General features: G+C 41.3%; 2 protein-coding genes and 2 pseudogenes across 7 annotated transcripts; 1 reads left to right on the top strand and 3 right to left on the bottom strand.

The window, feature by feature from the left end:
• Positions 1 to 2,436: 2,436 nt before the first annotated feature.
• Positions 2,437 to 13,141, bottom strand: LOC131411405 (toll-like receptor 2). 4 transcript variants are annotated; one of them, XM_058550233.1, is made up of 3 exons: positions 13,008 to 13,141; positions 6,021 to 6,112; positions 2,437 to 5,215 (listed from the first exon to the last, which is right to left on the bottom strand). In XM_058550233.1, exon 3 carries the CDS (start codon positions 5,197 to 5,199, stop codon positions 2,845 to 2,847), a length of 2,355 nt encoding a protein of 784 aa, XP_058406216.1. In that variant the 5' UTR covers positions 5,200 to 5,215; positions 6,021 to 6,112; positions 13,008 to 13,141; the 3' UTR covers positions 2,437 to 2,844. The 4 variants fall into 4 exon arrangements, with proteins under 4 accessions (XP_058406216.1, XP_058406218.1, XP_058406217.1 ...); XM_058550235.1 differs by lacking the exon at positions 13,008 to 13,141 and adding an exon at positions 9,000 to 9,262; XM_058550234.1 differs by lacking the exon at positions 13,008 to 13,141 and adding an exon at positions 6,208 to 6,449.
• A 1,989-nt stretch (positions 13,142 to 15,130) lies between these two features.
• Positions 15,131 to 21,593, bottom strand: LOC131411186 (toll-like receptor 2; annotated as a pseudogene).
• Positions 21,594 to 43,663: 22,070 nt separating this feature from the next.
• Positions 43,664 to 202,362, bottom strand: TMEM131L (transmembrane 131 like). Of its 3 annotated transcripts, none has more exons than XM_058550231.1 (35): positions 202,215 to 202,362; positions 201,448 to 201,518; positions 193,752 to 193,795; positions 129,390 to 129,458; positions 125,023 to 125,146; positions 123,871 to 123,987; positions 122,641 to 122,751; positions 100,355 to 100,432; positions 100,001 to 100,154; positions 98,636 to 98,694; positions 98,204 to 98,312; positions 95,126 to 95,219; positions 94,468 to 94,621; positions 93,737 to 93,907; positions 92,331 to 92,400; positions 91,131 to 91,248; positions 89,609 to 89,750; positions 87,947 to 88,056; positions 86,825 to 86,897; positions 83,965 to 84,092; positions 81,924 to 82,066; positions 80,184 to 80,370; positions 79,790 to 79,975; positions 78,709 to 78,858; positions 77,744 to 78,369; positions 71,404 to 71,552; positions 62,367 to 62,491; positions 59,243 to 59,409; positions 57,947 to 58,129; positions 54,677 to 54,755; positions 53,674 to 53,753; positions 48,014 to 48,134; positions 46,917 to 47,005; positions 45,571 to 45,710; positions 43,664 to 44,786 (listed from the first exon to the last, which is right to left on the bottom strand). In XM_058550231.1, the coding sequence occupies exons 1-35, from the start codon at positions 202,336 to 202,338 to the stop codon at positions 44,511 to 44,513; spliced, it is 4,821 nt and encodes a 1,606-aa protein (XP_058406214.1). In that variant the 5' UTR covers positions 202,339 to 202,362; the 3' UTR covers positions 43,664 to 44,510. The 3 variants fall into 3 exon arrangements, with proteins under 3 accessions (XP_058406214.1, XP_058406213.1, XP_058406215.1); XM_058550230.1 differs by having other exon boundaries at positions 43,665 to 44,786; positions 46,917 to 47,008; XM_058550232.1 differs by having other exon boundaries at positions 43,665 to 44,786; positions 45,571 to 45,671; positions 46,917 to 47,008.
• A 28,466-nt stretch (positions 202,363 to 230,828) lies between these two features.
• On the top strand, positions 230,829 to 231,330 carry LOC131411185 (large ribosomal subunit protein eL21-like; annotated as a pseudogene).
• The last annotated feature ends 8,553 nt before the right edge of the window (positions 231,331 to 239,883 follow it).

Here is a 239,883-nt window from a genome sequence, read left to right as displayed (position 1 = left end):
CTTGAAACTGCCCAATGCTTCCGTATTACAATTGGTTCACCATTCAGATTATTAGAAGATTTGACTCTGGTTTACTTCTCTACTCGGCAAACATTTCAAGAGTTCAATTCTTATTACATTACCAGGCAGGTGCGAGGTTTAAGGAGATAAAACAAGACTCGACTTTATAGTCTACTGACAAATAAAAGACCTCACAGTTGGACAGAGTGCTAACTAAAAAGTTAGAGTTTATCTTCTGTAAAAGAAGGAGTCCTTAAATTGACCTCTGATGTATTTGCCACTTACCTTTTATGAACAGCTGCATGAGGGTGGCTTTTAGAATGCTTTAGAACTCTGGGCAAGTAAACCAGTATGTATCTGCATGGAATTCTGAATGACCCTCAGAGTTCAGAAACGTTAGATAATAATAATCAAACAATCTAAGAAAAAAATAAAGATGCTATTTTCTTTATACAGTTTAAGTATTTAAAATCTAACCCCAATTTTGTGAAGAGAGATATATATATATATGTATGTATTGGAGAGCTATATACTACATAGTTACCAGTGGTTATCCCAAGGTGAAGGGTTAAGAGCTGATTCCTATTTTCCTTTATATGTTTTCATCTGTTTTCCAAAATTTCTACAGTGAACATGTTTAACATTTGCAATGAGAAAAATAAAGTCTATTTTTAAAATATTACTTTAAATCTATCAATTAACTATGAAGTTCTTTCTATTGCTGTCTAAATTTTTTAATTTGGAAGTTTTGGTTTTTTTTATTATCGTCCCATTGGTTTATGACATTATATAAATTTCAGGTGTACATCATGATATTTCAACTTCTGTATAGACCACATCGTGTTCACCACCAGAAGTCTAGTCGCCATCCATCGCTGTACACATGTGCCCCTTTCCTCCTTTCCCCCCGCTCTGCTCCCTTCCCCTCTAGCTGTTTAAATTATCGAAATTAAATCTACAGATCAAGTCCATATTAAATTTATCTGGTTCTCATGATAATTAACATTGTGCTTAATGTAGGAAATAGAGAAGTAAAGCAAAAAAGTCCATTATCGTGTTTGGTTTCTGTGGCATCTCCTCAAGTTTCCTTCTCCTGAACTTGCCCGTTTTTTTCTTAGGCTAGCTACTGTTTCCTCCATAACACTCTCCCAGGAGTTTGTATGAGAGAGAAGAAACACTATGTGAGTTTCCCAAGGACTAAAGCCTGTGATGCACTTAATGAACTTACTGCTTTGGGATATTTTTCTGCAAACAACAGGGTCCCTTATATCCTTGCTAGTACCCATAATAGAAAAATACCCATCTACAAGCCATAATATATATGAGACACATCACTTCTTGGAAAATAATAATAGCAGCTAACAACTACTACAGGCATCTCTGTCACCCCGTGCAAGCGCCCCACAGTCTCCATTCTCATAGGCGTGCGCCTCTTGCCCTCCTCACCCCTCCAGGGGGAATGGTAACCAAGGGGCGTGCACTCAGTGGTTTACTTACATTACTGTACATAATATCTACATCATAGGGTATGATGTAGATATTATTATACCTATCTTAAGGACAGGAAAATAGCTGGGATCAGGTTAAGTGACTTGCCCAAAGATACACATCTACTAACCCAGGTCTTTCTGACTCCAGAGCCCAATTAACCAACAAACGCAGTTCTGGCTGAGAATTGACCAGGGTCAGAGGAGGTTCATTTCCTTTCACTTGTGGTTCTCGGTTTAAGAAGAAAGTTGCACCAATCAGTAAATGGCTCTTAGCTTTTAAATGTAATGCATTCATTGCATTAAATTTAATGTATTATTAAATCTAGATTATAAAAGTTAACATATGGAAGTAGTAGCTATCTTTTGAATTATTGTGTATCAAATATTTTTTGAGTCATTATGAGGAACCCGTAGGTATATACTTGTTTAAAAATCTGTTTAGCTCACATGTATTTTTATAAATTTTCAGAAGAAAAAGAAAAGGAAGACTTTTTTAGAATCAGAAAAAAGACTTTTCAAAGAAGAAAAAAGCAACATGATGCAAGGGTAACAGACAGGAAGACAGGAACCAAGAGCCAAAATAACCAGATGCTAATTAGAACTTTCCATGTAGTTAAAGGATGAAGGAGGCTCAGACTCAGGGATATGGGACGCTTCTTTCAATTTCTTCTAAATTGAGTATTTTATTAACATCCCTGGTTTCATTTTCATGGATAGATATAATTAACTGTATCTTGTGTTATGTACCCTCTCTCAAGTAACTATGGCTAGAGAAACCTATCAAGTACTCAGAAAGACCCAGTCCACCCTCTAGGTCTTCTGTATCTTGTAAAGTTTAATGGGGACACACAACACTTTTTTCTAGGAATAACAACAAGTTTGGCTGAGTGACCCAAACATTTTGCCTTGCTGCTCTTGAGAGCAGTCATACAGAGAGGAGACAGCTAGGTGGGATGGAGAATGCCATCTATAGACACGGATGCATCTCCTTGCAGAAAGCTGACAGACACATTCATCTGAAATCTTCTGATCATTTGTGCTATTTCCTAATGAACTAAGGCAATTGCTACAGATAACTAAGATATCAATCATGGACTTAGATCTTGATTATCTCATAGGATAAAGAAAAATCAAAAACCATTTTTTTTCCAATCTGGTAGCAGTTTTTATAAAACAGCACTCTAGATCAAATTTGAACAGTTTCAGTAGTTTTAGTAAGCAAAGCCTCAAATGGCAGTACATTCATGTGGTTTACATATAATTGTGTCAGAATGGGCTTAGTTACAACTAGTGATATGAAGACCACCACCAGACCAAGACTGGCCTTTACAAGACCGGCCTTTACTGAAGGAACCTAGGACTTGATGGCAGCTCTCAAATTTAACCAAAACCCTTCCTGCTGAGCTTCATCAGTGGGCCACTCCAGGTAGGTCTTGGTGTTCATTATCTTCCGCAGCTTACAGAAACGCTGGGGAATGGCCTTTCTCTCAATGGGCTCCAGAAGAACGAGAATGGCAGCATCATTGTTCTCATCAAAGAGACGAAAATGGGAGAAGTCCAGTTCGTACTTACACCACTCACTCTTCACAAAGTTTTCAGAAAGCACAAAGATCGTTTTGTGGCTCTTTTCGATGGAGTCAATGATATTGTCAATAATCCATTTGCCAGGAATAAAGTCCCGCTTGTGAAGACACAACTTAAAGGGAGGGTTGAAGTGCTCCAGCTCCTGGACCAGGAGGTTCTCCACCCAGTAGGAATCCCGTTCACTATAAGACACAAAAGCGTCATAACAGATGTCCCTCTGGGGAGCTTTCTTGGGCTTCCTCTTGGCCTGGAGCCAGGCCCACATCATTTTCATGTACCACAGGCCATGGAAATGGTGGCACAGAACCCCAGTGAGCAGGATCAACAGGAAAAGGGCACAGCACACGGCAGACACCAGAGCTGTCCTGTGGCATTCAGAGACCGAGAGACGAGTGTCCCGAACCCACTGGCCCCGCACATGGGATGGAGAGTCACACAGGTAGTTTTCTGGCCAGTCGATCAGGATCTGGTCCAGTGCTTGCTCCTTCTGAGTGAAAGACAGGAATTCACAGGAGCAAATGAAATTGTTGCCGCCAGCTTCCAAAGTCTTCAGTTTCTGAAAAGAATCAAGTTGCTCCTTAGAGAAAGTATTTATTGTATTTCTGCTGATTCTCATGACTAGTAACACGGGTAAGGAGGAGGCATCTGGTAGAGTCTTCAGCTTATTTCTGGAAATATAAAGTTCTTTGAGTTGTGGCAAAAACAAAGAAAATGAATTGAGATTGTTATTGCTAATATCTAAAACTTCCAGTGTCTGGGGAACGCATTGGGTTAAACGATTTAGTCTTGTGCTGGATAAGTTCAAATATTTCATCTTTTCCGGCCACTGACAAGTTTCAGGCATAGGATGAAAACTATTCTTGCTGATGTCAAGCTTAGTCAGGTTTTTCAGAGTAAGCAAAGTTTCTCCAGTTTTTCCTAACGATGTCAAATGATTTTGCCTTAAAATTAAGGTTTGTAGGGAGGGCCAAGCATGCTCACAGGCTGAGTTTTTCAAGTATTCCTCAACCATTAAATTGTCACTGAGATCCAAATATTCTAATGATTTTAAATGTTGTGAAAGTGAACAAGGAACCAGGAAAACCTTACTGTTTTCTATTATGATTCTTTTAACTCTTCCTGTAAGTGAATAAATAGTACTCAGATCATAAAATAAGTAAAACTTTGGAATACGCAATTTCCGTATTGTTAGTGTCTCTAACCTACCTAGATTTTTAATTTTGTCCCTATCGGGTATCCTAAAATTACCAAGTCCGTTAAGGGTACAGTCATCAAACTCTAATTCGAACTCTCCAGAAACGTAATTCAACAGTTTCACAACTTCAATAAAACTTTCATCAGTGATTTCCACATTTCTAAATGTGAACTTTTTAATCAATGTATTGGTTTCATCATTAGGTACTTCTGCAAAACGGAAAGTGTTTAAATGAGTATCTCTCAGTTCCAAATATTCCGAGGAACTTAAAAGATCTAGAAAAATCTCCGGTAGTAAAACAGGCTGCTTCATACGAAGGATCAGATGACTGATGTTCTGAATTGTCTTCAAACTCTTGGGCTCATACCGCTGGAGATTTGAAGCATCAATTTCAAGTTCCTCAAGAAAAGTTAGCCCAGCAAAATCCTTTTCCTGAATCTCAGTGAAGTCAGGATGTCCTACTTTCAGGATTCGCAAATTCGTGAGGTGAGAAAAAAGAGATGTTTCCCCAAGTATTCTGTAGGCATTTCCCAGTAAGTTTAAGAATTTCAAAGAAGAAAGGGACCTGAACCAGGAGGAGGATAAATTAGATAAGCGATTATAGGATAAGTCCAAATGTTCGAGACTCCCCAGGGAGAAAAAAGAGTCATCCTCTATTGTGTTAATTTCATTGGCCCCCAGCCTCAGGGCCTTGAGGTTCACACACCTCCGCAGGTCACTGTTCCCGACATGGGCGATCCTGTTGTTGGACAGGTCAAGACTTTTCACAGCTGCCGTGAGCCCTGAGGGGATGGAGTTTAAAGATCTGGAGCGGCCATCGCAGATACCAGTGGGGTCACAAGACAGAGAATGAGGCTGATCAGCGGCCCCTTCCTTGAAGAAGCTGATTACGGCCCCCAAGATCCACACTGTCCACAAAGCATGCAGCATTGTCCAGTGATTCAACCTACAAATAAAAGAGGGTCAAATGAGTGATTGTGTTTGACAACATATCGTAATTCCAGTTCTTGAGAAATGTGTTGTAAGGCGTAACACAAACACACACACACACACACACACACACACACACACACACACAGAGCTACCAGGAAATAACAGAGAGGCACATGAAATGTATGAATGGGGATAAAAAATGAATTCCCTGACGCATCCAACAACACTAACACAGATAGACTGTACTGTACAATGACTTAAAAGCACAATACCATCTGAGAGTACAGAGTGGGACTCAATAAACATGGGTTGAAAGAATGAGTGAATGAATGAATGGAGGAATGAACAAGCAAGCATTTTAAGAAATGGGCTAGGCTTAACCATACGGATTTACAATCACCTATATCTGCACTTCACACCGTTTTCTATTTAAGCATGCCTCTTCCCTGCCTCAGTGCCTCCCAGGAGTAGGAGATCTCACAAAGCCAAACCACAGCTCTCATTGGATAACTATTCACTGAATGCAGCTCCAGGAGTAGCATACTTTTTGACCAAAAGAAAAAGGTCCCATTTTCCTCAACCCTCTCTGGCACCTACTACTAGCAGGCAGGCCCAGGCAGAGCAAGGTGGTTTGCTGGGCTGAGGAACAATCAGGCCATCAGAACCTTCTCTTCTTGCAGAGGTGTGCATGCAAAAAGCAGTGCTTTAGTCTGGATGGGGCTGTTCCGATACACGTGGGGGAAATAAAGCTGTCTGCACACTCTCCACAACTGCCAGTTTCCTTTCAGCCATGAATCCAACACTTGCTCTCTGCCCACCTTCTGGGCCCTTTATCCTTCTTTGGCTCTATTCAGCGCTCTCGCTCTTTGCATCTGTCCTCCTTTGTCTGTATTTGTTCACTGCATTAACTCTACAAAAAAAAAAAAAAATTGTATTAATTTAATCCAAGAATGCCACTGCTTTGCATCCCCTCCTGTCGAATTTTTTAGATAAATGTGGTCATACCATGCATATTTCTTCTGGATTTTCATTTCTCATCTAAAACTATAGCCTGACATCTTTCTTATGTCAAGTATATAGAGACATTTCTGGTTTTTTCTCCAACAGATCACAGCGTTTCACAGTAGGGATACAGCATAATTTGCGTTCCCATCAGCACTGCAGGAGAGTTCCAGTTCCTCTACAACTTGCCATCATTTTGCGCTGCCAGTCTTTTTAATTTCAGCTGTTCTGGTAGGTAGGTCCTGGTATCTCACTAGACTGATGATGGGTCTGAACACCTCTTCATATGATCCTTTGGAAATCCTCATTTATAAGGTGCCTGTTTCAGCCTCTGGCCCATTGTTTTCTATTGGGTTGTCCTTATTATAATTATTAAATTATAGGGGCTCTTTATATACTCTGTAAATGGAAGATATATGTGTTACAAATATCTTCTTCCACTCTGTGGTTTGCCTTTTCACTTTCTTAGTGGAATCTTTTTTTTTTTTTTTTTTGTGAGGAGATCAGCCCTGAGCTAACATCCGCCAATCCTCCTCTTTTTTTGCTGAGGAAGACGGCCCTGGGCTAACATCGGTGACTATCTTCCTCCACTTTATATGGGACGCCGCCACAGCATGGCTTACCAAGCAGTGCGTCGGTGCGCGCCCGCGATCTGAACCAGCGAACCCCGGGCCACCGCAGCGGAGCGCGCGCACTTAACCGCTTGCGCCACCGGGCCGGCCCCTCTTAGTGGAATCTTTTGATGAACAGATGTCATTAAATTTTCTATTTTGTTTTGTCATAGTGATTTTTGTGGCCTGTTTAAAAAATCTTTCCTACATTATCATGAAGATATTCTCTTTATTATTTTCCAAAATCTTTATTGCTTTGCCTTTCACTTTTAGGCATATAATCTGCCTGGGATTAATATTTGAGGTAGCACACAGGATTCATTTTTTTTTCAATATGGATATTCAATTGACTCAGCACCATTTTTAAAAAGATCATTTCAAGGAAACAATCCACAATATTACCTTTGCCAACAGTCACATGTCCTCATAGGGGTGGGTCTGTTTAAGTGCTCTCTATTCTGATCCAATGTCTATTTCTCTATCCTTGTATTGGTAGTATGCTATATTAAATATACAACATATCTTAATATCCAGGAGAGCAAGTCCTTCCTTCTTGTTTTTCTTCTTCAAGTGAGTCTTGGTTAATCTTGGCCCTTTGCGTATTCTTATAAACTGCAGAACCAATTTATCAGTTTCAAAAACAAAACCTGTTTATTTTAATTGGCAATGTCATGAATCTGTAGATCAATTTGGGAATTACTGACATCATTACAATGTTGAATCTTCCAATCCATGAGCATGCTCTATCTTTCCACTTATTTAGGTCTTCTTTAATTTATCACAATAATATCCATGGTTTTCTGCATAGAAGTCTTGAGCATACTTTGTGTGATTTATTCCTAGGCATCTGATACTTGTGAAGCTTTGAAAATAGTATTACCTACTTATATGTGGCATATACATATATATGTAGAAATTCAATTAAATTTTATATATTTACCATGCACTGAGCAACCCTGCGAATTTAGTAATTCCACAGTTTGTAGATTCTTTTTTATTTTCTATGTAGACGGTCAGATCACCCAGATATAATAATGGTTTTATTTCTTTTTTCCAATCCTTATACCTTTATTTCATTTTCTTGATTACTGAATGTGAACTTCATCAAATTCTTTTTTTCTTCCTATATCTACTGAGATAATAAATGAATTTCCTCCTTTTCTTTTTTAATAAATACTGGTGATTACATTAATCAATTTTAGTGTTAAGACAATCTTGCCTTGTTAGAATAAACTCAAGTTAGTCTGGAAGTATTATCCTTTTCATATATTGCTGGATTTTATTTACTAATATTTTGTTTAGAATTTTTGCATCTATATTCAGAAGTAAAATTGCCCTATAAATTTCCTTTCCTTTCCTTTGGTACAGAATTCACCAATGCTGTCTTCTGAGCCTGCCATTTTTGTTGTTGTTATTTGTTCGTTTATTTTGTTTTTGTCAAATACATTAAATTTATTTAACAGCTATGGAACTATTCAGATTTTCTTCTTCTTCTTCTTTTGGTAAGTTGTGTTTTTCAAGAAATTTATCATTTACTTTTAAATTTTCAAATTTTTTGACACACTTATAATATCCTCTTATTATGTTAATGTCTGCAGGATCTATAGTGAGGTCCCCTATTTTATTCCTTAGATGAGTTGTTCGTGCCCGCTTTTTTTCTTGATTTTCTTGCCAAAGGTTTATCATTTTTATTAGCGTTTTCAAAAACTCTTCTCACTTTATAGAATTTTTTATTTCATTAATTTCTATTCTTATATTACTATTTCCTTCCTTTTGCTTTCTCTAGATTTATTTTACTGTTCTTATTCTAATTTCTTGAGGTAGATGTTTGCTCATTAATTTTCTGCCATTCGTCATTTCTAATATATCCATTTAAGGTCATAAATTTTCATCTAAGCATTAGTTTTGCTATATCTTCCATGTCTCTTTCTCTTCTGTTCTTTTCATACTTTTTTCTCTTCACATTTCAGTCTAGATATTTTCTTCTGATCTATTTTCCAGTTATTATTCTTTCTTCAGCTGTGTTTAGTCTAGCTGTGTTAAATCCATCCACTGCTTTTACATTTTTTTGGTTATTGTCACTTTCATCTGTATAATTTATAGTTGGTTCTTTTTCACAACTGCTCTGTCATTTTTTATAGCTTCCAATTCTCTGCCAAAATTTTCCATCTTGTCTTTTCTCACCTTGAACACAGTAAGCATGTTCTGATAGGCTGCACAGCACTTTTGACACCCTTGAAGGACAGGGAGGTAAAAGTTAAGGTCTGGGGCAGTGATGGATGGGACAGGTAAGGCTGAACTAGAAGAAAACAAGTCTTCACACAGCTTCGATTTATCTGGATGGCTCAGACAGTCCCAGTCTCTGAAAATGGATTAAGATGATTTCTGGAATGCTGGTACTCATGGGTACCTGCAGAAGGAAAGGAAAATTTTCTCTAGAAGAAGATAGCATAATCCTAGGCCTCAAATTTCCTTCTACAAACAGTTTTTCAAATACAATGTCCAGTACAAAATAAAAAAACAATCAGGTACTAAACGAAGCAAGATAATAAGTATGAGGAGCAGAAACAGCTGACACTAGAAACTAACCCATAGAGGCTAGAGCTCTAATATTGTACCTACCTCTAAAATCGACAGGGTTAAGACGAGATGCTTATTACTATCCAGTACTATAGCTATCCCATTGTCTTTCTGCTTAATCAGTTATTGAAAAAAAACCCTCTTAGTATAATTGCACTGGGCAAACAAAATTCATTTGATTTTTTCCATTCTGTAATAAATAGCACAAATCTTAAGAAATCTGTATCAGTTTGTAGCTAAGCTTTAGGTTAAATACCTTTTTTTCTAATTTGTCCTAGTCTTTTCTCTTTAAAACGTAAAATTTATGAGAGCAGAGATCTTGAGCTATTTCATACAAATATTATATGGTACCTATTGCAATCTGGGTTTTCAACAAATAATAATTACTGATGATGCTAAAACTATGGTTAACAACTTGACACTTAAGATCAGAATTACTTCTTTCTCCACTCATTTCCCCACCACATTGCAGCACAGGGCCAAGAACCTCTCATTGTAAGACACTGAGAAATGGAAGGGCAATGGCTAAAGTTAGACTGAATAGAGTCAAATCTAATGAGGGTTGTGGGGTGGGACAAAGTATAAAAATCGTCTACTTAAAGAATTCAGAAAGTTGACAGAGTGGTAAGGAATTATTGGTCCAAGACCCCAGAAAGGATGGAAGTCTGAGAAATAAGCCTGGTATTAGAGGCGACTTATGCTGTGGACATCTGCTGATCCAAGATACACAGGAAGTTGAAGCTACAGTGAAACCATGACCAGATACCCACTTTAGGGCTAGGGCTGTAATGCCTGGGTGAAGCATGAAAGGAGAAGGGACTCATGGCCCAGTGCATGGCAGAGAACTGCAAGTGGACTCTCCATAAAGCCATCTGCAGGGAAAAGGTTACACCTTATGTGAATAGGAACCTAAAAAATCTCTGCCCTCTGGCCCAGGGTCTCAACCTGCCTGGAAGGAAGCCTATGAGAAATCTCCTATAAGAAATCAGAACCCCAGGCCTGCCACATACGCTGGTGTGGATCCAAATATTAAAAGGTATAATAAACTAAGATTTTTTCAGAATTGAAGAAAAACATAAGTCCCCAAATTATAAATGCACATTGAATCCCAAACAAAAAAAGATTAAAAATTCCTCACCCAGCCAAAAAACAATGAAATAATATCCTCAAAGGGCTGAGAAAACATATCTGTCAATCTAAATATCTATACCCATTTAAATTATCATTCAGGAGTAAAGGTGAGATAGACATTTGCAGACATTCAAAAACTAAAAAGAATTTTTATCCATAGACTCTCATTGAAAGAAGTACCCAAAAACATATGTTCTTTGGCAATCTGGAAAATGAACCTGGTAAGAGGAGGCAGCAAGCAGCAACAATTGAATTGTTTAAATGTAATAACAGATAAGAAAGAAGACAGCACTCAAAAACTCAGACGTGGCTTTTCAATATGAGGGAATAGTACTGTAAACTCTAAATGATATCGTGGGGAAAAAAACCATAATTTTGACAAGCAAGCCTACTATTTGGAAGGAGTAAATACAACTTATATTTATTAAAAGATATGAGGAGGTCACATCCAGGATGTCATACACAATAAATCATGTCCAATCACTAAAATCAAAACAAGATATTTAACCAACAAAGCCAAATTCTTTTTTTTTTTTTTTTGCCTTGGGCAGATCACTTCTCATCTCTGAATCTGACTTCCCTCAGTTGCAACATGATTTCTTCATTTCTGAGGCCCTTCCTCATTTAAGGAGTTTATATCTAAAGGGTCTAACTTTGTAGATAGTTCTAGCCGCTGACCCATAATTCTGACCCATTATTACTCTTTGTGTTGCTTTTAACTTTCATCCTTCCCAAAAACAAATTAAATTACCTGCTTCGGCGTATTAAAAGCACTCAGCTATTGGATGGCTACCCCAGAAAAAAATCTTCTCTGCCTCACTCTGCAGAAAGTACAGATAGTGGATTCTTGTATATGCCTTTCCAGAGGGGTATGTTTCCTGGGTGTTCACTGCTGAAGGGATATTTCTATGGAGGACCATATAGGGTTGCAAAAGAAAGATAGGTGGCAGAGGGAAGCTGGTGGGAGAAATCAGTATTCCCTTAAATGAAGAGCTCTTGCTGTCTCTAGGACCACTACCGGTTCATGTGCAATTCTGAGCTATCTTATTTTATTTTTTAATTTTTATTAAATTTAAACTAAAAAAAAAAAAAAAGAGTTCACCCATTTCTCCCACCCTTTAGCCACCGCCTCTTGCAACCTCTTGCAAGATATTTAACCAACCAAGCCAAATTCTTAAATAAAATAACGCAAAAAATTAACTGATAGCTTAGAAACTTCCAAAACATGCTGTCAACTTCTGGCAATTTTGATAAAATGGGTACATTATAAAAAGTTGAAAGATGCAAATGTCCTCTGCTTACAACAGGAAGAAACAAAATACTGGTGAATAAGTCACTTTCAAAAAGGGTGTTTGCCATTTCCTTTTTCTGATCTCTACTTTCAAATCAGGCCGCCCTATCGACCAGTTGCTTTTCGATTAAGATCTGAGTTAGTAACAGTGAAGACAAGACCTTCTGTAAAGTTAAAATCATCTCAGTTTACAATCGGAACAATGCACCCCCACCCCCCGCCTTTTTCAAACAGAAAAACGCTATCTTGGCTTGTATTTAAGTTCTAAACACAAGTTCTCATTTATAGAAGTTGAAGCTGTAAGGTGAACTTGAGAGCATTCTTATTTAAAGAACTCGTCTCTGCTTAAATGCTTGAAGTTATTTTCCAACCAGAGACATAACTCAGAGATATTCTAAGGATGAAGGAACGTGGAGCGCGCCCCGGTGCAGAGGCCAGCGCCGGGTGAGGGAGCTCGAGTCCTGGGCAGCTCCCGAGTCCTGAACCTTTCCCACTTCTGAGCCAGGGTGACCGAAACCCCACCTTTCGAAGCTGGGTCCTAGCGGTAACCGGCAAGCGCAGACGCACCCCCAGCAGGACGCACGTGTTCAACCTTGAACACCTTTACCTGATCCCTGTCACCTGCGCTCGGAGTGAAGGGGGCCCAGGCGGCGGGGAGGACGCTCAGAGCCGCCGGCGGGAGGGTGGCCCTTCGGAGAACCCTGGTGGCCCGAGGACAGGGCCGGGGTCACCACCCACCTCGGTCTCCCCGGGGACATGGCCGGCTGCAGCGTGGAGCCCAGCGGAAACTCCACGCAGCGACCCCCAGGGCCCTCCGAGGCTGGAAGGGCGCTCGGCCCCGCCGCGGACCATGGGCACCGGGACGCTCAGGGGCTGGGCGTCTCTCTGCCGTGCCCGGGTCCCTTTCCGGGTGGCCCCCGCTCCTCCCGTGGGCTGACCTCAGCGCGGCCTCCGCGTGTCCACATTCCCGCGCAGGGCGGCGCAGACCGGGCGGCAGGAGCGTGGACGTCCCCGAGGGCCGGGTGCTCTCCCCGCCCGCGCCCGCGCCCGCGCCGCCTCCGCCGGGACCCGAGCCGCACCGCAGCGGGATCCCCGGCGCGCCTGCTGGCCCCCGCCGGGGAAGGGCTGGGTGCGAGGACCCCCGCGGAGCGCGCTCTCGGGTCCGGCGCCGGCGGGAAAGGCCGACGTACCTGGGAGCCGGCGGAGCCGCCGCCAGACCCTCTTGCCGCCTCCAGACTGGACGCGCCCGGCCGAGGGAGAGTCACGGGGAGAGCGCGCGCGCCGGGGCGCCCCGGGCTCCCGGGCTACGGGGCCCGCCCATCGCGCAGCGCAGGCGATGCCCGAGCGCGGTCTCCACGCCCGGCGGCTGTGGCCCGGGGCCGCCAAGGCCGCCCTTCCCCGCAGGCTCCGTCAGGTGACTGTGACTGAGGTCGCAGCTGGTGGGAGGTGGGCCCGCGTCAGCGCTCGTGGGTCCTGGCCCGACCGCCGCCTCGTGCCGGCCCGGGTGGGAGGAGGGCGCTGGGGGCTGGGTAGGAGTCGCAGGAAAAGAGAAGGAGAACCGAGATGCTAGTGGCCTCCGCTTGGGATTCCCCGAAGCACAGAGGAAGATTTCGCAACCAAAGAGAAGGCTAATTACCCAACCAGTATTTTCTTGAAGCTTCGGTCTTGCGAAGCCTCACGTTACCGCGAAACATACTGTCTTTAAACGCTACTTCTTCTCCAGTCTTTTCCATCCTTGGGAGCCCGAATTCAGGCTCGTGACCCATGCTTCTCATCTTTCCCTCCTTTTCAACACATTCACCGGTCAGTGTTCTCCAGGGTCCACTTCCACCCTCAAGTCTATGCTCTCCTGCATTAAAATGGCTCACCAGTCACTATCCAGACCAACACACCAAGATTTTGCTTGAGGAGCAGCTAAGGAAGCCTCAGATTGTTTTTCCCCCCAATTCTGGGGCAGTCCGTGGTGGTGCTCTGACTGTGTCTAGCAGCTGCATACATCCATTCCTGCTCTTACCATGAAAAGATGTGGGGCCTGCACTTAGATTGTGAACCTAAGTCCTTCCCTTGTTCCATTCTATCCCTGCTTCTCAAAGCAAGTAATTCTAAAAACAGTCTTAGATTGGCTTTCTGCATTGCCACAGAAACTACTGAGGAATGTTTATAAGGGAAACAGGCTCCCTTTTAAAAATTAAACTGCCTTAATATTCATAAACTACATTTATGTTTATAATCACATTGATCTTCACAAATCGAGGTCAGAGGCTGAGGAAGCATTCTTGCTCCTCTTTTACAGAGGAAGAAATGTTACAAATTATGGCAGAACTGTGATTTGAAAGCAGAATTTTACCCCAAATCCAGAGTTCGTTTTCTTACCCTATTCCAAATCCCTAATCTTCATTAAAGGTTGGAACATCAGGCCAACTTAATCAATATGCATGAATGTGAGCTGAGGGTGCAGTCTGATTTTCCATAGGGTTAACCATGTGATATTTCTCTCTATCCCTGACAAGCCAGCTGCCTGAAGACTGTCTCCTTAGTACTTCAGATCTCCACCTCTCTTCCTCGTGATTTCTCAAGTGTGTACCTGAGAAAACTTCTGTCCAATTTCTTTTCCCTAAAACTAAAAACCTCTGTTTCTCTATATGTCTTCTCTAGTTGAACTGCCTAGATTGACTGCTGTTATTGCTTTGTAATCTTACAGCCAATTAGAATATTCTGGCAAAGTCAGGTAGAAATCATGTATTTACCCATAAGTCATTATCAGTGTCATCTATATAAATGAAGATTATTTTACACTCTCAGCAAATCTACTAGCACATTCTACTCAGGCACGGTCCTTCTATTTGTTCAGTTCTTAATGTTTTCAAAGGACTTTCACATATATGTTTTCATCTGACTCTCACAATGACACATGAAATAAATAGCTCTGATATTATTATAGTTCAAGTCTTTGAATCACGTGGTTCACAGCTAAGTGGCTAACCCCATGTTAGACTCCAAGCCTCCTTAGTCCATCTTCTTTTCAATTTGATATAAGACCTCCTACAACTCCCTACAAAACTTATCTTTTTTAAAAAGAAAAAAGGAGGTTAGAAAATGAATACAGAATATGAAAAGGTGTTTGGAAAAGGGTAACTGTCATGGTATATATTTATATTTTTGAGCATCTAACTGTAATTCTAAAATGAAGTTATCAAAAAACACAGTCTGTGTCTTTTTCACATGAAGTAGTTTGTAATAGTTAAAGAAAATAATAAGAAATACATCTATCAAAAATCAGTTAATGAAAATCTGCTATAATTCTTGCACTGTTTTACAGATCTTTGTACACGAACACCCATACTTCAAAATATTTCTGCTCTGAACAGATTTCAATAACATCTATAATTTTTGAAGAACAGTACTTAATACTGCCCATGAAAAATAACAATAGTAAAATTCTAATTAACATAGGACTGTTTTGAAAACTGTGAGAATATTTTATTTTATAGATATTTTCCTTTTTAAAACTAGAATTATTCTTCAACTCAAACCCTTCCTGCTGGAGAATGGCCTTTGTCTCAGTGGGCTCCAGTGGAATGAGAAGGGCAGCATCATTGTCCTCATCAAAGAGACAAAAATGGGAGAAGTCTAGTTCATACTTACACCACTCACTCGTCACAAAGTTTTCAGAAAGCACAAAGATCATTTCTCGGCTCTTTTCAATGAAGTCAATGATATTGTCAATAATCCGTTTGCGAGGAATAAAGTCCCGCTTGTGAAGACACAACTTAAAGGGAGGGTTGAAGTGCTCCAGCTCCTGGACCAGGAGGTTCTCCACCCAGTAGGAATCCCGTTCACTGTAAGACACAAAGGCACCATAACAGATGTCCCTCTGGGGGAGCTTTCTTGGGCTTCCTCTTGGCCTGGAGCCAGGCCCACATCATTTTCATGTACCACAGGCCATGGAAATGGTGGCACAGAACCCCAGTGAGCAGGATCAACAGGAAAAGGGCACAGCACACGGCAGACACCAGAGCTGTCCTGTGGCATTCAGAGACCAAGAGACGAGTATCCTGAACCCACTGGCCCCCGCACGTGGGATGGAGAGTCACACAGGTAGTTTTCTGGCCAGTCGATCAGGATCTGGTCCAGTGCTTGCTGCTCCTGAGTGAAAGACGAGAATTCACAGGAGCAAATGAAATTGTTGCCACCAGCTTCCAAAGTCTTCGGTTTTTGAAAAGGATCAAGTTGCTCCTTAGAGAAAGTTTTATTTTCTTGCTTACTCTCAAAGAAGATGGAGGCATCTGCTAGGATCTCCAACACTACCTGAAAATGCAAAATAAAAGATTAAATTGCTAATATCTAATATGCCTAGTGTCTGGGAAACACTGCGGGTTAAATTGTGTATTTTTATGTTGGATAAATTCAAGCATGCTACATTTCCTGGCCACTGATAAGTGTTAGGGAAAGAACCAAGTGTATACTGACCAAGATTAAGGTTAGTCAGGGTTTTCTAGAGTACGTAACATTTTCCAGAGTCTATAGATCATTTTGTCTTAAATTCAAGGTATGTAAGGAGCACCAGGCATCCTTATGAACTGAATGTTTCAATTCTTCTTCAACCATCAAATTTTCACTGAGATCTGTGTATCCTGGGGATTTTAAATATTGTAACAGAAGATATGGTATTAAGCAGACTTTGGCACTTACAACTGTGAATATCTTTGGTTAATATAAAAGCACATCTTTAAAGTTCTGTCATTGTGGAAAATTCTCATAGCGAAGCTCTGTTGTTATTGTAGTTTCTATTGGGCCTGGTCTGATAATAGAATCTCAGCCATCCCAGTTTCCATTTTCCTGAAGTACAGTTTTCCAGTTCTCTCCAATAACTGAAATTCAAATCTTATCATTTTATTACTTCAACTAGTTTTAATATTAGCTTTTTTTGCTATGGCCCTGACTGTAAGTTTCTCTTCTGTTACCTCCGTCATCTCATGTGAAGAGCAGTATTTCTCACTTCTAAATATTTTGGAAACTTGAAAGATCAACCAAAACCTCTCAGAGTAAAATGACTGTTTCATATGTGGTCAAAAGGTACAAACTTCCAGTTATAAGATAAATATGTTTTGGGGATATAATGTAGAGCATGGTGACTGTAATTAACAACAGTGTATTGTACATTTGAAAGTTGCTAAGAGAGAGGATCTTAAAAGTTCTCATCACAAGGAAAAAATGTGTAACTATGTGAGGTGATGGATGTTAACTTATTGTGGTAATCATGTTGCAATATATAAGTATATCAAATCATTATCTTGTACACCTTAAACTAATACAATGTTATATGTCAATTATATCTTAATAAAACTGGGGGGACCACATTGAGATACCCCAACATGCTCACTAGAATGGCTAAAATTAAAGATTGGCAATACCAATTAACAAGACAAAAAGTAGTGAATGTTGGAGAGGATGTGGAGAAAATGGAACTCTGATACACTGCTGGTGGGAATGCAAACTGGTGCAGCCACTATGGAAAACAGTGTGGAGATTTCACCCCAAATTAAAAATAGATATATCATATGATCCAGCTATCTCACTACTGGGTTTTTATCCATAGAACATGAACTCAACAATTCGAAGAGATGCATCCCTATGTTCATCACAGCATTATTCACAATAGGCAGGATGTAGAAGTAACCCAAGGGCTCCCTCAACGGATGAATGGATAAAGAAGATGTGGTATGTATGTATATATATATATATATATATATTCCAGACACGCACAATGGAATACTACTCAGCCATAAAAAAGACAAAATAGTGCCATTTGCGACAACACTGATGGACTTTGAGGGTATTATACTAAGCAAAATAAGCCAGGCAGAGAAAGACAAAAACCATATGATTTCACTCATATGTGGAAGATAAACTAACACATGGATGAGGAGAACAGATCAGTGGTTACCAGAGGGGAAGGGGGTGGGGGGAGGGCAAACGGAGTAAAGGGGCACATGTGTATGGTGATGGGTAAAAATTAGACTATTGGTGGTGAACAGGATGCAGTCTATACATAAACTGAGATATAATAATGTACACCTGAAATTACACAATGTTATATGCCAATATGACCTCAATAAAATAATTAAATTAAAAAAAGACAATACTAAGTGATAGTAAAGATATAGAAAAACTTAAACTCACATACATTGCTGGTGAGAATGAAAATGATACACCCACTTTGGGAAAGTTTCTTATAAAATTAAACATGTGCATTTACTCTATGCCCCAGCAATCCTACTCTTAGGTATTTGCCCACGAGATATGAAAACATAAGTCCACACAGAGGGATGTACTTTATTTAGAGCTAGAAACAACCCAAATATCTATCAACTGGTGAATAGATGAACAAATTGTTGTATATTTACACAATAGAATACTACTCAGCAATAAAAAGGAAGAACTACTGGTATATGCAAGAACATGGATGGACCTCAACATCCTCAACATCAGTTAGCATTATGCTAACTGAAAGAAGTCAACAAAAACAAATATGTGCTATAGAATCCATTCATATGAAATTCTAAAGCAAAACTATAACAGAAAACAGAGATACCAGGGAGGCGGATGAGGGGAGGAGACTGACTGCAAAGGGGCATACGGGGACTTTGGGGGGTGATGGAAATGTTCTGTATCATGATTGTGACAGTGGTTACATGACTGTATGTCCTTGTCAAAGCCCATCGAATTGTACTTTTTAGATTGATGAATTTTATTGTATGTAAATTATCTCAATAAAACTGACTTTTAAAAATCTTCTTCCAAGGGACGGATATATGAGGCCTCCAAAATAGAGGAGCTAGCCTTTTGCTGTCCCTTTGAGGGAAGGAAGGAGAAAATGCCTCATTTCTCTAGCAGTCCTCCTACTTCACTTATAAAACATCCCCCTTTACCTTAATCAGTTTACATTGATTTCTCACTTGCAACCAAAAAAGCTCTGACTGGCTATTTCTTGATGGAAAGAAAATCAAGTTTCTTAAGTAACTCAGGAAGTTCAGACCACCTAGAAACGTAATATCATAAAATAGTCTAATATTGTATTCAGAAGGCTTTATCCCTTCTGGAATGCTCATTTTCAGCTTGCCATCTTCCTAATATCACCCCACACATATTCAGAGCAATTCACCACCCAACTTCCACAGGGTCTATTTGAGGGCTAAACTCATCATACTATAATGATTCTGAAAATTAAGATGTTCCTGGCAGAATGCTCTCAATGTTCATTCTAAAAAAAAAAAGAAAAGAAAGAAAGATAGATAGATGGACCAAAATCTCTCAGCGTAAAATTGACTGCTTCATATGTCGGCCCAAGTGACTGATCTTCTACATTGATTTCAGGCTTCTTGGTACATATTCTGGGGATTAGAAGCATCAATCTTTAGTTAATTCAGAACAGAAAGTCCATAAAAGTCCTATTTTTTTTTAATTTAGAGAATTTATAAATGTTTCAGGAATCTAAAATTTGGGAAAATTAAAAAAGAAAGAAAGAGACTTTTCTTCAAGTTCTTTGATGGACTATCCCAGAAGCCAAGGGCCGAGTAGTGAGGATGATATATGAGGTAAGTTGTTACAGGATAGGTCCAAATACACACAACTCTCAAGGACACGGCAAATAATTTTCACCTGTTGCAAGATTCAACTAGAACAACTGAAAAGGAGCTTCCAAATTAACACACATCTGCTGAATGTGGCTGGATGTAAATTTCATGAGGGCAAGGACTTCGTTCTCCTTTTTGCAGTGACGTATCCCCAGCACCTAGAACATGGTGGGCACTAATCAACTAATACTTGTTAGGTTAGGCCTGGAGGAGTGGTGTACAGTTGTCCCCCCATCCATACATTCCAAGACCCCCAGTGGGTGCCTGAAACCGTGGATAATACCAAACCCTAGATATACTATGTTTTTTCCTATGTATACATACTTATGATAAAGCTTAAATTTATAAATTAGGCACATTTAAGAGAGCTTAAAGTTCACCACATTTATAAGTGTATTGGTTACATAAGAGTTACTTAAGAACTCAGGAAAGTGTTATTAAGTCAAACAACTAAGACACTTAAAGAGGATATCAAATATATTACATTTATAAATGCAGCTTAAACTGTTTTAAAGTTGAATTAGCTAAGTTTGCAAATAGGACAAACATAAGCCAAAGTCCCTTTTAAAGTCATGTTTAAATTTTGATAGATTTATAAAAAGCTAGTCGAACTTAAAATCTTAAGGAAGGACAAAGTTTTAACTTTGTAAATTTAGTAATTTAGATATTAAACCCTAGAGCCAAAGCAAACTTTTGATTTAGCTCTTCTGCAGACAAAAATTTTCGAAGACATTAAAAAAAAACCAACGTCCTTCCTTCCTCCCCCTGTTAACTGCTGCTGTTCCTCTTCTGATGCCTGTCTTGTCATCACTGCTTCCTCTAGCCTGAGTCAGTCATGACCAAGTCTTCCAGTCTGCTTCTGTGAGTCCTGCCGGTGTCCCTCCGCCCTTTCTTCAGCTGTGGCTTCTTTGAGCTTTCAATCACTGATACAGATCCAACTGTGTATACATTATTTACCATGTAACAGTTCCAGCCCACTTAGAATACTAACAGATGATTTGTGCTAAATCTCAGTTTATATGATGGGATTAAATCTATTGTTCCATGGTGTTTCATGGAAGGACATCATCAGATCCAGGAACCCCAATCCGTGATCAAGTGTTGGAATCACTGACGGTTACTTCCCCAATCTTTTGTAAGAAAACCAGTTCCTCAGAGGCTCTGGGCTCACGTCACACCATTTGACCTCTGCCCTCCTATGTATCACCCTGGCTTCTCGATTCCTTTACCTCCTCCTCACTGGAGATCATCTCAGCACTACCTCACTCACTCCCTGCGCTGGGTCGTTACCTACAGTTGTCCAACCTCAAAATGACTAACTCAAACCTCCTGCATCTTGCTCAGAGCCCACTGATCTCTCTTCTTTCCCCAATCCATTTGTCATCTCCTTCCATTTCTTCCTTCTTTAGTGTCGATTGAAGCAAACATTTGGCGCAAGCTGGAGCTCATAGGTGGGAGGGTCAGCAAACCCTGGGTCACCCATTCTCTCAGCATTGTTTGGAGAATCATGCTTGGCCCAAAAATATCTGGGTCACCAGAAGAGAAATCCTTCCTCCTTTTTTATAGGTAAAAAAACCAGTCTGGGTGTGGCCACCAGATAGTCTGAACATGCATGCCAGCTGCTCCGGGGGGGCTGGGGGCTCCAGCAAGAGGCATCGGAAAGTTCGGATAGTACACAGTCCTTCTTGCTTCAGAATCTTCATAACACCCTTGCCAACACCACCGACTCTCTTGCCAGTGGTGTGCCAAACACAGGGTTGAATGAGAGGGCTTTACCTCCTCCCCGATATCTGTAAGTCTTCCCTGTTCTTCAATATGAATGACTGGTGTTTTCTCACTGTAATATAATGTAAAATATTATCCAAAAAACTTCAAGCTTTCCTGCCCCTGAATCAGATCGCCACTTCTAAAGCTCTACCAAAGAGAAATTCTAGGGCCACCACTGTCTCTTTTCCTTATGTTTATGTTTATCCTATGTGACAGAAGCCCAAGCCTAAAAGCACCCTACCGCCTGCTTCCTTAGAGGAGACCAGGTGTGTTTATTCCATGTCTCTAGCCAACTCACCTGCACTCTCCACAATAATATTTGAAGCTTTTTCCACGCTCCTCCAGCCACTGGCAGTCTCTGCCCCCTGACATCCTCTCGGGGATGACTTTACCTCTTACTTCACAGAGAAAATTAAAGCCATCCAAAGAAATCCCCTCAACTTCCCACTTCCGAACTTCCATCCACACCCATATTTTCTACCACTCTGTCTCAACCAGATCATTCCTACCAATATTTACACAAGCTCAAGTCTCTTCCATGTTTATTTAAAACCACCACCACCACAACAACAACAAAACTTCTCATCTCTCTCAAGCTTCTCTCCTCCTCTCTCTCTCTTTCCCGTCGTAGTCCAACTTCTAAAAAGAGCTCTTTGTATTTACTCTCTATTTCCTCACCTCTTGCCCAGTCTTCGTTCTACTCCAATCTGGCTTCCATCCTTATCACTCCAAACAGCATTTGCAAAGATCATCAATGGCCACTGTGTTGCTAACTCTCAGATATGTTTTATTCTTCATGTTGCCTAGCCTGTCTGAGCAGATACCATTGCTGACCATTCCTTCCTTCTTAAAACATGCTCTCCCTTTGCTTCCATGACCCCACATACTTTTAGTTTTCCTTTTCAAACTTATCCTTCCCAACCCTGTTTCCCAAGTCTACGTCCTAGGCAACCTCTCACTGGCTACTTTCTTCTTAAGGAATCTCATTTATGCCCATCTATATGCCAACACCTTTCAAATTTAAGTCTCCTGCCCAGAAATCTCATCCACGCTCCAGACCTAAATAGGCAACTGCCTACCTGAGACACTTGTCCAGTTGGGTGTCTCAGAGCATGTCCACTCAGCATGTCCAAATCTGACCTCATGATATTTCTTGCCAAGGCTGGTTCCCTTCTAGTTCTTTATTTCAACCTGAGGCAGCACCATCCATCCACATGCGTCTGCTTTGTACCTCAAATCCATCCAACTCTTTTTATTCCCACTACCATGGAACTAGGAAGTTCAAGCTGCTTCACCTCTTGCCTGGACCACAAAAACAACCTCCTAATTGGTCTCATCTGCTTCTTCTCTATAGCCCCTTCTTCACACTGCATCTAGAGCAGCCCCATCTAATGAAAATATAGTGAGAGCCACAAATGCAAGCTACTAATGTAATTTTAAATTTCCTAGTAGCTACGTTTAAAAAGGTTAGCAAGAAACAGGTGAAATTGATTTTAATTACATTTTATTTAACCCAAAATATTATCAACTCAATACGTAATCAATATTTAAAAATTAATGAGATATTTTACATTGTTTTTTTCATACTAAGCCTTTGAAATCCAGTGTGTATTTTACATTTATAGCACATCCCAACTAAGACCAGCAACATTTCAAGTGTTCAATAGCCACGTGTAGCTAATAGCTACCATTATTGGACAGTAGAGATCTAGAATGATCTTTTCACAATGCAAATCTGATCATTTCAACCCAACCCAAGTTTAAAATTCTTCTGTGACTTCCAAATTGTTCTTAGGATTAGGATCCAAACACTTAACATAGCCTACAAGGCCCTCTAGGGTCTATGGTGTGGCTTCTGGTCTCTACCCCTTCTCCTCTTCACCATCTGTGTACCAGCCACATTAGTCTTTCAGATTTTCAGACACACAGAGTTTCCACCCATCACAGATCCTCTGCATATGCTGTTATCTTTGTTGTGAATGCCATCTTCTACCACCATCTCCTCCACCATCACCAGAACCTTTACCACCATCATCTACCATCATCACCACCACTCCCTTCCCCCATCACCATCAACTCTACCATCACCACCACCTCCATCATTACTCTGTCGCCACAACCATTACCATCATCTCCATCAACACCATCACCTCCTGCCATAGACACTCTTACTTCTCCTTCAAGTCTCTACTCACCTTCACTTCCCTTACTCTTTAGCCTAAGTATGTATTCCTTTCCTTCATAGCATTTAGCTCAGTCTGTAACTATCCTCCCACTTGTGTGATTAATGCCTGTCTCTCTCACTAAGCCATAAACAGGAATTCTGTTCGGTTTAGCTCACCACTGCATCCTCAATACTTACCAGGTAGCTTGTACATAGTATGTGTTCAATAAAAACTTTTGAATAAATAAATAAATAAAGATAATCAGGAAATAAAGAACTATAAAATGGGGCACAGAATAGAGCTTGAAGAAAGGAGGAGAAATCAATGAACACTGTAAAGTTTGGCGGGTAGAATCCAAATTAGGGGTGGAGGAGTGAGAGGTAATTACTTCTGTTGAGACCCTATTTTGTGCTAAAATCTCTGCTCGTTATTTCATGTGTATTTATTTAATCCTATAACAAGTCTATGAGGCAAGTATTTTTTGCATTTTAAATTCAAGGAGTCTCAGAAGCATTCAGGAACTTGGCAAGTAACATAGTAGGGATTGGAACCTCAATTTGTCTGATTTCAAAGCCCATGTGCCGTGCATTTCACTAGATTTCCACAGACAACTTCCAATGCTTCATAATCTTGCGAGACTTGTTATTCAGTGGGAACATGACCAAACACTGGAATTATAGAAAAGCTGAATTTTTTATATTACACGTATATTGTACGTATGTATGTGTACCCATTTTGTTGCGAGCTTTCTTTATACAAACGTTTCCCAAACGCATTGCACAATTCAAGTATGATTGCCTCATATGAGGATCTTAAACAAAAACAAACTTGCCTGAAATAATGTCATTTGCTGTTTTAAGTCCAAGAAGGAAGCTAAATGATGATTGAATATTGATTCGAGTATGGGACACTCTCAAATACTAGTTGATTTTCCTTCTTGGTTAAGTGAGGTTATGGTTATAATGTGCCTAACAGAATGCCTGGCATTTAGAAAGAGCTCAATAATATTATTATTATTATCATTATTATCTTTATCATTCCTGACTCATTGCAGCTTTTCACTTATTTCTTGCATACATGCTAAAATATAGGTTCTTAAAAATATGCTTTGCTGGCTCTAAAGGACTCACTATGAATCACTGTCATAAATCAGCTTCTGGATTGACCCAGGGCCAGCCATCAACTGAGGCCCATGTACCACAAATCCAAAGCTGAGCCAGTTGATTTCCAGGGCTCAGCACAATCCTCCAAGCATTATGGGAGCAGTGGAGTACGGCTCTGAAGGGCAAGTGCTTTGCAGTCAGACAGACTTGGGTTCAAATCTTGCCTCTTCCACACACTAGCTTTACGTGTGAGCAGATCACAAGACTCAGTTTTCACATCTGTTAAGTGGGGATGATCATTCTTATCCAGAGTGCAACGCCCAGAACCCGGTAAATACTCAGTGTTAGCTATTATTTTCAGGAAGGGCCCTGGGATTGAAACTATGGGAACTTAGTTCCTTCTTTAGTTTGCTGTAGGATCAGACAGTCTAATCAAACTGTTGATGGATCAGGATGAAAATAATGAAAGCATTTGTCCTGGGGTAAAGAAATGTCACACAGTCACTTGCTCTGCTCACAGTCACCCTTATATTTCCTGATTCAAGTGGTCACTACTCCCAAACCCCCAGAATCTTTTAAAATTAGTCATGGCATCGCCAGGTAACTAGGGAACAGCAGAAATATTACCTCGCCAACTGTGAGCATTCTGTGGGTACAACGGGGTCTAGTCCTACCTTAATTGTTCATTTGTCAAACGGTCCGGCTTGCTTTTAGAAAGCTAGGATGCTATAACTCTTTGTTATGAGAAATAATATTTCAAAGTGATTTAAAAACATTTCTGACAACATGAAGCTCAAATAGGGAGGCAGTGTAGAGCAGTGGTTATGAATGGAGACTCTCAGCCCTCTTGCTAACTGTATGATCATGACCAAGTCACCATCTCTGTGAAATGAACTTAATAGGGTTGTTGTGAAAATCAGGCAAGGTTCCACGTGCAAAGGACAAACATTTGTACATGACATCTTTAAGTGTTAGATATGAGTTGGCTTATAAGTAGATACAAATGAATAAATGTATTTATTTTATGGAAAATCAACTGGAGAAACAAAGCTGCCTGTCTGTATATGTGCAAAAACATTAGGCATGTAAATAATAATCATAGGTCGACAAAAGTACATAATGATGGGGCGAATGAGAAGAGAAAGGGGAATTGTAGGTCATTTGACAGAGAAACTTTTAGGCACATGAAATTGCGGTTTCAAAGCTATATTGGCAAAGAATAAACACTCAGGGAGAAAATTGAACAATGTCAATGGGTGTGGACATCTGGGTAGATTTTTCCCCCACTTTTTCCTAAAAAGCGTTTGTTTCTAATCTTAAGCCAATTGACAGGAAAACTGCCAGATAATGATTGCAGCTCAAATAATCAGATCCCAAGCTTGTCTAGTCTCTGGTCCACTGAGGGCATAATACCCAGTGGGTAAGGAGAGGCCTTACCCAATGTAGAACAAATATAAAATCTCTGACCCTCGCCATCGTTTTACTCTCAGAGAGACAGACATTAGCAAGAAAGAATTATTCCTTGAGGGACCTGGAAAGGACTAACTGGCCAAAAATTCTCTGTGGAAATTGTGCCACAGAAAGTGTTCACCTGGATTAACAAGCCCCTTTGATAAAAGGCAAGTATGCTAAGGAATGTAAATATTATTGGGCTTTTGACTTTAATATGAATATTATTTCCTTCTTACCAACTAGATGAGCTCAGTTTCTCTCAGAAAATCAGAGTATTGATGGCAGAGGTAGAGGTGCAATTTTGGAGGTTCTGTTGGGTCGTGAAGGAAAATATTTGGGAAGAAGGGGAATCCCCTCAGAAGTAGAGAAGAGACTCCAGCAAAGAGGGGGGCACAGAGGAAGGAAGTGGGAGGAACCCACTTAATGAAAACTTCGCCTGTGGAAATGTTTTGCCTCTTTGTCAAGGTAGGTCTCCAGGCCTTGTCTGCAGGCCCCACAATGACTTATCATTACCCTCTTGGAGGAGACATGGAACTTGGCTTTGGGAAGGAAAGGGATATTAATCTATTTTCCAAGAATGAGGGATACTCTGCTGAGAAAGTTTTTCCTGGCACTCACAGAAACACAGCAAGCATTGTTCTGCTTGAAACCGCGGAATCTTGCGCAAGTGGGCCAACACCAGCTCTGGCAGGAACTGGACAGGGACAACTCTGTCCTGCCCCAGGCTGTCCAAGGAGTGACTACATTAAAATTCTCCTCTTGCATAATACGTTTCACAGAAATTTCAATTCTAGGAAACGAAAGTGAATGCTGTGGAGGACCTGAGCTTCCTATAGTGTTGAAACTGCCCCACGCCTGGCACACAGCTATCTGTCCAGGAAGTCAATTCAGAAAGGTAGGGGTTGCAAAGACAGGATGGGAAGAGAGCATTAACTCTCAAGCACGTACTAGGTGCCAGACGTATGTTTTCAGTCAACACATGTTTACTCAGCATGTGCTTTTGACAGGCGTAGTGTTAGTTGCTTGGGTGAATGGCACAAAAGTCATGGTCCCTGTCCTCCCCATGGCCCCTGGGTAAGAGATATATTGAGCAAGGAATCCCAAGAGGGACAACATGAACAACATTGCACATGAGGCAGAAGTCTCTTAACATCTCCATGAGAGAATTATGAACCCCATTTTGCAGATGGGCAACCTGAGGCTCAGAGAGATTAGAGAAGCTAATGAGAAGCATCGTCGGGATTTGAACTCCAGATCTAATTCCATAGCATGGTCTTTCTGTCTACTGAATTTCGTATCTACCATTTGCATGTCACCAAGGTGAGAGCTTGAACAATAATTTACTCTTTTCAAAGAGTTCCATATCTTCAAAGAGTGAAGAGCTGCACAAATAGATATGTTTACCAAGAATAGTAGCATGGGAAGCCTCAGGAAATTGTGGTCCCACCCTTACTGAGTGAGCAGTCTTCAGTGTGTCTTTCAGTCTTTTTGGGCCTCAGTTTCTCAGGAATGTTATCTTTTAAGAGATTGTTTAGCTCTGTTTTCTTTGTTTTGTGTGTGTGTGTGTGTGTGTGTGAGAGGAGGACTAGCCCTGAGCTAACATCCGATGCCAATCCTCCCCTTTTTTCTTGAGGAAGAGCGGCCCTGAGCTAACATCCGTGCCCATCTTCCTCTACTTTATATGGGACGCCGCCACAGCATGGCTTACCAAGCGGTGCGTCGGTGCGCGCCCGGGATCTGAACCTGCGAACCCTGGGCTGCCCAAGCGGAGCGCGCACTTAAGCACTTGCACCACCGGACCAGCCCCAAGAGATTGTTTAAAGATTAAATTGGATGGTAGAGGTGAAAAGTAGTCTGTAACCTAAAACCATGATTCTGGGGCCGGGCCCTTGGCTTAGCGGTTAAGTGCGCGAGCTCCACTACTGGCTGCCCGGGTTTGGATCCCGGCGCGCACCAACACACTGCTTGTCTGGCCATGCTGAGGCGGCGTCCCACATACAGCAACTAGAGGGATGTGCAACTATGACATACAACTATCTACTGGGGCTTTGGGGAGAAAAAGGGGAAAAAAGAAACGGAGGAGGATTGGCAATAGGTATTAGCTCAGGGCTGGTCTTCCTCACAAAAAAATAAAAAATAAAAAAAATAAAACCATGATTCTCATGCTTATTATTATTATTACTTTTCAGCTTTGGAAGATATAGTATCTCCCTTGGCAGCAAAGTGCTTACTGCCCAATTTGAAAGATTTGAGTTCCTCAAGCTCAAGGTTCCCCTCCTGTCACACAACCCACTGTGTGTGCAGGTGTCACCTGGCCCTCTTCACATTGCCTGTGGGAATCTAGGATCAGTGAACCATGCAAAATGTTGATACTCTGGCTGCTGCCCTTGCTGTAAGAAATTGTCATTTGTCTCTGACCCAGTCAGCTCATGTGTTCTGCCAGCATCCCTGGAATTGTGACAGGCCAACTGATTAGCTTGCAATTAGGGTAAAATCTCAGATACTTCACTGTTGTTGACAGTGCTGTATTAGTTTCCTATTGCTGCTTTAACAAATTACCACAAACTTAGTGGCTTAAAACAACACGTATTTTTTTATCTTATAGTTCTGGAGATCAGACACCCAAAATGGCTCTCACTGGGCTAAAATCAAGGTGTCGGCAGGGTTGCAATTCTCTCTGGAGGCTCTAGGGAAAACTCCGTTTCCTTCTCCTTCCCACCTTCTAGACTCCACCTGTACTCCTTAGCTTGTACCTCCTCCCTCCATCTTCAAAGCCAGCAGCATAACACCTTCAACTCTCTCTCTCTGACTCTGAGTCTCTGGCTTCCTTCTTTCACTTATAGGGACACTTATGATTATATTGGGCCTACCCAGATAATCCAGAATAATCTCCCCATCTCAAAACCAGCTGACTAACATCCTTAATTCCACCTGCACCCTTAATTCCTCCTTGCCATGTAATATAACATAGTCATAGGTTCCAGAGATTAAGGTGTGGACGTCTTTGGGAGAAAATTATTCTGCCTACCACAAGTGGTGTGAAAGGAGTCCAGAAGTAGGATAGTTGACAGAGGAAAGCCAATTTACAATATAACATTTGCCACAAAACATCCACATATTTGAACCTGGCTGCCTCTTAATCTCTTGCATTGTTCAGGAAAATCATAACCATCATTAAAAAATAAATCCTTATAGCATGTTTATGAAATTGCCCATGTAAGAAATGGCTCTGCAAATTGAGGCCTGTCCTCGTGACTTTCATTTTGAGGCTCATATTTGAAACCACCAGATTCTACTAAGTGACTTCATGTACATGTACAAGCCTATATTGTAAGCCAGACTATTCCAGACATACTCTCCAAGTTTGGTGAAAATACTAATAGCCAGTTTCTCATGACACAGTTAAGACCAATGGAAATTTTATTTTATTTATATGGATTAAGAAACACTCATTTTGTATTACCCTATTTTTTGCCTTAGCATAAATTAATTCTACCGTGTGTCAAATCACATCATCTTTGTGCATGAGACTTGGAACTCAATACTAATGTCATGGCAGAGTTTTAATTGCCATAGACTTTTCAATACATATTATATCTAGACATATTACATTTAATGTGTGTACATGTTATATTTAATGAATTTATTATGGGAAATTCTCTCTCAAGTTAAGCAAAACAAAGTTCTTTCCCATTTATTCATTCATCCAATAAATATGTATTGAGCGCCCACTCCGTACCAAGCAACGCTGGGGAAATAAAGTGAGCAACACAAACTCTCTGCCCTCAGGGAGCTTAATTCTTGTCAGGGAGGTGAGGAGACCAACATGGCAGACATGGCTTCACTGGGTCCTCTGCTCAGGGTCTCATCAGAATGAAATCCAGGTATTGACTGGGCCTCTCACCACAGGCTAAACTGAGACAAGATTCACTTCCTTAATCCCTCAGGTTTTTGGCCAAATTCATTTCCTGAAGCTGTAGGTTGAGGGTTTCAGTTTCTTGCTTGAGGTCCCTGTTGGCCTCTAGAGGCCACTGCAGTTTCTTGCCGCTTGGGCTTCTCCAACATGAGTGCTTACTTTCTGACAGCTTGCTTCTTCAAAGCCAGCAACAGAAGGAGAGAGAGTTTGCTGGCAGGATGGGGTCTTATACCATGTAACATAATTACGGAAGTGACATCGCATCACTTTCACCATATTCTATTGGTCCCACCCACACTCAACAGGAGAATATTATACAGGAGCATAAACACCAGGATTTAGGGATCATGAGGGCCACCCTAGGGTCTGTTTGTCACCTTCTGGGACCCAGGATGTGTCCAAAGGGGCCAGATGTTGTGCACAAGGAAACTCTAGAACATGGACCCATCTAACCACAATTCTACAACATGTCCAGAAGGCAGAGAGATGGAAATATTTGGTGAGCAGCATTAATGACCTCCACAAACAAACAAATATACAATATGTCAAGTGGTAATAAACGCTATGGAGAAAATAGTGTAGGGGGAAAAAGGTTAATAGCATGTGGGAATGTGTGTCACTCAGGAGAACTTAGGTTATGCTGCTGTAACAAACATACGGAAGTCCACTGCGGGTTCAGGCAAGTCTCCAGGGAAACTTTGCTCTAGGTAGTGACTCAAGAATTCAGGCTAATGTAGGCTGCACCAACCTGCGATCAAACCATCTGGAACGTGTGGTCTGCTCTCTTGATGCAGTAGAGGGCAAATGTCAGGATTATTCATTGACTTTTAAATGCTTCAACCCAGGATTGACACATGATTTTTGCTTAAATTCATTGTCCAAAGCAACAATGGGTAAGGAAATACAATCTCCGTGTGGGCATGGTCAGGAAAGACCTCTCTGATAAGGTGATATTTGGAGAGAAACCTAAAGGGAGTGAAGGAGTGTCACGTGGTTATCCAGGGAGTACGTGTGTCAGGTGGAGGGAACAGCAAGTGCAAAAGCTCGGAGGAGGCACATTCTGGGTGTATTTGAAAGAGAGCAAGGAGGCCAGTGTGGCTGGAGTAAAGTGAAAGAGAAGGACAGGAGATGGGGTGGTGGGGAGTCAGATCATGTAGGGTCTTGGGTGCTATGGCATCAAGTGTCATGGAAAACCACGAGTGGGTATTGAGTGAAAGCGTGACATGATCTGACATATTGAAATGACCATTTGTTATTCTGTTAAGAATAGACTATCTCGATAGTTGTCTTTTAAACTAAAAGCCCCCATACTCTGTAATCCAACCTTGGCTAGGTGGGGCAGGCAGAGCTCTCTCGAAGCTTGGCTCTCTCAGAGGTAACATTTAATTGGTCTCTAAGTGTTGGATCTTTGCATTATTTTATTTATTCTTTCAGAATGTATCAATTCTACATTTCACTTTTAGTAATTATTGGGCAGAAGCTGCCTTGACAGTCCTTCTTAGAGATCTGATTCCATTTGCAAATAGATACCTCTCAGTGCTATGCTTTTTATGATACCATCAACTTTGGATGTTCTGTAGAAAACAGAGAGCCAGGTATTTGACCATCTCCTTCTGAATCCCAGGCTGAAGGAGAGCATGCCATTCTGTGGCAGAAGGAAAGAATAAAAGATAAAGGACCATGCAGGGCCTATTAAAGCTTCTCTCAGAAATTGGCGCATTGTCACTTATACCCACGTTCCATGGCCAAAGCAAGACATCAGGCCAAGCCTGAAAATGGAACATGGAAATCTATTCCACCCACAGAGAGGCACTTTTCATCATGCGGGAGATATGATTCTATCACAGGTGGATATGATCTACCGTGGTCTCTGAATTAAGTCCACCTGCTCTGAGATCTCTCAGGAGTGCATCAGCATAGAGCTGAAGCTTACAGCTGAGCGTGGAGTTCCCTAGGGAGGGAGAGAAGAGGGCCTGGAGCCCAGTCATGGCGTCATTCACTCTCAGTGGAATAGGAAGGCCAGGAAAAGTGTTAGAAGAGGAGGGGTTACGAGGAGCAGAGGAGACCCTCGGGGTCACAGAATTTATAGTAGAAGTTCAAAAAGGAGGGCTGGTCTGCAGGATCAGATCTCATGGTGGAGTGAAGGATCAGTCACCTTGGGGAGAGATACCACATCCCACTGGGGGTATCTTAGAGTCACTGCCTTCCTATCTCTAGTCACTGGGGTGTGGTAAAGTGAACCAAGCAAAGAAATATCTACAGCTCGGCTTCCATCTTTTACTGGTGTAGCCTTTTTCAGTCACATCACACTTTGCTGCTCATAGGTCTTTGTTCTAGTCATTCATTCATTGAACTTTTATGAAGTACCTTCCATGGGTCAGGCATTGCACTAAGCGTTGTGGTGTGGGGGAGGGAGGTATAATTCAGGAAGGGACATGAGGTACCTGTATCAATAACTATGCCAAAAGCAGAATGCCCAATGGCAATGATGTCTCAGGGATCCAGGAGCCCTGCCCTGTGCCCAGGTCCTACTCAGTGGCTGCGGACTGGCAGGGCCCAGCCTGGGGCTCTCCCAGCCCTAAGATTCCACAGCTGCACCTATGTGTTAGGCCAGGTTTTCCTGAGGAAATTACCAGAGAAAAACAAAAGGAATCAAACAGAAGTATTTAAACATCTTGTTTTAGCAACAAGGTAGGGTTATGCCACAGTTGATTCTTCTGGCAACAAAAGACACAGCTGAATCTTCGCCTGGCTGACTCATGGCTGCTGGCTCAGCCTGGGTTTAATATCACCTCGAAGAGCCCGGTGGTCATGCTTTCACTTTAGAGTAACGAGCTATCCCGGTTTTAGCCCTGCAAGTCTCACGTCCCAGGCAGCTCCTCAGTCCTGGGCCACTGGGATGGCTGATCACCCAATATCACCCCCTTCTAGTGGCTTCTGCGATGAACTACAAAGTACTGCTGTGGCAAAAACGTGACCTTTAGCTTCAGATAGACCCAGGTTCAAATATTTGTATGTGCTATGTCACTTCTAAGCTGTGTGATCTTAAAGAAGTTACTCATTATTGCAAAACATAGACAATATTTACCTTGTATGATTTGTTATAAGGTTTGTTACAAATTTCTCACCTCACCAGGCACCCGCTTCCCTCTTGCTCACTTTGCTCCACGTCGCTGGCCCCGTTCTCTTCCTCTAACATGCAAAGCTCACTCTCCCTCTTCGCCCTTCCTGTTCCCTCTGTCTGGGAGCCCTGGATCTTCCCAGGCGGGCTCTTTCTTGTCTTTTGAGTCTGCTTACCTGTTACCTGAGGGCTTCCCTGAGCACTCACTCAGGAGTATCTCCCCCAGCCCTCCAAGGCGCTCTGTCTTATCCCCAGTTGATTTCCTTCCTAGCGCTGAACATGATCTGGAATTGTCTTGTTCATTTATGACTGGGGCAGGCAGCCTTCTAAAATGGCTCCCAAAGATCCCCACTTCCTGATATTCACGTCCTTGTGTAACCCCCTCCCCTTGAGTGTGGGCAAGACCTAGGGACTCGCTTATAATAAATAGAATATGACAAAGTGATGGGACGTCCCTTCTGAGATTATGTCCTAAAAGACTGTGACTTCTGTCTTGTGCTCTCTCTCTCTGGGTCTTCTCACTTGTTTGCTCTGATGAAGCAAGCCGCCATACTGTGAGCTGCCCTAGTGGAGAGGTGCATGTGGCCAGGAACTGAGGGCAGCCTGAAGCCAACAACCAGCAAGAAGCTGAATCCCGCCAACAACCACATGAATGAGCTTGGAAGAAAATTCTCCCCAAGTGGAGCCTTGAGATAACCGCAGCCCCAGCAACACCTCGACTACAGTCGTGTCAGAAACCCTGAGGCAGAAGACCCAAGCTAAGCCGTGCCCTGATTCCTGACCCACAGAAAATGTGAGGTAATAAATGTTGCCATTTTAAGTCACTAAGGTCCGGGCGTAATTTTTTATGCAGCAGTCGAGAACTAACACACTGATGTATTATCTTTTTCCTCCTCTATAATATTAGCACCGTGGCAGAAGGGACCACGCCTGTCTTGTTCACTTTGGTATGCCCAGAGGAAAAACAAAGACTGGCACATAAGAGATGCTCAATTTTACTGAATGAGCAAATCACAACGGCACAGGCTACCTACAGGGAATGTAAGGACAGAGGAAATAAGTATTGTTGAATGAATGAGTGATTTAGAGACCAATTAAATGTGAGGAGGGTTAGGAGAAGAGAGGGTGCCTGGGCTGACTTATCTTTAACTGACAAATGCCTACGCCCCTACTGTGGGCTCCAAAGATGTTGAATGAATAAGTTAGTAAAGGAACATACTCAGGCATAGGTTTGGCTTAGGGCTAGATTAGAAGTGATAAGCCTGGTGTTGACACATTGAGTGTGAATGCCAGTAAAATGTCTAATAGGCATTCAGAAATAAGTCTAGCTATTCACGGAATATTAAGTGAGAAGAGCAATTCACAGAATAGTGTGTATATCCCATTTTTGTAAAAACGCGCACAATACACAAGTCTAGAAGGAAACATACCAAAATGTTAAGTGCTTCTTGATAGGTGATAGGATTACAATGATTTTTATTTTTTTTCCTTTTGGTTATTCATATTTTTTTTAACAGACAGAACAATAAAGGCATTTCCACTTATTCTTAAAAAGCAGAGAAAGAGACCACAGTGGATTTAAAAGTCGGTATCATATAAGAGGTCATTCATTATGGGGGAGGAGGAGAGAGAGAAGAAGGAGGACAATGGTTCCTGTGGGGAAAACCCCAGTGTCATTTCTTTTTTTTTTTCATAATTTTATTTATTTATTTTTGCCCCCAAAGCCCCAGTAGATAGTTGTATGTTATAGCTGCACATCTTTCTAGTTGCTGTACGTGGGACCCGGCTTCAGCATGGCCAGAGAAGCAGTGCGTCAGTGCGCGCCCGGGATCCGAACCCCGGGCCGCCAGTAGCGGAGCGCGCGCACTTAACCGCTAAGCCATGGGCCGGCCCCCAGTGTCATTTCTAAAGCACAATTTCTGGTTGGATTGGAGAAAAAGCATTTGGAGTTGACCTTCATGGCATGGCCACCTCCCACACTGCCAAGCTCACTCTGCCTCACCCTGACAACCCCCTATCTCTGAGACATTTCTCAAGTGTGCCTTTCAAATCCATTTCCTGCCACCGTGCTGGCCCAGCGTTTATTTTTCTCACATTTGCATATCTACTGCCTCCTGCTAGTATCCAGCTTTCCCAGCCCCTGGAGGCTGTCTCACACTCAAGAGCTAGAATAATAGCCCACAGCTGTTTTGAACATCCTTCTTATCTTAGCCAGTGCATGACATCATGGGCTTCAAGATGCTTCGGCCTTTATCTCATCGCCCAACAGAACTTGATAAGACTTTCACTTCCCATTAGAAAGCCAACATTTTATCTCTAGTATAACCACTACTTTTTTTTTAAAGTTCTGCTTCAGAATTAATCCAGCTATGACCCCTTTCGTGGCTACCTAGGTTTCAGTCGTGCTAACACCGAGCAAGGGCTTGATCCACTCGCCACAAGATCAAAGGCAAAGCAGGTGGTTGTAGAGAAAGAATTTTAATAAACAATAAGCTAGCAAATCGGAGCTGGTGGACTATCATTCTAAAAAGACCCATCTAAAGGGAACTGATTTGGAAATGACTTATATAAGGCAAATGAGTTTGGGGAGGGGGCTCAGAAATGTCAGGTGATGGATGACTACAGAACGTTGGGTGCCTCTCCATAGCAGATCTGCTGAATGTAACATTCCTGAGGAATCTAAGAAAACCTCAGTTCCTTCCTTATCTGGGACAGAAGGAATGGTTTGGGCAGAGGACATATATTTTCTGCTAACAAGTTATTCTTTCTACCGGTTACAGATTAGCTTACCTACGTGCAGTTGTAAACGTTTTTCCAAAGCACATTGTGAGAATAAAACAGGGATGGGAGCATGTGGCCTTGGGGGCTGACGTTCTAAGAGTCCTCTGTGCAGGGGCGACTTTCATATTTCTTCAGGAGTCACATGTGCAAATTCAGGGGGGTTCTATATGTTGCATGCGGTGAATCTTTAGTCTGTGATGTGTGAAGCTTACAATTGGTCATGTTAGCTTCTCAGTGCTCCTGCATGATGCTTAGGCAGAGGGCTGTCAGAAAGCTACTCTCTTACCAGCGGTCCTCCTGTTGTGCTGCAACCCAAGCTCAGAAACTTTTGTTACTTGGTTTCTCATGTTAACCTTGTGGGTCCAGGCATAGTTTCGTCCCCATTCAGGGAAAGTTTAACTCCTTCCCCCTTGGTTTCAATACCAGTTACTCTGGCAAACTGTTTTTGCATAGCTGTTCAGTAGTTGACATGTATTTGTGTCTATGATAATAAATTTTATTTTTCTGAAAATAAAGGCAACGGAGGGAGCACACACTGTGTTTGCAGAGCCAGGTTAGGCTCCTGGTGGGGACATAAACCAGTAGCTGTGGTGCGCATCTCGTTCCCCTAGTATGTGAAAGCCTGGAGGCACAGGAGCTGGGAGTCAGCACTCATTGTGAGGAACTCCCGAGGCACATCCAAAACAGCAGGGCTTCAAGTCAGACTTGTGCTGGCACTCTAGGGCTTTTTCCCCAGGAGGCTCAGGCCCTGTTGACTGCCCTGGGGTTTAGACGCCATAAATCTCTCCCACTAGAGAAAAAATAAAGGAACCTCCTCCAAGACGGTGTAAGTGTGGTCAAACATTAGTAGTGCTCAGCAATACCTGGCTGTCCTCTTTTTTTGACATGTGGAAGCCTCTATTTCCCCTTGAGTGGGACCACATGACTAGTTCCCACTGGCGGGCTATGAGTACAAGTGATGTACTGTACGTCACCGCTGGGGTGAAGCGCAGGAGAGCAGGCTGAGTCCTCCAAGCACCTGCTTCTGTAGTGGAAGACAGAGAGACCCCGTGTGCAGATGGCAAAGTCACGAGAGCAAAGTGGATTGCTGAGGCACACTAGAGGACCGTCGCCCTGGAGTGTCATCTGGGCCTGTTTGGGGATCAATTTGTTACTGCAGCATAACCTAGCCTATCCCAACTAACACAAAATTGATTCTGGATTTTGACACATTATTTTGATTTAATGATTTTTTTTAAATTAAAGAAGGAAGGCAAACAAGTGGTTGATTTCTCCTCGTAGCACTGCGGATCAAGAATACATGATGGGGGCTGGCCCCGTGGCTTAGCGGTTAAGTGCACGCGCTCCACTGCTGGCGGCCTGGGTTCGGATTCCGGGCACGCACCGACGCACCGCTTCTCTGGCCAGGCTGAGGCCGCGTCCCACATACAGCAACTAGAAGGATGTGCAACTATGACATACAACTATCTACTGGGGCTTTGGGGAAAAATAAATAAATAAAATTAAAAAAAAAAAAAAGAATACATGATGGATCTGGGAACCTGGCCTAACCAGTACTGCATGCTCAGTTTGTCACAGGAAGTGTTTTTAATATTGAATTATAGACTGAGAGGTCATTTTTCACTCCAGTGTTGTAGCCTATGCAATCCTGAGGTCACAGCGCTTGGTCTGTTCCTTCCTTTTTTTTTTTTTTTGGTGAGGAAGATTGGCCCTGAGCTAACATCTGTTGCCAATCTTCCTCTTTTTGCTTGAGGAAGATTGGCCCTGAGCTAACATCTGTTGCCAATCTTCCTCTTTTTGCTTGAGGAAGATTGGCCCTGAGCTAACATCTGTGTCAGTCTTCCTCTACTTTGTGTATGGGCCACGGCCACAGCATACCTTGATGAGTGGTGTGAAGGTCCACTCCCAGGATCTGAACCCGCAAACCCTGGGCCACCAAAGTGGAACACGCGAACTTAACCACTACACCACCAGGCCAGCCCCTGTTGCTTCCATTTTTTAAAGATTTTAAAGAAGTTCTACATCTACAGTGAATGAATAAACATCCCGTTGGCCAGAGGAAATGACACTGGGTGAAGTTTTTGTTTGTTTTTAGTTTCAAAAGTAAGAGTTTTTCTCTATTAATACTACATACATTCTACATACATAAATAATAAATACATCCTATTTTACTGACATCTTCTCTGTATTCCAGCAGGAGTATTAAATTGTTCAAATGTCTGGGTCACACAGAAGTAACTATTTTGAAATGTTAATTTGAGTTTGCATAAATATTATGGTATATGTATTTTAACAGAGTTGTATTTTACAGGTGAATTTTATAATACTTGTCCAGTATTTTGAGTAATTGTAATTAGACTGCCTTGCATTTTGTATGTTGGCTGTACGAGTATTTAAAGACATTCTTATGTGTGTTTAATCCAGTCCCAAGTAATTACTACATACCTCATTTTATAGGATTTTTATGAGGGAATGCTTAGTGAAAGTTTCACTTTGCCTTTGCCTTTAAATTATGTCCTTCTATAGCACAATGTAAATTTTATTAGGATTTTAGCATTTGTTTTTAACATACTTACTTTTCCCCATTCTTAAATAAAATTTACTTTCCCTTAAGATTTAATTAAAAGTTTTGGGAGGAGGTGGGGTGATAGTAATACATGCTTATAATAGACAATATTAAAAAAAACGATACAGAAAAGAAAATGAAAACCACTCACAATCCCACCCACCAGATGGCGCACCATTCCCCTTCCATATTCATATGGGATCATACTGTATATAAACTTTGTATCTATTTTTTTCATTGCCTATGTCATTCTCTGACAATGATTTTTTGAGGCTTCCTAGTATTTCAACATCTGTATGTACTGTAATTTAAACATATTCCTATCGTAAAACATTTATTTCCAACTCTTCACTGTTCTAAACGTTGTAATGAATATGTTCGGACATCACTTGTGGTAAGCAGAATAAAGATCCTGCCCCAAAGATGCCCACATCCTAAACCCTGGAACCTGTGAATATGGGAGTGCATAGCAAAAAGGACTTTGAAGATGTGATTAAGTTAAGAACCTTGAGATGGGGAGATTATCTGTGTGGACCCAATGTAATCACATGGATTCTTAAAATAGGAGAACCTTTCCCTGCTGTGGTCAGAGAGAAAGATGTGACAATGGAATCAGGGTCAGAGATATGTCACATTGCTGGCTTTGAAGATGGAGGAACAGGGCCATGAGCCAAGGAATGTGGGAGGCTTCTAGAAGCTGGAGAAGTCAAGGACAGAAACAGATTCACCCCTAGAGCCTCCACAAAGGAATACAGCCTTGCCGACACCTTGATTCTAGCCCAATGAGGCTTGTGTTGGATCTCCAACCTACAAAACTGTAAGATAATAGATATGTGTTGTTTTAAGCCACTAAGTTTGTGGGAATGTTTTATGGCAGCAATAGAAAACTAATACCTGATTTTTGTGCACATCTTTTACTGTTTTCTTTAGGAGTCAATTCCTAGAAGAGTTTTCAAGGAACCTAATATATATTACCAACCAATTTACAATCTCATCAGCAATGTACGAAAGTGCCTGCCTCACTTGCCCCCACCAACCCTGAGACTTAGTTTCATATGTATTCTGTTGTTTCATGTTCTTTCATTTAAACTGACGATAAGTTATACTGAATACTATTACTATTTAAACACTCACTTAATCCTCACAACAACTCTATGAGGTATGTTGCCATTATTATCCCCATTTTACAGAAGAGGCAACTGACGCATGGAGCAGTTAAGAATGTGGTGACGCTGGAGTTAGACCCCAGGAAGTCTGGCCCCAAAGAATATGCTCTCTAATGAGTCTTCCATTAAAATCAAAGCTCCTGGAAGGCAGGGAGGGGGTTTTCTCCTCTACCTCCTTGATGACTCAAGTAATTCCCAAGTTCGCCCAGTGTTAGCATAATCCAGTGTAATAATAGTCGTCGTGAACAGCTCTCTGTGTGGGGAATGGCGTGCAAAAAGTTCACTCAGTGTGTAAAGAATTGTGGCAATGTTTTCTCCTGCCTTCACTGTGGTACTTTGCTTGTCTCTCAACCACAGAATAATTGAAGTATTCTCTAATAATCACAACTCACTTCTTTAACCGCCAGGTAACTGTACACCCTTCCATTAGGGGCACAACCCAGAGTTGACATCTCACGTCTGCTCACATGCAATGCAGTCACACCAGGTGCAGAGGAGGTGGAAAAATGTAATCCAGCTGTGCAGCGTGTACCCAACTAAAACTGGGAGTTCTGTTACTTCTGTCATAAATATACCTACTTGCACTTCTGCTCAAGTCTCTGCCATCCCTCCCAGGATGGAGGATGAAGTGTTCCTGCCCCATCCAGGCTCTGGCCTCGGCTCCCTGCTGGCGGAAAGAGTGTCCTCAGGTACTTGGCATGGCAGGTAATGTCTCTCCCACCCACTGCCTTCTCCCTCTCTGCTCTCTCCCTCCCCTCAGCACACAAGCAGGCCTGGCAACCTCCCACCCTTAGCTCCACATCCCCCTCCAGCTCTGCTCCCCTGCACGCTGACCTCCTCCACTGCCACCTGATCTCCTAGCCTGTCCGCTCACTCCAGCTGGAACGGCTCCAGGACACCAGTGACGGTCCTTCACCAAACCCAGCGTTCACACCTTCCTTGTCTGACCTGGTCCCACAGCATTTGACACGATCATGACCACTCCCTCCCCTTTGTGGCTTCCTCTGGCCTCATTCTTTCTCTGTCTACTCTGCCGCTGCCTCCTCTTCTGCTCCTTCTCAACTTCCGCTTCTAAACACGGGGGCCCTGGGCTCAGTCCTCAAGATTCTTCTCCTCCCCAAGATGCTTCCCTCACTCCCATTGATTGAAATACCGTCAATAGGCTGAAGATCTCCAACTGATGTCTCCAGCCCTCGACTTGACTGAGCTTCAGATTTGTAGGTGCAACTGCCTAGGGGATGTTTCCACCTGGATCTAAGAGGTTTCTCACACTGAAGGTGTCAACAGAGAACTCTGGACCCCTGCCTCCAACCAGACTCTCCCCAATGCCCCTCCCCTCAGTCAATGGCACCACCACAACCCAGCTCGCAAAGCCCGATCAGTGGTGTTCGCCTCCCTACGCCCCCCACCATCCAGCAGGTTTCGCATATAACAAACCCATCCTGTCATCTCCACTGTTGGAATGGACTTCCAAAGGGCGTTACTGTTACTCCTGCACAACCAGTGCACTCAGCTGTCAGTGATTTCTTTGAAACTTAGATAATGTTCCTTCTCTCTTAAAATGCTCCGATGGCTTCCCACTGCACTTCAAGTAAAACCCGTCCTCTTTTCGGTGGCCTCCAAGGCCTTATGGAGGTGGCCTCTGCCTACTTCTCTGGGCTCACCTCTTTCCGCTGTGGCCCTTGCTCTCGGGGCCCCAGCCACCCTGGCCTCCTGCCTGAGAGCCTTTGCTTTTTCCTCTGCTGGAAAGCTTTGCCTGCTGATCTTGGCACAGCTGACTCTTCCTTGTCATTCAAGTTTCACCTCAGATATACCTCCTCAGAGATTTTCCCTGACCACCGCGATGTACCTGTTGCCACCTCCCCGAAGTTTATCACATCACCACTTAATTGTCTTCACAGTACACATCAGCATCCGAAATACTCTTTCAATCTTTTGCTTGTTTCTTCCCTGTCCCTTCTTCTGGAATGTGCCAGGGCAGCAGGACCTTGTCTGTCCTGTTCTCTGCTGTTCCCACAGCCCCGGGGACAGGTCCTAGCTTCTGGGAGGCAGTCAGTAAACTTATTTATTTTTTTTGGTGAGGAAGATTGGCCTTGAGCTAACATCTATTGCCAATCTTCCTCTTTTTGCTGAGGAAGATTGGCTCTGAGCTAATATCTGTGTCCATCTTCCTCTATTTTGTATATGGGACGCCACCACAGGATGGCTGGATGAACGGGGTGTCAGTCTGCATCTGGGATTAGAACCCGAGAACCCTGGGCTGCCAAAGTGGAGCATGCAAACTTAACCGCTATGCCACCAGGCCAGCCCCCTCAGTAAATGTTTTGAAATAAATAAAAACTTCCAGTTTCCCTACCACTGATTTTACTCCTAGGGCTAAAGATAATATTCCAAAAAAAATTTTTTTTAAAGAAAGATAATATTCTGAAAGTGAAGATTTTTACTTTCTTTTGTATAAAGTGGAAAACTTCTTTTGGTTTCTCATGTTTTCCTGATGGGAATTGAGGGATCAATGAAAGTAGAAAAATAAATGAGATCAATAATAGTACTGAGCCGAATATACATCTAATGTCTCATACTTTGTCTAGTGGGAAAGTTTTGAATTTGAGGCTTTTTTCATCCACTTATGTTTTTATTGGAGTAAAATATACATAACACAAAATTTGCCATTTTAACCGTTTTTAAGTGCACAGTTCAGTAGCATACCGTATATTCACGTTGTTGTGCAACCATCACCACTATCTGTCTCTAGAACGTTTTCATCTTCTCAAACTGAAACTCAGTACACATAAAACAATTCCACATTGCCCCTCCCCTCAGCCCCTGGTAACCACCCTTCTACGTTCTGTCTCTATGAATTTGACTACTGTAGGGACCTCACGTCAAAGGTTCTGGGAAAAAAAAACAGAAGTAAAACCAACAAACCACTGAAGCATTAATTAGTAAAAGTTTATTGTGCACACACCAAAAAGACAGTTTGCAAACCAGGAGCACTCAAACCAAACCATGGAATAAGGCTCAGAGGTATATTGTTATAAAGCAGCTTACATAGTGTGGAGTCAGTGGTTGTTTATTCTTCACAGTAATTGGTTACAATAGCAGAATTTTCTCAAATAAAAGAGAATTGGTTAATGGTTACCTTGTATCAATTTTGGGGAACAATTTAAGTTTCGTTTATGATTTTCAGATGCATAAGCAAGAAGTGACCCAGGTCAAGGTAGCCTCACTCATCTTGCAAAACAAGCTAAATTAAGCTTTGCTTCTATGACTAAATTAGTTTCATCTGCTCAGTGAATTTTCAAGTCTGGTTGTTTGATTTTAACACTCATGTAAGTGAAATCATACAGTATTTATCCTTTTGTGACTGATTGGCCTATTTCACTTAGCATCGTATTTTCATGGTATGTCCATGTTGTGGCATGTACCAGAATTTCCTTTTTGAGGCTGAATAATATCTCATTGGATATATATACCACATTTTGTTGATCCATTCATCCATCAGTGGACATTTATGTTGTTTCCACCTTTTGGCTATTGTGAATAGTGCTGCTATAAACATGAGTGTGCAAATATTTGAGTCTCTGCTTTCAATTCTTTCGGGTATATACCTAGAACCTAAGTTATTATTATTTTGTGTGTGTGTGAGATAGATTAGCCCTGAGCTAACATCCATTGCCAATCCTCCTCTTTTTGCTGAGGAAGATTGGCCCTGAGCTAACAATCGTGCCCATCCTCCTCCACTTTATATGGGATGCCACCACAGCATGGCTTGACAAGCGGTGTGTCTGTGCGCGCCAAGTTCCGAACCCACGAACCCCGGGCTGCTGAAGTGGAGCGTGTGAACTTAACCACTACACCACTGGGCCAGCCCCTAGAACCTAAGTTATTTTTTCACCTTATTCAATACTGGGAGATGGGGGTCTGCTTCAGCCAAATCAAGGTTCTACCTTGGCCAGCCTGAGGAGTTTCCAGTAGCCATGCCTACTTGGAGCAGCTCCTTGCAGAAGGGCAGTCTTGGATTTACAGTACACTTGCCTCCGTGTCCCAGGCCCCCGCACAACCATGGTAGAGAGAAATAAACTCAAAGCAAGCAAACCCAGCATTCCACTCAAAAATCTCTCCTACTGAATTTCCAATAAACACAAAACAAAATGTAAAAATAAGACATCTTTATTAAAAGTTAAAAATGTTCTCAAAGTTTACACATGCAAATAGATAATTCCACCATCATATGGATTTCTAAAATCACTGACAAGCAGATGCAAACCGGTCTGGCAAACATGCAGCAGCTGCCTCGCCCCCTGAGTACCTGTATGTGGAGTAAGCCTGCTCACTCAGAGGGAAACTCACCAGAAGGTCGCTGCTGTCGTTGCCCCCAGTGACTGGCCTGATGGAGGGGAGGGAACATCATTGCCGTACTGAACAAGCAGAGCAGTGCTAGGCTCTCTGCTTCATCCCAGCAGCCGCGACCACCAGGAGCTGCCCTCCACCCTGTGCAGGGTTGTCCAAGCAAGTGGCCAGTGGCTCAGCTGGGCTTTCCCAGACAGCAGTTCTCAACACTGGCTGCACAACACAACCGACAGAGAACTTGAAATAAAACCCTGATTGCCTGAGCCCAGGGTTAATTAAATCACAATCTCTGACCACATCACCTGATCAACTTCATTATTTGCAAGTCCCTTGGGGGTATTCTGATGCCCAAGGAGGGGAGAACCACAGCAGCTATTCCTTTCTCAACTCTTACCTTCCTAGAAGTCTCCCTTGATCTGATTTAAAACATTTGGCAGGTCTCACACACTTCTTGAATTACGAAGTTAGGACACATGGATGCTTAGTTTCTATCACTGACTTGCGATGGGTTAAAAAAAATAGAGCACCCAGATTTCATTAAAAAAAATTTATTTTCATATAAAAGTGCCAAAATATCCACCAATGTCGTCATCTATCTCAACAACCAGTTTACGCTAGTAATCGAAACACAAGCCTCTTTATTCACATTGTTTAAAAATCAAATTCTTTTCACACGTTCCCACAGTAACTCGAGTCTCTAGACAGCTGGAAATTGGCACTCCTGTTTGCTGTGTTAGTCCATATGTCCAGGTCCATATAGGCACGAAATGGGTTAAACCCTGGGTAGTATTCCTTGCACATGACCGCCTGGTTCTCGATGTGTGTCGAATGTTCCGTGGTGGGGTTGATGGGGCAGCAATTTTCATACACGTCACTTTGTGGTGCCCAGATGGAACCAAAAAGTCCAGACATCGGAGACAAGCTTCGAGTGCTTGTGAGGTAGGGCTGAAATGCAAATGAGGAGAAAACAAAAAAAAAGTGTTTAAAAAAATAAAGACGCCTTAGAAAGGGAACGTTAAGGTTGAATATATACCAGTGGATACCACAACAGGATGAATCCAAGTTGGAAATTACTAAACTATTCTCAACCATCTGGGCTGCTTTAACTCCATTTTCATCAAACAAAGGTTGTGAAATTCACATCAAATTAGATAAACTTATTTCAACCCAAGGAAAGACCCATAGGTCAAATGCTCGCTATCTGTAAAAAAAAAAAAAAAAAAAAAAAAAGTGTGGAGTGGATGTGAAAGGGGGGAGGCGTCCGGCTTTTAAGCACGAAGTGTGTTCACAGGCAGGAAGCTCTCAGGTCCCAGTCCCCGACCACTGACTGACGTTCCTGGGACTTTCATTTCAGCTCTTCTCACAGATGAGAAGGTCAGCAGGGCCACGTAAACACAGCTGTGTCACAGAGGGCTTCCTGGCCCCAATTCAATTTCATCCACAAACCGTCACTCCTGGGTGTAGTTTGGGGTGACTTTTTCATTCAGGGTGGCTAGACTGTCCAAGTCTGCAAGCCCCCACCCATCTGAGCACGTGCTAGGTTCTTTCAGAGGGTGACCAGCTTTGGTGACCAGGATCACCAGGCTTCGGGCCTCGGCGATCTAAAGGAAACGAGCCAGGCTTTGACTGATTTGAACCCAACTCTAACACTAAAGTGAGACCACAAAAGAAGGACCAGAAAGAACTGAGAGCTGCCCCGAGGCCACAGCACAAGATGGGCAGCACTGACCGGAGAGCTGATGAGACCGGCATGTCCCCAGGCAGTTGGCATGTTGGGTGGGGTGTTCCAGGTAGACTGAGGGTTGTGATCAATGAAGTCTGTCGGTACCTCTGCAGGACAGGGGAAGCCATTGTGGTAATTCATGTTTTCTACAAAGAATGGGAGACGTCAACACAGGTAAACGCTTTTCTGAAGAGAACGGAATTCTCACTCTCAGGCAAAAAAGCTTTCAAGGCCTTACTATATTGACAAGGTAAAGACAGACATAAAATAATTACTCTGATGGACCAGGTGGGCCATTTCACTGTCATTCTCAAGGTTACAACTATTTATCAGACACATCACCTAGAAGCCCTCAGTGAGGAAGGTATTCCTCTGGGCTTGATTTTCTGTATTTGATAATCTGATGGGCATCTTTCTAGCGCACAGCATATACTAAAATATTACTATACTACTATAGTAGTAAATACTACCATAGATTTGAACAGTGTCAAGATTCTTACCAGTATTTAAAATTTTCTTTTATTATCTGTCAAGCCAACGTGAGCCATTTGCACATATACTATATGGATTGATAAAAACAGTATGAAACCAGGCACTTAAGATACCAGTAAGATGAACACAAGCCTCACAAGCACAGGAAGAAAGTTACCACAGCACCCCCTTGTGGTTAGCATAGAGTAACGCATACAGCAAAACCCAGATAAGTACACAATACCCAATATACTGCTTATCCCTTCCCTAAAACGGTAGCTCTAGTATGAGAAATCATGATCAGACTGTAATGTATACTAAGAACACTTTCCAGCTTATCAGGGAACTCTCTTATCGTTTATCATTACAGATGCTTCAACCCAAGCATCTAGAATTTTCCAGTTTCCCCTCCAAGTTCCTTTCCTTCCTTCTGCAGCACCACTCAGGAGCAGAAGAGTCAGGACGTGCTGAGGAACAAGCAGGTAAATGTCTCTATTTTCCATGGGATTTGCCTGCCTAAAAAGGATAACTGACAACTAAAGCCCCAGCCTCCCAAAGGATAATCCATAATGTTAGGTCCACATAAATCCAAATGACCCAGTTCTACCTAATTTGAAGGACTAAATAGATTAGGGTTGTTTGTAGAAGCCCCCAGACACCCAGGTTAGAGGGCTTTTTGAGGTCATCTAAAATTGCATATGGCAGGCATGCACACCTGGACCCACATGGAGGACTCAGCAGGCTCCCATAAGATCATCCTCCAAGGTGCTCACTGTTAAAAGGCGTTTTCTTCTGCAGTTAGGGCCTGCCGTCCACACACTTCCTGCTGTGACTTCCTGAGAATAAAAGAATGGCATTGGGACTGATCAAACAGCTTTTACCTTCCGGAAAGGCACTGTAATCGTTCAACTCCAATGGACAGTACACACTGGGAAACCGGCCTTCGCAAGCTGCACTCCAATCAATGAAACTGCTACAAAAAACAAGAGGTCTAGTTTCAGAAACAGGATGTCAACAGATCAAGTCAAGAAAGAGGAAAACAATTTTACTGCCCAGCATCCTTATCACTGCTAATTCCTCGATTTTGGAAAATAAAAGATGTGCTCACTCAAGTCACAGAATCACAGACTTACAAACTAAATGCTCACCACCAATGACACCCCATTGCAGGACAGACGGCTCACACTAGGAGCATGCTTCCTCTATAACCAGGTTTGTTAGGTCTAACCAGGGGCAGAATCCAAGACCGTGGCTTTATTAGCGCTGTGGAAGAACAACCAGACACCTGAAGTGTCTCAGCACACACCTGAGGGGCTTAAACATGTTCTGCTATTAAAATGTCCACCTTTCACTCAGAGCAAGACCAGCCTTCATCTCAGTAAATCACAACTATAACGACTATGATTCAGGATAGACACTTTGATCACTAGTAAATACTGCTGTAATGAGCCGAGACAAAAACTTCAAGTGGATTTTGTCATTAAACACAGACGTTAATATTTTCTCACTTTTGTAATTGAATGACATAGTAATATCCAATAGCAAATATAAGAAACTGTCATTGCGTAACTATTTTTCAATACTCAAATTATTTGGTCTTTTAAAATTTTAAATGTGTTCAAGATTAATACCATGGAAAATAGAAATCTTTGCTCTATTAGAGGGTAGGAATTATGAGTGATTTTTTTTCAAATTTGCCTCTATTAATAGATCATCTTTTCAACTTATAAAAAGAAAGTAATGACCTGGTTACCAACTATATTACTTTTATTTCCTTTCACATCTCTCAGTGCCTGGTTTGTTATGTTCTACGGCATCACAACGCAACTCCAAAAGGCAGATGGAAACACCCAGCTAAGGTACGCTGCAGAAGGAAGCCTGGCCCTGGTCTTTGGACGGACTACCTAACAGACTGAACTCAAATCCCCACTGCAAGCCCTCAGGCTAAGCGAGGCAGCATTCAGAGAAGAGACCTTACCTGTTATGAACCGGGGCTGGCCCCTGCATAACGCCAGGCACGCTGTTCTCCAGGGCGCAGTTGAAGCTGCTTGTCACACACACCGGCTGGGTGGGCCACAGGTCTCCAGATGGGTAAAGACCTAAGAAAGAGAACAAGGCCTCTGAGTCCACCTTCTTCCCCACTCAGCCCTCACTCACCCTTCCTGCAGGACCCAGGACTCAACTTCTCTTCCCTCCAGAAAACACTCCCCCATGTCACCCACACATGCTGACTGACCACTTCTGCCTTCCCTGACCCCTTTTGGGATATTCTTTCAGGATATAAAGCAGAAATATAGCATATTGCTTTGACCTGTACTTCAGATGGTGTACAACCATCTCCTGACCTGGATTATAAGATAATTGTAATGACTCAACAAGCGTTTGAGGGCCTGCTTGCCGCAAAGCCCCGTTATAGACACCAATGACACAGCAGTGAACAAGTTTACATTCAAGTGAGAGAGACAAACAACAAACAAAAGAAGTAAGAAGCTGGAAAAACGGTGACATTACAGCCCCTGGGATAAGACAGAAGGATTCTGCGGCAGTGGAGGACAACAACCTCAGTACCTGGGAAGGCAACACTATAGACCCCAGGAGGCATGGGGCTCAGAGGGACATCAACAATCCTGGTTTTTCAGAACTGTCCTGGAGCCTTCCTCAGGAGGGAAAATGTCCTGGTAAGGCTCTCCCAAACCGTGTAAGTGCCTTAAATCTGACTGACTGCTGGGTCTGCCAATACCTGCCATATAGTTCTGAACTCAATTTGATCACTCCCCGCTTAACCTTTCCAGGGGATGGCCTGGCTCCCGCACTTCCCATGCAAACCACCTGTCAGCACCTCTGGTTGTCCCCTACCTTCACAGCCATAGCTATCGCTCAGTCATTTGTGGGAGGGAGGGATGGATGCCACTGGCTGGTCCCGTCAGGGACAGGCTGGGCCATCTGCATGCAGCAAGTATCTCCCCACACAGAAAGACTAGACTCAACTATTTGAATTGAATTGGGAACTCAAAGGTTTACCAGCCAGCCAAGCCACACTGGCGACATTAAGCAAACTTGGCAGACATTGGCAATGTCTCCAATGCCAACCTGCACCCCCCGACTGATGCAGGTCCCACTTGGGGGGAGCTCAACAAGTGTCAACAACACTTGCTGTCCACGGCAGCAGGTGCGCCCCCAGGACTGCACTTTTTGTGTGGCAGCGCTGCAGTAACTTGCTCCCTCCCGTGAACCTGGAGACTTGCACCTCAGGGGTGGTCAGAAGAGATCTTCAAGTCTTTAAAGAAACACTACCAAGAGATCACGTAGCTTTCATATGCCTATGGAGATGTCTCAAAGATGAGGCTACCCTTGGTTATACAGGCGAGCTTCCTAGAAAGAAAACTTGTTGTTCATGCACGTCCTATGGGCAGTAATCACTATGAGGAAACCATCCAATTAGAAAAGCTGGTATGAAATTTGTCTGCTGAAATTAGCTGAAGTGATCCAAGACACCACCTTGGCCCTGGAAGGCATTCAGGTCAGCCTCAACTCACTGGCCAGGGTTGTGGTGGATGACAGAACTGCCCTAGACTTTCTCCTGCGGGCCAAAGTGTAGTCTACGCCATTACTAACACACCCTGCTGGAGCTGGAGTAACGCTTCTGGCCAAGTGGAGAGGTCAACACCGAAATGTGAGGAGAAAGCCACCCGGCCATCTAAGGTAGACTTGGTGGTTTATGGGACTTGTTCAGCTGGTTAGTTCTGGAACTCTGTGGGGCATGGTTGAGGTCAATACTGCATAGTGGCTCCATCCTGCCACTTGGAATTCTGTTGAGAGTAGCCATAATTAAATGCTGTATGAGCCAGATTAATGGATGTGGTCCCCCCTTCTATCAGTCAGATTAATCAAGAACCACTTATGGAGTGATGTTCTCATGAGAAAATCAACCAGGAGCCAACATTATATAGAAATGAGGGGTGTGTATATTGTCGTGAGACAATTTTTCTATGGGCCTCTCACGTTTCTGCACTTCTTGTGAGCAGAAGCATTGGCTTCCTATGTTCTGACTTATCTTTCCAAAAATGTTTGCTAAGCAAAGCTTCAGAAGATAGAGATAGGCTATCCCTATGAAGCAAAGGGCAAGTTTGTTTAATGTCCAACATAATAAAGATAATGTCTCCTGCCTATTATAAAAGACTTGGGTTCCCTAAGCTCAGGGTTCCTTTCCCATATTGCAACCACTGCAGGTGCAGGTGGACATCTGCATCGCCCCCATGGGACTGGGGGCAAGGGGACCTGATGTAAATATGCCAATGCTGATGCCACTTGCTGTGCTAAACGTCCTCTGTCCTTGACCCAGGAGTGTCTTGTCTTCTGCCAGCATCTACAAAATGGTGGCAGGCTAACGTTGTAGCTTATAAGTAGGGTAAACCTCTCAGACCCTTCCCTGTTCTTGACAATGATGTGATCTGACTTATGTTTAACACCATCACTCTGGCTGTGTTAAAAACAGACGGTAAGGTGGTGACAAATGTTAACTAAACGTGGTGATCATTTCACAATATATACATATATTGAATCATTATGTGGTACACCTGAAACTAATATAATGTTATATGTCAATTATATCTCAATTAAAAAAAAGAAAATTAAGAAAAACAGGCAGTAAGGTGAGGTGAGAGCAGAAGCAAGGAAACCTGTTAGGAAGTTATTGTGATAACCCAAGGGAGAAGCAATGATGGCCTGGACCAGGGTAATTATGGTGGAGGTGGGGAGAAGTTATCAGATTCTGGATATATTTGGAAGGTATAAAGAAGGCTAATAAAGTAAGACAACAGATCACATGTGGGAGACAAGAAAAAAAAAAGTCAAGGATGACACCTAGATTTTTGGCCTGAGCAGCAACAAAGACTAGATGGGAAGACGGCACGAGGAGCAGGTCTGAAGGAGAAGACTGAGCACACAGTTTGGGACACCTCTTGCATCCCCAAGTAAAAAGATATCAAATGGCAGTTGGCTATAAGATACTGGAGTTCAGGAGAGAGGCCCAGGCTGAAGATACAAATGTGGGAGTGTCAGGGTACGGGTGAGACTTAAGCTTCACAAGTGGGGACGACTACTAAGGGGGTGTGCAGAGACAAGCACAAGGCCTGGCTTCACCAGGACAGTGCTCCTGCAGCTTGAAAGGAGAGGGAGAGGAGGAGGAACTGAACTGGGAGCCCTAAGGTTTACCAGCCAGAACTGAACGCCTCGGGTCTGAAATAGGTCAACATGGAGACCAAAGACAGAACTGAGCATGGGACGACATGAAGTGGAAGTCACCGGTGCCCCTGCAGACACTGTTTCAGGAGAGTGGTGAGGCACAGCCAGATTACAGCTGTTTCAAGGGAGAACAGGAGGAAAGGAATTTCCATCAGCAAGCACCAACAACTCTTCTAAGGAGTTACCCCAAAGAGAGAAGCAGAGCAGTAGCTAGACACGTGGGTCAAGCGAGAGGGTTTGGCTGTTGTTGGTTTTTTTGTTTTTTTTTTTTGCTGAGGAAGATTTACCCTGAGCTAACATCTATGCCAATCTTCCTCTATTTTGTATGTGGGATGCTGCCACAGCATGGCCACTGATAGACAAGTGGTGTAGGTCCGTGCCCGGGAACCGAACGTGGGCCGCTGAAGGAGAGCATGCTGCTTAACCACTAGGCCACTGTGGCTGGCCCTATTGTTGTTTTTTTAAAGATGGGAAGTATTACAGTATATTTGTATGCTGATGGGAATGACCCATTAGAGAAAAATTGATGATGGAAGTGTGCTGAAACAATGTCCTTGGAGAGGACAGTTGCACTGACAATGCAACAGGTTGCAACAGGAGGGGAGCAGAGACAGTGGTAGCAGGTAGATGGGGCAGTGGGAGCTTTTTGAAGGTCTTGAAATGCTTCTCTCTTTCCCAGTAAAACAGGAAGCAAGATCAACTAAGAGAATGAGGCAGAAGGCACTGGAAGTGTGGGCACAGAGGAGGAGCGTGGGAGGATGAAGGGAGCAGAGAAATGCAGCAGTTGGGCCCACGTGAAGCTAGTGGTCGTGAATTCACAGAGCGGCCCGGCAGCGTGTGTGTGTGTGTCACACGTTCTCCAGCCTCACTCATCTGCACAGGAACAGGCAGAGAAGCTGAAGAACCGGGCCAAACCATGACTGTGGTTTTTAGAGGTGAATACAGTGAAGGGAGAAAGGAAATGAGGGTACCAAGGGATCGGGGAACTGCAGCTGGGCAAGACAGACAGCATGCATGCAAGGGAGGGGAGGGACAGCCCAAAGGGGACGGGACCAGTGCTCTGTAGACAGTCACTGTGAACAAGATCTGTTTCTCTAGTGACTTAAGACCTAACCGAGGATTGTAACAGGTGATCAAAAAGAACCTGCAGATTATTGACACAGACAAGGTAAAAGGCTCTTGAGACACATGCACGAAACATGCATCAAGACAGCAGATGACATATAATTCTCCAATTGACAAAAACAAAGACAGAAGAACATGTTAAGGTGTATCTGTTTTGACACAGTTTCAATTTTTCCCCACCACTAACTAAATCCTCTCTCTCCTCTATTACCTCAAAGAAAAAACATAGTACCATCTAAACCTCCCCCAAATCTGGTCTCAGCAAATTACTGAATACAAGATTTTTTCATTGAAAACACTTATTTTAATGGACTAGTAATTGGATCCAATTCAAGAATAATTTATTTCCATTGATAATTTGACAGCAAATCCAAAATGTAACCAAAGAACAGCACAGAAACCTTATGCTTTTGAAGTAAAACTGCTCCAACATGTAGAGTAGCCTTTAAATCCAGCATAATCTATATAAGCAAAAGCAAGGATGCGTATTAGAGCTGGTGGACAGTGAAATCAGGCTTATCTTGCTGCAAGTCCTGACCCTAATTAGGTAGGAAGGAGGCACTAGAAGAAAACAGGAGACACAAGACAAGGGAAAGAAAGGTACAGAGGAGAAATGGAGAGGAAAAATGCGGGAGGACTGGAGTCAACCTCTCACAGAGAGACCCCAGGCGGGAGTGGGTTTCCTTCGGACCCACACCCATTTCCGCACTCCTGGGCCGCTGTCCTCCCCCGCCTGGTAGGAGCTCAGCTCTGGTCTCAGGCCTGGTGCAGGAGGGAGGCTGACACCAGGCTGCTGAGGGTGGGCCAATGGGCTTCTAGGACAAGGGGAGATGGGGGAGGAAGGGGAGAGGGGAGGGAAAGAGGAAGTTGGCTAAGGTGCCAGACCCTCACCTCTGGCACACTCTCCAACCAGGCCTCACCACTGCCTTCTCTATCGTCCTGTCATCTCAGCCCAGGTGAACTGAACCCAGTGGTAGCCGCTGTAAAGGGGCCCTACACTGTACTGGGGCCAAGGGCACCTGTGCCTTGGCTACAAGGAGGGAGCTCAGCGTCAGAAGAGGGGGCAGCCGAAGTCAAGAGGCTCCCAGGGATGCCCGTCCAGAGGGCAGGTGGCTTCCTAATGCACGAAAGCCCAATGACACGCTTGGAAAAGAGGGCACCGGGGAAAGGGCCCAGTGCCACCCAACCTGCTTGTCTTCTCGAGCTCCCCGGCCAGCAATGCAGCATGGTACATCTGGCTGGTATCTAGAACAAGAGTAATGCCCTCACCTTTATCTTCTTCCACAGCAGGCCCGGCAGGAAGGCTGGGACAGGGAGGTTCTGCATATTGTGGGAGGTTATTCACGACTCTGTGGGGAAATCAAGAAAAAGAGCATCTATTGATTTTTTTCTATACAAGGAAATACTGAATTTGTTAACCAAGTCTGATTGACTTTTTACATGAATTCCTCCGCCAAGAAACATATAGATACTAGAGACATACAGGTACACAGCCAGAAAAGGGTTGAGGAATATTAAATTCCCAAGATCCCGCAAAGTCTTCCTTTAACAAACAACAAAACTTTTAACTAAGGCAACTAAGGTCATCTGTGGTTTCAAATCTGCCTACCACCAGCTGGCAGTCATTCTTAATCTCTAGGTTACTTTCTACCCCTAACAAAAACAGTTCAGATAGAGCTTTCCTTGTCCCACAGCTGAGTTTCCTTCTTCATAAATTCACCAATTTAAGTTTAATTTCTTCCTGTTGTCCTCTCACAAAGCAGCTGGTGCCTAAGAAACCTAATTCATTTCTCTCCCTGAAACCCTCTCCTTCTTGCTCCTCCTCCTCCTCTCTCACTCAATAAAAGATAACTCGTTTATTTCGTCTGATCATCACACAGCCGAATTGTAATCGTGCGCGTATCTACTAGGTTCCTGCAAAACTTTCTAAATCATCAGTGCTCAGTTTTATTTCAAGACCTAGCAAAGCGTAGATGAGTCCCATCTTTATAACAATTCCTGTTCCTTCTTTCTAATTTCAGGAACGAGGTATTTTCTAACGTGGCTGGATCACTGAGAGAACCAGCAATACCAGACACACTCCCACATGAACCAGGTTTACTTGGAAGGATCCTGCTTTCTGAATTATTAGTAAAACCAGATTTTACTTTCTCGCATCCTTAAAAAATTTTCATATTTTAACCTGCAGAACCAAGTACAAAGAAGAAACACTGAAAAAAAAAAAAAGCAGCACATAGAACATATTGTAAAAACTGGAAAACTAAAAACTTACGTGGGATTGCAGATGTTATGCGAAAGGTTCAAAGAGATGGGAGTTTCTGAAGGAAAGGCATTTTGCGAAACATTGTCTCCTGCACAAAAACAAAAAAATTATCGTAAGGTTTTATAAGCACAATTCAACTGTATACATTCTGTATTAAAATACAGATTGTTAATATCATTAATCCCTAACGAGTAATATACTTTTCACTTTAAACTAATATTCATGCATTTAGTAATTTAACTCTTAAAAAGCCTTTTATAATTTATCTTCTCATTGAAAACTTAATAAAACATCATTTAAATTTATGAATTTTGGATTAATGTTTTAATGATGGAGAAAAGGGTTAAACCATTAATATTATGTAACTTCAAGAGGGATTTTTCTGATAAAAGAAATTTAACTATATAAATGGACTAGTTTTTATTAAAAGTAACATATGTTCATGGTAGGAAATCTATAAAAATAAGCAGAAGTTTAAAGAAGAAAAATATGTCGCCTGCAATCATACTACCATTATCAACATTTAGGTATATCTCCTTACAATATCTCTTTAGGTACATATATATGTATATGTACAAAATTGGGATCAACTTTCATATACTTTGTCCTTTTTGTCTTTATACCATTATTTATTTTGGGGACATTTTCCTGATATTATGTAACTTTCAAATACAACTTAAAGGCTGCACACTCTGCCGCTGTACAGCAAGGCCATCAATAGTTTTTATCATTCTTCTACTGTTGGCCTTCCCCCTCAAGCCAAAGCTGCATTTCTGTTTTTTGTTAATGTTAAGTGCCCATTTTAAAAAATCTCGTGTTAGCATCATCAGGCAAACTTTGCCTTCAGTGGTGGATGGGGCTGTGCTGGGTATACACTGTGAAAACCAAGCTTCCTCTGGGCAAGAAAACCATTCCTGTTATCAAACAAAATGCCACACGCCTGCTTTCATCTAAGTCCATTCTCAACACTGGCAATACTGTCCCCAAGAGGAGGTAGGTCTGTTGCTTTGGAATTGAAAATATCTTATCAGGTCTGTTGCTTGGGAATTGAAAATATCTTATCATTTATGTACAGGCAGGTGGCACATAACGACATTTCAGTCAACGATGGACCGCATATATGACAGTGGTCCCATAAGATTAGTACCATATAACCTGGGTGTGTAGGAGGCTGTACCATCTAAGTGTGTGTAAATATACTCTACAATGTTTGCACAGTGGACAAAATCACCTAACGACGCATTTCTCAGAACGTTTCCCTGTGGTTAAGCGATGCATGACTGTATAAGTCACAGTCCACAGTAATAAACAGATCCTCAGTGTGCAGCAGCGATATTGAAATTTTATGGGGGTCATTAGGCAAACAATGTCTAAAAGGTGCCCAAGGGAGGGGCCGATAATGAAAAAAAGGCTGAGAAACACGAACTCAAGTCACATGTGGGTGCTCTGTCTAGGTTTTTATGGTTATTAGTGCCCTTGTCTCTCAGACAAGACCTTTTTTTATAGGTATCATTGTCGGTAGAAGAGAGAAAAGAGGACAACTGAGAGGCTGCTGACAGGAATTCTCTCTGCTCACGAACATCACAGAGTGGCCCGTAAGGAGGCGGGAGATGCACAGGGAAGAGCGCTGGGCTCTGGGGAAGGAGACATGGGCTCAGGTCTGAGCTATCCTGAGCAAACTGGTGGAACAAGCCACAAACCTCTCTGAGCCCAGGTCCTCACACCTCCGAGGGGCACAGGGACACCTGCCCTCTCACGGCCGTGGGGGCAGAGAGTGGGCCTGCCTGAGGAGCACACAGCGTCACAAAGGTGAACTTCCCATCTCACTGCCTTGTCCTTATACGAAGGTGAAGTCTTTACCGTGTTAAATTTAACAGTGAAAAGCAATGAATTACCTCTTTATGTAAACACGGAGCTATAAAAAACAATGCTGAGTGGAAAAAGCAAGACACGGAATGCTACACTGAAGTATGATTTCCTTTATGTAAGTTAAAAACAATTCTATATTTTGTTGATGAATATGTGAATGTAAAACACAATATGGACTAAAATAAAACACGCCAAGTTCATGTCAGTGGACAGTGATTCTCTCGAGGAGAGGGAAGTGGAACAGACTATAAAGTATTATTTCTTAAAAAAAAAAACCTGAAGGCAAATATGACAAAATTAAGAGTTGTTAATTCCAGGTGATAGAAATAGAAATGCTTCTTTGATCTTTCTTGTATCTTTAAATTTCTCAAAAGTAAGAGAGGACCAATGTTCGTTAGCAGCATATTTACAACAGCCAAAAGGTGGAAACAATCCGAGTGTCTATCAACAGATGAGTGGATGAGCAAAATGCGGCATATACTTATAATGGATTATTACTCAGCCTTAAAAAGGAAGGAAATCCTGACATGTTACAACATGGATGAACCCTGAAAACACTATACTAAGCGAAATAAGCCAGTCACAAGAGGACAAATATTGTATGATTCCACTTATCTCAGACACTAGAGCAGTTAAATTCATAGAGACAGACAGTAGAACAGAGGGGCTGTTCCCGGGGCTGCAGGAAGGGGAAATGGAGAGCTATTGTTTAATACATAGAGTTTCTGTTTGGGATGATGAAAAAGTCCTGGAAACGGATGGCAGTACTGTTTGCACAACAACACAAATGTATTCAATGTCACTGAACCATACACTTAAAAACGGTTAAGAGGCACCAGCCCGGTGGTGTAGCTGTTAAGCTCACATGCTCTGCTTCGGCGGCCCGGGGTTCGCCGGTTCGGATCCTGGGCGCAGACCTACTCACCACTCATCAAGCCATGCTGAGGCGGCGTCCCACATAGAAGAACTAAAAGGACCTACAACTAGGATATATAATTATGTGGTGGGGCTTGGGGAGGGGAAAAAAAAAAGAAAAAGAGGCAGACTGGCAACAGATGTTAGCGTAGGGCCAAACTTCCTCAAAAAAAAAAAAATGGTTAAAACAGTAAATTTTGTGTTATGTATATTCTACTGCAATGAGAAAATGTACAAGCGAAAAAATAAATGTGGAAGCTCTGAACTGTTTCAAAGATAGACACTAAAACAAAAATAATATGATGATGATGATGATGATGAAGAGAAAGGAGGAGGAAAGAAAAAGGAAATAAATGAAATCCAAATCAAAGTCAGTACTCAAATCCGCAGCCCTCTCTGTGCTCCGGGCTCTGGGAGGCAGATCTAGATCTAGGTCTTGTACTGGGTACGCGGGGAGGGCAGAAAGGAGGGCCACGGTGTATTCTCAGGACTCACCGGCTGGCAGGAAGTGCGGAGCGCCCGCCACAGGCTTCTTGTCCCCGTCGGAGCTGGTGCTGCTCCAGCTGCCCCAGCTGCCCCGGCTGGCCCGCACGCTGCCCGAGGAGCTGCCACAGTCCGAGCTGGAGTCTGAGCATGACTTCTCCACACACTTCTTCCCCGACTTCTGGTAGTAACCCTCTGCAGGAAGGAAGAGAGAAGAGTTGACCCCTCGCAGAGAAGTCAGGTTTCACCATTTTCAACTTGATGTCGTTACTAATAAAAGGAGAGAGGCGAAATATGAAGAGGGCGAGGTTCAACTTCAGGGTCCGCTACCTCCGCTCATCTCGAGAGAAGCAGCTAACTGAAACTAACAATGGGACCTTAAGAAACAGTTGGGGGTGAGCTCTGTCGTCCTATACTACTCTGCCTATGGGATGGGCAAGTAAACTTGTTTGGGGCTAGACAATACCAATGATAACCTGGATCTAGAAATGGTTTTGAAAACACCAAATATTTCTCAAGAAAATCGAGGCTACTCTACCGGACTGGAGATTTGTAGGTCATTTCTCCCCCTCTTTTATTAAGATATCCACTAAGAGCGTCAAAGTATTATTTATGTGTAGGTAGGAAGAACCTCCAATAAGACCAAGAAGCAACACACATGTGTCAAGGGAATGGACGAGTGGACGGAGATAGAAATCTGTTAACTCTGCCCGCCTGTGTGTGCTGACGTGGGCACATGTGTAGGAATGTGGGTGTCGGCTGGAAGGATTACAACTACACCCACTCAGTAGCTACATGTACAGACAACTTCAGAGGCCCTTTACCCTCCTGCTGTTTTCCGCCCTAGCCTGGACCTAGCATTGGGTGCCTCTACCTCTCACTCCCTGGGACACCGCCCAGCAGTCCTTGGGTGGGACAACCGCCTCCAGCTGGAACTACCTGGCTCAGGTGTGTGGGAACAGCCGCTGTTCTCCCCTGGCTCTTCCCTACCCCCTCTTTCACCAAGGGAGTCCTACCTAGAGCAAGCACCCACTGTTCCTTCAGCAATCTGCATGAGGATAGTTGAGAACAGCCAGATTTTGGGGGAGGTGGGAGATAGGAGGGGGCAACACCAGAGGCCTGCCTAGGCTCAGAAGAATCTTAGCTTTCTGGTCTCATCCTGACAGCTTTCTGTTCGGGCTTGAGTAAGCTAAGTTGTCTGTACAGTGATACTCTCATCAAGATGCCATCTCTCTCACACTGGATACTTCCTGGAGGAAACAAAAATTCCAGCAGAAGCACCACTCATAGCTCGCTGTGGTTACGTACCTGCCTCTCCCTGTGCAGCAGGTAAGCTGCTTCCAATGCCAGCGTCTGTTTTACACATTTCCCCAGGGTTTTCCTGTATACACCAGTTTCTAACATCCATGTCACTGCTCAGCTCAGACCTTTCAAATTCACTGCACACAAGCTTTAATTCACTCTGTTCAGAAGGCCTGGAAGAGCCACAAAAAAATCACATTCACATTTTATCGTGCATACATACATACGTGCTTTCCAGGAGACTTATTAGAGGTGAAAATATGAATCTGGGATAACTTGAGATCTCTTCTCTTTGGGTCTGGTGGGAGAAGATGAAGAGTGAGGGAGAGATGTCAAAAAGAAAAAGATTTTGCCATTTTAGAACCATAATTAAGTTGGAGCTCATTTAATCTCTTTTCATATTTTACATTGAGAGGAATAAAACTCCACAAGGTTAAAGGAGTTACTCAAGGTTAGTTGTAAGGGGCAAGTCCAGGATGAGAACCCACGACTCTTGGCTTGTCTTCCTCGGTTTTAGTGTCAAATATGATTCTCAATAGCTGAATTGGCTCCTTGGTGTCTGGGGGAAGGTACTGACTGTTAATTAAAATCTTTCTCATTCATTCATTTAGCAAACACTTGTTGAGCGACTACCATGTGCCACATATTGTTAGGAAAGGTGCGGCATCTACAAAGAAGAATCAAGTTCTTCCCCTAAAGACATCACAGCCCAATAATAACATCTGTCTAACTAGTCCATGAACTCCTTGAGGGAAGGACCGTAATACGATTTTGTAAATGGAGATATAGAAATGCGTAGAGAATGCGATGGGAATACCTAGATGATTATTTCACACAGCCCAATTTCAGTACCTCTGTTAAGTTTGTAGGATGGCAGGTAAGATGACTGCTCAAGGTGAAGAATATACAGACAGAAGCGAGAGCCAAGGCAACAGACAATCCTACACCACCACCTACTTAAGCATCATGTTCCCAAAACATTCTGATTAGCTACAAGCTACTTGAAAGTTGTTTTTTAACAATTTAAATTTGTTTCTTTAGCAATGTCAGAAAAAAATGTCTTTTAAAAATACATTAAAACATTTAATTGGCAAAATTCCACTCTACTTTTATATCTTTCTGTATGTTCATATCAGGAAAATATAATACTTTAAAGTGACCACATAAATCAATCAAATTTTTATGAAAATACATATAAAAGATACATATAAAAGAATACATAAAAAATACATATAAAAGAAAATGCATATAAAAGAATACAAGGTGTGACTTGCCTTTCTACAGGATACCGCATCGCAGCTTTCAAATAATTTACCCTAAACCAATCAATAATTACTATGTAGTATTAACAATAATCTAATCATGGGTATATTTCTTTTTTCATATTTGCATTTTGCTGAGTGCAGGGGACAGAACTACAGCTCGGAGACACCCTGGAGTGGCCTGACTGGTCTGCAGCAGAGTGCACAGCAGAACTGCTGGGAGTGTGGTATAGCGCTGAATCACAGGGTCCAGCTCCCGCTGCAGCCTCAGGGACCCGGAACAGACAGTGAGAGCAGCGCCAGGCTGCCTCCCATCCAGCCATCCTTGCCACAATGCAGGCTCTTCTGCCAGGGTTGCCTCCCAACAACAAGCAGAACTGCAGCAAGGTGGAACCCTTTCCCCATGCAGATTTGAAGCTGCTACAGAACAACGGGACAGAAACACATTTAAATACCCAGCTGAGCTCACAAGACAGAGAAATCCCCAGATGCCAGAACTCAAAAGAAGAAAAAGCCAGAGTGGTGAGGGCGGAGGGGTTACTCAGAAGGACACAGGCTTTAAAGCCGACTCAAGGACAGGAATCAAGGAGCTGAGACCGAGTCTCCTAAATAAAACTGCAGCCCTGGAAGGAGGGCGTCATCAGTGCAAGGGACACCGGAAAAGCTCCGCCCACAGACGCAGTGAGGAAAAGGCAGGGGAGAGCGTCTCTGCTGGAGGCCCTCGGCACCTTGTGGGGGGAGGGGGTGCTGAAAATCTAACCTAAGAAATCAAAACTCAGAGACTGTACCACAGGGTAGATTTGGAGTCAGAAGGTACACACTACTGACCTGGTAGGAAAAAACTCAGGCTGAGGAATTTACACAAAATTAGATATAGAGAGATATCTCTGGAAACCCAAAAATATGAGATTTCCACATAAACCCTGTCCAGCTCCTAAACCCTGTCCAGCTCCTTCATTTTACAGATAAGAAAATGAAAGCGCGGGGAGATTAAGGTCTCACGGAAGCAAGGTTTCCAAAGGAAAGTGCCAAACTGCCAGGCTTCCAATCTGGCTCTGCCCCTCACCAACTCTGGGGTTTGAAGCGAACCGTGATCCCTGGGCACCTCACTTCCCGCAGCTCTAAGAATCTACCTTCTGCAGGACTGAACCAAGGGCTCTATGTGTGGTGACTATGCTCTTTCGCTATTAGGACCCCGGATAGCCCAGATGGGTCAGGGTCAAGCTGGGAACAGGATGCCTGCCTATGCCCTGTGGGGTTTTCTGGATTGCTCTGCAATGCTCTTGCATTTCACAGCCAGAATGAAGGTCTTGGCATGGAGGGATGTCTTAACGCTTTTCCTTGAAACCTCCCATCGCTTTTAGCATTTTATAAAGTAAAATTTTGAAAATGTGTTCACTTTAGGCATTTTTTTGTTTGTGCGTGAGGAAGGTTAGCCCTGAGCTAACATCCGTTGCCAATCCTCCTCTTTTTGCTGAGGAAGACTGGCCCTGCACTAACATCCACGCCCATCTTCCTCTATTTTATATGTGGGATGCCGCCTCAGCATGGCTTGATAAGTGGTGCGCAGGTCCACACCCGGGATCTGAACCTGGGAACCCCGGGCCACCAAAGCAGAGTGTGCAAACTTAACCACTACACCACCGGGCCGGCCCCTCACTTTAGGTATTTTTAACAAAATAAATAAAAACATAACCAAAAAATATGTTAATTTTAGAAACATACTTTTATCTCAAAATATAAACATCTACACTATCTTATTATCTATATCCAACATAACACAAATAAGATTAAAGGATAATAGCTAAATGTAAAATTATAGAGTAAAAAACAGATCAAAATTTTAAAAGGTTTGTAAAAATACACACCTTAAGACCTGAGCAACACCCCTTTTCTTGTTTTTTCTACATGTTCGATTTTTATTCCAATTTAAATTTTGTAAATTTCCTTCTTTTTTCTCCTGAAGCTTCTTCTTTCTATAAGCATCTTCTTGCTACAGGAAAAAAAGATAACTTTTAGTAAAGGTTTAAACTGACTAAATATGGATAAAAAAGCCTCTCTGATTTTTTTTTTTTAACTTTTGAAGACCAACTCCATCTGAATTCAGAACGTTCCAGCACTGGTGAAAACTGAGACATGCATTTCTCAATCTCTCGTTTGTTTTCGTTTCCCTTCCTTCTCTACCTCCCTCAATCTCTCTGCAAAAAGAGAAAAAAAATTGTGGCCTATAAATTCCTAAGAGGCTAAAAGGAAAAACATCTGTTAGCAATTTTTGGTCTGCTTGCTGTTCACTTCAGCAGCAATAAATCCTCCAGCCTTCACCTGCTAATTTGGTATGCGCAATTCACATGAATTACTACTGAAGAACAGTCAGGCAGAAACTCAACTTAGGACTAATTCATGTATTTATGTTCTTATTTGTTTACAGAGGAACTTTAGGAGAATAGTCAAGTCTTCACAGAATGCTCCAAACTAGTTTAAGCTTTTTGAGTAAATAAGGCAAGTATATGCTTGATATTTTTCAAATGTGGCTCTGAAAAACTTAATTTAGCATGAGATACATATGTATTATATCTATAAATTACATATATTTTTTATATATATATATATACACACACACATAAAGTTTTCTTAACCGGGCTTTTTCCTCTTTTAAATGTTAGGCATAGCCTAGTAACAGGTCCAAGGGGAGGTGTATTCCTCTGCCTTTGAAAATTTTCAAGTAGCTCATGTCTTTAAAGTCTCCTAATACTTACTCTTTCTCCTCCTTCCACCACGCAGCCCCCAGAAAGCAGAGGCACCGTGGGAGGTGGTGTGAGCTCACACACTGAGACCCCAGGGCTTGAAAAACACCTCTCTTAAGGGTGTTGGTTCCTTTCAGGAGGAAAATGCCTCTCCAGGGACCTCAGAGAGACAAATCTCCCAGTTCAGAGAGTCCCCTTCTGGATTCACATTTCACAAAGAGCAAAGATCGGCTCATTATACCTTCCTTTTTCAGAAGGTTGGTCCAAAAATCAGAGTAGGAATCCATGAGATTATAACATACACTTGACTAACACCCACATGACTTGGAAGAAGAAACATAAAAGGTTTAGGAGCCTGCACATTTCATGTCTAGGGTATTGAAAGCCTCTCGTACTGATTAAAGCAATATGCTTACTACAACAAACACACACTAGAAATAAAATGAAATTCTAACTGTAAATGTGGTGGGATTATGGGATTTTTGCTTTCTTCTTTATACTCCTTTATTTTTTCCCCTAATAAGTATGTATTAACTTTTTTCTGATTCTGAAGGTATTTTAAAAATATGACAAGTTAAACACACAAAGCCCTAACCTTAACAGGACCTTAATGCTAATTGCTTATGTTTGACGCTAAACAAACACATTGAAGACATATGATCAGACATATGATCCCATGTTAATATCTTTTTTTGTGTGTGTGTGAGGAAGATCAGCCCTGAGCTAACATCCATGCTAATCCTCCTCTTTTTTGGGGAGGAAGACCGGCTCTGAGCTAACATTTATTGCCAATCCTCCTCCTTTTTTTTTTTTCCCCAAAGCCCCAGTAGATAGTTGTATGTCACAGTTGCACATCCTTCTAGTTGCTGCATGTGGGATGAGACCTCAGCATGGCCGGAGAAGCGGTGCGTCGGTGCGCGCCCAGGATCCGAACCTGGGCCGCCAGCAGCAGAGCGTGCACACCCAACCGCCAAGCCACGGGGCCGGCCCAGATCCCATGTTAAATATTAGATATATACCATATTTATTCATGTATTGTTCCCGGTGTATTTCCAACTTTTGGCGGGGAAAGTTCTCCTCTCCTCTGTCCCACCCTGTCGACTCAAAAGCCAACGAAGGCTTTTCAACGCAGCAAGTGCTTGGGCCTTTCTCTCCCTCCAGAACAAATAAAGGATCCATCTCTAAGTGGAGTGAGAGAAAGAGGGGCTGGTGAGTAGTCACTCGGACACTCGGCTATCTTTCTCAAATCAGTCTGGTCAGAACTGCCACTATGTGCAAACAAGTGGGGACATATTTTAGGACTACAGAGAGGTGGGACTTGGTGGTCAGAAGCATCGCCTTCTCTGAACAACAGGAAGAAAAGGAGAGTGCTGGCCATGCTGGACTCAGGGGTGTGAGTGGAATGACTGACAAGCAGTGTCCATGAGCAAACAGAGCAAGGTATGGACAAGAAGAGGGTATGGACAAGAGAGTGAAAAGATAGAAGACATATTGTGGGGAAAAAAATTAATGAATGGCCTTTTTCTTTGGCAGGGTGTGTGTGAGGGCGTGTGAGTATGTGTGTGTGCACCATGAAGCAATGGGCAGGGAGAGGAATTTGGCCGGAGTCGGGCTGAGGCAGAACAGGCCTGCAGTGGAGACAGCAGATGGAACAGAGAGGAGAAATCAAACCAGAGAACCAGGAAGAAAGCAAAGAAGAGAAATCACAGATTGACTGCACAAAGGCAGTCCTAAAGCCACTGTATATAAGTAAAAGCAAATATAAATAAGCGGGAATGGGCAAACTAAGAAAAAAAAAGCTGATACACTACTTGATAGACAAAGAGTTAATACTTTTACATATGTTCTTTAGCAAATAAGAAGAAACACTAACATTCAATAGAAAAGTGGGCAAAGGACATGAAATGCAAATTCACAACAGATACATAAAAGGCCAAAAAACATGAAGAGTTCATCTGAAATATTTAATAACAAAGTATGTTTTTAGGAAAGGCAAATTACAGACCAAATTGTATCTCATCTTTCCACTTTGGTTTCAAAAAACACAAGTGTGTTTACACTGTATGTACTGTGTATAGTGTCTGCCTCTGAGCAGTAGAAGTGAAACTGGGTTAGACATTTACTTCTTAATTTATTAAAAAAATGTATTAAAAAAATGTCAGTGGTAGGATTTTGGATGGATGATTTTTCACTTGTGTTTTTCAGAATTTTACAAAAAATGAAATGAAGGAAAATGCTCACCTTTCTCTAGTAAGAGACGCAAATTGAAATGAAAAACAAAACACAGTCTTTCGCCTATCACACTAAGATTTTGTTAAAAAAAAAAAAAAAAAAATGGTGCCGCTGAGACCAGAGGAAAACCAGTGTTCTCACACACCGTGTATGTGAATGTAAATTGGTACCACCTTTCTGGAAAGCCACCTGGCAGCACACATAAGGAGCCTTAGACAGTTGATACTCTTTCATTCTATTTCTAGAAATCTATGATAAGGATATATCAGGTATACAGGCAAGACTTAAGAACAAAATAGTTCATCATAGTATTATTTATGAAAATAAAAAGTTGCAAACAACTTTAATGTCCAACTGCAGAGGAATGGTTTAGATTATGACAGTTAAATGATGGAATGTTATGTAACCAACTGAAAACAAAGTTCCCCATTAATTTCTAACATGAGAAAATTTAGAATTATAACATTATAACAAAGCTACAAATACACAATGATAATAATCCTTAGTTTTTAAAAACTTTGCATAGCAAAGAAACAGAATACAGAAAAACATGAAAAGTGGTTCACTTTGGATAGATCTTTTCCCCTCTTCTTTATGCTTCTAGAATAATCATGAATTCCTTTTCTAAGGGAAAAAAAATCGGCTTGAAAGAAAATAAACAGCCAGGGCTAGGGTTAAAATTTAGTCTGTGGCTTCCAAATCTGGGCTTCAACCTTCTTTGCCAATAAATCTAGAGGAATGTTCCCCATGTACTATAGACAGATTTATACAATTTTCTAAGCTGCAAAGTTAGGCCTTAAGAATGTACAAGAAAAACAAACATTTAGTACTGCACTTGGGAATGTGTTTATTGAGAATGATTTTCTCCAAATGAACAATGAAATGGAAAGTGCACTCATGGGCTTTTAAAGAAGAGTTCTACAAAACTGGGAGTGAGTCACAGAGACAGCAAAGAAATGACAGACTACACCCCCTCAGTCTGCACCAGAAAATCCACCTTGACTACGAGGACAACCTTGGACCACAAAGCACAGACTGAGTCCCCCAAATCCTCGGACTCGCATCCTTGCTGTCGAGCTGGCTGCCACCATCACGTGGAGATGTCTGTCCTACACAGGCTCCCAGACCAGAAAAGGAAGAAGGAACTTACACAACCACTGGGACCAAGTACAAGACATGTCTGAGCTCCAAGGATAGAGATAAAAGACAAGGCCTGCGCCTTCAAAAATCGAACGGTGAACACACACAGAAAAGAACATAATTTGAATAAATTAAGAAAACTGCCATAACCAAGGTCACAAGTATAGAGGGCTAAGTCTGGCATGGGAGCCAAGGAAGACCTCGGGGCTGGGGGAAGAGTCTGAGATGGGGGAAGGGCCCTCACACACCATGTGGCAGATGGGTGTCAGCAGTAGCATCCATGTGGCACTGCTCCTCGGGGCCACCTCCTCATGACCCTTAGACTGAGGGGCTTGGAGTGATTAGTTCCAATTGCTCCTCCCAGCACACGAGGTTGTGGGGCTGTCAAGTCAGCACATCTCAGGGTCTGTTTCTAATTACAGTACAGGGCACACGGCAGTCTCCAAAGCCCATATCAGAAGGCTGTTAAGGTTCAACCCTTAACCTCATCCATTCCCTCCTATCTCAAGTTCAATGACTTTATGTCTGCTCCTGAAGGAATGCCCTGTCTTCATCTTTTGGCTTAGCTTCCTGTAGATCTGCCATACCTGCATCCTCAAGCCATCCACAACTTCAACACTGCGCAAGGTTCAGACTCAGGTCCCTGGTCTTCTCGCTGTACACACCTCAGAGAACTCAGTATCACCCTTCAATTCTAACCTCCACAGAGACAACTTCAAATCTGAAGCTCCAGGCCTGGTTGCCGTAGAAGCTCTGGTTCCATTATCTCTCACTGTCTACTACACTCTCTCACGTCAGCGTCCAGCCACCCCTCTCTATTGGTAATGATTATGGTCATACTGTCATTTCCTCGGTACTGACTACTTGTCAGTACTTCCTAAGGGCTGCTATTCTAAGCACTTGTCACAATTAACTCATCTAATCCTCACAATCCTAACAGGTAGGTATACTATTATTATCCTCATTTTCAGATGAGGAAACTGTGATGTTAAGTAGCTTGCCCAATGTTATGGAGCGATTAAGTGACGAGCTGGATTCAAACTCAGGAATTCTAGCTGCAAAGTCTGTGCTCTTAACCACTATGCAACATTGCTCTGACAGAAACGAACTCATCACATCTATCAGAATTTCCCGTCTTCTAGTTACCCAGACTTAAAACTTTGGAGTTATTTTTGCAAATGGCTATGTTAAGAAAAGATAGCTCCTCTCCTTTATGCAATTAGTGCATTGGTTTTTCTTCTAAACTCTCTCTTATCTACTCTCCCTATCCTTTACCTCTGTTCCTGCCCAAACACAGTCTTGATTACATCACACCTCCTAGCAGAGTAACAGCCTCCTTGTTAGAAGAGAGCTGGTATCCCTTTCTGCCCTCTCCAATACCCAGGCTCCAAAACATTCAGACTAATCCTCCAAAAATGCATTATTCACATATTCATTCAATCATTTGCTAAAAAACTATACTAGTTCTTTATAATAGACATTCTGCCCGTCTTTATGAAACTGAATTGAAAAATATCCAATTATTACCTTCAAGAAGATCACAGCCTAAGGTTGTTTTCAATTTGCTATTTACCCTCCATCCAGCCCCTAGTTCAGAAATGAGAAAATTAATAAAGGGAAACCTTATTTAAAATGGACTCAGGAGGCCAGAAGGGGGAGCTCCCAGCAGTACCACTTGAGGTCAACTACAGAAAAGATAGTCAATTAGAGACCCCAACAGGAAAAAGTGCCCAAAAGGAAAGAATCAATAATCAAGGAAGAAATATACATTGCATCCCAAACAGATATTGACTACCCCAGCAACTCAGCCAATGAGGACCCATCACCACCCCGAACTCCTGCTTTTCTCCAATAGACTTTCATTCAAAACAGCCCCTCCCAGTGTCCTCCTTTTTCTTTATAAAATAACATTCCTCTCGCTTGTTTGTTGGATTTGCCTATGATCCACCATAGCATGCACAACCTGAACTGCAATTCTTTGGCTATTCTCGAATAAACTCGTTTTGCTGGTAAAATAATTAGCAGCATTTTAAGGTCGACAGAAACTTTCAACAGCTCTCCACGATTTGCAGCAGAGTCCCCCAAACTGGCCACCCTCAGGCGAAGTCCTCCAAAAAGACTTTTTGTTTGGACAAATGCGCTTTTAAAAATTTGATTCTGAAATCCCGTAGCTGGTAACCATTCTCCAGTTCTCTACAGGCGTCATCACTTCCCACTGCTTATGCTCACCTTCTTCATTTGTGTTTCCAATTGAGACCTGGGGGATACAGTCTAAACTCTCAATTGGCATGCCAGGGCCTCCACAACCTGGTGGGACTCTTGATTCTTCCCCCCTATTTCTGACTGAGCCTCTTCTCAGTCAGATGATTCCTTTACTGCTCCCAATTATGCCATGAGGCTCAGTGTGGCCACTGCCCACTTGCCCACCTCTGTCCACACTCCACCTGCACAAGCTTCTGTCTCCTCTAAGAGCTTTCCTTGGCCACTGCAGGCCAAACTGACTTCTCAATCTCTGAAATCTCCTCTACTGTGTATTGATTTTTGGCACTTGTCTATAAATACCTTGTCTTTCCCAATAGACTGCAAATTCCTAGTTTAGCATGTCTATGATATACTTATTTTGTATCACTTTCATTTTATTTTAATGAAAAATTCATGTTTGTTATAAAGTTTAAGCAAAAATAGAAGAGTATAAAAGAAGGAAAAAAGAAATCATCCAAAATCCCACCACTCCAAAATAACCAGGGTCTCCTCCCACTGATTATTTGGCAAACCTTATTCTTCACTCTCTGTGAGCCTACACACACGTAAGGAGGGCAGGACAGATGATGGGAAAAATTTATAACACCGTAACCATGTATTATTTCTAAACAAAAATTTAAGGCTCAATTTTATTTGAACTTAATAGAAGAAGAAACTGAAGTAAAACCAAAGGTACTGCCTACTTTCAAATAACTCTTTCTTCTCCACGGGATATATTAATTCCTTAAGGATCTCTCTAAGGTTAAGAAAAAAATGGTGAAGGATGTTTTTGTAAGTTTTCTCCCTTTTAAACTACATGTTTCAGTTTTATACAGTATTGACTCTTTACCAAGAAAGATCAAACTTATTTTCACCTACCTTTCAATCATACCACCTCCCATTTTGTCAATTACTATTTTCGCTTTGTTAAAGTTTTAATATTCGCAATCTGTTCTGCAATTGTAATTGCCAACTGTTTAGTCTCAGATCTGGATATAAAATGGATAGAAATCTCAACAACAGACCTTTAATGTGGCTTCTTCAACCCTTGGTCTTTATTTTCACTTCTATCTTGGCTGGCTCAATTTCATTAACTTCCTTTTTCAAGAAAGGCTCCTGAATTCATTTGTGTTTAAGGATGCCTGCCTGTCGCCTTTGTACTTGAGGGTCAACTTGACTAAACATGATATTCTTGTTCCCATTTTCATTCTCTCAATGATACTGCTCCACTGTTTTCTTGCATTAGATGCTGCTATGAAGTCTGAGGCAAGCCTAAATTTGTGTCTCTTTATTTTCCTACCTTTGTCTGCACAATTCTTTATGCTTTAAGTTCAATAATATAACCAGGATGTGCCTACGTCCATCATCATGTATCAGTTTTTCCTGGTGTACACAGTGTACCCTTCTGATCTATAAATTCAGTTCTTCCCTCATATCAGGAAAATTTTCTTCTATAACATCTCTGAATACTTTTCTGATCCATTTGTTGGTCCATTTACTTAGACAATCAGTATTCTTATGTTGAACGGTTTTTGTCTTTCTTTGTCCCTGTCTCTATCATCATCATTTTCCTAAATGCTTTAATCTCTACAATTTTTTACTTCACATTCATTCTGATTATCTCAAAGCCTTTCCTTTACGTCAATACTTCAATTTTCAGCCACTGTATATGTAATGTGTTCATTTATTTACTTAGCTTTATAATACCTCTTTTAATTTTATGCCAGTGTATTAATTTGCCTTTAAAAGCTCTTCTTTTATGGAATTCATAGTCTACAGTGTGAACAAGGCTCTGGATATGTTTTCTTCTAGACAGGGATCTTTATCTGTCTTCTGTATGTTCCACTCCTTTTATTCAGTTTCACTAGAGTATATCTGCATAGTTGGAATGCTATTTTTTTTACTGTGCTTGTGCTAATACACAGATAGCTCTGCTCTGATGTAAAGTAGGTAAATTCTCCTAAATACCTCTCCCACCTTTATCTGAGATCTGTTTGTTTTCCCCTATGAGATACAGGGCTGGGTTCTGCTTTCTAGACACTTTTCAGTAGCCTGCACCGGTGGAAAGAGCAAGAGCTAGCTGGGACAGTATGCAAGCTTTGCTCTCTCTTCTGGGATTCCATTGTACTAGGGCCCACGCACCTGGGCTAGAAAGGCATCCTTCTCCTCCTGTGGATTTTGGCTTATGTTTCTAACGCAGCAAGATTACGCCCTAAAAATGGATGTTGGGTGACAACTGGAGAGAAAGTATACGGGATCTGGTTCGACTCTACATCTACCCAGGAGTTAACCCATTTGCTCAAGAACAAAAGTAAAAGCTAGGTGATATCACTAAAAATTATTTTGTTATATAATTAGTATAATTAGAAGGTAAATAAAACTTCTGAACACATCAAACCAATTATCAATGTGGATTCAAATGCATGATAACTATCCCCTTTGAAAACTATGAAATATACATGTACAGTTATTACACAGATATCTGCACTCTAAGCCCTAAATATGGGTTTTGTTCTTTCTAATAGGCAAGAAAAAACGGAATACAGACCTCGACTGATGGTATGTCCTGGTTCTCAGGACATATGTCTTCTTTAGATGCTTTGTGAATCTTCTTTTCTGAAGAACACTTTGTATCAACCTTTTTCAAAGTTTCACAATTGTGTACTTCATTCTTCACAGGCACTTGCTGGTTATTCCCTTGAACAAATAAAAATGATTCAATTTCTAGCTAATTATGTCCATTCATGTTCCCCACAGTTAAATCTCTTTCCTACACCAATCAATCACATTTGATTTAATGAGATTTAGATTTAGGATTGTTTTGGACATCCACGATGCTCTAGAAATTTATTTCATTTACAGGTGAAAATGCACTTATATTACGAGTTCTACAAACAGTCTTTAAAAAATGTCAAGGAAAAGAAGGGGGGGCACACCATTATTCATAACAGCATTATTAATAAAAGCCAAAAGGCAGAAACAACCCAAATGTCCACGGACGGATGACTGGATAAACAAAATGTGGTATATACAGCAGAATACCATTCAGCCTTGAAAAGGAATAATTTGTTGCACAACGATGTGAACATACTTTACTGAAATGTACACTCAAAAATGGTTAAGATGGAGAAAAAAGGAATGAAATTCTCATACATGCCACAACATGGATGAACCTTGAAGACATTATGCTAAGTGAAATAAGCCAGTCACAAAAAGACGAATATTGTATGATTCTACTTGTTTGAGGAAACTAGAGTTGTCAAATTCATAGAGATAAAAAGTAGAATGGTAGTTACCAGGGGCTAGGGGGAGAGAGTATGGGTAATCACTGTTTAATGGGTACAGATGTCTGTTTGGGATGATGAGAAAGTTTGGAAATGGATGACGGTGATGGTTGTACGACAATGTGAATGTACTTAACGCCACTGAGCTTTATAATTTAAAATCATAACTTTTACATTATGTATATTTTACTACAATTTTTAAAAAGTTAAGGGAGGGAGAGAGAGGGGTAAGGACTTGAGTTCTGGCCGTGACTCAGCCACTAGTTTTATGTTCAAAGTTAAGTCTCTTAAGCTACCTGAGCTTCAGTTTCCTTATTTATAAAACGAAAATACCACCTTCTACCCTGCTTGACTGTTATAAAGATAAAACCAGAACAGATGTAAATATAAAGGGTCACCCCTAAAACACACAGGGCAGGTCCTTCTCCTACAGTAAATGCCCACCTGCCCCCAGCGAACGGTGCCTGCAGCTGAAGAACGAACAGTGGATGAATCATATTGCAAAGGTTGGTGCTGGTAGGAACCTCATCTGAAAACATGATTTTTCCATTTTTCTTTCAAATGATTTCATTCATAAGTGTATTTCTTCTTCTACCCTTTTCTTCAAAATAAAGTCAAATCAACTTCAACCCAATAACTGGCCGCATGTTCTAATATGAAACAAAGTATTTCAATACCACCTCCTTTTCTCTTTAACTGAGAATCCCTTACAATACCTTTGCAATCTGAGAAAGTTTAGATGACTACCATCCAAGATTTCATAGCAAAGCAGGCTGCAGGCTCTGGTGAGATGAATGTCTAACCAGATACCAGCAGAGGCCCCAATCTGGCCCTGCTGTGAGACCTGGGGCAGGGCAAGTCTCTCACCCCAAAATGAAAAGAGCAGTCAATTGATTCTGATTCTGAAATCTGAAGCTACAAATTAAACTCACTCAAAGCAAGATGCATACGTGTTAAAAATAGTACTTTTAAGGTAAGCATACTTTTGTTAACAGAAAATATATATAAATATTATATGTATTTTAAATATATATTATAATATATATAATTATAATATTATATATAATATTAAATAAATATATAATATATATATTTAAATATAATATATATATTTAAAATATTATATAAATATTACATAACTGTAAAAATGCTGGGGAAGCATTAATTCCTCTACAACACAAATTGGGTGTTAGATATCCACAGAGGAAAATATCTAAGGAAATCTGCAACTATGAAGGAATAAAGGAAATAGCCAAGAGCAAGGAAGCCAGGATCCAAACAGAAAACGAAATCATAAATAAAGACATCACTTTGGATTCTGGAAGCCAAAAGTATGAAACAGAATACAGATACTCTACTCAAAAAATGTGCCATTATTTTCCTAGAGTCTTAATTCATGAAAAAGTAGATTTCCTTAAGTTTTCTTCAGGCCAAGAACAGCACTGAAAGTATTAGTCATCAGAGTTTCTTAGGAAGGATCCAAATTTAATATCCAACACTAAACCACCCCAAAAAAAGTGGTAAAGCACAGTTTCCTAGAAAATTAGCAATGACTTCCGTGGGGCCAAGAATCAGGACAAACAATAAAATGAATTCTAATCACAAGCTGTTCATGAAGTCTTTGAGAAATTCTAACATGAAATATTCAAGAATTTAGAGATACCGTGAGTATATACTTCATTTAAAAAATGGAGCCAAGAGCCAGCCCTGATGGCCGAGTAGTTAAAGCTCGATGTGCTCCACTTTGGTGGCCCAGTTTGGTTCCTGGGCGTGGAACCACACCACTCATCTGTCAGTAGCCATGCTCTGGCAGCGGCTCACATAGAAGAAACAGAAGAACTTACAACTATACACGACTATGTACTGGGGCTTGCGGGGGAAGGGGGAGCGTAAAAAAAAAAAAAAAAAAGAGGAAGATTGGCAACATATGTTAGCTTAGGGCCAATCTCCCCCTGCAAAACAAACAAACAAAAACACCCACCACTTTAGGGAAAAAAAAATGGAGCCAATCCATGTTATTCTATTAAGCATGCCTACTTAACAGTATTATGCAACTTTCTTATATTTATCTCACAGAGTAAGAGTGTTTGAGCCACAAAGATAAAAAACAAACAGAAGAACAAGGAACAAATGAACTCGCCAGAATCCTGCTTCAAGTTTTACTGTATCAAATCTAATCATATGGCATATTTTGAGTAAACCACTAGATCTTCATTTCAAGTTATTAGTATCTGTAAGTAAACGAGACTATTTTTTTAATTTCTGCAAATGTCGGTATTTCAGAAATTTTGGAGGTATTTATCAAATTCAGTGAAAACTTTCATGAACTGTTAATTTCAAGGCTTAGGGTATTATTAAATTTAAAAGTTATTATCCTTTACATTAATATAAGCAGAAACCAATAAAATAATTTGCTAACTATTCCTCTTTCACAGCGCTGGGGCCAGCACCAGTTTATCTTTAGCCTTAATTCCAAATCTATATTATTTTGATCATACAATTAAAAAATAATAAAGATTTGAAAAGAGCCACATTTCAAAAGAACATTTATATTACACATAAAGCCCTACTCTTGTCAGATGATCAAGAGACTATGGAACAGTAACAAATGTTTGAAAAATGTAGCCATTTCACAGTTGTTTGACCGGTTAATGCCAAAAAACAAGTGTGTGAAAACAGAGCCCGAAGAATCTGTCAACAGACTCCATTTCTATTGGGAATTTTGATGTATGATACTACAGGCCTCTCAGAAGGAACACGAGAAAAGGAGCCAGAAAGGGAGAACATACATTTTCTGGCATTCAGAAAATAGTCTGTTTTTCAACAATAACGATGACATGTAGTCAGTGCCTTTAACACACACCTTGAAACGTTTTTTTCTCACACAATAAGTTACACTCAGAAAATAAAATGCCTCAGAATAGGAGAAGGCACAATTCTTCAGGTGCCCCAAGGAGTTCTGATAGCTTAAGAAAATCACTTTGGGCACTCAAGCAACAGACCACCTCCCCCGTCCCTCTTTCCCAAAGGCAATCTTATCACTAGATTTGTTTCTAAGAACATTTGTGCACTTTGGGAGAAATGGCAAATGTGGCAAACACACTAACTGGTTCAACTGAATGAATGGAAGTTCCCAATAGGATCACAACCATCAGGTGGGCTAAGTTCTGCTCACCAGACTGAAGCTGTTTTCCTCAGATTCTAGAAAGGACCTTCAGATGGAAACAATATGCTTTTCACAAAGTAAATACTTTTCAAAATAAAAAAAGAACTAATGCTCAAAGTTGGAAGTGAAAGCTTGGAAGGTTCTTATATATACGTTTTTCTCATTCTTGAGTACTCTTTACACATTACGGATTCCCTGCCGATTATATGCCTGTTCACCATCTGCCAGTTTATTACAATGTTTTCCTGTGAAATTTGACAAAAGAACCCCAAACCCTTAATATTACTAAAAACCTCCAAATCCTTCCTTCAAACCACAATTTTCTTCCCTTACATTTCTCAGTCCTTTCTTATTTTTTTAAATTTTCAATTCTTTGAAATGTTTAAAAAACTGTAAATTGATGGCAGCTAATTTGTTTACTTTTTAATCTCTTTGATATTCTCCTAGAATAGTGATGGGAACAGAAAGTCAGAACAAAATACATGTCAATGAGTGGATTTCCCTGTGAGGAATCTCTTGCTGACATATTAATTCTGGAGAGAAATATAGGACTGTGAATTAGCACCTTTGAATTTGCTGGTATGAACATGGTGGAAAGCCAACATTCTTTCATCAGCTCTTACTTGATCTGATCAACAATCACCCCGATACCACATAACACGCTGCTGATCCAGCCAAACAGCAGTTTAAAAAATCTTCTTGTTGGGAAAGATTTATTTCCATTTAAAACATTCATTATAAACATACCAGTAATCTGCACAGGAAGGAAAGTTTCTGGGCAGTTTGTCATCTACAACGATATAAGCAAACCCTATGTTTATGGACTCCCATATTAAATTTACTCACACTTGCTGAAGTGTTATTACATGGTCTTCTAGGCTCAGCTATAGGCATCTAGGCTCAAATATAGGCATTAAACAGCAAGTATTGGACAGGAGGATCTTGAAGCATGAATTCAATCCTCTGAACCACTTGGGCACTACATATTGCTGGTCCACACCTCTACATTTCAACCCCTTCCAATTACTATGATGCAGCCAAAGCTCTCTCCCATCTATCCATCCACAATACCTCAGCCATTGCATATTTCAGGCACATTTACCCAGATATCTGATGGATGTAACGGACCACAGAAGCAGCACTTCTGGAGGGACAATGCCCTCGAACAACTATGACTTTAAGTTTGTGTAAAGTCAGCCTAGTCAAATACTGTGCTCAGGCCGAAAGGACACACAAAACAAGAGGAAAGCCCAGCCGGACTCATCCCATAATTTCACCCTTTCACTAGAGTTTTGGAGTCTGGGCCCAAGAGAATGTCTGAGACAGAAATGGAGCAACAGGCACCCCACCCAACAAGGTATGCTATGACTCCGCAGATCTGGGTGAGTGCATTGTCCAGAGGGCGTACTCACACGCCAGATGGAGAGGACACAGGGGACAGTGTTGACCCTGCAAACAGGAGTCCACTTCAAGCATGTGCCCTGCTGCCAGGGAAACGGTACAAACAGGTACGAACAAGGTGCGTGAGGAAGGCACGTGCAGCCGCCCACACCATGTTCCACTCAGAGGACTCCAGCTTTCCTTGAATGAGAAACGTCCTTTTATGAAACACTTAATTCAGTTGGGGTTTTTGACTAAATGCAGAAAGCTCCTTAGAATCAGCCAATCCATAACATGTCTGTAACCTCCTCTACAATAGCAAGGAGTGAAAAATAGGAAGTTATTTATATTTAGATGTTTCAAATAAGATCAAAGGTAACTGATTTTTCCAGAATAAAAAGTGTCAAAAATTTGACTTTTAAAAGCAACAGAAATGTGCTTATTAAAATGGTCAGGATGGACAAACATAATAAGCATGGGCTCTTATGCCAGAGGCCACAGGGATTAGTTAAAGATTAATGACAATTTTATAGGTAGGTAATCTTTCTAGTCTAGTGTTTGCTCACATTCTCGTTAACTGTATTTGCTACAAGAGAACATCAGCCTTCCTTTAAACGAGGGACAGAATTAGTGAAGAACCAGGGCCGAGGAGCATGAGATGGCGGCACTTGTTAAATATAGCAAGTTGGTAAGTTTTGTTTAGTCAGAAACATTTCATGGGCTGATTAATTTTTGCAAATAGTCTGAAAAGCCAAAATAAAAAATAATTAGGAAACGATGTCCTCCCAGCAATAAAATATGATTTCACATCCCTCTAAACGTACGGGCTAAAATGTAAACTTCTTAGCCACGACATTCTAAAAACTTGGTGCCTCGTCCTAAACTTTTCATCTGACAAACCTTATTTCAACATTTACCCCTTTACTAAAACTTTGTGCATGAACTAAAAACTCAGCATTTACAATTAAAACTAAGATCACAGGTGAGAACAAATTCCATGAGAAACAGACTGGAGACAGACAGGAGAGAAGAATCATCAAGGAGAATAAAAAGATTACCATTATTTTTCCTGGAAATTTCTGGCAAGTCTGGCTGGAAATGAGGTGAATTTTTTGGCAAATTATTTTCAGGTAGCTTCTTAGGGGTTTTCAGAGGACAGAGCTCCTGTTCCTTGAGCTCAGCTATGTTTTCTGAAAGTTTAATGTCCGTTTCCTTAGGAAACATACATGTCTGTAGTCCCTCCTTCATGTGACATTCTGAAGAAGTATTATTGACAACAACTGTGTTTTTCAGTGTGTTTGCTTCTTTATTCAATAAGTTTTTGGGAAGGGTTAAATTCTTCTGCAGGTTGACATTTATGCCACTTGCATATTTGAGGTTTATCAAGTTCTCCCCCATAACATCAGTGCACATGTCCTCTTTAGGGGCAGACAGGGAGCTGCCCAGGATCGAAGTCTGTTTTTCCTCAGTAGTAGTGTTGGCACTGCTGGCGACAGACGTGCTGGCTTTCTGTTTATTGTAATAGAGTGAGCACTTGTGCTTCTTCTGAGAATGACCGTAGGTAGCTGGGCTCCTCTTGGCAGCATTCTGGATCCTGCTCTGTGGAGTGTTTACCGGAATGCAGCTTTTCCCTCTGCCTTTGTCAGAGGGGCCATAGGTATCGAGAAAGTTCTTGCAATTGCTTCTGAATTTAAGAAGAAAAATATTTAACATAAAGGCAAACCGAATAAAACTCTACCTGTCTGTTTCTAAATCCATGTGAAAGAGGCAGTAATTGGTATTGTGTGTATTAAGGAGTTCCACCTTTCCTTCTTCTAAAGCTCCATGAGTTTCATACACTCAGTCCTTACGTGAAGTCTATCTTTTATTTAATAAAAGAAACGTTACAGCTGTCACACAATGACTTGAAAATTTTACGAAAACAAATTTGGAATCAAAATTTATATTATCTTCAAATAAAATCAGAAATGAGTAATATCAAAGGTGAGAACCCGCCCCCCCAACACACTACGAGAATTCTTACTTGTGAGAATGGGCGCTGATTACATCCATCGGACTGCTGTTTTGCTGGGAAGAGGAGCTAGCGTTTTGCCTCTGTCTTGTTTTCACGAACTCCATAAGAATGTACTGTGCTTGTTGGAAGGCTATTAAAATCACACCCAGCAGGGACAAACTGAGGAAGAAAGCAATGAGGTTCTTTATTGTGTGGTTCTGACTGGGATTAAAAAGACTAGCTTTATTATAGAAGAGTGATGAACAGTTGATGGAAAACATCTAAAGACACGGTATTAAAATTCCATAAGATGTATGACATCATAATTTCTGACATTTCTTAAAGATTAAAAAAAAAAAAAAACAAACCAAGTTTCTAAAACTGTGCATATTTGTAAGTCTGACATTCCAATTCAATTTTTAAAGACACTTTCAGGATAAAATCACTCTAAAAGGGTCATTCTAGTCTTCTAATCTCAAAATGCTATTGCACTGAGCTAATAAGAATAACATTTATATCTTCGGGGCCGGCCCCATGGCTAAGCAGTTAACTGCACGTGCTCCGCTACTGGTGTCCCGGGTTCCGATGCCGGGCGCACACTGACGCACCACTTGTCTGGTCATGCTGAGGCGGCGTCCCACATACAGCCATTAGAAGGATGTGCAACTATGACATACAACTATCTACTGGGGCCTTGGGGAGAAAAAGAGAAAAAAAAAAAAGGAGGGGGATTGGCAATAGATGTTAGCTCAGGGCCAGTTTGCCTCAGCAAAAAGAGGAGGATTGGCATGGATGTTAGCTCAGGGCTGATCTTCCTCACCAAAAAAAAAAAGAATAACATTTATATCTTCTACTGTGCCAATGAGCATATATGGAGCACAACTGTCTATTATACTTCTAGGTCCTATGAACCTCTTACTACTATCTTAATTAGTTTACTACTATCTTAAAGCTTACCAGTTACTACTTTGTCTATTTCATGTACATCAGGGTTCTCAAAGCAATACAAATTCCACTCAGTTCATATGCTTTGATTATATCCGGGCAATACACATTTTCATGCAACTCCTTTGGGTGGCTTCTCTACTCAGTGGAGAAGGTGGTGGTTTACCTGACAAACAAGACCGTAAGCCTCCAAAATGACTCCTCCCAGCTGGGTCCTGGGACCACGTCCGCACACAAAGGCAAGAGGTGATGCGGGAGCGTCACATTGAGAGTGAAGCGAAACTCGAGGTCTGCTGCAGTTATAAGAGTCAGCTCTCGAATCACCCAGGAGGAGGTAAAGTCTGGAGTAAACCTGGTTACAAAAGACTCATCTCTAAGAACATTAATTGTTTTAATTTTAGGCACAAAAAAAATAATCATAATGGCAGCAAAACATCTTACTTCTATAAGATAAATACTTATATAAAAACAAGGTTTCTTACCAATGAAAAAAATGTCCCCCTCCCCCGCTACATTAAATGCATCATAAAACTTAAACGAGATGAAAGTTCAATGCTTACACAATGCTGATATCCCGGGCTGTGTTTGGGTCCAGGGAAAACTGATGACAATCTAGCACTTCAAATCCATAACCTTGGCAATTATACCCATTAATTTTCAGAGATGTCACAGTTATAGGAAGTGGTCCGATATTCTCAACTTTAAAGCTCTTTGTAATAGATAAAATTTGCTTACTGTCTTTCAGTTCTAGTAAGAATGAAAAGTGATATTTGGTAAATACGAACTGCAAAATGTATTTAAAATAATTTATTGAATCAACAAACCATGATTATTAAAATGTAAAAAATACTTAACTAGTCAAGATTTTCCCTAAGTTAAATGATCTGCATAAGTATCAAAAGTAATCAAAATCTCTTCTTTGCTTTTTTACTTATTACAGGTTAAGGTTAAACGTTTATTCTTTTCAGAAGCCAAATAGTCTGGATTTCCCACTAACCACCATGCACCCTTTGCCCCTGGGATCCTCACTCACACTGAACAGGGGTCAGCTAAGAGAGGGTGTGTGTGCTTCTGTGTAAATCCATCACAGCTACTGGAAACACAGTTCAAACTCCCACCACATTAAGATGAAGTAAGTAGTTAAATCCTCACAAATTAGTGAGAGCACATTTTATAATGAGAGTTTAAAAAAGGAAGAGTTACCATAATTTTAAAATATTCCTATAAATTTATAGCTCACAACATCCCATAGAAAAACTAATTTTTATCTGGTTCTACAGTTTTTATATTACTCCTTAATTCTATCTTTCACAGTCAACTCTAAATTATTGGATAAATGAATGAATGGAAAAATGAATACTCTGATGGAAGTATTTTGAATGCAAAAAGGCTAACAAATCTTTACAAACTCAGTCCTCATTTAGCATAGTTTTCTAAAAAAGAAAAATTCCACTCAGGCATTAAAATAGCACCACAAATTATCCAATAGTTTCACCAACCAGTTTTCTCCATAGGAAACATATTGTTATGCTAAAATACTTTCAGTGTGTTCCTGAAATTAAAAATAATAACAGGAAAACAAAACAGAATTTACCAAAACCCATTTTACATCCATTGTTTGATATTTGTTTTAGTTCCTGAAGAAGTTCTTGAAACCAATATAAGTAGTTTAAAAGCATTTAATTTAAATGCATGCATAATTTAGAAATTTCTAATGGAACATTTAAATAAATTTCTCAATTTGCATTGTCTGATACAGTAGCCACTAGACATATATAGTTACTTAAATTTAAATTAAAATTAAATAAATTTAAAAATTGATTTTCTCAGTCACACTAGCAATATTTTAAGTGCTCATTAGCCGCATGTGGCAAGTGGCTACTGTATTGGATGACATAGATATAGAACATTTCCTTTATTGCATAAAGCTCTACTAGTTAGCAGACCTTTAGTTTTTTCTCTCCATTCATCATTTTGGTATGATGTTCTATGATTAGGTAACTGATAACCAAATTAGAAGTTTCATACTATTTACCTTAAATATTTGACACTCTACTGATAATTTAGCAATTACACTTTTTTCTTTATATTTATTATTCAAGTTGGGTTAAATATCTAAGGCTATTGTTCTAAGCACTACCAACCAGCCTATATATGCTCAAATGTTTGCCTGACTTAATTATTTGCATCAACACAACGAATTTACTGTCAATTTGTAAAAGAATCTTCTCATAGCATCCTTTTGCTCTTGGCTCTAGCACCAAGCCTTCCTTGTCGGAGCGCCACGAGTATGTACTCACGTCGACGGCAGTCCATCAACGTGGACTCGGGCACCTTGAATCGGAGTGAACCGCCCGCGCCAGGAAGTCTTCCACCCACTCTCAGTAACTCTCTGGCTCCAAATCCTTCCACGCCAATCATGTCGATAACAGTCAAGTTATTCCTGCAGTGAAAGGAGACGCAAAGAAAAAGGCATTACAATAGAGTCATGAGATACAATGTACTTAAATTTAAATATTCCTAGATAGCAAAAACGTTTTTAAAGTTTTGAAAAAGAAAATCAATTTAAATAGTGTGGCATCTCCTGCCATCTCATGGAATGAAGGGGCGTGGGTGGGCGATGGAAGCTGCCAAGCCCGGAAGAGTCAAAGCGAGCTGACTACAGGATGAAGGAGTGAATGATCCTCATCACTCTCCAATCTCGGCCCAGCACGTAAACCCATGTTTTTCTAATAACCAGCCACCAGGGTGGTGATCAGACCTCCAAGAGAAAAAAACTACAGAAATAAATCGGGGGCCACAAAGAAACACCTACAAATTTAGACAAATTGATAAAAATTGTTTACAGGGTAAATTAAGGAGTTTTCATAGTAATTGTGACCATAAGAAATTCTGCCTTAGGGATAATTCTAGAATAAAATCCTACTTTTTTTCTCAATCAAAGATTTAAAATGTCATCCCACAAAGAACATATATCTACTCGAGTTTTTATTAATCAAACAGAAATTCAGACTAGCTTTTGTCTTTTCATTAAGTGAAATCATGATCCCTAGGACAAAAAAGATAAGTGAAAATAATGTTTAAATGATGCAGACTGGACTGAAAGCCAGTCATCAGTAACGTAAATACTATAGAAGTAGAGAGAGAATTCATTTCTAATTATGCAAAATATACAGATATCTTTATACCTTTATCTAAAGGATTAAAAACCTTTTATTTAACCATTTAAAAGCTTTTAAGTGATGTTAGATGATTGATATTGTTTACAGAAAAATATTGTCTATCAATATAGAAACCACCAAGAATAACTACTTTAAAAATTGAGGCTTTTTTTCCGAGTCTAGGATAGAACCTTAGATGAGGTGAAGTTTGTCTCTGCACTTCCTACAACCTTCGTTCTTCAGTGGAGAATGGGTTTAAAATAAAACACACTGTCAACAGGGCATTAGGAGTCTTAGTTAAAATGCTTAATAGAACAAATTCTTTTAAGAACTTCATTTTAGTACATTTTCTTTTTCAGTAGCATTCACTTGCAGAAGAACAAACACATATCATATATTTAAAAAAGTCCAGAATAAGGAACTCTTTGCCAGCTGATCTGATACTAGAAAAGCTTAAAAAAAAATAACTAAAATGTCATTTATTAAAAATTAAATTTGTGTTAGGCTTCTCACCAATGCAGAGAGCTTCAACATAGATCTGTATTTACATTTCTAAAAGAAGACTCTCAATAAAGACTACCTAAAGATGAAAAAAATTTAACAATGAAAAACATTTAGCTGCTTAAATCCTCTCATTTAAGAGGAAGGAAAAGAAGTAAAAAGAGCCAATGGGCTCAACAAAGCACTTTTTCCATCGTCCTTTGGGGCTACAGAGAACTCCAGACGCAAGAGTGACATATGTGCGAGTGGTGTAAATCCAGACATTGCAGAATAAAAATGTACACAGCAGTGTTTCTAAGCTAAGGACAGAGAAGTAAATGTGCGTGTGCGCGCGCGTGTGTGTACTTGTGTGTGCGCATTCGTGTGTGCGTTCTGCCCTCTGTGAGAGCAGCGGATGAGATGCTGAGTGAAATGTACTGCTGCTCTTGAAGAGACAGGCACACACTCCCTACCGTACAAGGGATGAAACGGAGGCACAGGGGGATTAAGCGTGGAGCCTCAGATAGCTTCCCTTCTCAGCCACCGCCTCTTCCTAACAAGCAACACAGCCTCATCCCTGAAGGCCCGACTGAGACGTACATGTCAACTCTTAGCTAAAAAGAGATTAGGTATCCTTGAGAGAAAGAGATTTAGAGAGTCAGCAAGAAAGAAACAGACTCCGTGACAGGGACACACCTACCGGATTAGTATGAGTGAGGTAACTTTTCCATAGTCAGCTGGTGTGAAAACCACACCGATCCTTTTCATTTCCAAAGGCTGCAAATGTAAGTGGAGGATGCCAAACCTGGATTCCTCAGAATGCATACTCTGCAAATTTAATACATGCAATTAAACAACTCCTGTAAAGTGAGCTTCCATCTCCATTACGTGCATTTTAAAGTAAAACATGACTGCCTTTCTTCTAATGTCCGGATCTGACCACTCTCAGCAACCTGTTGAACTTGTTTATTCTGCGAGTTCGCACCAACACAGTTCCCAAGCTACGGCTGAGAAGGACAGGCAGAGGCTGCCGACATGGATGCTGGAAAGGGGATTTGCTTCCCAGCTTGGATGGGAGTTGGGGCTAGAAGCCGTCTATGCAAAGATGCTTTGAATAAAAACGTCACTTAGAAAACAGACCAAAGAGCCCCTGCTTGAACGCCCCAGGGATCTGACCAAACCACCCATCCACCGCGAGACAGCCCCAAACTCCCTTCAATATTGAATTTAAGTTGATATACACATCATCTTTATTACATTCAGTCTCTCCATTCAGGAGAAAGATCTTTATTCACATCCTCCTTCATTCTCGCCAAGATTTCTAACTTTCTCTGAATAAATCTTGTGTTCGAAATTTAATATTCAAGATTTAGTTATCATTTGCCCTCTTTTCACCACTTTTTCTAGCTCCTTCTCACTAAAAACAACTTATTAATTTCTTAGAGCTAGAATCACATAATTTTCCTAGTAATATTTGGCTAGTCTATGTTTTTTAAAAATGCGTTTTATCCTTCAATTATTGCTAGCATTTCCCATGTTATCTGAAAGAAGAAATAGTGATGTTTTTTGATTCATTTTCAGTAGAATTATAAACTCCATGAAGGGAGAAACTTTGCTTTATACTATGAATATTGAATGAAAAGCTGATTTTTAGTATTAAAACTATAATAACAACAGCACCATTTATTAAATGGTTCTTATACGCCAGACACTGGAATATAATTAGGTATATAGAATGCTGAGCAGTCTATAAACCTTATTGAACCTTCAAACATTACTATGAGTGAGAAAGACGAAGCCTGGAGAGGCTAAATAATTTGCCCAGGGTCATATAGCTAGAACATGGAACAGCCTGGATTTGGAAACTTGCACGTCCAATTCCACACGCTCTGAACCAAAGGAACTACATTTCTAAAAGCAAACCCACAAAATAAAAATGTAGGCCTTTCTTTACATGATAAGGAGTTCTAATATCAAGTTAAATTTTTAAGCGTCTCAGACATTGATACTGACTATTCTTTCCGTCAATGTAATAAATTCACAAAGGTAATAATTTCCTTTATCACAAAAGGTATAATATTCTTGGCGAAAATCTTCAATCATACATTAAAAACTTTTTCCAAATGAGTTGCACCATTTGTTCAAATCTGAATAGGATATTTATATGCAAAAGGAATTGGCATTATTTTTGGAATTTCAAATCATATATGATTCAATACTAGCGAGGCAAAATCTCTCTTAGTATTTTGGACCAATTTACCCCCAGCAGCCCTGGGAGACTGCTTGGTGGAGAGGAGAACGAGAAGGACAGAGCAGGACAGGCTGCTAACAAGAACAAGACCATGCTGTCCAGACCACTTACACGGACAGAGGAACACGCTTGCTATTAATGTGTTTCCTACTGTAAATAAGTCTCAGTTAAAAATCCACTTAAGGGGCCAGCCCAGTGGCCTATTGGTTAAGTTCATGCACTCCACATTGGTGGCCCAGTGTTTGCGCATTCAGATCCCGGACTCGGACCTATGCACCGCTCATGAAGCCATGCTGTGATGGTGTCCCACATACAAAATAGAAGACGGGCACGGATGTTAGCTCAGGGCTAATCTTCTTCAGCAAAAAAAAAGAGGAAGACTGGCAACGGATGTTAGCTCAGGGCCAATCTTCCTCACCAAAAAAAAAAAAATCCACCTAAAAACTTGCTTTGATTAGTTTTAATTCTTAGTTGGAGATTATCTGTGGTCTCCCTCTTTCTGTTATTCAAGTTAATCTAGAGCCAACAGTGTATCTTTGGAGGGATAAGTGTGGAGAAAGAAAAAAACCAAGGCATTTAAATATGTGTGAGTATTAGAAATATAATTATAAGCATATGTGTGTTTATGTGTAGGTGTGTATTTTTTTAACAGATGCTCCACTTCTGAATTGATCTCACACATAGAATACTGGTAAGGAAAACACCCAGTTACACACAATGAGTGAAAACTCAGACACAAGTCTGCCAAGTCCCCAGTCAAACAACATCCTCGCCACATGACATGTTTACTCCTACTCCAAAGTATTCATGCAAGACCTCGTGAGTGCCCAGAGGCTTAAGAACTTCAGAGAAATCTTTTTTTATAGATGAGGTGAATACCACAGAAAGGGGGTAACTTGCTAAAAACACGAAGCCAGTTTAGTAAGAAAAGATATTTTTTTAAATGTATTTGCTTTTACCTTATCTTGCCCAAAAAAGAATTTGATGGGGCCAAGGAATCTTAAAAGAATTATAAATATGGGGTCTCGGGTTTTATGGTTTTCTACATAGCTCTGAGTCAATTGTTATTTCTTCACTCACATGAATCTAAACCATCAAATTAAAATGCTTTACAGGCTAACAGGAACCATGGACTCCTGCTGCATTAGTTAATTGGAAAAACCTGCTATGTATATTTAATGCCTAGAATATAAAAATAAGAGAGCCACATGTATTACGTCAAGACATTTGAAACATAAATCAGTGAGGCCCATATACTATGAGTCTAGTTTGTCCGCATTCTTTTTTCTGTTTAGAGATGACATCCTACCCGGTAAGGACAAGCTTTGGTGAGCTGGAATTCACCCGTTGTGAAATTAATCATCTGCATGTCAGTGCCAAACCTATAAAGAAAGAAAATGTTTAAAATAGCATTCAGATTGCCAATAAAGAAAGAATAATATATATGTGTATAGATAATAATGCATGTGTACACATATACTTATTTATATATATGTGAGCACACGTATTTGCACACGCACACAATTCATCCTGCCCTGTCACTACTGTGTCCCAGCCCCCCTTGCACTGTACCTGACATATTGTAAGTGCTCAGTAAATATTGTGAATGAATGGCTTTGGCAGCACATAATGTAAAGCAGCATATGGCGACAAAAGCTCTAAATATGAAGTAGTTTTTCTCCTCCAAATGGTTCATAGCTATGGAACCTGACAGGAAGTGAGTCTCAACCGAGGGCAATCTTATCTCCCAGTGGACATTTGGCAGTGTCTGGAGACATCTGTGGTTGCCACAGCCGGGGAGGTCCTACTGGCGTCTGTTGGGTAGCAGCCACGGATGCTGCTCAACATCCTTCAAAGCACAGAACAGTCCCTCCTCGCCCAAAGAATTATCTGATCCAAAATGTCAATAGTGCTGAAGTTGAGAAACCCGAGGATAAGGGCAGATCCTACTAAGCCAAAAGGAGGAAACATTCTAAGCAAAACTGTGATTGTTGCATGGAAATAAGATATAACAGACATGAATTTACAGTATTATCACCTTCCCTTGTTTAACAATACTAGATTAAAATATACTAAAACACTAAACTCATTTCTTGTGTCGTCCAGAGATCATCATGTTTTGCATTCTAAATTTTAGGAGCATATGTGAAAAATCATGATTGTAAAGGCGCCCTGACCAAAGAAAAGAATATTCTGCTGGGAACTGGACTTGACATAGTAACATCAAAGATGCCACATAACAAACAGAACTGGAAATTTCCATCAAGTTACATGCACTAAGGGGCTGGGTGCCCAAGTTACATGGGTCAATACTGTGCACATCCACACATAGGTTCCGGGTGAAAAATGCACAGGACTTTAAATGATTTCGAGTCTTAACAGGATTTGCCAAACCCCCCATCAGCAAGTCTTCCCTGCCCGGGCGCTTTACCATTTGTGGAGCAGGTGCACTGCAGCTTCAGGTTTAGGATACAAGGCGATAGGCAGGAGCTGCAAGGAGACTGGCAGAGAGGAAGGGTTCTTCACCACAAAGTACTTCACCTAGATACAGGTAAAGGAAAATCAAAACCCTGAGAAGGACACAGGATCACCCTGAGATCTGCCTGCAAAGCACGCACCACCTGCATCTAATCATGGGGAACCATCACACAAATTAAATCGAGGGACGTTCTCGAAAATAAATGGCCTGCATGCTTCGAAAATGTCTACACCATGAAAGGCAAAGAAAGTCTGAGGAAGATTAAAGGAGATGAAAAAGATGTGACTGTGACAAAGCGAGATCCTAAATTGGATCCTGAACCAGGGGGAAAAAAATTGCCATAAAGTATGTTAGTGGGATAACTGGAAAAATTTGATTATAGATTGTAGATTGGATAATATTATTCTGATTAATGTTACATTTTCTGATTTTGGTAATTATACTCTGGGTCATAAGAACTTGTTCTTAGGAAATGTACACTGAAGTAGTTAGAGGTAAGTGGGTATAATATCTGACATTCTCAAATGGCTCATAAAAATGTGTGTGGGGTGGGGGCCGGCCTAGTGGTGTAGCAGTTAAGTTTGCGCACTCTGCTTCAGTGGCCCAGGATTTGCAGGTTTGGATCCTGGGTGTGGACCTACACACGGCTTATCAACCCATGCGGTGGCAGTGTCCCATATAAAGTAGAGGAATAGGGGCACAGACGTTAGCCCAGGGCACAGACGTTAGCCCAGGGCCAGTCTTCCTCAGGGAAAAAAAAGAGGGGGGACTTGCAACAGATGTTAGCTCAGCTAATCTTCCTCAAAAAAAAAAAAAAAGTGTGCGTGTGGAAAGAGAGAGAGAAAGAATGATAAAGCAAGTGTGGCAAATGTTAAAAATTGATGAATCTTTGTGAACAGCAGTTGGGAGTTCTTGGTACTATCCTTGAAACTTTTCTCTAAGTTGAAATCATTTCAAAATAAAAGTTTTTTAAAAACAGTTTGGGGATATCATCCCTAAGAAACCCAATGAGTGCCTGATGGAGTATAAATTATGACTCAGATCATATGGAACATAGCTCTTTGGCAATGAGACTTATGAGACGTAATGGAAGTCTGCTGGTGTCACCTCCTTCCCTTCGCCCTTCCTCCTACCACCCAAGCTCAACGAGAGGAGCACACACAAGGAAGGAGTCAGCACACTGAGGAGGGAGAGACACACACAGAGAGCCTGGTTCCCGATGGCATCACAGAGCCACCTCACCAGCTCGAGACTTCTCCCCTTTGAGCTGCTCGTTATGAAACAAACTAACTCCTATTTAAGCCTCTGTCAGTCAAGATGTTCTCAGTTGTTTGCAATGAATACTTTCTTAGCTGATAGAGTTTGAACTTAATACAAACTTCATAAAATGTATTTGTTTTATGTACTTTCCACCTGTTTAGAGTTTTATCCCTTATTATGTTCTTTTGACACCTCCCTACTAAAAGCACTGAATGGTATATGTGTGTCACTTAAAGTGAATTTAAATTCACTTTGGTTCTAAAACAATATTCTCAAGGTGGAAAGACTCTGGTACCGTAAAAACCCAAGAGCTGGGGTGTCACTGAGAAAGAGGTTAGGGCACACGATCCTCACCACGCTGTTCCTCAGGGCAGTTGCGCTGAAGTTTAACACGAGGCCAGGCTCTGCGATTAAACGAGGCAGAAAGACAACAAAGGATTCTGACTCCTTGGATTTCTTCAAGTGGGCAAACCGAGTCATTCCTAAAACATTCTTCCTGTGTAATTCATAAAGAAAGAAATCATTATGAAAAATAATTTTGACATAAAAAAAGGCAATACTAAATATGACCCCTACTAAAAGGAACAAGGGCTCATGGAAAAAAATGGCTTGTTCTGGGTCTGGGGAAGAGGAAGTAAAGATGATCCTGGAACATCCTGTTTTACTAGAAAGAAAGGAAGGGGTCCAAGAATGATGGGAACATGTTAAAGAGACCCACAAGCTAGCCTGAAGGGGCTCTCATCATCCAAATCTGGATGAGTATCAAAAATAAAATGATAGTAACTGTGGTAATGACAAAAGAATCCACAGTGATCCTCAAAAAGAATGTAGAATGAACAAAACAATTAGAAACATCACCATTTTGCAGCCATCAATCTAACAACTGATCCAGGCAAGGATTATCAATGAATGCCAAAATCACAGGGTGAAATATTCTTAAAGAACAGGAAATTCATAGGATCTCAAATTATCATAGCACGTATTACTTATTAATTGCAAAAGGAAAAATGTATCTACAATGGAGAGAGATCCATCACACATACAAGGGAGGGAGTCAGATGATTCAACTTAGCAATGCCAATAATGGGACAAATTGGCATTTATGTCCCTCCTGAGATGACACAATGACAAGGACACGTGACCAACCAAGTAATTAGTACTCTTCCCAAAAATGTTTAACAGGAATGTAAACGTAAGAAAGCAACCAAAATAATCCAGAGTGTTGAATGTTCTACAAGACAAATGGCTAGGACTCTAAAATGTCAACATTATGAAAGTTGAAGAAAGGTGGGGAGACCAGTCTAAAGAAAATGAAGGAAACATGACAACCAAATGCAATGCATGATCCTTGAATGGATCCTGGATTTAAAAATAAGAAAAAGAAAAAGACAGCTATAATGGATATTTTGGGGCCAACTAGGGAAATTTGAATACAGATTGAATATTAGATAATATAACTGTATCAATGTTAAATTTGTTGGGTCTGTAATGATAGTGTACTTATATGTAGGAGAATATTCTCCTTAGGAAATGAAGTATTTCCTAATGAAGTGTTGAGGGTTGAAGTAGCATGATATCTGCAACTGACTTTCAAACGACTCAGCAAAAAGAAAACGTGTGAGTGCATGCACACAGATATAGACGTAGATAGAAATACAGCAAAAGTGGTAAAACGTGAACAACTGGTGAATCCAGATGAAAAATATATGAGTATTCATTGCACTGTACTTTCAACTTTTCTGAGGCTTGAAATGTTAAATAAAGGCTGGAGAGAAATATCAATTATTAAAAATTCAGTACTGCAATTTCAATCAAGTACTATGTAATTATGTGTCCCCAATGCTCAATAAAAGAAACAAAGAAAGGGAAGACATACTTGCAGACGTCACCATTTTTAAATTTCTTCCATCTTTCATACAAGTTATTTGCAAGTTCGGAATCCACATCCCAGGTAGACCGATCCAGAGAAAGGCTCCCTTCCCAATTAGGATTTTCTAAAAGTTAGATCAGATTTAATATTTATAATTACACAAAACGCAATTCAATTAGTAAATAAAGCCAACGGCTGACATTTGAACTTCTCAAACTGACAGGCTGGAGAGTCAATCAACGCCCCTATTCCTCTGACTGCTTTACTAAAAGTCCCTCTAACTCAATGGCAAATGATAGATCAAATCAAATAAACATGTATAAAACAAAACTAAATCGAATTATGTAAAGGGAATAACATAAAAGACACATGGCTCATGAATACAGCCTGAAAAAAGTTAAAATTATGTTTGGACTATTTCTTAACAGCTTTAAATCTAAAAGGCCAGACTGCTTCCATGTAAATGTGCTTCATCATCCACGTCTCTGGGGTACTGTGCAGAATGCTGATGAACCAACAGCAGTTCTCAGAGCGCACAGACTGGGGACTCAGCCTAGAGAAGGTGCATGTCTATAAACTGGTCTCTTGTTCACCTCACCCTCTCTGTTCCATGTGTTCTGTCTTGTCTGTGCTAAAGAGCATATCAGGATAAAAAAGTGAGAATTTCCCAAAAGAAATCTCTGTACTATAATATTCTCCTTAGATTAAATATTTTAATAAATTGAAAGGCAGGAAAAAAAAAACTAGAAATAGCTTCTATATCCACACTCTATGTCCTTTGGTCTCACACAACCACTAGCACCCTCGCCATGAGATCTTTATGTTCCCGTAACTGAAGTCTTCAAACACAATTCCAAATTATTTTTACTAACTTCTATTCAGCCTTTCTATAAAAGAACCAGAATCTTCCCATTTTTCCTGGAGACACAGTTGCTAGGATGATCAAATAATGTGTTTGAAAAACTCTGTTACAAAAATACAAGCTACTTAAGGGGTGCATTATTTACACATGTATTGTGGATGTTTCTGGAGGATTCTTAACAATTTCAAGTCATTCTGTTAATGATCATGCTCTTTAAGAACAGAATATGATGCAATTACATTCACAGGACTAATTATTCCATCTACAAATGCTAACTTTCCTCACTACTTCCCACCCCACCCCAAACTGGAGTTCCACAGAAAGCCTAACGGCAAAATACTTACCTGCTTTTGATTTTCCCATGAAATAATGCATGCCACAATGTGCTATCACTTCAAAACCCAGACTCCCTTCCTAGATTGAAAAGTAATATATGAATAACTTAAAACACAACACTAAACATAAAAATCCTAACCCACTCAAATGCAAAGCAGACATTGGCTTCCACCTCAGTGAACTTCCCTTTAACCAGAAGCCAAACAACTAGAAAGTGATTTCTTAGCTTTCTGTATCCTTGAATGAGAGCTCTGAATTGTCTCTCACAGGAAGGATCACAACAGTGGATTCTGTATCATAATCAATGCCCATAGTGATAACCCTTGGGACCAAAAAACACCAAGCTGCCTTCTGAATTAAAGATTAAATTAGTCTCAGGACACTCTTAGTAGGTTTTTAAAACAACTGTATGCTAATCCACTGAGAAGCAGTATGCCAATCTATAGTAACTCCTAAATTGCTCAGGAAACTTAAATTAATGTTCCATTTCCTACAGGTTGGGAAAGCACAGACTTGCTACTTCCATACATCCCTGAAACCCGCCTGTTCCCTCCCACACTCCCTCTTCTTATACGCATCTCTTGATGGGAAAAAGGAAATTTCTAAGAAATCTCCCCTGCTCAAAATATAGATGAATGGAATTAACCTTACAGTTTGTTTAGTTTAATTTTAGAAGTCCTATCTTTAAGCTTACAGCTAAACATGAGGCATTTCTATCTATGAAACACCAACGCTAATAAGTGAGAAAAATCATAAAGATGGTTGTATGAATGTCTCATAGTGAAAAATTAGAACCTGGCGTTATACAGGATAGCTTGGATCAAAAAGAAGCAATAACAGTAACTAAATGAAAAAAATAAACATTAAGAAAAAATGAGACATGTTTAAGATAAGATCTAAATTAAATACAATTTACCCAGATTTTAGAAAGCAGTGTCTTAACTGTGAACCCTTTCAGGCTTTAGATTTGGCCCACTAAAGAAATTCAAGGATTACGAACAAGTGAGAGTCACTTACCGGAGGTCTAAATAAAGCATTTAACCATCTAATTTATTTGAAATCATTGCAAGTATGTAGTAAAAGCTCAACTGTGTTTTCTACAGCAAGCACATATTCCTTGCTCTACAAATTTTGGAAATAAATGAAAATGAGATTGATCTACTTGTAATGCCTTAAACTTAGTTCATTCAAGGACCTCAAATTACCTTACGAAAAATAGAAACTCTTCTCAAAGAAAGATTTCCATATCTAAACAATTTACCGTCTAAGACCGGCCTGGTAATATCCTTCAATTTCTTAGCCTTAAAGAACATGAGCTTAACTCAGCCAATAAAACCCAAGCACCATAAGATAATAGAAAGAAACAGTAATTTTTACAAAAATTTTCACACATATATAGAGTGGTAATCAATACCTTGGTCGGTGCCGAGTAAATCTGCAGAGGTATTGCAAAAATAGCACCTATGTTTGTAGTCAAAAATACATGGGTGAATAGATTTATGGCAACGTTTTTAACAGCAAGTTTCAAAGAAAATATATTCCAACAGCCTGGAGGTAGAAATAAAGGGCCAGTGAAATTCAGAATCTAAAAAGAAAAGAAGCAAGAGAAATTACTTTTCCTAACACTAATTATGATTAAAATCATTATAAAGTATGATACTAAAGTTCTTCTATACTTCCGAAAAATATAATTTTACTCAATTATTTCCAGGTCAAAGACTGAAAGATTTTTATAGGAATGATAGGTTTTAAATAATGTTTAATATATTATTTTTAAATTTCACAAAAGTAATTTTGAAATTTTCATAGGTGGTATTTTGTAAAAACCTATTTTATCATGAACCAGGCTTATTTTTACTAACTATAATCTTTTTAGTATCAACTATACATTATGATATTTTTGAATAACGGTACAAGCAAATATCCTTAAAGGATATATCCTGGTTCCTTTAAGCTCCTTAAGCAATAGTTTACAAAAATAAAAAAAGAAAGAGATCCTAAAAGTAATTTTGAAAACATTAAAAAGAAAAATACTTGCTTTAAAAATAATTAAGTAAAAATTAAATTTTATAAATATTAACTTCATAGCCTCTGACCTTAAACAAAGCTTATGATAAGCTAAAACTTGGATAAACATATATGTACCTTCAAAATGTGCTTGGTCTCCTTGGAAACAAACACATCATTTAACACAACACCACGATCAAAATGGTTGAGGTACCACATCGACCAAACTCCTGATGTGTTTTTGCGAGTCTCTATGTGAAACTGGGTTGCAGAGGAGTCCATTCTAAAATACCTGTGAACACAGGACAGGCAAGCTATCAGCCCCGAGTGTGAGATAACTGTTAGCACTCGAATGAGACTCTGACTGCGAAAAGAGGAGCGGCACCCAACAGCAGAGAACGAAAGCCAGCGCCGGAAACGAGCTTAGATGTCCCCTTCTTCAGCCCTCTTCCTCACAAGCGGAGCATCTGAAGGCCAGAGGGGAAGTGACCAGGTCAGGACCAGGACAGCTCACAGAGGCCGCCATCGAAAAACCAGGACCCGACTGCACCTCAGAAAAACAGCACGAGTATTTCTCCTCCCACATTTGGCCGGGAACTTATTTCATGAACTGAATCATTCAGCTTCCTCTTTCCCATTCTGCAAAGAGCCCTTTTACAGCCTGTTAGCAGCATTAATGCATGGAAGGCAAGTCCAGAGAGAAAGAATCATACAAGTCTTATCAGTTATATTTTAAAATCATTTCCAGACAAAAAAAAAGTAACATATGATTTCAGGGAAAGTGAACTTCACCTACCCTTGAACCACGGGAGAGGAGAGGCATGCTCTTAGTGTTGGAGTGTATTTTGTTTTCTTCGTGTCTTCTTTCATGCCACTGTCACATGGTGTAGCTGTAATGATGTATAAAGAAATAAACATGAAGACTAAGTATCTATTCTTTCATTACACCTGAACAAAAACAAGATATACGTCGTATTTATAACTTTTTTTTTTTTTTTTATGATGAGGAAGGTTAGCCCTGAGCTAACATCTGTTGCCAATCCTCCTCTTTTTTGCTGAGGAAGACTGGGCCTGAGCTAACATTTGTGCCCATCTTCCTCTACTTTATACGGGACGCCTGCCACAGCATGGCTTGATAAGCGGTGCATAGATCCGTGCCCGGGATCTGAACCTGCGAACCCCAGGCCGCTGAAGCAGAGCACGCGAACTTAACCACTACATCACCGGGCCAGCCTCTATAACTTTTTAATTACTTCACTTTTCTGTCTCCATTAAAATCGTGCATCAGATATATATGATAAAATCCTTTCTCAAACACTCCTCTCTTTCATCTTGACCAGTTTGTTGCCAACTATCTAGCACATGGTATCTACTACAACTATCTAGCACATGGTGTCTACTATCACCACCTTTTTTTTTTTTTTGCTGAAGAAGACTGGCCCTGAGCTAACATCTATGCCGTTCTTCCTCCATTTTATGTGGGACGCTACCACAGCATGGCCTGACAAGCGGTGTGTCGGTGCACGCCCGAGATCCGAACCCATGCCATGCCACCAGCATCGCAACGCATGCACTTAACCGCTAGGCCACAGGGCCAGCTCCCTACCACCTCCTTTTTTAAACCAATCTCCCATTTCTTCTTTTGGGGGAAAAAAATAGAGTCAGCACTTTGTGGCTTTCCCTTCACAAAGATCTGTGTTCACCATAAATAAGAGCAAAGTCCTTAGGTCTGCTAGAGATGACAAAGATGAAACGTGAAGCTCAGCTGGGTGGGGCGGAGAGGAGCATGTGGAGGCATGAGCAAGAAAGAAAGACACCCAAATAGCAAGAAGAAGCCTCACAGCAAGAGTGGGAATGCATTTCAAAACACTGCTGATTCATCAAAACAACATTAAGCTTTCCTTGAGCTAGGTCATCATATTAAATCACTGGTATTGAATTCTTAACTCTGATACTAATACTCAACTCTTTTTTTTTTTTTTTTTTTTTTGTGAGGAGATCAGCCTTGTGCTAACATCCGCCAATCCTCCTCTTTTTTTTTGCTGAGGAAGACGGCCCTGGGCTAACATCTGTGCCCATCTTCCTCCACTTTATATAGGACGCCGCCACAGCATGGCTTGCCAAGCAGTGCGTCGGTGCGTGCCCGGGATCCGAACCAGTGAACCCCGGGCCGCCGCAGTGGAGCGCGCGCACTTAACCACTTGCGCCACCGGGCCGGCCCCTCAACTCTTTTTTTTTTAAGCTATATATATGGTTACAAAAAAAATTCAAACACTACCAAAAAATGGGAAAATAAAGTCTACCTTTCACCCCCGATTCCCAATTATCTTAGAGGAAACAACTGCTAGCAGTTTCTTGAGCATCTTTCCAGGTGTTCTATGCATACAGAAGTACACAGATAACCTTTAAAAAAAACAACAAATGTGGGGCCAGCCTGGTGGCATAGCGGTTAAGTTCCCGCACTCTGCTTCAGCAGCCCGGGGTTTGCAGGTTCGGATCCCGGGTAAGGACTGATGCACTGCTTATCAAGCCGTGCTGTGGTGGCGGCCCATACAAAGTAGAGGAAGATGGTCACAGATGTTAGCCCAGGGCCCATCTTTCTCAGCAAAAAGAGGAGGATTGGCAACAGATGCTGGCTCAGGGCTAATCTTCCTCACCAAAAAAAAAAAAAAAAAAAGAAAAAGAAACAAATATACACACTGCTTGCATCACATGTCCAAATACATTTTGTTTTTTTTTTTAAGTTAGTGTTCTTTTCTTTTTTTGCTGGGAAAGATTCACCCTGAGCTACCATGTGTTGCCAATCTTCCTCTCTTTTTTATTCTTTCTCCCCAAAGCCCCAGGACATAGTTGTATATTCTAGTTTTAAGTCTTTCTAGTTCTGTGTGAGCTGCCGCCACAGCATGGCTACTGACAGATGAGTGGTGTGGTTCCCTGCCCGGGAACCGAACCTGGGCTGCCGAAGAAGAGCATGCTGAACTTGAACCACTAGGCCATCAGGGCTAGCTCCATGTCCGCTTTTAATAGCTACAGAGTATACTCCCCTGGAGATGAACCACAATTTAACCAGTCTCCTACCAACGGATGTTTACGTTGTTCTGTTGTCACAAACAACACACATTTCTGTAGGTTTGAATACATTTATGAGTATATCTGTAGATAAATTCCTAGAATTAGAATTAAGGATTGAAGAGCATAGGTATGCATCTTAAATTTTCATAAAGACTGTCCATTTTCCCTCCCAAAAAGCCTATATCAATTTACACTCTTGTCAAAAATACAGGTGTCTTTTATACTCATTACCAACACAAAATATTAACAATCTTTTTGATCTTTATCGATTTAAGTAATAAATTATATCTCATTTGTTGCTTTAACATTTCTTTCAGTCTAAGTAATTTGAAATGAAAACATGAGGCAGGGCATGTTTTCATATGTTTAAAATCCGTTTGCATTTCTTTACAGAATTCTTTTTAACTGTAAGAACCTAAAGCTAGGATCGGGTTTACACTCACTAGACATTCTGCATCGCATTCTACACAAAGGAACAAAACCGGGCCAGCACAACCTCTCTATCTGTGAAAGCAGCACCTCCACCAAACACATTTACAGCCTAGTCTTTCAATTCACCCATTGAGTTAAGCTTTAAATTCAAAATCCTACATATGTGGCAGAATAAAAGTGGCATCAACAATAGTTTTTTCCATCACGCCACGTCTTAGGACTATTAAGGCTATGGTATTGAAACCAAACCCATTCACTTTCTTAAAACCACGCCTCATCTGTAGCTGTGAGTCACTTCACAGAAAGAACTGCCATAACAACTAGGTAACAAAAATAAAAAGACAATCTCCAATATTTTTAAAATCTGTACCTTTGCAAGTAAAAGAGGCAATTTTCGTAAAGTTTGTGGTAGAAGTAGGTAGGAGCACTGGCTCAAACTGCAGAGACAGAGCATCTCTCTGGGAGAAATGATGTACATCCTATAACAAAAAAAAAAATCCACATTACTACTCTCAGCTGGGAGAACACTTATCCCGTTTGAATCAACTCTGTTAAAATATGACTAAGTAGTTCAGACTGGCATACAGAGCAACTGCTCAGCAGATGTGTCTCTAACAGTATGAAGGGGGTGCTGACAACCTTCATCAAATATGGGCTCAAGCAAGGGAAAATGGGTTTAAATTTCAGCAAACGAGAATAGAGACAAGCGTTTTTGTATCTGTTCCTGAAAAATGCTCATGTTCTGCAATTAAATATACACTTGCAAGTTTAACACTTACTTTATGTAAGCATTTACAATTACCTGTATCCATATCAGGCTGTCTCCTGAATGTAATATATACATATTTACTGCTGAATCATCTGTCCAAAAGAATTAGAGCAATGAGATTAAAACAAAGAGCCATCTCATTCTCATGCCTTCATATAGTAGTTTAAATATCACATTACACATTTTTATAAGAAATGTAACTCGTTTTTCAACACTGAAATTGAAACTAGGGGCTATTTTCTGTTGCATATTCTTTTAAGTCACAAGAAGAAGGACCCTTACAAAAAGATTGACTACCAACACAGGCTCTCTAAATGAGGAAGAACTACCAGTTTAAGGTCATACTACTATTCCTCTGGATGAAACTAACCAACTGGACAGCTTTAAATAAAGATACGTTCTCCTCTTGATTAGAGACCCCCTCATCTCTTTATTTAGATGACCATACGTGGGAAAAATAAAACCCTGGGATCTCAAAACGTAGCCTTCCTTTTAACCCTCCCCATGGGAGAGGGGTCTTCTCTACATTGATGTCCAACTGGCCATTCTGAGAATTACCAAAAACTATGAATCCAAGGACAGAAAAACTCTCCTGCTGAAGCATCAGACTGTAACTAATTCCAAGGACTGGAAAGTAAAGGATGCTTGACCAACAACTCAGACTACCAATATAAAACTATATTTTGGTACCATTTCTTTCTCTAAATATATGTGTGTGTGTGTGTGTGTGTGTGTGTGTGTGTGTGTGTGTGTGTGTATATACATAAACACCCACCAGAATAGTCTTGATAACTAATGGATAACAGCAAACCCTTCATTATAAATGTCATGGATCATGTGGCTCCTATAAAAGTTCTTAGAAACTCAAAGTGATGAACTAGGCTATTTCTGGTAAGTAGGACACATATTTTCAAAGATAGAATTCATAGAAATGAACACTAAAATTCACACTACTCTAACTTGTCAGGCATCCAGGAACAACCAGCATCCAATCAACTATTAAAAGAATAAAACAGCAAACAGCACGATTTGGTCAACAGAGCTTCTGCAAATCAGCAAAACTGGAACAAGAGACACAAGACTTCAAATACCTTGTGAATATTTACACTAGATTGTCATGCCCATTCAATTTGTTTACTATCTCCAGAATGCCAAGAAAAATTATTCCCAAAGAAACTCAGAATGGTTTGCAGTTGCCACTTAACTTATTCCAAAATAATACAGCCTTGCTAGCAGCTGCAGATTGAGAACCAGTTACTATTACGATCTCTTAATAATGAAAGCAAAGCCTCTTTGTCTTGGACTGTCATGATATAATCTACAAGAAAATGCTACAGAATGATGATGCAGGATGATCAAAATATACGATAATGAAAATTTTGAAAGATTCCACCTTACCTGAGGTCTCAGATTTATCTGTAGCTACATAAATAATAGAGAGATGATCTAACAAATCTTGTGTGTTTTCTTCAAATTCTTTTGAGGAGTTCTCCATTGTTACAATTATGCTCATTTGTAGCCGTAAAACATCATCAGATTCCAGATAACAACTCTGATATTGGAGGGATGGAAAAAAAGAAAAAACTCAAAAAATCATCCAAACTTTGTGATTTCAAATTATAGAAAAAGAAAAGCATTTAAGGTAAGCACATGTATATTTTTCTGAGAATAGAATGTGCTATTTTATCTTTTATTTCTAAGCAAAGAGGCAGGAAGGAAGGCAGGGAGAAAACACTAAATTTTTTATTTTACCTTTAATTGCTGACACACTTTATTATGTAAACCGCATTCCAGTTGCACCTGCAAGAGGCTAGTATTAGTGGTTTCTGCCTAAAAGAAGAAAAAAGGGGGGAAAATACTTAAAAGAAGCAGGTTCAATCTAGTATTAATATTAAACAATATATCATTTATTCAGTAACTATATTCACTCATTCATTTATTCATTCAACATATATTGGAATATCTGCTAGATGCTGGGTATTACTCTATTTACTGGAAATACAACAGTGAATAAAACAGAAAAATCTGTTCTGCAGACTGAGCTTACATTCTAATGGAAATCATAAGCTCTCCCTTGGGCAACATGAAAATTCCTATTATGGCAATAACCAGACAAATATGTTCTAAATATACACAGGAACACTCTAGTTTGGCATTTCTTATGCTTTTCGAACATTTTGTTTCAACATAGGAGTCTACTTTTATTTTAAAGTAGGTTCACCCAGTAATAGACAATAATTAACTGTTCTTATGCCTGCCTTCCATCTGTAGAATGACCTTAGAAGCTATGACAAAACTATAAGCGATGTCCAAAATTCACCTGGCTATCATTTTCATATGTAGAAGCGCTATGGATGGAAGAGACAAAAGCATATGAAAAGAGTGCAAAATTTCATCAAATTCAAAGATCTCAACAGCCACATGCAATGATATCGACATCTTGAAGACAAGGAAATGCCAACTCCAATCCAGGGATACAGCCATTTGGGTGGGAGGGTGGGGGCTGCAGATGGTGAATACACAGAAAATTCAGGGACTGGCCCCATGGCCTAGTGGTTAGGCTTGGTGTGTTCCACTTCCACAGCCTGGGTTTGGTTCCCAGGTGCTGACCTATACCACTCATTGGCAGCCATGCTGTGGCAGTGACTCCCATACAAAATAGAGGAAGACTGGTGCAGATGTTAGCACAGGGCGAATCTTCCTCAAGCAAAAAGAGGAAGATTGGGCCGGCCCGGTGGCTTAGCGGTTAAGTGCACGTGCTCCGCTACTGGTGGCCCGGGTTCGGATCCCGGGCGTGCGCCGACGCACCGCTTCTCTGGCCATGCTGAGGCCACATCCCACATGCAGCCACTGGAAGGATGTGCAACTATGACATACAGCTATCTACTGGGGCTTTGGGGAGAAAAAAAAAAAAGGAGGAGGATTGGCAGTGGATGTTAGCTTAGAGCCGGTCTTCCTCAGCAAAAAGAGGATTGGCACGGATGTTGGCTCGGGGCTGATCTTCCTCACAAAAAAAAAAAAAAAAGAGGAAGACTGGCAACAGATGATAGCTCAGGGCAAATCTTCCTCAGAAAAAATAAATTCAGGCAGTGCAGCATGTGAATCTAAAGGACCTTGGCTGTGAAAATTCCTCTTTAGTTCAGTTTGATGCATCTGGCATATAATAATAAAAGGCACTTGGCTTGGCAGTCACAGTCAGAACACCAGGAAATCTCAGTGAGGTAAAAAGCCATTCCCCAAATCCTTGGCTGACTCAATTGTGGGTAAGTGTCTATTCACTCTAGGAAGATTTAGTATTAAGTAGAATCACCACAATTATGTTTAATTTGTTAGATTTATAAGAATTACCTAAGTACATTATATAAAAAGACATCTTTAACTACTTCAATTGTCATTCAGCAATTAAAGCACAAAAAATAGAATACAACATATTACATTTTAAGATGTTGTAAAAAAAAAAAAAAAAAAAAAGGAGTTTAACCAAGCTTGTAAATGGAATCAAACATTAATCAAAAGTAAAAGTAATTGAAAAAGTAAGTGCTAGTATCTGCTAGACTTAAACAGAATAATACCACTTGTGAACCGAACCTAAAATCTTAAGGAAGAACTAGACGTTTTAATTTGTCTTTTTTTGAACAAGTCCCACCATCAAAGATATAAAGAAAAAAAAACCCAATACTCTCTGAAATGGTTTTAACCAAAGCTATAAATAACCTCCTCATATCCGAATCCAATAGAAATTTCTTATTTTGTCCAATCCTTCTGCCCCATTTAACACCATTAACCACTTGTCCTTCTCTTGGTTGTCTCTTTGGCTCCTTCTTTGCTGGCTCTTCCTGCTCAACCCACCAGATGTTAGAGTTATTCAGGATTCTGTCTTTTGCCCTCTTCGCTCCCTCCTTAGGGGAGGCTCTTTGACTTGCTGAAGCCACCCATATTTATCTCTCCAGCTCAGACCTCTCTGCACACCCATGTGTCCAACCAACAAGCGGGCATCGCCTGACTCCTCACACATGCCAAGGCAGGTACCTTTGCTGTGTACTTTGTCTTAGCACCATTATTCATTGACAGCACTGTTATTCACACAATCGTTTAGGCCAGAAACCTAAAAACCAATTTCACTTCACCTTCTCACTTACCCTCTTCAAACAAATCCATAACCAAGTTAGATTGATTGTACCTCCTCAGTAGTCCTTGAATCCATTCACTTCTTTTCATCCCTAATACTCCAGAGATCGGGCGTCAGAAACTATGCCCATGAGCCAAATATGCCCCTCTGCCTGTGTTTGTAAATGAAGTTTTATTGGAACACAGCCATTCTCATTCCTTCATGTATTGTCTACGGCTGCTTTCATGCTACAACAGCAGCGTTGAGTCCTTGTAACAGAGGTCATATGGTCTGCAAAGGCAAAAATAAATACTCTCCAGGCCTTTACAGAAAAGTTTATGGATCCTTGCCCTAGAGGGAGGTGGGGAGGGAGCGAAGTAGGTAGGCTGGTGCAGTAACTTCTTCCTAGTCTCCCTGCGTCCACCTCTGCCCTCTCCACTCCACTCTCCACACTGAATCAAGAGTGAGTTTACAAATATGTGAATCAGGTCATGCCACTAGCTCCTTAAAACTCTTCAAAGACTTCCTGCTTGGCCAAAGTCCCAAATTCTTTACTGTAGCTACAAAACTCAAGCACCTGCCTCGTCTCCACCTCTTTGTTTATGCTCCAGCCTCACTGGTCTACTTTCTGCTGTATTGCCTTACAACTTCTGAATTTGCTGTTCCTTTGCCTTGAATCTGCATCCCCAACCCACCCTCCTTTCCACCTAGCTAAACCCACTCATCCTTCATGTCCCAGCTTACATATCACTCTCATGGAGGTCTTCCCTGACACAGACAGGGTAAATGCTGTTACTCCCACCCATGGCACCTTTTACCTGACCTTCCCTAACATTCCTCATTATAATGTGATAACTTGTTCAAGGTCTGTCTTCCTCAGCAGATTGCAAGCACCTTGTTTGATGCTTTTACCACAATGCCTACCACTTAATCGACACTCAGTATACAGTTGGCAAATGAAGAGAAGTGGGCACAGAGCCACAGACACTTGCTTGAAAAGGACAAGAAACTAAAAATAATAAACAATGGCTACTAAATAAAAGAATATATAAAAACCTGATATTTAGCATGTGCTTCTGATCTGAAACTTTCAAAAAAAAATTTTAAAGAAAACCCCACATCAATACACTTTCAACATATACATTTATAATTAAGTTGGTTTTTTTTAAACCTACAGCAATTTAGATTCTACAGGTCTTAACCCGACAAGGCAATTCTCTTCCTTAAAGTATTTTTTCAAATGTGAAGATGTTAAAAGTTCAAAATTATAATTGTGAACACAATTAAAAATTCTACTTTCACAGTGATCTGATGTGATTTAAAGCCTAATATTTTGTCATTTTTCATAAGTTTCTGGATGGATGAATTTATACTTCACCATTTTAAGTAAGATTCTTCTATAAGCTGGAAGCATAACAAAAATAAACTACTATGTTGTTTCATTTGTTATGGAAAATATTTCACAATCCCACAAGGGGGAGTTCCAGCACCTCCAAACTGCCCTTGAAGTGCACTAATTTTTCTCAAAGAGAAATTTAAACATTCGTGTCTTTCTCAAAAGAATAAAACTATTAGAATCTTGACTTAAAAAAGGAAACCATAACCAAAACATGAGCCACGTGGGGCAACCATACACACACCAGGATTACAAAATCTCCCTGCCAGGACCCCAACTGAGCACGTTTGTTATGACAGTGGGACAGCTTCTTATCCAGGAGTGTGCCTGTGCCTGGGCAGGTTATAAAAGGAAAACAAACAAAAACCTACTTCTCTACTTTTGAAACCTCCTATGCTACTTTAACAAATTTGTTCATAAATCATATAGCTAAAATAAAAAATAATTCCTTAGTAGTTTTCACATAAAGTATATGGCATTATTCCCTTTTAGAAGATGGGAAAAAATATGGTTTGGCGGGGTTAAATGACTTATCAAGGTCCTAAGGTTAGCTAGCGGAAAACCAGAAAAAACAAAAAAAAGCAGGTTTTTTTTGACACAAGTCAGTACTTTTTCTAAGTAAATCAGAATAGATCAAGTCTATTCCTCCTAGGTTTAAAATCCTAAAAATTCTTCAACGTGCAAACATGTATTAGAAAAACCATATCAAGAGATAATGCAACAGTCAAGAAAACAGCAGTGGTAAAACCCCTTTTGTAATGGCTTGTATTCCCATGGTTTTGTGGTGAAGGGGTATGAATGAGTCTAGGTAATTGGATCCAAGAGAGAAAAAAATCACCTTCCTCTACTTGCTAAAAAACCAATCTTTGTGTACTGGGCCAGGAGCAGAATGCGATTTTGGGGTATTGTGTGCAATTAAACAGGAAAGAAAACGATAGGCTTAAAGTCCTAAGTCATTTTAGATGACTTTTATTAACCACAGTAAGCCATATCCTAACAAAAATACATGAGAATCTATAATATAGTAATTAATCCAGACAGAATGAACAAAAGACTTGAAATTATGACAGTCCCAGAAATGACCACACGTGAAAACCTTTAAGTAAGACAACTTTTGAAATATAAAAGAATTACTTGGATAAATCCCAATCTTAGATTCTATTTTTCTCAGACATTTTTCTGCCCTTTCACAATTTTGAATGCTACCTTTTAGAGGTCCTTATAAAGGCGAATCTCTTACGCCAACGTGTGTATCAAGAGGAACACAGATTTCATATAAGCCATGTGACCTTTCCAGCCAGTGGCCCACACATACAGTGCTAAGTACAATACATTCTATACAGCAAATGATTTTGTATAAAATGGGCACTTTCCTGGGTTCCTTCCATACAACACTCATGCTCTATACCCAAACTCCTAAATTTAGTGTTTCCTGCATAACAGACAGGCTCAGCTGAGTTATTAGTAAGCACTGTACAGCTGCTTTACCCTTAAACAGCAACTGTGTTTCAACCCTCACCACTACCACTGCCCTTCTATTCCTCAGATACTTAACCACTGAAACAAAATTTACCTACCTTGCCAGACCTGCTCACTAAAATATTTGTAAAAACCTAGGAACTGGCTGATGTGAGTTTTTTTCTTTTAAGGGAAAAGGGGTTAAAGTATAGCATTTTTCCTTATCTACATCTTTTTAGAAAAGGTAGTGTGGCCAAGCGGCTTTGCAGTCAACACAGATTCAAGATGGAACCCCAGCCATTAAACCCTGGAGACATTCCCTACCCTTCCCAAGACTCAGGTTCCGTTTCTATAAAACAGAGTTAATGAACTCACAGCCGTGCTATGAGCATTAAATGAGATACATACACCAATCACAGGGCACTGGGTAGGCCTTCAAAAGGGAGCATTATTATGTTTACTTGTTCATTCGCAATTAATGCATTAAATTAGTAAAATTCCACAACAAATAATTTAAATGCTTTTGAGAAGCATTTTTCCCACATCAAAGCTGTCAAAGAGGAAACTCCCCTTCCCCGCTCCTTTGGTTTCTAAGTGAAGAGATTTCTTTTTCTTAAACACTTCAAATTCTTTCTGTCTTATTTCACAACTGGTTCAGAACCCAAGAAAAAAGTGTCATTTATTGCATACTACCTCCCACCCCCTTGAAATTTGCCAGAAACCCTGAAAGACACACAAAAAGCAATTTGGAGAACAAGTTAACACATAGGTATTGAGACTTTTAAGTTGGACCAAGTGGCAGTGGCCTGTGCTGTACAATGCCCTGGCTTTTACATGTGGGAAGCTGGCTTTTAACTATTACAACCAGGGCTGGCAGCTTCAGGTTAGCCATGTGGGATTTTCACCTTGGTAGGTCATGCGGGGTGTGGTGGCTCTGTCCAAAGGCAAGCAGCTATTTTTGTACAGTTGGATGCTGCTGGGCCTTAGGCAAATGGCAAGCAGGTCCCGAAGGCCTGGCTCAGCCCTTGAACCTAGGCCCAGGCTTGGCAAAAGTTCAAGCTTTATGATGCAGGCTGCAGTAGCTCGACCTTGAGCAACGTGGGCACAGCTTTTACCTAAGTAGGCATGGCCATGGAAGGGATTAGGCTATAAAAGAAAGGGTGTTGCAACAGAAAATAGCATGGTGGTTCCTCAAAAAATTAAACATAGAATTACCATATGATCCACAAATTCCACTTCTAGGTATATACACTGACATGACAGGAGGGGCTCAAACAGATCTTATACACCCATATTCCTAACAGCATCATACACAATAGTCAAAAGATGGAAACAACCCAAAATCCATCGATGGATGAATGAATAAACAAAACATGGTATATACAATACAATGGACTATTATTCAGTCTTAAAAGGAAAGGAAATTCTATCACATGCTACAACATGGATGAACCTTGAAGACACTACGCTAACTGAAATAAGTCACACACAAAAGGACAAATATTGTGTGATTCTACTTATATGAGGGGACCTAGAATAGTCAAATTCATAGAGATGGAAAGGAGAATAATGGTTACCAGGGGCTGAGAGGAGGAAGCCATGGAGAGTTAGTGCTTAATGGGTACACAGTTTCAGTTTGGGATGACGAAAAAGTTCTGGAGATGGATGGTGTTGATGGTTGCACAACAACGTGAATGTACTTAATGCCACTGAACTGTACACTTAATAATGGTTAAAATGGTAAATTTTGTGTTATGTATATTTTACCACAAGAAAAGAAAAGGGAGAAGGAAAAAGAAAAAACAAAGAAAAAGATGTCCAGTCAGGGCTCTCCTCAAAACAGAGAGAGCTTCCAGAATACTATCAGCTGCTTTTATAGCCATGTCCTGAAGAAACTGTTGGGTCCAACTCCAGGCAGGCAGTATAGACAGGCTTCTCTGAATTCTGTTCCTTTTTCACGTATTATCTTCATGGCTAAGAGTCAGAACTGCGAAAGGGTTTAGCTTACATTCACGTGGTTGGCCCACAGACTCAAAAGTTCTTCCCCAACTCTCTGGCTCTAGATTTATTATTCATCTAAACGCTAACCACTGCTTTAGATTTTCCTGATCCAAAGTGACAGATATGTAGACGGGTGGCAGATTTTATAAATGAAGAAGCAATAAGGGTATTCTTATTAAGGAGTTATGCTCTTATCCTGGGTTGAATCAGAGGAGCAACCCGACAAAATTATTACATGCACAAAGCAGGCAACCACTAAGGCCTATCCTTGGAACAATCAGGTTCACTCCGGAAATCAAAGAGGTGCTAAAAGGTTAGAGAAACACACTTTAATCTTCCTATCACAGCAAGAGGAACAAAAACAACAACAACAAAAGGAAGGCTGACTGGTGAAGCAGGAGGAAGAGAGGGCTCCCCTTAGGAGAAAGCTGATATCTTAGGGACCAACTAGACAGAGATAAAATAGAAAAGGAGACCTTGAAGACCCAGTTCAATAGACATAAAAGCAAGAGAGATAGCCTGGGCTCTAACTGAAATGAGAGATACATCTTTGTGCTTGTCGGAGCTTAAAAAAATCAAAATCAAATAAAGGAAGACAAGCAAGATCTCAACAGACTGGAATTTCTCTCCCAAAAGGAATGAGAATTCAGTTCTAGGAACTATGGAGAAACACACTTCTACATAGTAAGAACCCATAGTAAGAGCAATTGAGGGCCTGCACCTTCAAAGATAGAGACAGTTACACCAAGGGTTACATAAACTCTGGTCAGGCTTGTGATGGGGAGACCAGGGAGACCAGAGCAGAACACTCGGAGCATACGTTTGAGGGAGTATGTTTGAGAAGTTGACGGAATTAGGACTCAGCCTAAGAGAAAGCACAGCAAAGAGGAAACCCATGAAAGGGGAAGCAAGCAGGACCAGACTGACCCCAGGCTGACTTAGATGCTGATCTGATCGCAGGGTGTGTAAGATGATCCAATGCAGGGAAGCGAAGAAGATTCAGCAGACCTGAACTTATGGATTTTCTCTCTCTTGCTTTGGGAGAACTCACAAGAAAACATCTAGAGGAAAAGAAATGTATCTAGACCAAAAAGTAAAGGAAAAAGTAAAACAAGGAACGCACCAATTCCAGCAAACAGTAGTAGCTTACAAGTGTTAGAGAAAGAAAGAGATCAACAAAAGAAGCTGGTTAAACCCAGCTAGAAATTCAAGGAAGCCTTCCTGAAAGGAAGAGGAGAGAGAAGACAAGCACATCCTGGAGGCACAGCCCGCGCCTGCAGAGAAAGAATGGGCCCACTCACTACCTGGAGGAGACGGTGAGTGGCTCCCAGCCCTGGTGCTAGCCCCACTGGGCCCTAAGCTTCCAGAGTGTCAACAGCAGCTCCCCTCCAGGCATCTGCTGAGAACAATGCTCCTCTTGAAATAAGTGGGATGAAAAGGGAAAAGCTTTCCCTAAGAAGTAGGTTCCAGAAGCCTCAGCGAGTCCACAGTAAGAGGCAGTAGAAACCACAGCGCGCACAGGTCTCAATGTTTCTGCCCACAGAGACGGCAGAAGCTGCATCCTCAAACAGAGCTCAGACACCAGGCAGTGTTGAGAGTGCCAGAAACAAGGGCTCCAGTACGGAAAGGAGAAGAAACACACATCTAGTGACTGAGCTGTCACCACCGCAAATTTCTGAACTCTGAGGGCAGACCAGAGTGTCTTAGGTGCCACTTCCTGAGAGAAGAGGTGGTATGCACAGGGGGCTCCTCCCCAACCCCCAAAGGTCCAAGTTTAAGTGCAAAGGTCTTGGACTCTGAACAACTGGCACGAATGGAAGCTGAAACCATGGCGATGCTCTCCCTCCAGGCTCCTTCCTTCCTTTTGGCAAACAGGAAGTACTGGGAACAATTTTGCTTCGAGAGGGCTTGGATGGGGGCATGTTTTCCAAATTTGGTGGATGTAAGGTTGATAATCATATTCTTGTATGTCTTATTAAGATTCTAGACTCCAGGGAGGCTCAAGAGAAGTAATGAACCACTAGAACTTCTGAAACCCCGGGGAAGCTGCACACATTCTAGCGAGAGCGAGCCCCGGCTATAGCTGCTGAAGGCTCCCCAGCTGCACACAGGCATGGAGAACCGCTCTGGCTAAGAGAAAAAAAGTAAGGAATTGGGGAAGGCTTCAAATTCTTTGAATGTTAACTCACAGGCGAACATAATTTGATATGGGACTAGAGTCTTGAACTTTCATGTCTTGCCAGAGACTGAATCTCTGAATTTTACGTTTCTCCCTGAGAGTTTCATAATAGGAGAGGGTTTATATACAGAAACTTTTTTTTAATTTAAGCGATGAATGCATTTTAGCTATGTATCAAGTACTAAGCTTTTTACATGTATTAATTTATTCAATATCTACAGCCCTCCTATGAGGTAGTGCTATTATTATCTATTTTATAAATAAACTGATACACTGAGGGGTTAGGTAACTTGGCCAAGGTCATTCAGAAGCAAGATTTTTACCTAGGTGGTCTGATTTTAGAATTCCTCTTCCTATTCACTACATGATATATCTCTATGATGGGGCATCTTCATATAGCTAGTGTGTTTTCTTTATTCTTTCCTTTTTTTTTTTTATGCTATGGAAGATTCGCTCTGAGCTAATATCTGCTGCCAATCTTCCTCTTTTTGTATGTGAGCCGCTGCCACAGCATGGCCACTGACAGGCGAGTCATGTAGGTCCAAGCCCGGGAACCAAACCTGGGCTGCTGAAGTGGAGTGTGCCGAACTTAACCACTAGGCCACCGGGGCTGTTTTTTTATTGGAGTATCTTAACTCTGTTATTTGATCCCATTGCAAAAGCTCTGATAAGCTGTAATGGATATTAGACTCGAAAAGAATTTGGGACGGGAAACAGATGAAGACATGAACCTTCAACCCTGGGCACAGTGTAGCTTTGCAGCAGATTATTAATGAATTACTATATTCCATCTCAGAGCTTTCCAGGGGCAAACTCAACAGTGTACCCCAGCAGTCCAAGGGGGATCAACAAAGAAATAGGGGGTTTGTACCGGTGGGAGGAGGAACAGGCTCAGGAAGGTGGGAGCCAGCCGCTACAAGTCTGCTGATCTCCTTGTCAGAAAGAGAGGGCCATAGGCTTAATGACAGATGAGCCCAATGGGTCAAGAGTACAAAACTGAGGGATGTCATAAGGAAAGGATTCTCTTTCCCTAAATACTCCTGTCCTCTTGCCCCAAGCCCTCCTCTCCCCTCAAGGTAGAGGGAGTTGCCTGTTAGTGGGCAACAGACCATGACCCTGTGTGGTAGCCAGGGGTGACAAGGTGGGGGCTCTCCGAGGAATTGGTTTCTTTTCTCTTTGTCTCTACACCCTGGGTTAGGGTGTCTGCCCTTGATTCAAACTTCCCTTCCAGTGGGCCACCCCACGGTCTGCCCTAGGGGATAGGGAGTTAGCGACTCTGGCTCTCTGATCTCAGCTGACACACGGGAATGTGGCTTATCAGTAATAAAAAGGTGGCATTTTAGTTCTCTAACTCCTGATTCTTACATATTCACTAGTTCAGAACTTGGCCAGGAAGAGAGGTGCTATTTATTGGGCATCTTCAAGTCTTCTAACAAGAGTTCCTAGAATATCCTAATATAATACATGTTTGAAAGACTCCAAAAAAGATTCATGTCTCGTAACTTCGTAAACAGCTGAGATTATAATTTTTCCTTTTTAAGATCCTTTATTCAATTATCAAGCATTTATTTACCTCACGTTATATGGCCATGCTCTGTGCTAGGTGATCAGAAAAGAAATATTGATTAGGACATGACTCCTGCTCTTAAGGAGCTTATCATCTTAGCAAACGAAAACACGTACATAAAAACAAAAGCTTTTGAGTATTATACTTGCTACGACAGGGATCTCTCAGGGTTTTCAGTATGGAGCTGGCCAATCCTCCTGGGAGACAAAGCCAACACTGAGTTAAAAGAGGGACCAGGAAACTATGCTCTCTTAGTAGCCAAGAGAGCAGAGATGTGAGAGAAGCACACAGTGGGAAGAGGGAGGCGAGGAGGCTCTGCTGGCTCTGTAAGATAAAGAGGAGGGGTGAGGGAAGAGGAACACCTACACCCACGCATCTTGGTATTTCCTTCTTTCTAGTCTTTACCACGCTTCTTCCCTTTCTCCCACTCACCAACCAGCTTTCTCTCCTCTTCCCAAGCCCCTTTCCACTGACTCATTCTCATCTGTGGCTCCAAGGAAAATAAGAAAATTTTTAAAATGTAAGCAATTTCCTTGCTTTTAAAAGCTATATTCCAAGGTACGTAGGTAGGGGAAATTAAGTAATGGCATCTATTTACCCAACATATAATAATAACTTTCCAGAGTCTGACAGCCTCATATTTTTATATAAAAAAGATCAAACGACTTTCATCATGTAAAGAAATGCTATTAAATACATTATGATTACGCACGGATTTGAAGGAATTCTCAGCTGTCATACTCAGTAAATCTGTTTATTTCATTTAACTAATTATGTAAGACGATCAGGAAACCAGGACAGCCACAGTGGCCTTTAATCTTTCCCTGTTCTCTATTTTCCATCTCCAAAGCCTAGATCAGACTTCTGAAACTTACTTGTTAGTGAGAGACGTGCCTCTTTCCAGTTCTCCTCTGTCAAACTATGACTGAAAAACACTTTCCTTGTTCCCCTCCCCATACTGATTTTACAGACTCCCTTCCAGATTGCCACATTTAATTGACAGGGATCAGCAGCTCAGGAGAAAAGTAGCAGGAAAGCAACTTGGGGCACCCTCCCCCAACCTGGCAGGCACTGGGCTCCATACAGCCCGGGACCGTAGCCCTTGCCCAACACCTGTCTCCGGCAGGCAGGCGCAGGGCCTGACATCACCACTCCAAAAGCAAAGGCTGGGCCAATCTTAAAAGGTTAGGAACTCCTGGTCTGAAATGTATTAGCTATCACACAGAATACCCAGAAATAATCTTTCCTTTACACAGTCCAGTAACACGATACTGCAGTGGGGGAGGGAAATCCTCATCATACACACACACTCGGAAAAAACTCTCAAAAGAGATGACAAAATATTCATCCTCTTACGTTTGCTGTGTGTGACTGCGGTCTTGGTGCTTATTTCTAATTTTCACTTCTCTGGTTTCCCATGTTTTCTCATAATTACATTATAATTTCTTGTAAGGACACTCTCTTTTAGACAATTCAATAATATGATACCAAGTTGGGACACACACACAAAACCACCTTTACTTGGAGGGGCTATGTGTCATCGGTTTCCTTCTAACTTTAAAACTTCTCTGGGTTTCCCATAGTGCCTTATAATTCCATTTTTAACAATAAATATTATTTTACAATAATTCCAATAACAATTTAAGTTCTTTTAAATCTCTGAGACAAGCTTATTGCTATAGTGACCCTATAAGCCAGATTCTGAGACAATGTCAATTTCAAATATTCTGATTTTCCCAAATAAATCACTGAAACACTCCTCAAATCTCAATGGTTTGGATCCAAAACAACACTGAGAAAAATATTAAAAAATAATCTTGATTTTTCATGAGCCTAACACAACTATATTTACGTATTACATCCCACCATATATTTCCCAGTTACAATCAGAGAGTAGGGTCTAGCTTACATTCTGCTATTCACTTGTCAGACATTTCTACATAACCATCATAATTATAACTCGAAAGAACTACTTAATAGTCTACCATGTTGACATGGTGAAATTTATCAACTCTTTCTTCTACTGTTGAGTCTTTACGCTGTTTCTATTGTCTTTGCCATTATAACAATGCTGCAAAAAATATTTTATTTGCATTTATCTTTCCTGGATGATGGATTACTAATTCAACAAACATGACAATCGTCAGCACATTTACTATACATTGGGAAAATTTAAAGCATACTGAGTTGGCACTGCCAATCCTGGCTCTGCTCTCAATCTCCACTAAGTAACTTAAACTCTAAGTCCATTCTACAATTTCTGAAATAAGAATAATACCACCTGCCCTGGTAGTAAATCTATTGAAGGTCAAACTGGTTGATGTGGTGAAAAGGTGAACTTATACAAATCTTAGATGTTATAACTGGCAGATATGCTATTTGGGGATCTCAACTCAGATGCCCACTGATTCATCTATCTATTAAAAACTCTGGGGGCTGGCCTGCACTAAGTTGATGTTGAGATTATAAAAATGAAAAAGCAACAGGCCCTGACCCAGAGAGGCTCATGGAAGAGTAGGGGAGGGAGATAACACAGGACACTAACTGTTAAAGTAGGAGACCAGAGCACAGACTTGCCTGGAACTTGGAGAGGTTCCAGAGGAGGTGATATCTGAACTGGGTCTCAAAGGTTGGAATTGGAAGGATAATTAGAGTTAGAATGGGGTAAAAGCTTATAGAGGTGAGAGTTCGTCAAAAAAGCGATGGAATGTTCTGGCAAAGAGGAGAGGTTTGAAGGCCACAGTTGAGAAGAGAGGGGTAGGACCTCTAGGGCTGGAGAAGCCGGACCCAGATGGCAAAGGACCTTGTATGCCAAGCTAAGGCACTTGGACTTTATCCTGTCAACAACACGGGACCCAGCTAGTACAATGACCAGGGAAATAATGAACGGTTTTGTTGAAGAAGACATCGTCAGGAGTACTGTGACAGGTGGACTGGAGCAGAGACAGACTAACTGGGAGAATAACCCAGGTGCCAAATGATGATAAGATGGCAACAACAGCAGGGGGACCTCAGATGCTCACTTAGGCCCACTGAGATGTCTCACCTGCTAGGAATTCTCACTCCAAAACGGCCAAAACAAATGAAAAAGAAGGACCAAATGAAAAGGTTTAAAAAGAAAAAAAGCAATCTCAATTCCTCATGTTTCCCTACTTTCTTCCTAAGAGCAGACACATATGTGCTGCAGAGATGGAAATGTACACCCTCCTTGCCACTGAACTCAGCGATTGCTATAAAACGCCAGCTAGAATTTAGATAGAAGACAAATCACACAAACCCTCTTGTTTTCAGCAGAAGAGTGTAAGCTCTTTAATCCAATTCAATTGAGCAGGAAAAATGCACAAGTCAGACATGAATGGCAACAGACGCAAAAAGGACAAAAATGAAGCCATACTACCAAAAAATGAGATAACTTAACAATTATTTGCTGGCACCCTAGTTTATTTCATAAGATGGATAAATTTTTTTGTTATCCCAAAAAACAAACTGGGATCTTAAACAGGATTCATATTAACAGAGCAGAACCAATCACAATCCATATGACACTATGAACATTAACACTGTTTTTCCCCTACTCACAGAAATCAGATCAAATAAAATGGACTTATTTTGCTTCACCTTTTTTTCCTAAATACATGCTCTTTTAGAAAAGGAGGAAAAATGCCCTTTTCGCAGTTCTGTCATGCAGTTATACTTCATGATCGGGGTTAGGTCTATACTGGGCGCCTTACACATGCTCACTTAATGCTTCCAAGAGGTAGTGCTGCTCAGTGGGAAAATCACAGACTTGGAAACAGACAGACCTAGGTATAAAAGCAGCTTTTTTTTTTTTTTTTTTTGTGAGGAGATCAGCCCTGAGCTAACATCCGCCAATCCTCCTCCTTTTTTTTTGCTGAGGAAGATGGCCCTAGGCTAACATCGGTGCCTATCTTTCTCCACTTTATACGGGACGCCGCCACAGCATGGCTTACCAAGCAGTGCGTCGGTGCGCGCCCGGGATCGACCCCGGGCCGCCGCAGCGGAGCGCGCGCACTTAACCGCTTGCGCCACCGGGCCGGCCCCTAAAAGCAGCTTTTTGACATCATGCAAGTAACTGATTTTTCCTCCTGTCCATATCCCTAAAATAAATCCAACATTTTTTGAGTATTATTTAAACTTGATTTTTGTCACAGCTATCTAATCTTTTAATAGCTTAGGAAAGAATAAGACCAACTGTTCCTCCAGTATATCCACGTGAGGTCATTTGTAGTAAGTTGCAAAGATAAGTGAGCCAAGGTGTTCTGATTGCATAAACTTTCTAGTTGCTACCTTAGGAAGCAACTTTAAGACAGCGTGAGGAGAGGCCAGTGACAATCCCTAGATCTGAAAAACTCAACACGGCTAGTTAATTCTCAGTGAAAGAGCTCCTCTATCCTCCATCAAGATTCACTTCATATGGATATAAAGTTTGTAAGGATGTGGAGAAAAGGGAACTCTTGTGCACTGCTGGTAGGACTATAAACTGGTGCAGCCCCTATGGAAAACAGTATGGAGATTCTTCAAAAAATTAAAAATAGAACCATCATATGATCCAACAATTCCACTTAAGGGTATTTATCTGAAGAAAACAAAAATACTAACTAGGGGCCGGCCCCGTGGCTTAGCGGTTAAGTGCACGCGCTCCGCTACTGGTGGCCTGGGTTCAGATCCCGGGCGCACACCGACGCACCGCTTTTCCAGCCATGCTGAGGCCGCGTCCCACATACAGCAACTAGAAGGATGTGCAACTATGACATACAACTATCTACTGGGGCTTTGGGCGGTGGGGGAAGGAGGAGGATTGGCAATAGATGTTAGCTCAGAGCCGGTCTTCCTCAGCAAAAACAGGAGGATTAGCATGGATGTTAGCTCAGGGCTGATATTCCTCACCAAAAAAAAAAAAAACTAACTTGAAAAGATATCTGCACCCCCACATTCACTGCAGCATTGTTTACAATAGCCAAGGTAAGGAAACAACCTAAGTGTCTATCGACAGATGAATGGATAAAGAAAAGGTGATACATATATATATATACACACACACACACACATCTACATACATACACATACATACATACATACAGTGGAATATTATTCAGCCATCAAAAGGATGAAATTCTGCCATTTGTGACAATATGGATGGACCTTGAGGGCATTATGCTAAGTGAAATAAGTCAGACAGAGAAAGATAAATGCTGTATGATGTCACTTATGTATGGAATCTAAAAAAAAACAAACTCATAAAGAGAACAGATTGGTGGTTGCCAGAGGCAGGGATGAGCAAAATGGGTGAAGTGGGTCAAAAGGCATAAACTTCCAATTATAAAATAAATAAGTCCTGGGATGTAATGTACAGCATGGGGGAAAATAGTTCAAACTCGTGCAACTGAAGCTGAAGGTCTGAGAACATCTCCTGTGTAGCCCTAGCTCCCCCTTAATGACCCATTTACACACCTTTCTCTAGCAATCTCTGTAAAGCCTCCATGAAACTATGTATATTTTTGTGCTTTATAAGCTTATTTGATAAGAATTGTCCTGTCTATCCCCGAATGTATAAGAGTAATAACTTTCATTCATTCGTGCCAACACATATTAACTGAGCACCTACAAAGCATCAGTCAGCGAACAAAACAAAGATCCCTGCCCTGCGGGGCTGATGTTCTAGTGGGGGACTAGCACAGATGGCTCTCATTCTGAGCACTGGGGTTCCTGTCCTAGAGCACCAGCTTCTAATTATCCCAGTACACGACCAGAACCTAGTTCAGCTTTTCTACACCTGATTTATGGTAGAGGGAGCCACATCGAGTGTTTCAGGTCATATACATCACACCCTGCACAAAGGTGCACACCTGGGTCTGACTGTTTCTGATTTAATTTCTCAGGATGGAATTTTGTTGGGTGTGCAGCAGCAAAATATCTGATGTCTTCTGTGATCACTCGGACAACTCAAATTTCTTTCAAGTTTTGAATCAGATAGCTTACAGCCCTCTTAAAAATGTGATTTGAATTATGCGTCCTTAATGCAGCACCTCAAATACATCTGCCATTGTCTGATCCACGCTCATAATTTTACAAGATCTTCCTGCTGTTTTTCCTTCTCTGATCAGCATTTCACAGCTTGGACAAGTCGAGCAGCATCTGCACATTTTGGAGCCTTCACCCTCCAGACTACTGATATTCAGGGATCCTTGGGTGCCTGTCTTTTCATCCTTTTGCCTATGTTTAAGGCAGATAATTTTTTAAATAATGAATTCTACTAAAATCCAACTCTATTTAGACCCATATGTAAGGCAGACCCAGACACATAAGCAGCCTGTACTTTTCACCCACTCCCACAAAAAAATCCAAAAATTATGTGGACCCATCATTTGAGTGAAAATACTTTTAAATTGCTACCACCACCTTAGTCTGTCTTCTTATAATGATCCAGTGGACTCACATACAGTGGACTGTATTTCGTCTTTCAACTTCAAACTTTATTCATAAGCAAAATAAAGTTAATTCTCTTCATGCGGAACTAAGGAGACAGTCAAAGCAAAGTTGATATTAATTTCCGCCTAAACTTTCTCACTCTTTAGCTTCCTACCAGATATACTTGCCAGCTCTGTACTGGAGAAGTCGATTATGAGTAACTTCCACACCTTGCGTCCCCCTTTAGAGAGAAGCTGACCTCCTGAACTCACCACCCACCCCAGAAACCAGACGGGTTCCTCACCACAGGCAGAGGGTAGAAAACTCGAGACAGACAGAATATCAAAATAAAGACATTTCTTCCTGAGAAAGGACAGCTGGCAACCTTACAGCCACTTAAAATACAACACAGAACACATATAAGTACACAGTTTAAATGTGGAAGTATTACAGTTAGAATTTTTTCTGAGGAATACCATAATTATTTCTTAAGTCTAAATTTTGTAGGTTTCTGTTTTTAGGTATAGTAAGCCTTGAAAAATACTTTAAAATTTCTTTCTCTGAATCACCGTAGAAATGAAATAAATTAAAATAATTGGCTTTTAAGAGATATTTTTTGATATTCAGATCTTTAAAGAATGGTTTCTAATAAAAGTTCAGCCAAAAAATTTGAGTTTTATCTATAAACTCTGAGATGTATTGTATATTATCCCATCACAAGAGTATGGACATTGTGTTGTTTTCACTGCCCTACGATTTATGGGAACATTCAAGAAATGATGCTCAATAACTATTTATTAACTGACTGATGGGCAAGAGCTATGTCCAACCGGGGTAGCCTTAGAGCGTGACTTAACTAAACCCATAGATCCTGGTATAAGTGAAAAGTGAAGGAGAGAATCTACAGTTGGGAATGGAGCTGAAGCTTAGAGAGTCCACAAGGAGGCCAAAACAATTCAATGGGGAAAGAGTTATCTTTTTAACAAATGGTACTTTATCTATTGGATATCCATATGCAAAAGAATGAATTTGGATCCCCAAGCTCACACTATACACTAAAATGAAGTCAAAATGCATCACAGAACTAAATGTAAGAGATAAACCATAAAACTTTTAGAAGAAAACATAGGTGTAAATCTTAGTAATCTTGGGTCTTTTTAGATATGACATTAAAAGCATAAGTGACAAGGGAAAATATAGGTAAACTGGACTTCATCAAAACCAAAAACTTGTGCCTCAAAGGACATCATCAAGAAAATGAAAAGACAACCAACAGAATGGGAGAAAATATTTGCAAATCATGTACCTGATAAAGGTCTAGTATCTATAAAATATAAAGAACTCTTACATCTCAACAATAAAAAGACAAACAAATAACCCAATTTAAAAACAGGCAAAGGATGTGAATAGACACTTCTCCAAAGTAGATACACAAACGACCAATAAGCACATGAAAAGATGCTCAACAGGATTAGTCATGAGGGAGATGCAAATCAAAACCACAGAAGATATCACTTCACATCCCCTAGGATGATTATAAAAAAACAAAACAAAAAACATAAAATAACAAGTGTTGGCGAAGTTGTAGAGAAACTAGAATCCTCGTGTATTGCTGATGAAATTGTAAAATAATGCAACCACTTTAGAAAATAGTTTGACAGTTCCTCAACATGTTAAAAATGTAACTACCATATGACCCAGCAAAATTCCACTCCTATATATACACCCAAGAGAACAGAAAACGTGTCCACACAAACTTGTATGTGAGTTTTCATAGTGACATTACTGATAATAGACAAAAAGTGGAAACAACTTAAATGTCCACCAATTAATAAATGGTTAAACAAAATGTGGTATGTCCATACAATGGTATATTATTTGGCAATAAAAAGGAAGGAAAGACTGATATATGCTATGACATGGATGAAACTTGAAAACAGTATGCTAAGTGAAAGAAGCCAACCACAAAAGACCACACATTTCATTTATATGAAATGTTCAAAGTAGACAAATCTATAGAGACATTACTCTGCAGAGTAATGGTTGCCAGGGACTGAAGCAATGAAAATGTTCTAAAATTAGACTGTGGTGATTGTTGCACAACTCTGTGACTATACTAAAAACCACTGAATTGGTTTAAATGGGTGAATTTTGTGGTATGTGAATTATATCTCAATAAAGTTGTTAAAAAATAAACTAAAATGCAAAAAAGGAAAAAGAAACCAAACAGAGAGAGTTTGGTATCAGCTAAGGCAGAAACAAAGACCAAGAGAAGCCAAGTCACCACCACGGTGGGCCACAGGGCAGGGAGCAACAGAAACCACTCCCCAGCTCAGCCAAAACTTCACTCAACCAACGTTTCTGGGCACCTCCAACTGCAGGACCTGAGCTGGCACAGGGAATACCAAGGAGAGCCAAATCAGATAGTCTTCCCCTTCCCCGGGCTTAAATTCCATGGAGTAAAGGAAAGAGTAGCGAAGTAACCACATTATGGGGTCTGTGATCATTTAACGGGGACACATGTGCATAGGGGGAAGGAACACACTTCTACCACAATCCAACAAAGGTCCTGAACTAGAATAGGGAGGAACAACGAGATTCCCTGAAGAACTCAAGCTTAAGTTGAAAAAGGAAGGATGAAATGAAGGTTAATTTGGAGAAAAACTGGAGGAGGGGGAGTTTGAGGAAACTGCAGACACAAAGAATCTGTGGCAGGAGTGAAAACGGCACGTGTAAGCAAGCAGAGGAAGGCTAGTGTGACTGTAACTCAGAGAACAAGCGAGTGGTTGTAATGAGACAGAAGAGAAACAGCAGCAAGACCATGCAAGGCCTTATAGCCACACAGAGGATTTGGTTTAAATGCTAAGACCCACGGGAACGCACTGAAATGTGTTAAGCAGGTGACTAAGGTGGTCCAACTTGCATTTTTGGGAAAGGGACTAGAAAGGGCCAAAGTAGATGCTAGCAGACCAGTTAGAGGGCTACTACAGTGGCCTAGGAGAGAGATGATGATGGCCTGGATGCAGGAAAGGGCAGTGGGCGCCACAGCCAGTAGACAGGATCTGCCAGGTAGAGCAGATAACACACAAGCTCTCTTCATATCAAGAAAATGAGAGTTCTCGTCATGGCAAGATCCCATGCAGGCCTCTGCAAGGTCAGTTTCCTCTCCCCCTTAATTCTACATATCTTTAAATTAACCCCTGTTAACTAAAGGAATCTGAACACCTGTCTCTGTTTCAAAACTTATATCACCACTAACGTGGCATCTGGCACTCAAAGCTCCCAATCTCAGTCACCAGAGAAACCTGGCCATTCTCAGCTGCTCCCCTTTGCTGAAGGACAGCCTTGAGATAAGGCTAAAAATGTTCATAGGAAAAAACCCATGCTGTCAGCATATGCAAATTAAACTTACTCTAGCCCTTTCGAGCACTTACAAAAATGCAGGTCAGATAGATCAGTCTCCTGCTTAAAACCTTTCAATACATTCCCACTGGTCTTAGGACTTAAACCAAATCCAAATTTGCAAATTAAAAGAAATCTTCCTTAAAATCCTGAGAGGAAGGGCTATTCAATTTTACAAAAACGAGAACAGTATTAAAAATCCCTAAGAATTATCTATTTGGTGGCAAAGCTCCCAGACATTACATTACAGGTAAATTAATTTTGTTTGTCTCCCAAACTGGAATGAAAGCTCCATGAAGACAGAAATGCTAGACTAATGTCTGGCCCATAGCAAAGCTCAATCAGACTTCAGAATGAAGGAAAACCCCAGGTATTATGACGAAAATCTAAGCAATGGTCTTTACTTACTAATTAGAAAGAAAGGGTAGGTAAGGTGGTAATGTTCATAATATATTGGTTCCAGAGTTTTTTCAATTTCAAAAGTTATCCATAGTTATAAGGAACTATGGATAATCAAAGGGAAAAAATAGTCAACTCTATAAGCTATTAATGAAATATGTATTAAAAGATTTTTAAGGTACCATTATATACCCACTAAAACATCAAAAACATTTCTTTCCACTAAGCCACACCCAGGCAGGGCTGGACGTAGGGAGTGGGGAAGATAGTAAGACATGCCTGGAGGAATCTCATTACTGGTTACCACGGAGGTTCTGTCTTCCTGAAAAGCAACCTGGCAAGATTTAACAAGCTCTATAAAACAGTTCCTAGTCTTTAACTATAGAATCTCCCTTTATGAAATATACCCCAGGGAAACAGGTAATCCAAAAGGGAAACAAAGAAACTTAACAAAATAAGTACATGGCCTAATGGTAATAATAATGAAAAATTGGAAACATTTCCAGTGACCAACAATAGGATTAAGCAAATTATGAAATACCAACACCACGCACTATACAACCGTTAGAAAACAAGTGTGTGTAGGGCCGGCCCCGTGGCTTAGCGGTTAAGTGCGCGCGCTCCGCTACTGGCGGCCCGGGTTCGGATCCGGGCACACACCGACGCACCGCTTCTCCAGCCATGCTGAGGCCGCGTCTCACATACAGCAACTAGAAGGATGTGCAGCTATGACATACAACTATCTACTGGGGCTTTGCGGGGGGGAGCGGGGAAGGAGGAGGATTGGCGATAGATATTAGCTCAGAGCCAGTCTTCCTCAGCAAAAAGAGGAGGATTAGCATGGATGTTAGCTCAGGGCTGATCTTCCTCACAAAAAAAAAAAGAAAGAAAGAAAACAAGTGTGTGGATTCCACTGACACTTTACATACACATATTATCTCTATATATATCAGGATTTTTTCAAAAAGCAGGAAAGAGTAAACTCCTAATTCTGACTACGTAAAAAGGTCTGTATGTACTCTGCAAAACATAAGGGTTTTAGAGAGCTACACAGTTTGGTGTTTACTAGCATTCAAAATAAATCTACTATTAAAATTACCTGTGTCTGTGAAAGCTGAATGCTCTGGACCTGTGGAAGCAGAAAATAAGCATTTGGTAGCCGCTTTGCAGACCCTTCTGCAGAGATTCTGCGAGTGCCAATTCCAGATACCTGCAGGAAAAAGAGAGAATTACTCCTCTGTTAGTTTTGAAACACATTTGCCATACTGCTAAAATACCTTTCCAAAGGAAATCGATATTCATCACCTTGGCCTTCAAGACTTTATCACAATCCAACTATTACATTTATCTTCGTCTACAAAAAAATGCAACAAAAGTTGCTGTAGTTAAGCTGAATGTTCTTCATTGTAGCAAATTTTTTCACAAATAAACAACCTTTCTGATATGGGGTCATGTATTTAATGGAACCCAGTAAGAATTAACCTCAAAATTGATAGATCTTGGCACTTAAATTACTTGATGCCATGTCCTATTAAAGATGTCACAGATACCACTTAAGATAAAGATTTCTAACTATTTTTGTGAACAACAAAAAGATTGTTCACACTCCCTCCCTAGTGCCTTGATATGAACAGTGAGCTTTCTGAGAACTGGCACCCAACCACGCAATTTGTGTCCCCCAATCATAAATATACCTGAGCCCAGGAGGAGAGGAGGCAAAATCACTAGAGGTAGCCCTTACAGCTCCCTCCCTCTGGATTGTGAGATGAGGGTCGTGAGTTTTAAATGCCTGCTATATTTTATACTAGAAAACTGTATATGGTAGATTCCCTTGTTTTGTTCCAACACCCTTCAAAGACCCATAGTGAGAGTTATAGGTCTGTACTCTGTACTGAAGACGGCCAACTGTGTGTGGCACATGAGGCCGAAGAAGGGGGAAAGCTGGTGACTAACAATTTCATATTTTAACAACATAAACCAGGTGGTAACATTTCCCAAAGTCTTTTTTTGTGTGTGTGTGTGAGGAAGATTAGCCCTGAGCTAACATCTGTGGCCTACCCTCCTCTTTTTGCTGAGGAAGACTGGCCCTGGGCCAACATCTGTGCCCATCTTCCTCTACTTTATATGGGATGCTGCCACAGCATGGCTTGACAAGCAGTGTGTTGGTCCACGCCCGGGATTCGAACCTGCGAATCCCAGGCCACCGAAACAGAGCGCATAAGCTTAACTGCTACGCCACCAGGCTAGCCCTCCCAAAATCTTTTTTAAACCATCCAAACCCCTTTAAGTCAACAACCAACTTATGTGACAAAAGGAAAAAGTTACTCACATGATAGGAAAGGACTCCATATGAGGAGGTATTAATAAATAAAGAACTTTCAATGCTTCCTTCTTCAGTAGGTAAGAAAATAATTCTGAAGGAAGTTTTCCCCATTGCTGGAATTACCTGAAAGAAAGGTACCTAATTAGCCATCTGGAATGGCTCCTCTCTGATAAGTTCTCTTTCACAGATTTTCTTGTTGACAATTTCTGTTAACAGATGTTTACATATTCTGTACCTTTGATTTGTAAATATCATGAATCTCTGAGAATCCTCAAGTGGAACAACATCCAACCATCTAAGAGAATCTATCCAAGAACATACCACAGACTTATGGCAAGATAGTTGCCAAGTCCTTTCACTTCGGATTGGGGTCACCCGTCTCACATCTTTCCTTTTCCCTCCTCCTCCACACTATGTCTTCAATGGCCTTTAACACAGTTCTAGTCCACTTAAATAAAGAGAACCACCACTGTACAAACATGTTGATACATACTTAATAAAAGTCAGGGACAGCATTTACCTGGACAGACGGTCATAAACAAAATACTGGGCTCTCCCTTACATCATTTCCTTAGTTCTAGCATTTATTTCAAAATATATATATATATCAGGTAGACATAGCAAAATAAATAAATAAACCTTACTAGTAAATAGGATCTTCATTAAAAGTTAACCACCACTGAAATTAAAACTATTAGAAGACCAGGGTTTTGAGCTCTGTGTTATGATACAATTAGCTTTATAAGAAGCCTTTTGCTACCTCTTAGACTTAGAAAGGAGTCCGAACTATCTTAGTATGTTTGCCAAGTGAACAGATCACGACTATAAACCTGTACTAGTTACTAAATGCTTCAGCATTTGTATTCATTTCAAGACTAATAATATTAAGTTTCATTAACCATGAAAAAGTCATATTAAATATACATATATTACAACCTCACTTAGACTCTATAACTTTTTTTTTCCATGTAGATATCAAGAGCCACCAAAATTATGAATACGAACAACTGAAAAAATAAATGCTAAAGCAGAAGGAAAGAGTCTGGGTAGCAGAAAAAGGGGAGACAGGGAGCAGAAAGTAAAAGTTTCAGGCCAAAGAAAGCAAGAAAACCTGGCAGCCTGCCACAGCATAGTTTCCAAGAGTACATCAACACTTACCCTGCAATGAACAGGAGGCACATGAAAATGTCTAGCAGCTGTAAACACTGAATTCACCACGACCTCGCTATCCCTACTAGGGTTATAAGCATAGAGAATCTTTGCTGCAGGGTGTCCCAGGAACCTAGGAGCAGAACAAGGAGAAAAAGCAATGTAAGGTGTGGTTATAATGTAACTATCCATCCATCCATACATACATACACACATATATACAGTTTAAACCATATATATACTTTAAATGTAATATATACACTATAAAGTTAAAAGCAACAATTATCAAATCCTGTTATTAATAAAATATTTAATCCACAACAGTCAAAAATTGGAAAAAAATATCCTTTATTTTAAAAAATTTATACCAACCCACAGCAGCACCCCACTGGTTTCTGTGCTAGAAGAATTCAACGCATCTAGGCCACTACACGTTTGCAAAAAACAGTGGGAACGAGGCACTTGTGTGACTTGGGTCTCTAATTCAAAGGAAAATATGTTTGGATAAGAAACTGTACTCATAGAACAACTCAATTTTCTTAGGGTTTGTTTTCTGAGTAATAAACTTAAAAGAGGCTTTTGGTGGGGAAGAGATTTCAGTTCACAAAGACACTTTATTAAGTCTTACACAGGAAAACTTAATTGTTGCTCAAGACCCTACTCCCAAGAAAAGGGTCTGCAGCACTTTCTAGCAGTGGTTCTCTCATCCAACCAAGTCACGAGTCTTGTAGAAAACTCTGCTGAGAGCTCTGGCTCCTCCCTCCACAAACATCCACACACAGAGAAAGTTTTATACATAATTTCAAAACTTTCCATGAACCTCAGAGTAAAAATCTCTGCTCTACAGCAAACAGCCTAACCGATGACGACCTTAATGCTGATTCTTTGTGGCAGCGTTCTCCATCTACAAGGGTTGCCTCTGACAAAGGATTTGCAAGAGGAAGGGAGCTGGTCTCTGGCCCACCTACCCGGAAATACCTGCAATATCCCCTCTAATCGTTTAACTCTGATTCCCACTGCCAACCGCAAATCCACTCTAGTTAAATTATGTTGTAATAAATAGAGGGCCAGCAGAAATTTCACTGAAGTCATTTCTCCAGTTTTAATACCCTCAGCGGCAGAGACCCAAATATACAATTCTCATTAGTATGGCCCAGAAATAAAACTATATTCTAAATCCAGCAAAAAAACTCCTCCACATTATGCTTGTATTTCTGTGATTTTATTCTAGTTTCTCTGAATTAGAATTTTGGAAAAATGAAATGTAAGTTGTTCTCTTATACACAATGGGATTTCCAAAATACTGTATTATCACCATCAAATCCTTGGAATTCTTCTGCCAACTTTTCCTCCTACTTTTAATCGCAGGTCTTAATTGAAGGTTTAATATGTCCAATGTGTATTTTAAAAAATAAGTCCTTTACAGCCAGTTACAAATAAAATGCATATTGGTGTAATTAAAATCTTGATTTTTTAGAGTATTCTTAAATAACACAACCGAGGGCCGGCCCCGTGGCTTAGTGGTTAAGTGCGCGCCCTCCGCTGCTGGCGGCCCGGGGTTCAGATCCCGGGTGTGCACTGACGCACCACTTCTCCGGCCATGGTGAGGCCGCATCCCACATACAGCAACCAGAAGGATGTGCAGCTATGACATACAACTATCTGTTGGGGCTTTGGGGGGAAAATACATAAATAAAATAAAATCTTAAAAAAAAAAAAAATAACACAACCGAAATTTTTTTATACTACCATAAGTATAAAAGGTCACCTCAGAAAGCCCTACCTCAAGAGTACCAGTTTCACATTTGATTTTTCTCTCAATTAAATAAATAAGGGCTTCTGTAGTTTTAGGTAAACAATATGAATCAATCAGCAAAGTTATAAATACTTATCCTCAAAGCTTTATATCCCATTCACACAATTAGAATACAAGATTTTTGGTTTCAAAGGATACAAATGTCTCCCAGAGAAACACATTAGAAAATAAGATTGCAAAACAGCAATGCTACCAAGCCCAGCAACTGCATCCTCACCAGACCCAACAGAGAACGCTGGCTGAAACCTAGTGACCCCTGTCTATTTTTATTCTATTTTTTTAATTCTATTTTTAAAAGTGTTATGAGGATAAGAATTTCCTTCACCAGTGACAACTGGAAGATACTCTATTAATTTAATACTACAAAAGAATGATTAGAATCTCTTATGAATGATTAGCACTTTTAATCTCCCAACCAGCAGAACATTAACCCTTAAAATAAACCCTAAGAAGTAGGCAGAGAGCAACTGAACAGCATGACCCTGATTCTGCATTCTAGACGGAAATCAAAGCTATGAAAAGGGATGGGGTTTGCCCAAGGTGGATGTCAAAATAAACAATAGCAAAAGCTGAACTAGGGCAATGACAAAATCGAGAACTCTCTGGCTCAAGCTTTAATCTAATGCCTATAAAGTATAACATTTGTCAGAAGTCAGGTAAAACTTGACTAATTTTAAAAGTGTTCTCATTTAAACTATAGTTTGTTCTTATTGAGATTTGTAAAACTTCAGCAAAAACAATTTATTCCCATAATCAGATCCTGGATTTCACTTATAAGAAAAACAGCCTTGTGTATGCTGGCTTAGAAATCAGAAGATTTATTCTGTCACTTCTAGTGAAACGACCTTGGGCAAACTGCATTACTCCTCAGCAAAAAATGTATGAACACATTTTAGCACATGCTCAAATACAGAGATATTGGAAAATGATACACACACACTCAGATAATACCTATCCTTCCCTGATTGATTGAAGACTCCAATGACAAGAGACATGACCGTACTTTGAAAACTAAAAAAATACTACATAAATGTAACTGAATCATCCAAAAGTGTTTCAAGTCTAAAAATTAGTAACCTTTTCAAATCAAAGACATTACTCATTTTTTTTCAACATATTTTCAGCTATCAGGACCAGCAATGGATGTATATAGGTAATTAACATATGTAGCTAATATATACATACATCCATGGGCATTGATTATAGATTACAGGACTTTTATGTTACTGAAGACTAAATATATCATAGACAGCCAGTGTCCTATGAATTGGAATTGTTATGCTAGTCTAACTGTACTACTATCCACCTTATTATATCTACCAATCTGTACTATACATTCTTTAAAGTAGGTTGTGCATTAAAATTTTTTACTAGAAAGACTTTTCACAAACGCAGTGCTCTCTCAGAATTTGAAATCAGTGATGTTTTATTATAAATTGAGCTTCTAATAAAGTTTCTTTACCTAAGAGTAAAAATATAGAAATTCAGAAACAAAAAAGCCGACACCTAGAATCTTGTCAAGTCAGCAATCTCCCTTCCCACTTTTATCTCTTCTTCCTTTTACAGAATCTCCTTAAAAAGCTCAACAGGTACTTTCGAATTTAAAATTCATTCTCCTTCACTGCAGCTCCAATCTTTTGATGATCAGAAAGAAATGGAAAGAAGGAAATCCAGATGAACAAAGGAGGGCACCCCAGGAGACCACCACTAACTCACCCCAGATGCTCTCCTATCACCATGGTTATTTCATTCACATAACTTTTCTTGTAACTCAAGAAAGCTCTTCGTAAAGCTGAAGTGATGTTCCGGGCTGCTGATACAAGCAGAGCTTGTACACCTGGAACACTCCTCTACTTTCACCCTCGAAACTCTACTCATTTGAAATTATATCTATTCAGTGCTGCAACATCCTGCATCTAGGGAATTTAACACTTCCAGTTTCAAACTTGATCACAGCCAACAAGAGTCCTTAAATTCTCTCCTCTGCACAGCTTCACCCTTCTCTTCCTTAATTTCTCTGAGTTCCCAGATTAGTCCCTCTACCTACACTCAGATCACATTTCCTTCATCTCAGGTTCTTAACACGATGTACTGTAAGTAATTACAGCTTATACACTGTCTTATCCACTTAACGTGTTTCTAAAGTCTTAATCATAATAACTAATGTTTGTGCAGTGCAATTTTGAACCTTGAAGCCTAACGACCAGTAAAAATGAGTGAGTAAATGAATGTAATTAAAAGAATTCAGAAACTATCAATATTAGAGTTTTTTAATTATAAAATAATTTGTTTCAGAAAAACAAGGACTTAATATTGACTTATTAAATTCCAATCACTATAAAGTATTATAAGGTATATTTATTAAAAACTAAAGAAAGGGCTGAAACAATTCTTACGCTCTCCTTTTCACAAAAATATTCCTTTTAACAAGCCACATGATCAATATCCCTTGATATTATTAATCTGTTTAAAATGTATTTAACATCATACATATATATCTTAAAAGCAAAATAATGCAAATAAAATAAGTTATTAAAAATTATAAAGAAAAGATACTTACTGAATTCCAAAATCTAGAACTGATGGCTGAAAACGTAAGCCCTTTCCACTGAATAGTTTGTCTGAGAAGCTAAAAAAGAAAAGAAAAGAGAGATTAGTTTTTGTTGCAGTTTTAAAATTGGAATGCTGACTTAAGAGGACATACTTAGGCCAATGGCTCTCATGAGATATAATTTTATTCCCTTATAGATAAGTCTGAACCAGATTTTAAATGTTAAAATCAAATTATTAGAAGTCTAATATAATTCTACAGCTGCAAAAAATTTAAGATACTCAGATTATGGTTAGTATAACTTCATATCAAGTGTATAGATTCCATAAGCATTCAGACAAAAATGGAGATGGATTTAATTTTTAATAGGGTTCATTTCTGGATGAATTCAGATAACATGACTATTTTCATAAATCTCAAACAAGAAAAGACATACAAGGTGGGTGGGCGTGGGGGGCTGGAGAAGGAGGGAGCTTTGGCCTCCAAATTTGTTAGACTACTTATAACAGGGAAAGGACGGGGAGCAAAGCCAGGGCTGCTCCTGATGGCTGAAAAAATTACCGGCTCTGTATTTTTAGGAATAACAATCACATAAAATCTCACATGGCTGGTCACATTTTTAGCAGTTGTTAATCATTATTATGATTTCATTTTCCCTCAGCATCAAATGTCACAAATTAACATACCAAAAATCATATAAAGAAAACACACAAGAGAAAAAACATATGCTATAACAATATATAAGCATACTTAAAGACATAAAATACAAAATAAATATATAAAAATATAATATATATAAAATACAAAATATATATGTATGTGTGTGTATATATATATATCAAGAAACTATCAACTGTCATACAACATTTTAAAAGCCACGTAATCCAAAAATATTTAACTAGAGCTTCTGATTGTAACATGTATAACTGTTTTCAAAGACTCAAGCAAGCTTTCCAAAATACAATCTTTCCATTTTCTCCTCCCACCAAGTAGCCCTCCACCAAGCATGACTCAGAGGCTGGTCCAGGAGCGGACATTTGAGTTTCAAACCTGCTAGCCAATAGAAGCTTTGTGACCTTCAGCAAGTCCCTCTCCCATTTTTCTTGAAGGTACAAACAATACAGAGACCAGAGAACCCCTTTCAAAATCCTCATCTCGTAGGAAGAATCCTGGCTACCATTTTTTTTGCCTCCCTCCACTTTACTGCCTTTACCTAAGCTTTCCTTCCTCCATCCTCTCTCATAAGAATCCTTTCTCCATTATCTTCTATGTGTATCTCCTTTCCTCTATCGCCAACATCAGCTGTATTAATAATAAAAGTAACAACTCAAGTCTCCATCTGCCTAACTCCTGCCAACCTCTCCACTTGCGTTGAGCTTGGGCAGAGAAGAGGTGTGCTATTCACTGGCCCCTTCAAACCCCAAAAGGCCAGAACTAACTCCATGACTTGCTTACAAAGAAGGCCACTAACACACTCAGTTGCCTCCAGAAATATTTTGAAGAGACACAGGAGGCAACAGGTGTAAAGAGACGCCAACATCAGATGCACCACACCGCCCCACTCCAGACCAAGCTGGCCAGGGCTCAGCACTCCCCAAGAAAAAGAAAACAGGCAACTTCACATGCCAATTATCTTTGAAAAGGCAGGCTACAGTGTAAGTAGTAAGTAAAATAATAAATGACACTCTTCTTCCTGTCTTGTGTACCGAAAGTAGATTTATCATCAGATTTCACGAACAACTTCTGAATGAAGAGGAGGGTTGGAGGATCTGATTAATTCACCCAAGATCACATAGCTACTAAGAGGCAGAGCCAAAATTCCAGTGCAGATCTGGATTCTGGTCAGAAACATGAAGCCAGTATGGAGTTCAGGCCTATCCAAGTCCTCATGACCTACCTAAGGAACCAAGGCAGTGTAGCCTACTGCGTGAGGGCTTGGGCTTCAGAGTCCAGACAGACTTGGAGGCCAGGCCCAAGGCCCCCACTTTCTAGTCCTAAGTGGGTCAGTCACTTAACTTCTCAAAAGTCCTAGCCTTATTATCTGTAAAATGAAGGTGACAACAGTATCTATCTTAGAGTTATCGTGAGGTTAAAATGAGATGATAAAGCCTTTGTTTCATGCCTGGGACATAGTTAAGTGCAATAAATATTAGATCGTGTTACTAAGAGGATGACTCTCATCTAACAAGAAAAGAAATGAGAACAAATGGAGAAGCCAATTGAGCTTAGAGTCAGAGTTGACCCCTGGATTTAAAAGTCCCAAATTGGGTAGCTGTAATTACCTCTGAATAGAACAAATGAAATATAAACCTGGGCCGTCTCATATCACAGCAGAGATTTTGAAATCATCCAATCAGGAAGTTTTACATACCCAATGAAAATCAGACATTTAAGGTCCAACCTAAAGCAATAAGGTAGAAATAGCCAGAATTTCTCCAACTTCAAAGAAAACTCTTATTTTGACCTCATAATGGAGAAATAAAACTATGTCAGTATTTTTTCCTAAAAGTTATAGAACAGATTCATCTTTCTCATTGCTCAATTTCAGCTCACTTGACTTTACAATTTGGAAACCAGATCAAATTACAAGGAGGTTTAACATCATTATATAAATTTACAAGTTAGTTCTCATAGATAAAATCATTTTAGACATAGGTATTGACCTAGCACACACATGCACACGTGCACACCCGTCCTCAAGGATTTGTTAAAGACTTGGGTGGGGGAGCAAACCACCAAAATTTAGTCAACTGCAGACATCAATAATTATCCTCAAATATCAGTGCTAGCTAAGAAATTATACGGTTTGAAGATGCCAAAGTTGTCATTTCTAAATCGACAACTTCAAAGAAATAACTTAAGCCTTAAGATTCCAGCAATAAAAGAAATTTTCCTCCCTTTTCCCCTTTCTCTCAAAAGTCAGCATGAATCTTTTCACATTTGTATCCATAATAATAAAGATGATTCTTTTATGTCCAAGTCCTCCTGGCCTCTTTCACTCTTAAGAGTCCCCACATCTCGCATAGGATAAACACAAGCATCTTGTAAAAATAAATTATAAATTTATGCCACATATTTCTAATGTTCACCCTTTCCCCATCTGCAAGATAATTATAAGGAAAAGTCCTTTACTAAAAGAGAAAAATAAAAGAGGGGCCATTTTGCTTCTATATCAGGAGCTGGCATAAAGATAAGAAAAGCGATAGTCATCGGAGGTGAGTGGGCTCTTGTCTATAAGGACTCTGTCCCACACACTCTCTCAGCCTTATTCTAAAGACACCCACCTTGTGCAAAGACCTGAACCTTCCCTCAGCAGCAGGACACGTGAACAAGGAATTCCACGTGTGTTACGTACTCTGAAAGAATACCTTTGCCTAAGATTACCTGACTTTTTTTCTTTTATCTTCTTCTCTTTTTTTTGTTTAAGCTTTGGCCATCTTTTTTTCTCTATATATAAAACAAAGAAACACAGTTCGAAAAAGTGGCTAATACAAGAAAAAAGAAATTTCACTGGAAATGAGAAGACCTTGGTTCAGGTCCCAGCTATGATATGAGCTCCCATGTAACCCAAGGCTTCAGTTTCCTCTTCAGCAAATGGAGATGACGCTGAGATCCTTAGAAAAGCATTCGAATGCCCAGGCTCCTTATTCCTAGGAAAATTAAATCATTCTGCTGATATCAGACACACCCTTGTAGAAAATTCAGTCCGTAACTTAGATCTGAAAACGAATTAACTATAACCAACTGTTCTGGCCATTCACAAATGTCATGTGACCAAAACACCTCATTTCAAATGCAGCACTCCACCTCTCTGGAATGAGCAACAGGGCCCAACAACTCCGGACCCAGCCTTACAGCTCTCGGCCATTTAGTAAGCCCTGGCTGCACTGGGGCAGGTGGCCAGCTCCAGGAAGATTCTCCTCTCAAGGTTATAATCCAGGAAGCTGGATAAGGCTCATATGACAACAAGCAAAACTCAAAGATCAAGAGAGTTCAGAGAGAAGAGGAGAAACCTACCCAAAAAAGTCAGGAAAGGCTGCAAAGGGTGGGTGGGAGGGATGGACCTCAACAAACAGCTACCACAAACAGAATCTACCAATGGAGGCCACCTTCAGCAATGCTAACAGCATGAGGAAAGATGCAAAGGCTTAAGAAAGCACAGGCCACACCTGGAGAACACTTTCTGAGCAAGGAAAGCATACTAGAAAGTAGCCTGCTGGCTCTGAGTGGTAGAGTGCAGAGCATAAAGCAAGGGAAGTGCGTGTGAGCAGCGAGGAAAGGAGAGAGCTGGTGAGAGGTAAGAAAGATGACATGAGTGGAGCCACACTAAAATAGAGCTGAAGCAGCCATTTCAGAAGAATTGCCTTGCACGTCTTGTTTTCTTCATCTTTCAAACTAGAGCAAACCACCAGCACTCCAAGGAGTTAGTAAGGACAAGGATATCCTGTTTGTAAGGACTGAAGAAACTGGACTTGCCTGACGACCGAATCGCTAACCAATGAAGTTCAAGTCTAGCCTTTGCCTGATGACCGAAGCTCAAGCCAAACTAGGAAGTACAAACCTGGCCTTACCTCATCTAGCACCAAGGAACTCTTCCTTAATACAACTTACCTCATCTTCCTCCCTTTTTCCCATGAAAACCGTGAGCCCCTCTCCTGTAATCGGAGCACATTTGAGTTTCTACTTGAATCTGTTCTCCTGAATTGCAATTCTCGAGACCCCCCAAATAAACTTTTTGCTTCTCTTGCAGTTTATGCCTCTTATTTGTTGACAGAGGGCAGCCCTGAGATGGCACTGCAAGCTTACAAAGATGGCTTTATGAACTACGGGAACAGTGGCATGGCGGAACAGTCAGCAGACACTCACCATAACACTCCATGAAACAAGCCTTATGCACCACGAGTCTGTGCTGGATCTTACTCCTAAAGGTCTAACTGCTTTCTGGAGCACATTGCAGTGTTTCAGAAGAGGACCTGCAGAGGCCGTGGTCCCTTACGAACCTGTGAAAAATAACTTCACCTTCTGACAGGGATTTGAGAAATAGCAGTGACCTCCGACAGGGAGAGTGAACTATCTGGTTTTCCATATTCCTAAATGGACTAGTTTTCATCTGTCTCTCAAAGCTTCAACATCTACCACTAGCTGCCTTTTATATGCAAACTCTTTCAAATACCTGGAAAGAACAGCATGTGTTTAAAAAAAAAAAATTCTTTAAGGCTACGACAACAGCTTTACCACCAGATGAAGTAAAAACGTTGCATGGACAAGAGGAAAAGTTTCCCATTTATTTCACAAACTCTCCGCCTCAGAAAGGTAACAAAGTAGACAACACCAAAATAATGCTATTGTCTAGACTCTGAAGTATTCAAGGAAGGACACGTTCAACTAATGAGCTACTCCGGGCTGTTCTGTCAGAGTCACAAGAATGTGCCCATTCAATCCCAGTGCTGGGAGCACTATTAAAGACCTATAGACTCCACAAAGGGAGGGATTCATGCATGGTTAATCCCCTTGGGCCCTGAGCAAGAAACAGGTATTTCCAGGACTCAGCTGCTATTCCCAGGGACCTTGGAGGAACTTAGTACTTTTCCATTGGCAATGGAACTGGAGTTGATCCCTGCAGAGATATGAGAAGCCCCAGCCTGGGGCAGCCCTTACGGAAGCTTGCCCACACCAGGGCAAGGCCTCCACAGGCTCCCACCAGCAGTTCAGCACAGAAGCTGCCCTAGGCACTCCTGTGATCTGAGGACACAGAGCTTTAGGGCCTCAGGGAAAAACAAATGGCCCGAACAGCCTGGTTTATGACATGAGTTCGGTAACTACATGAGTTAAAAATTCTCATAATCCTATACTACAACTTGTTTTCTGCTTTTACTTTTAATTAAAAAAATACTTCTCCCCAAAAGTTTATTGATAGGAAAAAATATGAAATAGACATGTCTACTTAAGTTAGAACTGCCATTCTTCCTGGCAGATTAATTACCTGCAAAGAACCACTTAACAAGGGAGTCAGAAACCAGTATTTTTCCCCATTAAATTCCCAAAGAGGAGGGAAAAGGTCATCTGGTAGGACATGATTTTCCTAGTTTCTTCTACTATAAAAAGCTTCAGGCTTCAAAGTCAAAGCAAAGAGGAACATCCTTGGACAATACCAACAGTGGTCTGTCAGAGGCGCTCTCACTGGCAACAGGGTATCTTGGGTTTTAATCCAGCCTGGTGTGTTGACAGCCAAGCCTTCCCAGGGCCAGGACAAAGTCCTCCACACCAGTCTGTCCCTCCAGTTGACGCTCTCCTCCTCTTTCATACCACCCATGGATGAGGTGTTCCTTCTCTCAAAGACCAACCCCTACCATCCTCTTCGGGATGGATCCTGGGCTAATTCCAGGGACTTACCCATCCTGCCCTCACCAGGACTCTCACCGTCGCCCTCCCTGCTCTGTTCTTCTCTTCCACTTGTACACATGAGAGATTAATGCCCCTCTCACTTGAGAAGACCCCCTGACATTCCTTCCCCGTTTCAAGCCCTCTTCTTCCCTTTGGAGCCAAACTGCTGGTGAAAGTAACAATGGCAGCAAGCACACTTATTGAGTACTTACAGTGTACAAGATGCTGTGCCAAGCACTTTACTATCCCATGTAATCCTAAGAACCCTGTGTGTATACTGTTATCATCCCATTTCCACACACAAGGAAACAGACACTTTGAGGCTTTAAACAACTTGCCAAGCCCACTCAACTGTCAGGTGGTTGAATGGAAAACTGGACGCACATTCAGAGACCCTACACCATGCTGCCTCCCACCCCATTTCTCTCTGGCATCCGGCCTCCTCACTCCACCAAAAGTGCTCCTGCTGAGGGCATCAATGATTACAAGCTGTGAAATCAAGTACTGAGCTGACTTAATCTCTCCCCTGGCTACTCTCTCTTGCAGTGCCATCCCTTGGTTTCTAGGAAATCTCGCCCCATCTTCCTCCAGCCTCTATGGCTGTTCCTTCTCCTCTCCTTGTCAAGCTCCTCTCTCTCTGCTCATCTCTCCCATGTTATGGTTTCCTCAGCTCTTCCTCAAGTCTCACTCTTTCTGGCCAATCACACTCACTTCTCACCAATAGGGGGATGTTTCTAATACAGACACCTGTCATTTCCTTGGCTGTCCAGCATCTAAGCGTCCTTATGGCAGTCAGAGATTTCCCACTGCCACCCCTTCTCGATTCTCAAATGGCCAGTTACTAGTTTTACTAGCCCTGCTTGCAGCTAGGGTGCCAGCAGATGACCTAGACTTGGCCAGATTCCCCCACCCAAGGCAGAGCATCAGGAGCTAATGCCACAAGAAAGGAAGGAGGGAAGGTGGAGAATTGTTCTGGGGCCATGCTGTCAGTCAGTGAGCAGCAGGGGGAGGAGTATCCTCAGCAGTCTACTTCTATGACACATTTTGGCTGTGGTTCCAGCTGCTAAGTCTTCTTTTTGCTTGTTTGTTTTTTGAGCCTGGTTCTTAAGTCTTCCTAGAGATTCTGTAAGCTGCCCAACATCTTTTCAATAAATTCCTTTTCTGTTTAAATCAGCTAGCGTTGGTTTCTATGGTTTGACTGATTCATTTCCCAAGCCTGTGTATCTGTGGCCTGGGCTCCTCTGCTGAGCTCCTGATTCGGGATTCCATCGGGACCAGACACCAGCCCACGAGATGCCCACAGGCACCTCCAAATGGAATCCAAGATGGAGTTCAACATCTGGCTTAGTCTCCCCATGGGTTCAGAGCACTGGATTCCGACCTTGGTGAAGGACGGCCCACCTAACCAGCTGGGAGCCTTTTTGAGACTTTGACCCCAGTGCTTTTCTTAACTCCACATGCAACAGATGCTGAGGGCTCTCCTGGGACATGACGCATTCACACCACTAAATCTGAACCCTCCTGCTAGAGGCACTATGAAGACCTTATAGTCAAAAGGCCAAAAGGCATTACATTTGCATTTCAAAGAATTTTAAAATATATTATTACATTTACACATTTAATCATACCACAGTCCACATACTATAGAGTACCATTAGGTAAGTGGTTAAATAACTACAAAAACCTATAAAAGAAAAAGCCAATAATTAAGCTCATATTTCCTAACTCCTGTTCCAACTTTCTCCTTACTGCAAAGTATGGCTTCTTATCTATGACTTAAAGATTTAACATCTTTTCCTAGACTCTACTTTATGTTGATTAAATATGATTTTTAAATACGCAAAACACAAAATACATTTTGCACTACCTTTCAGCTCTAGGACAAGTTAGCATGAAAAAGTAATTCAGTATTAGATGTTTCCAGCAGTAACAGAGCTGGCCAGATGCTACACACCAGGAAGAGGAGGCCAAGGCAGAAATTCACACGATAAAGGACTCAGGAGCCCAGGGAGGAAGGACTTTTCCTCTTCATCACAGGTAGACCATGGAAGTTTGTGCAACACTGTAGCTATTTTGACAAAACCAACTTTGAGTTGTTCAAGTGCCCACATAAATTTAGATATAGTTCTCTGAACATGAGCCAGCTATTTTTAAAAGTTCACCTATACTCCTTTAAGCAACTCGGTAGCTAAACTTATTCCTATTGTAAAAGCAGCAATGCCAAACCCCACCGACGTAATGTCTTCACTCTACCGGAATTAAGATATTATCACAGCCAAGGCAATTTGACCCAAGAATCCAAAGATGAAGAAGAGGTTGCCTAACTTCCATGGGCCTACAGTCTCACATATGATACAAGGTGGAGCACAGTCCATGTGAGGAAAAGATGGTATAGGGCAGGTGAGGAAAAGTGTCCTGGAAAAGGTGGATCTGAGTAGGGCCTAGACGGCTGGATATGCCATCTTCAGGTGGAAATGGAGGAAGCAGTTCCAGACAAGAGGAAAAACACAAATGAAGGCATACTGACTGCAGAAAGGTTGGTAAGATAAAAACTGAAGTACATAAGGTAATTTCTTAGAGTTTCTTGTTGAGATGAAAGGATAATCCTATATAACTTCACATCCCAGAATAATATTTTAATTCAAACACAATGAACTGACTGATTTTTTTTAATCCGTTTTTTGTGTGGGTGTGAGATCAGCCCTGTGCTAACATCTGCCAATCCTCCTCTTTTTTTGCTGAGGAAGACTGGCCCTGGGCTAACATCCGTGCCCATCTTCCTCTACTTTACATGGGACGCCGCCACAGCATGGCCTGACAAGTGGTGCATCTGTGCCCACGCGGGATCCGAACTGGGGAACCCCGGGCCACCGCAGTGGAGCGCGCGCACTTAACCACTTGCGCCACCGGGCCGGCCCCGATTTTTTTTAGGCCTGATATGAGCAAATATATCAAAACAATCTTCAGGCAATTACACAGAATATCAGCAACACTGCTGGAAAGCCTAGTGAAAATTTTCTAGGCTTTCTAACTGTTCCTTGAAGCGCGAACCTCATGGCCTTCTTGGCTGCAGGGAGTGAAGAAGCCTGCAGCTTCAGCTTACTGGGAAGAACACAGCAATTGTCAGCCTTGCACAACACTATGTACCAGGGGGTTCCTGTTTCTCAGAACACCTGGGCAACCTGTCACTATTCAACAAGCTCAAGTCTTCTCCCTTTAAAAGAAGGAAAAAAAAAAATCTACCCTCTGAATGTGATTTTTTTTTAAAAAGGAATGTAGCAGAAGCTCTGCAAGCTGTCGACTCAACACAAAGGCGTACACCACCCACTTGCCCACAGCACATAACTTACTATTGCCAAACTCACTTCTTAAATGATATAATCCCACTGTCAGAATGCCTTAAAAGCTGATTTTTCTCATGTGAAACCCAAAGAATACTGACACTGGAGAAACCAGTCTAGAGTGTGCCCAGAAAAACAAGCACTCCTTAACACAAGTCAGAGGGCTGGGGTTTTTTTTCCTAGGGATGGCGGGGGTGGGAGGCAACTTAAAAATGTGTTATGTCCAAAGCAATTTTCCCTTGAGAAATAGTGGTAGAGGTTTCACAGTTTCTTTACCAGGGTTCTGTGACAGACATGGTTCTTCGGCCCCTAATATCCCTTCTCTCCCTCTTCCATATAATTTTTAGCTGGGCACATTTCCCAGGCTCCCTTGCAGCTGGGTATGGTCACAGGACCAAGTTCCAGTGAAGAAGATGTAAGCAGAAGTATCGTGTGGCAGCTTCCAGGAACCCTCTGGCCCTCTCCTCCAACCTTTCCTCCCATCTGCTGCCATGAACACAAATGTCTCCATCTTGCACCCTGAGTACCAAGCCTGGTATCCTGGGGAAGGCAATGCGGTGATCTGGAGGTAGCAGGGTCCCTGAAGACTTCCGGGAGTCAGAGGCTGCGTATCTCTAGACTCCCACAGGAGAGAGAAAACTTGATCTTGTTTTAAACCACTGGTATTTTGTAACTCTGTTACCTCAAAACTTCATTCTAATTGAAAGAGCTTCTTACCTTTTTCTAACACCAGAAACTGCCAGTGGTCACTGCTCAACAGAACTGACACTATGCAACTGCCCCATCATTCCAGCCTCCGGTGGCCCGGCGGGAGGCGGGTACCAGCAGTGCCAGCCTTTCATGTGGTCCAGAACCAGAGCTTCCCAATAAAGCAGAAAGCTAAATGGCTAAATCAATCAAAGTAACCCAAACCCAACGACAAAACAACAACAAAAAATTCTAAGTCAAGGATAGCTCCTACTGTCTTTCACTGGGAAAAGCCGTTCACAGTAGTGGTGGCCTGTGGTGGCTTTGGTCACATGCTGGTGTAAAATGAGAAATGCCTGTATATGAAATGCCTTTATGACTGGACACACAGAATCCATCTTGTAGTTTAGAACCTATCACTCTGTCTCATAACCACACATGCAGAGACCTGCAAGGACGTCTGTGAGACACTTCAGGGAACCCAGGGTGGGAGGGTATTCCAGACTGATGTGACTACATTGGAAATAGAAGAGGTGCTAGAAGGAACACACAAGTGCTGTCCCAACCCGGTCTTCTAGGAATAAAGTCCTGGAAGGGGCCTTGCCAAGAAGAGCCCAACATCATTTACACTGCAGTGAAGGCAAGGAGTAAAAATTACTCCACTTTTCAAAGACTGCTTGAGATGTACAGAGTTATTGATATACGTTACCTCCTTCCCTTGGGGTGGCTGGCAGGAACCCTACAATGGGAAAAGCTACCTTCTTGCTCTCCTCAAAGTCCTTGTGACAAACTGCAGAGTTCTTGCAAAACCAGAAGAGGGAAAATGGGGGAAGACAGTGTCCTGTTTCCTATCCAGTCTTGGGAGAAAGGAGTCCAAAGGATAAGAATGTTATAGCAGTGAAAGAAAGAAGTTTGCTAAATTCCCAGGGCCTGCAGGCTCACTGGGTCCCAATCAGAGACCAACACACAAGGGCAGAATTAACTGGAAAGACAGGTACAAGAGATCACCTAATCTTCTAGTGATCAGAATGTCAGTTTCCACTACTATAAAATTAAGTTAACACCCTAGGTCCACTGAGAGGATTAAATTAAATTTGTATGTAAAGAGCTTTGCAAAGTGCTCGGTGAAGTGTTTGCCCAGGGAGGGGAAGAGAGGTATAAGTTCTAAGGTCAGCAGAAAAGCAAAACAGTCAAGATTCATATTCTGCTTTCCATGGACTCCACAGAAGCAAACCAGGACAAGGCTAAAAGGTGTCTGTTTCAGAATTTAATTTATTTGAGGGAGGGTGGGTTGGGGAGAGGTAGGCAGAATGCCTCCAACTTAACTCAAGAGAGCTGACAGCTCCAGGCTGCACTCCATTGGAACAGCAGTGAAAGTTGCTGAAGCCTCCCTTTCTATTCAGCCCAGCGAATTTAACTGTTCTTAATTATACAGACGCCACTCATATGCAAATAGTGCATGAAGGGTTTTCCTTTTATTGTAATTTTTCTTTCAAACCCTTGAGGCACTGAAGTGTTATTGCTGAAGATGTCACTGAAGAAAGAAAGGCCCCACGGTCACTCAGGCCCAAGAGAGAGGCCCCTCTTCACTGGCCCGCCCTCCCTTTGTCCAGCCCTGCAGGCTTGGTACCCTCCCACTGGCCAGGCCTGCCCCTGTCTTGTTCCTGGGTCTTGTTTTCAGCCCAGCTCTTCTCCAGCATCTTCCCCTCTCCTTCCAGCATTCTCCCTCCTCAGACAAAGCACCGTATGAATCTGGCACAGACTCCAGGGCCCAGCAGAGGAGGGAAGGGAAAGCAAAGATCGGCTGGTCACAATCTTGTTTATCCTTACATCAACGAACACCAATTCCAAAAGCAGTAGAGCTCTCCAATAAAAACTGTTTTGAAGATAATAATAGCAACATGAAAAACTGTTGCTAACAAGTAAATAAAAGGAAACAAAGCTGTCATGTGCAACATGATTACAACTAAAAAAATACACAGAGGAAAATGAGAAGGCAATTACCAAAATATGAACAAGCAACATGAGGATGGTGGAATATCGGTAACATTTCCCTTTCCCCTGATTTTCCAGAAGTGTTAAGTGGCTCAATGTCTTTGAGAATATTAAAAATTTTCAGGGTGATGTGCTCTTTTAGAAAAATCAAAAGCAATAAGAAGGTACATTCTTCTTAAATACTTGTAATTATTTCTTTTTAATCAATTCAAATAACACATTTTCACATTTTTAAGTTATTTAAAAGCTAATAAAGTTTCAATTCCAAAACACTGTCTTGTTACTTTGCTCCACTTCCCTAACTCACGGGTGACTTTTCAGTCACTGTGGGCTCCCCATTCCATCTCTTCAACACAGAGCTGCCCCAGGCTGCCTTCTCCTTCCACAATCACTCTCATTAATCTGATCCAATCTGAAGACTCTAAACATCACCTGAAATTTACATCTCCAGCCCAGCCCTCTCTCCAATCCCAGCACACCGGCTGTCCACCCACAGGTCTCCACTGGGATGTCTAAACTTTAAAAAAAAAAAAAAAAGTCTAAAACAAAACTCTTGACCTTGCCCCAACGCAGTTCACGAATAGTCATCTTGACTCAGTTGTTCAAGCCAATAATCTTGGAATCATCCTTGACTGTTTCACACCTCACACCCCATATCCATCATTGGAAATCTTATGACTTCTACTTTCAATATCCAGAACCTCACCACCTTCACAGCCTCCACCCTGGTCCAGCACCATCATCTCTCTTGATCTCTTGATCACAGACTGCAACGGCCTCAATGGGTCTCCCTGCAGTCTAGGCTCAACACCAGCCAGCATGGCCTTTTATTTTATTTTATTTTATTTTGTGAGAAAGATCTGCCCTGAGCTAACATCCATGCCAATCCTCCTCTTTTTGCTGAGGAAGACTGGCTCTGAGCTAACATCTATTGCCAATCCTCCTTTTTTTTTTTTCCTTTTTCTCCCCAAAGCCCCAGTAGATAGTTGTATGTCATAGGTGCACATCCTTCTAGTTGCTATATGTGGGACGCGGCCTCAGCATGGCCAGAGAAGCGGTGCGTCGGTGTGCGCCTGGGATCCAAACCCAGGCCACCAGTAGTGGAGCGTGCGCACTTAACCGCTAAGCCATGGGGCCGAGGACGGCCTTTTTAAACCTGATTCAGATCATGTCACTGCTCATGTCAAGACTCCACAATGACTCTCCAGTTCAAAGGTCTCACATGAACACGCTCTGCTCCAGCCACAAGGTCTCTGGCTGCTCTGCGAACACTCCAGGCATAAGTTCCCATCTTAAAGGTTTTTGCACTGGCCTTTCTGTCTGGAACATTCTTCTCCCAGATAGCCTCATGGTTAACTCCCTCATCTCCTGCAAATCTTTGTAAAATCTCACCCTTTTAATAAGCCTCAACACCCTGTTTATAACGACAGCCCCCACCCCACACCTCATCTTCTTTTTCCTTGCCCTATTTTTTTAAATTTCTCCAACCACATATCGTCTTCAAATATCCATAACATTTAGTTGTTTGTTATATTTGCATTTGCTGCCTCTTTCCCATACCCTAACAGATTGCAAGTTCCACTAGGACAGGGATTTGGGTCTGCTTTGTGTACCAATGTGTCCCAAGTATTTACAGAACAGTCACTCAATAAGATTTGTTAAGTAAAAGAAAAACTTTTCAACTGGTCATATATTTATAAAACCACAATTCAGGCCTCAGAATATCTTAATTATCCAGTATAAAGTCAGCCTCACCATAACATGTCAGAACCACAGGATCACGAAAAAAATGTTTCCCAAATTTCAATTTAAACCTTTACCAAATCTAATTTAAAAAAGAAAGAAAGAAACTACGTATAGAATAGTTTTAAATACCAGTGTCAGATAAATTACCGTTTTTATCCATTTTAAAAGAAAGTCAGGTCTAGTCATGTCAAGGGTATACAAATTAGAGTGACTTACTAAATTATAAATGTTATAATTGTTAAAAAATTCTGAGACAACTAAGAAATTAAGAAACAGAGAGGATACTGAACCTCTTGAGAAAAATAAGGCATTGAATCAGGCACTGAATCGTCATGGGAGAGATTAAGCTAGGACCGTCCGAGACCCAGTTCGTGAACCCTTGGCTGGGGAGAATCTTTCAGAAGGCAGCATCCAGGGCCTGGACCTGGTTCAGATCCCTTGAGTAATCATCTGAATCAGCAACACTGGTTACAGCAACATGCCTGAGATGGCTGTTTTGGTCCCATGGCTTGAATAAGAGGATTTATAATCCCAGAATGAAGAAATAAATCAAAACCTATAGTATTTATAAACACCAGTTACACAAAAATAGAGGCAAGCTGAGGTGAGGCCCGGCACCTGACCCTCAGCCTCACTTCTGCTACTTCAGTTGCAACCCTAGTTCAAGCACCAGGGGGGAGCAGATGTGTGCCCACCCCCACGCCTATCCCTCCAGCTGTAATGGGGGCACATGTTGACTCTACTCTGTGACTCCACTCATTCCTGAAGCCAACACCTCTCCTCCTTCCAGGTTACGAGAGCTAATAAATTCCTTTTAATTGGAATCTGTCACTTGAAACTGAAAAGGTCCCAACTAGTAGTTAGATGAACCAAGTAATTAAAACTAATTCATGAGGTTGAGTCCAAAAGTCAGGAAAGCAGGTAATCTTTGGAACAATAAAATACATTTTATGACTACTTATGAAAACAAATGCTTTCTGAGAAACAGGATGATTTTGCAAAAGGCCTAAGATAATCTGCATTCCTGTCAAAAAAAGGGGGAAAAAAGTATCTTTTAAAAAGTACAAACTACATTTTCTTTATAAAAGAACCAACAGCTTCTTTTAAGGGGGACAGAAAAGTTCTAAAATTAGATTGTGGTGATGGTTGCACAACCCTGTAGATCTACTGAAAAACACTGAATTGCACACTTTAAATGGGTGAATTGTATGGTATGTGAATTATATCTCAACAAAGCTGTCTTTTAAAAAAAAAGAACCAACAGCAAGTATACATGCTGGCCTCCTAATTCAATTATTGTGCCAGGATTCAATGTAGGAAAGGAAAGAGGAGGCCATTTCTGCAGATGCATCTTCTCAGACATGTACTCATACGAGCCCTACAGGCTCATTTCCTTTCTGTGCACACAGACGCCTCTCATACATAATGAAAATGCCATATGCAGATGCATTTGATTAGCGCCGGCCACATTTCCCATCATTATGCAGCACTCTGTAAGCTGCAGTTAATTCCTGCCTATTATCCAAGTGCAAAATCATTCTGCCTAATTTCAAGCAGCCTGGCAGCTGCAGAGGAAGAACAGCCTTGCCCTTCAGTGGAGGCCCATCTGACATATAACTCCTGCTGCTACAAGGACTCCAATCATCTAGGGCTAATCAATTTCAATCAAGTAGACACTATTAGACCAGAAAACAATGGTGACTTCCTTCTTCATGTGTTAGCATGTACCTTCAAAAAGCCAGCATAAGAAGATGAGGAGAAGGGCATAAATCAGCATTGGTGTTTTGGGATTTTTTGTCGGGGGGGGGCAGGGGGGACAGTGAAGAAATCAAATAGCAGAACAAGTGCTTACACCAAGACATGCTCTCTCCCCCGTTATCTCCATCCCCATATTAATCTTCATGGACATGTGAGCCCTGATCCTTAAACCACCTGGCCTCCAGAGCTCAACAAACTCCAACACTACTAAATTATTCGGAATTCACCAGTTCTCCAAATAATCCCTTGACCTCTCTTCTGAGGAGGCATTTCTGTATTTTAAACAGCTTCCATTGTGGCTTTTCCTTTAACTGTAAACAGAGATAAGAAAATACACTAACGGTACTTTATACAATGAAATAGGGTATAATACTGTGAAATGCCATATTTAGACAATAAATACTGTATATGAAGTATTCAGTTAAAATTTTAACTCTCATTACAAACCACTCAATTTTTATTCTGCATTCAGTAACACTTTCAAAATATATTTCTTTCCTCTAGTAATAACAAAAGAGGGAAATCCTGTACACTCCACACTAGAAATACTGCCACATTCTGGCAGTCGTTACAGAATTAATCCCTTTAAATCCACGAAAAGGTAAGTCCCATGCAGTGGAATCTTTAAAAATGTGTAGCTCCTAAACAGTTCCTCCCTTTTAAAAAGGATCATTATGAGCAGCAGCTCATAGAGTCAAGAAATTATTTAGTCCACTGGTATCCAATTTGGCCATCTCTCAGAGATAACCACGGGCAGCTTTTAAAAAATATGGATTCCAGGGGCCAGCCCCATAGCCTACTGGTTGAGTTCGATGTGCTCCGCTTCAGTGGCCTGGGTTCATGGGTTCTGAGCCTTGGCACAGACCTACACCACTCATCAAGCCATGCTGTGGCGGCGACCCACACACAAAATAGAGGGAGATTGGCACAGATGTTAGCCCAGGGCTAATCTTCCTCAAGCAAAAAAAAAAGAGGAAGATTGGCAATGGATGTTTGCTTAGAGCGAGTCTTCCTCAGCAAAAAAAAAAAAAATATATATATATATATATACACACACACACACACACACACGTATATATATATACGGATTCCAGGATTCCACCAGTTCCTCCTGAATCAGAACCTCTGGGGACAGAGCCTGGAAATCTGCATTTCGGGGAATAGCTCCCTCAAGCAATTCCACTGTCCTTGAACCCATTAGGAAAGCAGAAGGAGTATGTGCAGATCCATTTATTCATGTATCCTCTGCTCATTCCAGGATCCTTCCAGCAATACTTCTGTTTACAATGCAGCTCATTCCCATTATAAAATTCTTCGGTCTCAGCAAGAGTCAGGTTGCAGGAAACGAGCCAGCTATTTTAAGCAGAAAAGGATTTTAATATCGCGAATTAGGTGCTTATGAGATGGTTGAAAGGTTCAAGGGAGCAGCCTCTATGCTGGGCCTCCAGGAAGGACTCTCAGAACAATAGGGAACCGGCCACCAAGGGCACAGGTGCCTCTGTCACCTCAGGAAGATGGGGCACCTCAGGAAGCTTCCCTGGAACTACTGAGTCAGGAACATCCTGTCAGCTGTGATCCCAGGACCTGTGAGCTGCCTCTGCCACCAACATCGGTCCTCCGCCAGACATCCACTAAGTCAAAACCTGGGAAGAATCATTCACTTTTTGCTATGCTGCGGAGGCTGAACTTCTGTGAGTTAAATGTGTTTCTGATGCTACTGCACTGAATAGTGGTCACCAGAACTGAGTCCAGCATGCCAGCCTAACCGGAACAGAGGACCTCAACTCTGACACAGACTGATACAGCATCAGCTTTTCAAGCAAGTTTAACACCCTCGTCTCCCTCACCTACGTTACTTCCTCTAGCCTTTCTTCTGTCCATTTCCCCTTCCTGTGGGCACAACTGCTAATTCAGATCCTAGTACTGTAAATCAAGATATTTTTTGAATTTCTTGTTCTTTGATTCAGCTCATAATGCAGCCTGTCTAGATCTTTAAGGGTCCTGATTTTTATCATCCAAATAAACTGGCTCTTTGCCCACAAATCCTGTCATTCACCATATTAATGACATTCGAACTAAACAGGATTAAGAAAAAATATACTAACACCATCTTCACTGGAAAATTCTAATAATCACATTATCAAGATCTGCCCAAATTCAAGCAGCATTTTTTACACGGTATTTTCTGGACAGTACGTCCAACACAGCATGAGGTGCTATGAATGGATAAAAGTCCCTGACTGCAAGGAGTTGGTATTCTCAGAGGAGCAGCAGAGACCTAAGAAAAAAGAACAGTAGAGACAGCAAGAATTTTAGATGCGGCAAATAGAATATTTGACGCCAATATGAACTATAAACTATTCAGATTTGAAATAATGATAGCTGTTCTTTTTTTAAAGCATGACTGAGGTCTCATGAAATGAACATATGGTAACATCTTGTGTAACACCCACAGAGTCCTTTTTTGCAATCAGATCTTACTTACCACAATACACTTTGGGACTTCAAAATATGGGCATGTGTCAAATACGGAAATTCTCCCACAGTTACCTGGACAAGGTAGGGAGTGAAGGGAGGTCTTCAAAGCAAATGAAATCGATCCTAACACAGGGAGTCAGGCCAGAGAACACACCACAGTGTGACATAAGATGTACTTCTATTCTTGATTTATTAATATATTTTCTCCTGTGAGTAAACTACTTTAACTCCTAGATTTAATTCGGTATCATATTTGTGCTTGTGTTAAGATTTTTTCCCCCTGAGGATTCAGTTTTCTCTTCTCATTGGTTTTTCACCTCTTTCAACCCACTCGCTTCCAAAGGAGCGGCATCTGTTTCTAAATAAGGAGTACACATAGGTTCCTACTTTACGTATTCACTTTCGGTAAGTGGAAACACACATTGAGTACGTTTCTCTTCAAGTTATGATGAAGGTGGAAGAGGTACACCCACAAAACCCTGCTGCTTTGTTTTAAGTGGAAATTTTACTTTCATTTCTTCTGTAAAAGGATTCCATCCCACCTACCACATTTTAAAAGCACGCTGTATGCAATTTCCTTAAATAGAAAACTCAGAGTAATCAATCATTTCTTTTTTTACTACAGCAAGTACAACCAACTCTATATGGAACAGAACATTTCCATCTTCTATAGATGAAAGTCAAAGTTCACAGACACTAGATTAAGTGTCATTTCTCATAAGCACCAAGACAAAATTAATCAGAAAATATCCTGGAAATCACCAGTGATCATGGAACAGACTACTGATGAGCAGTCTCTGGAGCCCTCTCGACAGTGGGCGTAAAAGGTTCTTCCTCTCCTCACAAGACCCTAACTCCTTAATCCAGAGGATCCCATCCTCCCAGACCAGACTAAATGCACCGCCGCCTTACAGAAAGGGAGCAGAAATTCAAAGCCTGGTGTGACCTCCAACAGACGTGGTCAGATAAGAAACCGCCACTGATGTTTCTCTTGAGTTTCAGTCTCCCCTATCTCTAGTCCACACTCTCCGTTCGGGGAGAGGAGGTTGCTCCCCCAACCCCAAGTAAATCCCTTTCTCCCCTAAGCTCTTTCTATGAGTCTTGGAAATTCTAAAACTGAGGCATACATGGCATCTGCTTCCCTTGTTAAAAAGCAACTTTGATACAAATGTGAGACAGGACGGGAACCTACAAGAGCCAAGACTAGTACATTAAAGAGAGTAAGAGGAAGATAAGAGAAAATGGAAGTGAGAAAGTTAGATCCTCTTAAGTTTTAAAGTAAGTCCTTTCCTCTTCTACCTGTTTTTAAACTGACACTTGTTCTCACCTTGTTTTTAAGTGTTTTGTTGTTTTTAAACCTAGAAGTTTCCCCCTAAATTTCCACAGGTGAATGGTCTGTCTGCATTACTGCAACCACACTGTACAGTGTATTTCAAAACCAGTCTACTTTTTTCAGTATTTTAAAACATGCCACATAGTTTTCTCCAGTCACTGGAAAAGGATACACTAAATATAAAACTTATGTTTTTCAACCCACATAAATCTACCCATGCCAACAGCTAGAAGCTCAAATACAGCCTTACTCTCTGCTGTTTTCATATAGTAAGCCCTCCCAATCAATAAATTTCCATTTTTACAACTAAATAACCCTCTCTTTGAAGAGGCGAGTTGTAACCTGTTTTATATGATCTAATGCCAAAATCTGAAAGTAAGCTGAGGCTGCGATATTTCATCCCCAGTCCTAAAAATCCATACATATCCATACTGCTCTCCGTTTAACACTGAGGAAACGCGTGTCAAGCGCATGGCAGGCGACGTCTTTCAGTGTGTGCAGGAAATTCAGAACAGACCCGGGAGAGAGCAGCTGCTCACACTAATGGTACGGCTAAGACTCTAAAACACACAGGCCCAAAAATCAAAGAAGCTTCTCCGGTTATAAAAATACGGCACCAAAGGGCCGGCCCCGTGGCGCAAGCGGTTAAGTGCGCGCGCTCTGCCGCAGTGGCCTGGGGTTCGCCAGTTCAGATCCCGAGCACTCACCGACGCACCGCTTGTCAAGCCATGCTGTGGAGGCGTCCCATATAAAGTGGAGGAAGATGGGCATGGATGTTCGCCCAGGGCCAGTCTTCCTCAGCAAAAAAAGAGGAGGATTGGCAGATGTTAGCACAGAGCTGATCTCCTCCCCCCCAAAAAAAAAAAATACGGTACCAAAAAGATGAAACTAAAGAGAAACAAATGCAAGGCTGTCCACAAGGTCAGGGAACACTAACGCGTGAGCAGTAAAAGGACGCCTGTCATACTCAGACACTGTGCCGCTTAGCACACAGCATCATTAAGTATGTGTCACTATCCAAATAGTGTGGGTTGGAAAAAAAAACCGTCCAACGAAGTTTCTTACACAGAGACAGTCCCCACTTTACCCCCACAGCACATTCCTAGAAACCATAACACAAGGCCAATCATATCTTCCCATGGCAACTACATGAAAATTGAAGGGTTACACTCCGGCCAAAGGCACCAAATAAATCACAGCAACGACAATGTTGCAAAACATCTATGACACAGCTACAAACCCTTGAAATCACATAAAGTGATAAAATCAAACCATAACATTGGAATTTTACATTAGAAGTGATCTTATAGACCACAGGGTCTAAATCTCTCCTTCTTCAGGCCAGGAAATGGAAACGCAGAGGACTACGTGCCCCAGGTATGGGATCTAGTTAGAAGCCAAATGAGAGACAAACCCACTCCGCACACTACTAGACAAACATACCTTCTTTCAAAAGTCACCAAAAGCATACACCGTCATTACATAAGCTGGCTCCAAAATAAGACATACATAAAGCAAATAAAAATATAACTCCCATATAACACATTTTACCTGCAAACAACGTGAGCACTAAAATTTACTTATCTGTGTGCTTATTATTAGCAACCATTTTCCTTTTGGGCCTTTTCAAAATTTACAAAGTATTGGGGCCGGCCTGGTGGCGCAGCAGTGAAGTGCGCACGCTCCGCTTCAGCAGCCTGGGTTTGCGGGTTCACAGGTTCAGATCCCAGGCGCGCACCAACGCACTGCTTGTCAAGCCGTGCTGTGGCAGCGCCCCATATAAAATAGGGGAAGATGGGCACGGATGTTAGCCCAGGGTCAATCTTCCTCAGCAAAAAAGAGGAGGATTGGCATCGGATGTTAGCTCAGGGCTGATCTTCCTCACGAAAAAAAAAAAATTTACAAAGTATTGTGGGACAAGCTTGGACTGCCAACCTGGAGTAGCCACGACTTCTGGCTGTATCTCCTTCCAGCTAGAGACTCGGCCTCCCTGGCCACCAGAACCTGCTTGTGACCCCAGGCAGGTCCATGCGAGCCCTTCCCCGGACCATGTGCCCTGGAAGGGAATTCTTGGGGTGTGAAGCTTTGAGAAGGGCAATCTAGCCCAGCCCGTGGCCAAATTCCCCACTGCAGTTTCTGCAGGAGAGACCGAAAAAGTCAAACAGAAGTGAAACATGGCCAAGATAGACAGCCCAGCACATCTAAAGTGAGATGTGCTGGTGAAACAGTCTTAGTGAGGAGAGGGGGATAACGATGATTCCTATTCTCTGTTTCTTTTCTGAATTACCTAATCTTGCTACAACAAACATGAATTTTGTAATGAGAAATGTAATGAGAAAACTATGTCATGAAGTCAGGGCAGGGCTGATATTCAACTAGAATGGACTCCTTTTACTGACTGTCTAAGGCCTCTTCTGACTGGTTGGAACCTTGGGTATCACCCCGAGCATGGGGTAAAAAAAAATAAACCTTTCTGCGTTATCTATGAGGCTGACTGCCAGGGTGAGGGTGATAGCTTCTTTTCTGGATGTGGTTCTGATTGGGACATAAATTCTAATTTTCTTTTAACGCTAGCTAACTGCAGACCTTCTCCCACAGTCCTAACAATAATAATATGTTCATTAATGATCACATGAAAATTCAACTACAAAACTTGAGGCGAACTGGAAGCATACAACCTCCTTTCTGACTGCTCTCCTCAGCACATCCTTCAAAACAGTTAGCCAACCAACTTTGCAAATGTCTGCCTCTGCATTTCTAAAACCCATTCCTCTTCCTCAAAGACTTCCCCTTCTTTTGACCCCAAGTCTTACCTTCAGATTTGCGTCAGATTTGGTTTCCTCCCACACAATGCAGTGCTGTTTTCTTTCAACTTTTTAATTTTGTGTTTATTATGCTTCTCTCCCTTCTCCATTTCCTTCCTGAGACATCTGTCCCCTTCTCTGGCTTTGGACAAACTGCCGAACCTTATGCCTTAAAGCAAAAATTTCATTCGACAGATGGCAATGGAGACAAGCATTAGGAAATTCCTAAGTTTCACAAATACCTCTACTTACAAGGCAACATAATTCTGGCAGTTTTAAATAACATGGTTTGCCAATGCTTGACACAACATTTGGGAATTATATTCACAGGAAACTGTATTTCAGGTCTTATTTTGACATAAAATGATAAAGGCAAAACAAATGCTAAATAAAGGCAAAAAATACAGGTAATCCTACGGTCACATTGTCTATGAGTATTTTTTAGACCAAAGAAAACACAGTACCATAGAAATCTTACGGGAAGGTTAAGAGAACAGACGAAGCCACAAAAACCTACTCAATCCTTAAGTCCTGCAAAGTCTAACCACGAAGTATCCGAGTGGGCTAAGGGAAAAGCCAGGGGCTGTGCTGCCCCGGCAGAGGTGAAGGGGATTTCCTCCTCCTCGTCTTAATTACCAAAGGTAACTTGAGGCAGGACCTCAAGTAAACTCAGTGCTGAAAGTGATCTGTGGGCGGTGGGAGTGGGAGGATGGGGAGGCCCTGGGGGTTGGGGAGAAAAGGAACAGAGTGAAAGAAGGGAACAGAAGAATTGAGGTGAGAATTGAAATGGCATGGCACAGAATGAGACATGGGAATGACCTCCTTCTGGGCAGGCTCTCCGTTCATTCCAAGAAACATCTAAAGACCATCTAGGGCGAGGGCACCCAGCTAAGCACTGGGGATACAAAAATAAAAAAATAACAGAAGGATCTTGCTCTTAAAGAACCCCATCTGGCTGGGAGGAGACAAACAAAAGACTAGAGAATTAGGCAGGCAGAGCACCGAATGTCTGGCAGAAGGAGCATGGTGGCTGGGGAGGGGTCAGGCTTCCTGGAAGAGTTACCCACGGGCTGAGTCTGGGGGGCCCAGAGAGCTGGCCCTCTTAGCACTGCATCTACCTCTACTATCGCCCTGGGTCCCTTCCTTCCTCCATGCTTAGCAAACAGCTTCCCTCCTGACCCACTCACCTGGCAAGGAAAGAGACTGCCCTTCTGAGGTCTCCTAATATTTGCACATAATGAAAACCAGGACACCTATTTACTACAAACTTATGAACTTAGAAAGTTGACATTAAAGGGCACAAAACAGGAACTCAAAACCCACAAGCTCAAGCTTCAAAGGTGAGAATGTCCCATTTCATAAAGGGCGGTTGAGGGTTCCCACTTCACTGCTCCACATTCTCCTCCCAGCTCCTTCACCACAGCCCGATACAGACTCACACTTGACGTCTCACTGCCTTCAAAACCTATAGTCAACGGTTTCCCTCACATCCAAAGAGGAGGCCAGAGGCCCTAGTATATGTAGGATTTTACTCTCAGCCATTCTGCTTTAAGACACAGCCTTAGTAGAAGCACATACACCAAATTAGCAAGAATTATGTTGGGTAGGAGAATTACAGAATGTTTTTCTTCTCTATATTGTTGAAAGACTCTAAAACAAACATGCATTTCTTCTGTAATAAGAACAAGAAATAAAAACTAAAGAACATATGTTACAATATGGATGAACTCTGAAGACATTATGCTAAGTGAAATAAGCCAGACACAAAAGGACCAAGCACTGTATGATTCCACTTATATGAGGTGCTCAGAGTAGTCACAGTCATAGTGACAAAAAGTAGAATGGTGGTTGTCAGGGGCTGGGGAGGGGGAATGGAGAGTTGTTTAAAAAGCAGAGAGTTGCAGTTTGAAAGATGAAGAGTTCTATGGATGGTGGTGATGGTTGCTCAACAATGTACATTACTTAATGCCACTGAACTGTACACTTAAAAATGGTTAAAGTGGTAAATTTTATATTATATCACAATTTAAATATTTTTTTAAAAAGAACAGTCTTCAGGAATTTATTGTATCTAAACTAGGGTTCATCTATACTTAACAACACACATATTTTTCTTGAGTAATACACAATGGTTCTAGCAATTATAATGGAGACTACATAATCCCTAACTAGAACATCAAGGGGAGACACATGTACTGAGAGAGTTCTGCCTGGACGGTGAGGGCCCAGAATTTTCCCTGGAGAAATAGCCACCCCTTTCCCTCCCAATGATATTAGCACCATTATGCTCAACACAGCCACTACCACCATTAGCTGAATCTCTCACACATATTCACCTGATACACGTTATCTCCATCCTCACAACCACTCTAGAAGAGTAGGTATCATCCCCTTTCTACACATGAAGAAACATGGTCCAAAATGACCCAGCTGAAAGTGGCTGAAGTCTGTGCATCGCCAACCCGTGGGCAGAGCTGCTTCCCAATGTGGACTCGCCCATTACCGCCTTTCCCCCCTAAAGTCACACACACAAGGAACGGGCTTCCCAGGGCGGACTGCAAGTCACTTCACCCACTTGTTCCTTCAGCGCACACACACTGAACAACTGTTCTGTCACTTCAGCACACTGTTTTAAGCGCTGGATCCAAAGACCTCAAGTGAAAAAAGCAGAAGTTACAACCACTCCCATGAAAGGTTCTGCAATGCTTCCCATTAACTAACTCTAAAAAAAAAAGTACTTAAAGTAGTGCTCCAATTCTTTACATTCATTTATTAATCCATCTTAATCATGAATCCTGGGCACACCCGTATGCCTCTATTACCTAAATGAAGCTGCTCCTCACTAAACCCGCTCAGTCATGAGGGAAAGAGAGGAGACTGCAGGGAGCCAGCCTTTCCTCATCTCTCATCAGTGCTTCTCAAACTTTCCCCCCTAAACTCCCCTGATGGAGGAGAATGAACTGCACCAAGGATCTAGGGCATTCCCAGTTTCCTGCCTACAGCGTGAAAAATATTAAAGGTTAGTCGCCTTTTTTTTTTTTTTTTTTTGGTGAGGAAGACTGGCCCTGGGCTAACATCTGTTGCCAATCTTCCTCTTTTTGCTCGAGGAAGATTGTCGCTGAGCTAACATCTGTGCCAATCTTCCTCTATTTTGTATGTGGGATGCTGCCACAGCGTGGCTTGATGAGCAGTGTGTAGGTCCACACCCAGGACCCAAACCCACCAACCCCAGGCCACCTAAGCTGAGCGCGTGAACTTAACCACTACGCCACTGGGCCAGCCCCCTAGTCGTCTAATTTTAAGACAGATGCAACTGAACATTCTACTCTTAACGTTTGGGTTTATTTTAACATAAAAATCTTCCTTCCAAATCTTAAGTAAAATTGGCACCAAGAAAGAGGGGCCATGTATGTTCAAAGCCTCCAGTGACCCCCAACCTCCTAAGTTCGCCCAGATGAGGAAGCAGGCTGGTTGTCCCAGCGCACAGAGGTCCTGACTGCAGGCCCCCAGGTGAACTCCTGCAAGATCTTCCCCTGGGCAGTTGCTGCGTGCATCATTCACCTGGCATTTATGTGGCGGGCTTTACCCTGGTGGTTTTCTTCTCTTGTGTATAAATGTGTAAACTCCCATGGTCAAGGAGTGTCAAACTTCCCTATTCGTCCACTGCATCTAATCCTGTTTCTTCCACGTAACAGACACTTGGTAGAGCAGGTTCTTCAAAGAGTCCTTGTGTAAAAGAGTAAGTGTGAAAGGAGCCAACAGGCCACCTTCCTAGAAACTTGTAGTGAATTGCTGTCTCAAAGCCTGATGAGCCCCTCAATTCTTACGGGGATAGCAGCAACTGACCCTACTGCCTATGGGGACCATTCCTTCTTTGTCTCTACCACTGGAATTGGCCTAATTATATATGTACTAAATTCATGTATCTGCTTTAAAATTACATCTGCCTGTTATTTCCCTCCTATGTCGTCAACCCAAGTATTAAAGTTTAAATTCCTCATTCTCCATATTCTAAATGTGTTGGTTGATAGAGTCAGCAGTAAATATGTTCAAATTCCTTCCAAAGCAATATAAAGTGTCTCCACACTTTTATCCCAGCTTTTCTCCTTCTACGGTGTTGATGTCACCCGAGGTTTGAGTAAAATTTCGCAATCTCTGTGGCAAGAATAAAAAGTGAGATATCTACCCATTTGGATTTGGGTACAAAGTCCTCAACTTCAAAAATAAGTATGCTCTGCTACTAAATAATTTTCTATCACAGCTTTTGTCACTTCAGCAACTTTCAGTGAGAGCTTGGCCCCAAGCAAGGTACTCAAAAAGACAATATTTACACATGACATCAGAACAACTGCTGTCGAAATCCCATAGAACTTTCTCTACCAAATCTCTAAGCAGAGAATCAAAAAGTATCCCACATGGCCGCCACACCTCTCTAGCTTACCAGCACACCTTTAGAATGCCCCCGGCTACTTCCCATGTTTCCTGAGGCTGACCATACCACCGAACAAGTAACAAGTCCTTGACACAGAGAATTTTCCCCCCAGGAGGGCGGGGAGACAAGTATTACACATAAAGACAACAAACCGATCACAGGAAATGTAAGAAGGGTGTTCAAAAGCTTCAACTGCAGCAAGTAAACCACAGGTAAAATCTCTCAATGTCTGTACGGCCCCAACAACTAGGGTTTCCAGGTGCCTGCCCCATAGGGGGCAAACAGGAAAGAAGAGGCCCCATCAGTAAATAGCTAAGTAAGCGCCATGCGTGTGCCCTGGAGTCACTGGTGCCATCAAAAAGCTGAAAACTGATAGATCCTAGGGATACTGAAAATAGAGTCTGAGCACCCTGCTGGCCAACTGATTTTTGCAGTAAACATGCACCAGTGCCTGTCATTATTTTTTGAAACTGTCACACGATTTTAATCAATAGGAAATTTCTCAACAACGTACCCAATTTTCTCTTTCCACGTCATGCTAGAGTCTCACTACCCCACCCCCGCAACATCGCACACATCGCACCTGTTATATACATTTTCTCTCCAGGACCATCTAATGCTGAGACAAAAACTAATTTATTCACTATGTTTTCAGGCTTTTCTACTCCATTAACAGTTTCTCAGCGAGTTATGTCTGTTTCTTATTTTCACAGACCTTGACAGGGGGCTCAGCCTCTTCTGATTCTGTTCCCTCTTTGGATCTGCTCCTGGATGTGTTGCCTGGCCCCTGGCTGCCACAGCTCTCTGTTACACTAAAAACCCTCTTTTGAAATACCCAGCAGCATCCAACAGTGCAATCCAAAGGTGCTCAGGAAATGAGGAGACGGTTTCATGTTAAAGTGCTCAATCCTACAGTCGCAGTGCAGAGCACGTTCTAGGGTACTTGGGAGAAGGCGAACACCTGTTGACCGACCTCGGTTCTCCACGTGAACCTGGCTGGAGTCAAATGAAAGCCCTGCGTCTTCACTCCCGTTCTCCAGGCCTCACTAAAAGCAAGTTGGGAATTTTCTGTTCAACGAGAAGTTTATTGGGTTTTTTCATCCCATTATTAAATACACACTCAAAGTAAGTTTAGGAAATATAGAAAACTAGTAAACAAATCGCCTTGAAGCCCCATCGCTCAAGTTGGGCAAATTTCCAAGACAAAAAGTGGGGTTCCAAAAGACTCCTACTCAGTGTAAAGGCTTTAAAAGAGGTGAATCACAGAGTGAGCTCAGAGAGAGGCTATATGGGTGATGAGTAATTTGACTGGGTTATCACCGGAAATCAGGAATGGACTGAAATAGATTGTCGACTTCTGGTTAACAAGGTTCGGGAACACAAGATTGCATAAACACACCGCACACAAAATTAATCTTAACTGTTAAAAACCTTCAAAGAGTGTTTCTCTCACTGCTACCATATTTTTCACGAGCCTACTAAGAATCAAGCCTCAGACGAACAGAAGGCTCCTCGACTGAATGCTAAAATACCTAATGAGCACTAAACCTCATGGGCTCCATTCAATGCAACTTTGTATTGAACACCTGACAAGTTCCAGGCAGGGACAGACCCAGCTTTTGGGGGACTTGAAATTTATAGGGGGCAGTGTTTAAGCGGAAAAAAATACACAATATATCTTACTTTTGAAAACTTAATTAAAACATGTGAACACGTTCCTAGGCTCCCTCTCAGGGCCTTGGAAAGGATCCATGCAAGTGAGAACGAGAGAGAATGTGTCTGTGTCCGAGTAGGTGGGGGAAGGAGTGGGAAAAGCTTCCTAGACCAAGAGATCTACTTGGAGGAGGCACAGGAGGGAATCAAGTCCAATGGTGGGAAACAAAGACTTCAACTTCAACTTCATTAATAAATGAATGCAAATGAAAAGAAGCATATACTGCCAATTGGGGCCTCTTAGATTAAAATTAAAATGATTAACAAAAATACTGGTACTCAGTGCTGAGAAGTCTGTGGGGAAACTGGCAGTCCTAAGACACTGGCATGAGAGTGTAAACCGGAACAACCTTTCTGGAGGGCAATTTGGAAATATTTTCCAAAGGCTCTAAACATGCCCACTTTTTGACCCAGCAACTCCAGTCCTAGTAACGTATCCTAAAGAAATGAGATGTAGATGCAGTGTGGTGGGGTTTCTTTTTTCTTCCTTTTAAATAAATCCCATATATAAAGTATTAGAGTTTAAATTAAGGAACATTCATATAATGAACTACAAAGCAGTCATTAGAAGGGATGTAATTAGATATAGAAACGAAAAGATGGTCACAATATATTAAGTTTAAAAATTAAGTTACACGAACTTGAAAAGATACCTGCACCCCATGTTCATAGCAGCATTATTTACAACAGCCAAGACATGGAAACAACCTAAGTGTCCACCGTGGATAAACAGATAAAAAAAGTTGTAGTATATATATCAATGGAATATTATTCAGCCATAAAAAACAAGGAAATCCTGCCATTTGCGACAACATGGATGGATCTTGAGGGCATTATGCTAAGTGAAATAAGTCAGACAGAGAAAGACAAATGCCACATGATCTCACTTATATGTAGAATCTAAAACAAATGAACAAACAAACCAAACTCAAAAAAAAAGAGATTAGATTTGTGGCTACCAGAGGCGAGAGGTGGGGGAGGGGAAACTGGAGGAAAGTGGTCAAAAGTCACAAACTTCCAGTTATAAGATAAATAAGTACTAGTAACGTACAACATGATGACTATAGTTAATACTGCTGTATGATATACAGGAAAGTTGTTAGGAGAGTAAATTATAAGAGTTCTCATCACAAGGAAAAAAATTTTTCCTTTTTTTTCTTTTTCTCTTTATTGTATCTATATGAGATGATGGATGCTAACTAAACTCAACGCAGTAAGCATTTCACAAGGCATGTAAGTCAAACCATTATGCTGTACACCTTAAACGTATACAGTGATGTGTGTCAATTATATTTCAATAAAACTGGGGAAAAAAAGAAATCAAGTTACAAAACTGTATGTGTCAAATAATCTCACTAAAAAATATATAGTAAAAATAATATACTTTATTAATAGAAAAGAAGTTCTGGCAGGATACATTAAAACTTCACAGTATACAACTCGATAATAAAGATATAATTAATCCAAATAAAAAATGGGCAAAGAATTTGAAGAGACATTTCTCCAAAGAATATATACAAATGGCCAATAAGCACATGAAAAGATGCTCAACACGACTAGTCATTAGAGAAATGCAAATCCAAACCACTCCACACCCACTAGCATGGCTATAATCAAAAAGTCGGCTAATAAGGTGGTGAGGATGCAGAAAAAAATCGGAACCCTTGTACATTGCTGGTGGCAATGTGAAATCGTGCAGACACTTTGGAAAACAGTCTATCAGTTCCTCAAAATGTTACACATAGTGGGGCCGGCCCCGGTGGCGCAAGCGGTTAAGTGTGCACGCTCCGCTGCGGCGGCCCGGGGTTCCCCGGTTCGGATCCCCGGTTCGGATCCCAGATGCACACCCACGCACTGGTTGGTGGGCCATACTGTGGCGGTGTCCCATATAAAGTGGAGGAAGATAGGCACAGATGTTAGCCCAGGGCCAGTCTTCCTCAGTAAAAAAAAAAAGAAGAGGATTGGCAGATGTTAGCACAGGGCTGATCTCCTCACAAAAAAAAAATGTTACACATAGAGTTACCATAGGAACCAGTAATTCCACTCTTAGATATATACCCAATAGAATTGAAAACATACGTCCACACAAAAACCTGTACACCAATGTTCATAGCAGCATTATCCATAATAGCCAAATTTTGGAAAAATCCCAAATATACATCAATTGATGAATGGATAGACAAAATGTGGAATATCCATACAATGGCATATTATTAAGAAACACAAAGGAATAAAGTACTGAAATATGCTACAATGTGGGACAACCTTGAAAACATTATGCTAAATGAAAGAAGCCAGTCACAAAAGACCACATATTGTATGATTCCATTTATATGAAATATTCAGAATAGGCAAATCTATAGAAACAGAAAGTAGATTAGTGGTTGCCAGAGACTGGAGTAGAAGGATGGGAAGTGACTGCTAATGGGTGTGAGGTTTCTTTTCAGCGTCACGAAAACACTCTAAAATTAGATAGTGGTGATGGTTGCGCAACTGCTAATATACTAAAACCCACTGAATTATACACCTTAACAAGGTGCGTTTATGTGGGATTGTGTGACTTGTGAATTATATCTCAATAAAGCTACTATTTTAAAAAATACAGTAGTTATCTCTGTACTTTATGGTGGTTTTAATTTTCTTCTTTGTATTTTACAGTATTTTCTAAGAAAAATTTTTTTAAGCACAGGCATTACACTTACCAGCTGGGCAGGCTTGAGTGAGTACTACCTTTGGTTTCCCATTATACAATGGGGATAGTAATAGTACCCATCTTAACGGTATCTAGCTCATAGTTTTATTCAAAGGATTAAAGGAAATTCCATTTGTAGAGGGCTTTAAAGAGTATCTAGCATAAGGCAAGCACTCAAAAATTAGCTATTAGGATTACAGCCTTTAAAATAAAAAAAAATTATTTCCATTTTGAAAACGGAAGCATGCCCTCCTATTGACATCACTATACATTCTTGACTCGTTTCTCACCATTTAAGAAGCAATTCTCATCTCAGCTGAGACAACTGCCAAGTGCAGAGCAACTGAGATGCAAGAGCACCACAGCGAATACTGACAGCTCTGGTCCTACTAGGGAGCATCGGCTATCGTGTAGGCTCCACACTACGTGCTTTGTGTCTGCTATGCCGTTAAACCTTCTCAACAACACTCTGGGAAAGGCACCATTAGTCTCCTTTTACAGAGGAGGAAATCAAAGCTCGCACAGATTTATTTGGCCAAGGTTGCCCAGGGCAAGGGGCTGAACCAGGATTCAAACCCAGGTTTATGCTTCCAAAGCCTGTGCTGTGACACATCCAAGGGAAACGAGGTGGAGAAAAAGCTGCTCAAAGGAATCCGCTTAAAATGCACAACAGTGAGAGAGGAGAAAAAAAAAGAGACTTATCTGGAACTTACACCTTAAAAAACAAAACTAAGTTATGAAAATAAGGGTTTTATATTTAATAAACTTTGTTATAAATCCCAACCTGCCCTAAGTCTCAGCGGAACAAAGAAAGAGTCAAGAATAGAGAATTTTTAGCATAATTCTTGACAAATACTAGCATGATATGATATAGAGGGCGTCCCAGAGAGGTGATTTTCGCTAAAATATTTAAGGCCCATTTTAATTTTCACAAGGGCATCTCTTAATGTCTTGACACTTAAACCACCCTCTTTTGAAGCATCAAATACATCCTCTTTGTCAATGTTCTCTTCGTCAATTGCCAACACAAAGACACTGGCTACGGACCAGGTGCAAAGCGAGTGGAAAAGAAGATAATTCGGTAGGAAGACATGTTTGAATGGAGACCAATTTTACAAAGTGCTACATTTACTATTAAATATTTTTATGTTATGGCAGCTTCTGCATTCCTATGAAACCTCAGTATTGGAACTCAGAGAATAAATAAGAAAACAAGAATACCTATCCTGTTTCCCCAATACCTAATCTGCTCATGAAATGTAAAAGCAAATTGAACACCTTCAGCCCTATTTCAATCTTCAGTTTACTCACTTGCTAAATATCTTTTGGTTATATCTTTTCAAAACTGTCAACTCTAAAATGATAGAGTAGAGCTCCTATCCCCCACCCAGTAGAGACCTAGAAGCAACAGAAAAAAGCTTTCTGTGGTCGAGTCTCGCAATTTTTCTCTAATAAGTACACAAATGTGCTCTGGTAAAGGCAACGAGGAAGGTGAACACCAATTTCCCCCCCTTAGGCTAACATGACAGTCTGCAAAGTATCTGTAAATTCAAACAGCTTGCTAGCAATAGAGCCAAAATTAGACCACAGAATATCCAGACTCTTTCTCTGCTCCATCTACTTCTTTATGCATACCCAATCTGGCTAGACTCCTTGATAACTAAAACCAGCAGATAAAAAATGAAAATCAGCAAAAGATCAAGGCAGACCTGGGTGTCAGTGACAAACTGGTGAGTTAAAACCACATGTTAACATCTACTGATAATGCAAACGGTCTGCATATCTAAAATAACACCTTAAAAAAAGAAGCAATTCTTGAGCAGGAAGAAGGCATCGAGATGTCAGGAATGGTATAGACAAAGGCTCAGAGGAGAACAGACAGGAAAGTTAAGTAGTCTTAGAAAGAGTATGCGTTTTTGAACACCATATTAAAGATTGACAACTATCCCTTTTTGTTAAAATAGTGCTGAGAGGCTTAAAAATATCCAATCATATCAATCTTTCCAGGTATTTTAACTAAGGAAAAAAATAAATAAATGACCCTGTCTTCCTCATCATCCTTGTCCCCAGGATAAGCCTTACTCAGGGCTCTTCACATTTTTGTTGGCATACTCCCAAAAAGGATTTGTAAAAACTGTGTACTCCACACATTTTTAAGTTAACATTCAAAATTTCACGTTGTAATTTTAAATGGTTGCAAAGAATATAATTTCTGGCATATTATAAATATTGAGATTTAAATAAAACTCTTACATCACTTTTAAATGTATCTATTCTGGTCTAAATTTCATCACCAGTTCCCACATACCAACATCCATTTTTTAAAAATAAACGAATAAACTCTTTAAGAGTTGGAAATTGCACATCATTTCCCTTTCTCCTTGAGCTCATCTTTCCACTTCACTTTCCCCACAGTATTCCATCCTAATATACTATTTTATGCTTATAATTTTATTTATTTATTTTTTCCCCCAAAGCCCCAGCAGACAGTTGTATGTCATAGTTGCACGTCCTTCTAGCTGCTGCATGTGGGACGCGGCCTCAGCATGGCCGGAGAAGCGGTGCGTTGGTGCGCGCCCGGGGTTCCGAACCCAGGCCGCCAGCAGCGGAGCGCGTGCACTTAACCGCTAAGCCACGGGGCCGGCCCTATTTTATGCTTAAAAGTCTATCACATCTCTCTGCAACAAAAGTCTGTAAACAAACTGACATTTACGTATTTAACCATAAAAATCAGTGTTAAACGTTCCTTCTCAATTGAATTAAACACAATTATTATTGTAAGGACAAAAATGACCAAAAGAAATACTAAAAATTATTCAATCTAAGTAAAATTTTATTGGAAATGTGTATCTTAATGATATGGATGGGACTTTCCCTCTCATTAGACTTTCATTGTTTGTTGAAGATTATTCCTTATTCCTGGAATAAGACAAGATTCCATATGAAATCTATTAGGTTTAGTTCTTATGTATGGAGGCATTGAGAAAATGTATTCACATAAATCGGTAGATGGAAATGGAAAAAGACTTTTCTAGCAAAGAGTAATAATATGCATCCATGGGTATAATATTTAATAATTTATCAGCTGACCACTCAATTAAGTCTTTTTCCAATTTTACTGAAAGTTAAGAAAACTTATTTTCAAAAGGATCCTTTACCCAGTCATTAGTCATTCACTTCTCAGCAGTCACACCAATATTTTAATTATCCCTCTGCCAGGCACCCTGATGATTAGGGGTAGGGGAGAGGTGTGCCTTCCCTTTACAGAATGGTAATTCTGAAAGGGGACGTGTGAAAGGAGAACCAGCAGGCCACCTGGGCCACTGGCATTTTCTCAGGCAGGTCAATTTTAGGACTGATTACATATATTCAAGATCTAAGAATCTGAAATTGATTTCCTTTAAATTATAGGTGCCTGCATATGCCTTGAAAAGTCTTCAAAGTCCCCCCAGGTGTGAATCCTCGTGGATCTGAAGGCCACTGCTCTAAGACTCCTACGTGGAAAGACCTCAAGTCCAAAGGCAGAGGGGGACGATAGGGAAGTGCAGGAAAAAGATTAAGAAAAAATTATCCAAAGTCTGAGTCTAATTTGGGCTATCTCATACACATATTCTGTGACAAATAAGAGTCAGGTATCAAAATCCTAATATAAAGATGAGTGTTTTCATACCCATTCACATCAGATGTGCTTTCATTGTAAAATGAAAATTCAGCCTTCTACAAAATGAACACTGTCGTCCCTTACCTGACAGATCACATTCCAGTTAGCAAGATCAAAACAAAGACACCATAAAAGCAGCTGCTGGTCTGTTACAAAAGCAATCCCGATGCAGCAGTTTCAACTTTGGCTGCCCATATTCTGATTCAATTACTGTAGAGTGGAGCCCATCGCAGCAGTATATTTTTAAAAAACTCCCCAGGTGACTCTCAAGCGTGGCCAGGGTTGAGAACCACTGAACGAGTTAATACCTAAACATTAAAATTCGTTTTTAATTGTGAAGGGGTGATGTATGTTTCTGATTTGCAGATTAACCCAAGGTTAATCTAATTTTAATTTTTAAGATGTATTATTAATACTTTTAAAAGCATTATACGTGGTAGAGTTCTATGCAGATAAAAATGCACCATCTTTTTAACTTATTTAAAAGAGGCCATTTAAAGCAAACACTAGGGCCAGCCCCATGGTTTCGCAGTTAAGTGCTCGCGCTCCACTGCTGGCGGCCCGGGTTCGGATCCCGGGCACGCACACTGCTTCTCCAGCCATGATGAGGCCGCGTCCCATATACAGCAACTAGAAGGATGTGCAACTATGACATACAACTATCTACTGGGGCTTTGGGGGGAAAAATAAATAAATAAAGTTTAAAGCAAACACTACATTATATCCCTCAATTCAAGGAGACTTGAGATACATCATCAATTTGTATTGGAAATCTATTTAGTGGATGATATTATCTACAACACACATGTGAGAAGGTGGCATTAAATGAGAAAACATCTAAGGAACCCAGCACATTGCGTGGTACACAGCAGAAACTCAGTAATTGTGCTTTCAAGTTCTGAATTTAGGATTCAGATGGAATAGCTACATAATTTTCTCACTTTACAATTCCAGTCTTCACAGCTTTCCTTCATTTGACTTCTTGTGACTTCTCAGATTAGAAAAAAATAACATGTTCAAACACAGGAATAATACACATACCAAAATTTGATACTTGGACACTACAATTTTTCTAATCATCCTGGCTCAAATCTTAGAGCTATCTTTTTTTAAATCATGAAAATACTATAAATATATAGTAAACAGAACATACAATAGGGTCTAAGGTGAAAAGTATGTCTGCCTCCCGATTCTTCACATACACTCAAACATCCCTATGTCACACCCAAATCCATTCCCTAGACATAATGCTGAATGATGTCTGATTTTTCCCCATCATTTCCTTATTCCACCCATCATTAAATGTGATTCATTCCTTCTTTCATATTCTCCTTTAATCCATTCTATGTTCTACTAAGGCCATCCTAGTTCAGGCCTTTATTGGTTCCCACCTGGACTATGCAGTGGTCTTTTGACTGCTCTCCCAGCCTCTAGGCTATTTTCCCCACAGTCCATTCTATGCATATGCCAGGTTCTTAGCTGCCAATCACGGAATCCATTCTACATGTTTTAAAGGCATTTATTTGGCCAGCCCGTTGGCGCCAGCGGTTAAGTACGCGCCCTCTGCTGTGGTGGTCCAGGGTTCGCCGCTTCGGATCCCGGGCGCGCACCAACGCACCACTTGTCGGGCCATGCTGTGGCAGCATCCCATATAAAGTGGAGGAATATGGGCATAGATGTTAGCCCAGGGCCAGTCTTCCTCAGCAAAAAAAGAGGAGGACTGACAGATGTTAGCTCAGGGCTGATATTCCTCACAAAAAAATAATAAATAAATAAACAATAAAGGCATTTATTGCAGCAGAGTATTAGGTTACAGCCAGTCCTAGGATTTGGGCTGAATCACACTGTAGAACTGGTCTGGTAATGGAGCAGCTACCATCACGAGAACCATCCAGCTCTACTATGATCAGGAAGCTGAGTCTGAAGCCACCAACACCATCATATGGAAACAAACTATAAGCCTTGCCTGTTTTTTCAACTTCACTTCCAAATCCAAATCTTGCTAGGAGACCTCAAACTGACAGAACTTAAGTCATACATCTGCAGCCTAAGAGAAAGAGAGGCTGGGTAATACAGTTTGATGGTTTTTGATGTGTATTCTCTGTTGGAAAGTCAGGATTCACAAAATAGAGAACTATCCAAATGTGGAGAGGATGTTCAACAGATTCTGGGAAATCACAAAATAACAGAGGTCTACAGCAATGAGAAGAAATTCATCCTTCTAAATTATCACTTTGACCATAGTCTTCGACTAAAGAAAAAGCAAGTATGGCGGACATGGGGATGTGCTACCCAGATGCACATCTCCAGCCTCCAGCAGTCAGCTCCTTCAGGGTTGGCCTCAGCGACAGACAGCCACCCACTCAAAAACATGCCCTTCAAAGGGCAGTCCAGATCCAGTGACTGATAACGACAAGGGTATAAAAGTCCAACCATTTCAGCCCAACACTGGACAGCTCTGATAGACGATAAATACCAAAGCTCCCTGTGGTGCTGGCTAAGGCTCTGCAAACCTATACTGCAGTTTGACTACTCCCTCTGCCCAATCCTGCTTCTGTCCCCTCCCTTACACAGGTGTTAATCCTTCATAAATATCCTGTACACCAAACTTTATCTCAGCATCTGCTTCTAAGGAACCCACGCTGTGACAGAAAACCTCCTCCAAGAGCTTCCAATTATGGTTACAGGGAAGGTTTTTATTCTCCCATCTTTGTCCCTTCCTCATTTTAGTCTTAGATTTGCAAACAAAATATGAAACGCTCAGGCTCGGTCACTTTGCTGAAGTTTCCCCAGTCATTGCTTGGTCAAATGACGTTCACCCTCTAACAGATTCTTCCACAAGGGCTCAAAGGTGCAGAACTCTCTGAGTGTGTGTATGTTTAAAACTGTTTTCTAGCCTTGATACGTGAAGGACAGCTAGGCTGGATATAAATCCATGGTTGTCACTTTCTATAAAATCTTTTGAAAATGCTGCTCCACTGTGGCCTTGCTTTGTTTGTCATTTTGAGAAATGTGATGACAGCCAAATTCTTTTCGCCCTTGTATATTATTCAATCTTTTTGCAAGGAGTCCTTGAGAATTTTTTTTTCTTTTCCTTTAAGTCTAATACTTTTTCTAGAATATATCTCCATGTTGACCATTTTGGGTTAGTTTCCACAGGTACTTGGTGGGCTCTTCCAATTTATAGCTTCACGTCTTCTTTGATTTTCAGAAAGTTTTCTTGGATTTTAAATATTGGTACCACTGCACAATTTTGGTTTTCTCCTTCACAGCCCAATTATATGTAAGTTGGTTCTTTGCTATCATATTTCAAATTCTCTCTCTCTGATTGTTTTTGCTTCATGGAAAAGTTTTAATTCCTCAGGCAAGAATTCAAGCTATCAAAATCTGTTATGACATATCACTGAGACTTACATTTGACACACCAAAACAAGCCCTCTGCTCTGGCCAGGCAGTCCCCTCATAGAATCCTGGACATGCCCTACTCACCTCCAATTTGATGTCTCTCGTTCCTCTCAAGCCCTCTCCTGCTTGTTCACAAGTCCCTCACTCTCACCATTCTGACCTCAAATTAGCTCCCTTTTTCTGAATTCTTGTAATTTTACTGCCCAGTATAAGACATTTTAATAAGACATGTGGTCTTATTAAATGGTATAAGACATTTTAATCTGGGCAGTTTATAACACTATCTTATACCATTAATATATCATGGGCTTATAACTCATTTCAAACAGAATGAGTACCTGAATACTGAGAACTATGACTTAACATTTGTCTTTTCCCCTTCAGTACATAATATGCTCTCAAATTCTAATTCAAAGGATACACAAACATGTGTACACTCACATTATAATTAAAGAATGAATTTACAGTTTTTGAGTTCATTACAGACTGGTATTACACTGCAAATACTTATGGACACAAAATACACCTAAGTTGTCTTTATCCTCCCACTAAGGTCCCCTGACACTTGCTCTACACCCTTACAGTTTGCACCTAGTCAACCCTATCCTCTCCTTCCACATGCCCCCCTGGAACCCTAATCACTGTTGCTATTCAGCAAGGCTGGTCACTCTGGAAAAACAAGCTGAGAATCAAGCTTGTTTGATTCTGTGAACACATCCATCCTTGACAATGATATGTTGTCAGCAGTAAATGTGATGAAGAGGCAAAAAGTCAAGGATTCTGTTTCTCATATACCCTAAATTTCATTAGTTTGTGGAAGAAGACTTTTTGTAGAAGCAAATCTGATAACCTAGTTAAAAGAATCATAACGTTTTGCTAGTTCTTTGAGATAAATGAAAAAAATCACCATTTATAAGAAAATTTATATTACAACTCAGACAAACCAGGCAACAAAATAATTACCATTCTAATAAGCCAATTTTTTTCTTGCTTAGGATAAAACACAAAGAACCAATGCATTTAGCTTTCATTATACATTTAAAAGCAAAGGCTTCAATATATATATATTGAAAACAATATATATTGAAAAGCAGTGAGTTCTCTAATTGTTTGTTCTTTCCTTATTAAAGACTTACTTCTAGTCTCAACTGTGACTGTTCCACGACATAACCTTACATTTCATGACCCTTAATCATTTCAAAGCACTTTCATAACCAGTATCTTCTTACATTCTCACAATGAGGCTGGCAAGGCAGACATCAGCCTTACTTTGTCTGTGGTGAAATAAACTCAGAAGTCCAATGACTTGCCCCAAATCACATTATTAGTGAGCTATAGGACCCAGGTTCTCCAACTTGTCCTAGCTCTGGCCATGAAACTGAATTAAGGCATTAATTTAATATACCCAATGTTTACTCTTAATTATTAATATTTTGGTTTATCCAATAGTATATCCTGATGGATTTTCCAAAGCTATATCCTAGCAGTTGCTTTAAATAGAATTCATATAAATAATGTCTGAATTTGAAAATGACAGTAACTCATAGATAGCATCTACAATCATTTTGCTATATTTTAAATAGCTGTCCATTTGTGCCACTTAACCTTACTCCAGTCTATCCTATATAACGTGGTTAATTCTATCGTAGTTGATGTCTAAAAGTTCTGTTATGCTCCAAGGACAAGAAGGAATAAAAACCAAATCCCTGAAAGGTGAAAATTCCCTTGCATTCTAAAAATGAATAAGGGAAAAAGTGAATTAAACAAGAAAGTTATAGCAATGGAAAACATCACATGAACATTTGCCAAGTGTTAAGGTTCTTGAGAAATTTCCTAAGTGAGAAAGCACTCTCCAGGTTAGTGTGAGAAACTGAAATTATGTCTTCGTTTGTTTTAATGCACAGTTTATAGAGTTTAAGATTAACCTTTAGGCATCTCTGAGTTTTTCCCACTGAAAAGAAATGCCAAGCATTTGGGTCAATAGAAATAAGCATGGTCAGAAAGACTAGGAAACAAAGGATCCAGCAAGATGAGACTTTGCAGTAACTGGTTTTCTAGAAATTTCATATCTAGGAACAGGGACATGGACTCCATAGTTATCCTCCTAACAGAAGGGAATAACATGAAAAACCTAAGATGTAGATTTCCCAGGAGTGACAGTATTGAGTTATAGTACTCCCAGGGCTGTGAGATCAAAGAAGCTATGAACACCAAACGCCGTGAGTGTCCTCTAACAGTCAAAGCAATCTGCATGAATTGTCTCCATACCCAAAGCATAATGTATGACTAATACCAGCCTCACAAGACAGCCTCAGTAATTTCTAATTGTCTCCTTATCTACAGATCTTTTCAAAAGTAACAATAAGCTGAACTTTTTCAGCAGAGCCCATTTAAGTGCATATTCAATGGGGTCAGGTTAAGCGGCACAAAAAGCTTCTGTGGTTTAATGCCTAGTTTAACACATAAAAATTCATATGTCAACCAAAGGATAAGTTAATATGTCAAAATGGACCTTTGTGTTAACTCCCAAGGAGCTGAAACAAATCTTATATTCCAGAAGTTTAGGATCTAATGTGTTGATAAGTAAAGGCTTATTATGACAAAGATAATGTTAACTGCCAACCCCAATAGCTGTTTTTCCCTTTCCCCTTAAAAGAAATTCTTAACGTGGCACATGGTTGCAGAAGAGATGCCTTTTCCTGGCCTATCTTGCAACTGAGGTGCCATCACGTGACTAAGTTCTGAAAATGGGATGTATACTGAAATTTTGAGGCTACTTCCAGGAAGTGATCTTAAAGGAGGAGGGGGCCACATGCTCCTTCCTCCTTCCTGGAGGGGACATGACATGATCCTGCAGGTTGAGCAGTCACTTTAGACTAGGAGACAGAAGGAGCCACAACCTTGATGATCACTGAACTATCCCATCAGCTCTGGCCTGCTCCTTGCTCTCTCAGATAAGCAGCCTAGAAGTAAACTTCTATTTTGTTTACTCCACTTATATCTTCTTTATGCCACTGGGTTTTCTGTCTCATGAAGCTGATCCTAATTAGCTTCTTCACCATCATAGTAGTGGCAGTGATGGTAGGAATAATAGCAACATCTACACACACCCTGAGAGTTCTTACCATGTGCCAGGAAATACATTAGGTGCTTCACACACTGGTTACTTTCATACTTGCAACAACCTTGTGAGGTGGACATTCTAAGTCCTATGTTCTCAGTCATGCATCCAGTGTGGTCGATCAGAAGTCCCACTGTGGAGTCTTCATTAGTAACCTAGTCCCCACCACACCCTGCGCACCCTCCCAATAAAACCTTTGAGAATCTTCCCTTTACGCTTGTCGTGCTGAAGTCTCACAATATGCCTGGTGAACCCTGAACCTTTCATGATGTAGGCTTTTCTCTGTCTCTTTCATCAGTTACCATCTTCATCCATTTTCAATCTTCCAGCATTTTTTTGAAATTTCTTATCAACTGATAGCTCCTCTCCCAAACACTTCTTCACTATGCGCTTCTTCTACTTGTTTTTTTTTTTTTGTAAGGAAGATCAGCCCTGAGCTAACCTCCATGCTAATCCTCCTCTTTTTGCTGAGGAAGACCGGCCCTGAGCTAACATCTATTGCCAATCCTCCTCCTTTTTTGTTTTTCTCCCCAAAGCCCCAATAGATAGTTGTATACCATAGTTGCACATCCTGCTAGTGCTGAATGTGGGAGGCGGCCTCAGCATGGCCGGAGAAGCGGTACGTTGGTACGCGCCCGGGATCCGAACCCAGGCCGCCAGTAGCGGAGCGCGCGCACTTAACCGCTAAGCCACGGTGCCAGCCCCTCTTCTACCTTTTAAATTTCTGCCCTGGTCTATTAAATAAGGTCTTGGGAGAGAGAAGAGACTAAGTCACGCGGTCATTCTGGAATCAATTTTCATAGTTAGGAAAAAAAATGTGTGAGTGGGTACGTGTGTGTGTGTGCGTGTTTTTCTTTGGTCTCAACAGGCTAAGGTAGGTCCAAATCAACAAGATAAAACCTTAACAAGACCAATTACAAATATTTACACTTAAATTTTGTTTTTTTTTAAAGAAGGCAACAATTACCTAAGTATACATTCAGAAAGAGAACTTAACACTTCCTGGTAAAAAGAAGAAAAAGAGAAAAAGACAGGCTTAAGTGTTTTTGTTGTTGTTTTTATTCTTTGTTTTTGTTTCGCCATAAAATCAACAGGGTCCAAGTAGGAAGAGATTTATAGAAGTGGTAATGAAATCCTAGGCTTCGTTAAAATAAGTAGAGTCCAGACAAAAAAAAAAATGGATTCACTACATATGGCACCATTCAGATCTCAGCTGAATCACTTTATCCAGTATTGGCCAAACTTAAACTAAAAAAAATTCTAACCAAGTTAACATTAGAACTGGAAAAAATGAGGAATAATTTAGCCTGGAGAAGTTAAGAAAAAATAATTAGGGGGGCCGGCCTGGTGCCGTAGTGGTTAAGTTTGCGTGTTCCACTTTGGCGGCCTGGGGTTTGCTGGTTCGGTTCCTAGGCGCAGACCTACTCACCATTCATCAAGCCATGCTGAGGTGGCGTCCCACATAGAAGAACTAGAAGGACCTACAACTAGGACATACAACTATGCACTGGGGCTTTGGGGAGAAAAGAAAAAAAAAAAAAAGAGGAAGATTGGCAACAGATGTTAGCTCAGGGCCAATCTTCAAAAACAAAACAAAAAAATAATTTAAATAACAATAATAATAATAATAATAATAATTAGGTATAATCAACCTAGAGATGAGATGTGATAATTGTCTCCAAATCTGTGAAGAACTGTCTGTCCTATGGCAGAGAGAGTGCACTTGCTCTGCACTGCTTCGGAAGGCAGATTGGGATCAACAGTGGAAGGCCTAAGACGGCAAAAGTGAAATCACAATCAGAGAACATCTTAATGAGAGAGGCTCAATAACAACAAGTCAGTTTCAGACGTGCTGAACTCTCTATCCCCTGAAGTGTTCAAGCTGAAGCTGAATAATCAATCAAGTGTAAAGGATGCCATGAAGGGACTGATTCCTTCATTGGCAAAGAGACGATTCCTGTCAAGACTGATACAGCAGTGGAGGATGTACCACAGCCTTGCCGTAGCCATGCTGCATGACGCTGCAGGTCAGCGGCCATGGACAGATGAGGGCTGGGCCACTTCCCAACCTCCCAAGGATGTGTCTGAGCTATAGAACCAGAGATCTGAGCATCACAAACTATGGGAAAGTGACAGCCCAGGACCAGCGCTCACAAGATACAAGGTGCAGTCTCGGAGCCCTGAAACAGTGAGTTCAGGCCTGACCCACCCCAAATACTAATAGAAGAAGAAAAAAAACAAGTTGTGCCTGGGATAAGCCACATAGAGGTTTCACAAAATGAGAGGCAGCCCAAGTTCTCTACGTAAGACTGCATTCAAAGAAAAAGACAACAAGAACAATCCACGCTTACATACTACATACTTCCATACTAGAAATGCAGAACCAGCTCTGCTGTGCAATATTGTGAGCCTTCCCTTATTTCTAATGGGTTTTTTTTTCCAAGAAGGGTTGGCAAAAGCTCAAAGTTGATATAACTGCAAAGTATGGAACAGACTCTGTCTTTGCATATGCTGGATAAACTTCTACATGGCAACTTCTCTATTTCTAGCTTCTAATTCCTAGTTTCAAAGCGACTGACACAGAAGATGAGGACAAATGCGCACCCCAGCCTTGCTCAGAAGGGCCGAGGGAGAAGATCCTGGGGACCCAGGGGGCCATGGGATCTCAACTCCTCATTGTTCCCACTCTGCATAAATACTAAGGGAGAAAACATTTTGCATCTTGTGAAGAGAGAGTTTAAAAGAACTGTATTCACCCTCTACTTCCCTACCCGCCTCCAAAAATACATACTCCACACACACAGTCACACGCTCACACTCACAGAGGGCAATTATCCATATATGTTGTACGGAAGAATGTGCAGCCTCTATTCCAGAGTCCTGCAAAAAACATTTTTATGAACCAATTCACTAAAACACATGTTCCAGGATTTCAAATTAAACAGCGAGCCGGAAACGAGTGGGAGACGAGGGAAAGCTGGCCTCGGCCTTTCTTGGCTCTGCTGCTGCTGCTGCAATCCTTGCTTCTCTGCCCAGAGCGGACTTTTAGGAAAAGTTCCCAGCACAGGAGGGCCCCTCACAGTTTCTTCATCCTCTTGGGGGGCAAAAACATACCATGAGCTGAAGGGAAAGGGCTCCCTGCACAGGACTCTTCAAAACCCTTGGCTCCAGCCAGGACTCACAGAGCAATGCTTGTGAATAAAGCAGGATGCTCATTTTCCATCCTCCTACATCTTCTCCCACCCGCCTCCTCAAACCGAACAAACTCAGAGAAGGGCAGGCAGGCTGAAAAGGAGCCGTGCCTTAAATCTGACAGAATAAAAAGATGGAGAAGGCAACTAATGCTTTTGTTTATTTAGCCAAAAACTTCAAAATGCTTCATCACTGGCCTCTGCTATCAAAAGTTTTAAGGATGTCAGCAGAAGCTGAATCTGAGAGATGTATATCTGGGTGTTCACTGCACAATTCTTTCAAGTTTTCCTCATTTTTGAAATTTTTCATAAGAAAAAGAAAAAAAGTATATCTGTATTTTGAGATAGACCTGTGTGAACACGGATGAAATAGTAAAGAGTAGAAAAGAGTATAGTCTGTGATAAAAAAAAAAAAAAGCCAGGCACTAATGTTTGTCATCACTTTCTAATTTCAAGTCTGTGAGTTCAGCACGTAAATAATCTTCTTTTCCAGAACAGGACAAAAAAGTTAGTTTTTGTCTATTCTTTTCCAGAACAGACAAAAAGTTAGTTAAAAAGCACTAACTGAGATGTAATTCAACTATAACACGAAAAATGCTTTTACCTGAGATGCATACTACAAAAATACATCTGAAAATATGAATAATATAAAACATAAGACCTAATTTAATGAAATTAACTCTCTAGGTAGATGATTCTATGGAGCAAAAAGTGTCAAACTGGGTTCGAGAGTCACAGGTTTCTGATAGGTTTATCTCAGGGGTCAAAGGAGAGCTGCCTAAAAGACAGGTGTAACAGGATGTTTTCAGCTTCAAGCAGCATGAGGCATAACTCAGAACAAGGTAAATATGAGTATTTCTCTCACATGACGCTCACAACCTGAAGTCCTGGAGCAAACAGTTCCAGGGCAGGCTGATTCAGCAGCTCAGTGATGTCATCACAGCGGTGAAATCCTCCTACCTTGCCATCTCCTCAGCATCACATCTTCACCGGCGCTCTTTTAGAGGTGAGAATAACTTCCACAAAGTCCTCAAACAACATTTCCTTCAAAACTGTCTTCATCAACATCCAATCCTAAACCATTCACTAGCCAAACTGAGGGAACAACCCAGACACTGTCATGGTCACACCACACAGACATTATACGCAGAGGGCACTGACTTAGACTGAGATACGTCTCTGGGGTTGGAGGAGGCGGGCGAGCCTTCCTGCCATGGCATGGCCACCCCAGATGAATAGTAAGATGGGGGTGGAGGGTTCTTGAAAGGCAAATATCCCTTTGCCTCAGTGGGCCTCCCCAATGTCACAGAACCCCCTGTATCTACCTTTTGTATTCCGGGCTTCTACAGAAAATTCTGTTTAAATAAAGTGTTCAGTGATTTAAAATGTTTTGTTTTCTGAAACTGTAGTTTAGGCCAAGCTTCTGAGGTAATGCCTAGGCAAGTACTATTTGATACCTTTCTAAAGGATTCCTATCCCTTAAATCCACAGCCTAATCTATTTCAATACCCTGACTCTGGATGGGATTCTCTTAAATCAACTACCTTTCTGATTTTCAGTTCCACCGCCCTGCAGGGAGGCTGGCTTGACATTCAGAGGCCCTGCTGGCACTCCAGGAATTCTCCTTCAGACTTCTCTTCTGGCAGGGGCTGACATCCACTCCCCAGGCACCAGTACAGCCACATCCTTGTTAACATGCCGAAACAGTTTCGTACTTGTTTGGTAAACAGCTACCGCCCCTCCTCCAGGACCCCCTCACACCTCCCCAGGATTGAGCGACTAAAGGGTAAACACGTGGCAGAGCAGGGGCCCCTCCGCACGCACTGCACCTGTCTCAGAACCAGTGGTTAGAATGTCCCCGTAACCAGGCCCGCTGGTGTCAGCTCGATGACAGTCCCATCTCAACAACCCCAAACTCCTGTTAACTACCCAGCCCTTCACGCTTGCCCCTTTCCCACGGCCTCATAATCACCCCTCCTTTGCAAGAAGATGAATTCTCTGTCTCCTTGCTTAAGGTGACAGCCTTAAGCAAGGTCTACAATTCGATGAGACCCACCTGAGCAGAAGGGGCCTTTCTGGGCTCCCGCACTCAGGACAGAAGACAGCCATATCCAGTATTAGTGAGTTATTTCTACATCTCTTTATTGTGAATTTCCCTAAGTCAAGATGTTTTATTTTTTAATGTATCTTATGGCATAATAAGCAAAAAGAAAAGTAACATTTTGCTACCAAATGAAAACACCGAACATTTTTGAGTGTATTCTTCCAAACTGCACAATTTTTTTCTATAAAAATTTCAATATCATGAACATCTTTCTCTCTCAAGTATTTTATGACATTATCTAGACGGATGTACTGTTGAACATACAGGTTTGTTTCTATTTTTTTCCCAATATAAATAGTTCACAAAAATGTACTTACAATGTCTAAGAGGGGAATTTCTTTAAAGCATACACACATTTGGATATGTGCTGCCAACTGAAAATTCCCCTCTTAAGAGTTTTTTTTTACCTGTAATCCCTTTCATCCTCACACAATCTTGTGAGGTAGGTACTATAATCGTTCCCATTTTACAAAGGCGAAAACTGAGACTCAAGATCACACAGCCAAAAAGCCACAGAGACAGGATTCAAACCCTGAGCCTGGGTCCTTACCCACATGAGCTCTGGTTTCTCACATGCAATAACTCCTAAAAAAGGATTTTTCATTGGAAGCCAAAGAAGGGGGTAGGCCAGATCAGGGTTCTTTGACATTACTCGGCAGCTACACTAAAATGCCAACACCCCTCTCAATCTCACAGCAGCTAATATTGGAGCACTGATGTGCACGGCACTGCTCTAAAGGCGTTACATGTATTTCACCCTTACAACAAACTCTGTGGTGGGTACTAGCGATAATACCCATATTTTAGAGAAGGGGAGACTGAGGCACAGAGAGGTTTGGCAACTAGCCAACGGTCACCAGCTAATAAGCAGGAAGTCAGAGTCAAACCCAGATGATCCCAAGCACATCTTTTTAGCCACTGAGCTACTATCCTACCTTGAGGTTGGAAAAAAAAATACCCTGCCTCAGGGAGTCATCACCATATCTGCCTGCCCGTGTCTCACCATCTTCTTTCGCAGCCCTGCCCACAACCAACTCAGGTTCCTGCCAGAAAAAGCTCTGACTTTGGCTCATTTCTAACTTCCTTGCTCCTGTTCCTCCTCACCAGCTGTCTCTTCCTCAACTCTGCCTACTGCTCTCCTTCCTTCCCACCCACTACTCCTTTTGTCCCTCTTTGTTTTTTCCACCCCGCCCCCAGCCCTAACCCAACATTATAAGAAGCCAGAAAAGACACAGGTAAATAGAACTAAAGCGAAAACTCAGCTCATAAACACACGTGACTTCATGTGTTGCCAAAGTCATGTGTTCCTCCTCTTAAAACCATATACATTCCTTGAGAGCAGAGCCTGAGTTTATAACCTACTAGTTTGACCAATATGTTCAGGGGCTCTCTAGGAACCATGGAACGCCAGCTTCCTAGCACCAGTATATTGTCTTTTAATCACTGATGACAGCAGAATATTTGTTTCCCCAGGTCCAATATGGTAAATTTGAGATATTTTATGCATAATCTTGAGCCTCAAAGAATGATTTAACCAAAGTTCTGTGCATATTTATTAATGTAATACAGATTCAAATAGTTTTTGAAAATCTCTCCAATTGAAGCATCATTAATTTGGAAAATTTAATGACTTGGATAAGAGTGAGTGAAAATTAAAATTTTCAACAAGTTCCCTCTATTTTTAATCCAGGGTGAACCAAAGAGAAAAATATTTTAATACTAAGCATTTAATTACTAAGCATTATCTACAATCAAACCAATATATTAATTATAAGTCACCATCATCAGGGATGTTTAGATCAGCCCCCCTTTGATCAGCCCCCTTTTTGATTTAGCCCCCTTGAGCTAAATTGTATATTTCTTCAAAAATTGTTCTTTTTAATAATCTTCAGGCCAAAATTTCCGTAACTTAATACTGCATTTTCCCAGCTTACATGAATTAACAACATTTCAATGTATGCAAATAAATGATACTATTCCATCTTGCTTTTCTTGTTCTACTCAGAATAGGGAGAAACTAAAAGAAATGAGAGCAAGTGAGAATTTTCTAATCATTTCAAGTGACTTCACGCCTGTACGTGTGAGAAGTTCAAAGTCTGGTGGCTTGATATCTGGACTTCAGTCTCAGCTCCAACTCTTCTCTGCCGTGGCAAGAACTGAAACCTCGAGAGGCGTTGAGTCTCAACAGTCACAGCAAAATGGGGATAAGGCTATTTCCCCTTGGGAGGTTCTATGAATTAAATAAGCTAATACTTATTTTTAGAAAAACCAGAAATGTTAAATGTTCAATAAACGTTAGTTCTCGACACCCAGAATCCCATTTTCATCATCCCGTTTTCCAGATGAGATCTGCTTTACAGTGTCATGTGGATCAAATGAGAATACACAGGAATGCGCTTTCAACTAAAAAGTGTGATACATTAGCAACTGCACAGAAAAACCAGTACGCAAGTAGTTTTAAAAATTTACATTTCAATTTAATTTCTAAATGAATTTTTTAGGCTACAAAAGGAATACCTGGTCAGTATTAAAAAAACTGGAATAAGCAAAGCTAAGCTCAGGACTTGCCCATAAGGTGCTTTTGTACAAATGTGAATAAGACACCCCCTCTGGGAGGACACAGCTCTGAGGGTGGCAGGGGCGGCCTGGCAACCCCGTGTGCAGGGGCATAAAGCAAAATGCTCAAGTCCCCTGTCCCTGAAGGCCAGAACAGACTTAACTCCTCATGGCTTCAATTTCCATAAATGAAAATTTTAGGGCTTCAATTTCCATAAAAGCTAAAAATTTAACTTATTTACTATAATAAGGAGTATGCTAACGTCTCTTAATCAGATTTCTATTTTATAGTAGGAATAGCATGTGCGGGGTGCTGCCAAATATATCCAAAACTGACATTCCTCTACGAGAAAAAGACTCCAAAAGCTATATAAGTTTAGAAAACTAACCTAGTATAAGAGCCTAAATAACTTTTGGATACTAAAAGTCTTTATTTGAAGAACCAAAAGAGAGCTTTAAAAAAAAAAAAAAAACCTCTACATAAGTACTACTAAAAAGTATCCAGAGATTAACTACATTAAATGTGTACAAAAGGCTTTTACTATGTTTAAAAAATAAATGCACCAACTGGACAAACTGGAATAAAATAAAATGACTAATGAGACAAAAATATTTAAAGTCCCTAAACAGACTTACAGGAATAAAAATGACTTTTCCTGGCCACCTGAATGATTACAGAGGGACAGAACACTGACACGGATCACTGAGAAAACAATGATACAAAGACCAGTGATTTAATTTCCTATGATTAACACCTGTAATCACCATCTACCTGATCAAAATCCCTAAAAAGGGGGGTGTAGACAAAAAAAGCCTGCAACCTAGACTCTCTAGAAGTTTTTTTCTTCTCCCTTTCTTTACCAGTTTCCTATTGCACTTACTCCCCCTACACACCTTCCCTCCTTTCATAGCCAATATTAGGTGAGCAGGTCTCCTGGAGCATCTCTCTCCTTCTCCAGTTTCTCCTTTTAGCCCCAATTCAACAGCAGAAATAAAATGTAAATAGTGTGCATTTAAGTGACACACAGGCCTTCAACTCAGCAAGAGACCAGGTTACTTGATATCTGTGCATCCCAAAACACTATCCCATATGCCACACACGTGTTTCTGAACTCGCAGGACAACGCCCACGACACATCTCTGAACTGGGGTTTGCGTTGGCCGAGTTTGTTTTGGTTTGGTTTTAGGCTCATTTTTTAGACCTAGAATTTCGGTTTCCAATGAGGAGCAACATAACTTTAATGGACCCTTACTGTACCCACAATAATTTCAAGAAGTTTAGGCAATTAGAGATAAGCTTCCTCCCTTAATTATGGTCTAAATGTGGTGAATTAATGAAATTCCTTCCCAACTACCTAAACATACTTTCAAATTAAACTGAAGCCTGAATTTACAACCCAGGTTAAATGGATTAAAAGATTAAGGAATCGAGATGCAGCGCTTTCTCCATCTCCCTCTCGAATTTCAACCTCAAATTACCCCAGCCCTCTAATGACTAAAGCAGTCGCTGTGAAGGTGCCTAATTACCCACGAATTACGCCAACCATAACCAATTTCAGGATCACAGATCAGATTTTCCCAAAACATGAATCTGCTAATTAAGCTACAGGAAAGTCAAACTAACAGGCAATTTGGATGCGACATTTATCCATCTGAAAGTAGACTTATAGGTGAAGTATTAAAATTCACCATAGCAGCAGCTATTGTTTACCTGAGCACTACTATACACCTAGATAATTATAGTTAAAATATATGGATGCAGAAAGAGGCTAATCTTCTTGATTCAAACATTTCCGGGAAACAAGAAAAGAATTCTCCCACCAAACCAATAAATGGTTCACACGGATCTGCTTCAGCATGTGAATCAACCCACACGCATTCATTTGCTCAGTTTAAATTGGTAATGAAACGAGTTTAAGATACTTACACACATAGACACAACACAGCACACACGGCCTAGCTGCCATTCCAGTAGCTGTATTTTTCTAAATTCTAATCAAAGGAATGTCATTTGATTTCAAGGCTTTGCCTATCTGCTAAGCTTCAGTATATATTGAAATATTCTTAAATCTTTCCACTTATTTCCCAATAAGTGGAAAAAAAATCACAAAAGAATACTTGTCTCCAGCACTCACAATTTTGTGTAAATAAAATAAAGAATTCCCTTGGATATGCTCTTACAGATAGGCAAAGAAATAATTTAGAAATAAAATCCATTCGACCAAAAGGCCAGGTTCAACTAGGTGGTAAGAAAATCCGTGGGGCTTATAGCTGCTGCTGGCACCCTGGCACCCAAAGCTTCGGTGGACTCTAAGAAACGAAAGTTCACAGCCTATCACCTAACCGAGCGTCAGCCCAACCCAAGTTATTTCCTAGGAGCCCCCGAGTTGGGGGAGGGCAGGGAAAGGAGGTGAGGGGACCCTCACAAGGGCTCACAAATGAGCCTCTGTAGGTTACAGGCTGAATCATGTCCCTCTAAAATGATATTCTGAAGTCCTAACACCCAGGACCTCAGAACGTGGCCTTATTTGGAAATAGGGTCACTGCAGACATAACTGGTTAAGATGAGGCCATACTGGAGTGGGTGAGCCCCTAATGTAATATAATATGTCCTTATAAGACAGCCACGTGAAGACACGGAGACACACGGGGAGAATGCCATGTGATGTAAGAGGCTGAGACTGGAGTGATGCCGCTGCAAACTAAGTAACACTAAGGATGGCCAGCAATCACCAGAAGCTAGGAAAGATTCCCTTATGGGCTTCAGAGGGAGCACGGCCCTACCAACACCTTACTTTCAGACTTCAAGTCTCCAGAACAGAGAGAGAATACATTTCTGTTGTTTTAAGCCACCTAATTTGTGGAACTTTGTTATGGCAGCCCCAGGAAATGAATACACTACACTTAAACTTGGGTTTCTTCCTTTTGCCCTCCTCCATCCTGGCCCCTCAGCCAGCAAATGCTCCCAATGCACCATGAAAGAGCCACAGGGAATCCCAGGCTACGGTCTGGCTGGGGAGGCCTCTCTCCCCTGATGTGTCACATGACAGACTCAGCTTTCCCAGCCCCTCGTCCCAATTTTATTCCTTCTCCCCAGCTCCCACCCTGCCCCGGGGCACCATCCCTGCTCCTCCCCAGAGCACTCCTGATCTGAGGTGGGGGTGGGCCAGTCAGGCAGGGTGTGGAAGTTCCCTTCAGTGTGGGTGGTGCCTGTGCTGCTTCTGCCCACCCCGTTTCTCACAGAATTTTTAGAACACTTCTTTCAGTTTTTACTTAAGTAATATCCTTCCTCACGCCCCAACCACTGGCCCACAGACTCACACACTCTCACTCTCTCTCTCTCACACACACACACACACACACACACACAGCCACGTGCCCAGAGGGAGCCGGGCCAGGAGACAGATCTGAGCACACACCGCCCTGTCCTATGAGTGGCCACTCCCATCCAATAACTGAGACTTTCTGTTTCTGGGCCAAGGTTTTCTGCCAGACTCACTTCCCTTATAATGAATGAATGATCTCTGAGAAAGTTCCTCAGTTCTCCCCTGGAAGCTGACCTGCAGTGGCCTAACCCATCTGTTTACCAAGCATGCCAATGGTGGACCCTGACAGGTGGATGCTGAATGCTGAAGCTCACCCTGAAACCCCACCCCCGCCCCCGCAACCATGACAGGACTCTTTGAGAAGAATTGGATCAGCCCGCCGAAACTTGATACCTGATGAGGGGAACATGTATGTATTCTAGGTTTGGGCCTGTGACAGTGAGCAGTGCTGAAAAACCACCTGTCTCCCAACTTCCACTCCAATGTTTTACCTACAAGACCATTTGTGCCTCTTATTATTTAATCTTCAACCGAAGGTCTATTTTGAAATGTACTTCCTTAGATGCCTTAATCTGGACTAATGGTTCGCAACCTTGAGCATGCATCAGATTCACCTGGAGGCTTGTTAAAACAGAGCCAGGCCCCTCCCCTAGAGCTTCTGATTCAGTAGGCCCGGGGTGGGGTCTGAGAACTGGCCGGTCTAACAGGTTCCCAGGTGGTGCTGATTCTGCTGGGCCCAGGACTACACTCTGAGAAACGCTGCCCTAGACCTCTCATTCCTCCCGCAGCACAAGTGAGGAGCTGGGGGTAGCACACACTTCCCACAGTCCATCCCCTTCGCCCACATGGGGACAGCCCCGGTGTGTTCAGTGAGTGCCACTCCCTAGCGATCGGGGAAACCCTGCCGAAAAGCAAATCCCAGTGGTCCCACCAACTCTCTAGGCTGGGGAGGGGTTCAAAGTGAGTATGCACCCACTTCGACCAGTGAGATGTAAGAGGAAGTCGGCTAAGGCGTGCTCCTAAGAAAGAGGCACAGGACGAAGGTTCTTTCAACCTGCCTTTGGATGTTCAAGAGGGAGGACGCAAGGCTGTGAGGCCTGCAGCCCTCCTGCAACCTTGAGGGGAGCCGGGCAGGACACTGAGCCAGCAGAACAGACAGGGAGAAATCACCTGGCTGCCTGGTGCTGATGCTCACCTGCTGAATAAACCAACTGGAACCGCCCTGTCTCCAGGCTTCTTGTTAGGTGACATAATACATTCTCTATTGTTTGAGCTGGTTGAGTCAGGGTTTTCTGTTACTTGAAGCTGAAAATATCTAACCACAAAGCAAAGCAAGTTAACCGGACAGCACGTCTGTCGAAAGACTGAAGGCGACCTCTCAGCACACGTTACAATGGCATGTGATCCACAAAGTAATCCTAAAATTCCAGATTTAAACTTTCCAGTTTAAAAGCTATGCAACTGAATGTCAGTAGACAAGCAACACTTAGAGTGAAAAACTAAAGCTCTCTAGCACCCAGTAAAGGATTACTGAAGTCCCACCTCTGGATCTTTCTTATAAGAGCCTTGCTCATCTTTTTTTCAGAGGTTTGCTAGGAACCATATAATACTACAACACTAGGGTTTACTAAAGGATTCAACTGCTTCCACACATCAATCTTAGACTTAGTCTTCTCCTTCATGGAGCAGGCTATCAGTTTCTCTAATTGGGAAAATGTTTTTCCAACCTATTTCACTTTAGAGACAAGGTAGACAAGTGTATCGAGAAAGAGGACACCTCGGATTACGTGCCTGGTGCATCACTTCATAACTCTGTAAACTTAGACTGTTTTACCTTTACGAACTTGATTCCTCATCTATAAAATGGGACTACTTGGCTGCCTAAGGACAATGCATGTGAAAGTACTCTAAATCATCAAGTGTAGCACGAGAGCAATTACTCAAATCCAATTTTAATGGGTTAACTGGATTAGCATGGATAAAGATTAATCATGAGGGCCGGCCCCGTGGCCTAGCGGTTAAGTGTGCGCGCTCCGCTGCTGGCGGCCGGGGTTCGCATCCCGGGCGCGCACCGATGCACCGCTTCTCCGGCCATGCTGAGGCCGCGTCCCACATACAGCAACTAGAAGGATGTGCAGCTATGACATACAACTACCTACTGGGGCTTTAAGGGGAAAAAAATAAATAAATAAAATCTTTAAAAAAAAAAAAAAAGATTAATCATGAACCCAGGAGAATTACTTCCCCAAAAATTTATACTACACACATCTGTCATAACTATCAACTGGGACATTGTTTGGATGTTACTCAAACTGGACTTCACCCCTTATCACTAATTTAGTGGCAGTTAAAGGAACCACACTCACAAGGTAGCACAACTCTAAAAGCCAACATTGTACAAGGCATGACATCAAAATGAATTATTTACGTGTACATTTTCACAATGGTCAACAGGGGAGGCCTCACACTATGTCTTTTTTTGTGGGTTTTTTGTGAGGAAGATTAGCCCTGAGCTAACATCTGTTGCCAGTCCTCTTTTGCTGAGGAAGATTGGCCCTGTGCTAACATCCGTGCCCATCTTCCTCTACTTTATATGTGGGAGGACTGCCATAGCATGGCTTGGTAAGTGGTGTGTGGGTCTGTGCCCAGGATCCAAACCTGCGAACTCTGGGCCACCAAAGTGGAGTGTGCAAACTTAACCACTACGCTACCGGGCCAGCCCCACTATGTCTTTGCTTTTACTGAAGCTACTATCTGGGAGCTACCTTCAAATGCAGTGGTATGTGTCTTTGGACACTTCACAGGGGGCAAGTCACCTTCCTACAGGAGAAGTTTAGTTTTAGCCCAAGAGCCACATGTCACTCAGAGCCATGTTTTCTAAACAAAATACTTGAAAGAAGTGGGTAAAAACAACAGGAATTTGCGTGAGAGAAAAAGCAGGTATGGCACTAAACCCATGTTTCTCGAGTGAGTATCTGTCGTAGAGAAAATAAGAGGTAAATATAGCCATCTTCCTGAAATACAAATTTTACTAAAATATTTTTGGAGGAAAAAAAGGAATAATCAGTAATTTTTAAGTGAATGAATATTCTCAAAAAATTTTGAATTTTTTTCTTAATTTCAAAGAATTTTCATGCTTATGGCAGACTTCTTAAAACTACATCCCCACTACTTTGAGGAAAACATTGGGAAGGATTATAAGAAGCAAACAAGACTTTTTCTTGTATCATTTATAAATTAGTTGCAAAGGAAATCCTAAAACAATGGCTCCAAAACCATCTTTATTGAGCACAACATCTGTGAAATACTGTCTAGACTACCATGGCAATTATTTGTAAAGTGGTAACATTCTTTTGTTACATTTACTGGAGAGGGGAATTACTATTACTCTAGAGTCATATTTCATATGTGGAAGACTGTAACAACAAACTAATAATTTGATGACAATTCATTTAAAACCAGAGTAACGAGCTCCCAGGAGACCCCATTATCTTAATACTGGTGTTCTTAGACAGAGAATACTGCCTTGGGAAATTAAATTTCTCCTTTGAACCTTGAAATCCCCAGCTCTGCCACCTTCTTAAGCAATCAATAAGAAGTCTGGTGTCACAGCATGTCTCGAACACCTTTACAGAACCAATCAATACTGCTGCCAATATACCGGGTTCCTGGGAAAAAATACTTTTTTTTCTCATCGACCCACCATGACAAGACAAGAGCAATCCAAAGCACAATGCTCGCTGGGTAAAAGAAGCCTAAAACCACCAAAATGTCAGCTCATCTCGGACAGTAGAGCTATAAGCCTTCCTTAGGATGTAAGTTGGGTTCCCAAGGGCAAAAACGCAAGTCTCTCCTGCTCACAGTGGTACCTTCACTCTTGTCTGAAATAAGCTGCTCACAATTCTTTTATATACTTTTTAACCATTTTGTAATTTCCATGGGCAAGTCTTCTTGGGCTGTTGAATCTGCCTAGCTCTTTCTTCAGAACACACACCTGACTCAATGGATTCCACCGAGTTACTTTACTGTTAAATACTGTGACGAATAGTAACAAATAATCAGTCAAGCCACCCAGTGGCATGTGGAATGAAGGCAGTTGAGAGTCGGACTTTTAGGGTTGAGTTAAGCCACTTCTCCTAAAGGTACCCCTAGCCTAAAATAATGAACACCAAGGTCTGCCACTGGATACGGCATATTTACGGACCATACCCAAGCTCTCCAGACTTCAATTCCACTTTTTTGTTTCAGAATGTCAACATTAATGAAGCATTTTGCCTGTTTTTATTTTAGATTAACCCTTCAAAATACACCTGGAATTATTCAAGTTGGTTCAAATATCTCTTTCAATATAAAGATACAAACTAGCACAAGCCTAATCACTTCAGAGTCTGTAAAAAGATATATCTAGGAGAAGCAAAAATTTCAATGAAAATCAGAATTAGGATTCTGATCCTATTATACCATTTTTCTAAATGATTCCAGTTGAGGCCTAAATAATTATGTAAGTAAGTGTCAAAAGCTTTGCTGAAAATTTCACAACCTAAAAAACCCAAAAAGGTTTTTGTGGCTTGAAAATAAGTTTAATATATACCAAGAACCCTGTTTAAATGCTTGTATTGTAAGGAGAACACCTAAATTATGACATCTATTACAGTCAAAGAAAATTCACTTTACACTGTCACGGCCATGAAGACCATGATTGAAAGGACTCACTCTGCAATCCTCTCAGGGCCCACGTGACTGTAGAAGGCACCATGGGGCACATACAGATGGAGCTAATAACCCATTCTCTTTAAAAAAAAACACACCAACTGCAATAATCTAATTTAAAAACCACAACCTCTAACACTAATACCAGCACTGTGGTTTCAATGGCAAATATGGTTTGTGGGCTTGGATATGAAGAACATGTGAAACATTACAAGTAATCGATTTAAAAGACTTAAATTTAAACACAGGAGCTGGCATCCCTTCATTTAGCAGCTCCTCACCTCAGGGTTAGGTGCCGGGGAATCAGCTGAATGAGGCTCAGACAGGAGCCTGGGTATCCTGAGAAAAGCAATTTCAAACAGAAGAGTAGGTGCCCTGTGCTGGGAGAAGTGCCACAGTGCTACCTGGAGCAGGACCAATGGAGTTAGTCAGGTGAGGGGCTGAGCCAGGGAAGAGAGGAGGGTTTCGGCAAAAAAAAAAGAGAAAGGGGAGAGGGCCCATGTGAATGAGGGGAAGTGAGATGCACGGGTGAGGAAGGCTAAAGACGTGAGCAGCGCCCTAGATCACAAAAGGCCCTCTATTCCACGCTCCGGAACCTTCACTTCATCCTGAAGGTAAGGTGCTCCACAAAAGGCTGTCTGTAAGAGGAACAACAGGAAAGGATACATGGTTTAGATACACCGCTCAGGGAGGATCACAGAGAACGGGCTGGCATAGCTATAAAATGGAGGCGGGAGACCATCTGAGGAAGATCCAGCCATACACGGCAGTCTACTGGGGGTGGGGAGTATGAGAAGAGTCAAGGAGGGTATCCTGATTTCTGGCTCACGCAAATGAACGCATGGTGCTGCCATTCGCTAAGAGGGGCTCTGCTGGCAGAGCAGCAGAGGGGGAGGGCGAGAGGGAAGTGGGCCCAAGAGCTCGATTCAGGACACACTAATTTGGCAGCACCTGAAGGCTAAAGAGAGCTCTCTGTGGGTACCAAACAGGTGCAACCCCTGGGCAGAAGGTACAATCCAAGTTCAAGTTCATTCTCTCTATGTATAAACTTAAGAGAATAAGCAGGATGGCCTAGGTAAGTGACAGATGGGAGGAGAAGAGTGTCCACAATGGAGCCGTGGGGAGGCAAGTTCAGGGTAAAATGTAAGGTCCTATCCACAGGTAAGGAACTGTGGGGTTGTGCTGAAAACACAGCTTCCCATTTCTGAAGGAGAACAAAGAAAAGTGAAAAGCAGTTCCATTCCCTGTGGGGGCTCCAAAATCCCCCGCATTGCCAAAAGGAAGCTTCCCTAAAGATTAAGTCATTTTTGTCTGCAATTATATTTTCAGTATGTTGCTGAAAGGTTAACGAGACTTTCGTCACATTCTGACTCTCAGCATCTGCCTTTGATAGAACTGTTTCAGGAGAACACATTTTGCTGCTGTTACTCATCAGATAAAAGCATATTTAAAAAAAGAAAACAACTTCCACAGACAGTGTACCTAGGCAATCAGTATTTACGCTTTTTATAAAATCATTTTTAAAAGCTGAAATAATATACTATTCATACTTTGCCAATGCTTAAACTTTTCACATTCTAACAAATATACCCCAAAAACGCTTATTGGAAATACGTACAGAGAGCCAGACAAGCTTCCCAGGGAGTATTCAATTCTAGTAAGCGCTGAAGTCAGCTCTCATTTGCTCTCATCGCTGAATCCCCAACAGCAATCTTTCTTCCTCAGCAAAGAAATAGATTACTGCTGATATTTGAGAACACTCAGGAGAAAAATGGGGATGGAGAGGAAAGAGGGAAGAAAGTTTTTCCAATATTGCTTTTCTGGCTTTCAACCAAATACAATTACACAGCATTTGCAGAAGATGAAGTCAAGATAATATAAACAAAATCTCCATTGAGGCCAATTACCCTGAAAGCTTTCCCAAAACTCTGTTTGAGATCACAGGCTAGCTACTCTAGAACCCTGCACCCCAGAATTAACAGTAGTCTGGTCTGGCCCCGGCTTGGGCAGTCTGAGGGGGAGACACAGAGCCCTCCTTACTATCTAGATTCTCTCCAGTGACAGACATCAGTGCCACCTACACAGTTCTTGGGACATACTGAGACTCTGCTTTATGGTCAAATCTACTTCTCCAGCCCCAAGGTAGTAAGTGCTCCTCCATATGGGTTCTCTCAGAGACAACACATTCTTTTTGTGGAATTCATAAGTGCTGGCTATGAACATGATGTAATCTATGCAGAAATAGAAGTACAATTATGTACACCTGAAATTTTTACAATGTTATAAACCAATGTTACTGCAATAAACAAAAAATTAAAAAAAAAAAAAATAAGTGCTGGCTATACTGACTTCAAGTCCATCTTAATATCATTACGAGTTGGCATTGTGGGTAGTAATTAAAATGAAAATCACAAAAATGTTTGAAAAATGTGTAAGGAGATACTAATAACTGCATAAATTAGAGTAAGGATAAATGACATTAAAATAGCAGGGCAAATCTAGTATTGGATTATAACCCAAAGTATAAAATAAACATTCATGAGTCCATACCAATATAAATGACTGAATGAACAAATAAATGAGGGAGAATAGACAAATCTCCCATACAGAAGAATTTTAAATAATTTATGTAAGTGGAGCTTAGCTCCACTTAAGGACTTGCCTCCAAAGAGAGTAGCAAGGAAAGAGGAAAAAAGAGTGACCTTACAGTGGAGAAACCTGACAAACAGTACCTCAGCCATGGCTAGTGATCAAGGTCAACATCAAAGTGAGAAGTCATGTGGAGAGTAGATATCCTTGATATGTGATGAGAATGGCAATTTACAGCTGTGATCTTCCTCCCCAAAACCCATAACCCCAATCTAACCACGAGGAAAAACATCAGACAACCTCAAAGTGAGGGGCATTTTACAAAGTACCTCCTCAAACTGTCAAGGTTCCAAAAACAAGGAAAGTCTGACAAACTGTCACATCAAGAAGATCCTAACGAGGCATGACAACTAAAAGTAACGTGGTATCCTGGATAGGATCCTGGACAGGAAAAGGACATTAGGGAAAAACTAGTGAAATCCGAATCAAGTACGCAGTTTAGTTCATAGTAATGTTAATAATGCACCAGTATTGGTTTCTTCATTGTGACAAATGTATCACAGTATGGAAGACGTTAACATCAGGGTAAACTGCATGAGGGGTATATGGGACCTCTCTGTAGCATCTCTACAGCTTCTCCGTAAATCTAAATCTATTTTAAAGCAAAAGGTTTATTTGAAAAGCAGCAAGACATTATATGTGCTTTGGGGGTATTAAAATTCTCATTAAAAAAAAATTCCCAACTGCACAAAGCTAGGTGCCTAGTAAGCACTTAGGTGACTAATTTACCCATCATAGGACATTACACTTATAGAGAGAATTCTTTTTTTTTAATTTATTTTTTAATGTTTTTATTGAGGCCACATTGGTTTATTACACTATATAAATTTCAGATGTACATCATTATATTTCGACTTCCATATAGACTGCCTCGTGTTCACCACCAAAAGTCTAATTTCCAACTAGATTCTGGGAGAGAACTCCAGAATCCACATTTTCAGAAAATGGACACAAAGAAGGTTTTCTAATAGCAGCATCCCACCCACGTCATGACCTTGTCTTTACACATAAGGAACAAATCTCAACCACAAAAAGCCAAAAGAAACAGAGGCTTGAAAGTCAAGTTAAAAGGAAAGCAACTAAGGATAAAACAGATATCAGAATATTTGGTATCAGGAAAAGTAAAACATATAAATTAGGGTTGATCAAACTGTGAATCTTGATTTAGGAGTTTTTAAATCCAGTAGTGGCAACCAGGATTTTTTTTTTAATGAAATAAAAGTTCTGTGGATGGATGGTGGTGATGGTTGCACAACAATGTCAACGTACTTAATGCTACAGAACTGCACTTAAACATGGTTAAAACGGTAAATTTTATGTTCCGTAAATTTACCACAATAAAAAGAAATAGAAAATAGGGTACATCGCAGGTAGAAAGGGTAAGCACTATTTTATAAACAATAAATAAGCAGGCATGTACATATTCAGACATCCACATATATGCCTGTGGGTAAGTGATCACAATGGAAAATGTACCTCTTACCGTGAGTCACTGTTAAAAAGTTTGAAAGCCACTGATCTAAGTCCCTAAGGCAATTCTCTCTCACTCCCACACTTGCACTCTGATAATCTGACACTATGTCATAAAACCAATAAGGATATAAAGTCTACCAATACTTTTAAGTGTGACAGAAAATTGGAAAAGAAACTAGTTCTAATTAATGAGAAAACAGGGAACTGCATCTGCAAAAGAGGTGCCCACATGCAAAGGCACCTGCGACAAGGCCATCGGCAGGCGGGCACACCCACCCCTGAGAGGCAGCCCAGGCCTTCCCAGCTCCACATGCACATCACACCAGCATGGGCGCACCTGCCGGCTCTGCTTGGACGTGTCCTATCACGTCCGAGATTCCCAGGAGACAACCAGCTAGAGTTCCTGATTCCCCTCCCACTAAGTCCTTTCCCATCACAGATGCTCAAGCCAAATTCTAGAAGCCCTCCATGACTTCTCTTTCCCTCACTCTCTACAACTGAGTCAACAAGTAAATCTGCTCCACCCCCAAAATTCATCTCAAAACTTTCCATGTCCCTCCCACCCCACCACCCCCAGCCAGCCGGAACCACCATCAGCATTCCTCACCTTTTCTTGCTCCCATACGCCCAAACAGGATTGTGACAAACTCTGAACTCTGCCCTATATAAGTTATCCCACATTAAAAATTTTATATGAGTATAGGTGGTTGCAAAGAAGGTAATTTCTGGCGTATTGTGAATATTGGCATTTTGAATACAACTCACAATCACTTTTTAAAATATATTCAATGGAATCTAAATACCACTGCAATGATATCCATCATCATCCATTTTTTAAAAAAAACAAATAGGCTTTCCCTCAAAGCCTGTATTGCTGGATATTCCCTCAAAGAATTTTAACCTAATATAACTTTTTTTTTTTAATTTTTATTTATTTATTTTTTTCCCCCAAAGCCCCAGTTGATAGTTGCATGTCATAGTTGCACAGCCTTCTAGTTGCTGTATGTGGGACGCGGCCTCAGCATGGCCGGAGAAGCGGTGCGTCGGTGCGCGCTCGGGATCCGAACCCAGGCCGCCAGCAGCAGAGCTCGCGCACTTAACCGCTAAGCCACAGGGCCGGCCCTAACCTAATATAACTTTATGTTCAAAGCCTTATGCAACACAACTACAGGTATAAATTGAAATTTCGAGGTTTTTCTTAATTTCCTGTGACCATAAGGTGTAAGTGTTAAAAATTTTTTTTTTCTGAATTGAGTTATAATTTTTATTAGTATGCAACTGATCAAACCAACAAATTTTGCAAATTTTGATAGGTAATTAAACATAAGTCAAATGTTATTGAAAATGCATCCTTAAATGAGACAGATGGCACTGTCTTTTTCCCCACCAACTGGTTCATGGGAATATTACTCACTGCTAACATGAGATAGGGTTAGTTAGCATCCACTTAATCTCATTTTCCTTATCTTTTCTTTTTTTAATGTAAGCACTGAAAAAACTTGTTCACATAAAAAGATGTGAATAGAAGGAACTTTGTTATAGCACTGTCCCTATATTCTCTAAACTCCCTCAATGATTTATCCAAAAATCACGGTGATCTATCATTAAAAATAACTTCTGATGATCTATCAACTGTCAATTTGATTGGGTTCTCCTTCAATTTTCTTAAAAGTAAAGATTTGAAAACCACTCGAGTTACACATGAATTTGTCATCCAATCAGAGTTAATCACTTCTTCTAACCAATACTAGTATTTCAAATTGTCCCTTTGTTTACCCAGGATGGGTACATATTAGGATTGTGGCTGGGTAAGAGGTATGTCTTTCCTTTGTAAAGTGGAGAGGTGACACTGCAAAAGAAGAGGTGGGAAAGGATAAACTGCAACCTGAAATCAATTTTAGGAGAATATGTGGATGTTGGGGATATAGAAGCTGTTCCCTGAAAGTTATCCCCATGTCCAGGTACCACATAGAGTCCTCAAGTACCTCCAAGGGACCAGTTATCCCAGTTTGACAACTGACCAAGACTGCCCCATGACCAAAGTGTTCTCTTAAAAATGTAACATACGTTTTTTGATTAGCCTCTGCTGAAAATCCTTTAACAACTCACACCACACTTAAAAAACTAAAACTCAAACTCCTTCCTGTGGCCTCTAAGGTCTTAGCTCATCTCACCATCCCAGAAACCACACTGGGCTTCTCCAAGTTCCTGGACTGCTGCCAGTACTTCCTTCCCACCTCAGGGCCTTTGCCCTGCCATTCCTTCCATCCAGCGTACTCTCCCTCTGCTTGCTGCATGGCTGCTCCTAAACATCCTCCAGACTTCAGCTCAAACATCACCTCCTAAGAGGGGCCTCATCTGACCACCTCATCTACCTCATTATTCTCTACCACAGCAATCTAATTCTTGATAGTTCTTATTATAAGCGTAATTACTTTGTTTTGTTTACAATGATGCCTGACGCCCCCACTACATGCAACACAGGTCTTGTTCGATGTTTTATGTCCAGCACCCAGCACAGTGCCTGATGCTCAACAGATGTTTGTAAACAAGATGGAGGGTGTAAGCATCCATGGGAAAAGTGAACTTGGGGTGGGGTGGGGGAGGGGTGTGTTTTTAACAACTTTCTGTACAGCCTTATTTTAAAACAAAGTCATAATCATTAGCGAGTACAGATACCCCAAATGCCAAAGAAAAAGCTATATCACAGATGATATTAAATACATAAACGCAGACATATACCAAGACTTCAGATAGCATCCAAAGTGGGCAGGGAAATTGAGCAGGGATTCGCTCTCATTTTTGTCCTTACCTCTGTTCTTCAGAATGCTCCTCCACATCCTCTTCCGAATCACCCTATGGAAAAAGAACAGGTTTTAACAATTGTTTCAAAGGAACACAGAATCTCCGCAAGGAACAGTTCTTCAAATCTCACAGGGGTGATGACCTTGTAATAAAAGTCTGAAACAGTGCCTGACACAGAGCAGGCATTCAATAAATATTTCTTGAAAGAAGAACACTGGTAATGACACCACTAGAAGCCATAAACTGCCAAGGAATCCCTTCGATATTCATGTAAGTAAATATCCCACCTGCTTAAAATCACGACCGAAACATAATCTCAAAATTAGTCTGACATCACTCCTCCCCAAGAGCCTTTTTTTCATGTTTAAGTTTAATCACACAAGATAAAGTTTAATGATAATTAAATTCCCCAAGTACAGAAAATGTACTGTTTAGCTCAGAACCCTCTAAACGAACACCTGATCTATTTTGACATTAATGTAAAAAGGCTGATAAATGTTATAAATGGCATAAATATCACACTCAAAAGCACTTCCAAGATCTTCTCCCAGACTTACCAAGCCAACATCTGGCCACAAGTCACATAAGGAGAGGGTAAAAAGAAAAGGTGCTTGAAACAGAAACAGAAGGGCAAACAAGTACTACACTGTAACTTGCCTGACAGACCCCTCTTGTCCACTCTTTCTTGAAGCTTGCCACTGCTAGCTTCAGGAACGCGGAATCTTCCTGTTCCTCCAGCTTCTCGCTAACCCTTGGTTACTGACTCACTGTCTTCTTCCTCCCGGTCCCTGCCAGTCCTCCTGGTTCTAGACTCCTCTACACTAATTCCCTCCCAATGTTAACCCATGCTTGCAATCCTGGGGCCCAATTCCTACCTCCAGCCCCAACTTCTCATTCCATCACACATGTAGATACTCAATAAATGCCTATCTTTCCACAAGAGCCAAGACTCAGGCGTACTCCACAATACATGGTGGAATGAATTAATTGACAGCTCCAGTCCCACGGCCAAATGCCTCCAGGATATACGCACTTTGTCTCCCCAGAAACAATCATGACGAACACCAGACTTACTGATGTCAGGGGGTCCTGCCAAATGGTTTCTGTTCTAACCAGCCTCCTTCAGTCAAGGACCCCATCATTCCTTCTCCAGTGGACAAACCTTAGGGTCATCTACCACTGCTCTCCTCCAACCATCAAGACTTACCCACTCATCTGAAATACAGTTCAGACCTGTCCTTTCTTCTCCACCCCTTCTGCCAGCAAATTGGCCCACACTGTCAGCACCCCAGGCATCCACTGCCACCGCAGATGGGGCTTTCCACTCCCTTCAACCCATCCTGAGTGTCAGTGCGAGACCACTCTTCCTCAACATCAACCATTACTTGCCACCCACATGGAATGGACCCAGCATTGAATGTCATCATGGTAATCTCTGCTCAAGAACCTACCATGGCTCCTTGCTAGTCAGATATACTCCAAGCTCCATAACCTGGAATTGAGCAACTGTCAATTGACCTTGACATACCCATCCCAGTCTCTACAACCACACTTCAGCAGGCGCTCTGGGCTCTAATTGAAAACATCAACATAAACACACTGAACCAGCACGCAGGTGAGGCTCTAGGCTAGGCCTGGTCACATGACAGCTCATGTGGATCTCTAAGCAGCCTTCCTCTCCCCTAAGCCTTAACAAACCCCTCCAATACACACTGCTCCTCCTCTCTCCTCTCAGTTCCTACATTTCAGCACTTGAATGTTATCTCAGGGTTATTACCAGCTTAGCCCCCCAAACCACCAACAAAGGGCAGGGACTAAATCCTGTAATTCCCCCCCACACCCTCCCTTGGCAGTGCCCCAGGGCCCTTGCACTAGCTATTCTAATTCTCTCACTGCTTTCAAGGCTTGGCTCAAATATCAAACATAGTCCTTCTCAGAGACCTACCCTGACCTCTTAAATTAAAACTGTAACTCCCATCACCTGAATCCTGGTCCAGTCTGCCACCATCTAGCACTGATGCTCAACACACTAAATAACTTACAATTTATTCTATTTCTTATTATCTATATGCCTCCACTAGACGCACGCTCCACAAGGGCAGCAGCTTTCTTTTTTGTTCACCGTGACATTCCCAGACCTAAAACAGCACATGCTCAATAAACGTCTGCAGAGATAAGGACAGTCTAGCTAATTCTTAAATACGAGTGGACGTACACCTCACACCTGTTAGAATGGCTAGTATCAAAAAGACGAGAAATAACAAACATTGGCAAGGATGTGGCAAAAAGCGAACCCTTGTGCACTGTTTGTGGAAATGTAAATTGGTGCAGCCACTATGGAAAACAGGATGGAGGTTCCTCAAAAAATTAAAAATAGAACTACCACAGGATCCAGCAATTCCACTTCTGGGTATTTATCCAAAGAGCATGAAAACACTAATTTGAAAAGATATATGCTCTCCTATGTTCATGGCAGTATTATTCATAATAGCCAAGACTTGGAAACAACTTAAGTGCCAATTGATGGATAAACGGATAAAGAAGATGGGGGGTGGTGTATACAATGGAATATTATTCAGCCATAAAAAATAATGAAATCTTGCCATTTGCAACAACATGGATAGACCTTGAAGGCATTATGCTAAGTGAAATAAGTGAATCAGAGAAAGACAAATACCATATGATCTCATTTATATGTGGAATCTTAAAAAAAAACAAAACAACAACAACCAAGCTCATAGATACAGAGAACAGATTGGTAGGCAAAACGGGTGAAGGGAGTCAAAAGGTACCAAACTTCCAGTTATAAAACGAATAAGCCATGGGGATGTGATGTATACAGCATGGTGACTACAGCTAATAATACTGTATTGCAGATTTGAAAGTTGCTAAGAGAGTAAATCTTAAAAGTTCTTATCAGAAGAAAAAAAATCTTTTTACAGCTGTGTAGGGCGGCAGGTTAACTAGACTTATTTTGGTGATCATTTCACAATATATACAAACATTGAACCATTATGTTGTACACCTGAAACTAATGTTATATGTCAATTAAACCTCAATAAAAAAAATTTTTTTTAATAAAAATAAATTTAAAAATACTAGTAGATATGACTGTTTCTGAAAATTTCATTAAGCAAATTTTTCTAAATCAAAACAGAACATGAAATTATTTCCCTCAGACACAAGAACTTTATCACCACAGTAATACTTGCCTGGTCAGACAGTGCTAAAACTCATACAATAGTGTAGTGGGCAAAAGCAGGGGCTCTGGAGTTAAACACCTCCTAGGTTCAAATCCCACCACCACCACTTTCTTATAGCCTTGGGCAAGTTATTTAACGACTCTGTGCCTCAATTTCCTCATCTGTAAAATCAAGTCACGATACACCATCGTTTTTAGTAATATTAACATAAGTGAATACTTGCAAAGTGCTTAAGCGATGCTGATAGTACGCAATCCATGTTAGTTATTATTTTTTTGTTGATAGTGGAAGCAGATTAAACAAAAAATAAACCTCTATGATAAAAATATTTCCAAATACTAGTCAATGATTCACTGACTGCAGCAAGATGCTCTTACATAACGCAGTACCTGAGATAATAAAGAACTCATACTCAGTGTACCATTTCCTGTTTCACTTTCCACCAATTTCCATTATCTACACTCTCAGGCTTAAGATAGGGAAATAAACATGACATAAGATTTTTAAAGGCAGTGACTTTCTTATTTATCACTGTATCCCAGGGGCCGACCTAGGCCAGGCCCAGGGTAGGTGTTTGCAAGATGAACAGACAAGCCCAGTAGAGCTCTGAGCCCACCCATCCCAAACCAAACCAACACGAGTCTCCATCAGGTCAGAGATGCTCCTGCACTGCACCCACATCTGCGTCCCAAACCTAACCAGGGGAGTCAGCAGTGAGGCTTCTCATCTCAGCACAGCGCGAATGGATTAAAAGAACAAATTCTTGATTGCTCTTCTTGCTAAAACCAATGAAACAGCGTGATTATTAAACAATAACAGGAAACCAACGCTTAAGGCATTCCTCCTGCCATCTTCGGAACTGACTAAGCTCATAAACAAGGGAAGTTCTGAACAAGACACTGATAATGGCCTCTCCTCCACTAGCAAGACCTCATGGGGTAACGACAGAACGCCTACTGTATGCAGAACACTGTGGCCACAATGGGGCCACCAAGCTTAGAACCCTCTTAAGGGCAACCCAGTCAGGGCAACAAGACGCACACAAGACAAACTCCCAGACATTCAAGACACTATGAAAAAATCCACACACTCAAGAAACTCAAAGAGGGAGAAATAATGACAGCGCCACTGCCAAGAGGAGTCAGGAAGGACCAGCCTGTACAAAGAGCAGGGCAATAGCATTTGTTCTTTCATTCAATAGATACGCGTTGGGCCTGCTCGGCCGAGGGTCAGGCTGGAGTGAGCATCCCAGACGACTGACCAGGGCAGCAGACAAGGGCAGACTGCCGAAGGCCCTGAGGGCCAGAGCAGGTAAGAGGATCACAGGGAACCACAGATGGTGTTTGACCTTGAAGGCGAAGTAACAAGATGCACAAAGTAGTATCTCGCACACATGTGATTACTTGACAACAAGCTAACGAACACACCTGTTTGGTTGGTACACCATCACCACTTTGGATTCAGCGTGTTGAAGTACGGGGGAAGTATAGGGAGAGGAGAGGAAAAAGTTCTGTAAATCTAAGAATAAAGTCACACGTTTTTTTCCCTCCTTCTTCCTATCACCATGGATAGAGTTTTTATCTTCCTACACCAAAACATTTTACAAATAAAAGAGTATATAACAAAAAGATATGAATAATAGAGCTTATCTATACAATTGTAGAGAGCACATCATGTATCAAGTTATCTACACTGGTTCAGCCCCTTCAAAGCAGGAAAGCTGTTCCACGCTCTCCAGTGACCAAGTCTAGGGGTCAGCTGAGATACTGCCAAAATAATAGGTAACATATATTAAGTGCTTACTAAGTTCAAGGCACTTACTCCTCTCAAAATCCTCTGAGATCAGCATCATTATTACTCCCATTTTGCAGATGAAGAAACTGAGGACAGAGAGGTGAAAAGAGATGGAGACAGGAGCCAAATCCTGGGAGCCTGGCCAAAGGGTCAACTCAATTATTATAGTTGGTTTGACTAATGATTCATCATTCAAGTTCTTGATCACTTAGAGACCCACAGAAGAAGAAAAAATAAAAAAGACCCAATCAACAGAAAACGCTATTTATAAGAAAAATTATATTTCCAAAATAGGTAATTGTATAAATAATTAGTGTTGGCAAATAAGTTAGTATTCAATTTTTTAATGCTACATCTTTTGACACTATTTCATCCATCACTGACAAACCTTAGCTTCTGAAGCCATCTTTGTGTCTTCCCGACCCAACCTACCAGTTAATTAAGCAGAAAACCCCAAATTTAAATAACACCTATAAATAGCCTCTTTTCAACAGACTCCCTGACACACGAGAGAACTTTTTCTGAAAAAAATTCAAAATACTTTGAAAAGAATTCCCTAAAAATAATCTTCAGAACTCTTTGCAATTCAGATATATATATATGCAGTTTAGATACATATATACGCATTTATATACGCAGTTTAGATAGACAGATATAGATAGACACACCTACATATATCCTCACCCACCCAGGTATATGCAGGGTAAAATAGTCTCTAAAAGGCACATATATAGATAGAAACGAAATATTTAGAAAATTATTTTGAATACCAGTTTCACTTTCATTATAGCTTTGATTAAAATAGCTTAGCTATAAATGCTTCTATAGGGAGTATTCCAGGAAGAGCTTCTAAATTCTAACTTTTTTACCAAAATAAACTGTATGATACATATAAACAAAACAAAACCAGAAATTAAGAATTTTATAAAATAACTTTTGAGCCTATAAATAAAATAATCATTTCAGAGGCCTTGACATTTCCATCTCCTAGCACAGTGACCACATCTTCAACTAACGCTGTAACAAATGGGAGTCTATGATTTACTTTCCTTTCAGTCTGGGTTGGCTTCCAACACTGACCAGTAAGAGGTAGAGGCTACAAGTGAGTAAAAATGCAAATACATACAGATCTACACCAGTGTTTCTCAACCTGGGCAATTTCTCTCCCCAGGGAAATCTGTCAATGCCTGGGGACACTTTTAGCTGTCACAAACCGGGGTTGGAGAGGGAGGAGTGAGTGCCACTGGCATCGAGTGGGTAGAGGCAAGGATGCTCTAACTGCTCCACATCCTACAGCGCCCAGGACAGCCCCCCACCACAAAGAATTCTCCAGCCCAAAACGTCACTAATGCCACAACTCTGATACATGCAAATATAACTATATATTTTGAAAGTAAATACATCGGATGTTAAGTGTGCTTCTCTCAGTAGGATTATGAATAATTTCTATTTTGTTCTTCTCTTTCTGTATTTTCCAAACCTTGGAAAATATACGTGTTATTTATAATCAGGGAAAAAATCCATTCAGGAATAAACTTTTAAGAGAAGGACAATTTGCTCCCCATTCTAATGGGGCCTTTTCTCCAAGGACTGGTCTCATTCAGCTTGCTGGCCTTCAGGGAAGGTCTAGGAAATTTTTCCTCTAAAATCACCTCTCGGCCTTGAAGGTGTTATTCATTAGCCCTGGTTAAAATGAATATTCCAAATATCTCAAAACCAGCACTCTAAATGCTTCACATAGGAGGGGGAAAACTGAAATGTAAAACTGCACAGCCTCTCCAGTGAAGTGATATAACTAGACATCCTGTTTTTCTAAACAGCCACAGGAGACAACATAGAATTAAGTGTTGCCACCAATGTGGGAAGTAATGAAGGTCTTAAAAATTACCGCACACAGGCTGAATTCCCTTAAAATTCAAACCACCACCACCACCACCAGCCCTGAGAGAAAAATGCATTTGGGGCCACTACTGTCCCTGCAGAAAAACAGTCAAGGATATTATATTTAAATGTGTACATTTAGAGTCAATGAGAATTTCTCCTAAAAGTTAAACCTTAAACAAACCTTTGCAGTACCGTATCTATTGCAGCAGTAAACCCTGTATGATGCCACAGATTCCCAATAAAACATTAGCAATTATTTTTCCATATGCAATCATTATATCATTGTATAGGAAAAAGAAACACCAAAAACTTGAAATTCAAGTTCTTAAGAGGGTGTATTCTAACATGAATTAAAGGCACTTGGAAAAAATCCAAGATTACAATCCCATAAAGTCACATCTTCATCCCAAAGCCACTTAACGCTAACGGCAAGTACCACTCACTAACATTTCTGAAATCAATACTCCTGTTGTTCTCAGGCCCCCAGCACCGCTCACTTAGAGGGCACACGTCCCTCGCCCACGCGGGACCACAGCCGGCCCGGGGGCCAGCCCTTCCCCTCCGCTCGGCAGCCGCTGGCTGCGGCCCTGCTGAGGTGGCCTCGGCTCCCACCTCCTGAACTTGGGGCCGGCGTGACTCACGCCCTGTCACATGGCGCGGGAGGAGGCCGAGAGGGCCACCGATGCCAGGTGTTCAGGCTGGGCCGACCGTTTATTTGCCTTGCAAAGTGGCCCGAGCGCCTGTGCCGCTGGGGGGCCGGCGGCCTCCGGCCCTCTCCTCCCTCGCACACCCACAACCGCCCTGTCACCTGGGCGTCCTCACCTGAGTGGGCAGCAGGAGTTCCCCTTCTTCTGCCTGCCACAGCTCCACCACGTTCGGTAAGGGCTCAATGGCTGCACGAACACCAAAAAATACACCGCGTTTTTAATGCACAGAAAAGCTTCCTGTTTCCTATGGTCCCCCCCCATGCACCCGCCTCACCAAAACAAGTCTCCCTTTCCTTCCAACAGTGGAGGCCACCCGAGGAGCGAGCCGGGGATAGGAACACAATGTACGGGTGTACGCCGGGGCCCCTCTGACAGACGCCAGGGCGTGCAGAGTCGGGGTTCTCCCGCGGGGAGGACGGAGGAGCCGAAGCCACCTCGCGGGGCACTCTGCGCTCCGCATCCCGCAGCATCTGGGGCGGGCGTGTGCGGGATGGGACCTGGGCGGCCAGGCTCGGGGAACAAAGCTGCAGGAAGCCGGGCCGCGGCGGGGCCCCGGCGCGCGCCACACAAAGCGGGGGCTGCGCCTGGGGCGCCGGGGGCCCGCGCACAAAGGCACCCGTGCGCGCGCGGCTAGCGGTCCGCGCCGCTGTCCCCGAGCCCCGCGACTTCCCGGCTTTCTGTTTGGATGGGGGCGGGGGGCGTGGGAGGGGACGCTGTGGTTACAAAATGTTATCAGCCGAGAATTGCAACCGCTTTCCTTCCTCCTCCTGCCTCTTTCCCTTTCCTCCCTTCGCCCTCTGATAGATTTCAGCAGTTCCCTAAAAGAAAGAGAAGGGGGGGCGGGGTGGAGAAGGAAGGCAAGCAAAGCGGCGCAAGGCTGACCTTGTCCCTGAGCCCCTCCCGGGCGACAGCAGGGCAGGAGGACCTGGAAGACACCCAGCAGGAGGTTCACGGCCGCGGCGGTGCGGCAGTAGCAGCCCGGCTGCGGGCGTCGGAGCCCCGCCATGCTGGTGCTCGCGCTGCTCTCGGGTGCTCGCCGCGCTTGCCAGTCGCTCGCTGGCGCCCGGGCTGCCTCGCCCCGGGCCCGCCCCCGCGCCGCCCCGCCCCGCCCTGCGCCGCCCCCGCCGCCGCCGCCGCCGCCGCCGCCGCCGCCGCCGCAGCTGCTGCAGCTCCAGCCCCGAGCGCGCGGCTGGCCCTGCGCGCCTGTGCGCCACAGATAGGGAGGGACGGAACGCGGCGGGTGCGGGAGAGCGTGGACAATGCGAACCCCGCGGCCGTGGGCGTCCCGCCCCGGCCCCGAGCACATGGCTGCGGGTGCGCCCCGCAGCTCCCGGCGGCTTCCCTCCCAGACGCCCGGTGCAGAGGCACTTTCTGCGGCTGTGACAGGGTCGCTGAGAGCTGTCGGGAGGGACTGCCAGGCCACTGTCGCCAAGTGCGATTTCAAGAACTTTCGGGCGGTTTCCTCTTTGTTTGGGCACCCGGGCCACAGTCGGGTTGTTACCCCCAGGGAAGGAGCGCGGCGAGGCGGGGGTGGGAGTTAGGAGTCTGCCCAACGAGAGGCCGTGGACAGGATATTAGTGGAAATAATGCAGTGGTTGTCAGGAAACGCGAATGCAGCCACATGGCTACTGCCAGTTCTGCAGCGAGGATATCCGGTGGCTGCAAAGTCTGTAATTTAGAATAAAAAGAGCTCTCTCAAGACCCGAGAGGCTGACCTCAGCGCCGCGTGGCGGTGGTGCGCCCGGCACCCTCCGTGGAGAAGGTCCAGGTTGTGACAGGTGGGGAAGCCTCTTTCTAGGGGATTTATGGCTTCAAAGACCCTGCCAGTACTCCCCTTCAGATTCATATTGCAAAAGGCAGCCAGCCTCTTCGCAAACCTGGTTGGGATCCAGGACCTGGTCGGTTGCCTATTTCTAAAATTAACAGGATAGTATAAGTAATACTTGGAAATGTGTTCTCTAGCCCCATTTTTCGATGCCTATAATCAAAAAGTGCGGCTAAGATCTGAGATCTCTTAATATCATGCCTTTGCCAGCGATATCACGAACAAGGAAGGGTTAATTCAGGAATCGATGTGCATAACCTGGAAATATTGGCAATAAAGATTTTTTAGTTAATTTGCTGCTTCCAGATTAGCTTGTGTGCAATTTAGAGAACATGAGCAGTGTAGAATGAAGAGGGGAAGTGACCGGGCACACCTGTCTGCTTACATTGATCCTCTATTTAATTGCTTCTGGTGCCTTACAGTCTAGACAATGGAAAGGCAGTGGTCAAATAGCAGGACAGATGCCAGAGAAGGACTAAATTCTGGATCCTTTCTCTCCTAAGGAGGTAACACAGTCCTGGGAACCCAATCTCACACTGTGTCTGGACATAACTCTAAACAAGGTTAGTAGCCTAATTGCTTGGCCAGAACTTAACATTTGAGACGATTAGCGTAAATATAAGTCCTCGATGTGGGAAAAAAAGTCACTTTTCATTATCCACCTTGAACACCTCCAGTGTTCTCTCTGTTCCCTGCCTTTTTTCTCTGTTCCCTGCCAGCATCTTCCTTTCCTTAGCAAGGATCTCCAGTCCCATGCCAGTGTATCCCTTTTTCCTCTTCGTGTCACTTCTCAAGGTTTATATTTGCCCCTTGGGCTCTGAAGGTTCCCCCACTGTGATAAGGGTTATGACAAGAATACTTGCGCAGCCCACTTAGGCGGTAACTGCACCTCCAAAGTTTGTTTTTAAATCCAAGTTCTCTCAGTGGCCTATTTATTTACAATATGTATTTTTAAATCCTCTTATGACTTATACTACTTAGAAAGGAAAGCGAGCAGATATTGATGGCCTAACAGATTTTATTAAACAGGTTTAATAAAAAGTCATGGTACAAAACTTTTTGACTAATTTTTAAACTATTTTACTTTTTTACTAAAAGTCTTTCCCATGCGAACCAGTATCACAGAATCAATAGAAATGACTTGAAAGATAAAGGAAAATTGCTGTGGACCTTATATAAAAATGGTTCTATTTTGTTCTCCTACTGAAGGTTTTTAAAGGCCACCTTAATTTTTCAAGTTGTGGTCTTGTGGACTTTACAAAGTGGGTAATGCTATTTGACTGTTGTTCAAAAAGGCAGAAGCGTGTATCTGCAGTGCCATGGGGTTGAGAGGGATACAGGATTACACAGCTGTCTTCTTAGATAAATCTGACCTACTTAGCCTTCTCTGGAGGTATTTTTCATGCTGACTCATGAACAACAGGAAAGTTTTGGCCCATTAAGTAACATCCATGTTTTGAAGTAAACTTGTTCTCCAAAGAAGACTCCTGTGTCATTTGTGCTATATTTCCATTATTCCCCCGTAGAGAGTAGATACTCTGTTGTCACAGAATATTAGAGCTGGAAAAATTTTTGCTATTAAATAGTAGCCAACTGCCTCATTTTACAGAAGAAGAAACTGAAGCCCAGAAAGGATGAGAAATGTCCAAGTTATAGTGGCAGAGTTATAAAGAAGTATGCATGAAATAATGTTAACTGAAAAAAATTGAATGTAAACATGAATTAACTTAGTATGCAAATTATATGCACAAGACTAAAGCATGGAAGAGGTACTAAGGAGATATCTTACTAGAGTATATGAATTTTAAATTAGATCCATATAAGTTAAAATGGTTTTTTTTAAAAAACCACACCTAGAATTGGCTAAATCTACACTTATTTTAAAATATGCAAGATGTTGACCATGCTTTTGACTTACTTTACCCTTGTTCTCTTTTTCTTACTGAGTATAGGTGAAAACCAAGAGAGTCTGTAATGTGAGTTATATCTCGACACATCCTACATAAAATGGACAGTGAAGTGTCAAGCCCAAATCACCTATCTCTAATGCAGAGAAGAGTCAACACATCAGGTCACAAGGTGGTTGTGAAGATTAAATGAGAGAATGTATGGTAAGCATCAAGTATAGGTGATCAGTAAATGCTAGTAGTGATATTACTATGTATTCACATTGTGGGGACATGCCAGACCTTTCATGAATATGGTAAATTTGATACTGATATTCGATTACTTGAATTACCTATTCATTATCATTCACTGTCATATCTTTTATCACTCAGACATGCTAGAAATGGGAATGATTAATGAAAATGTACATGTAACAGCTGTTTGCTGGCTCATCTATGCGTACGTTTTGGGCCCCACCCCAATGGAGACAAAACTGAGTGTTTCATCAAACCACCACCACTATCATTGCTGGGATCCAAGCCTCATCCTTGCCTGGAAGGGAATGCCCAGCAGGGATGATTCTTGAGCATGGCAGAAACCTAGTGATTATGGTTAGGTACTCTTGAGATGCAAACTGCCCCCTGGACTCAAGGGGACCCTTCTTACTCTAACTTTTTTCCATTTCATCTCATCTCAGGAAGCCTCCATTAGGGGCATTGGATAAGTGTTCTCTCCATTCTCAAACTACTCTGTTGTGTTAAACAATTGTCTTTTTCCATTATGAGAACATCAAGCAATTTTGGGGGAGCAGCAGTATTCATAGTTAAAAAGTCATTTTTCTCTCTGTTTTTTTCAAAACTCATAAAACTGTACAATAAAAAGGGTAAATTCTATTGTATATAAATTTAAATTAAGTTGATTAAATTAAAATTTTTAAAGAAAAAACTTTTTTAAAAATTAAAGACAAATGTTTTAAAGGGGGGCTGGAATGTGATTTATACAAGATACGTTGAGTGTGGTCCTACTAAATGTTTAAATAAGATTAAATGAATGAAACATGAATGAAAAAAAACAGTCACCTTCCCAGCCTCCCTTGCAATGAGAGATAAGCGACTTCTACTGGCATGGCTTCAAAGAAAGCTATTGTTTTCCTTATGAAAAGAAATAGACTCAGATAGTACAGGAGTTTTGCTCTATGTCTTTCCTCCTGCAGGAATATAGATGTGATGCTCAGAGCTTTGGCAGCCATCAGGCAAGCCTGGGGAAGAAAGCTACCTGCTGAGGATGGGGGTTGGAAAGGCAGAAGTCTGGATCCTTGATGGAATTATGGAATTGCTAGATTGTCTACTTTTAAACATTGTTGTGTAAGCAAAAGTAACCCCTTCTACTAGTAGTCAAGTTTTCCATTACTTGCAGCCAAAAACAATCTCAAGTGAGACAAAGAAAAAAGTCAACCAATACAAAAATGAAAGTAAACAATAATCATTAACAGTAGCCAGTCTCAAAGATATTAACGGAACGCTCATATGACAAAGGAAAAATAGCAAACTAGTGCTTGGTTTCTTTTACAAGTGCTAGTTAAAACAATTATCATGCATTATTTTATATCAATTAAATTAGCAAAACAAATAAAAGCAGCAAAAGTTCATACTGATTAGATGGCTGCAAAGAAACAGTGCTTGTCACTTAGTAAACTAGTTTATTCTCCAAAAGACAGTCTGCTATCACCCGGGCCATCACTTTAAGTCTATGTGAATAACACTCCTGGCATGTGCAACATACAGCTCTGGGTACCATCTGTGAGACTTGTCCTACCTTCAGTCTGCTTTGCAGCCTCTTCCTCCTATGCCCAACCTCTGAAAGTAAGAGGACCCCAGGGCTTGGTCCTGAATACTGTTTTTACTTTCTCTCTCTAGATGAATTCATCCAGCCCTGTGTCCTTAAATATTATTTATAAGCCGATGAGTCCCAAGTTATAATTTTAGCCCTAACCTGAAGTTCCACACTCATATATCCAACTGCCTACTTACTGTCTCCACTCGAATGACTAATGAGCACCTCTAACCTAACATGTCCAAAACTCTTGCGTCCACCTATCCAAATGGGGGTTATATCCCAGTCTTCCTAACTTGCAGTCCCTGGCAGCGCCATCTATCCGGTTGCTCAAGCCAAAAGCCAAGGAGTCATATTTAATTCCTCTTTCCTTTACACACTTTAAATCTAACAAGTCCTGTGGTGCTTACCTCCAGAATATTTCCCATATCTATCCTTGCTTTCTTGACCATTACTCTGATGTAAGTACCTCATCCCTCACATGGACTCCTACAATTGCCTTCTACTGGTCTCTCTGCTTCCACTCTCACCCCTTACATCTCAGTTGTATAGAGGCCAAAATGATCTTTTTAAAATAGGATTCAGATTATATATAAAATCCTCCAGTGGTTTCCTATACAATTAGAATAAAATCCAGACTCCTGTCTCTGTCCTGCAAGGATCTGTGAGATCTGGCCCCTGCTCGCCTTTCTGACTTCATCTTCTACCAGTCTTCCTTTTGATAACTGCTCAGCAGCCCAGGGGCCTCTATGTTCCCCAAACCCACCAGGCTTAACCCCCATCTTGGGGCCTTTGCACTTGCTGTTTTCCCTACCCAAAAGGTCTTTGTCTTGATTGTCACGCATCTGGCTCCTTCTCATCATTTACATGGGGCTGTTGTATGGTTGTGCGTTGAGCGCCCAAGAAGTAGGGACTGAAATCCATCTCTCTGAATCACCAAACTAGGCCCTGCCTTAAGGATGCCTGGAGTGAGAGGAGCCACCTTCTGATTCCAAAGACACTGACAGATGACCAAACCCTGTGCCTGTCATGCTTGTCCTCGTGGAATGGGGGTCTTTTTCTAATAAAAATATTATTTCTTATGTCTAAGGAGAAGGGAGAACTAACAGTCACTGGGCACTCACTTTACATCCATTTCTTACGTAAACCTCGCAAAAACACAATGGGCTTAGTCTTATTGTCCTTATGTTACATGTTAGACACTGAGACTGAAAGGGGTGAATTGTTAATCCAGAGTTAAAATTGCATTCTAATTTCGTTGGACCATAGTGTCTCTAAAGATGAAGAAGCAAGAACTCACTTGGAAACTTCCATTTGTTTCACATTTTAATTCTACTTATTTTAGGATGTTTGTAGGAAGGTTAGAAAAATCTATGAAGGCCCAGTTATAGTCATTAAGAATAAGTTACTGTTGTTACAAATAGTCACAAAACATACCCCACCTATACACCCTCCAGGTGATAAATCAAGGTCAATATGAAATCCAGTAAAATCTGTCATTTTTCTTTTGAGTCTCCACACTTTCAGACATACAGATCTTGTCCCTCTACTGACTTTTGTAGATACCAGCTTAGAGTCTATTTGGGAAAGTTATTTATATAAACCTCTAAGATAATGACTGCATTAACTTATTTAAGCGTTTGACTTGTTATTAAAATTTTCTACTTGGGAATTCAAATGCAGACCAAGGAATAAAATTTATTTTTCTCTTCCTTGCTTTCTTTCTTCCTTGCTGTTGGAAAAGATATAGAAGTAGACTTCAGAAGGTTGGCAAGAATTGCAATTCCATAATTTGAGTCAATTTTTTGGTAGATGATCTTGGAAAAACTGTTTATTGAAGGTCCCACTTGAGCTATAAAACAAGGCCTAGCCTTAGTCTGGGAAGCAGAAATAGTATTTTTCAGCTCCATTTAACAGTCTGAAGTGATTCCATTGTAATTCAGCTTCCTCCGCTAGAAATAATGATAAATAACCCTCATATAGTGTTTATGACATGCCAAGTCGTATCCTAAGTACTTTGCATATATTGAGTCATTTAATCCTTCCAGCAGCCCCACAGGGTATAGATACTATTATGATCCCTATTTCACAGATGGAGAAGTTGAAGTACAGATAGGAAGGTATAACTGCCCAAGGTCATAAACCTGTAAGGCTCAGAGCTGAAATTCAAACCCAAGCAGTCCGTCTCTGGAATTCACGCTCTTGACCACCAGGGCAATACCGCCTTTACACCCTCAAGTGTATAGGAGGGTAATGCTGACCAGTGTTGCACGGTGATCATTAGAAATGTATGCAAAGCACACTGAAATTGGAAACACTGAATAAAGGCAATTGTGGCACCAAGAAAACTAACTGTTTTTAAGAGGATGTCAATACTGCATAACCAACTTCTAGTCATTGAATGTGTCATGGTTCCAGAAACAATGGCGTGCTCAGTATTGGAAATGGGTCTGTCTAGGTGAGGTATTCTTGATACATTATATGAATTAAGTCATACGAACCCATGTTGCTGGAGGAACTCCCCAAACTAATACCATATTTGAATTTCCATAACTAGATAGGATCCTATTAATGGTATTTCAAGAACACTTCTCTGACTTACCCATCTAAACAATCTAATTGCAATTTTGGAAAATATGCTTCACGACCTTGAACAAGGCACTTCCCCACCCTGGGCCTCTTTTCTTGCCTGTAAAATGAAGCCATAAATGATATGACCTCTAAGGTTCTTTCCACATCTAATGTTGAATGATTTTCTGTCCAGACCTGATGGCTTGAAAGTAGAAAGCCTGAATTTTTTTTATTCATCATTTCTTACTACTTCAAAATCCACTGAGTAAAGCAACTTCACAGCTTCCTGAATCTGCGTGCCTTCAGATTACAATCATGTTAAATTTGGCACTTAAAGTTCAAATAAAAAGCTGCCAGGTCAGCAGCAGGGAGCCAGATGTTATGGAGAAGAAGTGATAAAGGGGGATCTGTTCTTTCTTAGGTGCAGACCTGAACTGCCAGTCCAGGGCCACTGGGCAAAGTGTACAGTTGATAGAGCCTGGTGTCCTATCTGTGGGGCCTTGGGCAAGTTATTTAACCTCTCTGTGCCTTAATTTCTCGTCTGTAAAATGGAGATAATGATAGTCTACCTCATAAGTTGTGGCAGAAAAATGAGTTAGTATATGTAAGCCTGTAGAAGAGTGCCTGGCACATAATACATGCTACATGTCGTTTTGTTGTTGTTGTTTCCTATATTAAGAAAAACACAATGAGAACTTGAAGAAGGTAAACCCTAAGAGTTTCTATGACCACTGCAGGAGAGAAGCTCAGGTGATGGCCCATAAAATGCTTCTACCAAGTTTGCTTTTATGCCAGGCCAATGGAAACTAATACCCTCATATTGTGAAAATGCCCCCATCTCAGTTCTTTCGTTTAGACACGTTTAAATTCCAGGCTCCTAAGGCAATATAGGGCTTCCTTACTTTTCCTCCAACTGCAAAATAAAGCTGACCACCAACTGAAAAAGGAACATCTTCGGTAAGATCTGATCTGTTTATTCTCCTATAATCTCCCTCCCTTTTCAAGGAATAACAATGATAGGAGCAAATACTTACATAGGCAGAGGTTAAGTAACTTTCCAAGGTCACAGAGCTGAGTGTGCGCTTGTGTGCTGGTAACCACAGTGTTTGGCTGCAACACAGACTACATTCAGTGTGTGTGTGTGTGTGTGTGTGTGTGTGTGTTTGAAGAAGAGAACAAAAGTATACCCTAAAGGATTTGAGCAGAATGCCTGCTGGATTATTGAAAAATACATCCTCACAAGATACAAACATGACACCTGACTCTGTATCGTGCTAACATAGACCTCGTGTACACCACCCTCAAGAAAGAAGCTGCAGATGCATGAACAGGGAGGGCCTTCACTAGCCCAGTTAATTAGTTCCATGCAACTCACAAGCCTCCCGGTTCCCTGGCTGGCCATGGCAGCCGCACAGGTCAGCAGGTCCTATCACTCAGGAAGAGAAACCAGGCGAGAGGCAAACAGGAGGCATGGAACACAACCTGAGGCAAGTCAGCGGCCAACAATAGCTTGAAGGTAACAGCAGGAGCATCCCAAACTGGAGCGCAGCTATGAGGCCTGAGGACTCCCAGCCAGCAGGAGGCATAGGGGCAGAATCACAAACAGCGGGTGTGTGAACCTCACGCAGTGGCCGCCACTACTGCAGCCAGATAGCTGTAAGGAGAGCCTACAATATCAGCTAGCAGCTCTTCTGACACATGTGAATTCTCAGAAAGTAGTGAAAGGTGCAAGAGGTAGGAGAAAGGGTACTGTCTAGGACTTGGGAGACTTTGGTCCAGTCCTAGCTGGCTATGTGCCCTGGTGCCTCTCCCCAGGGCCCTATTTCCTAGGAGAACATTAAACTGGAAGTTGTAGGTAAATGACTTTGAGAGTTGAAGTTTGGTAAACTGGTTAAGGGACTTTGGCAATCATCTGTGTGTGAGGAAAGAAGTATCCAGACTAGAGTGGTGGCAGCAATTTTGCTAAACAATAATCAAGAGGATCCCCCCACAATGGGTAGGCAAATTCTTCTGAGTCAACCCACTAGATTTGAAGAATGACCCATCCTACTCCTTTGGAAATGATTTTTGCTACATGGTAAAGATGATCTCAGTCTGGAAATTTTATATTGATAGATCAGCCTCACTTAGAAATGCAAATTAAGATAACTGCTGTATCATTTTATAAGGATTAAATTAGCAACAACAACAACAACAAACAAATCATTATAAAACCCAGGGTTGGGAAAGATTCAAAGAAACCCACTTTTACAGTGCTAACGACAGGATGAGTTTCTTGAAGGCAACCTGAGTACAAAATAAGAGCCATGAAAATGACCATAACCTTTGACACATTAATATTCTTGGAAATTTATTTTGAGAAAATAATTTTAAATAAAAGATATTTTACAAGATTTTTATGGCAATGTTATTTGTAATAGCTCCAAAGTGGAAACACCCCAAATAAACCCACTAACATGGAATTGGCACAGATAACTATGATGGGTTCAGTAAAAAACTACTAGTATGATGACAAATATATATAAAGTGTTTTTTTTTTTTGTGTGGTGAGGAAGATTTGCTCTAAGCTAACATCTGTTGCCAATCCTCCTTCTTTTGCTTGAGGAAGATTCTCCCTGAGCTAACATCTGTGCCAATCTTCCTCTATTTTTTGTATGTGGGTCACCGCCATAGCATGGCTTGATGATCAGTGTGTAGGTCCTTGCCCAGGATCTGAACACTGAACCCTGAGCCGCCGAAGTGGAGTGCGCAAGCTTAACCACTATGCCACCAGGCTAGCCCTATAAAGGATTTTTTAAATACTATAAAGAGAAAAAGGTACACACACATGAGGTTGGAACAGAAGGGATTTCTAGGCAATAAAATCAGAAAAGTGTAGAGGAGAGTGTTTCTTTTGGGCAGAAGTTGGGGTTCATGAAGAAGCAAGGTGGATGCAGCTCCACTTGGAAGGGGTGTGAGTGCCAGGACCAACATGGGTGAGGTGTGTCAACTTAAACACAAACCAAGACCTGGAAAACATGAGAAGCCATTGTCATAAACAATTAGTTTATGCATTTTCCCATCAAGCGAGTTGAAATTTTCAATCGCAAGGGGAAAACTTGTACATGGTTTAATAGGACACTAATTAGAAGACTGTAGAATGAGTCATCAAAGAGAAGGTGAGCGAGGGGCAGAGTCGGTTACCCAAATGCAAAAAGGGATCAATGATTGGACTTCTCTCTGCTCTTCAGGTGATGGGATAACTGAAGACATTTCTGAAGCAGGAAGCTGGTATGCAGGCCAGTGGCTCGAAGGGAGCAGGGATCCGAGCAGGAAATGGCTAAGACAGTCTTTCTAGTTGTCAGAGGAAGTTGATGTAATGAAGATAGGACTCTGGGAAAATGTTGCTCAATTATTAAGACCAAATAGTTCGGATCACCTCTGAAGAAGCAGCCCAGATGAAATCTTAGAACAAAAAGGTAAGAGGTCAAGAGGATTAGATGAAATAATGTCTGTAAAGTGCTTTGGCAACCCAGATATGCTTTACTAATACTTGCCCTGGGCACTAGGGCTTCATTCTAAAAAAAAAAGACTTCAAAGTTAGCTGGTGTGTTCTTTAACTACAATCCTAAATCTATAGATGATTTTATAAATTCTTATAGTTCTAATTTTGAAAAGTGATAGTAAAACCATAATTTTTTTCTTTTCGAAGCTATCGTTTTATCTTGACCCTTTAACCATGTTGGCTCTTTTCAGTAGATTTTGGTGATCCATAAGCCAGCCATAATTAAATTGATCATATTGTGAATTAGTGAAATAGTCTAAAAACACCAGGTCAACCATGATTGGCTCAATGATTTGTGTAGTCTGAATACTATTACTAAATCACATGACCACTCATTCATTCATTCATTTGTTTGGTCAGGATAATTGCAAGAGAAGCGCTGTGTCTACATAAGTAGGGTAAATTTGGGAAGACAATAGTAAGATACAGAGCACTATAGATTTTAAGAAAAGAAAAATGTGAAAGAAGGGCTACATTATATAAACTATTCTTTCTGCTGATCGCAATGAGCAAATAACTTATGTTCTTTTCAAAGAACGTTTGATCTTTCTTGCCTAAGCTTAGCGTTTGGCTTCAGGAAGCCTGCTGAATTAAGCTAGCTATATGCTTGCACTTACACGCACTTACATGTTTCCGTAATGTGTGGCTCACCAGGGCCAAGAGTCAGCTTCTACCTCATGCCTCAGGGATATCAGGTTTCAACTCACGTTGTTTGAATCCTGTATACCTCCCCTCATGCCTTATTAAAATGAACACTTGCCATTTGATTTTCTTCTTTGGGGTCTAAGGCTGTTTTCTTTCTCTCCTGTTATTAGACCACACCTGCTATCATTAAGCCCAGATGTATGAAGGTATTTGGAGCACTTCTAGCTGAGAAGGGTAGTCATCTCGTCTAGATACCAGTTGATCCGTGTGATGAAAGTACCATTTCATTTTTGATGGCCTTCATTTAGTATTTATCCCTGGGGCTGGGTTTTATGTTGCCTTTATAAACACACACACACACACACACACACATACAAAGAGCCTAGTTCTTTTTAGGCACTTCTCCAGCTGTGAGTTTAGCAAGGCTTCCTGCTAATGGGGAGACAGAGTTACAGCTCCAAACATTCCCCTGCCACTGATCCAGAACATGTGTTATCATATCACACACTGAAAATTGATTCGAAATCCCTGCCAACAGGGCACGGTCTGCATTCCAAATAGCTAAGGCCCTGGGACAATGAATTGGAACATAGAAATATGCCATGCTTCCTCCTTTAATTTGGTGTAAGCATGAATAAGTTTGCTAAACATATTTGATTCTTAGAATATGTTTTTTTTCCTGAAAACATAGAACAGCCTACAAAATCTCCATACCTTAGTGACAATAGACTTATCTTGAAGATCCCCAGTCCCCTCAATTGTTAATGTCACTTCCAATCTCTTGGTGAAGATTGGTTAACAGGAAACAGGGCAAGATGGAGGGGAGCTCATGTTTAAGATAATAAAGTGACTCTCATTCAACTGATGAGAGACATAAACAGTCTGACTATGACAGTCTCATGGGAGTAGAAGTCTAGGATTTCAAATGCTATATAAACAGTTGCAAAATCTCTGCAATCGCTCTAGAAATGAACTCCTAGCACAAATGACAATGCAAGGAATAAACATATATTTTCAGTTCTGTGCTATCCCGTACTGCCCTGAGTTACTGTCAATTTATTCCTTCTTCAAAATAAGTATGTAGATTAGCAAACAAGCATGGCTAAAACTTGTCTTTATTTTTGTGTCTATTGAGGACTGGAGAGAGCAAGTGAGGAGAAGAGGGAGTAAGTGTAACCAGCAACCCAGCATTGGGAACATCATGGGGATAAGCAGGGAGGTTGGTTGAATCTCCTCAAAGTCCCCACCTCCACAGTGTCTGAAGAGCCCCCACTTGGTTACCATGGTGATACCATTCTAGTCCAATAATTTCACCTGACAAGGTCTCTATTGTTTCCTCACTCTTGAACATTGGCCCATCCCACTCTTCTTTGATCCAACTCTTCCTCATTAGAATCTAAGAAATAGCCACACATGCACACACAGGAACAGGAAGTTAATACTTTGTGACAAATGGGTTAATGCCAGAGGGTGAATTTCCAGAGCAAGTACTCAAAACTTTATAGAAGAGCGTTCTGCATATTTTCAAATCAGATCTCATCATGTATGGAAGAGTGCTAATGTAATGGTGGCGTGGCCTGGTTTTCCCCAAATTAGTTAGCTAGTGCTAACTAATAAATAAAATCTGGCTAGCTGCATAATTACCCGAAATTATTTTCAAGTTGGTCCGGGATAATGAAGACATTACTCTACTAGCCTTCAGGAGGACTGGCTTCCAGGACCAGCTTATGGTCAACCTGCTGAGTGACTTCAGGCAAGCCCCTGACGCTCTCTAGATCTCTAGTTCTTAAGAGCAAAATGGAGGAGGTGGGTTGGTGTTGCATCCTGAAGATCTCTCCTAGGTCTCAAATCCAATGATTCTTTTCCTTATTGGTCCTTTCTTCTTTGAGATGAAAGATTTTACTGTATGTTTCTAGGTTGCTTTGTTTGATCTCACTAATTTAAAACCTTTAAGGAATGAAAACAATCATGTCTGAAGGAGGAGTGTATATTATCAAAATAAAGGAACTCTAACCTTATTATATAATTTTAAAAAGGTGTAATTATGTCGATGGGAGAGGCAATACATAAGATTATAATAGGGAAGAATAATCCAAGTCTATTTAAGTATAATAGGTGTTTTCATTTCCTGAAAAGCCAAATTATGAACAAAGGCTATAAAACTAGATTTAAATTCTACAGCAATAAAAGCAGATTCTTCTTTGGGCCGGCCCCGTGGCGTAGCGGTTAAGTATGCGCGCTCCGTTGCTGGTGGCCCAGGTTCGGATCCCGGGTGCGCACCGAGGCACCGCTTGTCAGGCCATGCTGTGGCGGCGTCCCATATAAAGTGGAGGAAGATAGGCACAGATGTTAGCCCAGGGCCAGTCTTCCTCAGCAAAAAGAGGAGGATTGGCATGGATGTTAGCTCAGGGCTGATCTTCCTCACACACACACAAAAAAAGTAGATTCTTCTTAAATATCAAGACATAAGTCTATATATTAAAAGTCCCTCTTGAGAAATGTTCTCCTATGTTTATTTCTACTTATTCTATTACAACAGATATCATGGTCAGCATTTTGCTGTAAAAGCCACTGACTATAAGCACTTGGATTCATTGGCCTGAGCCCCAAGCCAGAATGTTGGAACTCTCTGGAAGGAAGGAGGTCTGTCCTAGTTGGTTATGAGTTGAGGGTATTTAAGAACCATTTGTAGAGGGGTGGAGAAATTTCTCCTGCATAACTTGCAGGAAGGGATGGGTGGTGACGGTGCAAGTGGCAGACAGGAACAGATGCAATTTTAAATAAGGAGGTCAAGGTTGGCCTCATTAGAAAGATGACATTTGAGCAGGAGTCAACTCTTCAGCTATCTAGGGGAAGAGCATTCCAGGCAGAGTACAGCCAAGGCCCTGTGGCTGGAGAGAAAGGCCCTAGTGTGAAAGAGAAAGTATGGAAGATGAGCTTAGAGAGCAAAGGGCAGAGGGGGTATCAGGCAGATTGTATATGGGCCATTGTCAATGCTTTGAAATATACTTTAACTTCACAGAAAGATGGGGAGTCATGAAGAGTTTTAAGCAGAGTGACCCAATCTGATGTACATTTCAGGGAGATTCCTCTGGCTGCAGTGTTGAAAGTAGACTGTTTGAGGGTGAGGATGAAACACACCAGTTTGGAGGCTAATATGGTAATTGAGCCTAGAAATTATAGCCACTTGGACCTGGCATTGGCAATGGAGGGGCTGAGGGGTAGTCAGATTCCAGGTATGTTTTAAAGGCAGAGTCAGTAAGATTTCCCAGCATAGATTAGATGTGGGATGTGAAGAAAAAAAAAAGGAGCAAGAAAGGCTTCAAAATTTTTGGCCCGAGCAACTAGAGGAGTGGAGTTGCCACCAACTGAGACGGCAATAAAATGAAATATCCAACTTATCCACGAATCTGTAATTTTCATTTTTTTAAAATATTTACTGAGCTCTTATTATTTGCCTGACAATGTGCTAAGTATTTTATGTTACTTAATCACAACAATGATGCTATGAGGTATGTGCCGCTATTACTAACTGCCATTTGCAGATAAGGAAACTGAGGCTTAGAAAGATTAAGTTGCTTGCTCACGGTCACAGTTAGTGGGTGAAGGGCTGAAATCCAAAGGTAGGAAGTTGTGACTTCGGAGCCCCCACTCTTACCCATGTCCGATACCACCACTCCACCTGGTCAGGTAACATAGAATGTTACCCATCTTCCTCTATTAAGTGAGTCTTCTCAACTTCTACTACACAGCAACTCATCACAATTATCTGGGTGTGACACCATGCAAGATTTAGAACAAGTCCTCACTTTGTGGAAAATCAGACCAGAACCTATTATCTCAGCCAGTGACAAGAGTACTCTCATCAGGAAAATGCAAATCAAAACCACAATGAGAGATCACCCCACACCTGTCAGGATGGCTATCATCAAAAAGACAAGAAATAACAAATGTTAGAGAGGCTGTGGAGAAAAGGGAACCCTTGTGCCCTGTTGGTGGAAATGCAAATTGATGCAGCCACTATGGAAGACAGTATGGAGGTTCCTCAAAAAATGAAAAATAGAACTACTATATGATCTAGCAATTCCACTTCTGGGTATTTATATGAAGAAAATGAAAACACTAACTCAAAAAGATATCTGCACCCCCTACATTCACTGCAGCATTATTTACAATAGCCAAGATATGGAAACAACCTAAGTATCCATTGGTGGATGAGTGGATAAAAAAGATGTTATATATATGAATATGTATATGTATATGTATATACAATGGAATACTACTCTGCCATAAAAAATAATGCACTCTTGCCATTTGCAACAACATGCATGGACCTTGAGGGCATTATGCTAAGTGAAATAAATCATACAGAGAAAGAAAAGTACTGTATGATCTCACTTATATGTGGAATCTAAGAAACAAAACAAACAAACAAAACCCAAGCTTATAGATACAGAGAACATATCGGTAGTTGCCAGAGGGGAGGGTCAAAAGGTACAAACTTCCAATTATAAAACAAATAAGTCATGAGGATTGTAATGTACAGCATGGTGACTTTGGTTAATAATACTGTATTGCGTATATGAAAGTTGCTAAGAGAGTAAATCTTAGAAGTCCTCATTGCAAGAAAAATAAATTTTTGTAACTATGAATGGTGACAGATAGTAACTAGACTTATTATAGTGATCATTAAACAATGTATACAGATTTTGAATCATTATGTTGTAACTACTATAGAACTACTATAGTAGCTCTACTATAGTAGTAGAACTATATGTTCTATTGTCTATTCTATCTATATGTTCTATATAAAACTACTATAATTTTATATGTTGATTATACCTCAATTAAAAAAATATGTATATGTAGGCTATAAACTACATCTAAACACATCTGAGTCAGCCTTCTCAACGCCCGACATCAGGATAAGGTGGATGTTGACCTTCAGGCCAGCATGAAGGAGACATGTGGGGTGAAATCCTAATGTCTGCACAAGACTGTTTTCTCCTGAGAGGCAGATCGTTTGGGGACATGTGCTCACTGAATGGCGCAGGCAATGGCGATTGCTGGATTAATGGTCTAGAAAGGGTTTTCAGGACTCCCTTGGGGGAAGATGACAGTAAATAGGACGGAGCTCATCATACATCATCTGTTGTGTTTGTAGACACTCAGTAATTATGAAATGAACTGAAAAATAGGTCGTCCAATAGCTTTTCCCCAGAGGTACCTCACTCTAAAGGGGGAAAACTGAAGAAACAAATACCCGAAGTAAACTGGTCATCAATAAGACGCTCTCCTTGACTTATGGGTGACGGGGTGACAAAAATGAGAAATTCTATCACAACCTGTAACGCGTGCCCCAGGTGAAAGGTGGAGAGAAAGACGCAATGACCAGAATTTCCTGGGATTCGAGGGAGAGTATGGAGTTTTGTATGGATCTGTAGATTCATATCTCTGAGCAATAAGAATCATGTTATAATAATGTTGAGAGGGGCAGGGGTAAAGAATAGAGGAGGGTATTTCCTCTGATTTATTTCCAACTGAGGAAATCTTAGCCCCACTCCTGGAGACTACATTTCTCAGAAAACACTGCTCCAGAGACGGGAAAGATTAATACAGGCATAGCTGCCATGGTGACCTTTTCATAGCAGCTATACCAGCCTCACACTAGAAGGGACCTATTCAGAGTCTAACGACATTTGCTGAGCGGCCAGCACGTATTCTCCGAGGCAGCAGCACTCAGGCTCTGAAGTCTGTCTGGGTTCCATCCCAGCTCCTCCAAGCTGCATGACTTTGGGTATGTTATTTAACCTCTTTGTGCCTCAGTATCTTCATATGTAAAATGGGGATAATAATAGTCCCTTTATCATTGTGTTGTAGGGAGGATTAAATGAGATAATTCATTTACTAGTTTAAAATGATGCCAGGGCCTGGCCCGTGGTGTAGCGGTTAAGTGCATGCGCTCTGCTGCTGGCTGCCCGGGTTCGGATCCCGGGTGCGCACTGACACACCGCCTGTCACGCCATGCTGTGGCGGCGTCTCATATAAAGTGGAGGAAGATGGGCACGGGTGTTAGCCCAGAGCCAGTCTTCCTCAGCAAAAAGAGGAGGATTGGCATGGATGTTAGCTCAGGGCTGATCTTCCTCAAAAAAAAATGATGCCAGGCACATCCGAGGCACTCAAATATTAACAAATATTAACAAATATTGTTCATATTATTGCTTAGTACCATAATACAATCATGGCAGTTCGTAAAACTTTTCAGGGAACTACTAGGAAGAAAATTGGAAGGCCCCTGTGTGATAGTCCTCTAAAAACCTTTTATTTATACCCCATGTGGAGGCAGACAACCCTGCTGAGTCTTTTGTCGCAATACTCTCCATTTCTGTGTATGCTCATTCTAGTTCAGATCATCATCATTTTCCTTCACTTAAAATCTACATCATTTGGTCTTCTTGCTCCCTGATCTTGCTGCTACCACTTACTATACACATAGCAAAACAACAAAAACAGAAAGAAATGATCAATTTGTCAGAATAGCCACTGTGTCTGCCAATTATCATTCTAATTTATTCACAAACTTGTTTTGTGCTCACACCACTCTCCCTGCCTGTAACAATCCCCCGCTTCTGCCCATGGGGGGCATTTGAATGGGCATTTGAATCTTGCCCATCACTAAAGAGTTAGTTCAAGTTCCGCATCCTCCTGACAGCCTACCCTGACCATATCCCCAGCAAAATATTTCTGCTATTGTCTTTAACATGCTATCTGTACTGATTTATTTTAATCAAATGATATTATTCATGGGATCACTGTTGAGTTTAATCCCTCAATAGCCATTTTTCCTTAAGTTCTTACATTCTTCAACTTCTTTTTTTCCCCAGTTTTATTGAGATGTAATTGACATATAACATTATACTAGTTTTAGGTGTACAACATAGTGATTTGATATATGTCTATATTGTGAAATGATAGTCACAATAAGTTTAGTTAATATCCATCACCTCACATAGTTACAAATATTTTTTCTTGTGATGAGGACTTTTAAGGTCTACTCTCTTAGCGACTTGCAAATATACACCACAGTATTGTTAACTATAGTCTCCATGCTGTACATTACATCCCCAGGACTTATTCATCTTATAACTGGATGTTAGTACCTTTTGACCCCCTTTCACTCGTTTCCCCCACCACCCACCCCTGCCTCTGGCAATCATCTGTTCTCTGTACATTCTTCAACTTGTACTTCTTTTATTCATCTTCTTCACCAAGAATTCACTCAAAAATAACTACCCCGGGGGCTGGCCCACTGCCATAGTGGTTGAGTTCTCACACTCTGCTTCGGCTGTCCAGCGTTCGCCTGGACCTACTCACTGCTCATCAAGCCATGCTGTGGCAGCACCCCACATGCAAAAAATAGAGGAGGATTAGCACAGATGTTAGTTTAGGGACAATCTTCCTCAAGCAGAAAGAGGCAGGTTGACAATAGATATTAGCTCAGAGCCAATCTTCCTCACCAAAAAGGAAAAAACAAAAAAGAAACCTACCCCAACCTAAATTACCACAGACTTTATTCCTGTTGTGTTCCAGGCCTGTGCTGTGCCTTTAAGCCCTACCTCACTGGCCCTGCCTGTGGTTCCCCTCCTTTGGTCACCACCAGAAACTGCTTAGACTGCTGCCATCAAGAATCTTCAGACATCTCAAGACAGTTAACAATAAAAGGGATTGCAAGCTCCATTGTTTGGACGCTCTGACTCAAGCTTTTCCCTCTGCGTTGGGCTGGCTTCTGCACCTAGGGTTTCGTGTGCAGACATTTCAAGGACTGCTGGTAAACTCCTGGATGAGCTGACTCCACAAAATGCTTGCATTCCCTCAAACTACACAGCAGTCAAGCCCAGGAGAAGCACTCCTGAATCGGAAAGTGCCAGCTCACCTCTCACGGTGCCAGAAGTTAAGAAACTTCTGGAAAAAAATTAGATGTCATTTCCATTTACTTGGTCCTATTGTTGGTTTTTAGATATTTTTATAACAGGGAGAAAGGCATTGAACCTTAGAAAAGGGGGGAGGGAATCTCAGTTTCCCCTGGGCCTCATTGCGTCTCTTCTCTCTCCACGTGATCGCTCTGGGTTTCTCATTCAATCACATGGCTCCAACTTCCACACCCCAAACTGAATCTCTGCCCCCCAACTTCTCTTCTGGGCTTCCTATTATTGACTGCATCCACAATGGCTCTTCCTGGAAATGTGTAGGCTCCTCAAACTCCAAAATTGAATTCTCTCTCCTTCCCCCTATCTGCTTCTCTTCTTATATTAATCTTGGTTTCTTGCACAATGCTCAAACCAAACTTGAAACTGGATGTTGTCTTCAACTCTTTCTATTCTCTTAATACTAACAGTGATACTCTGAATTTTTTCTTAAATGTCTGTCCCTCCACTCCCCACTCACAAAGGGACTGACGGTTGTGACGTCTAACCTTCCTTTACTCCAGTCCATCTTGATGTTGCTGCCGGTGAGTCCTCTAAAACACCGATTTGATCTAATTATTTCCATGCTTTAAAACTTTGAATGGGTTCCTATTGCCTACGGAATAAAATCCAAATTCTTAGCAGAGCCTACAAGGTCCTCCACACTCTGATTCTTGGCCACACTCCCAGCATTCCTTTACTCCCATCCCTCTCCCCAAATCACCCCAAGCTCCAGGAATGAACTAATTGCATTTCCTGAAAATCCCACTGAATTCTCAATTCCATGTTTTTCTATGCTGTTCTCTCTCCACATGGCGTACATTACTCTTTTCTTTCCTTTGCATTTCTGTTTATCTTTCAAGATGAAAAGATGTCGATTTATTCTTTCAAAAATGATTATAGCAACGATCACTCTCCATCAAGTAGTACACGAAGCTACCCTAAAATATGTGACAGGCAACCCCTACCCTCAAGGAGCAGCAGAGTGGTAAAGCCAGATTGAGCAACAGTAGACGTTATAATTACACAAGAGGACAAGTGTCATGAGGCCCAGTCCTTACCTGAGGAGGCCTTCTCCAGCTCTCTCAGGTAGAGTTGGTGACCTTCTTGTCTGTATTCCTCCAGGCAGGGTGTGTCACCCTCTGGTCGGTGTGTCCCTCAGGTAGACTTGATCACCCTTTCTGTGTTTTTTTGCAGGGAAAGATTTGCCCTGAGCTAACATCTGTTGCCAATCTTCCTCTTTTTTTTTTTCCCTCACCAAAGCCCCAGGGCATAGTTATATATTCTAGTTGTAAGTCCTTCTAGTTCTTCTACGTGAACTGCTGCCAGAGCATGGCAACTGACAGACGGGTGGTGTGGTTCCACAACCGGGAAATGAACCTGGGCCACCGAAGCGGTGAGAGCGCTGAACTTTAACCAGTAGGCCATCAGGGCTGGCTCTCAATCACTCTTTTTGATCTTCTGGTCTTTGTATCTGTAGCATCTGGTGCATCTTATGTACTTGGTACATAATTCAGAACCAGATGGCACTTCTTCAGGAATACTGAGCTCAAAGCCTCCCTGTGTTCCTCCACTGGACTCAGCCTAAATGGCAGTGAGCACCAGGAACAGCAGGGGTAGCAATCACTGCCTAGAGTCCTCATATAAACCTAGAATAAACATCATCTCTCGAGTAAACTTTCCAAAACCTTTTTTTGTGTGTGTGAGGAAGATTAGCCCTGAGCTAACATCCGTTGCCAATCCTCCTCTTTTTGCTGAGGAAGACTGGCCCTGGGCTAACATCTGTGCCCATCTTCCTCTACTTTATATGGGACACCGCCACAGCATGGCTTGACAAGCAGTGCGTTAGTCTGCGCCCAGGATCTGAACCTGCGAACCCTGGGCTGTGGAAGCGGAGTGTGCGAACTTTACCACTACACCACTGGACTGGCCCCTCTAAAACATTTTTATCATGCCTTTTCCCCTGCAGAATCTACAATGGCTTCCCATGGATGATGACAAGAATATAACTGGGATGCCAGTTGCTGATTCCTCTATTTCCAGCCTGATGGTGGGGAAAGAAGAATGTTACCCAGAACTGGCACAAAAGAGTCCCAATTTATTCCACCAACTACATTCACTTAGGTTAACGAGACCCTCTCCTGAAACACAAATGCTCCCCAAGAGAATGAAGCCTGTCGGTCATTCAGACTTAGAGTACAGTATTTCAACCAAGTAATTTGAAACACGTATTGACTGCTAAGTCACAAACAGGCATATGACAAGGTAATCTGATGGTTTTCCAATTCTGAGGAATTGGAAATTTTACTTGAAGCGCATTTTTAAAAAGGGTAGTTTGAAGGAAGGCAGCCTTGTTCTGGGTGTGGCTATATTGGCAGTTCCAGGGCATTAGTAGGACACTGAACCATTAGGATTGTGCCCATGAGGGGTGATAGGCATGCAAAAATGCAGGTAGGAGCAGGCAAATTAACTAACTAATTTTTCTTTCCTTTTAATTAATTAATTAATTTTTGTTTAGGATTCTGATGATATACCTTCCTTACAAGCCATTTGTAAATCATTTGGGGTTGTCACAGCCTGGATGATATGGTCAAATTCAAACCCGTTCAGCCTTTCATCTTCCCCAGTTGGCCCATGTCCTCACCTTAGGTCAAAAGTTATTCTCGCTCTAACTTGGCATACCTGCCCCTGCTTCCACTTTTGGATTTTTCTGCTTACCAGGGGCTAGAATGTCACCTCTTTAAAACCTACCCATCCCTCATTCATCTGTCCCCTCAACAAATAGTCACCGAGGACCATTGTTGATGGGACCGTGCCAGAGGGGGCACAAGCACCAGGAAGCACCAAGATGGTCTTGACACCAGCCTTGCTCTTGTTCGGATGTCTTTTCCTCTGCTAAGTCTTCATTAATAGTTTGGCCAACACTTTCTGAACAAAAAAGCAAGCCAAACACTTGACATGAGATATGACAACGGCTGAGGATATTTGAAATCCAGTCTGCCCTGGAAAATGTAGCTTAACATCCCCATCTTTGTACCATACTGCCATCCTGTTTCAACCATAAGGCACTAAGGAAAGAAGGGTTTTTCTTAGTCTGGACTGGAGTTTTATGATAAGACTGGACCTGAGGTGGCAGAGCGACAGTGGGGCTGAGAGTGAGAAAGTCACAGGGAGAGAAAGGGTACGCCTCCACAGCCCTACTGGATAACACTGGAACAATAACTCCTTCTCACACTAGAGATTCTAATCCAGAAGCCTATTCTGGCAAACCCTTGGTGAGTTTTGTTTTGTTTTATTTTAAGTAGAGTTTACAGACATTACTGCTAGATTTTAAAACTAAAGTGCTATAAATAACCTTGGACAGGGTTCAGAGAAGAACTACTGTGAGAACCACCATGACTGAAGTGTGGGCAAAGGTATCTATTAATAGACGAGGAAATTGAAATCACTTAGCTTGAAGGAGAGAAAATTTAGGATCAACCTAATAGCAATCTTTAGTGAATACAAGGTCACAGAAGAGCAATCGACCAGTAAGGAAAAAGCAGAGTCTTTGAGCCACTCCATTTTAGAATCTCTATCTTTAAAAAGGGGCAACAGAGTTACTCATAATTTTGTTAAAGTGAGGTTGAGACCTGAAGAGTTCCTAAATACTACCTGCAGGATGTGGCTTATACAAAATGTAGGAATGAACCTCTGTATTAAGAGTGGTCAAGGATTTAAAAAATACCCATAAAATGTACTGAATGCTACTGAACTGTACACATAAAAATGGTCAAAACGGTGAGTTTTATGTTATGTATACTTTAACCACAAAAAAAATATATCCACGAAAGAAACCTAGAGCTAACATGTTTCCAACTGCTCAATAATGTGACGTTTAAGAAAATTCATATTTCACAGCACCCAAAATATACTAACTGGCCTGTTTTTCTAAGACTCTGCTGTTACCCTTAGTTTTCCTGCCAAAGCAAAGGGCTCTTAAAAGGAGAAATGGAAACTGTTAAAAAAGATAGACTTCTGACTTGAATCCAGATGCAGAGTGATAGGATGTACTGGATGATCCTAGTCTCCTTGACTGCCTCCGTGTAGAACTTCAGTCAAGGCTGGGGAGCAGTATGCCCGCGAAGCTGGTTGGGTGGGACAATGTTCTTTACATCAGGCAAAAACGTCCCTAAGAACTGAGTCTACAAATATGAATTCCAGGGACTTCATCATTCTCTAATTTTCCCCTTCCAGATCCTCTTTCCTCCACCCTTGACGTTAGATCTTCCCTTCAAATTTATTCATGGAACAATCAGTGGGCAACTAACTTGTAAACTGAAACTGCAGGGAGCTATGTGGTTCCTCTCCCGTAACTATCTTGAAGAGGTAGAAGAAACATGGACTTTCTTGCCCTGCTTGAAAAAAGAGGTCTTTACTAGTTTCAATCTTCTGGAAAATAATTTTAGATTAAAACAACTCATGATGACTTGAAAGAAACACGAAAGGGTCCCTCAAAAGAAAACATCTAAAAATCTTTAAAATTTTTGTTTATTTATTTTTTTAAAGGTTCTTCCAACCTTGACACTTTATCTTTTTTTTTGGTGAGGAAGATCAGCCCTGAGCTAACATCCATGCCTATCCTCTTTTTGCTGAGGAAGACCGGCTCTGAGCTAACATCTATTGCCAATCCTCCTCCTTTTTTTTCCCCAAAGCCCCAGTAAATAGTTGTATGTCATAGTTGCACATCGTGCTAGTTGCTGTATGTGGGACGTGGCCTCAGCATGGCGGGAGAAGCGGTGCGTTGGTGTGTGCCTGGGATCCGAACCCAGGCCGCCAGTAGTGGAGCACGTGCACTTAACCGCTAAGCCACAGGGCGGCCCCTTAAAAAATTTTAAAGGCATAAAAACGGTAGCGTCTACCATTTCCTTTTTGTATTTCCTTTGAGTTATTTCCATGGGAATCATATTTGCACATTGGTTCTAAGTAAATGCTCATATTTTCTTAGGCTCCTGCTCTGGGCGTGACTAGATGGGCCAATGGGTTATTGATAATTCCTGGTGCTGCCTAGGTACTGTGTTTAACAACAGAAATTTCAGAGCCTAATGAGTTTGGAGATTATTTTTAGGGCCAGAGAGTCATTTCAAAATGCAAGGTGAGACTGATCACGCCCGCCCGTCTGACATTGTAGCAGACACCCGCAGCAAATTAAAGAAAAAGGACTTTTTGCTTTTGGGGGAATAAGGGCAAAAGCCACCCCTATGGCAGTTTTAGAGCTGATCAGGAGAATTCCTATTTCAGTAAAAGGCATAGGCTTTTGAAATTAAGGTTAGAGCTAAGAGGAGAAAAGGTATTAATGTCTTTAATTCATGTTATCAAAAGACCAGAACCCAGCTCAACACTCAGAAAAAAAGTGTCCAAAATTTGGATGCAGAAAAGGCATTCTACTTGAAAGAGCAGAAGCATGCCTCTTCTTATTTTTGCTCCCATATATTCTACCCAGAAAACCGTGATAGGGGTAGAGGGCCAGAGAATGGGGGAGGGGAAGCAGAAATCAAAGGGAGTGAGGATTAGCTAAATGCTCAGTCCCATCCACTAACGGAGAAAAACGGCTGGATTTGGTCCCTTGTCTGTGAGATTAAAATGAACCAATTCCAAAAACTAAGAGGACCTGAACAATGCTACCTTGAAGTTGAGCTCCAGGCTCCTTTTGCAACCTAATAAAGACTAAACAACTTATTCACTGCTGTGGCAGTTTTTAAAAAGTGATATGGCTATATACAAATTTTTATTTTTTATTTTTTTAAGAAAAAGAAGATTCTTTGTATCATGCCTCCCACTTAAAAAGTATAGGCCCATGGGGCCAGCCCGGTGGAGTAGCGGTTAATTTCCAGTGCTCTGCTTAGGTGGCCCGGGGTTGGCAAGTTTGGATCCCGGGCGCAGACCCATGCACCGCTTGTCAAGCCATGCAGTGGCGGGGTCCCATATAAAGTGGAGGAAGATGGGCATGGATGTTAGCCCAGGGCCAATCTTCCCCAGCAAAAAGAGGAGGATTGGCAACAGATGTTAGCTCAGGGCTGATCTTCCTCACACACACAAAAAACTGTATAGGCCCATCCAGCTTTAGAAAGGAAGGCAACTCTGACACATGCTACAATATGGATGCACATTATACTAAACTAAATAAGCCAGTCACAAAAGGACACTGTATGATTCCACTTACATGAGGTACCTAGAATAGTCAGTTCATAGACACAGAGAGTAGAATGGTGTGGTTGCCGGGGGTGAGGGTGGGGTGGGAGGTGGCGTGAGGGGTGGGGTGGGGTGGGGGTGGAGTGGGGAGAGATGGGAGAAATTGTTGAATAGGTGCAGAGTCTCAGTTTGGGAAGATGAAAAAAGTTGTGGAAATGGATGGTGGTGATGGTTGCACAACAATGTGAATGTACTTAATGCTACAGACCTGTACACTTAAAAATGGTTAAAATGGTAAATTTGATGTTATGTACATTTAATCACAATTCAAAACATTTTTTAAAAAGTGTAGGCCCTCATCTGGTGACAGTTCTCCATGCTGGCTCCTTTCTAGATGTTTTAACATGGTGCAATCTAAGTCTGGTTCCCAAAACATAGTGCGAGACTCATAAATTTGGTCTAGCTTGCAGTAAATATCTTTTGAACCGCAACCGGGAACTTGACGGTGACTTTCTCAATCACGCCTGCAGTTTGTGAGCTGCCTGCTGCAGGTAGAGGTGCACAATTATTTTTACAATTAGCCTTGAGCAAGAGCTGATCAAACGCTTGATAAAATAACTTCTTGGAAGACGTTGCTTTCCTCCTACTTTCCCACCCTTGTGAACACCACATAAAAAGTGACAGTCTGCGATCTTTTTTTCTTCTTTTTAAAGTATTAGCATCAAAGTTGGTTGGGAACTTCATTCCTCTTCTGAATGCAAAGAGGCCACATTCCACTCTGGGAACATCCCTCATTCCATTCCAACCTAGGCAATGACATATTAAAGAGCTGGCATCTTAGCCAGTCATAAAATCAGGGGCTGAGGTGCAAAAGGACATTTCCTGCATGTCTGTCCCCTAATATGGTTGCTTCTTTGGGGGGAGGGGGTGGGGAAGCACACTGGGAAATAAAGCCCTCCGAGTTCCTCTTTCTATTTCTATAGTTCTCACTTCCCCTCCCGTCAGAAATCCCCATGTGGTGGTGATGCTTTCTCCTCTCCCTTCCCTGTCATTTCCCTTTCATTTCTCCCCTGCTGCCTCTTCTGGGCTTGTCCCCACCCCTCCTATTGCTACTTCCTTTGTCCTCACATCTTGAATTCCATTGACCCCAAGGTCTTGGCAGGCCCTTTCTATACCAAACACAACGCTCTGCTTTCAATGGTACCCTTCATATTTGCGTCCCGGTTGGCTGTGCCTGGCCCTTTTCACAGCACAGACATTGCGTAAGGAGTCAGGGCTGTCTTCTGGCTGCTTTCATTTGCTAGGTACCACCAGCCATCCAGAGCAAAGGGGGGATGACCCCCTCTGTGCATGTGACATCCTGGGGCATGCTCTGGCTGGTCAAAGGGATTTCACAGGGAAAGCTTTACCTCTCACTGTTTCTTGGAGCTACAGGTCTCCATTTCACTCAGTGATGTCTTTTTGGAAAAATAGAAATGAAAGAGTTTTATTGGGTGAGCTGCCTCTGAAACCTAAAATGTCATCAGGCCCTTTGCTACCTGCCAAAATTCCAATCCTGTGAAAGCTTCTAAGTCCTGTCTCAGTTGACTCTGTTTCAATGGCTCTGACTTGACACTGAGAACGTTCTCCACCGTATCTTTTCATTTTAGAGTGCTGGCATGGTTAACCCTCACTCATTCACATCCTACTATTCTGGAATGTGTATAATTGCATGGACACGCTAAAATGAAGCGTCTTTCTGCACTTTATACAGAAAAAGTTTGCTCTCTGTAGTGGTTATAAATCTCAGTTCACAAACTCATTTTTGTAAGAAATAGAATTTTATTTTCTATGTCAACTTCTCTTCCATTTCAAGGTCCCATCCTGCAAGATGAGAAATTTAACCTCAGCCCTTTTTGAGGCTCTCTTCTCCCCATTTCCCAAGATTGTGCCGCGGCTCTGGGGTCTTACACAGTATCAAGGGCTTGTGTGTCTGGTCCTCTGCTCGCAGAAGTTACGTGCTGCAAAGATGTCCACTAAGGTCCAGTGGTTCCATGGACTTGGCTGCTCCAGTGCCATGTTTGGGACATGGGAAGCCTGGCCCATCTACACACTTGATAGCCATTTCTCTCTGAGGTCTTGCCTTCTCCTTAGCAGTGCAGCTAAGAAGTGCACAGGTCCTCTCAACTCTTAGGACTCCCAGCTTTTGCCCTCTTTCCTCTTCCTCCCAGCCTAGAGGAATTTCTTTCTAATAGCAGGGAAATCGTCCCTCCATGTTTTTGGCCAAGATATTTTTACTATGCCCCTAATCCTCCCCTCACCCCAATCTTGCCTTTAAACCAATAGTTTACCTATAACCAGGAATCTACCACCCTTTCTAGAGCTCAGGCCTTTGGAAAAAAAAAAAGTCAAGATTTCTGCTTTCCAGAGCTGCTACTGAAATAGCGAGTGCAAGGCCACATCTGAAAAATGAAGGTAAAGAGGACCTCAACTATACCTTCAGGTCACCTTTGCAGCAACAGTTTTTGAACACGAATGATGAATGTGACAGTTACAAATGATTTTTAGCTATCTAACTGATTAAAGAAAACCCTTCTCTCTCCAAAGTAGTTGTCAAGTCTTGATATAAACTTGCATATGTAGAGAAAAAAGTTGCCTTTTTCTAACATTAGTTCAAGAGTTATTCAAACTCTCTTTTCTGGAGAAAATTAACAAGGCATTTTGAAATTTGTAGATAATATTCCTCCTATCCTTTAGGACCACTGAACAGACCCAAATCTGTGGCTTGCTTACTAATTTTTATAACTAAGAAAGTGAAGCAAAAGTAATTACAAACATCTAACAGGGTAGAGAAAACCTAGTTTTAGTCAGTACGCATCTAGGAGAATCATCCTGCTTCCATCCTAAAAATCATTTCTAACTCAAAATCATTCAAGCAGACTTTTAATTATGGCACAGGGCTGGGGCTATGACAGCTTCTCACATTTCATTCATTGACTTACTCAGTTTCTATATAAGCTGCTGTTTCAGGAGCACTTAAAAATAATTTTGTTTTAGCCTTTTGGCCAGAACCGCCATCTTCCAGTAATCTGCCAAAATGACCAACACAAAGGGAAAGAGGAGAGGCACCTGCTGTATGTTCTCTAGGCCTTTTAGAAAACATGGAGTTGTTCCTTTGGCTACACACATGGGAATCTACAAGAAAGGTGATATTGTAGACATCAAGGGAATGGGCACTGTTCAAAAAGGGATGCCCCACAAATGTTACTGTGGCAAAACTGGAAGAGTCTACAGTGTCACCCAGCACGCTGTTGGCACTGTTGTAAACAAACAAGGGCAAGATTCCTGCCAAGAGAATTAATGTACGTACTGAGCATATCAAGCATTCTAAGAGCCAAGATATCTTCCTGAAACATGTGAAGGAAAATGATCAGAAAAAAGAAGGAAGCCAAAGAGAAAGGTACTTGGGTTCAGCTGAAGCGCCAGACAGCTCCGCCCGGAGAAGCACACTGAGTGAGAACCAATGGAAAGGAGCCTGAGCTGCTGGAACCCACTCCCTATGAATTCATGGCACGATAGGTGAAAAAAAAAAAAGACCTCTGGACTGTAAAAAAAAAAAAAAAAAAATTTGTTTTAAATATGTTAACGTACATTCACATATGAACTTTCAGTTTAGAGAATGCTCCATATCCATTATCTTTTTGGATCCTCATAATCACAACAAGTGGTCGTGGTTTTTAAAAGAATTTTAAAAGTAGCTGCAGCTGGCATTTGCCTGCAGAGAAGTACTGAGCCGAGGGCTTACTTACTGAGGGGATTCCCAGCTAGTTCTCTGGAGGTCTGCAATAGATGCCTGCCGTCCACGTATCAGAATAACCATAACTCCTCCAGGTTTTTTATTTTTGTCAAAATCTGTGAATAGCATTACTTTCAGTGTTCTACATGCTGAGAAATAGACTCAGTGGTTCTGAAAATGGACTAAGAGAAGGGTCATCAAAGGGATCAGTGGGAAAAAGGAAGAGTCCTAATTTATATATATATAATTTTTATATGCATCACAATCAAAATTGCAAAGAATAAAAGTATTCCTGAATTTTTACAACCCAGAGAGTATTCAGTACCAGAAAGAGAGCAAGAGAGTGAGCAACAGATAGAAAGGTGGGGCCTTAGAAATCTTGGCTTTCTATGGGAATTTCTTACCCTGAGAGAAATAAAAGATGAGAACAGAAAACTTGACAGCTGGAGGTAATTCCTCGCACAAAAATAAAAAATTAAAACACACACACGCACACACACTGCTAAAATGACTGTAAAGAGTTCTTCCTTTCTTTTTTTTTCCTCCAAAATTTAAACGGCAGACCTTTTTATTCAACTGCATTTGAAGGGTAAGTTGACACCATCATTTGAGAAATCACTCAAACCAGAAACTGGGAGTCACTTTTAACATAGTCTTCTTTCTCACCCCCCATGCCCACCTCCATCCCATCCAGCCAGTCATCAAGTCTTCTCTATTCAACCTGTAAAATATGTTTAAAATCTGTCCACTTCTCTCCTTCTTTGTCCTAATCCACGCCCACACCACTTCTTCCCTGGATTATTACAATAAACATAAGCTGGCTCCCCACTCCCAGTCTTGCCCTCCCTCCACAGTCCTCAGCAGTAGCCTCCCAGGTGAGACCTGCCCCTACAGGATGAGCTGATGGGCTGTGGGAAGAAAATCTTAGAACTTCCATTTATCTCATCCTTTAAAATGACTATTTTTCGGTATTTTATAATGTATGTAATATTGTGTAATAATAAACATCCCTGTATTGGTTTGTAGGTTTAAAATGTTTTATTGATAGAGGTACACGATTTTAAAAGTTCAGTGGCCACTACTCTATACAGCAGTCAGAGTGATTTTTAAAAATACAGGTCTAATCATGTTAATTCTTTTGCTTAAACCACTCAACGGCTTCCCGTTGTCCACAGAGTCCAAAATCTGTGACAGTTCCTCCAATCTCTGAAGCATCTGCTTCTCTGGTCTCCCTACAACCTACTGCCTTTCCTGGCATGGGGCTCTGTCTCACTGACTCTCCCCTCCTCCTTCGAAGCCAGGTTTTTTCCCATGGGAAATCACACACGCTGTCCCCTCTGGCTCCATGAAGCTTTAGGTCTCAGTTTTAATGTTTTCTTCCCTAACACCCCCTCCTCCGCACACTATCCAACTCCAATTCAAAAGGTCCCTGGTTTAAACTCTTAGCACCTTCCTTTTTCAATCATGGTACTTAGTACAATTGCTATTATATATGTATAGTGTTGTTTTTTTTTTTTTTTTTTGTGAGAAAGATCAGCCCTGAGCTAACATCCATGCTAATCCTTCTATTTTTGCTGAGGAAGACCGGCTCTGAGCTAACATCTATTGCCAATCCTCCTCCTTTTTTTTTCCCCCAAAGCCCTAGTAGATAGTTGTATGTCGTAGTTGCACATCCTTCTAGTTGCTGTATGTGGGACGCGGCCTCAGCATGGCCGGAGAAGCGGAGCGTTGGTGCGTGCCCGGGATCTGAACCCGGGCCGCTAGTAGCGGAGCGCGCGCACTTAACCGCTAAGCCACAGGGTCGGCCCCATATGTATAGTTTTTTGTTCAATGTCTTCCACACTAGGCCATAATCTCATGAGAACTTTTTTACCACTGTAACCACCAGCACCTACTAAGTGCCAATAAATATTTGTTAAACGCAGGAATGAATTAAAGTACCAACATTCACCCCTACACTTACTTCCTAAGACTTGGGGAGCCTAGGAGGATCCGCAGACCATCTCTCAGGGCACCTCTGGCCTTTCTCGTGTTCTTTCCTGCTCCAGAACATCTTACCTCTAAGACTCGCCCCGATTAACCACTTATTTCTCTGTAAGACCTTTTGAGCCCCCCCGGATGTCACTCTTTCACCTGGACTCCCCAGCACCCAGGGAAAAGCTTTACTACAGCACTTATTGATATGTAACTACCTATTTCCGTTTCTGTTTCTGCACCAAGATTGATTATGTTCAGGACTTGGACTTGTCGTTCATCTTTGTGAATGGTGTAAAGGAGGCATTTCGTAAGTGACTGGAGATCTCTGGTGTGCCAAGAATTTCTTCTGTAGAAAAAAACGTTTCAGCTTGCTTAATTTCCCTAATTCTCAAAAAGTTACAACTATCCCTTAGAACAAGGCAAACACTCTGGGTGAGGTATCTTCATAAGCCTTATCATGATATGTTAAATGCTTATATCCTACCCTTCTTGAGAAGTGGCTTTGTCAAGGGGGTGGAAAGAGAGAATTAACACTCTGCCTAGTTCTGCTCTTTTCTTCTCCCTCTTAGAGAAACTAATTTAAAAGGGAGGGTGAGTAACTCAGGGACTGAGTTACTAAAAGGGAGGGTGAGTAACTCAGGGACTGAGTATAGACCTGGAACAAATAGCAAAGAGTACATGGAAGTTGCTTTTCTCCACATACATAAGGACATAAGAAAGAGAAGAAAAAGGAAAGAAAACACGTACCTGATGCTCTTTGTGGTAATTACACAAAATAGAAACATAAGCGAGTTAGAACAATGCTTTCTTGGGACTTAGGATGAATTTAAAACGGGGCAAGTAATTGTTTTTTTTGTTTAGGACAACAACATCATACAGATCATTTATATGCATACCTTTTCTTCCCTGAACAACTTTGTCCCAAATCCAATTTAGTTGATCCATAGAGTATCTACCAGATTCTACACACAGGAGATTCTTAATCTTAGCCCCTGAGCTGTTTAGCTTTTAAGCTTGGATCCTAATAAGGGTTCGACTTGCTTACTTCAGAACCAAGAACTGCTGTGAAACAGTTACCATACAAGGGCAGAGAAGCCTCCGCAGGGGAAAGGGGAGGGAGCACGTTGCTTCAGCACAGCAGTTATATAACCACAAGGGGAGCGCTGCAAAAGGAAAGGCTCTTTCTGCCATCCTAAGAATATTAAATTCTAAAAATGTCTAAAAGACACCTAACGAGCACATTGGAGCTGCTGGAAGTTAGTAGCTCAAATATAATTAGACCCAGAATATCAATTCAATCTGATGAGTTTATGTAGCTGCTATTTTAAATAACTCTTGATACGTGGTGTCCTCAAGGAACAGTTACAGAAATATATGGGCAGTATGTTTCAGTAATAGCAGAATAAATGTCATTTCCTTTTTCATTGACAATGAGTTATGAATGTTGACCTACAGGCAGTCTCCAAACGAGTTGCATTCCAACAGTTCATTTCTAAGTCAGTTGTTAGGCACTTGGAACATAGTTTCCCATAAAAACAATTTTGGACTGGTTGGTTTAGGATTTCCAGATATGGCCAAAGAAGCCTATTTACGCATAAGTGATTTTACTAAAGACCCTAACCACCAAGTATAACAATGCTTTTCTATAAGAAAATGTTTCCTGACTTCTAAGTTGGGATTCCTGTAACTCCTCTTCCCTTGTCCTGGAAGGAGCAGAGCATGCCCTGAACATAGAGGCTGGCTGGGAGGTGGCGATGGTGAAGGGGGTGGGTGAGAGGCAGGGAAAAGTAGGCTCCTTTACCAAACAGTAGAGACCTGACAAATTAATAAACAGAAACCTCATTAAGTTGGAGTCTGGAGGCCAAAAGGGGGAGCTCTTACGCCCTACCTGATAGCAGAGCCCCACAGGAAGAAGAAAGACTTCTTGACGGGCAAGAAGCTCAGCCAATGAGAGACTGTCACAACTGTCAACCTCCAAAAATAGAAACCAGTTTAAGAGGCAAAGTGTTTATCTGGGATCAAAGAATTGCAATTTGGGGAGCACAGATTCAGGCAGAAACCCAAATAGTGTCCTGCTAGGAAGTCAAAGTCAGAGGCATTCAAACGCAAAGAAGGGAGGTTGTATTACAAAGAATTTTCATTGGAGTTGGAGGCGGAGATCTAGTCTTGGCTAACCATTGATTGACTATTGGATCTATGTTCAGAAAGTTCACAACCCTCAGTCTTTGTGATCAGGATGTCTGTTCTGCTGCTGACTTCCCAAACAATTGCTTGTAAAACAATTGCCGATTTGGTCTAGTCCAAAGGTTTGGCCCAGTCTAAGGTTCAAGACAGCAAATCAGTTTCTCTGAAAAGGCAGGTCTGACTCCATTTAAAAATGGCTCCACTATAGTCAGTTTTGACACAACTCAGCCAATGAAAAGCCACTACACCTCAAACTCTTTGTTTACAATAGCCCTCCCAACTTCCTCTTCCCTTCTATAAAAGAGTCTCTCCTCCCCTTGTTGTGGGGGATTTGCATGTGGTTTGCCATGGTTGCAATTCTTTGCTGACCCTGAATAAACCCATTTTTTGCCGGAGAAATAACTGGTTATCTATTTGGTTTTTTGTTTGTTTTTTGGTGAGGAAGATTGTCCCTGAGCTAACATCCATGCCCATCTTCCTCTACTTTATATATGGGACACAGCCACAGCACGGCTTGATGAGCAGTGCATAGGTCCACACTCGGGATCCGAACCTGTGAACCCTGGGCCACCTAAATGGAGTGCACGAACTTAACCACTATGCCACTGGGCCATACCCTGTTTGTTTGTTTGTTTAAGGTCAACAGACTCCAAGGTAAGAGTGAGATCTGGTGGATTTCAGGCCCTGGAACCCATTGCACCTGTGACAGTGACCTCTGTCATTGTATTTGCACTGAGGAATATTTTATTTTCTCCTGGCAAGAACTTCCTAAATGTTTAGAATGATAAACTACCTTCTACTGAGCATACACTCCATGCTAGAGCACAGTGTTAATTGCTGTTTCTACATTATTTCACTTAATTCTCTAAACAAACTCAACATCTGTGAGGCCAATCATTTCATCTGCATTTAAGAAAGAGGACATAAAGCTTAGAGATATTAAGCAACTTGCCTAAATTCATACAATTAGAGCCAGCACTTGAAACCAAGCCTATTGGACTCCAAATCCACTATTACATACTGTTTTCCAGAGACTTAGGGAACAATTCCAGCAGCTTATTGTTTAGTTTACCATTCAAAGGTTTTAATTAAGGCAGTAACTATCCCCCTCAGAGAATGGATTGGATTAATTGATTCAAGAAATATTAAGTGCCTTCTATGTGGATGATGCAAGGAGGTATGCGCTGGAAATCTAGTGGATACAACAAGACATCCAAACATGAACGTTTAAGTAAGTTGACAGAGCTGATGACCAGTGCCACATGAACCGACATACCTTAACTTGTTATAAAGAGAAACATTTTAAGGGAGATCACTGTGAACTGGCATTACCACAGAAGGCCTCCTGAAGGGTGCTGGACTTGAGCTGGACCTTGAGGAAATGCGTTTAGACAGAGGGCGTGCCTGGTGAAGGGCTCAGATGAGCCAAATTTGCATGCTAGTGATTCTTTAATTAAGAGATAAGACAAGCTTGATTTGTTTCATGTTGCAGAGAAGTGGAAAACAAGATTGGAAAAGTTGGAGCCAGAAGGTGCAGGGACCTCTAGGATTTCTTTGTAATAATTTAACTTTTTGTACAATACAATCATAGAGTTCAAAAATAAAATTTACCAAAAGGAACGGAAGAAAAATCCCTCCCGCTCACATAGTTAACCACTGTTGATAAGTTTCCTGTGCATCCTTTCAGTTTCTTTGTGCATATACAAGCAATTATAAATATGTATATTCTTATTTTCCCCCTTTATTTATTAAAGGGTAGCATATGGCCTGTAGAAATTTTGAATAGCAATAATTTTCTTATATGCATATACTTTTTTCCTATTTAAAATGATTATTTTTACTTATTAAAATATAATGGTGTTTCCCAGTGTGGATTTATTAAGCAAATATCAAGAACTGGGATCCAGAATAGGGACAGTAATTTCCAGAGCTGGACTCACCCAGACTCAACTTTCTCTCTAAGGATCTAAACCCTAGAAAGCATAGGTTTAGGTTGACGAGGTGGTTGTTTCCCTTCAGCGCTACCATTGCACCTTGTATGCTCCTCTCCTTGGCTTTCTTCATAGTTTTATAATTACCTGTTTATGCGTCTGCCTCATTCAATTGATTGGAATTCTTTGAGGCAAGGACTGTAGAACTGGTTTATCTTTGTATCATGAACATCGAGTACAGTGCCTGGCAAATATGAGATTATTAAATGAATGTTCAAATGATTTAATGAATGGACAAAAAGGTATGTTGAATGAATGTAACATGTTCAAAGAATGACTTGAACAACTTAGCTGATCCCTAGGGTATCAGAATCTAAGGGGAAGGGATGATATTTTATTCTATCTGGTAATATAGTTTGATGAAACACTGTGGAGAGGTGCTAAGAAAGGTCAGGCAGTAGAGAGGAAGAGTGAAGATATTGGGGGGAGGGAAGAGAAGAAAAATGAAGCAAGGTCTTGGAGCAACCAGGAGGGAGTTGGGTCATGGGCAATAATGGAGAAGTTGGCCTAAACAGGAAGTATGGGTGTGAAAATAATTGTAGGTAGGGGGGTTAGGGAGATGAGATTCTGTTTGAAGGGCTCAAATTAAAAAAAAATTTTTTTTAAATAGAGAAAATTGAGGAAAGTGGGGTTAAGTAGAGAAGCCTGGGTGGCAAATGTTTGAAATAGTTGTAGGGACTGAGATGAAAAGCTGACTGAAGGTAACAGCTGCCTTATAGCCTTTCTGGAATATGGCCAATTATAACTTTAAGTAAAAGCATTGATAAGCAATGTTGAGAGTCTATTTGAGGCAGGAGATTAGGAAGTTGTAATTCTTTCATGTCAAATACTATGTGAGGTGCTCTGTAGAGATGGAAAATCAACATGCCCTCAAGGCGCTGTTGTCTGGAAGGGAGAAGGTCATTAGACCCTTCAAAATATATTTAGTGCCAACATTACCACCTTACTTCTAAAATGATCTTATTATAACATAGTTAACATTGCACTATAATATGGCTGTCACTGCTTCTAAATATTGTCTATTTATGAGAAAAGTTAAGCAACCTCTTAGACACTTTCAGTTATGTTTATGAAAAATAATTTTGACATCCAGGCTCTTTATTCCTTGAAGCTAAGCTATGTCAAATATTGACACCGTTCCAAAGAAAGAAGTTATCTTTCTGGATCCATTACGGGAATCGTTATTATTAAAAGTATATTTTTATCTGTTAAAAACAAACAAACAAACAGGCCATTTTAATCCCTGAGATACAAACTGATTATACTAGAGTATTTAAAGGCAAAATATTTGTTCAGTTGACTTAAGAATCAAACCATATCTGCTCAGATGGAAACTGGCTAAGCAAGTTAAACTCAGTCAGGTGTGGGTCCCCAGAGCACACATAACACAGGAAACACATGTAAGCAAGAAGTACATTTACTTAAACACGGTAACAACCACAACTGGACAGAAAAAAACTACACATCTGTTCAACTTAATGTGTAAAAAGTTCCCATAGTTACTTTTCAAAGTGTTATGAGAAACACGATGCCTTCCAAGTTCAGCCTTGCAAAATAACTCACCCTTTCTGCATCAAACCCAGTCTCCACATTGGTAAGGTATATTTTAGAGAGGTTTTTCAGAAAGCATTTGGGCTTTAACTTTTAAAAGCCAATCTTTAACCTAAAGATACGTGAACATTAATTACAAATTTTCTGTTTCATTAATAAATTCCAGCTAAAGGGCACTATTTTTTACAAATCTGTTTTTGATAATCCATTCCCAGCTCATTTTATATGTCTTCTTAATAAAAAATTACTTAGAATTCATTTCTGAAAACCCATGGAAAACGCAATTAACAAGTCCTCAAAGCCGTTACCCTTCCTCTTCTTTTCTATAAAATTCAGCTCTATCTTATATTTCTCGCATTCTTTTTAGAGGATCAGTTCTTCATGAATACGGACTTCTTTTTTTTGTCAAGGAAGTAATCCTCAGAACTCACACAAATGTGCAAACAGATATATGTGGAAATGTTCTTTGAAAATATTGTCTGAAATAGTATGAAACTCACAACAAATCAAATGTCCATCAATCTTGGTTAAATAAACTATAGTATATCTTTATGAAGAAATATTACATAGCAAGTAAAATAAACTTTTTGAACAAAACAAACTTTTCAAACTTTTAAATGAAAAATAAAAAGT

Source organism: Diceros bicornis, chromosome 11 (genome assembly GCF_020826845.1).
Source record: "Diceros bicornis minor isolate mBicDic1 chromosome 11, mDicBic1.mat.cur, whole genome shotgun sequence".
Taxonomy (NCBI): domain Eukaryota; kingdom Metazoa; phylum Chordata; class Mammalia; order Perissodactyla; family Rhinocerotidae; genus Diceros; species Diceros bicornis.
The sequence above is the reverse complement of the archived record's forward strand: the minus strand, read 5'-3'. Positions and strand labels throughout refer to the sequence as shown.

Coding starts and splice junctions, on each gene's coding strand:
- LOC131411405 (XM_058550233.1), bottom strand. CDS start 5,199: ATGCTGCATGCTTTGTGGACAGTGTGGATCTTGGGGGCCGTAATCAGC.
- TMEM131L (XM_058550230.1), bottom strand. CDS start 202,338: ATGGCGGGGCTCCGACGCCCGCAGCCGGGCTGCTACTGCCGCACCGCC. Junction 88,057..89,608: donor CTGCCCTGAGGAACAGCGTG/GTGAGGATCGTG, acceptor ACCTGTATCTAG/GTGAAGTACTTTGTGGTGAA. Junction 54,756..57,946: donor TCCGCACTTCCTGCCAGCCG/GTGAGTCCTGAG, acceptor GTTTTTGTGCAG/GAGACAATGTTTCGCAAAAT.